This window comes from Gallinula chloropus (genome assembly GCF_964237585.1).
Source record: "Gallinula chloropus genome assembly, chromosome: 3".
In the NCBI taxonomy this organism is placed as follows: domain Eukaryota; kingdom Metazoa; phylum Chordata; class Aves; order Gruiformes; family Rallidae; genus Gallinula; species Gallinula chloropus.
In genome coordinates this window covers 107,685,545-107,931,152 of record NC_140087.1, presented here as the reverse complement: position 1 = coordinate 107,931,152, position 245,608 = coordinate 107,685,545, and the positions used below count along the sequence as shown (strand labels likewise).

At 41.0% G+C, this 245,608-nt stretch overlaps 4 protein-coding genes across 4 annotated transcripts; 2 read left to right on the top strand and 2 right to left on the bottom strand.

Annotated features, from left to right (window-relative positions):
* Positions 1 to 51,958: 51,958 nt before the first annotated feature.
* Positions 51,959 to 65,234, top strand: E2F6 (E2F transcription factor 6). The gene is made up of 8 exons (XM_084262004.1): positions 51,959 to 52,150; positions 54,876 to 54,924; positions 57,565 to 57,781; positions 58,089 to 58,248; positions 59,293 to 59,406; positions 61,364 to 61,520; positions 62,237 to 62,314; positions 64,522 to 65,234. Exons 1-7 carry the CDS (start codon positions 52,094 to 52,096, stop codon positions 62,272 to 62,274), a joined length of 792 nt encoding a protein of 263 aa, XP_084118130.1. The 5' UTR covers positions 51,959 to 52,093; the 3' UTR covers positions 62,275 to 62,314; positions 64,522 to 65,234.
* Positions 65,235 to 81,127: 15,893 nt separating this feature from the next.
* ROCK2 (Rho associated coiled-coil containing protein kinase 2) lies at positions 81,128 to 176,811 on the top strand (the record flags this gene model as incomplete). Its single annotated transcript, XM_084262056.1, is given in 34 exon segments — positions 81,128 to 81,277; positions 120,753 to 120,834; positions 128,693 to 128,793; positions 136,385 to 136,522; positions 139,018 to 139,278; positions 145,314 to 145,458; positions 148,872 to 149,010; positions 150,708 to 150,799; positions 151,587 to 151,746; positions 152,348 to 152,427; positions 152,430 to 152,431; positions 154,205 to 154,284; positions 154,599 to 154,647; positions 155,384 to 155,519; positions 155,647 to 155,738; positions 155,989 to 156,235; positions 156,503 to 156,609; positions 157,266 to 157,425; positions 158,491 to 158,651; positions 159,065 to 159,249; positions 160,653 to 160,722; positions 162,027 to 162,130; positions 162,267 to 162,453; positions 162,791 to 162,884; positions 163,002 to 163,096; positions 163,756 to 163,935; positions 164,183 to 164,351; positions 167,437 to 167,507; positions 168,482 to 168,570; positions 169,296 to 169,374; positions 169,587 to 169,848; positions 170,482 to 170,695; positions 173,718 to 173,830; positions 175,042 to 176,811. Coding segments are annotated over 33 exon segments (4,281 nt in total). The 3' UTR covers positions 173,818 to 173,830; positions 175,042 to 176,811.
* An 8,014-nt stretch (positions 176,812 to 184,825) lies between these two features.
* On the bottom strand, positions 184,826 to 193,890 carry SLC66A3 (solute carrier family 66 member 3; the record flags this gene model as incomplete). Its single annotated transcript, XM_084261026.1, has 7 exons — positions 184,826 to 185,035; positions 187,732 to 187,773; positions 188,931 to 189,051; positions 190,254 to 190,311; positions 190,950 to 191,019; positions 191,488 to 191,570; positions 193,748 to 193,890. 7 exons carry the CDS (start codon positions 193,888 to 193,890, stop codon positions 184,947 to 184,949), a joined length of 606 nt encoding a protein of 201 aa, XP_084117152.1. The 3' UTR covers positions 184,826 to 184,946.
* An 11,457-nt stretch (positions 193,891 to 205,347) lies between these two features.
* CIMIP5 (ciliary microtubule inner protein 5) lies at positions 205,348 to 208,793 on the bottom strand (the record flags this gene model as incomplete). Its single annotated transcript, XM_084262232.1, has 3 exons — positions 205,348 to 205,539; positions 206,668 to 206,707; positions 208,534 to 208,793. The coding sequence occupies 3 exons, from the start codon at positions 208,791 to 208,793 to the stop codon at positions 205,348 to 205,350; spliced, it is 492 nt and encodes a 163-aa protein (XP_084118358.1).
* Between the last annotated feature and the right edge of the window lie 36,815 nt (positions 208,794 to 245,608).

The following is a 245,608-nucleotide window of genomic DNA, read 5'->3' as shown; positions in this document are numbered from 1 at the left end:
TTACTGCACTGGCAGAGGCTTGCCTTACAGAGGGATGGATTTTACCTGCTCTCAACATGACCGTGCAAAGCAGACTGGTCTACCTGGTTTTCAAACTTACTTCTTGAAAAGTTTTATTAAAGCACACGAAAAATAAGAAGTTTTTAATTAATCCAGAGTTAGACAAAACATCCCGAGGCAACTCAAAATCATTATCAGAGGGACAGGCATGCAGACTGCTCTATGCAATTAAGGCTTGCCAACCACTACCTGGATCTAATTGCCATGAATGAGAAAACTGTTTATAAACTCTATTCCATAGACACAGCCAGTCATTATTCTGTACATTTTATTAGGCACAGAAATATACACCATTTACAGGGATTTAACTGACTGGCTCAGGATTTATAGGGCCCACTCCTGGACAAGACAGAATCCCTGCATTTAACCCCAAGGACAGCAGAATCCAGCATCTTACTGACATGATGTTACAGATAGGGAGTTGGTTAAGATTAAGTTATTTGTGCAAGGGGCAGGTCCTGGAATCCTTCACAACATAAGTGGTTTTTTTTAGACATTGGTGTGCTAATTTAATTAGGTGAATGGGTTTTCAAAATTAAACAAAAATACGCTGTCTGGATTTGTACACCTTGTAAGCTCTCACATACTTGTAGGATCATAGAGCCAAACACAATCATAAATCCAGGAACATACTTTGGAAGAAATTATAAGTATTTTATAACTATTTTCATCATCAAAAACATCCCACTGGAACCAGAAAATGGTCACTGTGGAAGCTTTCTTGCTAGGATCAACTTTTGTCATTCAGAGTCTCAGTGACTCTCAGTTGCAGGAGGAGAAATTACTTCCATGAAGCAAGGGAGAAGCTGTTTCTCACTAACTCTACAATGGTTGTCATTCCCTCTTTTCTTTAAAGCTGCTCAGAGTGTGGTACCTGAATTGTAAATTGCTGACTCCGTGGCACCAGGAAGCAAAGGCTTTGAGTCCTATTTTCCTGCTTCAATGAACTCAGCGTTCCCAGCCCAGATTTATGTCTCTCTTGGATACAAGTGGGTGGCACAGGCTAAACTTTCAAATGCTTGCGAAATTCCAAGCCATGAACATAGACAGTGACCAGATCTATTAAAAGCAAAACAAAACACACTGACAAAGAAAGATAGCCCTCAAGCCCAGCTACTGATAAATCAAAGGCCACCTCCCTATCGCACGGTCAGTTTCCATGGAAAGCATGCAGGGAAAAACACTTGCCAATACAAAGGGGAGCAAAAAGGGAAAGACCTGGACCTGGAAGAGCTGCTTAAAACCATGACAAAAAGAAGAAAAACACTCTGAGGAACTTGGGAGTCTAAGAAACAATACAAATACAAATGAAGCAGATCAGGCCAATGCCTTAGAAAGCCAGGGATAATGCTGCCAAAGAGAGATGCCAAGTCCAGGCATTTGAAAATGAGACTAGAGGAGTGTTAGTAACTGAAGTTATCCCTCAAATTTCAAACAAGGAACTGTCAGGATCCCCATGGTAAACATGGATTATGTGGCTAGGAAAACCAGGGATCTTCTTAAGGGTTAATGTCTGTCACAGAGAGAGTCAACTTCAAGGTCAACGGCAGTTGAACAAGTCACGTTTTGAAGGAAACCTGCACTGTTCTGCTGTGTCCCTGTACTCCAGCTGCTGCCATTGAGACAAGGACTTCCCTCTCAGGCACGAGAGCAGTGCCTACAGCCCTGGTCAGGATATGACACTGAGTGACTGCCAGCATGGGAGGACTTGCAGTCCCATCAATTATGACTCAGAGGGAGATCTTTTGCACAGTGGAACAAAGATGATAACACACTAGTGACTTTTAAGTTACAGTTGTTGGTGACAAAGATCAGTGAGGAGTATTATGATTTTGTGAAAACTGAAGATCTAACACAACAATTCTGAGCAAAATTTATCCTATATCTAGGACAGATCAGGTACCCTAAGGAAAACTTTGAACTTCAGAGCATGGAAATTAACCCAGGTCTTGTGACAACTCCCATTGAAATAGACTGATAAAGAAAGACTGCTTTCAACTGAAACGAAGTAAAGAGAAGGAAAGAATATATGTGGGCTGTATTAAGAAGGCTTGAAAAAATAGTCAAGGGATCTAAATGACAAATTAGGAAGACACAATGATTTACTAACAAATCAAATCTATGATACAATTTACAAATCATTACAGAAGAAAAGCTTTCTATTAAGTTGCAATTTTTTGCATTCAAAAATATAATTGACATTACTGCTTTAATCTATTAATCCATACAGCAAAAGTGTATCATTATAGCAATGGATATATTTTCCCACTTTAAGCTGCCAGCTTTCATACTTGTGACATGGCCTAAGAGAACAATTTCTATTCTATCATTTCTAAGAAGAGAATGGTAAGATGTTTCCAAGTTCACTGTTACACCAAAATAATTTGTTATCACTATGGCAAAAGGCAAGTTCATCACTTGAATAAAGCGGGAGTTTGTTTGGATGAACTATGGATTTGGGTATCCATAAGGATATCTATTAAAACTTGTCTGGGAGGAGAAAACATTCTTTACTGCAGATTAACAGTTTGTTCACAGAGCAGTACGGGTGAAGTTGTTAGTGTGATCCTTTTGATGTTTGGACATGAGTTAAGTCCATCCAGCAACATAAAAAAATCCATCAATGTTTCTAAAATTTGATAAAGTCTCTAATAGTTCTTGAAAACTTGTATTAAAAACAACAATCTGATTAAGAAGAAAGAAATAGTAGGGCAGAAACTTGTAACTATTAGAAGAAAAGTAAATTGGGAGACAGCATGAAACTGATTCACTTCAATGGTAGCAATACAGACTGCAAGATGTTCCTCACAGATTCAGTCCAGTCACGAGACTGTGCAATCATGTTTTACTCTTTTATTTCCACAAAGCTATCTGCATTTATAGACAGTGCTTTCTTTAGCTTTGGATTTGGAAGAATAAACTATTTTTAATCTTCTACATTAAGATTTGTCTTGTGTAAAATTGCTACCATGTGGTAAATCTGGTCTCACAGGTTATATAAAATTCTTTTGTTCGGGAGAACTGAGAGACACCCTTAGCAAAATTCGCTTCCCCACCAGACTCAGCATAGTACTGTAGCTTGTCTCTTTGCCACTGGCCTCAAAACAAAGTTACTCCATCAAAACGCCTTTTGGGGATGGTCACCGGCCCATCGTAACTTCTGAAGGGCGCCCGGGCGTTGCGGCACGGCGTGAGTGCACCAGCCCCGTGCCAAGGCATTACGGCAGAAAACTGATTGCTGGCACACAGGAATTTTTCCTGCAACTGTTTGATTTTCTAATACAGCCATTGCTCATTATGGGCAGAGACAAACTTGTTCTTTCAGAAAGAAATCTGATTGTTCATGTACCACAAAATTATCACTTGTAATTTACCAGGCTTTTTATTTGTCAGTAGAAAGCCACTTACAGGCACAGCAAATAGGTGGACTACTGCCAATTTCCAAAAAAAATATTAGTTTCTGGAAGTTAAATCTGTTTCCTTGGAATATTCTGCCAGGACGACTTGGCAGTAGGAGAGAGGAAAAAAGGGCTCAGAAAACTGATGGTTATGATATAATAGTGGAGTGCGGAAAACACTTAATTACCTTTCCTCATTTGAGATCGCTTCCAGACCAATATTTTACTACTCCTATGAGTTTCATCAAAATCTCCAAAAAAGGTTCAATTTTTGCCGTTAGTCTCACCCAGAAATCTTGAAGCTACTACTAAAAAATGAAATTATGATCTTCTACTGAGCTCAACTCCTTAGTACTAACAAGATTAAAAGCAGTAGTCACTTACAGATCTGCTGATAGAAATCCAGTTTCTCAGTGAAGTACTTTACTCCACAGCAGTAAAGCTGTCAGATCGTTTAAAAGCATTTAGTTGTTCTGTTTCATATATGAATAACGTTATGGCAATTCAGTTGACCCCACTTGGCCATGACATTTTAAAGGCAACATGAAAGCTTTAACTGAAACCACAGTTAGCTCTGCCAGAAAGTCCAGCTCCTTTTCTGTCACCAGGTCTTAGAACTCATACATTCCCTCTGGAACTGTATCAGAAATGTTATCTACAGATCAGACCAGATTAAACTTAATAGTTTCCTAAAAATGCCACAATGGAAAGTAGTTCATGATTAAACACAGAGGCTCTGATTAATGTTGATGACAGGTCACAGGGAGTATAATCCTACCATCTTTACCCAGACAAAACCAATTCTGCTACTGTTTCCATAAGGTGAATATACTGCAAGAAGACTACTCAGATCTCTCTATACTTCTTTTTCTTTTGTGTTTGCTTTTAATTTTCCTCTGATATCTTCTTCTGATTTTGAAGATCAAGCTGACTACAGACACGGGATTTCTCCTGCATTAACAGCGAGACGATTTCCTCCGCTGACTCGTGTTTCCAAGCAACAGGATGTTGGAAGGAGAGTGCAGATCGAAAGGTGCCAAGCTTTCAAGTGCACTGGGAAGAGCAGGAAGTGGGAAGGCATCACTGAGTTTTCTGGCAACTTTATATCCCAAGCAAAAATTGCTTCTGTTAATCACAGAAATCAGTTCTCTCACTTCAGAACTAAATAACAGTGAGATGTTTTTATTCTCAGGAGATTGCTGCAGAGATTAATAGGGACATCTTTGCAATGAAATCAAATATACACAATTTTCCCTGCATACTGAGAAGTCAAGCCCATTTGTTAACTGTCCTCTGTGCCCTTGGAAAAAATTACAGAGATCCATATCAAAAGGGATGAAAACAGACTTGGACAAATGAATGTTAAACAACTTCAATAAAAACACTATTAAAAAGCTGTTTCTTTTTTCCCACAGACAGATAATAAATCAAACTACTTAATGGATCATTCTTAATATGAAATTATTTCATATCCATTCTGGTAACTGGAATGAGACCCTCTATTTAAAACAAGTGTATTCTTATTTTTGCAGAAATGTTTCAACTGCAAGTCAACAAGCATTACTTTTGAGGAAAAGCATTCACTTTTGCAGTGAAAACACTACAATCCATGCAGGGAATTGTAGCTAAAATAGTAAAGGAATATTTTCTACAGAAAAAGGAAAAAATAATTTCCAGATACATAGTAAAAAAAAAAATCTGTTTTAAACTTCTCATACAAACTCACCTTTACTTTGAACAAAACAAATAAAGCTTGACTAAATCCAAAGCAATCTAACTTGTCATAAACCCATTAAAATATACAGCTATGCTTGGAGATCCGGACTAAGGCATGTTGGCAATTTAGGGACAAGGAATCTTAGCTGCAACAGCCGACATTGTAGTTTTCAGGGGAAACAGAAAACTCCAATTGCAACCAGATTCCTTTAATTATTTCAGGATGAAAGGCTGTTTCGGTTTTAAGACATAGTTTAGTCTTCCTGAAGGACTACAGAAAACTTAAACTTCCTTTACCCTAGAAACTTCTATGCCTTCTCTGAAGACAGAGGTGAATTTTTCTGAGATATCTGAAGTAATGATTTTATTTTTAAAAAGGCACTCTATTTTAACTTAACTTAATAGAGAAGAAAAAAGGCAAGACAAAGTTCAAATTGGTCATAGTAGGAAGCTGGTTGTGAAAATTCATACACTGGATTGCTACTCAGATTTTTTAAAAATCATAATCACAATTACTGTTGGGACCAATGACTGATAAAAATTCATATCTGCAAAAATAATTCAGAAGAATTATTTATTAGACTTCTTTATATTACTGAATATATATTATTAACTCCTTAATTGTAATTTTCACTTGAAATCAATTTTCAGACATAACAATAAAACCTATTTTAATTTACTTGCTTTTTTGATTTGGCATGAATCTTCTTTTCACAGACAATCATACATGTCATTACTCAATATCCTGACAGACGGGTCAAGGAGCCACTTCATAAAATTAAAGGTAGAGCTGGGTGACAGTCCAGTGTTGTAATAATAGTGCGGACTGAGCCTCATATATGATATGGCAATAAATACATTTGGGCAATGACACTTGATCCTGTAAATGCTTTCACATTCCTCTCTGCAGGAAACAATGTATTCTGATGCAGATTTCTTTGATTTTCCTGCAGGATCTCATAAACTTTGCAGGTGTTACTAGAGAGAAAATCCCTTATCAGCAGCTTCCAGCACAGTTCAGCTGATAATGCTTTACTGTTTCTCCAGCACGGAACCCTGACCCTATGGCTGGTCAGGCAGCTCTGCCTTGGCTCCCATTCGGCTTTTGTGTGAGCTTTGATCAGCTCCTGGCTTTGGATGAAAGCAATTCTTTTAGAGACCACCTTCAAACTCTCTTAAAAAAAAGAATTACATACATAAAACTAATTGAGCTTGTTAAGCAGCAGGAAGAAGCCAAGTAGAGGGAGGAGAAAGGGAGGGAAGGAGGTGCCACAAATCAACGCTACAAAGCAATGATCAAAGTGGTGAGTGGAAAATTAGTAAAAAATGATCCCTAAGTTGTGCAGCTCCAGGTCATTCCCTTCTCCAGCTCCATAAGCACAAAGGGTTTCTCACTATTACCCAGGAAAAAGAGATGAGTCTCTTTCCAAGAACTGTCTCACAGATCTGTTCCTTTGAGTACATCAGCACTTGAGATCTTAAAGCAGTAGGAAGCAGACTGGCAAGCCAGGAGAGAGATTGTCCTGAAGTGTACATTTCCCAAAGGAAATTCTAAGAAATCAGCCTTCAGGGTATATTACTCTTTCTTGTGTTTGCTGGTGCTGGACACTATTTCTGAGAATCTTGTTGGACTCTGAAACAAATACACAAAGAGTAACCCAACACTGATTGTACAGATTAGGTTTTGAGCCATCCTCAAAATGAGACTTTGTTTTTTCCTTGCCCCACGCCTTCCACTCCAGGCTCATTCCGGGAAGGAGCACAGCAGTGGTCTCCGGGCAGCCACATGCACACATAGAGACCGGGATGTGTCGCCTAAAGACACTTCAGAGCTGTCTCTTTCAGAGAAGGAGAGCCAGTTTCTGCGGTGGTTGTCCAAGCATATACACAGGTTTAGAGGCTTCACCTCATCCACAGAGAAGCACCTCACTGCTTCAAAGAGATTGCCACAGACTTTGTCTGACAGAGCACACTACATTGTATCTCAATCCCATTTTCTGTCTAATGAACAGAGTGGACAGAAATACAATGGCAACAGTCTAAAATATGCTTCACCATCTGCGGATAGCAAATACATCTCTAGATGAATATATCACATTGCAAAATAAAACTCAGCATCAAGGGATACTCAATCAGGAGATCAGCTGCACACGTATTATATGTTGAAAATACATTAAATAAGAAACATTCACAAATATAGTATGCAATCCCAGAGCATTAACCAAGCATCTTTAGTTAAAGAACCACTGCAAAGGTCAAACTTTATTATTTTACGAAACTGAACTTATCAGTTTGAAATATGAGCTGTCTATTTTAAGAGTTCTGCATTTATTTTTAATATTTCACAGTTTTCCTGAGGGGAAATCACTCACCCAGAGACAGCAAATGTCTGACAAGGCAGGAGGTACACAAAATGCAGACGAGTGCATCTACTTAAAAACTTCAATATTAGCTGTAAAATGTTGCTCAACTACAACATCTGAACAGTAACCAAGATAAGGCAGTGCATGTTATGATATGCTAATGTTTTCATTAAACACTAACAGATTTTTCAGCATGGAAGTTGTAGCTGTGTAATAAAAAGCATACTGTACCGTAAGGAAAGCATATGCTCCTCAGTGACATCCAGCAAATTACTCCCAACGTTTCATATTCTGGCTGCGCGGCTGAACATCTCACACCTGTGGTAACTGCCAGTGATTATATCTTTATGGAGTTTTCCTTCTTTTGATTCGGAAGAGTCTGCTGCTTGGAGAATTGGTTAGTACACTTAAGGCTCCTGAGTCAGCACTGTACGCAACTGAACAACTCAGTCGGGTCAGCATGACATGAACACTCTCCTGCCACAGTAGAACACAGGAAGGTTTCAAAGCTATCTGTTCTGCAACTACTGCAAAAACAAAGTAATGAGACCACAATATACCCTGGCAAGCTGTTCTCTAATTTGTGTGCTGGCTACACTAAATGATAAATGGTCTGATTTTATGTCTTATTAATACAGAAGTGCTGTGCTGGGTCATGGTGCTCCTGGCCAGGCACACATTTATCAGCCTGAAGCATTATTAATGTCAACTATTTTGTTTCAGGTTTTTGGAAGGACTGAAGGTGGGGGGTTTTAAAGAAATAAGGGTGTCCTTTTGCATTATATCCATAATAAAATCACCACAGAAAGCTTAAAGTGTATACTGTGGATACTTGATTGTTTTAACAGAAGATTACCAGGGAAACAGAAATTAGATACACAGCAGTATTATCTGTGTTGGTACTATGCCTGTATCTTCTGACTAAAAGCATAGGAAATCAAGACAAAAGTTGAGAGATTATCTTTAATATACTACTGGCTATACAAAGAAACAGCTATTGTATTATGTTTAAACAAGCACTGCATCTTTTCAAGATACATCTAGAGTACATGTACAGAAAACATTTATTTCTGGCAAAGGTATATTTATCAAACTTTTCCTTAGGTCACAAATTGCAGGACACGACTTCAGAAGATGAAAGCAATTACTCTGAAAACTGAATTTTCCTTTTTTTTTTTTTTTTTATGACTCCAAGACATGAAACATGCAGATATGTGCTTGATTTTAAACTCAAGTGAGTATCACAGAAATTAGTAAAATCAAGTACTATCCTAGGGTCTCAGCTGAATTAAGGTTCTGTATAACCTTTGTGTGGAACAGGGAGGGGGTTGAGTCACCTTCCCTGGACGTGTTTAAAAAAGGAGTAGATGAGGAACTTAGGGATATGGTTTAGCATAGGACGGGAAAGGTTGGGCTCGATCTTAAAGGTCTTTCCCAACCTTGTGATTCTGTGGTTCTGTGCAGGATACACTGAACAAGGAAAAGAGATTAGTTTTTGATACAGCTTGTGAAACTTTGTTTTCACCCTTGGTACAGTTTGATGACTGGCACAAGCTGCTCTAGTTACAGCTGAAAAGGAATGTCTCTCGGTCCTGATCATACATTCCCTCTCTGGTGTTCAGTGGCACAGATCTAAGCTCATACAGTTGAAAATTAGCAACTCTTGTAGGGTAATGTTGTGCTAGATCAGATCCCTTGTCTAGCTATGCCATTAATATATATATGGCATATTAACATAAATGGATGTTAATAGATGCAAAGGACCAGAAACATGTGGGTGGGGACAGTGGTGAGAGGATTTTTTTTCTCCAGACTATGAAAATATTTGAAGTGACACTTTTAAATTTTAAAAGTATACCTTCTGATTCTTCTTCTGTAACACAAAGGAGGAAAATTGAATTTTCAAGCCTGCTGAGGAATCCCTTTGAGACTTAAAATGATAATTAAGAGTTTTCATTCAAATTAGAGTTTTAATTCAAAAAGATTTACATATTAATCGAAAGCTTTCATTGGTTATTTGGTAATTTAAAAAAAAATATATTCTCACTACATACTCAGTGTTTAAAAGGTATTTGGACAATGCTCTAACAACATGCTTTTACTTTTGCTCAGCCCTGAAGAGGTCATGCAGTTGGGCTGGATGATGGTTGTAGGTTGCTTCCGACTGACATAGTCTAGTCTATTCCATACTTAAATTTTAGGTGCAAGCACCGTGTGAAAACGTGTGAAAAAGAAACTGTACAGAAAGTAGTAAATAATGCTCTAGGAGAGTGAGGACTATGTTTTTCTGTTACTATGGGAGTAAAGTAGAAGTTTTATAAATGTTCTATACTTAATGTCAAATATGGGAGACCTCAGTCATGTCATTTTCAAGTAGGGTACAAAATCATTCAGCTGGGGAACATACAAATCACTGTCTGGTTTCTCATCAGCACTGTACAACAATGTACTTTAAACATATTAACCTGACAAGATGACACTTAAGTGTGTATTGACAGCCAAAGTTTAGAGAAATCCAGAAGGAAAACAAACACTGCAAGAAATGCATTTGCAGGCATGTGACAGCATATGATTTTTGGAAGAGTCCCTTTTAATAATTTACCAGGTCAATGATAACCCAAGCCAGAAAAGAGCTATAACTTGATTGATGCCAGCCAAACATACTTGCCTTGTAACTGTAGTGCATTCAAGAACAAAATTTCTCTAGGATGCTGTGTGGGGTAATGTCTAGAATGAAGTCTAGGATGCTGCAGTGCCTATCTCTGGCTTTACTTTGGCACTGGAAATACTGTGTAACTCTTAAAGACTCTTAGAGTAGAGTAGGTGTTAATGAAGATGATGTTTACCTGATATTCAGTAATGCACAAAGTAAAAGGGGCCTCCCTGCTTCAAATGTGGGCATGGAGCACAAGTTCCAGAGAAGGAGAAAGGGCAAACGAGCACAGGGGGCCTGATGTGTTCAATCAGTACCCGGAGCAGGAATGCAGGAATGGGTGACAAGCATGGAGGTTATGTATAGGAGAATGTATAAGAGATCTTGCACACAGAACCAGTGGGCGTTGGTCAGCGTGCAGATGCAACACACCTCGGAAAGGATTGGGTCTGCCTGATGGAATGAATTGCTGAATCTTTGTGAAATGAGTCAGTAATGTAAGTGATGAACTATCAGTACACTTGCTTGGGGAAAGCTGACCACATAATTATCCCAACAACAACAACAACAACAACAAAAAAAAATATATATATATATATATATATGTAATATAGACCTTGTACCCTAGGCACTTAGAGAAAAGAATCTTCTTTTTACAGGAATCTACAGGGCATAGTTTCCAAAGTTTGAGAATGCTGGAATACAATTGAGACAAGGAACATAACTTGAGTTTATAACCTCAGGTTAACATGATTTTCAGAAGTTCAAAGCACAAGGACCAAAATCATAAATGGCATCATGAAAATATCTTTTTGAGGACATTCATTTAAAGAGAAGAACGAAGTAAGAGTTGATCTACTGTGCAAGGAAAATTAAGACTGTTAGATTTAATGCCTTCTTATCCCAAGAAGATAAGCAAAGTTTATTTGTAACCTAATGACTGCTTTGTCTAGCAGTTTTAGCAGGGAAAAGTAGAGATTGTCACTCCTAAACACACAGCAACTTTGTATTTGAAACATTCTGTGTGCAGATTGTGTGTGAAAGAACTAAAACTGGTCCCTGCCAAGCAGAATGGCTGGTTTAATTGCAAGACAACTACTTCCCTTCTTAAAATGTATGAATGCAGGCCTTTTGTGCTTACACAGAAATATTGAGACATGTATAAAATCTTACACAAAATATTATATACATACACTCAGTCTATAATAATACATTCGTATTATACATATACGCTCAGTCTTGTACTTTGGGCAAGCACAAAAGGAGACCTTTAAGATCATCTAGAAACAAGGAGTGCAATTCAGCTGCCTAATGACAGGCATTTTCTAACTTTAAGGTGTCCTGGGGTATCTTGCCTGCATTCTAGCAGCTGATCCAAAGAAGCTCAGGTCTGATATAATTCCTCTGTCCTATCTTCAGGGGCATCTCATGTAAACCAATGAGCCTCAAATGAAACAAGATACTGTATTTAGGCAGCTGAATCAGAGTGCAGGTATCTACTAGTTCACTAGGCAGAAATCTCCATTATAATCAATAAAATAAGTGGAGTGATTCAAGTGGCTAGCTGCTGTTCTATTTATTTTAACATGAGCTGAATCACTCTTGTAGCTCCACTGACCTCACTTGCTATGTCTTCATTGACTACTAGGAGTTGCAGCTGTAGACGACTGCATAAAGACCTTTATATTTGGGAGTCTTTGGGCTCAATTCAGTTGCTTACACTCAGATATTTAGTGGTCTCTCATATGCTCCAGGGTGTCTGAGACAGTTGTATAGGTCTCACAAACACACTGCGAGAGACCAAACCAGGCAGAATACCTGAGGACATCTCAAATGTCATAAACATGTAAAAAAAAATCTGACTCAAATCCTTAATCTCAAACTCACTCTTACTCTCAAACACAAAAACTGGCATGTCTACAGATACACCTAAACTGTCAAATGGCTTAGCTTCCAGTTAGCTTCTAGCTTCTGATAACCAGATTGTCTACACTACATAGACGTTAGTTTACACCCAGGCATCCTGCACTCAGCTTTAGCTCTGCCAGTCTGTAAATAAGGCATTCCTTTCTCTAGGCAACAGGGACAAGATTGTGTTGAGTTTCCTCCCATCACCTTACACAGTTCTCCACCAGTTTCCCAAAAGGTCTCACTATCTATGAAGTAGAATTTCGCACTTCATGGGGACAGAAATGTGTTTGGGGTTGTCACTCAGACACTGGTTGGTTTAGGGTTAAATGTACTAACTTGCTTTGCTAACAACTCTGCTTTTGAAGAATGGCAGAAGGACTGAAAAGAAGCATGCTTTGCTAAAAATTATCCTTGGAGAAGAGCTGAGAGGCTGAGCAGGTGCCAGAGCTGGGGGATGGACAGGGACACCTGAAGTCAATAAAAACTGTGGGAAAGGTAAAGGTGGCAAGGGGAGATTGCGACCACCCACCCAATTAAAGGCCTATGCAAATGACACCCCCCCATCTTCAAGGAACGTGTGCTAATTTGAATATGCTTGACCAATAGTAGATGGTGCAGTAATTACTAACCAATTAGTGTGAATTTATGCAGGTTTCTCTGATCCTGTAACCAGATAAATAGGTTGTAAATGCTGCGTGTAGTGTGCTGGCTTTGTGGAAGTACCACCTAGGACCCATCTCTGCACAAGCATGGAACAAATCAAACACCCCTGCTGTGCGGGTGTGTTCGCATACTGCACACCGGGCAGTGGGCCCCTTTTGGGACAGCAGTCTGGTGCCCTCTCCCACCTGTTCACACTCAGCACATGTGACACCATGAGACCATGAACAGTCCATTCTTCACAGCATTTTGTTCATCTGAAAATGTACACACAAAACCTGTGCTTCAGAGGCAGAAAAGTCATGTGATGAGCACTGCGGACGCAGCCACCTGTTCTGAAGCAGTGTGGGTAAGAGCTACGGTGCAGCGTGGCCCTTGGGATATATCTACCCAGGCAGCTGTGGGTCCAAAAAATGGAGTTGGGTTCTTCCAAGGTAGTGATAGTTGATCAGGGTTCTCAGGATTTCAGTTTGGGATTTTCTCTGTAAATTCTGCTAATTCTTGGAAGGAGCAGCCCTGGCTACACACACAGACTGGGGGATCAGGCACTGGAGGGCAGCCATACCAAGATGAATTTCAGGGTCTTGGTCAACAGCAAGTTGAAAATGAGCCAGCAGCGTGCCCAGGCAGCCAGGAGGGCCAACCGTATCCTGGGGCTCATCAAGCACAGCATGGCCAGCTGGTCCAGGGAGAGGTTTTGTCCCACTCTACACTGCACTAGTGTGACCTCACCTCGAGCACTGGGTGCAGTTTTGCATGCCTCAGAGGGACACAAAAATACTGGATAGTGTAATGAAGAGAGTAATAAGGATGGTGAAAGGTCTGGAGGGGAAGTCTTACAAAGAGGGGTTGAAGTCCCTTGGTTTGTTTAGCCTGGGGAAAAGGAGGCTGAGGGGAGACCACATTGCAGTCTGTGGCTTCCTGACGAGGGGCAGGTGCCGATCTCCTCTCTTTGGTAACCAGTGACAGAACCCGAGGGAACAGTATAAAGTTGAGACGGGAGATTTAGGTTGGGTGTTAGGAAGAAATTCTTTACTGAGAGCGTGGTGGGGCACTGGAACAGGCTCCTCAGGGAACTGGTCACAGCACTGAGCATGACTGAATTCATCTGGACGACGCCCTCAGTCCCATGCTCTGACTTGGCTGGCCCTGTGTGGAGACAGGATTTGGACGCTATGATCCTCATGGGTCCCTTCCAACTCAGGATATTCTATGATTCCATGAATCTAACTCCTTTGCCTGCATTTTTTCTTTTATGGGTATTTTTTCCCCCTGTAGCCTCAATCTCCTTCCACTGTTTGACTGTAAATTGGGGATAATATCACTTCTCTAACAGAGAACAGTTATACTCAAGATTGAGAGCTATTCCAATCATGCTGCCAGAAAAAAACATGTCAGGAGACTGTTTTTCAGTTTTTGTAGGTATTAAAGGAACAGGAGTTTTAAACAAGATGTTGAGGAGAACTGCAAAACAATAGGAGATATTTACTGTGAAATATAAATGTGAAAGAAGCTGAGGAGGTGAGTGTACTGAACTGCTCTTTATAATGTAACATGATATCTGCAATAGGATTGTCTTTCATATGAGAATGTACTGAAGGCATATAACGGCCTTGTAAAATATTACTTTATATTGAAATCATACCAGTACTTTTGTTCTTCATATCACAAGGACCTTGACCACAATAGTGTATGTTTTTAAAATATCTGAAAAAGAGGTATGTTATTAAAGAGTAAAATAAAACATTGTTTTCTAAAACAACCAAGTGCTTCAAAAATGAATGACAAGGGGAAAAAAAAGGGGGGAAAAAAAGAAAGGAAATGCTTGGCAAAAACCAGAGAAAACAATAAATTGCTCTATCTTGCTAAATTCCTCCTTAGACACCAAATGCTCAGACCCTCAAGACTGAAAAATTAAAATAAACAGGGTCATGCTGACCTTAAAGCAAGCAACAAACTTAATTACTGCAACAGACAACAGTGAATCATACTTAAGCAAAGCTCCCATTCCTTTTTGATAGAATGCATTATTAACCAGACACATTGTTTTACAACTGGTACAACCTTTGCCAGAGAAGCCTTCATTTTCTCACTGCACAACAGGAACATTTCAGAATGTCACAACTGTTTCTTCATCGCTCTTAATGGTAACTGAAACTGTTGCTGCTTTCACATCTCACCCACATTTCCTTTCTATTCACGCGCTGCACAAAAGCTCCCACGACTTGTTCAGTCATGCTGTACCTGTGTAAAAATCTTAAATGAATGTTCAAAGACCATTTATTAAAAATCTTAAAAGCTACAGCCTGACTGATACTTCTGTAGCTATTAATGGCTCTAACTGTTCAAAACATTTCCTTAAGAGTGTTCCTTCATCTCTAGTAATTGTCGTACTGGCAAAGAAACCTCCAAAACTCCAGGCTGAGTAACATTCATTTGAGTGCTTAGAAAAACAGCTCTTAAGAACTCTCAACTTTCTTCATTCTCACTGTGAAAGACATTATATGCCAAGCCATGTGATGCAGGACGCTGTACAGTACATTGGGTCAGGAGACAAGATGTGGCACCATCTTATACCCTGGGAACAGGCACATTACATTCTGCTGCGAATGTGAACTGAAACTAATTGAACAAATCTTGTGCTCAGTGTGTGTGATTCGATACGGTTGTGTTAACCCCCTACCTATCTCCAACTTCAAAGACAGCGATGGTGCTATTTCACTGCAAACTGTTAAACATACTTACACAATTTCTGCTCTCATTGCCATGTCTTGTACCTATTTCCCCATCTGCTAATTATATATGTTCCCAACCCCTATATCCACTTGGAAAGGAATCACGAGTTATGTGTACCAGCGGATGGCTTTATTCCGTGCTCAGAGCAGAATACATATCTCTGCCTGTAAGCAAAACAATATACCACAGCACAACTACACACACAGCTCTTGTATTGCAGCACAACTTTCTATCAGACTCTACATTACAGAATCATTAGAGTTTTATTCTCTTTAACTTACCTTGGGTATATATATATACATTTTTCTTAATACTATCGTCTGGTCACTTGTTTGATACTGAAGAGCTTAGTGCTGCTTATCATCTGCATCAACTGAGAATGCTCACAACAGCATAGTTTTCAATTTCACTATAATAAAATCTGTGCCTTCTTAATTTTGAGAAGCACCAGAATCTTCAATTTCTCTTTTGTCAGATCATGGTTTATGTATCATCACTCCCAAACACTTCAGTGGTTAATAATACCACATTTGGAGAACCACAGGGAAGTAGGGTTACATTCTTCCTCCTTTTAACCAGTGGGAAATAATGGTGTGAAGCAATATTAGTATAAATCTTGTGAGCATCCAAATCCATAATTAATACTGAAATCTATTGTAGGTAATGATATCTAAAAAGAGTCTGATTTCAAATATTTCAAAGTTATACAGTAACTGTGGAAAAGCTCAGATCTGAATGCAGTTTTCTTGGGATACCTCTCTGTTGAGATATCCTCTCTGATCCTGCATCATCATCTGTTCTATCATGTTATTAAATATTTACCTATTTAGTTTAAATACTGGTAGATGGGTGAAGTTTGGAGAGTATGGAGGAGTTTATCTTCAAACCTCTGTAATTCTACATTGGAAACCTAACAAGGGCATGTAGAAAGAACCTTTGAAATAAGCTTTCCAATGAAAAGTAGATTTTGTTTCCTTATTGAGGTAAATAGTGCTAGAAATTTCCTTTCACTTCTAAATTATTGTAAACTATTGATGAGAAAAAATAAAGCATACAGCTTTCCTGTCTCCTGTCATTTTCCTCTACAATTTAACTGCTCTGCAATAAGAGTAGAGATCAAAACCCAGTGAGATCAACAGGTTTTGGGTCAAACATGACATTCTTCTCAACTGTTTTATGAATGAACCTTAAATGTTAACAAGGTTTTCTGATTATTTTCATTCACTAAGAAGTTGTATGTTCCAGTGAAAGTTCAGCATCATAGCAAAATTTCTGTGTTACAGAAACTTTAGAAAAGGTTCTCCTCTAAAATACATTTAGCTAATTATACAGCAACCCTCTTACTCCTATGGTTTTGCCAAGCTCTCATAGCCATCAGTCACATATCTCCACTAGCAAAGAGAACAGACCCTGTAAATCTTTACATTGAGAATTATTCATATCTACAAATCTTAACAGTACTGGAACCATGTACTACTGAAACAATACAAAACATGATGTCAAAAGATCAGCCACTCCTAAATCATAGAAGCATAGAATGTGTAAGCTTGGAAGGGACCTTTAAAGATCATCCATTCCAACTCTCCTGCAGTAAGAAGGGACATCTTCCCTAGATCAGGTTGCTCAGAGCCCCATCAAGCCTGACCTTGAATATCTCCAGGGATGGAGACTTCACCACCTTCCTGGGCAACCTGTTCCAGTGATCTACCACCCTCCTATTGAAGAACTTTTTCCTAATATACAACCTAAATCCCCCCTTTTCTAGTTTAAAACCATTGCCCCTCATCCTACTGCTACATGCCCACTTGAACAGTTCTTCCCAGCTTTCTTATAGGCACCATTCAGGAATTGGAATCAGGCTCAAAAGCAAATGTCTTTACATGGGAGTTCAGAAAGGTTGTGAAAATAGCTTACTCAAAACTCCTCTGCAGAGTAAATTCTAGCCAGTGGAGACTCAGCTGTTGGTGCTAATAATAGCAAAAATGAAGGTTAAGCAGAACTCAGCTCAGTGTGCCTCCTCCAGCCCTGCTGAAATATCTTCTTCCCTTTCCCTAGGGATATGACAAGAGCAGATGACACAGATATGGTCACTTTTACATAACTGTTTGCTAAAAATGTAAGAACCAGAAGGCAAATATGAAGGATTGAATATTTATTTTAAATTTCACATCACATGAACCAGTTTTACAGTACCTACCTCATTACCTAGGAAAGTTCTGTAGTTGCCAGTGCAGTTGCTTTGCACAAAGGGATTTTTCTAACATTTAAAAAAAAATCAAACCATTTCTAGTATTTGCAAATAGTATAAAATTATATTAGCAGACTGGGAGTGTAGCTACATTTGTTTTTTCATTACATAAAAATGAGAATATGTTACTTGGAGCAGCTTCAGACACTATTTCACTAACTTTGGATCCTTTTCCTCTCGTTCTGTTCTTGAGAATTATTTCATCGCTGTTGTAAGTTTTATTACAATTAACTTAAAAGAGCTCAGCCATTTAAACAAGTTCAGTCTATCAAATGACCCCAAGCAAAAAATAGAAGGGAATTATTTTTTTATAGTTTTCTCCTATCATTGTGCTTTTCAACTGAGCACATAAAAGTTAGAGGCTGTGAAAACAGCATGAACTATGTGCTATTGCCCTACGAACTTTAGTGCGGTTTCCAAGGCCTCAGCACTTAGGTTTTAGCAAAATACTGAGTGTCAAATTGCAAAGGTCTTACAAAATCCATTTTAGCTTAATCATTCTGCACATCCAAAATTTGGTAGAGATAGAATAACAGCTATATATGATGCTGTTGACTTCTGGAAACTAAAAGTACAAATTTTAAAAAGCAAGCATGTACCAGAAGATGGCATGATTAGGTATAATGTTTGCTCTTTTATCCTCAGAATTGATCAAAGAGCGCTTTTGGACTCAAGTCTGCCAGAATGATATTAAATTCTTCAACAAAATTCAAACTTAATTTGACAGGTGTGTGATTTCTGACATGATGCTGAAAACTGTGTTAAAATCTTTGTCATTTTTCAACACCTCATACTACAGAAAAGAAGCTGGAGGTGAAGAACACTGTCATTATAACATTTTTTTCCTGTTGACATTTTGTCTCACTCTGCTTTGAAATCATTATTGCACAGTACATGACACAGACACAAGAAGGATTAGTAGGAGAGGCAATGCAGAGCAATAGACCTATACAAAAAGGAACACAAATTACAACTAGTAATTTTTTTACTGTAAAAAATCTTAAAACAGCAGAGTGGCAATTACATAAAACATTATAACAATCATATTCTCTCACTCTGTCATACATGTGTGTTGTATAGTCCTAATAATTATGGTGTTTGTAATTATAGTGATCAAAGAAAATGGCTATCAAAAATTATTTGTTTGCACCTGAAATTATTTTTCACTCCTATAGTAAAAAATGGCCCAGAAGTTTTGTGTCCTGGTTGAGAAAATCAACCTCAACAGTATACTAAATAACTTTCTTAGTAACTTCTACCACTTGATTTTTGTTTGTTTGTTTGTTTCCAATAGCAAGGAATAGCAAATTGGATTTTAATATTTAAGCGGAAAAGAGACAAGAATGAAACACAAAACATGATTATGCCTCCAGATTATGCCACATTTACTTGCACTGGAGTTCAATGTGTGTGCTTTAGAACCACTGCGTCAAAAAAGACATCATATAACTTGAAAAGTTTCAAAGAGGGACAATAAGGAAGACAGAGAGGATTAACAACCTGCAGGACTATCTGACTAGTTGGCTGGGAATCTTCAGAACAGAAAAGAGGTGACTTAGAGGCATATGCTAGGAGTCTATAAGATCATGACTGACACATCAAGGGTGTATAAGGACAGAAAGTTCATTATACCTTTAAGTATAAAAATTAGGACACTGGTTTATATTACTTTTACCCATTAATTCAGTTGGTTGATAGTGCCTTACATACTTCAAAAAAGCTGGACATTGCTCTCACATTTGAATATTATCTATAGTACACTGTCCCTGCAGCAGAGGACACTCTCACGATCAGGAAGGATTTAAAAGAACAGAATTCATGTGACTAGATGAAAGAAGGCAATAGCACCCTGAACAGATTGCATGAACAGTACAAAAGGGTACATCTGAAACACCACAACTGGACATATTGCATCAACTGACATGTTAGAAACCAGCTTTTATGTAACAGCAAGATTCTTGACTTAAAGGGCTGACTCTTCCACATCTGCCAGCACCCATTTATCCTGTAATTTGTGTAAGAGCAAAATTCTGTGTTTGTAGGGGAGGCTCTTTCACATCTGCCAGCAGACATTTTCCCTGTAATTATGCACCCAGTATATTTTATACACACACGTCACTTTTTCAATAGCAGGAAATATTTCTTATAAAGGACAGGGGGTTTCTAGACATTTGATAGAGGCTCTTTCAGAAAATATAACTTAGCCTAAGAGTAAAATTTGAAAGCGTGAGGAAGATGTGTTCAGAAATGGTAGCACAGGATCAGCAAGTGTTCAAACTTCTAATTCAAACTTTGCAAATGATAACTTCCCTTGATTACAAGCAGGTTGCTTTACCTGTGCACCACAGGGCACCTTGGTCCCCATACTTTTTCCTATACCTCTGATTTTGGGGGGGTTAAGATTAACTTGATTTGTTATAATAAGTCCTAACACATCATTGTAATGATCTCAGGTTTTTTTTCCTAAACTTATATATAGTTTCTCATTGAAAAATATAGGTAGTTCTGCTTACTAAAAATGTAGTGTATTCACAATGCCTTGGATCCCAAAGTATTGCTTATTTTGTAAACAATATGACACAACAGCACTACACTAGAAGTTAATTTCATTAAGCCTGCTTATATGTTTTTCCTGGCATACTAAGAGAGTTATTATCCTTTAATTTTAGCTTTTGATATGTTTAAGTGTTTAACATCTTTGTCAGTGACGTGGACACCATGACATGCTGGAGGGAAGGGATGCCATCCAGGGGGACCTTGACAGGCTTTAGGGAAAGGCCCATATGAACATCATGCAGTTCAACAAGGCCAAGTGCAAGGTCCTACACCTACACAAAGCAGAAATATAAAGAATGGATTGAAAACAGCTCTGAGAAGGACTTGGGGTGTTGGTGGACAAGAAGCTCAACAAGATTTGGCAATGCCCAGAAAGCCAACTGTGTCATGAGCTGCATCAAAAACAGTGACCAGATGGCTGAGGGAGATAATTCTGCCCCTCTACCCTGCTCTCTTGACACCACACCTGGAGTACTTTGTCCAGTTCTGCAGCCCCAACACAAGAACAAGACATGGAACTGTTGGAGCAAGTCCAGATGATCAGAAGGCTAGAGCACCTTTCCTGTGAAGACAGGCTGAGAAAGTGCTGCTTGCTCAGCCTGGAGAAGCAAAGACTCCAGGGACACCTTATTGCAGCCTTTTGATTCAATGAAATGTAATCATGCTGAGTGGATTGATGTAGCTGTAGCTTAAGAGACAATTAATATAACTTTGATGTAAGAATTTTCCTGGTTTTAAGAATAGATTAGTTTAAGAGAAAGCTCTAACTGTGTAAGTTGCTTGTGAGAGCAGCTGGAAAACTTAACCATAACAATGCAATAGTAACAGCCTTGAAGATAAGGAAGATAAAGAAGTAAGAATTTGTGTGCTTTTAGGAATAGGTTAGTTTTGATTTTAGCAGAATCTGGCTGCATTCACATGAGCTGTTTCGTGAAAGCGGCTGCAAAACTTAGCCATAACAATAGTGTAGCAGCCTTGAAGCTGGAGGGAGTAGAAGACAGGGGAGTCATGGATGGTGAGACTGACGACCACTTGGGAGACAGAGTATATCTTGTTTTCAGTGAAAAGGAATGGGTTTTTGAGCTCAGATAACCACAGAGAAGAAATGTAAAGAGCATGAGCTGAGAGGGAGGAAGATGCCTGAAGACCACTGGAAGACCCCCTAAGTGTCACTGAGCATGCTCTATCTGGGAGAAGTTAATGTAAATGATTTCCTGGGAATAATTTGCATAAATCTGCCTTTTCTTAGAAATTATACTGAATATGTATAGTTAATCTGTATAAATATAAGAAATTTGGCTTTAATAGGCACACACATTCGGAGGAGTGATCCCCTGTGTGCCCAGCACTGCAATAAAGAATACCTGCTTAATAGTCACCAAGGCTACTGAGTTTTGATTCCGGCTTTCCAAGGCATCACTTTCAACACAAGAAACCTACAAGAAATCCGGAGAGCAACCATTTACAAAGGCATCTAGTGATAGGACAAGGGGTAATGGCCTTACACAGAAAGAGGACAGATACAGATTAGACATTAGGAAGAAAACGTTCCCTGTGAGGGCAGTGAGGCCCTGGCACAAGCTGCCCAGAGATGCTCTGGCTGCCCCCTCCCTGGCAGTGTTCAAGGCCAGATTGGATGGGGCTTTGGGCATCCTGGGCTAGTGGAGGGTGTCCCTGCCCGTGGCAGGGGGTGGGAACTAGATGGGCTTTGAGGTCCCTTCCAACCCAAACCAGTCTGTGATTCTATGATTAAAATTATTTCAAGCATCTAACCAGATAAGTAATAACACGTCTCATTTTAAAATACAGTAACTAAAGATAAGAACCTGTTTTGCAGGGGAGCTGATACAATTTAATCTGAACTCAGGTCGCAACTCCAAACATAAAACCTGTATTATATAGCAGCATTTATTATTAACTTATTTTCTGATTACTCAAATTCCTCCACACTCTCCCATGGCATGTAACAGGTTTCCCATCTCACTCTTTCTAATAAGTTTGGGACAGAAGTTTAAGGTCTAAAACTTTAAGATATCTCAAGTTACCCACAATCAAAACTTGCTTCTCCAAGACTATTAGATCAAAAACTTGCCTGCCACTGAGTTTTGACCTAACAGCTTTAAAAACCTCTCTCCTGAGGAAGAACAGTTCATTGAGATCACATCATTATGCATGGATATTTAGTTGCCATATATATTACTTTTCAGGGTTTTTATAACACTAGACGCTATCTATCACCTAATTACTAGCTCATTAATTCTACTCTGCAATTAGGGATGGTAATCTACAATGTCTGACTTGCCTTTACAAAAGTAATAATGACTTTTTCAGCAGCTCTTATAATTCTAATTAGGCTTCTCTAGACTGAGTGCTGTAGAATGAAGACCAGTACTTAAAAATTGTTTTTTTGACAAAGAAGCGTTCTACAGCAGATACACAGAAATACCAGAGCCAGGCCAGCCTGTATCAATTTGGAAAAGGCAATTGCTGTGCTTCTAAGCATGTCAAATTTCGCACTTCTTACTTCAGATGTGAACATTTGCAAACATGTACAAGCAGGTGTTGGTGGGGGAAATCCATTCTCTCGTAGCACAGAGTCCGAATAATTTTTTCGGCGCTTTTCCCAGTCTGTGCAGTGAGTATGACTCCGTTCTGAGATGCCCCAAGCTACACATTCATGTCTTATTTTGTTTAGGCAGGGGTATTCATACAGGGACATGTTAAATGGGATTAGAGCATAACCTAGCTGAAAAAAAAAAAAAATCACAAACCTATTACTTGCTTTTCTAAATGGATTTTCAGCCAGATCAGTCCCTTAAACTATTTCACCATATAACCACACGAATACATATGCCACCTACATGGTGGGGCTGTGCAATTGCTGTGGGTGGGCTTGAGTGGCCAGCAGCAGGAACTGCCGAAGTGATGATGGTCACAGCCAGGAGTATTATATAGGAAATCCATCTTTTTAAAATACATTTTCAAATGGCAGTGGGGAGAGAAAGACTGTTTATGAATTTATATAGCAGAAGGTTCTGAATGAATGCCTATTAGAGACAAATAAAGAAGCAATTCTGTAAACTTAAAAGATGGTCTGGAAATATTTATAAGGGAAATTTTTCTCTTGTTTCTTTGACTTCCATCTTCTTATCCTAACCTATAAATTATGCATTCATGACAAAATAGAATATGCCTTTGGCTGACAAACAGCACTGACCTATTAGTTAGTTATGTATATTATCCAAGCCACTGCTGAAATATGACACTCATAGTCACATATCACTCCTGATAAAAATTTAGATTCATCTATCTAGCCATAGGATAAAAATTTAACTACAGGATCAGGAACTCACTTCTGTAAACATTCCCCTTCTGTGTGGCCTCACTGGAAATGTTTGCAAAATTAGGGTGCAACTATGACAAGAAAAATAATGCAGGTGTAATAAGAAAAGCCATAGAATGTCATAAGACTTGTAATACTTTATTCTCCATGTTTTTCTAAAAGTAATATTATATTATATATTGTAAAATATATTAACTATGGAATACACAAGCTGCAGTGTCAATGTTCAACATCCACACTCTGAAAGTGTGAAACATTTACTTTGGAATTACGGAGTAGCAGTGAAAACCATCTAGCCTCTCTGGGGTCACTCATGCATGCTAGCAAATTTGTAGCACTTCATCCTAACTAGGTGTGGGTATAGCAAGGCAAGTAACAGGCAGTCATCTAGCAGCACAACATACCAGTTTTAAAGTGCAATATCCATCCAAATAAATAATAATTATCCCAGCACAACTGCTACTTGTTTTTAAGTTTAGTTTAGCAACAGTGATAACTTTGCATTTATATGAAAGTTTTCTCTTCAATCCTAACTTAGGATAATATGAAATATGGTTGAGAAACACATTCTCATTTTAAACTCAATTTCAGACTTCTGAAAACACATTGCACTTACATTTTTAAAGATAACACATAACTATGTGCTGATAAATCCCAGCTCCTATTTCCTTTTTGTATGAAAGTGTCGTTGATTCAACCACAGGCTTGTTTTATTTTTAATACTTACTCTACCATTTGGCTTAAGTTTCTAATATTGAATTCATATACTCTTCTTATTACAATAATGCAATTATGTATGTCAGTGTGGCCTAATTTGTGAGTAAAGATTTCAAGTATATTCTAATGAATAATATATTCTTAGCAAAATGTGGACAGCGGTGAATCCTAAAAGCTGGTCTTATTAAATACTCCTAGAGGCTGATCCATGCCAGAAACTCTACTTCACCCTCAAACCTGCAAAGAATATTTTGTACATTGTGTCTACATAGTTCAAGAACAATAGTGACACTGCACAATGACATAGGCACTGTCACTGGTTCTGAATCACCAAAAAGAACCCAGAGTTAGATTCACGGGAGTCACAAGCAAAGGCCCATTTCTAGTCTGACTTCCTCTCTGTTGCTACCTGTCTTAGGCTAAATGAGCACTCACGTGTCTAGGGCTTCAGACTGTCACCCTGGTTGTTCACCACTAAGACTTATGATATCTCTTTGCCAAAGCAGGGATTCAAATAACTCTGATTTCTAAAAAGAAATGCAAGATGAAAAGGAGCAAACAGTATGATTTGCTTTTGCACACAGGCAATGACAGGAAATACTCAGACTTCTTTTCTCATAGTATCTTCAGAGTAGATTTTTTTACTGCATTTAGCACAAAACCAGCTAGCAATAGTTACTCCTTCACCATTGTACAAACGGTGAATAGGCAACACAGGAGCTGAAATGTGTTAAGTAAAGGCTTTGTTTTGATACTGTGACTTCTACTTGTTGATGAGGAAAGGAATCCATCTTGAAAATGATAGCAGAACTCTTGCAGACATCAAAGCCAGTGTTTTAAGCATCAATTAAATCAAATATTGAATATCAGCTCTTTTTTTCTACCCCCAACTTTAAAAGTATTTCAGCATATACAACCCATACCAACTTCTTTGCGAGTGTTAAAGAAAGCTGGGGGGTTGATTTTGTTTTCTCAGAACAGTTCTCCATAGTACCTCAAAGCAGGCAGAAAGGGAATTTTTTAGAAAGTAAGGTATCATAACATATACATTATGAAAAATCATTACAATTCATTCTTGGATGTGTAATGTACAACTTAAAGACTTATCTAGTCTGCATTTTAGGAACTAACAGATTGTTCTACTAGTTAGTGCAAATGTTATTGATCTGCTTTCTTGCTGAATTAATAGCACTAGCCTAGGACAACTCACTTTCTCAGCTTTCCCAATGTTTTCCTGAAAAGAGGCCCATTACATGGCAGGGGGCAAAGGACAGGCCTAGATAACACTGTTTAGACATTTCTTTGATGTCCACAGGCATCATCCTCAACAACTGACCACTAGAGACAAAAGAGCACTCTTAGGCTGCTGGAAATCCCAGCCATTCTTCTCACCACCTTTTGATATCCCAAGGTTTCTATACCCTGACCTCTGCACTCTGACACAAAGATCTTATTTGAAGGATGGTCAGCCATGTCAAAAATTCTTTCCAAATTTATCCAATAAACTAAGGATTTCTTTTGCTTTTCATAATTGCTTCGAATCCCAGTGTAGCAGTGGGAACACTAAGAAGATTTTACAAAAAGAGCAGAAGGAAAAGCATTAATGAGAAAAAACCTGTCCATTTTCTGGTTTTGAAACCATTCTCGAACATCAACTTTCACAAAACACTCTGTCTAAAGCTTACTGATGATGCTGCATTGTGTACCCATACCCACAGTATTTCTGCCTCATCAGTGTCTTGAAGAATTCCAGTTTTAACATGTAGATATATGGGCTTGCTAATGTAATTTCACTCAGTAAATGTACACATTTTAGATGGTTGGCATGCTCTCATTTAAGGACTGATACCGATTTCAACACATTTGTTCATATTTTTAAAAGAAATGTAATTTTAAGTGTTTGAAAATCTTTATATATACACAGTATGATTCATAATTGGATCATTTCCCCATTGTCTTCCAGAATATTTACAGAAAATATTTTCCACAAAACTATCAGAGATGACAAAGACACTTTTAATCAAGCAATTTCATTTTCCCCTCTTTCTGGGGGATTAAAATTGAACAAAATGATCAAAAAGAACTAATACACATCTTAGCCCAGACACTGAGAGTTCCCTAACATCATTAACACCACAATACATTCCCTGCAGCATTTAAGCAACATTTTCTGCACAAGCTCGGCCAGGGAAACACCTAGAGAAACACCATTCTCTCATTTCATTATTATGGGAAGCCAATTCTAGACATGTAAATGAAATCACATATGTTAGTAATAACTCAAACAAGACAAACTTAGGTACAAAAGTGGAGCCCAAAGTAGCATCTATATTCACTCTCTTGTGCTTTGGACAACAACTTTTGTAATAAACTGCTAAATTATCATCCTGTCATGAAGTTTTCTTGCTGGAAATGAAGACAAAGTCCTCACTCTTCTAAACTAATTTTAATTTTAAAATCTATGCTGAAGTGGTAAGCTGTTTTGCATTTTATTCAAACTGGCACTGATATAATTCTTTCTACACTCACAATATTCCTTCAAATTTATAAATCAATGACATATATCAGTGATAAAGCAATAGATTAAGAAAGCATACATGCCAACACTTTAAAAATAAAACTATTCATCACTTACAATGGGATTTATACTGCTTGCTTTAAAGCCAGTTCTAAGGTACTTATATTATCTACTCAGTTCAGTCAACAATCATTTACTTTGATGTAGATGTCGTCTATCAAAAAAGAGCAAAACTGAATTCACAAAAGGAATGGAGTGTGATTAGAAGGAGTCACCTTCAGAAACTCTCTGCTCTCCTGTATTAATTTATTAAGATAAAAAAAAGGCATATAGAAGCAAATAGTAGAGGGTTGTTTAAGTTTTGGAGTTCAAAAATGTCTTGGACAAAATGCTAAAGATAGCCAAACAAGGGCTGTTAGAATTGATCTTATTAGTTTTGGTAGGTTTTGAGTTAAACCAGAGCTTGGGTATTTTTGCTCAGTGATTTGTAATTTTAAAAATAAATTGCATGTCTTTAGACATGGGATTTGACTCTGAATCAGTGGAGAGCCCTCTGAGCAGCTATAGCATGAATGTAAACCAGAGAAATTTTAACCACAGTAAAAATTGCTTTACTGAACCACAAGTCTGTAAATATTTTCAGTTAGCTGACTTCTGACTGTAGATAACAAACTACACCTAGATAAGCATCATATGTATGAACCTGAGGTCATAGCCATATAACAACATGAAAAGACTAAAGACCGGTGGCACAAATTTGATGCACATAAGGCTATTGACAAATCTTCCAGTTCTGGGAGTGTTCACTGCAAAGATTACAATCACTTTTATAGAAGCTCATTATTGCTCTGATGTTGGGCATTATTGCCCTGCCAGTTTTACCCACATAGTTGCACCTGCAAACAATCACTGAACATCTTCAGTAAAAAAAATATAAAATAATAGGTCTTCACCACCCCAATTCTTTTCAAGCAAAACTGATCAGAAACCATGTACGGGAGCAGCTCAGCTGGCAGAGTCACCTGTGATAATCTCTGACAGAAGCGCAATAATGAGATACCAGGAAAAGTAATCTTAGCCCATACAGCTGCAGTTGGAAGAGGACATGTGAATAAAGCCTTAATAAAGCACACTAGATTTTCATGTGCATGCTTTTATACACAGCACTGAATCATAGAATCATAGAATTGTAGGGGTTGGAAGGGACCTCGAGAGATTATCAGGTCCAACCCCCCTGCCAAAGCAGCTCCCCAGCTCATATTGCACAGATAGGCGTCCAGACGGCTCTTGAATATCTCCAGAGAAGGAGACTCCACCACCTCCCTAGGCAGCCTGTCCCAGGGCTCTGGCACCCTCACTGTGAAAAAGTTCTTCTGCATGTTGGTGCGGAACTTCCTGTGCTCCAACTTGCAGCCATTGCCCCTTGTCCTGTCCCCACAGACCACTGAAAAGGGGCTGGCCATTCCCCTCTGCATCCCAGATATTTATAAACATTAATTAGGTCCCCCCTTAGTCATCTTTTTTTTTCCCTACTGAGTGTAAGGAAATTCTATGGCTGCTGTTAGACTTAATTCTGATGTAGGCAGAAGATAAAAGATTCAATAGATTATTTCTTTGCATCCTGCTATTTGTCAGACTATTCTTTCTCCATCATGTCAACTTCATTAGGAGTTGCAAAACTCTCGTCACATAACCTAACACAATTGTGTAAGCACTTTCTAATGGGGTATATCAAAAGATGCACTGTAAGAAGAAAAATGCATTGCATCCTGTATGCACAGAAGCACACAGTGGGGAAAAAAAACCCAAACAAACCAACAAACCTCAGGTAACCTTTCCATGTAGCTTAAGACCTCATTTGCAAAGCTTAAAAGGATCACTCCAACTCTTAATAAGAATTAGCTTGAAGTCAAGATAGCCTTTTTAGTTAGAAAGTGAATGCATTGCCAGAGAAACCAAATTACATGCAAAAGCAATGCCACCTAGCAGTGAAAGGTCTGTGAAGCAATACAGCTAATTTAAAATGGGGACAGTGCCAACCATAAAGTTTTGATCTCTTGCTGCCATCCCACACATTTCTTCACATCCAGATTTGCCTGTCAACATTACCTTGCATGTCTGCTGCTAGAAGCATCCGACCCAGGAAAAGATGCCTGGCCTTTATGTCAAGGGGGGGAGAACCGCTTGTGTTCACACTGTGGGATCATATTCACATCATTTGATGCTTAGCCAAGCATCTTTGGGATTCTGTTGGATCTCAGTAGCCCTGATATAGCATTGTCTCTTTCCCCTAGTCAGTTTAATTCAATTATTAGCCAGGCTGTAGTGCAACTTTTATTAGAGCACCATTTTTTGGCATGGAATTAAAAGCGTGTGATATACAAACCAGGATGTTGCATCACTTTATATATAGGGTAAGACACCTACTTGAATAGTAGTAGAACATTGTGTGGGATTAAGAAAGTCCTAAGTAGTTGTGTCATTGATATCTCCTAGTGGGAGCAGCTTTTGAAATTAATTAGCTCCAGAAGCACACTTAAATTTTGGCTTGGAGGGAAATTGCTAAAGTACTGTAAAGAGAACCCAAGAGACCACACCACACAGTGAACATCAGAATGCATCAGGAACCTTCACTGCATAAACCAAAACAAGACACGCACACACAGAGACACATCTTTAGAAAACTACACACAGTCACTGCCTGATTTAACAAATGTCAATATTTTAATTCATGTGAAATTGAAAAAGGTAAACTGACCTTCTGAGATTATAGGGACCCTTTAAAGCACAGTAAAAATGAAATGCTAAAAATGCAGATATGACCAAAGGGATTACAAAATCATTATCTAGTTTTAATAAGCACACCATTTTTATAAAATATTATGGTGTTAAATTCAGTAGAAAACTTGTGGTATAGCTGGAGAATACTATAATTTTCTAAGCACTTTAACTAACCAGCCAGGCTGTCAATAAAAACATGTATCTAATTTGATATATACAGTACGTAGGATCATTGCTTTCTCCACATGGGAAGGCAGCCCATTAGATAGATATGGCATCCATACAAAAAGTGTCCATGTGGATAGTGATGTTACAGCTTGATTACTCAGATGAACAACCTACCACAAAATTAATCAGATGAAGCAATATTCTAGATCATACAAAACATACATGAATTAAGCCATAAAATACATATGGCAGGCATAGAACAGAAAACAGAATAATCAGTGGTGGAGCCAAAAATAGGTCCACTAGCAGGTCCATTAACCAAAGAGTGCCATCAACACAGCTATCTGAACTAGTATAAGACCAGGTTTGGCTTCAGCAAACCCACCACCTGTTTAATAATCCTGAGGAAAAGAAAGCTGATGCTGATGGAGCTTCCCTCCTATTCAGCCACCAGTGCTAAGCACATCTTCCCAGAAAACAGAAACACAGTGTGTTTTCCTAGTTGTTCCTCCTATTATTTTTTTTTGAGCAGAAACCCTTTTTGTATTAAACCTCCATATGTGACTCTTACGTTGGAAGATGTAGGATTGCCATGGTAAAGACTGATTGTAGATGAGTATCTGAAATTAATAGCATGCCTTTCAATATCCCCCCTTCACTTCCTCTGCACACCAAGAATTATACCAGGAAATGTACCAAAATGAAGTTATATATTATAGCATATGGAGGAAAAAAAAAAAAAAGATTTGATGGAAGAGAAAGGAAAGGGCAGAGGAATCAAAGAAACATGGGACACGAGGTTGGGAACACAGTTTGTAAGGCTGGTGAAGTTTTGGTGCAAAGTAACCCAAAATCTCTTAGTTCTTTGTTAAAGCCTCCCAGACAAAAGCTTTTAGACATGGACTATGACAGAGCAGCTGATCAAGCATGCAGCTAAGCCATGGTAATTTACACATATATCCAAAATGTATGTTGTCTGTTTAAGCTATAAACTTCAGTTCATACATGTACAGTCTGTAAAAGAAATAGTCTATGGTTCAAGTGAACTTTAGCAGAAATATTGGTACTGATGTTCATCAGGGAGCTGGCATAGGCAAAGAGAAGATACTCTAAAAATGCTGTTAAAATTTCACTCGTTTCATGTCTTTGTTAATTTTATTGATGTTTTAGGCAGAAGTGGCTAGTTGCTTTTGCTAAGTTACAATGCTATGAAATTTACAGCTGACTGTTCAAAGGTGGTCAAGATACAGTAACATTATAGGACAACTTCTGTTTCATCTAGAAAAAGAATCTCACTGAAACTTTTCAAAAGGAAGACAACAATGTGAGATACTCTACTATATTGCTTTTTGCCTTGATCCAGGTTTCCTCTAAAGAGATCCATAAGCCAGAAAAAGTACAGTATGATGACTCCCCCAAATAGTACATAAAAAGAAATTTAATTTCAGAGTCTGCTATCAGTTTCTCCTGACATCACAGATTAGTGTCTGGGAATCTACCATTAATCTGAACCTGCCACATATGGCTGCAGAGCAACACTCAAGATTCATTGAAGGATTCTGAGGCCTGGTACCAAATCTCAGTCAGAAGGATCTAATCAATAGTTCAGAGCTCAGCTGTTCAAAGCTGTCAGTACTCATGTATTGCTGTGCTCTCTGACCTGGAGAAACAGCACACAGCATCCTCCTCAATGGCAAGAATTAAAATATTTACCAATATCAAACTTCATACTATGAACTTCCTTGGTGATTTTATGACTCTCCTAATGTAAGGAGATTGACTTTACCACCCTGAAAGCTGGATACTTAGAACTTCAAGCTGGATACTTAGAACTTCTTTTCTCAATCTGACCAAAACCTAGACAAGCACCTTAGACAAAAATGGATTTTCAACTAATTAATACAATTAACTTTCTAAACAATCCTTTAAATAGCAAGAAGAAACACATTCTGATACACTTAGATTATGTAAGTGACACAATGATCCATCAACAATAGCAAAACTATGGCAAGTTCTCCTTTTAGAACTGCACCCTTATTTCACAATATGGAAGCTTACACGCCCACAGAGAATGGACTGCAGTATCAGTGCAAGACCAGAGTTTTCCAAACACTGTCTCTGATCCTGCATGCAGATTTGCTCCACAGAATTTTAAGGCCTTTTTACAGATCCTTGTAAGCTCTTCTAAATAGAGATTGCACACTATATCCTGGTTTTTGTTCAGCCACCCTTCAGCATAAGTAGGTCTGGTCGATATCTCATGGCTCCCTCCATGCTGGGTCACGTATCACTCATACAGGATTGGACTAATGCCACTGCCCAGGAAATATTCCTTCTAAATGGTCTTTCAAATGAGGATCCCACTGTGAGGCAGAGTACTACAGTACATAACTGAGATTTTTCTCCTGCTTTTCCAGTATCACGTGAATTTCAACTCAGGACATAAGTAAGTGTGTAGGATGCTTCTATCATAACTGAGGGGCTGGATATTGAGGCAAATGTTTGTCTTATGCTGAGAGGGTGAGACGGCTTATCTACTTTCTTTCCAGACACTCTTCTTTCAAGACTCTTCTGAGCAAAAGACATAATTGCCACCGATGTGAATGCTATGCTCTTCTTTACACAAAAGATGACAAATGATAAAAAATATGGGAATACAGTAGAACAAGGGTGAAAACAAAGTATATGGCAACATGTATACTTGTTGACAGAAGATTTTTAATTGAATAAAATGATAAAACTAGAAATTAGTCATCAAAGTCAGATGTAGTCTATCAAGTCTGAACTGGCTGGCATCTAGATGCATCTCCTCCTGAAGCAGAAAGTACAAGACTTTTTCACAGACTGAAGGGAAGATTGAGCCGTATTTACATATGTCTATGTGTACCCCCACAACCCATGAATTGATTCAAGGGTTTTGAACAATTAAGGCCCAAACCTTTTATAGCTCCACCTATGCCACTGAGATCTGGATCCCTCACTTCACTGGAGCATCCTTTCGATTGCAGTCAAGTCAGTCACAAATGTTTACTTTAAAAACAAATGCATTTAAATCAACCCTTTCATTACATGAGGTGAAAATAATGAAACTAGCTGTCAGATTAGGATGAAACAATCTCTACAACTTTTCAGCAACTTCCAAATCATTTTTGTGTTCACAAATATTTTCACTACTGGTATTGTAAGTAACATTCAGTGAAGTCTATGGTTTTATCCACCATTCTATGCATATGGTTTGAACACTCTGTATATGGGTATTACTTCATTGCTTTAATCTCTAGTTCATTCAGAAACTAAGAGAGTACAGTGACTTTGAAAACAGGAGAAAATGTGGATCAGAATCAGAAAAGCCTATACTTCCCTTTTTTAACACAGTAAACTTCTAATTGATAGAAACGAAACTAGCACTTTTAAACCTGTCTATATACCCATTCGAGTCTTCCTGCAGTTAATGCACATACCTTGTAGATGAGGACCTGCATGATGAAACCATAATAGAAGTTTAGTCATAATTAGAAATCAGCTTATCATTTCAAAGCACTGTATAATGACCCCAGAATTTCACAGGACAGGATCAGACCATTATTTCTATTTTAAATCATAGAATCACAGACTGGTTTGGCTTGGAAAAGACCTTAAGGGACATCTAATTTCCCCCTCTGCCATGGGCAGGGACACCCTCCACTAGCCCAGGTTGCCCAAAACCCCATCCAGCCTGGCCTTGAACACTGCCAGGGAGGGGGCAGCCACAGCTTCTCTGGGCAACTACGTTCACAGGGAAGGATTTCTTCCTAATGTCTCATCTATATCCGCCCTCCTTTAGCTTAAGACCAGTACCCCTTGTCCTATCACTAGATGCCCTTGTAAAAGAAATGTTGTGGAAATAAAAAGTTCTTGTCCCCATGAGAAGAAATCTGTGTATTCTCTGCTTATAAAGACAGAAAGCCTAGCCCTATACTTTCCTAAATACTCCATAAAACTAAAACAACTAAGCTAAAAACAAGGATTATTTTGCAGGCAATCATTTAAAACAACAAAAAGTGTTAAGAGAGTCAATAAGCTAAAAATCAGGATGAATTATCATAACTATAAAGGCATCTTTGGTCCAATTCTTTGACAGTACTGCCTATTTTTATGACTGGTATGTTAATAAATGAAAAAAAAATTGTAGCAAGTATATATCTACTTCATAATTGCATAAAATATATCTCCAACAGATTGTTTTAGTACACAAAGTACTGCTACGCTGTTTAGCTAGAAAAAGGGCTATTTTCTTCATATATAACAGACAGTATTCATCTTTTACAGCAATTTTTTCTAAGATATACAATGTCTAAATGGCAATTTTCTTTTACTGTTTCTTCAGAAATATACCAGTGGCTACATTACTTCTTAGACTTCCTTTATTCTTCACAAGATCATTCAATCATGAAAGGCAACACATGGATAATGGTAAAGAAAGGCAAATTGAAAGATCAAACCAATTTTCTTTGGAATCCTTAGGTGTAGTTATAAAGGAGCAACTACAAATGTCTAGAAAAAGATTGTGACATTTAAATTTCCTTAGTAAATAATAGTATCTGTAAGAGTTTTTAAGAGTTAGTCAGATTCACAGAATAACTGAATCATTCCAGGTGGAAAAGAGCACAGCATTTTCAGCTGTAGTTAAGGATGCACTGCTTTCCCTGTACACGTGTGCAATTCCTGAATGCAGTCACGTTTTTATGTAGGTATGGATGTTTGGGTGTAGATTTTGGTGGAGGTTAGTTACCATAGCCTTTTACGCCCCTTCATGTAGCTTTTATTTACATGAAATAAACCCATGGTTGTGCCTAATCTCAACTGAGAGTAAATGCTTTATTTTGAATGAGGGTGAAAAAAGGAGTGACAGATCACTTATCATGTGCTGTGCAGACTTTGTATTCATTAGAAGATCCACAATCAATAAGAACCAAAGGCAATTTTTCCCCTAAAGATAATTATGCCCAGCGTCACCACAGTGTTTAGGACTCTGACACTTTCATTTATTAACAAGAATCACCTTTGAAAGTTTACAACTCCCTAATCGAAATCTGTCTGTACATAATGAATAAAATGCTTCTGCTTTATTCTCTTACACAAAACTATACTGGTTTTCTCATGGTTACTTCTACATTGTGTAAGTTGCATACGTTTCAAATGCAGAAAAACTGCAAATGTCAAACTGATTGCCCCTTTTCTCAACTTGTAGAGCAATCTCTTTGGGGTTTTGGGGGACAGGTGGTGCGTTTTGTTGTAAAATAAACTAGGGAAGCCATCAGCTTCTTATATAGAACATGGTCTTTCAGTTGAACGAGTAAAATAGAATTCAAACAATTGCTTTTAACTTGCTATTTCACATTAGAAGGCTCTTTCCTTAACTTTGTGCATATTATGCATAGTGTTGTTGAGGTTGTAAAACCTCCTTTAAGAGATTCTGAATTGTCATATCCAAAGACAGGCTCCCTTAATAAAGCCTTTACATACAGACATAAACATGCAATAGATCTGAGACTTCAATTAGCAGAAAATTTCTTCAAAACTAGATACAACACCAAAGAATACAGACATTTTTTACCCAAAAGAGATGAAGCCTTGAATCAAAAACATGGTGCCTAACAGATATTCACCAAGAAAACTCGATCATGACATAAGTGAAATTCCATCCCTAAATCATTCTGTTCTGTGCCTGTGCTTATAAGATCTTCCTTCTGTCAGGAGCTAATCTCACGTGACAGGCCTGATCCAAAACCATTTGAAGTCAATGGAATGTCTCTTCCTGACTTCAGGGAGCTTTGCATCCAGCCTATACGAGCTTCAAGAACAATACAGTTCATAGAAGGTTGTTTTAAGGGAACAATAGCTAACTATTTTCTAAGTAAGAAAGAATGTCAGCTTCAAATGAAATTTACCTGCAGTAGATGATTTGTGTTAGGCTTGTTTTGTTATTATTTTTAATTCACATAACACAGTTAAGCCTTCCTAAAGTGAGAATATTCTATTTCTTTAGCAGAAGCCACAGAAAATCAAAACTGCCACAGAAAAACAAATTACCAAAAGCAAAAAAAAAATCTGTTTTATATGTAGTAAGTTTACTTTTTCTAAAGAAACAAGAGATTACTTTTAAGGCCTCAGTTTATTTGAGGTTTTATTGAACAGATGTATATTTAGGACAAGCCAGAATAGGAGGTTTCAAAAATGTGTCAGGCATTCCTGCACTTAGCAAACAAAAGATAGATTAAAAACAAAACAAATTGTGCAACCAAGGGGGTAGGCTGACAGGATAAGAAGTTATTTTGGTTTTTCTTTTTTAATAAAAATCTTTATTCTTTTCTGATTGAGGTTTATTTCAAAGCTAGTGCTGACAACTACCACAAGGTAGCTGTGATAAGGTGATCAAAGTCAGACTGTTATTTATTGCTTAAAAATAATAACAGTACTATAAGCCCTGAAATAGCAATTAACATCACTGTAAAAACAGGTCAAAGAAAAGCCCATTGTTGTGATGTGGCTTCTCTTTTATAAGAAAAATGAGGCAATGATGAAGCAGACCAGTAAAGAACCTGAGGCTGATTCCATGTACACTTGTACCAGTAAATTTACACTGATGTAAAAGCAAACCAAAATCAGATCCACCACCTCCAGGTTCCTCAAGGCAGCAGAGAATGGTAGTTCTAAGTTCCTCATTGACATACCAAATCAAGTCACTACAGCTATTTTAGATACCTAGTGAGGAGATGAAAACACAGAAACTTCCAATTAACCACAAATATTCTAGAATGTCCACCTTTGGAGACTTATTCTATGTTTCATAGTGGAAAAAAATCCTGAATCTTACTTTATTCATATAAGCAACTGATAATTTTCTTTGTAGATGATTCAACATGTTTAATTGCAAATACTGTTTTTACTGCTGTTATTGGTTAATAATTTTCAGAAGGGTGTATGAGGTTTTAGATGAAAACAAAAGTAGCTCATACCTCAAAAAGTAAAGTAAATGAGACAAAGCACAAGGAAAAAGTAAGCATCAATTTCTCAAAGCTGTAGATGCTATACTGTCTCCTTCATCTAAGCTTCCTGGATCCACAACTAAAACTAAACAATTCACTCTATAAAGACACTATTCTGAGTAAATCAAACATAATTATAAATTTCATATCAGTCCAGTACAAAATTATGGGGGTTTTCCTACTGAAATTAAACAGTGTTTCTTAGGTCAAAGAGCATACTTAGTTGTGGTATTGCAAATATTTTCAAATATAATTGTCAAATAGCCCATTTTGTTTGGCTAAAAAACCCAAAAAATCTTTTGGGTGTTTGGCTTTTTGTCCTCCTTATTAAATACATTTCTGAACTGAAACATTGTCCTAAAATTAAATTTCATGTAAAAAAAGTGAAAACAATATGCAAAATTTAGCTTTTCATTTCTATCTTCTTCAGACATGCACAAATTAATGATTTTTTTGTTCACTTCAGAACTACACATATATTTTGTTAAACCTTTTTTAGCCACGTATTTCAGGTATCAGAGCATTTGCTTTCATAGTTCTACCCTATCCTCTCCTCTTCCTACACAGGCAGTTGAGACACAAGCTGCCCACTGCTGAATGTCCCTGGCTAGTATCCTGATCCCCTCGGACCTGATCCGCTCCCCTCTTACTCCGCTCTCGTCGCTTGCTGCTGCTAACGCTTCCTTAGCCTTCGGGGGACCTGAGCTTCCAGTCACCCCCCTGCAGTCTCTGAGCCTTCCCAGGTGCTAATAATCTTTTCGCTGTATTGTTGCTGCTGCTTCTCCTTATTTTGGCAGATGCTACAGCTTTACAAGTTGCAAGGATCTTACCTCTGAGACCCTCTTTGTTGCTCTGTCTGTGACCACGTTGGAAGCAGGGAGTGATGGATATTAGGGAAGCATAAGCCTCCCCTCTCTGTTTAGCAGCGTGGTCTGAAAAGAAAGATAGAGATGCTGCTCTCTCCTCCTCCCCCCTCGCTGTCCCAGCTTCCTCCTCCCTCCTTCCCATCCACAAGCTCTAGTCCTGTCTGTGCTTTAACACAATACGCTACCTCTCAGCACCAGCTACCTAAGGTCAAGAATACAACCCGCTCACCCTTCCCCCCTGCCTTTGCCTCCCCGGTCTCATGCATCCTCACCCCTGCTTCCCACTGAATATGGTATCTTCCCAACTAGACATGCCTTATTTGGCTCTAGGGTCTACAGCGCAGACAATTTCAGCAGCCTTAGGAGGAGGAAAAAAAAAAAAGAAAGAGTTCTAAAGCAGAAGATGCACGGGGCAGACCAGGGATGTGAAAGCAACGTGGAAGTTTTGCCGAGAAACTATAAACTTTGAGGGTTTATCTGCGTGCAAAAGAAATCTAGTCACAGTAGCCAAAGCCTGACACTTGGAGATTAGTTTAAAAGATCTATACAGATTAAAGAAAAGTGCCCTGGATTGCTAGTTATCTCCCAAATCCAGCTTACCTATTGTTTTTGCTCTTTGTTTCTTGATCCTTGTTCTAAATAGCTTTTTAAAAAGAAGCTTCCATACTTTTCCTCTGCAGAGCCAGGCTTAAATGCCAGTATAATTTAATGACATAATAGTGAATGAAAGGAAAAACGTAACCAGCAGTATTCTTAAAGCTTATGAACTATGAAATAATCCCCTTTAAAAGCATGGAAAACACAGGCACAAGTCTTCTGACTTTTCAGCTTGAAAGATAAATGTGTTGTCTCTTCATTTTCAGCAGTTAGCACCTTCAGGTGACCAGTACTTGTCTTCCAAAAATCTCTTATAATTACAGCCAGCAAGCATATTTCTTCTTAAGGAACTGATTTTGGACATGGAATAAACTAGTCCTTATAAAGTGTTTACGTTTGTTACAGAGACTATGGAGAAAGGTAGGTGATGCTTAAGAGTTCTGAAAGATCTTGTCTGTTTAAGGCTAAATACTTCAGTTAAGTGGACAGGGTCTCCCTCTGGAGGCCTTGAGAGGCACCTGACAGTCCAGGGATGTATGAAGATGTATCAGGCACCTACCACATGAGCTCTGTTTTACTGCCTAAAATTAAGCAACAAGTTACCTACTTGCTACTGCCACAGCCAGGCACAATGAGGGTGTCATAACTACAAGTTACCTTAAAACTTTAGATATCATAGCCCATGTTTTGTTCTTGCTGGCGGCCTCATATAGCAACTAAGAAAGGTCAGCAGAAGGTGGTTCACAGGGCAGAGACACAACTGCTCACATTATCTGGATCATCTCACAAAGCTGTCCAAACACCACAGCAATGTCGGCCATATCAAAACAATTTCTATTAATCAATCTTTATAAAACTCTTGATCAATTTTAAAAGAATCAGAACATTGGGTTTATCTTCATTCAGTGCTAGGACAAGCTAGGTAACTGGTATAAACAACACAGATTTGATCCAGCTTGAGAATGATACCCTAAATGACTGAAACAAAATTAAGGAATTAGTCTATTTAGTCTGTCATAATCACCGCAATATTTTTGCCCAGAAATTAAGACTTAAGGAAAAAATATAATACAGATCTATCTAATCTCATAGTCTTTGAGCAGCTTCATAGTCAATCAAACAGCTTCTTCAACCTTCTTCTCCACAGCAAGGCCTGTATCACAGCACAGTGTGCAGCATTTGGCAAATTGCTTAAACTTTACCAAATGCATCTGAAATTTACATTCAATTCTCAGAAATCATAGAATCACAGAATGCTTTGGTGTGGAAGGCACATCAAAGATCCCATGAGCAGGGACACCTTCGCTAGATCAGTTTGCCCAAAGCCTCATCCAGCCTGGCCTCAGACAATTCCAGGAATGGGGCTTCCACAGCCTCTCTGGGCAGCCTGTGCCAGGGCCTCACCACCGTCATAGAATTTCTTCCTAACCTAAACCTACCTTCTTCCAGCTTAAGGCCATTGTCTCTTGTCCTATGACTACACTCCCTGGTGAACAATCCCTGTCCCACTTTTCTGTAGAACCCCTGTAAGTATTGGTAGGCCATAATTGAGTGTCTCTGGAGCCTTCCCTTTTACAGTCTGAACAAGTCCCAAACCTCACAGCCTGTCTTCACAGGAGAGGTGTTCCAGCCCCCTGATCACCTTCATGGCCTCCTCTGAATTTACTCCAACAGCTCCATGTCTTTCCTGCACTGGGGACTCCAGGGCTGGATGCAGCACTGCAGGTACTTTTTCCATTGGTGTAATTTATTTTCTGGATTACGGGTTCAAAAAGTAGGTGCTTCAGTTTATATCATAGAATCACAGAATCACAGAATTGTGGGGGTTGGAAGGGACCTCCAGAGATCACCAGGTCCAACCCCCCTGCCAAAGCAGCTCCCCAGCTCATATTGCACAGATAGGCATCCAGATGGGTCTCGAATATCTCCAGAGATGGAGACTCCACCACCTCCCTGGGCAGCCTGTCCCAGGGCTCTGGCACCCTCACTGTGAAAAAGTTCTTCCGCATGTTGGTGCGGAACTTCCTGTGCTCCAACTTGCAGCCATTGCCCCTTGTCCTGTCTCCACAGACCACTGAAAAGGGGCTGGCCATTCCCCCTGCACCCCATGCCTAAGATATTTACAAACATTAATAAGGTCCCCCCATGGTCTTCTTTTCTCTAGACTGAACAGTCCCAGCTCACTCAGCCTTTCCTCACAGGGGAGATGCTCCAGGCCCTTAATCATCTTCGTAGCCCTTCTCTGGACTCTCTCCAGAAGGTCCCTGTCTTTTTTATACCAGGGAGCCCAGAGCTGGACACAATATTCCAGGTGGGGCCTGACCAGGGCAGAGTAGAGGGGGAGGATCACCGCCTTTGACCTGCTGGCCACACTCCTCTGGATGCACCCCAGGATCCCATTGGCTCTCTTAGCCACCAGGGCACACTGCTGGCTCATGGCCAACCTGTCATCTACCAGGACCCCCAGCTCCACTGAGCTCTTCTCTAGCAGGTCATCCCCCAGCCTGTACTGATACAGATGGTTATTCCTCCCCAGGTGCAAGACTCTACACTTGCTTTTGTTGAATTTCATCTGGTTTCTCCCTGCCCAGCTCTCCAGCCTGTCCAGGTCTTGCTGGATGGCTGCGCAGTGTTCCTGCGTGTCAGCCACTCCTCCCAGCTTTGTATCATCGGCGTACTTGCTGAGGGTGGATGCTATTCCCTCATCAAGGTTGTCAATGAAGATATTAAACAGGACTGGACTCAACACCGAGCCCTGGGGAACACCGCTAGTCACAGGTCTCCAGTCAGATTCTGCTCCACTGATCACGAATCTCTGAGCCCGGTCCGACAGCCAGTTCTCACCCACCTCACTGTCCACTCATCTATCCCATGCTCTCTCAGCTTTGCTATCAGGATGCTATGGCAGACAGTATCAAAAGCCTTGCTGAAGTCAAGGTAGATGACATCCACTGCTCTCCCTCCATCTACCCAGCCGGTGATGAGATCATAGAAGGCTATGAGATTGGTCGAGCATGATCTTCCCTTGGTGAATCCATGCTGACTACTCCTCATGACCTTCTCTTCCAGTTGCTTGGTGATGACATCCAGAACAAGCTGTTCCATCAACTTTCCAGGGACAGAAGTGAGGCTGACTGGCCTATAGTTGCTGGGATACTCCTTCTTGCCCTTTTTAAAGACTGGAGTGACATTGGCTATCCTCCAGTCCTCAGGCACTTCTCCTGTTCTCCAAGACCTGTAGAAGATGATAAAGAGCGGCTCAGCAATCATCTCTGCCAGCTCCCTCAGCACACGTGGATGTATCCCATCCGGGCCCATGGATTTGTGTGCGTTAATCCCTTTGACCCGCTCCTGGACCACCCCTACCTCAACTAGAGGGAAGCTCTTCATTTCCCAAAAACTCCTACTTTCATCCAGGATCTTTGGGTCCTGAGGAGCCTTTGAAGTGAAGACTGAAGCAAAGGCAGCATTCAGTATCTCCACCTTCTCAGCATCACCCGTTACCAGGACACCCGCCTCGTTCAGCAAGGGACCCACACTATCCCTGGTCATCCTCTTACTATTCACATATATGAAAAAACTCTTTTTATTGTCTTTTATGTCCCTTGCTAGCTTTATTTCCAAGAGGGCTTTAGCCTTCCTAGTCGTGTCCCTACAGGCCCTGACAACATCCCTATATTCTTCCCAGGTGCTCAGACCCTGTTTCCACAGTTCATAAACCTTATGCTTCCCTTTGAGTTTACTCATTAGCTCCCTGCTCATCCACACAGGTCTTCTGCCTCTTTCCCGAATTCTTACTCAAAGGGATGCACCTATCCTGTGCTTGGAAGAAGCACTGTTTAAATGCTAGCCAGCTCTCACAGGCTCCCTTTCCTTCTAACAGTGTAGCCCACGGGATAGCTCCTAATAAGTTGCGGAGGAGATCAAAGTTAGCTCTTCTAAAATTCAGGGAACCTATCCTGCTTTTTGGCTTGCTTCTTCCACTCAGGATCTACTCTACCATTCTTCCACTCAGGATCTACTCTACCATTTCATGATCGCTTTGTCCTAAGCTGCCCCCAACCTTTACCTCCCTAACGTGCCCATCCTTGTTAGTAAGAACAAGGTCCAGCACCCACCCTCCCCTTGTAGGCTCCTGCACCATCTGTAGCAGGAAATTGTCTTCTACACACCGCAGAAATTGCCTGGACTGCATACGACTGGCCGTGTTGCTTGCCCAGCAAATATCTGGATAGTTGAAGCCCCCCATAAGGACCAATGCCTGGGATCTCGAGGCTACTTCTAACTGCTTATAGAATGCACTATCAACCCATTCCTCTTGATCAGGGGGCCTATAGTACACACCCACAACAGTGTCACTCATACTAGCGTGACCCTTGATTCTTACCCACAAGCACTCGACCGATGGTTCATCCTTCCCCAGGTGGAGCTCAATACATTCTAGCTGCTCTCCCACATAAAGAGCAACTCCTCCACCTCGCCTCCCTAGCCTGTCTTTCCTAAAAAGCACATAGCCATCCATGACAGTGTGCCAGTCATCCAGGCTGTCCCACCACGTCTCTGTGATTGCAATGAGATCGTGGCTGTGCAATCACACAAGATCTCTAATTCTTCCTGCTTGTTTCCCATGCTACGTGCATTTGTATAAAGGCATTTTAATGGGGCAGCAGGTGTGGGTATCCTCAACAGATCGCAGCAAGATTTCTGACAGGGGATGGGCAACAGTGTCCTAAAACCTTTGTCTCCAACATGATACCACGCCCATGACTTTTAATTTTACTTCAGGTGTGCAGTTCAGGACATCAAAAAAGAGCACGCTGTGTAGCACAGTGGTGTTCATACCTGATGAACTGACTCACTCTTCCTCATACACAACAAAGTGAAGAAATAAGCCATTTGCCTTCTTAAATTAATGGATGCTTATACTTCATGTATACAGGAACAAGGTTTTTTCAGTCAGATTAGGCTGAGAACATTAAGAAAGACTAGTACTATTCCCAGAGATGTAAATCATTATATGTTTCAGTATAAAAATGATACATTGAAGTGTTCCATGCTTTTATGTCTAATTGTTATGCAGTGGTGAGGACCTTAGGGAGGCTAGGAAACTTATACAGACAGACATAACAATATACAACACTACAGATGATACTATCATTCTATGTTTGAACAGATACCTAGAGCTATTTCTGTCTTTCATGATTTTCTACTTTTGCACCTTTGCAGAAAGGTATTTCCTCCAGATCATCTTTGCAACAATACATATATACCTAATGGAAGATCCAGTTACAAGATTATTCTCATTAAAGGGAATGATACAAAATTTTACAGTTCTTGACATTAATTACTGTATGTTGGAACTACTATGCACATAAATAAAATATTTATCATATAAGGATATAAACATATCTGTCAGGTGATATAACTAGCAAATTAAGGATTACATATATAGACTAATAAATATTAATAAGACTAGTGTAAAAAATAAAGCAAACACAAAAAAAACAAACAAGGAAAGTAATGGCATTCAAAAATGTTAAAATATTACAACGGCATGAAAAGACAAAATAATACTTTGCATTAAATCCAAAGCTTGTACCATCACAGTGCTGCACGAGGTTTACCAGTAAAGACTTTTTCAAAGCGGCTCAAAAGAAAAAACCCTGCATGCCTCAGTAGCATAGAGTAAAATATGAAAATAGTATTGTGATTGGCGTTAAATTGCACACATGGAGTGTTTCTAAGAAATTTATGTTTTGACTTTCACATGCAGTTGCTCAAAAAATTTAATTAAACCACAGTTCTGGTATGTATTGACGTTAAAAAATCAGATTTAGAAAACGGAATTATTGCCCCCTGGTGGCAGGTTAAGAATCAATGCAACCCAAAGAAAAAAAAATCCAGACAAATAAGCAAATCTTTCATTTTATATATCATGTTCTGTACGCCTAGAGTTATTGAAAAGAATGCACAGCCATTTTCATATGCAATAAGATAAAAGTAAATTAATAATAATGTGGGGAAAATTTAATTATCAGCTTTATAAAATCTAAAGAACAACATACTAGAATCAAATTCTTTGGACACAGAATGACACAGCTGAAACTCCTGATAGCTCAGTCGGTTATTTCAAAGTCTGATTTTCATTTAAAAAATAATTAGACTTTTTGTTTTTTGTGTAAATATTGGGAGCAAAAAAAGAACACACACACACACACCTTTCTGTATCTGTGTGAGGCTTTTCTTTGCTCAATTAGGCAGTCAGCACCCAAGGATAGAGAAGGACAAGGATAAAAGAATTTGATCTTTATGGAACTATAGAATGGCTCGGGTTGGAAGGGACCTCGAACATCTAGTTCCCACCACCTGCCATGGGCAGGGACACCCTCCCAGGGTATTCAAAGCCCCATCCAGCCTGGCTTTGAACACTGCCAGGGATCGAGGGGCAGCCACAGCGTCTCTGGGCAGCCTGTGCCAAGGCCTCACTGCCCTTACAGGGAAGGATTTCTTCCTAATGTCTCATCTAAATCTCCTCTCTTTCAGCTGAAATTCCTTCCCCCTTGTCCTGTCCCTACACTCCCTGATAAACAGCCCCTCTCCTTTCCTGCCAGCCCCTTCAGGTACCAGAAAGATGCAATGAGGTCTCCCCAGAGCTTTCTCTTCTCCAGGCTGAACAAGCCAAACTCTCTCAGCCTGTCTTCATAGCAGAGGTGCTCCCTCTTTGCAGCCCTCCACTGGACTCGCTCCAACAGCTCCATGTCTTTCTTGTAATAAGGACCCCAGAGCTGGATGCAGTACTGCAGGTGGGGTCTCAGGAGAGATGAGCAGAGGGACTCGCCTCCTTTGACCTGCTGGCCATGCTTATTTTGACTGACTAGAACACCAGCATAGTTAAATGCTGATACAATGTTTTCCACATGGGTTAACACAGAAATTCTTGTATCCTAATCCTCAAATTATGAGTCCTTAGCCTCCCTTGTAATACATGGTTACCCAAGGATCATCAAAATCCTACTCAATGATTTTCGTACTGCATGGCACATTCCATTCCTCATCCCAAACTAAAGTGGCCCAAGAAATCTATTACAAACCATTTTGCTGTTCCAGCTAGAAAAAACCTGCTTTATCATAAGGGGTTTATACAATCCATAATTACAGTGGTAAAATGTCCTCCAGTTAAGAGTATAACAAAGGGGGAGTGTTTGGGGTGAGTCCTGGTTCTGGCCAGACCAGAGTTAACCTCCCCAACCATTCAGTACAAGTGAGCTGAGCTGGAGCTGTCTTCCACTCCACCTGACATCACACCCCCATAAAAGGGACTGGTCTGAATGTGGCTGGAGTGTTGGGTTGGTCCTCCTGTCAGTGCAGTACTCTCTGCTATTGTTGGGTTGGTAAGGTACTCTATGTTATCACATAGTGTGTGTGAAATTTGCCACAGGCTGTTATTATTCGCCTTTCACAGTGTCCTGGTTTCAGTCAGGATGGAGTTAACTTCTTTTGTAGCAGCGGATGGAATGCTGTGTTTGAGTGCTAAAATGGGAGCAGTTCTTCATATTTCTCTATTCATGAGAAAGGAGGGGCAAAGCCAGGACAAGTGACCCAAACAGGCCAAAACCAGGCCAAATTCCATGCCAATTACATCCTGTGTGGCATGCAGCTTGAGGAACAAAGCCTCAAGCACTGCCAGGTTAACAGATAACGGGATGGAGCCTTGAGGCCATGAACCTCGGGGAAACTAAACAAGGTGGCAGCATCGTTGCCGGCCCCCTGCTGGGACAGGCTCCAGGAAAAAGTGTCCTCTATTGTTAAGGTGTATCTGCTGTCTGACGAGGTTTTACAAGTTCTATTAGCATGATAAGATAGAGATGCTGCTGTGACAGCAAAACGTTGACCAATCAGATGTAGCCCACGAACACCGTATGTTTGACAGAAAGCAGCCGTCTGCAGAGCACATGAAAAGGAATGATTCTTTACAATAAATGGACTCTTGCTTGCATCAAGCTGTGTCCCGTCCCTCTCCGTCGCAGCAAATTGGTGCTCCGTGCGAGGACTTTGAACCGCGCCGAGCTGTGCGGCATCCTGCGACTCCCACAGAACTGAAAGGAAGTGGGAAGCCTGGCCAGGAATCATCCCTCTGGAAGAGAGGTGAGCTGTGGGTAATATGGGGAATCAACTGTCTTCCCCCAGAGAGAGACGTATATATGACCTTATGAAAGGTCTTCTTAAAAAGCTCGACATTGATCACATTGATCCAAGTTGGGCCCGTTATTCCGACTCCAAGGGGACCCCAAGCAGGGACCCCTCTCTCTTGTCGCCAGGATCCCGAACGAGGATATAGAGCGACTGAAATAGGAGAGCGTGAGTTTTGGAAACGGCAAAAGATGGTCATACCGGCTGCCCCAGCCTGGCGTCCCCCGAGACGTGTTCCCTGACACCGGAGTCCTCTGAGACAAGTAAGGCGGTGATAGGAATTTAAAGGGATCTCGCCGTAAAAAAGTCTTAAGGACCGACTGCCCCCTCAACCGAAGACTACGGAGACAAAAGTGTTGCCTCCACGGACAAGGAACCTATGGACATGGACAAAAAAACAAAGGACAGGGACAAGAATCCTACGGAGATGAACAAGAATCCGCCTTGCCTACCATCGCATCAGGGATCCTTTTTGTCCCAGTACCCACTGCTGACACCCACATCACCCAGCGAACTCAGCGACACATCGGTGTCTCTTGACGACCCAGAGACTCCAGAGAGACTGCTCGTCGGAGCCTGGGCACGTAAGGTTGCTTCAGTACTGGGAAAAAGTTTATGTGGGAACCAGTGGGTGGTGGAAAGAGTTAATAGCGGACCCCTGGCATGCGAGCGGAACAGGACCCCAGCGCTCGGCTGGGCCCCAGTGCTCGCAGGCGGGGTCGCGCTGTGGTTCGCGATGGGGTCGGGGCAGAAGCGGCGGCGCAGCTCCGGGAGTCGGAGAACCACCGCAGAAGGCGGAGAACCGCCCCCCCCCCCCCATCCACCCATCCATGTGGTGTGGATGTGACAATTCGCGTCTTGCAATGTTATTTGTCTGATAGGTTGGTTTGCAGCATTCATCTGTATGTGGTATCATTACATGGTTGAAATACTGATTGCGGGGAAAAACTTAGACGTTGGAAGTTTGATTCCTGAGTTAACTGCATGTGAAAAGCAAGGGGTTCCAGAGAAAATTCAAAGGAAGCCAGTGTGAAAATATTTGGCTGTTCAAAAGTTGCATGAATTGTTTCATCAATCTGCTAAGGTGCTTTAGCTACAATTCCACTTCTTTGTTTACTGAGGCTAAAGGGATTGCCCAGTCACCTGGACTGTCAGCAATTCACCAGCGGCCTTGCCCCTGGCGTGAAACCTTGTGGCACAGGCACACGAGAGGTTTTGGACTGCACAAACGCGGGAATCTATTAAACGTGCCCAATGCCATGTACCCCGTGAAATCAAAATGGACAACAGCCCAGGATATGTAGCACAAACAATACAAACCTCTTTCCAATTGTGGGACATTACCTATGTTACAGGGACACCACATTGGCCTGCAGGTCAGGCCACGGTGGAACGTATGAATCAAACGCTCAAGTGTTTTTTGCTTCACAAACAAAAAGAGGGAGAGAAGGACATCTCTCCAGCTGATCGATTAAACAAAGCTCTGTATGTTTTGAATTGTTTATGTCTGCCACAGAACAGCTTGGTACCTCCAATGGTGAAATATGCAGTAGGTTTAAAAGGAGGTTTGAAAAAAAAAATGAAAAGAAAAAAAGTCAATGTCAAGTGTCAGCAAAAAAATTAAATTACAGGTACTAACTTGGGGAAAGGAGATCTGGCTGTGTCATTACAGATGCCATGGATCCAGAAAAAAGCAAGCCTGTGTGAACCAGGAGGAGATCCTGATCCCAGTAACTTATGTCAAGTGTTCCAACTGCAGCCACAACGGACTGAGTTTTGCTGCGGGACATATTGAACTAACAGTCTTTGAAATATGTATGTATTTGTGGTAAATGAAAATTGGGGAAATAGTGATTTCTGCACAGCCTAAGAACACAGACTGCAATGGGTGGTGCCTGCATGAAAACATGAGGCTGATGTTATCTGACTCCTGAAACTGTCAAGACACTTAGCTGCAGGTGTGGATTCTGTAAGACTTTACAGAATCAAGCAGCAACTGATTTTTGTTGCTGGCTCACAGACATGGTTGTGAAAATTTTGAAAGGCATGTGCTGCATGAATGTGTCCACTCTCAGTCAATTCATGCGAGCATTCAGAAATTAATAGATCAAACACAAAAGATACAAGAAAATGGATTCTTTGCATTGGACAATTGGTTTCATGAGTGGGGAATTTCAGGATGGATATTGTCAGTGGTCAAATTTGGATTACATAGTCACTGACAATATCCTTGAATTTCCTATGAAACAACGAAGTTATTCATACTGAGTATTTGGTGATGACATCTTCAAAACACTACGGCCTTGAAGGCAGAGGTACGGACTGCCTTAAACCAAGAAGGAGTTGTAGGAAGGTATTTGGAAGTAAATGAACATGTCATTATTATCCATATCAGCACAGAAGGTGTGCAGATAACTTTTAGACATAAAAGATAAATTAACAATGCAAACAGTGTGTGTAGCCAATTAGTAGTTTTTAGCTTGCTACATTTTACAGTATGGTTTTTCGTTTATGGGATGTTTTTTAGATTCAGTTAAATAAGGACTTAGGGGTTTTTTGTAGTTATTTTTGCCTTAGTGTTATTTTTGACAAGTCTCGCAAAAGAAAATACCACGCTCAGTGAAGGAGGTTCTTTTTGCTTAACAGGAAGGGGGAGATGTGGCATGCAGCTTGAGAAACAAAGCCTCAAGCACTGCCAGGTGAACAGATAACGGGGATGGAGCCTTGAGGCCATGAACCTCGGGGAAACTAAACAAGGTGGCAGCATCGTTGCCGGCCCCCTGCTGGGACAGGCTTCAGGAAAAAGTGTCCTCTATTGTTAAGGTGTATCTGCTGTCTGACGAGGTTTTACAAGTTCTATTAGCATGATAAGATAGAGATGCTGCTGTGACAGCAAAACGTTGACCAATCAGATGTAGCCCACGAACACCGTATGTTTGACAGAAAGCAGCCGTCTGCAGAGCACATGAAAAGGTATGATTCTTTACAATAAATCGACTCTTGCTTGCATCAAGCTGTGTCCAGTCTCTCTCCGTCGCGGCAATCCTGCTCAGGATAAGGGGGGGCTGACGGGAGGAAGGCCTGGGGCGGCTCCGGGACGCGCGGTTCTTGGGGGACGGTCGGGTTCTGGGACGGCTCTGGGTGGCACGGCCTGAGCTGTGTGGTTTGGTGAGAAACTGCATTGTGTATCAACAGCTTTATATATATTTGCTCTAAAGTCCTGTTAGCATTGTTACATTGTATCTTCCTGCTATTTTAGTAAACTATCCTTATCCCAACCCACGGGCTTTTGGTTTCTTGGTTTTGAGGTTGTTATTTGTCCCTTCCTTTTCTCTTTCCTTGTCTCACCTCACCCCGCCCCGCCCCCCCCCCCCCCCCCCCCCCGTCCCCCCTTCTCCCCCTCTTCTTTTCCTTTAAAGAGCAGGCAGCTGCGTGGATCTCAGCTCTCAGCTGGGGTAAAACCACGACACAGTGATTTTGTCAGTAAACTGTCCTTATCCCAACCACAGAGGCTCTGTCTCTTTCTCCTCCAGGAGTGAGCATGCTCAGCCACTGTTTGGGGCTGAACCACCACAGGGAGAAATATTAGTTTCTTATGGGTTTGCATTTATCACCACAGAGTAGCCAGCAAGGATCACGTGCCACATAAAAAAAAAAAAAAAAAAGAAAATTTACATTTCAGTGAAGTGGTGCTTCCATAGCAGGAAAAACTTTTGTATTTGCAGCAGTATAAGATCTCCTTAGAATACTGACAAGCAACATTTGCAGAAGTCTAACTGCACAACTGAAGGCTTCATGTCTCCTTAAACACAGGCATCATGTCTTTGAGGAGCTGTAAAATTTCCCCCTTCTTTTCTTATAAATTGATTACAACATAAGAACAACACAGCTTAGTTCTACACAGTTCTAGAAGGGCAATTATCATGCAAGTAATTGAAAACTGGTTACTCTATCTGATGCATCAGTTGTTCCAAGAGAATGTCTAACCTGAAATAAGACAGTTATAAAATTAAAAAGCATTCACTTAAGTTTTTCGTATAATATAGTGGTTTTGACCTGTCTAGTCTGGCATATTAGAACATAAATGAAGGTCTTTCTGGCTTTGACTTCCTCAGCATGGCAGCTTTACACAATGTCCAAGGAAATTCACATTTCTACAGAGCACCTGCCCTGAGGGTGGGAAAGTGACTGGAAGGAAATGCCAGCAAATGTGTAGGGGGGAAGCATAATAGTAGACAAATTCTTCAAGTAAAAGAACTCCATGGCAGACTTATCTGTTGCACAATACGGTTGAGGTCAATTAACTGCCATAAAGAGCAATCAACTGCCAGATAGTTGATAAAGAATTGTGTTTTAAAGAAATGTTGTTGTCTGACAAGCAGGAGTTACCTACTGAATCAGAAATTTTGAGATTACTGTTGATGGTGACAAACGAGCAAGGCAACAGCCAGTGCTTGTAAAAGGCTACAGCAAGTGTAGAAGGGCAGGTGCCACAAAGATGGGATTTTGGAAGGGATCTGGGACACCTTGATGGGATGTGAATGGAGAGGTTTAGTTCAAACAGCCCACCTGTGCTGGCTCCTCTTTGGCCCTGGAGGAACACGACTAGCCCTCCACCCACAAGCCTCTCCTCGTTAGCTCTCTCTTGACATGGCATCCTTGTCTCCCCCCTGAGTGACATACACAGCTTTAGCCTTTTTAAACCAGCAGTTGTGGTAGATGCGGACTTGCCAAGAGAACAATACTAACTGTTCTCACACCTGTTTACCGACGGCGGGCTGGGCAGGGGACTCCTTTCTCCTGCTGTACACCGACCCCGCTCCTCGCAGAAACCACAGCGGCGAGAACTCCCTCGCTTTAACCCACTTCAGCCCGCTCCAGCGCCTAAGGGAGCTCCCCTTACGGCTACATCCCACCGGCAACACAAGGAGGAAGGGGGCGAGCAAATCCTTTCCTCCACCGCACCGGGAGGGCGATGAGAGCAGAGGAAACGCTAACCCGGCGGTGCCCGGAGACCTCCCCTTCCCCCAGGCGTTCGCAAGCGGACGCCCCTGAGGAGATACCTGCCCGCTGCGCCGAGGGGACGGGAGGAGGTGGCAAGCGGCGCGCTACTCCCCGTCCCCGCTGACAGGCTGGAGGAGGGCGGGAAAGCCGGGGTGGGCGGGGCGGCGGCGTGACCGGGCCGCGGGGGCCGGTGGGTAAAGGAAGCGGCCGTCCCACCGGCCGCCGGGCAGGTTCGTCGTCGTTCCCTTCGCTCGCGCCGCGGCTCTGGCGGGAGGGCGAGGGGCGGCGCGCGTGCGCACGGGTCGGGGGATCCGCTCTCCCGCCCAACCGTCCGCTCGCGGCGGGGGAGGGGAGCGGCGGCCATAGCGGGCGGCGGTGAGGGCGGGAGGGTTTCTGCCGCCCCCTCCTGCCGGAGGCGAGATGGGGATGGCGGCACCTTCTTCCGACGCGGGCCCGCGGGCTCCTCGTGAGGGCCTCTGAGCGCTCTCCTTCCGCCGCCTCGCCTCAGGGCGCGGGAGGCCTCCCGCCGCGCTAGGCCGCGGCCGGCGGGCCGGAGGAAAGGCGGAGGGGCCGAGCTAATATGGCCAGCCCGACCAAGTGGGAACACCTGAGGCCGCTGCGGCCGGACACGTTGCGTGTAAGTGAGGGACGCGGAGGGCAGGGACGGGAGGTGTTGCCCCTGCGCGGGGAAAGGGCGGGACGGCGTTGCCATGCGTTGCTCCCACCGCCGGAGGTTTTAAGGAGGCTCCCGAAAGTCCTTCCGCCCGTCCGGCCGTAGGTCCGCGGGCTGGGCCAGTGTGGCAGGCGCAGCCAGAGCGGCGCCCGAAAGGGGCGTGGTGGCGCTTCCCTCCCTCGCGCCTCTCCTCAGGCAGCCCGGTGAAGGCTGATGCGAGCGACGTGAGACTGCAAAGGGCCGCTTACCGCAGTTGTGTTACCTACAGCCTCTTAACCGAGTTAACCAAGTTGTTGCTATGTTTGAGAAAAACACGCAGCACCTGTGTATTCTGTTCTTGTCTGGGCGTCTCTGATGTTCTGGTAATCCTTTACGCAGTTGTCACTGTTGCTTCTAGTAATTTTATGAGGTAGCTAGCAACAACAACAAAAAAGGCCTTTTAATGCTGTGAAACTTATTATTATTAATCTTGACTATTGGGCAATATGTTATTTGCTATGATTGTCTTAAAGCTATGAAAAAGTTCCGTGATTTTTTAGACTGGTAACTGGAAATTTGTTATTGGAGGTGATGATTATAGGTGTTGGGTGCAGCTTCATTATGTAGGTGTTTAGACGAGTCAAGCAGGGGTGAGCCTTTCTCTCCTTAATCTACTTCTCATGGCCATGGGATAGTGAAGTTCAAGACCATGGGTGTAATGAGAAAGGCAAGCAGCAGAGTACAGAACCTGGACTCCAGTTTATTCAGGCAACAGGTAGCTGAAATTTTGAGGAAGGCAGCTTTTAAAATTGGAGGACCTGGAGTGGTAAAGGTTTGTAAGGATGTTTACACGCATGGGGACGTTGCATCCCAATGCTCATGAAAACAAATAAATTTGTTGTAAATTTTAGATATACGTGCACCCAATGGAGGGAATGGGGATGGTGGTGAGTGGGCAGGGGCATAAAAAGAAGATAGGCAGGAGGTGGAATCAGGAACAGGCTGTAGAGAATAAATACTAAAAAGAACATTGCATGCCCTACTGAGAAGGACCTGGGTGTCATGGTGGATAAGAAACTTAACATGAACCAGCAGTGTGCCCTTGCAGCTCAGAAGGCCAATGGTATCCTGGGCTCCATCAGAAGAGGGGTGGCCAGCAGGGACAGTGAGGTGCTTGTCCCTCTCTACTCTGCCCTCGTGAGGCCCCATCTGGAGTACTGTGTCCAGATCTGGACACACAATAGCTGAGGGAGCTTCTTAAGCCACAGCCGCCCTTCAGTACTTGCAGAGAAGTTAACACCAAGTTGACTGCAGACATGTTACAGCCCTGCAAGATGGGAGGCTGTCCTGGTTTTAGTCAGGATGGAGTTACCTTCATTTGTAACAGCGGATGGAATGCTGTGTTTGAGAGTTAAAATGAAAGCAGTGTGGATAACACCCTGATGGTTTTAGTTGCTGTCAGACAGTCAAGGACTTTCTCAGCTCTTCATGAGAAAGGAGGGGCGAAGCCAGGACAGGTGACCCAGGCTGGCCAAAGAGACTATTCCACGCCAATTATGTCCTGCCCAGGATATCGGGGGGGGGGGCGGGCTGACAGGAGGAGATGCAGGGGCGGCTCCAGGACGCGCGGTTCTTGGGGGACGGTCGGGTTCTGGGACGGCTCTGGGTGGCACGGCCTGAGTTGTGTGGTTTGGTGAGAAACTGCATTGTGTATCAACAGCTTCATATATTTTTGCTCTAAAGTCCTGATAGCATTGTTATATTGTATCTTTCGGTTATCTTAGTAAACTATCCTTATACCAACCCACAGTTTCTTGATTTTGGGGTTATTTGCCCCTTCCTTTTCCCTTTCCCTTCCCTTTCCTCCCGCTTCCCTCTTCCCCTGCTCTTTTCCTTTAAGGAGCAGGCAGCGGTGTGGATCTCGGCTCTCAGCCGGGGTAAAACCACGTCAGAGGTTGAAGGGAAATAGCTGTGGATTGAAACAAAAGGAGAAAGAGAGGTTGAACTTGATGTGAAGTGAAACTTTCTCACTGTGAGGATGTGCAAGCAGTGGAATGGGATCTTCAGAGGGGGTGTAGCCTCCATGCCTTGAAAATTTCAAGATCCACTTGGGTAAAGCGTGGAGTAAGCTGCTGTGATCTAGTGGCTGTTCCTGTTTGGAGTTGGGATCAGAGACCTTCTCTGATCTCTTCCATCTGGAACGAATCTGAATTTGAAAAGACTCCTTTTGTTAAATTGGGGTGAGGAATGGAATGAAGTACTTACTTAGTCTCATCGTGTCAGTTTCTAGACCAGGGTAGACTTTGCTGCTAGTTTGGAAGTCTGCTGTAAAATAATTGCAAAGCTGTATAATAGCCGTAGCAGTGTGTCTTCAGTATGTGAACTGTTGCATGAGTAGTGGGAGCTTGTACTTGTAGAGTTTATATAGGTGTCTGTTTGTGTTGTAACTGTTGGCTGCGTACTGGGGAGTTCGCTGGTGTTTGCTGCTTTCCACGACAGAGCGAGATGTGTGGAAATAAAGGGCTGAAAATTCTTATAGGAATTAATGGGCATGAATCCCTTCTATCCAATGACACTCCTTTGCTGTAGTATCTGTTGAGTTGTCAGCACTTTTGACAGTGGTAGCATCTAGAGCTGATTTGGGGATTTCTTCTGGAGAAGCTTCCTTTGTAGATTGTGTCAGTTACTTTTTGTTTGTTTTTTTCCCCAGCCACCAATGATCAACCTTAATGTGGATGATGAGGTACAGTTTGTACGAAGTAAGTCGCTGTGTTCCATACGTGAAGATCATTCTCAAGTTTTCATGCTTTTTGTACAATGCTGAGTATATGCTGTAAACACGAGAAATTATCTGTCTAATGTAGGCAGAACAGGAGGAATGCTGCACACTAAATGAAGTAACAGATATGAAGCAACACATTCTTCAGTCTTCCCTTTTTAAATCTGCTGCTAGTGTACCTTCCCACTGCTGTAAAGAAAATAACTTGTATGACAAGCAAGTTAGAGAAAACTGGAACATTATGCTGGCAAACATTGTGTTATCAACTGGTATTAACAAATGTAAATACAAGCTTGAGTGAATTTGCATTGTTGTTTTGGGTTTTTTTTTCCTCACCAATTAAATAGTCTTGCACATCTCACAGTAACACAGTCCAAAACGGAGTTGTTGAACCTGTCACTTCATGTTAGAGAGTCCACAATCTTGCACTGCAGAATATATGTGATATACTATGAGTAAAAGTTCTCATTCATCCTGGGCAAAATCCTGAAGTTTGAAGTATGGTGTTTCCTTGGGAAGTTTCCTTGCTCACACACACACGTGCGTTCTCATGAAGCATTAGACTGTCACAACTTGGTGACACAGTTTGAGATATGAAATATCTGGTTTGCTTTGCAGGAGAGAGAGAAGACAAGTAACAGCAGGATTTGTCAGTATTTCATTGATTAGCATCAGATCAGTGCATGTGTACCATGTATTTTTGTGCTTTAAAAATACATACTTTTTAATAATTTAAAGTTAAGCAGTTTTTCTGTTGTTTCTGCCAGTAAGCTGGTAATGGATACATGTAGCACAGAGATCTCTCTTAAACCTGTAGTGTCCTGTGTATGTAGGTCTTTGTTGCAGTAGTAAATTAAACTCATCACCAGTTCTTTTGCCCCAAGGCCAAATAATACGACCAGAATTTGTACATGTATTAATTTCTTGCACTTCAGAACAGGTTAGTTGTAGCCAGGCTGAAACAGTCCTTGAAACTAAGCTAATTCCTGAACAGTGCCTTAATGTCATGTAGGAAATCAGCCAGTGAATCTGAGCCAAAAGGGTGCAAAAAAGATATTTTTATATAGTGTCATGCAGCAGATGATAGAGCTGACTCTGTCAGTGCCCTGACGCTATCTGTAGTTAACCAAAGGTTTCATTGGCCTGTCCTCAGGTATATGAATGAGGTCGTGTCCTACAGAACATATGCTTAACTGCTAATATGTGTACTAGCAGTCTGAAGTCATGAATGTTGAGAACATGAAGGTGCATGTGTTGTGGGTTTGTGTGGTAAGGTTTTGGCGGTGGAAGTGGGGCTGCAGGGTGGCTTCTGCAAGAAGCAGCTAGAAGCTTCCCCTATGTGCAACATAGTGAATACCATCTGGCTCAAGGACAGACCCGCTGCTGATCAAGGCCAAGCCAATCAGTGATAGTCATATAGCACCTCTGTGGTAACATATTTAAGAAGGCAAAAAAATCATGCAAGTAGTGGCTTTTTACTGCCAGAGAAGGGAGTGAGAAGATGTAAGAAACTGCAGACACCAAGGTCAGTGAAGAAGGGCCAGGAGGAGGCACTCCAAGTGCCAGAGGAGAGATTCCCCTGCAGCCCATGGAGAGAACCATTGTGGAGATGGTTGTCCCCCTGCAGCCTGTGGAAGAAGATCATGAGTAGAGATCCCACCTGCAGCTCATGGAGGACCCCAAGGTGGAGCAGGTAGAAACAAATGAAGGATGTTGTGACCCAGTGGGAAGCCCACATTAGAGCAAGTTCTTGGCAGGACCTGTGGCCTGTGGAAAGAGAGAGAAAGGGGCCCACACCAGAGCAGGTTTGTTGAGGGGGTCTTGTTGGGGACCAAGCTGGAACAGTCTGGGCCTGAAGGCCTGCACCCCATAAAAGGGACCCATATGGGGGCAGTTAGTGAAGAGCTGAAGCCCTGCGGGAAAGGATTCAATGCTGGAGAAGCTCATGGAGGACTGTCTCCTGTGTGTGGGACCCCATGATGGAGCTGAGGAAGAGTGTGAAAAATCCTATCCCACTCCCCCACCCTCAAGAAGGAAGACAACTTGTGAGGAACTAACAAAAACCTTCATCCCTGTCTTCCCCTGTGATGCCTGAGGATGGCAGTGGGAAGGGAGAGAAATAATGAAAAGAGTTGAGCCTGGGAAGAAGGGAGGGGTGGGGGAAGGTGTTTTAAGATCTGGTTTCTGTGTGTGTAGTGTAATAAATCAGGTGGATTTTTTTAAATTCTGTGTTGAGTCACTTTTGCCTGTGACACTAATTGAGCAATAATCTCTCCCTGTCCTTATCTGGACTCTTAAGCCTCTCAATATATGTTTTCTTCCCTGTCCAGATGAAAAGGGGAGTGATAGAATGACTGTGGTGGGCATCTGGCCTCCAGCCAGTGTCAAACCACCAGAGCATGCATTCTATTAAGATACATTCATTGCAAACAAATGAAGGTCTGTGTAGTTAATAGACTTTATATGATACCATTGTATGATGCCATTGCAATGTCAGCATTAATAATTGCAGTGTTTTCAGACTTTTCTCTTCATTGAGACTTCGTTGCTATTGCTTTTGTAAGGAACATATTACTGTCTTGTAGTAGTTTACCTTAAATATTCTATCAAAACTTTACAGAATCTCTGAAAGCCAAAAAGCCTCGATTTGATGCATCCTTGGTTCATTTGACTCAAAAATTCATGGATCTTGTCAAAAGAGCTCCAGATGGTATCCTTGATTTAAATGAAGTAGCTACAACTCTTGGAGTACGAAAACGAAGAGTGTATGACATCACCAATGTGTTGGATGGAATCCACTTAATTCAGAAGAGATCTAAGAATGTTATCCAGTGGCTGTGAGTTGGCTTTGAAACTTCTACTTTCTGAAACAATAAAACACAATGTTGAGTAATGTGTATAACTTTGAAAGTACTTCTAGGCATATTGAATTACTTTTAATAGGTAAAAAGATTTTAAGTTCTTCTGTATTCTTAGGCTGAATTACTTGCTTATTAACAAGTATCAAGTGCACAAGCGTAATGAAGCCTATGTTAGTATAGGATGCCAGATTTCCTGTTAGTAGTTTTCCATTAGTAGACTTTGTGTTCAATAAACAGGCTCTTTTTTATATCAACATACTAGACAATGTTCATATTCTTCTAGAGGTTCCAGTATTGACCAAATTGTTGGAAAACCATCAGATCCGCAAAACCTTAAAGATGAAATTTCTGACTTGTCAGCCATGGAAGAAGCTCTGGATGAACTAATCAAGGATTGTTCTCATCAGTTATTTGAACTAACAGGTGACAAAGAAAATGCAAAATATCCTTTTAATTCTTGCATTACTTTAATACATGGTTTTAGTTTTAAGTACTTGGATATCTAGTTATAGGTGTAGGCTGATACTACAGGTAGGCATTAACACTTGGTAATGAGTTTTGTAACAGGTACTTTACTTGTTATTTTATATCTGTGTATAGTAGTTGTGTTTCTGCTTAGCACAATCTATCCTGTTCTCAGGGGCATGCTACATGTATCACCTGCTACTGCAGAGGAGTGGAAGTGGGGCAGTAGTCTTTGTACCCCAACGGTCATCTTGCTCTATCCGTTACAGAGTAAAGTAGTTTCAGGGGCAGGTCTTGACCTAACAGTGACATTGAGTTGCTTAGTAAGATGAGAAAGAGGACCCAAAGCAGAGTCCCGGTGGCCTGTTGCCAAGGAGGTATAATCAACAATAAGTATGTTGATTGTGTCCTAACAGTATTCTCTCTTTTGGGAGAGGTTCCAGTGCAGTCTTATCTTTTGCAGGGCTTTTAATAATAGAAAAGAGATTTATTTTAATATGACATAAACATTGGATTTTGGCTTTGGGTTACAATAAGGTATTACTTAGTTCCCTTGTCTATGAGAATGTTAAACATCTGTGCTCAAATGAAATGGGCCCATTTTCTGTACATCAGGAAAACTTTTCATTACATCTTACCTGTTACTGTTAAGAAAATAATAATATAGTTTTCCAGGAAGTTATTTAGATGTATAGTTATTAGAAAACAAAAAGGTAGTTTCTCAAAGGCAGTATTTTCTCTGCTTTGTAGACTTGGAACAGCATTTGTGAAAACTGTCAGATGTGCTTAGTTTTTTAATACTGAATGTATTTTTCAAAAGCTTTTTCCTTACTAGAAATAAAAAACCCTAAAACTTTTCTGCTTGTTAGCTAATACTTAATTTTACAGAACTAGTATTAAAGTAACCCCAGCTGAACCATTTACCATTCTTAAGTTAATATTCTGCTCCACCATGTCTTATCATACTTTTTGCTTCTGCCTGGTAGCAAATTACTTTACAGAATCCTTGACCAATGTATACACTAGCTTATGTGACATATCAAGACATCCGTAGCATTCAGGCATTTCAAGAACAGATTGTGATCGCAATCAAAGCTCCAGAGGAAACCCAATTGGAAATACCAGGTCCTACAGAAGTAAGTTTTATACATTTCTGTCTTAAGGGAACAAAAGTTCTCAAATTTGATTTTTACAGCAGCAGTCAGTAATTAACTTCCAATTTCTTTGTTGTAGCACATACTGGTACTTCATTGTTCTCATGATCCACTAAATAATACTGTGGGGATAATAGTAAAAGAAATTTACTTTTCAGGGTCATTTTTGTTTACCTAAACTATTAAACAATAAATATTTCAAAGCTTTAATAATTTGGTTTTGCTAGAGAATGGAACTGCAGTAATATGTTACTTATTACCACAACCAGTTTGTTTTATAATTACTCGGATAATGAAACTTCCAAAAAGGTGGTATTGTCTATATACTAAAAACTACACAGAAGGTAAATCTAACCAAATGAAACAATAGGCATGATTTAATAATGCTGTTAAGAGCATGTAAGTGTTGTCTTTTTAACAAGTAGACAGTTATTAATATGGTACAAAAGTATGAAACACACAGTATACTTGATAAAACATTATGGCACTCTACTAGATCATGTCAAGATGGATTTTTCTTGGAGGTGGGGTGCTGTGCCCTGTCCTCATCTCATTGTGCAACATGCATCCTCCCATCTATGTCACAGAGGAGAGCTGTAGCTTTGCCTTTTGCACCCAGTCACACTGTACCTGCATCTAGGACTGTGTACTGTGAACACACTGTTTAAAGTAGTGCTGTAAAAGAGAGGAAATACTGGAAGTAAGGTTAAGTTGAAAAATGAAGTCACAGAATGGCAGGGGTTGGTAGTGATCTGGGAATATCACCTAGTCCAAACCCCTGCCAAAGCAGGATCACCTAGAGATGTTGTGTAGAGTGATGTCAAGGTGAATTTTTAATATCTCCAGAGAAGGAGACTCCACAACCTCTTTAGGCAGCCTGTCCCAGAGCTCCGTTGTCTTCAGAGGGAAGGGTTTTTTGCATGAACATCCTGTGTTCTAGTTTCGGCCCATTGCCCCTTGTTCTGTGGCTGGATGCCACTGAAAAGAGTCTGGCCCCTTCCTCTTGACACCTGCCCTTTAGGTATTTATAAGTGTTGATGAGATCCCTTCTCAGTTTTGTCATCTCTAGGTTAAACATACCCAGCTCTCATGCTGGAGAACTTCAGCTTCCCTTACTGAATTTCATTAGGTTCCTTTCCGCACAGCTTTTCAGCCTGTCCAGATCTTGCTGAATGGTAGTGCAGCCTTCTGGTGTATCATCCACTCTTCCATGTATAGTATCATCAGCAAACTCGAGCTTTAATTCTGTTTTACTTTTGCATGTGCATTTTTATAATGTTCTTAATTGTGTAGTCATCAAATTTGTCTTGTGTGCACAGAAAGGGGGGTGATATTGTAAGAAAAGGAGATGATGTGTCAATAGAACCAAAGGACTTGGATTCACTGCATAGATCTCCAGTGGTTTCACTAGTAAAAGGAGCTGGCACTCATCCTCTGGAAATGAAAAAATATTTCAGAGGCTTCCTTAAGCAAAAGAAAGCAGGATTTTAATAACTGTACTTAGAAGAGAATCTTCCCATTGCGCCTCTCTGCCTTACAGATTGATGCCTGCTGAAGGAAAACAGTAAAAGTAATGTGATTTTTTTTCTTTGCCATATTATTAAAGGTGTGCTGTGCTTTGATTTGTTTTCTGATACAAAGCATTGACTTGCTAAGTTTTAAATTTTGTTACTCTTAGTAAATGTTTAGTAAATCTCAGTCATGTTTTAAAAGGCCAGCAAAAAGTCTGAAGATTCATTAGGTGCATGTTCATAAAAAAATGGAACCTTGTTAGCTTAATGGTGCTTAATAGTTTTCCTACAGATCTATGTGATAGTCATAGTTTGTAATTCCTGTTTTTATTCCATTTTTAATCTATTGGCTTTAAAATATGTGCAAAAATAGATACCTGGTGTGTAAGATTTGTTCTTTGCTTTATATGCAAGTCACTGTTTTACAGGATTGTATAGAAGTACACGTGAAAAGCACAAAAGGACCCATTAATGTGTATCTGTGTGAGATGGAACAGAAGCCAGGTGCCAAAACTTTTGAAGATACAGATATAGATATAGATACTGTTGCTTCTGAAACTGAGCCATCAGTTCCTCCTGATGAAGGTAGTTACATTTCTATCCTTGTGTTTGATTTTGGTTTGTTTTTTTCTAAAAGGTTGTTATACCATTCTGATAACTACTGTACAAGTATAATTTTCTGGACATAGTTTGTGGGCTAAGATGTGTGGGAGTATAGGAAATGCCTGAAAGAAATGTTAGTGCTGCTGTGTTACCTCACAACAGCAGGAGGTCAGAGAGTCAGGCACGTGCACACATAGCAAGGCACTCTTGTTCCCTGACCCTTTCCTTCCTTTGCTTGCTACTGGTTTCCTGTCTGAGTTGGGCCCTGCGGAAGGACCAGTGTGTGTCAGTTTTCAGCTGCCTCACTGCAGAGTCCAGCAGCTCAGCCGAAATAGCCAGCACGAGAGTTGGTACTGTCTCCCAAGAGAGTGCTGCTTGTGTGTGTTACTGCTCTGTCGAAGGGAGGGCAGGCAGAAGTAGTATTTAGATCTCCTACAAGAAGATTGGCTGGAATATAGTTTCTCAACAGCTACTTTGTACTGCAGGATGTTATGGTTTAAAATAAATGTGGCGGGAATTGCAGGAGCTCAGAACACAAAAGAGAAATTATTTTTAGCATTGCTGCTCTATAGTTGAGGGGAAGAGTTGAGTTTTTAATCTTAGCCCTTTCTTTTTTTACCGTATGTTGTTGGCAAAATGGCTCGGAACTCTCTCCTACAATGACAGTATCTTTTTCTTTTTTTCTTTTACTTTCAAAGTGAGATCTCCGGGGGAAGAAAAAAACCAAACCACCTGAGATGACAGATTGATTACAACTCAAAAATCTAATATGGAATGTAAATATCTGTGGTTTAAAGCATTTCCAAAGCTGCTTGGGTCTTCAAACTTACTAACCTGAAATGTTCCAAAGTGTTTTAAATTTAAAACAGCTGTGGTTTGGTCACGGGTTTTTACATGATTGCTTATCTTCCCAAGTCAAAAGACAATTTTAGGAACTTTGTTTTTATAATTGCATGCAGTCTACAGAGCCTTGGGAAAATGGTGTTTTAGCTTATGAAATAATTTTAATTGGCAGAAAGCATATGCAATTGATAACTTAATTGAAAACTGAAGAATTGGAAACTTTATGGAATGATCCATGATCCTTCTGAGAATGTATATAGTAAAGAAATGCACTTTTCAGTTGTGAGGGTGCACTACTACAAAGCAGGATTGTCAAACACAAATGTAACATAATCCCTTATAAGTCCATTCCAACTCAGTATATTCTGATTCTGACAAAGTACTGATGTGTATTGGAAGCTTTTGTGATCAGAAACAAGATGTAAATATCATTAGAGTTATGCCTTACACTATGTAGATGCTGTTTGCATTGTTTGCATCCAGCTCTGCATGAAATATGGTATCAACACTGAAGTTAAATTTGGCTTTTTGTATATATCTGTATTATGTCTGTCTAGTTACTGATGTAGATTTATTGAGATGGATTGCATTTCTGCCTTTGTACAGCAAAGAAAATAAAATAAGCTTATAAAAATATGAAATAGTCTAAACGGTCAGTCTAATGAGACACGTTGGGTTATCTTTGTTGGGATACCTGCAAACATTGAACCTGATGTGAAAATTTGAAGTATTTTATGTGGTGTTGGCACCTACAGTTAGATCTGATTTTTGTGATGCCACAGTACTGCAGTTTTCAGAAGAAACATCATGATCAATTATTTAAATTGGTCGCTTCCCATTTCTGAAGTTTATGTATTTAAGTTCATAGCTTTAGCCTAGTACTGTGATCTCTCTGGCTTCAGCTTGTAGAAATACATAAAATTTTTTAGAACTATATCTGTATTTGTCCATCTTTAGTATTGGTAAAATGAAGCTTCAGAATTTTGATTCTGCGTTTTTTAAATGAATGAACTGTCATCATACCAATGCCATCCTAGGGCTCATTTTGCTCCAGCCCTGAAAGCATGGTTTTCTGTGTGGGGAGGGTGGGTTGGTTGGCTTGGTGTTAAATAGGATTCCAAAGTGCTCCCAATCATACCACATCAACAGCTATCCATCTAGTGACAAATGAGAACAAAATGAATAAACTGAATATTTTAACCAGCAACTCTACTGCTAATTCAGACAGATGCTGTGAAATTAAATGCCCTATATTCTACTAATGAATACAAGTAAGGTAAGACAGTTGATGCTGAAGAGCTTAAATATACCTAAATTCATATTGAGAGTTAATCCGCTTTACTACGAGGTTCACTAGTTCTGCAAAACATGTAGTCTTATACTATGTAAATGGGGAAATACACCAATGGCATACTCATGTCAGTGATGTTGAGTTCTTGTGTACAGGTTACCAACTTCCAGCTCCAGAATATAGGACTTCAGTGTTGGAGGCTATTTTTTTACATCTCTATAAAATGCAAACTCCCATCTGAGCTGTTAAAATAATAAAACTAAAGTGAATGTACCTTTCATACATAGTTTGCAGTATAAATAGTGCTTTTCCAGTGAAGCTGTTATTTTAAGAAATGTTTTTCGACAGAAATGTTGTCCTTCTTCAGATTTCTCTTCAGATAGTGAACTTGCGCTTTGATTTTGGTACGTTGCCGTTCTGTTTTGGTGGGGAGAGGGGTCTGTGCCTGAGGGAAGTATAGATTTCCCTCAGATGGCTTCCACACCTTGGGTTGATGTTTCCTATGAGAGCTGTGAAAACTTCCTGAATGCTGTGTGTTAGGGTGGGATTTTGTTGCATGACGTCTCAGAGTGTTGAGCTGTGGAGTCAGGAAGTATACTATTACAGAATAACTGTTATAAACATTCAGGAAGTCTGTCTTCGAAAGCAGGACTTGCTTTATTTAATTGAAACATGAGGATTTTTCATTCTGAACAAGTCTTGTAATTCTGTTCCTCCTCCCTCTGTGCAGGTTTTCTAGCTGTAGAGGTTATTTTTAACTGCTAGCTAAACAATTACCATAGTGCAATGGGAGAAGATATATTATGACAGTTATAATTCTTTTCTGAAATACATTTATTATTTTAATAGTGCACCTTCACTGGAACAAATGGACTTCTGAGGATTAAACCACTTCGCTGTTACTACTTGGATACTTGCACTATTACCCACTTGCGATACTGGAAAACAAGGTGCAGTATAAGCTCAGTACACCCACTAGCTGCAAAGGTCAGTCTTGCGCCTGAGGAAAAGTCCCTGGGTGATGCTGACTTTAAACACAAGCTACTAGCTCACTTAAAAAGTAAATGTGATAGGACCTTACTCTGAATTTGTAGAATAATGCTTGGGGGTTTTCCTGAAAGGTTATTGAGATCAAAGTATTTTTGTTGAGTCGATTATCTGTCCATTTTCAACTTACTTCTACGTGTAAGTACTTCCCTTGGCTATTTCAGGACTCTGCCTGTAATAAATTAAAAAGCTCTAATAGTGTTTTTGTCTCTCCTTCAGTAAGAATGGCTGAGCGTCCAAATGTGTTAGTGATACCACCGGCCAGGATCCATAATTATAAAGCAGCCTGGGTTTGCTGACTCTGTAACTGGAACAAATGCCACAGTTGCCAGTCAGCCTTTATTTGGTATGGGAAATGTCTCGTCGGAGCTTTCAGAAGTGAACTGCAGTTTTTAAATAATGTGATTTGTAAAGGAGAAGATTGCTTTAAATTATTATCGCTTGGAAAGCACTTAAAAGACTGCAAATTCTTTCATTTTGAATAATCTTTTTGTTGTGTGTGAAGAGCCTCATTTATAAGCATAATTAAATTATTCCAATTTCAAAACTCACATCAGCCCATGTAATTTTCATTGGTGAAGTTAGCCAGCTTGCCAGAGCGTCGGCTGGTGGTGCCGAGTAGCAGGAGTTAAACCCTCGTGTGTTCTAGGATCTTGGTGTATAGGCTGGTGCTGGCACCGTGCTGGGGTTTAAGTGTGTTTATCCGGAACAGGAATCTGCTATTTTTGGTTCCACTTCTGATCTGCCAACGGTAATTTGTGAGAAGTGTGTGGAGGCTAAAGGCACATCAATTACACTTGGCTGCGCACGGCTTATATATATCTATGGGAGGCTTCTCGCATAGATGTTTACTGAAGGATGGGGATATTTGTTTGTAAAACACACAGCGTATGGAGAGAAAGAGAAGCCAGATTCTCCCTGTGTTTCTCATCCCTTCCTTCTATCCCACTGTGCTTGTGGCAGGTGACCTGAGGGCTGTAGCTGTGCTGTCACAGCTGTACAGTAGACAACCTCCACTTCTATGTTGGTTCACAGGAGCTTCTTGCATGTGATCCAATGAGCAGTTGTAAGCACACCTGGATTAGGTGAAGGGGCTGCAGGAGGCAATTCTAGAAGTTGCCACAGCTCACACAAAAGATAGCAGCTCAGTACATAGTCGGCTTTTTATGGAGTTTTATTAGGCCTCTAACACTTAATAGCGTCCTTCTTCAAAAGGAAAACTCAGCACTTCACATGAAAACTTATGAGATGTAAAAATCTACAAGGAACCATTCAACTTCCTAGAATGGTTTTGCATTCAGTCTTTTCTAGATTCTAATGCAAATCCTGCACAGAACTGCTTTCAGATGATGTAATACTGATCTTTACCAGACAGTTTCGGTGTTGCAGCTGTCATTTTCTAATAAACTTTTTTTGTTTGTTTTTTTCCCCCATCTATAACCATAAAAACATCAGGAACAGGTTATGGCAGTAGTTGTTGCTTCTCTCTAACATGCAGCCAAAGTGCATGTCATGGAACAAAAATTGATGAGGTGGTTCTTGCAAATTTGGAGAGTGTCAGATCAGACAAAGTTTCAGCAATTTCAGAAAGGGAAAACCTGTTTTTATATATCTCTTAATTACAAGGCACACGAATTGTTGAAAGACTTGCTGTCTCCTTAACCTAGGATAACATTTGTGTGCATAAACTGTGACCTCAACATTAGAAGAGTTCATTTCCAAATGTGAAAATAAAAGTTCTCATCTGTCAAAATAAAAGTCCAAAGTCGAGTAAAAACATTTCCAAGTTTATTTGGATAATAAAGTTTTAATAGGGGCTGCAAATTGGAGATGGGCTCAGACCTTTAAGCACAACTTAAGAAGCAAATACCTGCAAACCTGAAGAGTAAAACAAGGTCAATAGGATCAGTGTTAATGATACCAGTAATTAACAGTAAGGGTTGAAGCTGACACAGTCTTGTCTGCAGTTTGAGATTTCTGGCTGAGATTAGGTGTGACCAAAACAGCTGGGATCCAGCAGAAGAATTCTGGATCCAGAAACACCAGCAACGAGGAAAATTCCCTCCATTATTTGCAGCAGTAGCTGTCTGCAGGCAGCTACTTACCTCTTCATTTTCTTTGCAAGCAGGCAAAAAGTTCTTGAACACAGGTACCTGTAGGAAATATATCCAGCTAAATATTGCAGGTGGTACTTTTAGCATGGGGTTGGAGGAGGGAAGGCATCGATGTGATTTTGAAAAGGAGAGCACACAGTATCTCTAACGTTGGCATTTCTGCAAACTGTGGTGAGACTGTCTTGTGATGTTCTCATCTGCTAGGTTGTACTCTGCCTGTGTCTTTCAGAAGTGTCCAGAATAAGCTGTTACGTGGAATGAGTGAATGAGCTTCTATCCCCTGGTCTGGAGAAACTCCTGAACATTCTGACTGTTTCTTCCTGACCAAACTGCATCTGTGAAAGTACTCTGAGTAATGCTGAGTACACTCCTCTGTTAGCTGGGTACTCAAGGATGGAACCAAACTCTCCAGTGGCTATCTGTGAAACTAAAACTTACTCTTCACCATCCCTAAAACACCTACAAAAACAGGAAACAGGATCCACGCACTGCCTCTACCCCTTATGCTAAAGCAGGTTGCACAGAATTCATAGCTGGGAGCAAAGAACCATGATTTACAAGTCACCAGAGAGACATTTTACCAAGCAATGTGCTCATCAGCAACCCTGGTAATGCTTTAGTTCTGTCTGAGAAATAATTTATTATTGCAAAAATCCCCCTGATGTTAGAGAGTGATTCAACTGTAACTGCCCAGCAGTGTGTGCAGAGTCTTCAAACGTGTGAGAAGCTAATAGAGATGATGGTTTCTGCCCTTATTCAGCAGCAGGTTAAACAAGGTAGCTGTGAAATGATACAAAATTATCCCATCCTCAGTGAATATTCATGAGGGAAATACAGAGATTTACCTCAAGAACTGCAGGATCGTGTGATTAGAGGTTGTAAAGTAAAAGCAAAATACTGCAAAAACATTAGTGTTGCTTCTCTTCTGAAATCAACCAAGTCTTAATTGCTAATTTTTCTTAAATAACAGAATAAATGGATAAATAGAAATGTCAAGTCTTTGAACTGCCAAAGTTGACCCGTAGGTTGGCAGTCTCAGTGCACAGATCGGTGGTTTTGATTTGTTTGGAAAGTTTCATAACCACTGACAGCCCTGAGCCACCAAATAACGCAAAAGGAAAACATGGATCACTGTACATTTATTAACTAATTGTGTGTTTCTTCCAGTCTGAAAGACTCCAGAGTGTATTAAAAATTAACTGCAGATTGAAGCTCAGGAATCTACTTGTGGTCAAAAAGGAATTAAATTTGTGATATTCAATGATCACTTAACAGATTCTTAAAAACAAGTATCTTCCATGTGAAAATATCCTTTATTCCCAGCCTGTAAAATACTGTTCCTTTATATGTGGAGAAAATACAGACTGTTACAGTTGGACAGAAGGGGCTGGAAGGCTGTCCAGATATTGTCTGCTGTGTCTGTGTCTCTGAGGATCTGTTGCCTAGAAATGAAAACAAGACAACAATAATTGTTTACATAGATGTTGCCTGAAAACTTCTCAGGCATTCATGGTCCCTCTGCTGACTTTATGCTAATCAACCATTTCTTAGATTGACAAGTGGGAGCTATTTTTGTGAGACAGGGAGGGAAGCCTGCAGAATGGCGTTTATGATTTGGAGATAAAATGATACAGCTGTAAAGGGAGGGAAAAAAAGCCAGTTATAAAGTTCTTTTATCACCTTTGAAATCAAAAGCTGCTCAGGAGGGTGTCTGTTCATTCGAGTAATTGCTTCTGAGCAGTTTAACAAAATTGAGGTTCAACTAGAAATGGTGATTCAGCCCTGTGCTTTACTGGCAGCAAATGGTGGCTCTGGAATGGGCACAAGTAAGCTGGATAAATTACACCTGGAACTGAATTGTTACACTTCCATATTTTATAGAGGTAAGTCTCTATTTAAAAATAATAATGGATTCCCAAGGGAAATTACTATGATTATCAGGAGGATGAGACTTGGGAGTTTCTGTTTCCATATACAGAGATTCTTAGTGCAGGCTGTCCTCTAAGGACAGTTTTACTTCCATATAAACCCATACATCCTTTCATCACCCCATCACGCTGCCAATTGCCCCATCACGCTGCCAGCAAGCAGCTTGCTGCCTCTGGATGAGTCATTCCTCAGGTCAAAAAGGGGTCCTTGATCCCTACCTTGATGTTGTTTCCAAATCCCCATCAGTCCAGCGACCCCCTAAGAGCATTTGTCCCAGCTGTCCCAGCACCCTCCACAGGACACTCATCCTAGAAACCCCAGCAACAACAAGGGCAGTCCTTGGACTTCTGCTGTGCCTGGGGAAGCAGTCAGCAATCACGGACAGTGCTAGGTCCTCCCAGGTGCCCCAGGAGAGTGTCCTCTCTGAAGTCAGCACTGGAAGACTGTCTGTTGCCTTCAAAGATGCTGCCCCAGGACTCACTGATCCTCTCAGTCTTTACTGTGTGTCCTTTAAGAAATTTAATGGCAGAATAAATTAAATGTTCCAAACACATAATAAAAATTAGCATCTTGTTGACAATTTCTATTGAGAAGCCAAATTGTACAAATCAATGCTCATTATGTTTATAACCTGGGGTCAGGTTTGGTTTTTTTAACTTTGGTATCCTGTCAGGCTTACTTTATGAGACAGGAAAATATGAAACTTCTGATTAATCTTCAGTATAACTTACATTATTTTTCAACTATGACAAAATCGTTCCCTCTACAGGTTAAATACTCCGACATTTTAAAAAGCCTAGAGATAGGTTTAACCCTTTCCTCACCCCTTTTTCATCTCCCAGGACATCTTTATTTTTACAGTGGCCAGAGAGGAACTGAAACAGGTACATCCTGCAACAAACACTCTAAACTGCCTGAACTGCTGCAGAGATTCAAGGGCAACTTCAGCAGAGGGAGAAGAAGAAGTTACCCACCTTTCTTACCCATTTATGCCAGGTGGTCCCAGTCCCATGCTGACTGCATGCAAAGACCAAACCATGTAGATGAGCACACAGGCGTGTGCTCGCCAGGCTGCTCGCCGGCTTCCCCCAGGCTGCGGGGCCACTAGAGGGATGTCTGCCATCATCTTTCCACTGGTGGATGAGTCGCCAAACCGCCACCTCGGGCTTCTGACGTTGCAAATTACACTCAGCATCAAACTGAAAATACTGCAAAGAATTTATCAGAGGGCTGCTCACCATGGGAAAGTATTTGGAAGCTACCGATGTGGCACCATGTGACTCTAAGGCTGGTGTGCCACAAGGTCCAAGTGAGCTGACCAGGATACTTCTGGTTGAGTATTTTTCCACCATGAAATTCTGATTTGGTGGAAAGCAAATGGCTTGCCTCGAGATCCCTAGCTGCTGCTTTCCTTCCAGCACATCAGACACGAGCCAAACAAGTCTTTTGGCAGCCCAAGTTCAAGGACTTCCAGGTCTTGGAAGATCAGGGTCTCTGGGCTGTGGCAGCCCCAGCCAACTCACTGCAGACCTTGCAGATGCCTGGGATACCTGTTGGGGGTGGTGGGTCCTGGATAGCTGCTCAGAAAATTCTGAAAAAAACAAATTTTGTTCTTTTCTGTAGTGAAATTTCTCTTCATGCTGCCACTCCACAGGCAGCTTGAGATCCAGCACTTGGTTCAAAGCTGGAATCCTGTTTTACTGTAACATTTCCTACGCTTTCATCAACTCCAGCTAGATGTATCCTTTTTGTTTGTTTCCTATGGTTTAGCTTGTGCCTTGTGGCATGGCATAATCTATTTACTCAATCAGCAAGTTTGTGGTATGCTCAGTGACAAAAGTACTTATTTTTTATTCTAAACTAGATGATTAGAAAAGAATGAAAACTTAATAGCGAAGAACCCCCCTCCTACGGGGAGCAGCAGTTGGAACTGACTGCTTGAAAGGAGCTGCAAGGAGAGGAAAAAATTGGTAAGCTGAAGCAATAGACATTAGTTTTAAGTGCTATAATAGGCCTTGTGTGCCCCTGAACAGCATCACTAATAAGCCCTGATTTATTACCCTGGCTGAGTAGATGGGTTGAACTCTTAAGAAAAGATAAAAATGTGTTTTAATTTAGGTGGAAAAGCAGCATAGATTTAAAAACTGGTACTAGTGAAAGCTGTATTATTTATTAGTTATTTTAATAGTTAATGCCCTGGAAAATGTTGTTTCAGTCATGTCTAAACTATTTTGCTTCAAATTTGTTGAATAGTTTTGGCTGGAAACAAAATAAAGGAGGGGATAAACTGTTGATGGAAAGTCTGTAGTTACCAGCAGTTCAATGATCAGAGCATTTACTTCAGTAGCAGAGACCCCTTAGCAGAGGCTGTTTTGAGGCAAGCCACGCTCAGTCCTTCCTATTACCACTTTGATTTTGTCCAGACGGAGAAGGATGGGGACACATCTCCCAAGGGAGCACACTGGTTCCCAGGGTGGGAGGCCACAATTCTCATGCTCCTCCTTGCTGACCCAATGAACTTGGTGCCTTTGTGCAGGGCAACAGCTTCAACTCAAGGAAGAATTTCCCCTTTCTCCCACTTCAGGCATCCCCACTCCCTTGACAGCTTCCTAAGGAGTAGAATTCTGCTTCAAACTCCCTTGGACAAAGGTAGGATTTCCTTATACTGAGTATCTCCATGCTAGGAAATAAAAAAGAGGGTCTGTCTCTTCTCTTAAGCATCCAGAGCAAATACTGTACACCGGGTCAAACAGGACATTTAATGGTCCACAAAGAAATACCTCCAGGTTATTTTCTTTCAGCAAGGAAAATCAGCCACTTTGCTCATGTCCAAACTGTGCTGGTTTTTATTATAGTCACTGTGGGTTTTCAACAAAAACGCAATGTCCACAAAGTCTTTAACTGGTCATGAAATACTTTGGTTTCACTTTCGTCCAGACCACACTGTGCTTCTTACAAACTGTTATGTCCAGAGACACAGAAACAACTGAAAACAATGTTGAGAGCTCCTGACTCCAGACACTCTGATGCCAGTCACCACATCATACCGCCCTTTCTCTTGGTCCCTTTACTCAGACGAAGGTTGTACCAAACCTCCATCATTTATGTTTGGAAACGCTCTTAATTCTCATCTATTTGTGTTTAGTTTACATCCATGTATACTTCTGCCAGTCTCCTTAGTGTGGACTTCTTTGCTCTATCTACACACACCACTATATTCTCAGTCACCCCTCTGCTGGACTTGGCAAATAGAGTTATTCAAGTCACCTCACAGAAAACAGGCTTGCTCCTTTATCTCAGCCCAACTCCCAGTTTCAGTTCCTCTCCTTCAGAGAATAATGGAACAGTTTGGAGTAGCAGGGACCTCAAAGCCCATCCTGTTCCCACCCCCTTCCATGGGCAAGGGCACCCTCCACTAGCCCAGGTTGCCCAAAGCCCCATCCAACTTGGCCTTAGGCACTGCCAGTGAGGGGGAGAGGCAGCTACAGCTTCTCTGGGCAGCCTGTGCTAGGGCCTCACCACCCTCACAGGGAAGAACTTATTCTTAATATCTCATCTAAATCTCCCCTTTTTAAGTTTAAACCCATTCTCCCTTGTTCTATCCTTACACTCCCTGATAAGCAGATGCTCTTCAGCTTTCCTGTGAGCCCCTGCAGGTAAGGGCTGCAGTATGGTCTCCCTGGAGCCCTCTCCAGGCTGAACAAGCCCAACTCTCTCAGCTTGTCTTCAAGGCAGAGGTGTTCCATCTCTCTGATTAACTTTGTGGCCTCCTCTGGACTTGCTCCAACAGCTCCATGTCCCTCTTGTACTTGGGACCTCAAAGCTGGATGCAGTACTGCCAGTGGGCTCTCACCAGAGCAGAACAGATGGTCAATGCAGATGAACAGAATTATTTACGTTACAGCAATTGTTTTACTAGGTATTTCCCTGACCATATCTTACTGGAGTATCTTTGTTAAATTTTACAATACCATTCGCCCTTTTTAATTCCATATTTCCATCAACTAATGGAAGCCTTAAGTATTTCTCCTCATCTGTTTCCAAATAATCACTTCCCACATTATATCAGGGTTTCTTCTGAGTCCCCTAGGGCACATCCCTCTATAGACTGTACCATTGAATTATATCCTACTTCTGTCATTCCCATCATGGAGATGATCAGAACTTCCGCACAATATCCCAACCTTGTCTCTCTATTGATGTCTTCTGAAGCTGTGTAAACAGCCAGCATCATCAGCACAGTCCTGGCTTTCGCACTATAAGGCCTTGCTGCCCTACCTATAGCCAGTTCTTTGTAATTCAGGAATAGTACCATACCCTCTGGAGTGTTTTACAGATGGATCTCCTACAAAGAAAGCACATGGGAAATTCCCTTAATAATTCCCATTAACTCCAGCCTTACCATATCAGATTCTTTGCTGTGCAAAAGGCAAACGAGATCAGTTGCACTTTTTTGCCAATATTTTATAGCTATGGTAGCTGGTGTGATACACATCTAAACTCATTCCTGTTTTTCTTCCCTTTGTCATTTGCTAGAAATATGCTTTTAAATATGGTATGCTACTGAGTCACAGAAAGTTTGGTAACTGTCCTCTGTCTCCTTTTAAGATACAGATCTGTGCTTACTATTTTCAGTCACATGGCATCATGCTGGCAGTACTAATTCATTCGAAAGTCACTTGTTACTGACATTGAGATGTAGCTTTAGTAATTCCAGAATTCTGATGCTTATCTGACAACAAATCTTCAAAGCTTTTTTTCCAATTTGGTTGTAATTGCCACTTTTATGGCAAATTTCACTTGTGTACCTTAATTCTGTTTACCCACAAAGTGTTCTACTTTAACATCATCACCCATCACTAAAGCCCAGAAGCAGTATTCGTTTGGATGGGAGCAAAACTGAGATCATCTTTACACTGGGCTCCTCACACAGCTGACCCATTTACCATCTAAGAGACAAGTCTAGTAATAACAGTTGTTAAACAAATCTGTCCTTCTTGTTGGACAAAGTGAGGAGAAATAGGAAAATCTTTTTTTTTTAATTAACTCCCTTCCCTCCTTTCCTTTTCCCTTCCCTCTCTCCCCTCTTTCTCTCTCTACCTCTCTCTCTATGCCAAGTGTTTACTTCGCTGCTGGACTCTGATGTTGTTTATATACAAAATGATGTAATTTCTCCAAGAGTGCAAAGCTGTGTCTTCACTAGTACATTCATGATTGGTTTCATTCCTTTTTTATGGCCCCTGCAAGTTCCCCAAGCGTGGGCACAGCAACAGTAGCTGTTTACACCCCAGTATCAGCCAGACTGGCTTGTCTTCCCCAGAATTAACAGTAGCTAAGTCTTGATGAAAAGCAGATCATAGGGATGACAGTGCAAATATGGAGATGCATAATGTGGGTATTCAGAGATGCACCCAGAACTACAGCAATAATCATCTTTCTTTAGCCTGTCCTATACAAGTCATCTTCTACTGGCATTCCCCACTAATTGCAGGGAGTGTTGGGTGCCCAGGGTTTTTTACTGTCACTTCCCAGGCCAGTTCCTGCATACTTACAGCTGAAGGCCAGATTAACAGAAGTATTTACTATGTGCCTACAACAGTTCTGACAGCAAAATCCAAGTTCACAACCCAAAAATACTCTTCTCAACGGCCATCTAACTGTGCAGGTCTCTAGGTTTGCCATCTACCTCTCTGTCTCCACCCTGCTGAGCACTGTCATCCGTAGGCTGGAGAGCCTTTTCTTCCTGGCCTTCCTATCTTCTTACTAACGTTCTTACTGCACAGAGACTGCTTCAGGAGAATGTATCCTTAAAGAGGCAAAACCACACACAAAGCTGAGAGCGGCTGCAAAGTTTATTTGGAGGAAGAATACAGAGCAGGAATTGACACAGGATGGAGAAAAGAGAACATGTATGTGGGTTCTCACTGCTGGGACTGCTGGATTGGATCAGGGTGGACCTGCTGGGTCAGATGCACATATTGTTTGGGAAAACAGTGAGGTTTGGGCACACTTGTTATAACAAGTGTTGTTCAGTACGCAGCTGGGGACTCTTTTCTAAAATGTCTGACTATCCTCAGTTTTTCTCTAAGGAACCTGTTTGCCCAATTCTTTGGGATCCTTTTGGAGCAGCAAGTGTATAAATGTTTGATTTTTAAGTCCAGAATAACCTATCAGAAAGTCTCATGTTCATATGGGTACATGGTCACTGGAAGGGACAAGTATTACAGGCATGTAAGTGATGGGACTGGATCAATACTTAGTCCCCGTGTCAGAATTAAAAGGAGGCAGAAACAGCTTTGAGAAGCTATGGCCAGCATTTCCCAGGGACTGGCAGCTTTGTGCCCTGCACCCTTCCAACCTTTACAATGTGTCACGCCAAGGAAGTGCTGCAGGTAATGCTCACAGCAAAATAAGTGTGACAGAAACCCTCCTTGGCTTGGAGATTGTGCAGTATAAGCAATCTACTGACAGCGTGACGGGGAGTATTTCATAGATCAGCACCGCGGTGACGTACAGCTATGGGCTGCACAGCCCCAAACCTGGCCTACATGAAGAAAGCAGCAAAGGAAAAGTTGAGGTCACTTTGTCCTTACTGTCCAAGCCACGCTTACTGCAAGTTTCCTCCTGAGACTGACAGCAGAGAATCTGGCACATCAACATCACATAAGCATTTCAATTAACCTAGATTGGCAGTTTCACTTTTGTCTTCCCAATGCATCCAAAAAACTACGAAACTACCTTATTAACAAAAGCAATGTTAGTTAGCTGGGGAGCATTATGTAACCAATTAAAAGAAAGACAGGCAGAGACCAAGTCCTGCATTATCAGGGCACACCCAGGCATTATGCAGTCACTTTTGTTCCACACCTCCTTTGCTTGATCCTCTGGTATTTGTGTTAACATACTGAATGCAGCACAGCACAGGCAGTAGAATCACAGATTCATTTTGGTTGGAAAAGACCTTAAAGATCATCAAGTTCAACCGTTAACCAAGCACTGCCAACTCCACCACTAAGCCATGTTACTCAGCACTGCATCGACACTAAATACCTCCAGGAATGGTGAATCAACCACTACCCTGGGCAGCCTGTTCCAATGTCTGACAACCCTTATGGTGAAGAAATGTTTCCTAATATCCAATCTAAACCTCCCCTGGCACAACTTGAGGCCATTTCCTCTTGTCCTGTTGCTTCTTACTTGGGAGAAGAGACCAACCCCCACCTGGCTACAATCTCCTTTCAGGTAGTAGTAGAGGGCAGTAGGTCTCCCCTCAAGCCTCCTCCAGGCTAAACAACCCCAGTTCCCTCAGCTGCTCCCCATCAGGCTACCAACTTCCTTGCCCTTCTCTGGACATGGTCCAGCACCAGAATGTCTTTCCTGTACCAAGAGGCCCAAAACTGAACACAGTACTTGAGGTGCGGCCTCACCAGTGCCGAATACAGGGGAACAATCACTTTCCTGGTCCTGCTGACCACACCATTTTTCATATAAGCCAGGATTGCAGTTGGCTGCCTTGGCTACCTGAGCACACTGTTGGCTCCTATTTAGCCAGCTGTTGACCAAGAGGCAGCTTTCCAGCGACTCACCCCCAAGCCCACAGGATTGCCTGGGGTTGTTGTGACCCAAGAGCAGGAGTATTTCTGTATCAACTGATACATTTATTCAGCTATGAATGCTGTTTGAAAGAGCTGGAAGCAATGACACCTGGCATACCTATCGGTGACAAGATACATTCCTTGCCAAGTAGAAACAGTAGATGTAGGCCTTTACCTAGAAAGTTTAGCATATGAAGGTATTTTCTTCAACATTTGCTTGATTACTTTGGTTTGCATTTAATTACACAGATGGCTGAGTGGTTTTGTAATTTTATAGCTGGCCTGTGCTAGTGATTGATGTGGTAGTGTCATTCTTACTGAGAGCTGTTTTGGAAATACTTGGGGTTTGAAAAGCTGCTTGTATTTAAAGCTGCTAGTTGCAACGCAACAGATGCTGCACCATGCATTAAATGAAAGAATGTTAAAAAATGGGGGTTTGTGGCCCTTATGTAACTACAGTATTTGCACCAAGACAACACTGGAATATCAGCAATGATCATGATTGTGGCCAACTTTGTGACTCCTGTAAAAACAAGTGCTTTTCTAACTCCCAGAGCCAGAGTCATGTACTTTCTTTCCTGTCTGTTTTCATTAAACTAAAATGAAGAAAAAGGGGCTTATTTTTAATCCAGGAAAAATAATTTGTTGACCCTCGGACTGATTAAACTCTAGCATGAAAGAAAGGAAAATTAAAAAAAAAATCCACAATGCACTTATATGTCTCTCCATCCTTATTTCATATTTATGAGTCTAAAAGTGCAGAAACCCTTATGCTAGTGAAGTAAATCTAAATTACTTTCTGATGGTAGAATGACAACCTTTAGCTACAACCTCCAAAGTCCCAAAACCTCATTATCTAAAAATCTACCTCGTGTCCTATTTCCATCACAACAACGATTGACTATGACGTTCAAACCGTCAGTGTGGGGTCCTAGATGTCCCAGAGGGGAGGGACAACAGTTATGCATCTTTGCCCATAGCTGTTTGACATAGCTTAATTTAGGAGCTTTCAAAGACTGTGTATTTGCTTGGACTATCTGGGTTTTCTGTCCTTACGTTGCTGTCACAATGTGGTTCTCATTCAGGATGAGAATCACGTCTCTAGGCAGAGACGTGAGATCACTGGCAACTCAATTTTTCTATGCATCTGTTTCCCCATATGCAAAACACAAAAACGGACCAGATCCACATTAAGATGCTAAACCTAAATTTTAGGGACCCTACTAATCGACTCCCCCACCAGTAGTACTGAAGCTGTCTGTACAATGCCTGCAGAGTGGGAGCCTACACGAGGATTTGCAAAAGCCCTAGCTGGGCAGCAGCAAGCGCTAAAACCCCAGCAGCCCCTTCTCTCGTAACAGATGCGCAGATGGCCAGTTTGTCTCCTTCTTCTTTTGCAATAGCTGATAATGAAAGCATACCTCAGGTCCAGAGCCAAATCCCTTTTCTTATTGAGAAGGCTTGATCCCCATGCAATAGCCTAAAGGAATGACCTGAAGCTGATGACTTTTAACCAGTAAGCCCAGTTTACCAGCTTCTTACAAATCTACTCATAGAAATGCAGCCAATTCTGAAAATCGTCAACAGCAAATTCCTGACTTCCTGGGGACACCTAAGACATATTTGGACCACAGACACCTTAAGAGTTGAGCGGCATTTCAGGGAGAGGAAAGTGAAGGATCCAGCTGTGGACTCGCAGGCTTAAAGCTGCAGCATGCACACTGGAAGGCATGGATTTCACCTTTAAAAACACAGTAAATAACATTTGACAAGTCACTGCATCAGACCTTGAAACTACCATATGCAGACCAAGTAAGAACAGTTCCTCCTTTAGATGGTCATTTTTGGGGACAGGTGTTATCCCAAGAGATACATGCTACTACAGGCAGAAATAATAGAACTGTAAAAAGACCACAGAAAGTGGTATGATTTTTCCTTTAAGACACGTTTTAATTGTGGTTTTTTTTTCCCAAATACTGAGTGGAGGATCTGACTTTCTGGATACTCTTTTTGCCACTTAATCACTTGCAACCAGCAATAAAGTTTCTGCTGATGATATTGTTGAGGATTTGTATTGTACAAAGGAATTCAGCTGACTCTGCCATTGTCAATTGGTCCCCATAACAGAGTAAAATGTGTTTCGTCAGTAAACAGCTATGTCCCGAAGGCCGGAGGAACAGATCTATTGGGCAAGAATTTCAAGGAGGTACTGTTTCTACACATTTGCTTTTGAAGTCACAATCACACTTTTTTTGTATGCAAAAAGGGCTGTTATGCTTATTTAAGAATTTGTTACCTTTGTTTAAATAGTACGCTGAACAATGTCACTGAATCATATAAGCTAGATAAAGACTTGTTCTTACACAGCTTATTTTATAGATAAGGAAAATGAAGAACAGAGAAGCAGCTTGCCTACAGCCAAGAGGAAACAAAAAAGAGCTTAGGTTTTCACATGACCCACTGCTCGGCTCAAAGCCCATTGAAATCACCCCAAAATTGCTGTTGACATTAGCAAAACCCAGCACGGGCTCCTTATTGATGGATCACTGGTGACACACTCCCCATGTTTGGTCTCCGGTCAAAACCTATTTAGAATCCCTTCTTAAAAACATACCAAATATTTCTCATGTGCCGCTTAATAGAAATGAGCTGTGTATGAAGAAATCATGTTTCCTTTAGGTAATTTAGAGCTTTTAATGGTTGCTGTCCTAGGCCATGTAACTTAATGATCCTAGTAGTACCCACATCCTAACCCTAGTAGCAGCCCTACTAGGTATTGCCTCTATTTTTAGTATCATTGCAAAGTAAACTGCTGGAGTAAATTTTGTGGGGTTATTCTTGGTGTTGCAGCAAAGTACATCCTCATCTCTTTTGGGGATGAGGTAGTCCTACTATATTAATAAACAGTGCCTCTCCCAAACTGATTTTCAGCAATTCCTTCAGAAAACTTACAAGCTCAATGTAGTTCACTGAAAGAAGCATGAGTCACAACGCCCAATTTGACTTTTCAAAGCCTTCACATACGCAGGTGAGTTTGTGTCAGATTCAAGGACTTCAATTCAGTGGACTGTAAACCAGAATCCTGTTACAGGGGTTGGGTTGATATCCAGACCTGATCCTCCCTCAAGCTGGGGGTTGTTCAGCGTCAGGGCCCTGAGCCGGAATATCAGAGAGAGTGATCTCACTCAAAACCATGCAAGTGACTCACGTATTGACTTCTGACTCCCTCCCCTCTTCCTTTCAAGTTAAGATATTGGCCCATTTTTCTGACATCAGCTCACTGACATCCAGCTGATAGCTGGAAGTAAACACAATAAAACTGCAACGTTAACCTTTCCTCCCGAGGTCCCTCCACCGCTACAGCTGGTCTCTGTCACGCTGCCAGGTGATGCGAGCCACATCGCCGGGCTGCAGGAACCACACCTCTCTCTCCCACAAGCTCATCCCGTGGAGCATCTCAGCCGTGCAGCTCGCCTCCTCCATCCCCACAGACACAGCTCAGGCAGCTAACAGCACTCTCCTCCGTACAGACCGCTCTTGCCGGGGCCTGGTAACACAGCACCCTGTAACCAGGGCCTGCACAGCGTGCGGGGACTGCGCGGCCGATCGTCTTCCTCTGGGTGAAGGAGGGAGGTCTGCGCGCCCCCTGGCACAGCTCGCCTCCTGGCTCTCCATCCTCCCTCTCGGGCGGACCCCGAGCGCTGCCGCTCTACTTGAAACGCCGCTCACCCACTTTCTCAGAGGCTGAGTTTTGTTTGCGTGCGCTCTGCACGACTGCGGGCAGGAGGAGGTCTCGGTCAAAACGCACCCAGCCACCACACAGCCCTTTCTCTCTCCGGCTGCTGGCCCCAGGCCCGGCCCCCCCGCAGGGCCCTGCCCGCAACGGCTGCCTCGGAGACCGGCGAAGCGGGAGGTCACCTTGGTGATGCGACGGGGGTGCCGCTGCCCCGACCCCGGCCCCCGGCCTCCCCTCCCGGGCGCGGGGCGCTGAGCTCAGGGTTATAGTTAGGCGGTGAGTGAGCGCTGAGCTATGCGCCGCTGCTGGCAGCGGGGCCTGCTGGGTAAAGGAGGCCGCCTCCGCCGTGCGGGGCCGGGGGAGGAGGAGTTCGGGCCGGGCCGAGCTGAACGGGGCGGGCGCAGCGGCGGCAGCAGCAGCAAACGCGCCGCGGGCGGGCGGCGGCCGCACCATGGAGTGAGAGGCGGGGGCGGCCCTGAGGGTGAACGGCGAGGCGAGGCCAGGCCGGCGGGGACTGCAGCTCTCGCCCGAGCAGTGGACGGAGCGAAGGAGAGCGAGCCGGAGTCCGAGTTCGACTCCGCTGCGGCTGCCGCTGCTTCTCTTTTCCCGCCGCCCTCCGCTCCCGGAGCGGGCGCTCGGCCGGCGCGATGGCTCAGCCGGCGGCTGGGAACAGGCAGTGAGCCGGCGCCCGCTGAGGGACGCCCCGAGCAGGGGGAGAGGCGGGGGCACGGCGGGAAGCGCTCCTTCCCTCCCACCTCTCTCCTCCTCCCCGCGCCCAGGCGGGGCAGCGGCCGCTTCCCCGCGCCCTTCATGCCCGGGCGGCCGCGAGGCGGCCAGCGGCGGCGCCCTGCCCTCTGCTCCCGCCTCGCTGCCCAGGCCCGGCCCGCCACGGCCCCCGCCCTTCCCCCGGCCGGCCTCCCCCCCAGCCTCTCCGCCGTGCTAGGCCCCGAGCCGGCCCGCCGGGCAGCCCCGCTCAGTCCCCTCCTCCTCGGCATCGGGGGACGCTCTCCCGCCGCCGCTAGGCGGGCCGGAGGATGAGCCAGCAGCCGCCGGTGAAGATGTCGGCGGCTCCTCTCACGGCGGAGGCGCTGGAGTCGGCGGCGGGGATGCTCGAGGGCCGCCAGAGGAAGCTGGAGTCCATGATCCGCGACCCGCGCTCCCCGGTCAACGTGGAGAGCTTGCTGGTGAGGGGGGCGGCCGGGCCGCGCCGCGCCGCGGGGGGAAGCGCTTGGCGGGGTAACAAAGGGAGCGTTGCCCTCGCCGCGGGCGGGCGGGAGAAGGGAGGAAGGAAGGAAGGAAAGGGCTCCCACGTCCTGGAGGAGCTTTCCTGGGGGAGGACGAAGGCTCCTTCCCCCGGGGTGGCGGGGGCGGCGCTTCTCCACGCCCCCGGCAGGGCCGCCGGCGAGGGGGGCGAGGGGCTCCCGGCTGCCTGAAGGGAGGGACAGCCGGGTGGGGAGGTGGCAGGGAGCGGGCCTTCGCCCCCGGGGGATGTTTGTGTCGGCGTTGAGGGGAGTGGATGGGGTCGGCCGAGAGCGGCCGCTCTGCTTTTAGGTACAGCTTATTTTGGAGAAAGTCAGAAAGGTCGGGAAGGATCTGACCCGGGGAGGAAAACGTCTTTTTCTTGGTTGTTTTTCTTCCCACCCCCCACCCCCCCCCTCCTCTCCAGCATCGTTTACTTTCGCGCCTCGTAATCGTAGCGTGTCCGTTCCCAAAGTACCTGCCTTTGTGTGCGCTGCCGGGCACTCGGTACCCATCCCCGCAGCCCCCTGCAAAACCGCGCTCTGGGGAAGCTGAGGTTTGCTGTGCGAAGCGCAAACAATTCAGGAAAAGGACACGCCTCGGAGAGAAATGCAACTGGGGGGTCCTCTGGGGTCACGTTTATTTTCCATCGGGGCAAACTGATTGGTCTGTCTCTTGTATCAAATAGCATTTTTCTGTGAGAGTGTATGAAATACAATTTCCTTTAGTAAGAAATCCATGCCCTCAGGAAGGAGTGGGAAGGGAGTTATATTTCCCCATTTAAAACATCCAAACCCTGGAAAAGCAGTGAGAGGGATGATGATGGTTATTGTTGTTGTTATTATTATTATTAAACTTAAAGACCTTCAAAGATAAGGTTTTCCAGTCTTGTATTTCCATTCTGTCCCAAGATCTCCAATGTGTCCCAGTTATGAGGAACAGAGGTGGGGGGGGGGGGGGATCCCTGTCCTTCCAAGAGTTGCTCAAGGCACTTTCATTGAGACTTTTTTTTCTCTCCCCTGCCTTCAAATGACTCAGTTCTGTTTGGCCAAAAATACAGGAACTGACTGAACAGTATGTATGCTTACGCTGTGTGGAGAATCTAGGAATTTCCTATAACATCTGAAAAATGTTCTTCTTGAGGCTTTAGTAGTGTATTCCTCCTCCCATAGATCTTCAGAGGCATAATGACACCCGCGGTGGTGAATGAAGGGGAGTGGGAAACAGGGCTACATATCTAGCTGGATTCAGATAAGTTTTTTGCCTAGGCCAAAGCAAAGAGAGCTGCCTCTGGGCTTTGCTCCCAGCATTTTCACTTTGGTATTTTGCTAGGAAAACTTTGACCTGTGGCCAAAAAAGAGCAGTTAAAAATAGTACAGTCGTTCTGAAAAATGCATCAGGTTAATACTTAACCCCAGTAGACTTTTTTCACACTCTCTGCTTTTATATGCAGCAGTGTGTTTCTTTTATTCTCTTGCCTCCCATGCCTTGGACATAGATTAGATACACTAAACACCATTTATGTTTCTGAAGAGAAATTCTAATTGCAAAATTGAGACTGGGCTGCTTAGCATTTTGGTTTGTTTTGTAGGCTTATAGTGTAGACCACTTTGTGTAAAACACTGGATGACTTAACAAACCATGGAAGAGTGGTAGCTGGATGGTGAAGGCATACTTTTAATGGTAAAGGTCATCACTTTGCTCTCTGCACACACTCACTATTCTTCAGAAAATTAACAGTGAGAAAAGGATAATGCTAATCAATGAAATTTCCTAGCTTGTGCATTCTACATGTCTGTGTGTGAAATAATGAACTACTTCAGGTTGGTTTGTTTATTTGTTATTCTCACTTAGGAAATTTGTAAGGGATTTCATGTAAAAGCTTTTTCTTTTGGACTCTGGTATTGTCGCTTTATGCTATTTGATATAATTTTGCATATCCATTCTGCTAGGCAGTCTTGAGTATGAAAACTTCATATTCGAATCACAAAATTTACTTGTTTACTAAGCAGCTTTCTTTCAGTGTAAATTGTTATAAGTGGAAATGTGTTTTTAGTTAAAAGTAGAAATACAGCAACAGAAACTAAGAGTCAGGGAAAACGTCTTTAAAACACTAGCTGGAATGCCACTATTTCATCCTCCAAAAATAACATAGCCAAAACTAAAAATGTGGAATGGAATTCAAAATGAATTAATTTCCTTGCACTGTAAAAAGTCATAAACAGCTGCTCTTCTGCATTTTGTGTGCATACTTTATTTTTGGGAAGCCATAAAAAGCAAAAAAAAGTAACTGTTAATCTGCAACACATGGTGCAAAATTTGAAAGATGGGAAAGCTGAGGTAATAAGCTGCCTTTCTCTAGATCCCAATTCTACTGCCTATCAAGAGATAATTTATTCAGTGGCTGTAAATGAAGCGACTTTCTTTGCGTACCTCCCTGACCGCAGGATGGCTGAGCACATCCATTTCTTCAGCAGCAGAATTGTGAAGCCAAATAAATTGATTGATTCTTTTTCTCCCATCCCCCTTTGGGGCTCAAGAGAGACCGTTAGATTTTCTAATGTGATTTTTGCTGTATTGTATGCCTTAATGCTTGTCTTCTTATGCTTGTGTTGAGCGTAATAATTTGGGTTTGATTAAGATTTATCTTTGAAAAGGACAGGCAGTCTGAATTCGGAGGCATTAAGAGATGGGGAACTCGCAGGCTGGTTTGTCTTGGTTGGTCATTGTGAAGGCAGAATTTTTAAACGTTGCAGATCAAAATATGTGCCATGGTTATCACTGTCTTTTTTTCTGCTAAATTAAAAATATAGAACAACATGGAGGACTTTCTGCACATTAGCATGGTTTAAATGCATAGCCTGAACTTGGTGGGTTTCTTCTGGTTTTGGTCTCCTAAAGAGATGAAGATGCAGATGCTAGAACTGTCTACACTGTTCCATGATAGGGTTTAGCAGAGACATCTACAAAGGGAAGTGGTTTTTGCAACCTCCTTTAGACATCCACTGAGTAGTCTTTTTTTCTCATTGTATTATGTTGAAAGCCTTTGTTCAGTTGCCTGTGCCATGATAAAATAACTTTTATTTTATTGTCACAGCTTTCTATGACACAGTTTCTTACTCCTTTTGGTTGTGTGACGTTGCACTAGTTGTTAGGAAAACCTGATTTGTGTATTACACTTAGGTTGTGCAGATCACTTTGTGAAGCTACTGTAGCTTTATTATTTGCTTTTCTGTCAGTTTGTCAGCAACTAATTTAGTGAAACAACGCTTTTGTGTACTGCATGTACACATTGATGATAGCACTAAATACTATTTGACCTTGGATGATCTATAAGAAACCCTTCTATAAATACATGCCTACTCATTAGTTCCTAGTTGTCAGCTACATTTAAGAAGAACTGAATGGTACTCAAATACATCTGGGTATTTATTCTTTTGTATTAATGCCCTATCTACTGTATTAACGGAGTTGTTTTATATAGTACTGATAAATACACGTTATTTAAGGGTGCGTTGGTGAGTGTTAACTGAATGCGTAATGTGTTCTAAAACTAGAGCAGATAGGTCAATGTAGGCTGTTCAAAATTAATCCACATCTCTACTTCCTTGTCATGTGTAATTGTATCACTTCAGCACATGCTGAACTCAACTTTAGAGTTTTATGGTGGTGACGACCAGCTCTGATAAATCTTATCCTCCTCCTCCTCCTCCCTGCAGTTGTCTGCCTGGTCCTTTTTCTGGAACTGCAGTCGATGTGGTTGCCTGGAGAAAGGAACTGGTGTCAGCCCTTGGTGGTGTTCAGTGCAGCCTTAGGGTTTTGGCGTTGAGTTAAACCTTGACACCAGAGCGCTGTGAAGTGTTGAGTATCTTTGGCCTGCCCTGCTGTGGTTGTGTCAGCCTTAGGAGCAAGGACTTTTAAAAATTGTTAGTTAGGTAATGCAGCAGTGAAATAGTGAGCACAGTGCAGGGCTACACTGGGAACGTGTTTCTGGTGGACTAAGAAAGGGAGAGGTGATTAGCAGGAGAGTGCTTAAGTGTCTTGGAATATACATGCCTTAAAAACCCAAACCAAACTAATTTGCTATTTATGTCTTAGCTAAAACAAAGCTGACAGGTATGCTATGTGTTTATATTAGTTTGAACATGAATAGACGTTCATCTAAGTTGATCCTTCCCATTGAGACCCTAGAATTGTACTCCTAATGAAAAGTGGATTGCAGATACAGCTGTGACTGATCCTTTCAATAGATGCATCTGTCCATAGCAATCTCATCAACTGGATGGATACCAACCTCATATCAAGAGTGTTAATTTAGCACATCATTAGGCTGAGCTCTGTTAACGCAGGGTCTCCAGGTCATCGTGGCTGACACACATGTATCTCTGCAGGATTTTGCCTTATGAACTTTCAAAGTGTTTCGTATTTAATGTGAAGCTTGCATATTTAGTATGAAAGTTGTCTCATTTTCCTAAATGTATTGCCACATAATTTTGAATTGGTAACAACAATCTGTTGTGTTAATTCGAGCCAGTGAGCACGGGGAAGAGTTGAAAATGCAGCAGTTAGCAGGATATGATCTGAAATTCATCACACACTAACTAGTAATGGCCAAATGATTCCCTTGTTTTTGAAGAAATTATTTCTTTCTCTATAGTTCTTGTGCTGTTATTTCTCTCAGCTTCTCCCTCTTTTTACACATATTCTATTTTTGATCTGTAATTTCAGATCATCTACTGCAGAGTTGAAAAAGATGAGCTTTAACGAAACAGAGTTGTCTTTTGTTCATTGTTCCTGCGTGATGGATTTATATATAGCAATATAGTTAAGTGGAAAAGGACAGTTCTATTTTCTGACAGTTTTACGTGTTCTTATATTCTGTTCTATTCCATGCTGGCATTAAGGCAATTCACTTTTAGTTTAAGAAAGGAAAAAAGCCAGTTTGCTCAGCTTCAGTACTACTTCCATCATGTTTGAGATGTACGTGGATTTTGTGTGCACATTTGCAAGAGGAATGAACGTTCATTCCCAATATTTCACCTGTATCGATCAGACTGCAGACTGCTTCAGTCTCTGCCACAATTTAAAGAGGTGGAAGAAAAAAAAAAGCCACACATCAAATTAACACAGTTATATTCTGCTTTATATGGAATAAAAATTCAGTAACTCTCTGCTTTTCCAGATATTAGTAGCTTCAGTGTCAGTTGGGGAATCTGTGCAAATGTTGATTAAAACCTGGGGGGGGGGGGGGGGGGGGGTTGAGTATGTTTTCAGCTAATGACAGAGCAATGCCAAAGCATTTGGCTGTTTGTCTAGTAATACAATCCATTACAAAAGCTGCCTAATTTAAAAAGAAAAAAAAATGCTACCACAGTAACCAATCTCTGCAGCTATCAGTTGGTGATTTCTTGCCAGTGTTTGAGCTACAAAGTATGACTGGAATTGTATCATTGCCGCAGAACAACTGACTTTGCATTTTAGGGAGGAATGCGATTGCAGCTTGGTAGTAGAATTTTACATAATGAAAGAACAATAAATAAAAAAAATTAAAGATAGGTATTTTTATAACCCATAAGGAAGGCAAGGGTTTTTTTGGGGGGAAGGATGCAATGTTGTGTCCAAGGCTCTTCTAAGCTGTTGCACTGGAAAAGCATCAAATGTTTCTGGTAATAAATTTCTTAAAATACTCTTTTCTCAGTACATCCCATTGGTTAAGAAGAATAATACTGTGTTTACATTGGCAGCCCTTACTAGTAATAAACTTATAATGAGTATTTTGCTATGTAAACACAACGGTGAGCGCGGTGCTCAGTTCTGAAGCCATACCCCATACCTACCGTGTGTGAAGCTTTTGCTGCAGTAGTCAAACTTCAAAACATTGTCTGTATGCCAGCAGCACTGCATCTTCACAGCCAGTGTCATTTAAGCTTCTGTAGTGCAGGTGAAGTGTCACTTGCATCTTTGTTTTCAAACATTTTATTAATAACCTGCTAACAAAGTTGTAAGACAGTATGTTGGAAACAGTGATTAGGCCACACCCCTAGTGCAGTGTGATTCTGCGGATTGAGTCCAAGTTTCACTAGGTTGGATGGTCTCATTCTTATGTGGTGTGGACTTCATTTTTTTTCTGTGTTCATCTGCTACAGTTAGAACTATGGAGAGAGGGACCTTTTTTTTTTTTTTTTCTTCTGTGAAATATCACAAAGTTTAGTTGCTTTTCTTTCACATAGAAGGATGGATGCAGATTTCTTCATTGGCTTGTGAAATGTCCCTCCTGTTCAGTGTCTGCTTCAGTTGTTGTGTTATCTGGAAGGTGATAGACATGAGAAAAAAAAAAACAATCTGGATGCCACATACAAGTGGTTTTTCATTATGTCTGTCTTTCAATAATTTTATTTTATGTAGAACAACTGAAGTAAGATCCTTTGCAGATGGTCACCAGTGATGTACTTTGTGTTTTCAGTGTGCCCTGAGCGAGACAGTTGGGTTTTGATGTTAATGTGTAGCATTGCTACTTTAATGCTGTAGTCCTGTCATTGTTCATTTTTGTTAGTAGGACAGTGTTGTTCAGACGGTACAGGCAGAAGGACAAATGAAAAAGGTAGCACGCAGGAGGGTCTGAACCTTAATCTAGTGCTGTCACTGCATGTCATCAGACAAATCTTCCTTTGTTTTTAACTATATGAAATGGAGATGATTAACCTTGATTGATTGATTGACCTGTACTGGAGAAGAATTTAATACTGATAATGCATGTATGTGGTACAAAAAAGGTGACCACCAGGAAACTTTGTTAAAGTGTTAATTCTGAATTGCCTCTTGACTGTTCCAAATCATAGGTACTGATTTTATTAGCCTGTATCTAAAGTACAGAATAACAGGATTCTGCATAAAGCAGGGTAAAGTCTGGGTGACTCATCCAAACAGTTTTTGGAGGGTTTTTTATACTCTTTTTCAAGAGGAAATGAAGAGGAGGTCACATACACACATGAAATAACATTTGAACCACAATGAAATAAGAAAAGCTGGTGGTTTTTCAATCTCGAAACAAAAATGTTGACTGTTACTATTACCAAATAAATAAATAACTAGGAGGAAAAAATGCTCAGGTTCCACACTTTCTTCTGAATGCTATTTAAAGTTTAACTGATGTCTTGATTACTATTTAAAGGCCGTAATGCATCACTGTTCTTTGTCCATGCCTGTTGCTGCAGTTATAGGTAGTTGTCCAAAGTCTGTAGCTTAGCTGTTGATTAAATATCAAGCACTGCTCTCTCAACAGCATAGATTTACCATAATGTGGTAGATATATAAAGAAATACCTTTGGGGGTTATTTGGAATTTACTTTTTGTTGAATGAGCTGTGGATTTGGAAAACTTAGTCTACTTTTATTTGTTGCTACTGTATAACTTGCTTGACCTGCTCCAGGGAGACCTTACTGCAGCCTTCCAGTACCTGAAGGAGCTGACAGGAAAGCTGGAGAGGGGCTGTTTACAAGGGCATGTAGTGACAGGACAAGGTGTAACGGCTTTAAATACAAAGAGTGTAGATTTAGATGAGATATTAGGAAGACATCCTTCCTTGTGAGGGCAGTGAGGCCCTGGCACAGGCTGCCCAGGGAAGCTGTGGCTGCCACCTGCCTGGCAGTGCCCAAGGCCAGGTTGGATGGGACTTTGGGCACCCTTGGCTAGTGGAGGGTGTCCCTGCCCACGTCAGGGCTGGGAACTAGATGGGCTTTTCAACCCAAACGAGCCTGTGATTCTGTGACTCATCAATAAATTCACTGGGGTGTGTATGTACGTATCTTCAAAGAGGTGGTGCTCTATAAAATTGTAACAGCACAGGTTTTGATTGAGGGGCATATGATCATTTGGCTTGTCTATGCTATGAACTATTTCTTACAGAAACTGGTTTTAAACTGGTTTTCCCTGTGGTTTCTGAAACTGGTTTGCTCTGCTCTCTATTTTCAGTTTAGCTCTGATTTTGTTGAGTGCAAGATTAGAAGAGCCTTGCCATTTGTTGTATAGGACACAGTTTTATATTTGTAAATGACTCTTAGCAACACCTGGTATACAAGGAAGTGTATGTTGTGGTAGACTTCTACTATGTACAGCTAAAATAATTTGGAAAGAGCAGTAGTAAGTTGAAATAAGATATTATGGGGTTACTTAATATTACGCGATTTTATAACCATGCTTGACTTCTGAATGCTTTTTTTGGTGGTATTTTTAAACTTTTGTGATAGATTAACTAAGACATCTTTTGCCTTAGGAATAGAATTATTCCCTCTAATAGTGCAGAGAAATGGAGAAGTGCAGGAAATAATACAAGCTGTTGATTTAGTGAATAATGAAAACTTTTCTAATGCCAGCTGTATGCACGCATACAGCTATTTCCATCAGTGACCACTTCAGGACCTCTTCCTCCAACAGTAAAAGTCAGCCCACATAGGCATTAAGCCATAATTGTTATTTAATTGTATTCAATTTAATGACCTATTTAGCGTGTGTAAGTCTGGATTGTAAAGTGTATTCCCCTCCCCCATATTTATTTTATTCTTTCATATGAAAAGTGACAGAAGACCACTTCAATGACTGGTGGCAAGGAGATAGTGACAGCTTCTTATTGTATTGAAGCTAGTGCTATTAATTTAAACGTTACCCTATGGCTGTGTTAGAGGTTTTTTTATGTGAGTACCAGGTTGGTATTATAAGCACCTGAACTGAACTACAGATCTGGTAGGGAAATGAAAAACAACTGTTTCATGATAAAAAGTATTACTATTTCTAAATTGTAGAGTTTTGTAAAGCCCTGCGGTCTTTAATTGCGGCCAAGTTTGCTGTTCAGTATTACTGTGAATAAACTACTTCAGTTAGATGAAATGTGCTTGTTTTGGTTTTTTGGGTTTTGGGTTTTTTTTTCCCCCATCCCTGTGTTTTCTCTCTGTTCATCTTCCCAGGGCTTTTCTTGACTCTGGAAATGGTGATGTTTATGCCAATGAGGTTGGGGAGCATCAGAACTGTGTCTGTCCAAATTCTGGTGGCAAAACCTGAATGTAGCAGCATGTAAGCCAGCAGAAACACTTTTGTATACACAGTGTTCTCCTTCAGGAATATTTTACGTTTGAATTGGAAGATAAATATGTAAGAAATAATAAATATTTTCATACAAGCTGTATCTCCTGAAAAAGGCAGATCCTTTTAATTGTAGACATCCGGATAGTTCTCGTTTGAAAATAATTTCTGACAGTTAAGAGTGCGAATAAGACCTCTAGATACAGACAGTACAATGAAAATGGCTTCTTACCTGTAGAAGCCTGAAACAGTAGCACTGTGAAGTGTGAATGAATCTCTTAATCTGTTTTAATGGTTGTCTGCCTCTAAAGAAAGACAATTCAAGTGTCAAAATTAACTATTTCAGTACTCTTTTTTTTTTTTTCCGAATTGATGCCAGTATTCCCACATATGCCCTGCAGTGTGGCTTTAGGACCATAAAGTCTCAGCTGTCCTCTCTCTGTCAAAACATTTTAGCCAGAATTTAGGATATTAAAAATGGAAGATGCAACTTCAGAACCAATTCTGTAAAGAAAGACAGTGTTCATTATTTAAGGAAAGCCCTCCTGGAGTTATTTTATATGCCTCTATTGCAGGACTTACTTGATTGAAAGCCGGGACAACATTGAGCCTAACTGTAGAATCCATACTAAGCTTTCTATGCAATATGGTATGTTTTGGTTAGATGGTATTGCAGAAAGTCTATTTGGCAGTACAGTGTTTATTTTTTGAAATCACACTGTTTAAATTTATGAGGGAAGAATCACAATGTATCTTTCAGACTTAGATGTAAATGGGTGAAGTTTCAGTATACTTGCAATCCAAGTACTTTTTAATTAAATTAAAGCCAAGCAATGCACAATGAAGTTATTTCTGTTTATTAACATGTTACATCAAGTGGATGCTGAATGTGAAGGGGGAGATGAATGACATTATGTGTAAGATGTGTTGAGTTTTTGTAGCATGTAGAAAGCAGGATTGAAGAAAAATTATAGTCCAAGATAAAACATTTTAGTTATATTTTGATTTTAAGCTCAATTTCTAGATCTTAAATACTAGAAGAGGCTACTTTGTGCTTGGGCTTCTTTCTTGGCACCTGGGAATTTTTCTAGGTTTTATACACCAAATATTTCTGTGAACTGTAGAGTTGGTACTGTGTTTTCTGCCATCATGCCTTGATTGATTTTCTAATATATGAAATCTTACTGCTGCTGAGTGAGTTGTCCTCTAAAATAGAAAGGAGAAGTATGGGAGGGACGAGCAAACATACTTGGTGCTTAATATTGTAGGGTCACTGATGCTTAAAGTACATACAGAATGTGAGAGGATCATAACATTTCTTTTTCTTTGTGTTTTATTGTATGCAAAATAGACAGGAAAGTAAAATGCCAGTGTTGTCTGTGAGTCTATCTCTATAGCAGTAACCAGACAGGGTCAGAGTCCTGCCGTGCTCTGGCATGGTCTTGCCCTGTCCATACAGCCTGTGGTTGTCCTGAAGCATGCTGTGGTTTTAGCATGGGGAGGGGAGGTCCCACAGGGTGGCTCAGGTGCTGCTATTGTTTCACTTGCTGCTACATATGTGATCTTGGAAACCATCATTCTCCCTGAGTGCTGTCAGGGTTCATTTTAAGTGTAACTTGCTGATTATTCTGCTGGTTTTGATTTAATTACCAGATTAGGCACAGTGTGACAGAACAGGGTAAGAAATATTGTGGTGAATGGCACTACCATTCTGTCAGTAGAGCAGGAGGTAGTAAAGCAGAAACGAGAGGTCTTTTCATCTAAAATAACTCAACTCCCAATTATCTGCTCCTATTCCCATGTTCACTTTATGACAACGTTGATCTGTGAGTAAATGGGTGTAGCCCTATTCCCTAATCAATTTTTCTTGTATGTTTGAACTCCCTCGGACAGTGAGGTGTGTGTAGCTGGATTTTTCCATGAAGGGTAGTGAGGGATGACAAGAAATCTGAGTCAGTTAGGGGTACAAGTTTGTCTGGAATGACCTGAAACATTAAGGTCATGCTCTTACCTAAATAATGTAAGGTGAAGCTGACAAATTGTTTTTCCTTGATGTCAGGGCTTTGTTTCAGCAGATTTAAATGCTGCTGTAGTGGACAGCTAGTAATAGTCTCTGCTTGCCGTGGCTGTCCTCTTTCTAGATAGCTCATGGGTCCATGCTCTGTGCTTGGGTATATACATACAGGATGCGTGCCACAGTACAAGAGTACATGTAAATTTTGTAACAAGAAACATTTAACAACAACATTTAGCCAAGTGCATACAGTTCTTCTGACACTAGTGAACTTGATGCACAGTAGTTTCTTCCTTCAAATGTAAAAAATACGAATCCTCGAGGAAGCAAGAGATACGTGTGGCTCTGGTGAGACTTGATCTGCTTGGGTCTAATGGAAAGCTGGGATAGTATTTATTTATCAGAATTGCTTGTTGCCAAAGCTTAGGGAAATTATAGGAAACATCAAGTTATTATATATGGGAAAACTTTTTCACTTATGGAACCATTAGAAATTTGAAATCTGTTTTCTGTTTTGCTGTTTTCCCAAGTAACATGGGATATTTTCTTAGCCCTAAATTTCTTGGCATATTTTTGTTTCACAGTTGTGGTTTTTTTATTCTCTGTATTCCAAAGACATATTTGAACAGAAAGGGAAACTGAGTGTGTTGGGAAAAACACAAACTAAATAAAGTGAAAAGTATTCTTCCATTTGATAATTTCTTTTAGCTACCATAATCTCAGCTGCTATTTTTAATTTCATTATGTAGACAAGTTCTGATCGAATTGTAATTCAGCTGTCTCATTAAAGGCAGGCATGCCTGTCTTCTGTTAAATGACATGGTGATTAAGACCACATTTCACTGCCCAATTGTATGAAGATAATACAACTACCTTGCAAAGCTGTTACCTATTGGAAGATAATTTTTAAACCTGTTTTTTAAGTTTTACAGTACCTATGAGTCTTTTCTTTTAATAACTTTATCTTGAGACTATGAAACAGTCCTACAATTCTGAAGATACTACGTATGTAATTGCCAAATTGAGACGAAAGTTCCTGAGGATGTGGGTTTCTTTCTAAAGATCTCTATCAGCCGTAGACAGAGACCTTTGAATGTCTTTCTCTTTTCAGATAGCACCCATGAGCAGTCGGGGAATTAGGGAAACCTTAAAATGCTGTAGGATGTGGTAGCTGTTTCTGAATGACGTCTAGAAGCAGAGAGAGATGAGGTTTTGCAGACACCAGCTTACTAAATGGGCGAGTGTGGTCTTTGGTTCAGACAGCTCTGGTCTGCAATGTGGAAATAATAGAGCAATGATGAAGACCAGCCTAGCTAGGTGCAACAAAGAGGGTGAGCCTTGTGTTTTTCAAAAGCACAGCAGAGGACAGACATGCATCTCAGTGGTATGTATGTGCAAAACTTATTAATGGACCCAACTTGGCTTTTCTGCTTTCACAGTAGCACATTGAGAGGAGGAATAGACATAATGGTCTTGATACTTGAAATAAGGTTTTCTGGGTTGTTCTCAAATAGTCTAGATTTAAAAAAAAAAAAAACCTGGGAGTTTTATTTATTTAAGGGCTTTAGTCATTAAGGATACTCACAAGTTTTTAAATATTTAATAAAAATGTATTTATCTTGCAACAGTTAGTAGATGAACTAACAAAATTTTACACTGTTGGAGAGAGAAACCAAGCAGCATCAGAGAAGATGGAAGTTTCTCAGTATGGGAAAGTGAGCCTGAGCCATGTCAAGCTTCTAAACCTGTGTCTTTCTTCCTTAGTTATATGGATCCATTTAAAAACAAATGGTTAACAGAGTTCCACAAATAGTTTTGCTATCAGTTAGAGCAGTAGCTCCACCTGCTTCCACAGGGCACCACCTTGATGGTGTCACAAATGTTTGTGCTGGTGTGTTGTGAATTGGTTTGAGTAACTAATCTGGATTAAAACTAGTCTGATAATTTTCCCAGTTAATCCTGACAGATTTGCAGAATACAATGGCACCAACCACTGTAATATGTAGGAAGGGGAGGGTGGAGGAGAAGCAACCCACACTCCTGAACCTTTCCAAAACAAACTAAAGAATCTGGTGTATCTCCTTTCCTCGAAGAACAAAGTTTCAAACGAGTGGTGTGTTTATTAGTTAAAACACACAGCTACTTTTTTTAGTACCAGCCATCATCTGTGTGTCCCACCTCAGTGTCGGTAGTGGAACTTTGAAGGGAGCATGGGGACAAAACCAAAGCTCTGTGTACTGCTGTGCGTATACTGTTGCTACTTTCAGGACTGCGAACAACTGAATCAGATAGAAGCAGATTCAGATAGAATCTGCTAATGTAAACTTAGCAGAGAATTACAATAAAAGGGGGAAGTAAGTTATGTTACCGCATTGAGACCGGTGTAAGAAAGTAATGAGGTAACAGCATACCATCTTACTGCCCTATATACTGAGAAAATTGTAGAAATTGGGAAGGTTAATCTTTTAGAAGAAACTTCTAAAAGGCCAATTCCTACAAGTACTTGTCTATGTTTGAATTCAGGTAACTGAAGCCTATTTTTGTATTGTAGTCTGTTGCTTTAATTTGTTGTTTCTTCCCCTCTGATCTAGGAAACAACAGAATTGTGTGTGTAAACAAGTGTTTTTTTTTTTTAAAAAAGATGAATGCTGGCTCATATTTTCTTCTAAAAATAGCAGTAAATAGTGGAATCCATCAACATATGAAGTGCCAAAGTGACTAATTTCAGGTCTTAGCTGCCAGTGCTTATTTGGAAATTGTTCTTGGTGCCATGTTACTATTGCTCCATCTCTAATACACACGATATGTTACACTGGCACAAAGCAGACTGACAGCAGTGCAGCCTGCTTTAGTACCTGAGTGGATTAAATTACACAAATACTGATTTGACATTAGATTTATGCAGTGTTTTCTGATATATGCTTACACTGCACCGCAACATCAACTACATCAGTCACGTTATATTAAGTCAAGATTGTTTAAATTTAAAGGAAAAATAGGTTATTTCTATGTTAATGGAGGGGTCGGTATGTTTATTACAGATCAATTTATCTGAAGATTCCACAGAAAATCAGTGTTTAATTTTGCATTTGGTAGAAGAAAAAAAGTATTTGTAATGGTGGATAAACCATCTGCAAATTACTAAGAAAACACCTGTTTATTGATACAGACTGTCTTTTTCAGTACTGCTGAGAGAAGTCTTTCAGAGTTACAGAATGGTTTGGGTTGTGTAGTTCTACCCTCCTGCCATGGGCAGGGACACCCTCCACTAGTCCAGGTTGCCCAAAGCCCCATCCAACCTGGCCTTGGACACTGCCAGGGAGGGGGCAGCTACAGCCTCTCTGGGCAATCTGTTCTGCAGTCTTGCCATCCTCACTGTAAAAAAATTCTCATTATGCCCAATCTAAATCTGTCCTCTTTCAGTTTGAAAATGTTATTCCTTGTCCTGTTACTACCGGCACTGGTAAAAAGTCTCGTGTTTCTTATGAGACCCCTTCAGGTACTGGAAGGCTGCAGTAAGGTCTCCCCAGAGCCTTCTCTTCTCCAGGCGTAACAAGCCCAACTCTCGCAGCCTGTCTTCATAGCAGAGATGCTCCAGCCCTCTCACCATCTTTGTGGCCTCCTCTGGACTCGCTCCAACAGCTCCATGTCTGTCCTGTACTGGGGACCCCAGAGCTGGCTGCAGCACTGCAGGTGGGGTCTCATGAGAGCAGAGCAGAGGGGAAGAATCACCTCCCTCGACCTGCTGGCCATGCTGTTCTTGATGCACCCCAGGGCACTGTTTGGTTTCTGGGCTGCAAGCACGCGTTGCTGGGTCATACCCAGCTTCTCATCTGCAACACCCCAAATTCCTTCTCAAGGCTACTCTCAATCCCTTCATCCCCAGCCATTGTTGATACTGGGAGTTGCCCTGACCCATGTGCTGGGCCTTGTACTTATCCTTGTTGAGCTTCTTGAGATTCACATGAAGGAATAGGCCAGCAGTTTACCAGAGTTACAGCTGGAGTTGGTAGTCTTGATTCTTTGTCTGAAAATTTCACAAAATTATGTGAAATATGACTTGTGGAGGGAATAGATGCTAGCAGTGTCCTCACAGTCAGTTTTATGTTGAATGTTTCCTAATTGTAGCCTCATATTAAGCAATTCAGAGCCCTGTTTTGCTAAAAAACCAAAACAAGATTGAGGGTGGTACAAAAAATATTTTTTCACCATTAGAGTGCAGGGACTGTGATGGGATCGTTTTCTGTAGATAATGGATCTGCCGGTCAGACACACTAAAGGAAATTTTCTCTCAGAGAAGTGTGTATCCCAGGAGATGGTATTAGTCAGTTATTTTCATGAAAGTTCCATTTTTGACAACACTAATGTGAAAAATCAAATAGAGCAAATCCAAAATCTTTACTGTTACACTGTACAGATGTTCCCAAAATGTGAATTTATAACTTGTTTGTGGAAAAGGTGAAACAGATTTCTCTGTCACAGTGGGGAGTTTCTTTGGGTGTTTGCATGTTTTCTTGTATCTCTCTCTTATTATAAATTCCTTCCCCCAAGATAAACAGATTAGACAGCTCGACTAGGATTCTTTTTTAATATTATTTAACAAATCATGAAAGTGAAATGGATCCTAGAGATATGTAGGATACTTGTTGTACCCATTTCATTTTAATCTTCTCATCTTAGAGCGACAGGGAGCTATTTCAGTTGAAATTAACAAGCAAAGTCTATTTCCTAATAAAAATATGTTTTGTTTAAATGGATTCCTGACATGTTAGACTCAAAGTTTCAATGTGTGTTTTGTTAGCCTGTAGTTTTGTGAGCCTATTCATTACTGCTTTGAAGCCAAACAGTTTACTTTATATGAAACTTAGTAATGCATTCAGTAACTTCAATTTATTTCTGTGGAATACCACACCTTCTTTCTCAGGTATTTAATTGTATTTTTGGAGTGAGTTTTGTATTCCTTAAGGAGAAATAATTGGAGGAAGAGGAAAGGGCAGACATCCTGGGCCCGATGATGATTTTATTTTATGTTTTTTAGACTCCAGATGTTTTTCTCTGTTGCTAGAATATTTGTGTGAAGCTTGAATTGGGAGTGTAACTGGAATATTTGCAACTGTGCCACTGTGGTGAAAATCACAGAATTAAAACTGCATATTTATCACATCCTTAAATACAAACAAGTTGATAGAACCTTTTTACTGGTTTTCTTAAGGGGTTGGCTTCTAAGGCATTGAAAGTTTTCTATGGTTCTCTCAGCTTTTCTTTGAGATGCTTAGTAGGAGCTACAGTGTATCTGGTTATGTATGTATGTGTACTTGGATGTCAGTCTGTCTTTATTTTGCCAGAGATTTGTTTCATGTGCATAACTTGTGTAGTTACAAATGTGTTACTCTTCACATCCCCTGTTATTACTTAAGTAATGTTTATTTTCGGAGTTATTAATCCGCTTGGACAATTATGAATATGTGACACTGGAAATAAAAACATTTTTGAAAGTTTTAGTGAGGGAGTAAAGCGTTGCCCATCTTCCCTGCCTTCTGAGCTTTTCAGTAAGTTTAATCAGGTGATACTGGCTGACAGATGTTCTGTCCTGTTCATGTCATTTTGCCAAGCATTTAGTGAAAATGACTTCAATTTTATGTGTAGCTTGCTTGTTTTAGTGTGAGCTGCTCTAGCTTTATTAGGCTGGCCTCTGAAAAGCAGTTTCAACCCAAACTATCAAATAATAATCAGCCATTACTTCTTTCCCCCCCACACCTTCTCTCCATAGGCACGTAGGTCACCTACACTTTAAAATTTTGAAATAAATTGTAGTATTTCCTAACCCCTTATTTTATAGGTAACTGTGATAACTGCTAACCTCCTTACTTTATGTAGGAGAAACTTTCCTCAGCAGATTTCAAATGCGATTGAAAGAACATGCTTCAGTGCATGTTTTAAATGCATTTTAAAGATCAGAAAACTGCAATCAGTCTCAGCCTTGTGGGGCTCAAAGCTTCTGCAGGCTCTCTTTGTCTTGAGAGTTTGGGAATTATATTGGCTTTTCTCTAAGCTGTTATGCTGGCTTCCTCAGATGTGCTTTTGGAGACAAATCTTCTAACAAATAAGTGGCACCTGACTATGCAACTTGCACTGGAGAAGTTGTTGAGCTTTTATGTGATCCTTAACTTGTGTGGAATTTCATTCCTTAGTTTTAGACCAGTCCCGTAAAAGCTCAGGCCCCTAGATCGAGATGATAAAACTCATCTCTGTTGTAGAAAGCCTCTTTGCTCAAGAGGAATTTAAATACAGACTGGGATCTTCTGGTGGGAGATTTCACCTATGTCTTGATATACTGCAAGGAGCAGCTCATTAAGAGAAAGTCTTCAGAAAGTGTAAGATCAGCCTTCAAGGCCTGAATCACCCACAGGAGCCACAGGCTTTTATTGAGATGTCCAGTCTGACTGTGGAGGAATAGTGAAGTGTTTTGTACAGCTGAACTGGGCTCCTGAAGGCTTCATGTCCATAAAACTGTGTGGCAGTACTCCAGCCAAGATTTAAGATAAGTGAATCGCTAAGGCTTATCTGCAGAACGAGATAGGAAGTGAGGGGGGAAAATGTCGTTTGGATGTTTGCAGGGTGTTTTGTCTTGAGGGGTCGGATGGGAAGAGGTTTTCAAGTCAACAGCACAGATACACAAAACTGAGGATAAACATTCTTTCAAGCTGCTTAATGTAAATCCAAACAATACTTTTATGAGAGGGGTCGTGACCATTACCTTAAATAGAACGAGAAAGAAAAACTCTTTTAAAGAGGTGAAGTGATACTATAATTTCTCTGTAGAGGATGGCTCAGTTTAAGAGAATTATTTAAATTACAGTAGTATGTGATTAATCTTTTCCCATAATATGAACTTATTGCTGTAGCTCTGTGTTAATTTACAGTATGAATTACCTTCTGTATTCCACTCTAAATTTCCTGCTCTATTTCCTAAGCTAAGGTACTACATTCATGTTTGAACAGTTTTGTATTTAATTACATAAATAGTCACTAGTTGGCCATTTTGCCTTTTTTGGTGTGTCAGGAAATAAACGATGAACTCAGTGAGTGACACTTGAAAATATGTAGGGAGTGTTTTGTTCTTGAGGCATCTGTCTGTCCACTGGGATGTGAACTGTAACTCAGCAAAATGCGAAACATTTTCTGTGGATAAACTAATAGCTATTGATAGGATGCTCAGCCTATTTTTCTTGCAGTTATGAAAATATTTTCTGTGTTTAAAAAAGACTGATTAGTATGACCAGAAAAAATCAGTTCTAAAGACCTGATATTCTTTCTTTTCAATTGAAGTTGCATTGGTGGAATGAAAGAAGCAAGGTCTTCCCAGGTTTTCTGGTTTTGTTGGTTTTTTGGCTGGGTTTTTTCCTCTCTCAGTTTTTCAAGCTTGCATGAAATTACATTTTCTCAGGTGTTAATACCCCACACATTTAACTGACCTGTCAGTTTCTGTATTCTTTCTGCTCCTTTTCCACGGATTATTTTACTTATCTCACCCTGCGGTGAGCCAGTTTGAGTTAAATGACCAAAACTAAAACCCACGTAAAGATCTGTCCAGTTTAGCTCCCTAGACTGGCTTGCTCAGGATGAGAAAGGCATTGCTGCTGAGTCAAGGGAGGGGTGGGGATTTCTGTTTAGGGGACGGGGAGACTGGTTTAGACTGTCCTGGAACTTCATCCTCAGCGCTTGAGTAGATCGTTGCTGTATGCAAACATATGCTGCTTGACTGGTTAATCTGCAGCCCTGAAAATTACTGCAGCCATAATTGATTTACTCACTGTTAGATGCCTGCAACACACGCAGCTTTGGAAACAATGATAATGTTAACTTGCGTTCACAGTTTGTTTTGGGAAGAGCCAGGTGTAGTAAGTGCTTGAGACATCCATCGGAACTGCTGTGGATATTGCATTTCACTTAGCGATAGCATCGGCCTCAGCTTCTGATATCTCTGCAGTTTTTATTCAGGTACTTCTTGACAGCATCAACAATACAGTGGTTGTTTTCTACTCTTTGGGGCAAATGGAAAGAATTAAACTTCAGAAGGCTCCTTTAGACTTATCCTTGCTATGGCATGTATGTATGCCACATAATGATAATCATGTTGTATGAAAATGATCAGAATTGGTCAGTCTTAATAAAAAATACATGCTGTTCACTGAACTCCATCTCAGAACCCCTCCCAAAGAAGTATTTTGATAATTTCTCTTCAGTGAATTAAAAAAACTTACCAACATATTTTACAATTTCCAAGATTTTCACATCTGCTATTTGTGGAAGTCAGGCTTTGTTAAAAGTTGTAGCATATAACTACTTCATTGCATACTCCAGGAGCCAGATTCACTTATTGCAATTTTTTAGGCTTTTTCTCATTTTACTTGTAGCACAGTACTATGTAAACTATTTTAATACTGTAATATATTTAGACATAAGTGCTGGTGTATTAACTTAATTTCTTAAAACTTGCATTTTAAAATAGGTTTTATAGTTACCTGTTATGATTTGTTTATATAAGCCAGATATTTAGAGATGTTGAAACCTGGAGATAGGTGATGTAGAAGTGATGGAGTGCATAGATGTTACTTAAAAATCTCTTGGCTGCATTATTGCTAATGATACACTGTTATATTGGGGAAGGAATGCATAAGAAAGGGGGGAGCTTGTATTAATGTTCTCATTTACATAACCTTTTTAATGACATTACTTAATTGGCTGAAGGCTGTGTCTTTTTAAAGAGATGAAATGACATCACACAGCCAAAACTTAAAAGATTGGAGAGGCTTCTGTGTTAAAATATGAATTGCATTCCAAAAAGTTATGGAAAACAGATACTACAAATGTAAAGCTGCAACTTCGTATGGCCACCCAGGTTCTCTGTCAGTGTTGATGTTGGAAAGCTCGAGGGGTTTATGGGGTGATGTGCATCCCTCGGGGGGGGCAGGCAGACCCTCTTTTGCTCCCGATCAGGTTTTTGAAGTCCTCTTCAATAACATTTCTATCCAACATTTGCTAATTTACTGACAGCACTTTTCACTTATGTCGGGTACTTCTGTTGAATTTCACCATGTAGTTCGGCTTATTCAAAAATTCTGTTTGAAGCGTATGGAAGTGAAATGCTTGTGGTAAAGCTTTGGCTTCACAGGCTGTGTGGCAAATGCAGCATTCTCACAGGAAATAAAGGGTTGGTATAATTCCATGCAACAACCTCCAGAAACTCCTTCTAAATGGGTAGTTATTTGGAATTTCTCTGCTTCTGTGAAGTTGGTGTAGTACCCTCCTCTAAGTAGGCTTAACTTTTGGGGTTTTTTGCCATCAAGTAGACTAAAAAAAAGCAAAACCTTCAGTAGAGCAATCTAAAGAGGCACTAAGATCAAGGAAAAACTGGTGTCCTCCAGAGCAGGAGGTGTTGCCCACAGATGTATGTGCATCCAGTGAAAAAAGAACAGCTGAACTGGTATAATGTAAAGGGAAGAATTCTGAAAACTATTGTTTACAAGCTTGACTTAGCTAAAAAGCCCCCGATCTTCAAAAGTTTGTGATCTTTATAATCCGAAGGTTTGGCAAGGTCTTTTACTTCCTGATCATAAGGAGAGGAACAGCATGTGTTGTTAGTACAGCAGACCTCTCCACATTAAATGAAGAAAAAAAAATGGTTGTGGGAAAAATGACAGGGCAACTTGGACTGTGTAGATGAGATGACTTCAAAAAGCTGTAAACGTGCTATCTGGCTAAGACATGGCAGCTCTGAAGAAGACATGGCTGTGGTCACACGTTTCGTATTAAGATCAGTTAATGACAAATGATGGAAATAATACAAGAGTGAATGAAATTTTGTCTGGGAATCAAGCTGAGATGGAGCTCTAGCAAGAAAGAAATCCCCCTAAGAAAAGAAGCAGGAGACAAGAGGAATACAGGAGCATGGCTTTGTTAACTAACAACTGCAGACATTGTATTAATGACACAGTTAAAGCACCACTTTTTAAAAAGCCTTAAATATTAAAATAAGACAGTTCTGCTGACTTTATTAGAAATAAAGTGAACCTTGCCTTAGATGACTTATTGCAGCATAAAGTAGTAAAAAACTTTTAGCTTTCTCGTATTTCTCTAGCACAAAGAGCTGGTGCAACTTGGCTTACAAGTGGAAGTTGCGAAAGCACTTACCTCATTTCCATGCCCGCTGCACAGAATAGCTTACCTCTGCATTTACAGGGACAGTACTTCATGTTCTTCTGAGATGCCAAAAAAATCACAGCATAAATTTCCATTGATATCAATATGTGTTCAGTCCATTTCTGTCCAAGGAAGGACCTAGATCATCTAGTGGGACATGAGCTGCCGGTGGGAGAGCTGTGCGGCTGGGAGGCAGCTGCATCATAGGGCTTTTGGAGGGGTTGTTGGAGGTCTCTGAATGCTTTCTCGATTTTGACTTGGTGAAAAAAAATTAAAGGAGGTAGTTGGTTTACCAAGATCATGGCTAGTTGGATGATGGTGCTTAATTGCAGTGTGCCATAATTATGTAGTCAGAACGGGAGTTTGCAGAGAACATTGTAATTTATGATGTCACAGTTACACTGAGGGTAGCTTCACTTTTTTCAGTTGTGAATGGCAGAGTGCAACAAATGTATGATATCACACTTCTGGTTTTAAGTTTAACATATGCACAGTTGGGATAAGCTGCAAGCTACTGTCATGTTGTTAAAAATTTGTGCATTTCACGCAAACATTCACACAGGAGCTAATGCAGATGGCTGCATGTTATGTAGCACCTCCTGAAACTTGAGGCAGAGAAGGAAATGAAATTTCCCCTCCAATCCCATATTTACTTGAGGACAGCGTTTGAGCAGCTGTTGGTAGGGGTGTGCAGGTGCCCTCTTCTGCTTTGTTCAACTGCTTCCTGTAGTGAGTGGAAGATTATTTTTTTTAAATTAAGGAAAGTATGATTATAACTTCCTAAACGTATTGTAGAAGATGAAAATGTCATACTGCTAACTCTGCCCATAGTCTTAATTGCAGCAACTGAAGGGGTAGAAATTAATATATAGCAAAACATAGTTGCAGGTTTCCATGTCTATTTATAAGGTAAGATTGGATTGAAAATATATAGGTAGCTTCAGAACTTTGGAGACTTGTGAAAATGTATTCTCAGTGTAATTTCTACTTACTTATTGCTAATTTTGTAATGGTAGATTTTTTCCTTGCATTTTTAAAATACAAAATATATAAAATTGTACTAATAAGAAGTTTCATATTTAAAATATTTCTCTGTGACAAAGACAGTGAATTACTGTCTCCATTAGCATACTTGTTAATTGAAGAGCACAACTGTAAAATTTATATGAAAACCAGCACGTCCTAGCAACCAACCCTGATTTCTGGTAAACTACATCTTGGCAAGAATTACGTTTGTTCAACTACAGTAGAACTTCATGTCAGAAATGAGGATAAGGCTGCTTCTCTAAGGGCAGTGTGGCTTTCACGTGTAGCTGGAGGACAGTCTCCTAGTTCTGAAATTGCTTATCTCTGCGTTTGGGGATGGGTTTGGTTTTTTAGTTCCTCTTTAGTTTTTGGACAGGCAGCTGTTGCCGTGAGGTAGAGGGGAAGAGTTAGTAAGTACTGTTGGGGAAGCAATTCTTGAAGGTTTCTTGGCACAGGAGCAGAATTCTGGTTCTTAATCCTGATGTGTGAAGGGATGGAAAGCCCATCTCCCTGGCCACACCTGTGCGCGTGAAGGAACGGGACTGGGATGGCTGTGTCTGTCCATGCCAGGGTGTGCTGCTTCCCGGCTGCTGGCTTTGCTAAAAGTACTTGAGGAGGGTAAAGCCAAAAATCCCTTTTAAGCATGTATTTGGATGTAGTCTGTTTTGCATATTTGTGTCAAGTTGCTGAATCTTCTTAAAGCTAAATAACAAGCTGTAAAATTTCCATCAGCAGATGAATTACATACTAAGAGCGTCACTGAATGCTGGTGGTCTGTGAAGATTTTTTCCCAAGTTTAAAATAGGTTACAGGTTTTACTACTTTGAAAGATACTTCATTAAAAAGATAGTATGCTTTCTTGGTTTATTTAAAGCACTCTTACTATATACAGCACTTAGCACTTTTAACAAATGTATTTATACAACTATAAACAAGGGACACTTCAAAGAACTGCCAGGTTTCTAAGGAAGAGGGGTTTTGTTTCTGAACTGTAGCAATTCCTGGAGAAATGGCAATATTCATTCATTTATCAGAAAATAATGCTACTGAACTGCTTTAGTTGCTTTCGTTGCATAGGTCGATGTTTTCATGCTAATATATTGGTGGTAAACATTTGCTTATTTAAATTTATTTAAACTTATGGCACCTCAGAACCTTCTCTTCAATGTTGGTCATTTGTTCCTCATTCCCAGTGTACACTCTCCTGCTGTTTTGGCTGGTAAAGGGGTGGAAATGCAGGAGTTTTTTTAAACTGATCCTGTTTCCCAATGAAGCAAGTTAGTTGCTTATATTAGTGTTGAGATTGTGGTGTGAATGAGGTATGAACTGTGACCCCGATAGAGTGAAAATTAGTAAGAGGAAGGAGAAAGGAAATGCATCAGTAATCCTGTGTGGTTGTGTACCCACTCCAAGCAGAAGTCTCTGCCTGTAAGCCTGCCTGTGATTCAGAATACAATGGGAATCTGGTGACTTCCCCACCTGCTGTACTGCATCCATCTCTCGGGTCCTCAACATAAGAAGGGCGTGGAGCTGTTGCAGCAAGTCCAGAGAAGGCCACGAAGGTCATCAGAGGGCTGGACCACCTCCTCTGTGAAGACAGGCTGTAAGAGTTGGGCTTGTTCAGCCTGGAGAAGAGAAGGCTCCAGGGGGACCTTATTGCAGCTTTCTGGTACCTGAAGGGGCCGACAGGAAAGCTGGAGGGGGGCTGTTTACAAGGGCATGTAGTGACAGGACAAGGTGTAATGGCTTTAAATAGAAAGAGGGTAGATTTAGATGAGATATTAGGAAGACATCCTTCCTTGTGAGGGAGGTGAGGCCCTGGCATAGGCTGCCCAGGGAAGCTGTGGCTGCCACCTGCCTGGCAGTGCCCAAGGCCAGGTTGGATGGGGCTTTGGGCACCCTTGGCTAGTGGAGGGTGTCCCTGCCCATGTCAGGGCTGGGAACTAGATGGGCTTTCAGGTCCCTTCCAATCCAAACGAGTCTGTGATGCAATATATGAGTACCCTGCAGAAAATAGCATGTAAAGCTAAAGAAATAAATTGCTAAAGAAATTTATGAAAAAAAATGTAAATAAAGCTGGAACTTTCTAGAATTCTAGCACTAGTTTGTGTTAATAGTATTTTAATATTCTACAGGAAAGCTTTTGAAATAAGAAGCTTCAGTTTCTTCTACAGCTTGGTTCACTGGTAATTAGGTGAATTTCCTTTTAACTCATTTGCTGTCACATTTTTTAAAATTTTGATCTCTAATTACAATTTTTGTTATAGTTTAGTAGCTAGTGGGATTTAAAGTCAATGCAGGAACAAATTTACAATTTGAATTCAACAAGTCAAATTGAAAAGACTTGTAACAATTTTACCTTGTCCTTTCCTCCTTTTATCCACATCTAAGTGATAACAGTATTTAGAATTCCTTTCAAAAAGTCTTGGGAATTATCTTTGGCATTTCCCTGTATAATCCTTTTCTATCCTTATATCTTTTTAACTGTTAACCCCCGTTCTTGTCTACATCATGTCTGCTAAAACTCCGACCTGTTTTTTTTCTGGTCATTTTACTATAAACCTTGATTTTCACTACTATGATCTGCTGTAGAAACCTGTCTGTGGATTTTCATTCCTCTAAAACCTTTGCATGAACAATTCGATCTAGTTTTTGAGCCAAACTTCAATATTTATGATTAATGTTTGAGGTCTTAAACATCTCCTAATTTGATGACTCCAGTATTTCTTAGATGCTTTAATGCTTCTTCAGCTTTCCTTTGGAGAAGGGGTTTCACGTCACTGCTATTAGGCAAATAAAGTTAGAAATACTTTTCAAGCAGGCACTGTAAGGTCAGTTCATCATTCAGAGGTTTTAAAGTCACTGGAGGATAGCAGGGATTAGTTGCACATAAATGGGTTGTTACTGTGATGAAAACAGAAACTAATTCAGTGTATCTGAAAAGTACACTTAAACATGGGTGATTTGAGCTCATAATGAAGTGTATGCTTTCGAAGAACTGAAGTTATATTTTCAGATAAATGAGTCATCATGAAGGATTACTGCTTCTAGGAGTTCTATTTTGGTATCTAACAAAAGTATTTCCTCTGAGAGCCATGCCATTCTGTGTGGAGAGATAGCTCAAATATAGAATTTCATCGTCTGTACTGAAGGGAGATATAAAAATACAGAAATAAGTATTAGTAACCTGTGTTGTGTGTTACTGCACCTGTGTTCTGAGCCATTAAAGTCAATTCAATAATTTCTGTAATGCTGGTTTATGTATCAGTATTGAAATATTAGTATCTCTGCCCAGAGCTGGTCATGAAGGTGTTCAAATGTACGTGTAGATGTCGCACTTTGGCACATGGTCTTGTGTGTATGGCGGTGTTGAGCTCATGGTTGGACTTGATGATCTTGGAGGTCTTTTCCAACCTTAAAGATCCTGTTCCTATCCAATGTTTTCTTAGTACTTGAAAGCAGAAAAGGGATACTTTCATCTCTTATCTGCATATCCCATATTCCTGATTTGTGTACTGGTTGTCAGGGGCCATGAACTCTCTTTAAAGAGAGTCAAAGAAAGCAAAGATGCACATCAACTTCACAGTACAGTAGTTTTGAATGGGATTTTTTTTCTCAAGAAAAGTTTGGAAACTTGCATGTCCATCTGAAAGTAATAACACAGGTCTCATGAATAAAAGTATCAACGTGCATCTGTGCAGCAAAAACTTTTAATTTCATCTCTAATGAACAGAAGAGTGAGTGTGCAATAGCTCAGGAACATCTTTACTGTGAAGAAAATACATTTATTCTAGTACTTCTAATTTCAGAACAATACTGTAGAGATAAGTCCTTTGAATTGGATTTTGAATAGTAATTTCCTAGACTGGCAAAACTGTGCAACTAGTGCTAAATTGAAAATTAAGGTAGTTATTCTGTCTTAAAAAAATAAGGCACCATAGTTCTCTTAAAGATAAATCTTACCTTTAAAATGTTGCTACAACTTACAACCATTTTCACTCTTCTCCGTAAAAGACTAAGGGACTGTATTTTGAGTCTCTTTTTAAAAAAGTCTACAGCTTCCTTTGCTAATTTGATGTGATCCCTTTTCAGAACTGCACATAAGCACACCCAACTGTTTGATTTGCACCTACAGCTGGAAGCTCTGGAAGAAGAATGTTCTGGGAACTTGTTATGCAAATGCCAGACCAAGTGTCCCACTTTATTTCAGAGTTACCATCTAGAGTATTACCACAACAAATAGCCTTTTTTAACTAGAATGAGGTTTAACCAGCTGTAAAATTGATAATCAGTCATGGGATTTCAGAAACTGCAGTGCGAGTGGTTTTTGCATTGTCTCTGCACTGATGAAAATCAAGTTCCTAGAACACTGAATGTACCTGAAATGTTGTTTTTAAACTACCAAAGAGAATTTTTATGCACTTAGTTCTCTTGGGCTTGTTTTCACTGAGTGAGAGATGAAGTTGTGTTTAAAAGAGGACACAAAGCAGCATTACACAGCTGCCTTTTCCCTGCCGGAAGAATTACCATGATGTGGAAAGGGAAGTGAAGTAAAGTTGGGCACTCAGTCTTTATTCTATTATATCCTAAGTTTGGAAAGTTCTTCCTTTTAATAGAGCTGTATGAGTATGTAGTTATAATGTCACTTGCAAGATTTACAAGTGAGCTTAAAATAGATGACTTTAAAAGATTACTAAATGGTTAATTGTTTTCTTGTTCTGTATATTGCTAAGATTAGAAAAACTGTCCTGTTCCACATAGGACTAAGTTGTATCAAATGTTTTCTGTAAGCTCACAGCCTGCTTTATAGCAGTGGCCCTCGGTTTTTGAACCCAGCCTCCATTTTCTCACATTGTAAGCAGGAGACAAGGTACTGCTGGTTTTAGAATGGTTTCTCTACATCGTTGAAACTCCACTCTTTTTCCTTCTGTATTTTTGAACTTGACACCTGGTGTCCTCTTCTGTCGAGAGCATGTAATACTGGGGCTGAAGCAAAGTCTCTGTCTTCCTTGTAATTACTTGTAGGGATTGAAGCAGCTTCTGTAGTAATAAAAAGACAGTTGCACAAACCAGTAACATGAAAGTGGATCACTAGAATGGAAACTAGACTGAATCAGGAGTTTGTCTAGCCTAAATACCCTGTTTCCAGCAATAGCTAGTAGCTCAGAAGGACAGAGTGCAGGAGGACTCTTCACACTCCTTTGTGTTCACTCAGCCTGTGGAGAGGAGGGAGCTCAGGGACTCTTGGAGGTAGATGTGGTGGTTTTGTGTCTTTCAGCTCTTGATGGTTTTATCGCCCTTCAGCCCAGTGTAAACCTCTTGTTAGCACAAACATCCTGTGACACTAAGTTCTAGTTTAACTCTACGCTGTGAAAAAACCCTTCCTTCTGTTTTGAGTCTATTGCATGCTAGCTTCTTCTGCCTTCCATCTTCCCATTAATGGGGCTCTGATTAGCCTAGTGAGTCTGAGTCACCATGTACGTAGGAGAGGGGTTTCCAGTTGATTGCCTGCAATACAGTCTGGTGTTGCCTCTGCTTATTTCAATTTGTGCTTATCCATCAGGCATCTCTTATCTTAGATTTGACTGCAGTACAAAACAAAACAGTCGTGATCTTCCACAGACAGGCCTTGGTTTGTGATCAGTGACACTATGATAATACAACTCACAATGAAATATCGTTTCACAAAATACCCTGGCAGCTCTTCTAACAGCAGTGTCTAGGCAAATAGTTTGTGATGCTTCTGGAGATTTACATGGCACCCTGGCAATAACTGAGCTCTGGTTGAAACTCTTTCCAGAATTGAATAAAATTACCCATTGTAAGGTAATTTAGGGTGCAAGGGACCTGTCGAGGCCCTGGGATACTCTTAAGCAGGTTCAGTTAGACAATGTTTAAGAATTAGGTTTTGAAAATCTCCAAATACAGAGATGCTACATCCTCTGTAGGCAACCTGTTCCATTGTTTGACTGTTGTGGGAAAAAACTTTACATTTAACCCGTTGCAGTTTCCCACACGGCAACTTGTGTCTGTTTCCTCTTGTCATACCCTTCGTGCTGTAGACCTACTACTGACTCACAGAGAGCTTCTGATCCACCAGGACCCTTACACCCTTCTCTTCAAAGCCACTGTCTAGCCACTGAGCGCTAACCTCTTCTGGTGTGTGGTGGTATTCCACCCCCCATGCAGGAGTCTGCGCGAGTCTCTGTGCTGCATGAGGCTTCTGTCAACCCGTTTTCCTAGCCTTTCCAGGTCCCCCTGAAAAGCAGCTCTGCTCTCTAGCTTATCAGTTGCTGCTGCTGGTTGTCATTATCCACGAAGTTGCTGAAGGTACACTATGTCCTAGTTTTTGGGTCATTAGTAAAAAGATTAAACAATACTGGTCCCAGTATCAGTCCTCGGGGAATGCCTGTGGTCGCCAGCTGCCAAGTTGGACTTGATACTACTGATGGTGATAATTCTTTGAGCCTGACAGTCCATCCTGCTTTCCACCCAACTGATCATTCACCCAATTCCCTAGGGTTGCTATAGGAATCCGTGTTCAATATCTTGCTGAAGTCCAGATAAAGAGCATACACTCTTTATACGCTCTTGGGTACTGAAATAGTCATCTCATAGCAGACATTCAAGCCATTATTTCCTTGTGATCAATTTATCCAGTTAGCTTTTCTTTCATGGATTTGGAAATTGTGTCCAGGGACCTGAAGTTAATTAGAATTTTGGCCTGTTATTCTGAAGACCCTACTTGCTGCCCTTGTTAAAAGTTCCACTTGACCAGAATTATTTTGACTCATTGGTATAAAAACTGATTTTAGTGGTGCTCAGGTCAAAGGTAATTGTGGCATCATGGCGTAAGTCACCATTGAAGGCTTCAGGAGGATATCTAGGTTCAACCCCTACTGAAAGCAGCTGTTCCCTGCTGTCTCTTACCTGCAAGCTCCCTATCTTCCAGCAATCATTTTTATAACCATTGACTTTTCTAGAAGTTGTCCACAACACACGTCAGTGTGTTCACGTGAACAGCAGCTAAGTGATAGGCCCCAGTTTCAGCTGTTTCTATTTGAGTTGAATCGTTTCTCCCCTGGAGTAGAAACTGTGCCTTTTTCTGCTGGCATAGTGATGAACGCATCCTAATACCTGATGGATTGGTTTTGATACCTTGACCTTTTAAAAAAACAATAATCCATGTGTGGCAATAATTGTTCTGCTTTCATCCATACTGTGCTCCAGTATTAGACATGATTTTGATTGCTTCAGCTTTATTCACTCAGTTAACTAGAAAGCTGGGCTTATGGAATTAGATTTAAGAAATCTATTGTGCAGTTGATTAGAATATACTGCTGACATGAAGTTTGAAGTTAGGCAGGAGATAATATGACAGGCAGGCTATTATTTGTTGGGTTAGAAATGTTCTAAAGAGTGATTTTAAACAACTGCTGATATTTTTAGGACAGGGAAATTTTGTAATCATTTGTTCTGAATCAGTGATGAGAAAAAAAAACAAGTCCTTTTATTACTTCTAGTCAGTCGTGCTTTTAGGGGAAGAGGATGCTAGATGGTATCTGGAGTTTTTCCTTTCAAGCCTTGTTTGCAATTCCAGTTACTGTAAAACAGATTGTTACAATTGGTATTACTTAATAAGTATCCTTTTTACCTTATTAAGATTGTGTTCTTGCATCTTATTTATCCAAGATTGGTAAATAGGATTACTGTAAATATATAATGTAATGCAAATGTTTGCTTTATATGAAGGAATTATGTAAGAAATTTTATCCAAAAATGAACTCATGGTACAGTCAAGGGGTAAATGATGGTGCATTGTGCAGTGGCTAGTTGGTGAAGCTAACTTCACAGACTGAAGTGTTTGAATGCACAGAAAGATAGAGTCATTTTCATGATGGAGAAGCAGGCCTCTTAATATAAAGCTAGGGTGGCCTTGTGGTTAAAACATGATTTTAAGAATAGGCTGTACATCTGTCTCCTACCTCAACCGCAGATGAGCTCCCTGACCTTCTATTTGTGCTGGTTCCTGTAGCTGTAGCCTCTGAAAGCCCCAAATAGTAAAAGAGAAATTAATAAAAAGCTGTGTGTTGCATTTGGATTGTTATGAAACAGCAGGTAATTCCACTTGTTTCAGGGGGCCAGAGAAACATTCCAGGTATAGGTTGCTTTGTGTGTGTTTGTAGATTGTCTTTTTGCAGCTCCAGCACTATTCTGCTTGATTGCTTGGGCAGCTTTCATGGGAGCTGATGTGTGCCGCGGAGGAGCAGCCAGAGTTACCAGGCTGCATCTGTTCCCTTGTTAAGGACTTCAGCATGTTATTAAAGGCCTTGGAGGTTTCCGATTAATAGGAAATTCTCTCTGATGTTACTTCAACGGGTTTCCAATACTGGGCTTTGGTGCCCTTTTTTTTATTCGCTTTGTTGAAAGCAATCTGAATGCTGAAATCCAAGGCAGCCACAGAATGTTCAGGTGAGAGCAGATTATGCACAACTACTGGATTTTCTGTAGCTGCAGCAATAACCAGTGACACACGCAAGACCAGTTTTATTAAGGCAGTTAAGAAAGTGGCAGCAACTGACTTGGAGGAGGGAAACATGCATTTTTGTAATGGTTTATGTGTTAATACATTTTATTAAAGTGAATACTACTTTAGAGCTTAAGTTGTATATTCACAGCTGCTTTCTCAGTCCTCTGCTAGGCCTAATTTACTGCTTTTGTGTGTTTCTTAACCTAGTTTTTGAAGAGTTTCCAGGTAGGCTTGGAAGGAATTTCAGAGACCACTAGTAAAGCCTTCTTCATTGAGATAGGATCCACAGCAGGGATATATTGTAATAAATATTTATTTAACTTGGGTATCTCTTGTGAAAGTGATTTATCAGCTGCACTGGATGGGTATAGTAGGTCAGTTCTTCACTGCTGCTATTTAATTGTTTTTCCTAATCTGTAACCTAAATCTTCAGTCCTAATTCAGGTGGTTGGTTTTGGGGTGTTTTTTGGTTGGTTTTTTTTCACACTGTTTCTGGAGATATCATCATCCTCATCATAACACTCACAACAGCTTTTTATGTTCTGAAAGATATTGTCCTGTCTTTTCTTAGGCCAACCTCTGACACTAAAATTTCTGGTCTTGACAGTCTGATATAGCACATACTGTGTGCCACCTCTCTGCTCTTGTTAACCTCCCTTCAGTTCTTTCCCAGCTTGTGTTTTGCAGTCCTCTCTGTAGTGATTCTCAAAGCTGGACTTAACGTTCTGTTTTAGGCTCTAACATCATCAGCAAATGATTTCTGATCTTTCTTTACAAAATAACATCAGTTTTCTGAGAGGTTTTTACACAATGAACCTCCTGTTTGTGCATCCTAGATGGGACTTCTAGTCTGTTACAACCCTGTGTCTTTTTCTGTTACCTTCCTGTTTACTTGTTATTCCCATTTTATGTTCTGTTCATTTAATTTCTTTCAAAAGCATATGTTGGTGGGGACTTTTCCTGTCTCTTTGCACTTACTCTTTGAGTTGCATCTTACTGGATTTTTTCCAAATTTTTCCTTCATTTTGAGATAATGCGAAATGCAGTAAAAATCATGCTCAGGATTCTGATATCTTGCTGATTTTTATTTGTTCTTATAGAGAAGTTTCTTATTCTGTTGCTTGATTGTGGTAAAAGAAATATTCTGTAGAACTGGAATAGAACAAATGGAGGCAAATTTCTTTCTGATACACTCTTCCAAGTCCTGATTATTACTGAACTCCTGATAATGACTTCTTGAACGTTTTCTTCATAATTTCCTATATAGTCTTGTTTTGTTTTGCTTCTTTTTGTGGGATGGGTTTCTTTGTTGTTGGGTTTTTTTGGTTGGTTTTCTTTTACTTTGTTAATGAGAATCATGAGTTGTGTTTTATTCCTATGTTAAAATGCTTTGCCTTATTGATTGTGTTATACTGTGCCAGGAATCAGTTACATGATGCAGTTTTTGTGAAGAATACAAAAAAAATTAAACCATGGATCTTACAGGTTCATCTTCTAGGTGTTTACAAACTGATTATTAATGTCTTGTTCTAAATCCCTCTCTCCAAGTATTCGGATCCCCTTTTTAACAGTAGTACTTTGATTTGCCCTTTCCAGTCCTGATGGCATTTCCTGTTCTCTGGACTTCTCGGAGAAAATTAAGACAATCTCCTTTAATATTTTAGAGTGAATATCGGTTGATCTTGCTGTCCTCTGCATATTTCTTCATGTATAGTGATTCTCTTTAGGATTTTTTTCTCATTCTTATCCCTTAAAAGTAAGTCCAGATATGAAACATTTAAAAAAAAAAAAAGAAAAAAGTTAAAGCAAGCAGGGAAAACGTAAGCATTCTGTGCATTCTTTACTTTTAGAGCTTAATGGACTTGTATTTTAAAAGTATCTTCCCTTCTTTCCTCTTGTCTCTTGTAAGTTACAACTCATTATACACCTTTGCCTTTCTGATCTTTATGCTTTTTCCCATTTCATGGTGTTTTTCCTTAAAGTTTTTTGTTGCATCTTGAACACAATTTTGTGATTATTCTTCTGTTAGTATTTAAGGATGAAGTTATTTTTGTTATTATCCTATCATTACAGTGGAACAGCTTGACACCATGCCTTTCAAATAGCAAGGCAAATTGTATAATACCATTAAAATATGCGTGTAGGATGCAGCACGTGAGATAAAGGCCCTTGACAAGGATTGTATTTATTCAATAGTAAACAGCATTATAATAGTTTCAGTCATTTAAATCATTTCAGTATTTGTTTCTGCACACACAGAGAAATCACATTGCAAGTAAAACCCGATGTTAAGTATTTATCTATTTGTGGACAGCAGCTGCTTTTAGGTTTCTAAACTGTACATAGTCAATACTGTAAAAACTTAAATCTTTGAACTGATGTCGAACTTCTAGCAAGATCTCCCAATAGTAAATGTTGGCTGCATTATTGTGCCTTGAATTATTCCTTCACATACTAATTAAGCTTAAGTAAGAGAAAAGAGCATTGCAACATACCCAAATGGTCACTGAGTAGGATAAGCTTGGGAAAGTGGTGTATTTGCTTTGTATATGACATCTCAAGGCTTTTTTTAATAGTGTATGCTTTTAGTGAACTGTTAGCCTTCTGTCCAAAGACAGCTTCTGTGATGCAGTAAGGAGTAATCAGTCAGGAAAGACTAAAACTATTCAGGGGTCCATTTAGCATATGGAAGAACATAGTTGGGGGTTTAATCCAGTGAAGAATCGTTAGATGGTCAGTTCCCATGTGCACAGATACAGGTATTTCTGCTTTAAAAAGCATCTTAGAATAACTTAAACGGAAGTTACAGGCTTTCTATTCTTACTTTCCAGTGCATCATTGTTTATTAAATTTTATTTGAGGATTTGGAAGGCTGGCAAAGGGGTAAAGAACAGTGTTGTGGTTTTCTTACATGTAATAATTCAGCGAACTTCACAGTCACAGAATGGTTTGGGTTGGAAGGGACCTTTGAGGATCACCTAGTCCAACCCCACTGACATGGGCAGGGGCATCTTGCACTAGATGAGGTTGCTCAAGTTTTCCAGTTACTGCAAGATTATGAATTGTTTCCTGCAGGTACTAAGGAAGCAGCTGAACTCTTCTGTTCAGTTGTATTACTTTCTGGATTTGAGTTGCTTTACTTTGTTCTCATCATAAAGGTGAGGAATAAATCGAAGTAACCAAAGCTTTTGTGTCACCCTGTGGAGTTTGCATGTAAATAACAATGTTGGACAGGTTCAAACAGCAAGTTTAATTTTAGAAATTGGTATCAGCACAGCATGGTTTAATTTGTTCAGGGCTTCAGTAGGATTGCATGGAATTAACATTGAGCTGGTAGTTAGAAGCTACCATTATTTTCCCTTGCTACAGCTTCTTTTGTTGGAGAAGAACATAAACATTTAGTTCCTGTACTTCCTGAACTTTTCTTGCCTGTTTTGTCTTTGGTTTGTTCAGGTCTATAGGAGTACAAGCCTCTTGCTGGGAAGGCAAGGCTCTGTGCTGGCACCAGGGATGGTTGCTGTGGCCAGGATCTCTTCTCCTGGTATAAGAGATTGGAAAACAATCTGTGGAGAAGGTTTTTGCATCTTGGCTGTGAGAAAAGGCTTTTGATGGGGCAGAACTGTCTTTGCTAACGATGCGTTTCTCTGGCAGCTGCTATTTTTGTCCTGTTAGCTTGAGCCTTCTGTAATAGGAGAAAGAGGAAGTGAACAGTGAAATCACTTTAATAACATATTTCCTGGTTGAAGTGACTTATCTGTGAGGCCTAGACAAAGGAGATGTCATTTCCTGGATTACTTCTCTTCAGTTTGAACAGTCTGTTTTACTGTCTAATCTTTTGACCCAGCTTCTTAATTGTAATACAGTTTTCATGGTAAATAATGTAAACCAGGGCTTTTAAAATGTAAAGCTTCAAGGAAATGTCTTTTAACAAAACACAAACATGCAAAACAAGCCTTTCATCAGCTACATGTGGATACCAACTCATCCCTTCACTATAAATTATGGTCAAGAGTGTAAAATCTTGGCCTTAAAACAGTATAGTAATAATGTCTGTTCACAGAAATAATAATAAAAAGACGCTTCTATTTCTCTTGATGCTGAGATGTTAATCATTTCTTTTTGATGCCAGGACACCTCAAAATAGTTAAGCATAGGCAGTTGTGCTGTTCTCAAATTTCTGTTCATTAATAGCTACTGGTGAAAATTGTTGCCAGAAGTCCATGCAAAGAACTAATAAAAAATTAGCTGCAAATATGGTTCTCAGTTTTTATAGTCCACAAAAACACTGTGGAATCAAAATGACATGGGGAAAAACAGTGACATCTGAAATTATAATATATAGCTCAGTTTAAATTGGTTATCTTGGGCCTTGTAATCCAACTTGACAAAAATGTCTGTCAGGGATGATAACTTTATTCTTTCCCTTTAATACATAAAAAGCATTAAAGCATCTGGTGACCTCACTTTTCTACCCCCCCTAAAACTATAAAGAAAAAAAAAGACTTTTGTTTTGTTTTAGCACATACATCCTCCTTAAAAATGTCAACCTGGTTGTTAGTCATCATTAAAGTACAGTTTCAGTAGAAATGAATGTAAAAGGAGTGATGATAAGGTATTAGACTGTGAAGAGAGAAATAGAGTAAGAAGGTCCCCAGAGCTCTGCAGAACTAGTTTTTTGTTCTGAATCTATGCATTAGAAACGAGAACTGATTCATCAGAACAAATATGTTCAGGACCAATTGTAAATCTAATTGCATTAGAGGATTCTGAACAGCAAGAATGTCCTTGACACAGTAAATTGATACTGTAAATACAGTCATATATTAATGCAGTTATATTGTAAATATGTTAATGTTGTATTTGAGGTTGGAGTTAGGTGTTGTGTGTAGACACATTTGAATTGTGTAGCTGAGTGGCTAAAATCAATGAAGATGGCCCAGCTGTTTTCCATCAGGGCATCTGGTATGGTCCTTTCCTACATGTTGCAAGGTGAACATCCGTGTTTCTGCTGACACACTGTAGTACAGAACAAGATATCCTTTTTTGGAAGTCAATGTTTGCTAAATACAGTTTGGTATTACAGAGTCTATTACGTTATTTTTCAGGAAATCACCTCAAGTCAGAGTACTTTCCGTTGGATTTGTCTGGGTTATTGGGCAGTTCCTGTGCAACTCATGCAGTGACTAATCCATAAGTCTTAACAACTTTGTTACTTCAGTTTAATCAAATTTAAGAATAGCTAAAAAGTCTTGTGTCCATCTGAAAGATCAGTGCGATGTCCTAATGCATCGCTCCTTTTATCTACAGTGGGTCTTGCAGAAACCGTTATGGTCAAGGCTGAAATAATAAAGCCTGTAAATACTGTTTTAAAAGTAACTACTGATATATACCCTGTCTTCTTCATTGACTGTCCTTTTTGCCTGTTAGCACTGTTTTATATGTCTTAGATTTATGGAAGTTCTAAAACGTGATGTATTCAACCTTCATGGTACACACTCCATGTTACATAGATTCAACAGTAAAATTCTATCTTTCTCTGTGCAGCAGTGGAAATATTTCAGATACTATGTCATAGAATAGTTGAGATTGGCAAGGACCTCTTGAGATCATCTAGTCCAAACCCCTGCACAATGCAGAATGCAGTGTCAACTAAGTAGACTGCCCAGGACCACATCCAGTCAGGTTTTGAGTATCTCCACTGGTGGAGACACCACAACCTCTCTGGGCAACTTGTTCCAGTGTTCCTGTGACCACCAACACAGGAAGAAAAGTGTTGTGTTCAGATGAAATTTCATGCGCTTTACATTGTGCCCATTGTCTCCTGTCCTGTCAGTGAGCACTAGCTTTTTTTCATTACCTGCCTGCCCTGAGTCTTCTTCAGGCTGAAGTCTCAGCTCTCTAAGCCTTCCTTCTCATGAGAAATGCTCCACTGCCTTCAGAGCATTTTGCTGGACTTGATCCAGGAAGTCCTGCCTTTCTTGGTTTTGAGACCCTAGGAATGGACCCTGCATTCCAGGTGTGGCCCCACCAGTGCCAAGTAGAGAAGGATTGTTCCCTGCTGATAGTGCTTTCCCTAATGCAGCCCAGGAAGAGCCCAGCTGTCATTCACCGTTCTAGTCACCACATCATAGTATCAGCTTGTGAGCCATGATTGCTCCTTTGTAAATCCATGCTCACTACTCCCAGTTTGCCACCTTGTGCTTTGTGTGTTTGGAAATTGTTTTCAGAAGTATTTCTCCACTACTTTCCCATGGATCAAGATGAGACTGGCCTATCTTCAGTTCTCTGAATCTTTCTTGCCCTTCAAAGACAGGAATGATATTTGCTCTTTTCCAGTCTTCAGGAACCCCTCCCAATTGCTATTATCTTTCAGAGATTGAGAGTGTCCTTTCAATGACATCAGCCAGCTCCTTCAGCGCTTGTGGGTGCATCTCTCCTGGCACCTGGCCCTCCTCCATCGAGTGTTAAGTCTTCCTAGCTCCAGTCTTGTCCTCTGGTCTGAGGTGCCTGGTATTCCTGAAGGTTGGTCTTACCTGTACAGACTGAGGCAAAGGCAGCTTTGGGCACCTTGACCATTTGCATGTGTGTTGTCACCAGCTCCCCTGCCTTGTAAAACAACAGACCCAAGATATTCCCAGTCTTCCTTTTGCTCCTTATGTAGAACCCTTTCTTGATGTCCTTCACATCCTTCATCAGATTCACCTCTGGGTCAGCTCTGGCTTTCTTAACCCTAGCCCTTCATGATCAGTCAGCAGTTTTCCTCCTCCTGGGTCAGTTGCCCCCTCTTCCATCTCTTGTGTGCTTCCTTTTCATTTCTGAGTCGGGAACTCCCTACTCATCCCTGCCTCCTGCTGCCTTTGCTTCATTTCCTCGTCCAGATGGACCTTTTTGAATGTCACCTTTTTTGAAGTTGGAGGCTTTATGCGATGTTTCGATGCATCTCTGAGGTTCTGATGTTTTACAATAGTTATGTCAAATACAGTGAACGAAATCCTCGTATAACAGATGATCCTAGTGAGATGCTAATTGATATTTCCCTAACAATTTAAAACCAATAGTCAAATTTGTGTTCTGTGGCCTTTAGTAGAGGGAAATCATCTCTGTAGGAAATCACACAAATATACCTGGGGTTATTCTTCCCCAGGTGCAGAAATTTGCGTTTTCCCTTGCTGAGCTTTGTCATACCCTTCTCTGAACACTTCTGTAGCCTGTCGAGGATGCCTTTGAGTCGGCATTTCTTGAGCAAGCCCTTTTTACTACTTTCATTTGTTAGGAGGTAGAAAAATAAATAACAATCTATTATTTTATTTTTTGAAAATGTGCTTGATCATGAATGTTTTTTGTGGTGTAAAGCGACATCTGCACAGATTGAGGTAGTCTTACTTGTGTATTTAGGGCACTCTGGCATTCAAAATGTACTTAGTAATCTTGGGCTTTGCCTTTATCCAGGTAGGTACATTACTAGAATGAGTGTAATAATTTTAGTCAGATTTGCAGCAGATACAAATGATCATTCCCAGATATATCACAAAAAAAAAAAAAATCAGCAGGTTTTTAGCTATAGTTATTACGAAGACTGATAGCTGTCTAGCTCTGTTTGGCTGCCTATTGCCATGGCAAGGATCAAAAACCTGAAGAAACAATTTTAGGATTTTGTTCACAGAGAATCGAAAAGAACTGGCAGTTCAGACAGAACACTGGAGATATGGTGGGTGTGAATGGAGTCTCTGGCTCTTCTTGGCATTTGAACCTAATTTTTATTTTTGTTTGTAACTGGAAAGGGCTGTGTGTTTGAAAGAATTTTTTACAGTTTTCCTAGGTTGCCAAAGGTGGAATTGAGTTAAATCTTGCAACAGGCCTTTAAATGCTATTTTTAGTTCAGATTTTGGTGACCTCATTCTTTGCCATTTTAAGAGCTCTCAATTGTTTTCTGTGATATCAAATGATAATTGGTAGCAGAATGGCATGTAGAGTCCTGGCTTGTCTTCTGTTGAGTCACTTAGAAAAAGGAATCTAGTCTTGTGAGCTTGAATTGCATGATGAATTGTTGTCTTAAGTTTAGGTCATATCATGCTTCCAAGAAGAAAAATGGGGAGTTGGTTTTTGAATGTGCAGAATAAGAAGGTAGAGAGAATGTCAACAAAGCAGTAACATGGGTAATACAAATATAACGTTTTTAAATAAGCAGGGAAAGTGTGATGGAAATTAAAAAAACCCAAACCCCACAAGACCAAACCAAAATAAAAGATTGAACTGAGTATCTTAAATCAGTGTTTAATGAGTAAGATTGCTTACTGGTTAAGATTAAAACTACTACTCCAGTTTAAGTCCTAGTGCCACTCGTCAGTGCTAATGTATGCATACTGTTTATAGACCAACTTGGAGCCAGCCAGTGTGTGTTAGCTCCTTTGTGGTGACTGGTTTATAAACACACTTGAGAGCTTGTTTGATTTGCCTGCTAGGAATGTAATGCATGCCTGAATAATATATAATCAGTCTTAGTGTAGTAGTTGTAAGAAAGTTATTAATTGTTATCTTAGAACTCAATTAACTTGTTTTTGTTTCTTTTCAGGATGGCTTGAATTCTTTGGTCCTTGATCTGGATTATCCGGCACTGAGGAAGAACAAGAACATCGATAACTTCTTAAATAGATGTGAGTTACAAGTGGTCCTTAAACAATGAGTGGTCAGAAATGCATTGATGATTTTAATTTTCTAATTTTGATAACCCTGAGCTTCTGTATTCAGAAGCTTTGGAGGACCATTTATTAAAGTGAGATTTCATTTCTGGAGGGGGGGGGGTCACTGTATTGTTGAAAATATGTTGGAAAGTACCAGCTGCAGATTGTAATTTTTCCAACTGTAGTTGGAAAAATCCTTTTATGTTGTTATTTTACCTTAAAATCTGTTAGTGCATTTTTGAACCTTTGTATAAATGTTTGTGATTCTCCCCAAATTAATTGTAGACAGGATCCTGGAGTTTATTGTGCGTATAAAAATGTAACGCTGGTACATCAGAGTAACTGGGTTTTGTCTTTTTAAAGTGTTTTTCTATCAATGTATATAAACATTTTTTTCCTTGTAAAAATAGTGGGATTATTTGCTTTAAAATGTTAAGTAAGCTTTCTTGGAAAAGCTATGTTTTGTACTGAAATTTATTTTAAGATTTATTTTTTTTTAAATTAAAAAACCTATCGTAAACAAAGCCTCTATTGCATACATTGAGGTTACTGTGGATGCAGTCTTACCAGCTACTTGTCCTTTGATTCTTTACTGGGAAGACTCATGTGTGGCTGCCCTCTTGCTCTGGGACTGCTTTGAATATCCACTCATGCTCCTCAGTGAAAGGGTGGCTGGTGGTGTCATTTTTTCTGACTCCTTATGTTAGGAATTCAGTGCTTCTCTGTGAAGTTTAGCAGAGCCCCATAGCTGGACAAAGACCTTTACAGTTGCCAGGAAGTCTCATTTGGAGAAGTCACTGAGAACAGAGTAAGGAAGAAACAGCAGGTTAGTAAGGAGGGGCATATCTTGGGATTTTTTCCAGTTTGAGTTCAAAGGAATTCAATCAGATACTTAGCAAAGAAAGGGTCAGGAACAGCATTTTGGGTAATTTTGGTACCTGGAACTATGCATTACAAGTGTGATGTGAGGGAAAAGCCCAATCTACAGCAAATACTGATACTGTCATTTACGTCACTTTGTGACTTTTCATGAGCTGTTGAGATTGGCCTTTGCGTTACAATGCTGTTGTTGCAATAGGACAAAATTTGAAAGATATTTCTAATCAGAAGGCTTCTGTTATGTGGTCATTAAAATATCATTTATGGGACAACAATTTAACCTTAGGAACAGGTTTTGGGTTGTATGTTTGTGTGTGGTTTCTTTGTGCAGCTCCTGCACGTTCTTGCTGTCTGTCTTTCCTTTCCTGAAGGCTGTTGTTCCTTCTGTAGCTTCTTTCCCATCATTATAGTAAATAGACAGTTTGCAGTTGAAATAACCAGATACAAGTTAAATTAGAGTTTTCAGGGATATACTTCATCCTTACCTGTTATAAAAAAGCAGAAAGAGCTGACTATTTTGGCTCACACATTGTGAGGCCATGTTTCTTTTTTATGAATCACCCATGTAATCGCTCTCCTGTTTCCACACTGCCTGGGAGGCAATATGATTTACACTTTAAAAAAAGAAATAAATCAGAAATGAGAATTTTGTAAAGATTCAAAGCCGGTAATATTTTGGCATTGCAACTGAAAGAATCAGTCCTGCCACAGCAATTTGTTTCAGAGTCCTTTCTGACACTGGTGGTTTGGTATGAACCAGATTGAGGAACTGAGCAGAATTCATGTGAAGACTGAGGTGGTTCGTTGTCTTGTTTCTTTTTGTTAAAACAAGTCAGGGAAGGGAAAACTAAAACGAAGACCAGGTTCTGATTTTCGTTATTGCTTCACCAATATGCATGTTATCACAAAGGTGCAGGAAAAATGGGAGAACAATTGGGTTCTTATTGGCCCTGCCATTTTATGGGATTTTAAGTCTGCTGAATCCGTATCTCATCTTTTTGGTAACTGCTATGAGGGTAGCCAGTATCAGTGAAAAGTAAGAGCATACACGTGCTTGCTGAAGCCTCTCACTACTGTGGATGTGGAAGAAGATTTAGGAATACTATTAAGAATTTATGGAACAGTAAGTTGTTGCTGTCTTAGTTTAAGAGAACAGTGAGTTCTTTTCTCTTCTGATCTTTCTTGGCCTCTGAAGAACTGTAGCAAACGCCTAGATGAGAATTATTGTCAAAAGGTTCTGACAGACTCTGATGAGCGATCTTTGCTGGGGGGCCTGGAGCCTGCAGCCCTCTTCAAGGCTTCCTGAGGCAGCTGGACAGAGGTGGCAGAGCTGTTTTGTGCATTATCACTCCATAGCGTAAAGTGAATCCTCTGAGGTGGAGTAGTTGCTTCTGATTGTTTTAATCCGTGTTATACAAGTCTTCAAAAATTGTGGAGAACGCTGCAACAATAATCGCACTTGCAGTCAGTTCTGTCCCTCAGCTCTTCCTAGTAACACTTTGAAATAGTTTGTATCTCAGCTGAGGCATTAACTGATAGTCAGCTCATCTGATAGTTTGAAGCTGAAACTGAAATGTTTTAACTTGTACTATAGAAGTTTGGTATATCCTGTTTCTGTGACCACTTTGCAGAAGCTGCTGCTTCTTCATGTATGTAAAAAACCTTTTCACTGCCTGATTTTCTTTTCACTTTCTGATTTCTCACCATTTTCTCCAAGGCATTGAGCCAAAGTAGAGCATGTATTTGTCACAAGGCACGTAAGTATCTCATATAAAAGTACAACTGCAGTCTTCTCCATTGCCTTAATCAACCATTAGGATTCTGGGTTAATTTCTGCTTTTTTGACATGTTCATGGGACAGGAAAGAAAGCATAACATAATACTTAATTCCCAGAACAATGAGAGGTATCTCATTAGTCTTCTGAGAGCAAAAACTAGCTTGCTTATTTTAGAAAACAAGCTTGAGCTTTCTGGCACAGGCTTGGCATAACAGATCTTTCTTGATCTTTTCTTTCCTTCTGCTGTCACATAGGCTATGACAGCAGGTTGAATAAATTCTTCCAAGTCACTTTTTCTGCCATCTGAGGTTTGCCAAGTGTTGAATCATGTCTTGTGGTTTTTTGGTGGTCGTCTATGCAAGTACTACATAGCCTGTTAGGTGTTTTAACTTCTGAGAGGAGAAAGTTAAATAATTAAGCAACAGTTTTAATTAAGCAGCAGTTAAAAATATTTAATCATTTATAATCTTATCATCAGGAATGAAAATACATGAAAAACAAATTTTTAGAAATCCAGACAGGATCACAGGGAGTTGTGCCATCAGCAGGCCTGGTACAATCCAGAAGCCTTGACCCCTTAAACAGATCAGTGACTTCCTATACATTGTCTAACATCACTCATAAATTGGAAACCACTGTTATTAAAATGATTCGGTGACGATTGGGAGGTTGGCATTGGAATGTAATGGCAATTGGCGTATTTGCAGTAGCTGGAACTTTTCACTATAGGTATGTCACTCATGCAGCAGCTTTGCTAATCCCCTGAAGGAATTTCATGGAAAGTTGGTTTTGCCATTTTCCTCTACAAGCAGACACTGCTAACTTAGAAGATTTATCTGGTAAGATGAGCTTCTTGCAAAAATAACAGTTCTGGTTCCTTCCCTTGCTGAATCATATGCCAGCCATGGAATTACCAGCAGAACTGCATTATCTTGTATGGTGTTAATACCTATCATGACTGTAATTTTCTGCATCCTGTACTTCCTGTCAGTGACACAGATGAAATGTCCAGTGCCAAGAAGATATTTAGTGTACTGTAGATTAATTGCCCCTCTGGTTTTCGCTTGGCTTCTTTAAGCCACTCCTTGCCTTTTCCTTGCAGTCACCCTGGCAGGCTGGGTTCCAGTTCCATGCAAGAGTAGCAGTAGGGGAGATATAAAATAAGCATCTTTTCCCAAGCAAAGCATGAATTGGAGCTCCAGTGTTTAAGACAAAATGTCCTAGATTTATAAGCAAGTTATATGTCAGTGTTATTAACCACTTCTCCATCTGGGTACTTGATAGATTCAAAGCATTTCCATTCTGCCATCAAGCTTACTTGACATGATCCCAGTCAGGGATGTGTCTTCTGCGAGTCAGAGGACTGCTGCTCTTTCCCTATCTTCTGCTCCTTGCATCTATGCAAGACAAAACACTTCCTGCCATCCCCCTTTCTTTTCTGTAGAGGGGGAAGTACTAGCCAGTCTCAAGCTCTGCCTTCTAGTTTTTGCTTATTCTGTAAGGTCTCCATCAGCTTTTTGTTCCTCACACACCTTTGACCACATATTACATATGCACTCCTAATATCTTCAGTCTTGCTGTTGTGCTTTTTGTTTGGTTTTGGGTGGGTATGGGATTGCAGCACTTCCTGGCTGTGCTTCACTTCAACTTCTGGCTAGACTTTTGCCTAGGGCTGCAACTTTTGACTTAATGTACTCCATAGCAGCATTCACTGACTGCCTGTGTCTGGTCTGTGGGGATAAAATTGCACTCCCTGCATTTTTATTCCTCTCATATACACAGGGCAGAACTGGCTGTTACAATTATTTTTTTTAAAAAAAAAAAAACCTTTTAAGAAAATAACATGGATGTGAATATTTTTTAAGGGCAGGAAGCATGGTTTTCTCCTCTACAACTCCCTTTACTCTTCTAGTCAGGTATTAATCCCATTTTCACAGGCACTTGTAACCTTCAGCCACGTTCTTGCTGCCAGCTGTCAGTGACTGATCCAAACACTCTGCCCTTTCAGAAAGTGAAGCTTCATTTGTTTAAAGGTTATAGTGCCATTTCCAAGTAGTAAATCAAAAGCTGTCTTTAAATACTCTTGCTATCCAGCATTCCTTGTTCTTCCTGTGTTAAAGAAGAAACTTGAATCATAGGTGATGACATTCTCACATTTTACTTAAATGTCACAATATTTTTATAAGATTTTATTATATTCTAGGGAGTCCATCTAATGTCTTCCTTGAAACCTGACATTTTTCTTTTGCTGGGCTTCGTGCTGTTGCAAATTCATGAGGTTGTAAGATACAATCTGCAGTAGCTGTGTGTACAGATGTCACAAATGTACAAACTCATCTGTATGAAACCTTGTGAAAATTCAGTCCTCTAGTAAAAGGATAGTGTTGGAAAGGTCTCCTGCACCTTGAATTAGATCGTGTTATGTGATATATGCACTAAATCATATGATCCAGCATGTTGCAATTGTGACACTGCTTTAGGGTTTCTCCCAGCTTGCCTTCTTGCAGCCCATTTTTTGTTTCAGGTTAGTTCCATGCTTTGATTATCAGTTCTGTATCTATTAGATTTTATGTCAAAATAAATAATCCATCTGTATAACTGATACCTCTACAACACTGGCATCCCTAGGTGGTGATGATTATTTTTCACTAAGACTATTAAATCTTTTAGTAGAGCAGGTAGGATTTCTCCATGCCCAGGATTTCACTAGGATGATAAAACAGGTACTCTTTAGTTGGCATCTCATTTGCTTACTTCATGAATTGTTGGGTTTTTCATTGTTTAACTACAGTGTTTAATATTTAAACAGTTTAAATGGAGCTGTATTGAAATTGTTTATAATCTTGTATTGTATTTTGACTACAGAAGTATTCCTGTGAGTTTCTGACTGATAATGGCACTATGTAAAACTATGGTTTTGACACATGTAAATCCCTGCCATCTCATCTCACACATCTGAAAACATTTGAAACACCTCAGAAACATTTCAAAACAAATTCCTGTGATTCCCCCTTTCTTGTGAGGTGTAACACCATGTTCAAACATGTAATTGCACATTCTCACTGACTTGAAATATTCCTTCTCACCGGCTGCTTCCTGTGAAAATCCATTTGTCCTACTATCTTGTGCTAGAGCTTCTGATTTGCAATTAAGTGAGCTTCCAGGCACAGTCTTCTCAAACTGCAAAATCAGTTCACATAATGAATAAAAATAATAAACGTGTGGGTGAAGCACTGTTGCTGAACTATGCTTTCTTACTTAAGCTTTCATGGTTCCCTGTAAAAAACAGCCTCAGCATTAACTCAACCCCTTTTCCTTGCGCATTCTGGACAACTTCACGGTCTTATTGGTGCACTGAATGTAGCAAATTTGTCTGCTTTTGAGGTTGTAGATGCCTCTCCATACAACTTCACTAGAAGACTCTTTTCCCTCATTTTCTTTTTCTTTAGGTGTGAAAGGGAAGGGGAGAGATCTAATCTTTACCTCAGAAGAAGAAAGTCGCATTTTTGTGTTCCACAGGCTAGGAAGAATCTCTGGAGGTCAACTAGTCCAACTCTCAGCTCAAAGCCAAACCAGTTTTGATGTTAGATTAGGTTGTTCAGGTACATGTGTGTCTTCACATTTTTTGTGCTTGAGTTGAGGCAGAAGTTGCCCATTCAGCCAAACTGGCTCTCGCCCATGCCTGCTCAATTTCTAGCTAACTAGAACAGACTGTTCTTGTGCTGTGAGCATGTCATCTCTGAAGATCAACCCACTCTTCTACCCTCCATAGCACCTTCCCACAGGATCCCGCCTATGAGTTCCCTGAACAAGCCATAGTATTTTCTCCTGAAGTCCAAAGTCTGCTGTTTTCCTTGTTCTCTCAGAGTCTTAAATACCACCATTTCTCAGTTCCTTCAGCCAAGACTGCTACAGAGTTTGTCATCCCTGGCCAGTTCTTTCTTGTTTGTGAGTAACAGAACAGAGTGCCTCCCTAATTTGCCTTATTGCTTTCTTGCATCAAAATAATGTTCTTGGTGGTCAGGCTTCTGGATTTCTTGTAGCCTGCCAGGTCGTTCTTCATGAATACATAGGAATGGTTAAACTATTTACTAGATGCTTGTTACCATTAACTCCCCACTGACACGTCATCTTTAATGTCATACTGAATTAACTGTACCTCTGATCCCTTTTTCCCGTATTCAGCTCTGAGTTCTCTTTTAATGCTTTTCTTGGGATCACATTCCAAGGGCCTTCGACCCTAAACACGGATGTCGCAATACATACCTCTACTCTGAATATAAGCATCCACAGCTTTTCATACAATTTCATGCTCTTCCCTGGTAGAGGTCCTGCTCCAGCCAACCTGTTTTGCTTTGTTTCGTTCTTCCTCTAAGCATGCTTGGGGGCACAGGCAGAGCTTGTCACACTTAAGAAAGATAACCTCCAGTACTGTGGATTCCATTCATTGCTCCTGTTATCTTTTGTCCTTGTAATAAGAAAAGATTTAAAAAAATGCATTTAGCTAGGAATGCATTCACTAGCATGCTGCATTTACACAATTCAGCATCTAGGACCTGGATGTTTTTAGAATTTGTCAGAGGTCAGAATTTCACGGGGTTTCTCTTATAGGTTCCCATAGCTGCCAATAAAAAGAAATACTGAAGGAGCTTATCTGCAGTATGTTGCACCAGAGGATACCAGAACAGAGCACTGTAGACCTAATTTCAAAAAGTGTAGAACTACACATGCAGCGAACACTACAAAGCATTTTGAGATGTTATATAAACATAAGTAAACTTGAATGAGTACTGCATATGGAATGAATGAGTGAATCTGAAGTTATGTCCCTCCCTACGTGATCTGAAGTTGTACATGAAGGTTGTTGTGTTTGACCACGTGTGTAGGAGCAGGTTGCATTTCTGGCTTTTTTTGTTATTGGGGTCTTCCTGTAAGCTTGTGGAAGATTATGGAGGTTTGAAGGTGTTTCAGTTGTTATGGCTAAAGGTAGATGGATTCCAAACAGTAACAAAATGGGCTATTAATAGGGACTGCAGATTTCAAGAATTACCACAAAGGCTCTAAATATTTAACTCAAAATAGCTTATTTTGACTGTAAATGAAGAATGTTGGAAAAAAATCCTCGTATTTGGTGAATAAATGCATTATCACAACTTGTATCTGATGTGTTTTAGATGAGAAGATTGTGGAAAAAATCCGAGCTTTACAGATGAAGGCTGAAGATTATGATGTTGTTAAGGTGATTGGAAGAGGAGCTTTTGGAGAAGTGCAGCTGGTAAGAAAGTAATGATTTAATGCTTAGACAGATTTATGGATCACGTCAAAACCTTCCCCAGTCTTGCATGCTTTATATCTAAAAAAGTGTTCTTATAAAGAAGAGGTGTTATTCTCATTGTATTCTGAGGTCACTTCTGTACATAGTGAACAGCACACCCAAATTGGAAACCTGATGAGTTGGAAGGGAATAACTTGGGAAATGTATCCTATCCTTTGAGTAAAATGGAAAAGGGAACATAGCAAACTTTTTTTTTGGCTCCAAGCATCACTGTATAATATCTGAAACCTTCCTGTGAAGGAGCAAGCTAATAGTGAAAAAACCCCTATCAAAATACAAGAAAGTAACTTAGTATATCATGCAGAGCCTGTTTTTTGTTTAATTTTGATTTTTCCTGGATTTCCAAGTCATCCTGTGTGATAGATAGCACAAAGCATGTGACAGATCAATACATCAGTTTTAAAATAGGCTGGGGATGTATGCACCAGATAGAACTGACAGTACGAACACCAGGGCAAGTTATCATGAGCTAACAGATAACTGCATGTCAGCTGATCAACAACAACTTTCTGTGTAAGCATTTTTAGAGGAAGAGAGATGTGAAAGCAAGTCAGTGGAAAGGGGAACAACTAACTTGCAGCAACTGAAGCTTCCTATCTTGTTACCACAAGGTACCACAAATGGCCTTTTTGCTTGTGCCTTTTGACATGGAACTGACATTTTGCCTTTCTCTACTAATTTTGCTGGGAAGATAATATGGTCTTGTAACGTACAGCCCTTTTGGAAAATACAAAGGTGTTTCGGAGTTTTGTTGAGGAATGTGGCAAGATCTTAGCTCAAAGTGCTGATAGGAGGTACACAGCATATAATAGCAATAAATTCATTATCTACGTATAAAATTATATGTACTAGGGAATCTGCGATGGCAGAGGGGTTTGACCTGATGCTCTTGAGGTCACTTCCAACCTCTGCAATTCTGTGATTCTGTGATTTGTATTTTCCAATTTAGTATTGGTGAAATTAGTTGGAACTGGGGTAAAAAAACCCTGCAATTAGCATAAACACTGTTTACGTGACTCAAAGGTAATTTTAATGTGGCAGTAAACAACATTTAATCAGCAATTTGATTCTTTTATTTCATTTTGTAAGACAACTTCATCCAAGTATGGCAACATGAGAATGTAGCTCCCCCTTCCCTGTTTGTTTCTGGTTCATTTGCACTTTGTTATTATCCAGAAGAATTTATTGAGTACTGAGAGTGATATTTTAAAGACTTTAAGGAATTGATATGTGTCTTGCATATACTTTTGTATCCTTGTTGGCAAGAGATTAAAAAACCCCAAAAACCTTTAGCAGAACGGTGCTTATTTGAGAAGGAGCTGCTGCAGTGGAGTTTTTTAAGAAAGCAGTTTGCTCTCTGTCTTTTCACTGACAGTCATGTCAAGTGACGTGGTTTGAAGTCTTTAGAGACACGTTTATCATTATACATACCCACTTACAGTGGCTAATAGAGATTTTCCTTACTAACGCACTTGCAGTGGAAGTCAGTGAAGAATCCGATTGTAAGAGGCAGAATTCCTCCTCCATTTGGTGGGGTGGGGTAGGGGAGTCAGAAGCACTTGAAAAGGGGAAGATCCCAATAACAGAAGTTATGTATGGTTTTGGGATGTCATGGTGTATTTGCTGGAATCACCCAAGAGAATTGTATAATTATTGTGCTTCAAAAAATCACAGTACATTGTTTTCATATATATACATTTCCATGAACTTAAGGGGGTTTCTAAATAATTTTAATTTTCTTTTTGACATTTTTATTTTAAATTTTACGTTTTTAATTTGTTCTTGGAATGGAAACTTTCTTAACTCGCTGTGTCATACAGAATTTAAATTCTAAAGCAGAGATGATTTTTTGCAGCGTACAGGCTGTGGTTAGGTAGTTTGAGGGACCCATCGACAAACTTCTCATTTGTCCCATCAGTATAACATAGTGGTAAAATGCATAGTAATGTGGTCATATAACAATGTTTTGTTATGTTGTTTCCTCGTTGTTTTGTGGCTGGGATTTTGGTTGGTACAGGGGGGTTTATTTTTTAAGTAAGCCCTTCAAGCCCCAAAATAAGAAAAGCTAACAATGTTTAGTACTGGAAAAGAAATTGTGTGTGTCCATATAGAGCTCTTTGGTACTCCATCCCAATCTGAAAGACTACTTTTTCTGGAATGTAACATTATAAGGAGAACCATAATGTTACGTAGTCTTACAGCTAAATCCAGTGGGTTAATAAAAACAGCTGTAGATCTGAACTAATATTAGCTGGTGATGAGAGCATACATACCTAGATTTTTTGCCTCACAAGGTATGATACGAGTTTAAACTATTGAGCTAAGCTGTATCTATTTCTACTCCATTCAGAATGTTAACACCACAGTTGCAGATGATGGATTTGCAGTAATCAAAATATTTTGCAATACATCCTGTGATCAAAATAGAAATTTGCTTCAGTGGGGCTAAATGCAGAAAGAACTGTAAATAAAACATGATTGAGTACATGAGTTCATAAATGTCGTGTTATCAGTGTATGCCATTATGCATAAATATTTGTAGCACAAATATTTGTTAAATGTTTGTAATATTTAAATATAACAAGCCAAAAAATGAGTATGTTAACACATAATGTAAAATAGTCAGCTATGGCCTCCATTTAACTTTTCCCCCCAGGCTTTCTGTTCCAGTATAACATTTTCTTGTGAAAGAAGTGGTGTGGAGACATCAACTTTCCAAATTACAGCACGAAAGTAAAACACATTCTCTACTGTTGTATCTTACAGCAGATTTTTATTTAAAAAAAAAAAAAAAAAGAAAAGGTTTGCTTTTCCTCCCCTCCTTCCCCCAAAAACTTAAAAACAATCAGAGAGATCAGATGACTCTGGACTGACCATCTGACTTCAGTGGAAAAACAATTTCCTATAACTCCAGAAGTATTAAACTGTACTCTTGAGCTCTGGCCTCTGGCTTTGCTGGGTCTGTAGAGATGGGGAAAGCTAAGAAAATAATTGCCAGCTGCCAGATTGCTGCTTCTCTTCTGCAGTGCCCTGAATAAAAGTGACTGGTTTTTAGGGCAGACAGAAAAATTGAATTATGGTGCTTAATATGTTACTTGTGGTTTATGCAGGAACATTAATTTATGAAAGCACATCCTGAGTGCCTCTTGTTTGTTTTCACTTGAGGAAAAATCCTCTTGATTTGAAATTGAAACACATCCTTGGTTCGTTCTCCCAGGTCTAATCACAAAGTACTTCAGTGTTGCAGTGACACAGCAGATTAACCTGATCGCATACTGGAATAGAAAACAAAAGTAGGGCCAACTCTTTCTTGTGTTTAGTAGTAAAGGATGATCTGGGTGACAGTCTTTACTATGAGATTTCTTAGTCTTGAAAACGAGTGGTTGTCATGGCTTGTGTAAATAGGTGGTGGTTTAGGGGTTTTTTTCCTATTAAGTGCTTTGTTTCTTAGGTTTAGTTCCCCAGCCACTCCATTCTGCAGTAATGCAAGTAAAGCAGTTGTGGTCTAGGACATGAAAATTTGTCAGGACATGGACTTTGATACCTTATGTATAGTAATTGCTTACAGCCTTTTCAGTATTTTAGGGTATTTTGATTATTTCAAACCTTTGAGTTCATTTCACAACTTTATGCTGGGATCTTCATTTGCTCTTAGGATAAGAGATTGATATTATGTATTTGATACTTTCAAATAGGTTATTTTCCTTGCCTACAGATTGCCTTCTGAGGTGAATATTGTAAAATTATGATTGGGTTTTGTGTGCACTTGTTCTCTGATCGTCTTAGCCTGATAAAGCAGAGTAGAGGTAAATTCTTATTTCTTCATGCATTTTCATAAGTTAAACGAGGCCATGTTACTCAGTGCTGATGGCATGAAGGGATTTTCCTACCTATTTTGAGAGTCACTCTGGTGAGCTGCAGTTTAAATTTGGCAGTTCATTTAAACAGAAGAAATTGAAACATCGTGACAGTATAATATGTGAATAATCTGCTATATGAGCCGATATACGTACACACAAACATAGCTCTGGGCAAAGAGCACAGGACTAGCAGCTGAACAGGCTGTCAACTGGGGCTTGGTCATGATTGGAGTGCATTCTGTCAGGGTTAGGCTTGCTCACCTGTGAGCACGCCAAGCTGCACACAGCCTTTGGGTGTGCCAGTTTGCTAGTTGTTGCTTTGGTTCCTGGATTTTTGCACAGAGAATGAACCTAGTTTGAATTTTTCTGCAGAAATAATTTAGCCAACTGGTAGCCTATTGGCATTACCTTGGAGAGGTTCACAGCCTGTGACTTCTGGTCCCTCTACTTCTATTTGCTTTCCTTCTCCTAAACATGAGCTTGCTTCAAACTGTGCTTACTTTTCAAGACTCTTCCCCCCCCCCCCCCCCAAGTAGTAGGAGACAATTACTGAAATAAATGAAGGCAGCAGTACTAGCTACACACAAGCAAGGGTACACAGTAATTTTAGGAATTGTAAACTACTACGTATATTGCAGAGCTGTATGTGAACATCTTCAGTTAAACTATCTTTTTGAGGTTGCTGGTCTTTGTATTGCTTCTGGTTTTGAGCCAGATTACAAAAGCTTTACTTTATGGAGTATAGTTTGTGGTGTACCACCAAGCCTTACGATTAGTAAATGGGAATGAGGTAGGTTTCAAAACCCTTTCTTAGGAATCCTTCACTACCTGGTTAATTATTAAAGTTTTAAAATATACATGCTTAAGGTGTTGTTAATGCATGTAGATAACGTGCTTCTGTTTTGGTGTTTGGTGGACATTTTTCAATCACCTATACAGGTTTGTTGGCTATGAAAGATGCAAACTCTGAAACATTTTTACCTTTATCTTGAGAGCAAAAAAGCTTCCATTTCAAGAGCAGTAAACTCATAAATAATCCTGGGTTTGTTCATATTCTCACTCTTTCCAACACCCTCTCCACCCCCAAAACCTAATGCTTCTATTTTGACAGATCATTCCCATTGGCGTCAGCAACATTAATGTTCACAGCTCCTCAGGAGCAGCAGACTGATGCTCCCAGATACATAGAGCAAAGAGGTGCCTCTGTGAAGCTTTGCACTGCAGACATAATGGATTTGAAACATTTAATGCTGTTCAGGAAAACAGCCTAGTAACCATTCTTTCAAGTAGCGTAATTAAACTTAGACATTGTGTAAAACTAAGAGGTTAAGGACTATGGTCATATTTTACTAAATATGAGGGATTTAAATGCATCAGAAAGTCATAGCCATTTGGTTCTAATTTCACAATTCATTCCACTGAATTTTTAATTTTCACGCGAAGAAAATATGCAAAAGCCTCAGATCCAGGTTTTTTTTCCTGCTGCCTCCCAACATTTTATAGCTGAATGTCTCAGATTGATTTCTGCAAGGAACACTCAAGAATGTTAAAAAAATGGTCCTTCACTAGTTGTTTCATAAAGCATCATAAATCTAATCTTGTTTCATTAACAGGGCACTGACTTTACAGTCTGTGCTTAAAGAATTTTGATTCACATCCATAATCAGATGAAGTTTTTCAAAATACGTTCAGATTTTGTCATAAATCTTTTAATTTCAGTTTTCCAACAAGATTTATGTTATCAATTTTACACCATTTCAAGATAATTTAATAACTACTTAAGAAATAGGAACAATCTTTTTTGTGAAAAATAAAAATTAGAAGAGGCTGAAGCGGACTGCTTGCAGAATTTCTAACATGAGTGAAAGCAATGGATAGGTAGTGTTCACACTAAGAAAGTATGCACAAAATTTTTTTCCTTACACGATGGAACTTTTGAAGGGGGAATAAACAAAGTAATAGAGTAAGTAGAGTAGAATATCCTGAGTTGGAAGGGATCCATAAGGATCATCGAGTCCAACTCCTGGCTCCACACAGGCCCAGCCAAGTCAGAGCGTGGGACTGAGGGCATCGTCCAGACGCTTCTTGAACAGAGTCGAGCTCAGTACTGTGACCTCTTCCCTGGGGAGCCTGTTCCAGTGCCCAACCACCCTCTCTGTAAAGAACCTCTTCCTAATACCCAACCTAACCCTCCTCTGTCACAGCTTTATACCATTGCCTCAGGTTCTATCCCTGGTCACCAAAGAGGGGAGATCAACGTCTGCCCCTTCACTCCCCCTTGTCAGAGGGGAGACTGTGATGAGGTCTCCCCTCAGCCACGTTTTTTCCAGGCTGAACACAGCAAGGGACTTCATCCCTTCCTTGTAAGCCTTACCCTCCAGACCCTTCACCATCCTCATTGCCCTCCTCTGGACGCTCTCCAGTAGTTTTATGTCCCTCTTGTACTGTGGTGCCCAAAACTGCACCCAGTACGCGAGGTGAGGCTGCAGCAGCACAGTGTAGAGCTGGACAGTCCCCTCCCCTGGACCGGCTGGCCATGCTGTGTTTGATGCATGCCAGGATATGGTTGGCCCTTCTGGCTGCCTGGGCACACTGGTGGCTCATGTTCAACTTCTGTCGATCAAGACCCCTAAATCCCTCTCAGCATGGCTGCCCTCCAGTGCCTGATCCCCCAGTCTGTGGGCGTAGCCAGCGTTGCCCCTTCCCAGGTGCAGAATCCGGCACTTGCCCTTGTTAAACTTCATGATGTTGGTGATTGCCCAGCTCTCTAATCTGTCCGAGTCTCACTCTAAGGCTTCTCCACCCTCAACAGAATCAACAGCTCCTCCCAATTTGGTGTAATCTGCAGACTTGCTTCAGACACTCTCTAGTCCTGTGTCCAAGTCGTTTACAGAAATGTGAAAAAAACTGGATCTAAACCGGAGCCCTGGGGAACCCCACTAGTGACTGGCTGCCAGCCAGATGTAACCTCATTTACTGTCACCCTCTGGGCCTGACCTGTCAGCCAATTGCCCTTATAATGGGTTAGGGCTTTGTCTAGTTTTTTTTCTGTAAACAGAATTATTTAACCTTTTGGGGTTTTTTAGTGTTCCATGTGATTTGAAGTAGGCGTGTTCACTCAGAAAATGGTCTGAGCAGCACTCCAGTTCCTTAGAGAAAGACAGTACTTCTCTTGAAAGTTTTGGGCTGGGTTTTTTTGTTGTCTTGTTTTTTAGCAATTACGATATGAGTAAGAAGGCTACTAGAGTCAGCTTTCATTTTTATGCTCATAGCCATAGTGAGGAAGAACATATGTTTGTACCAGTGCATCCTCAATAAAACAGCTACCTCCAGAGAACTCTGGCAGCCCTAAGGCACATCCTTCTTGTGGCCCTGCAGCTCCTCCTCTGAGGTTGCAGCGGCAGCTGCAGCAGTTGGCCAGGGTCTGGCATATCTTCCTTCCTTTGGCATCCTTTATTGTTCCACCCATGCTGTGCTTTTTTGGAGCAGCTGTTAGGTTTTTCTTTCCAGGTTTGGAAGTTCTCAAATGCTTACTGTGTAGAAAATTGTGTGTATGAAAATCCAGAGGCATCACATCCCAGAAAGCTATTTGAGAAACATGCTGTGCTCGTGTTAAGTTTTTTTTACGAGGCATTTAAACCAAGTTGTTTCTCTTCTTTCTCTACCAACAGGTTCGCCATAAAATGACACAGAAGGTTTATGCGATGAAGCTACTTAGTAAATTTGAAATGATCAAGAGATCAGATTCAGCCTTTTTCTGGGAGGAAAGGGATATCATGGCCTTCGCCAACAGTCCGTGGGTGGTTCAGGTAAGGAAGTTAAGTAAGAGTAAAATAATAATTAAAAAGCCATAAATCTTTCCAGTCTCGAGCTGGTTTTGAATTTGCATCTAAACTCAAATAATGGTTTAGGAACAGATTTTAATTTTTAAGGGTACATATTTGCAGCTACTTCACGGAGCTTGGTGTATTTGGCTGTGTTAGAAAGTAATTCATTTGCATTTGAGTTACTACAAATGCATCATAAAATGGAATTAAAGAGATTTTTTTAAATACCCACATCATTATTTGGAATAACAGGGATGTTACCTTTCCAACTAAGAACTAACTGTGCTCGTGATACTGTGAGTTCACAGCAGGCAATTCGTATTGAGTGCTTGAAGTAGTTATTGTCTTTTCAGCTCAGGTTTATTAGATGGATGAGGGCGCACTCCTTGTCTTGCACAAGACAGGAGATTGTAGCAGGGGTTTGCTTGAAACTCTCTTCTGTTTGGTGGTCAGTTCCCACATCTCATCTCAGAGTGCCAACTAATGGAGGTGACTTCTTCAGCTGGTCTTGAACAGCATTGCTTGCAGCTGCCTCAGGACTTGTATCATCATTGTGTCTGTAGTATGAATTATGTCTTTGGGAAGAATTAGTGCTGAATATTGCAATTTGTTGTAACTGGTAAATTACACCAATTAATAAGAAGTGAAAGCATATGCTTAGTACTTCATTGTGTTAAATAATTAACACATTTAAATGCTTTCACACATATTGCCATGCTTCTTGCTATTTAATAAGTAAAGATTGGCCTTAAGCTTTCTGTATACACTTCATAACACTTTACTCATGTATGCAAGAAATGTCTTACGAGGTATTTTTTATTTAGATGTTTATGTTTTCTGAGCATATTCTGGGTTCTTGCCTTTATTCAGCAGAAATATATAACCAGCTAGATGAATTTTTATTTAGTTCTTTGGCTTTGCTCTAATGACAGCAGTTGTCTGGAATGACTTTTTTCACAGCTAGTTAAAAGTAACGACAAACATATGGCACTCAATTTTCAAAGGAAGGTGTAGCAAGCATGATCTAAACATGTGTGTACTTGTAAATAGCAAGTGAACGAAAGTGTAGTTACAATTGTGCCTTCTAAGTGTATTAGCGTGATACATTCAGGCAGTCCAGCGGGATAGGACACTAGCTGGTTTTGAGAAAATACAGGTCCTGTTCTGAGCTAGAAACTGGGACAGATCTCCCTGCTTCTCTGTGCTTTCTTTATGTGAACAACAAGCGAAACCAGAGCCCTAGATAATTTTGATTATTTTTCGTAATGAAATCCCTTGAGGGCAATATGAAAGTGCGGTGCAAAGGCAGAGTGTTGTTATTTATTACTGTTACATGGATATCTTTACATGGGAGAATGCAGAGACTGTTTTAGATTCTAATTTAGATTTTAATGACCAGATGCGTTATCATATTATATATTGTATGTACTGTCCATGTGTGAAAACAAATACAATGTAATAAGTGTGTATTAAACCACATACAGATCTTCTGTCGCTAATTTTAATCTAGAGCTCCAATCTCCTTATTAACGTTTCTGCTTCTCATGGTTCTTCATCCTCCACAAACTCCCTGTTTCTCATTTCCTTCTTTCTACACATCCTCTTTTTCAATTCCTCTTGAATTCTGTATGGGTAAATTGAAGGTGTGAATGATTTTAGATTTTAATGTGAAGGAGCATCATTCCCTGAGAAATAAGGTGAGAGATTTTCAGAGCTTTTTCACACCAGTCATTGAACATTTGATAGTAGTTTTTTTTGCTGGTTAAGGCCATCTTTAGACCTAGTGATCACTGGGTGAAATCTCTAAAACTTCATTACTCTAGGTCTGAAATACATTTTTCAAGAGATTAAATTTACTCACCCTATCATGACAGTGGGAAATTTACTATTATTTTATTGTTAAGGACAATTTCTTTGTATTGTGTTACAGTTGTCTTTGGGAACTTTTTTTTTTTCTTATTTCTGTAATATTAAATGATTTAGGACAAAAGCAGTTTTTCTAAATACATACAGAGATTAGGGGATGTATAGCATACAAAATTTAGAACTAGTCTGAGACATTGTTCAGTGTTGAGCTATTTTCAAATCAATACATGATGCTCCCGTTCTCTGGTTTGATATTTTGCATTTGGATCAGTGATACTTTTTAATGGCAAGAAATGTGGAGATAGATGTGAGTCTGTATATATGTGTGTGTGTGTGTGTATAGAGAGCTCACACTGCTAAATTAGGAAATATTTGTCATTTTTTAAAAAAAATGAAACATGGTGTTTTGATGTTCAATAAATTTTGGGTACTGTGATAATTAATAGAAAATGTATATTATCTGAATATAAAAAATAAAGTTACTTTACATCAGTCTTGAAAATCTGTGCTCAGGTTTGCTGAAACTTCAAGATGAAGTGCTTGCTTCTTTTTCCTAGCAGTCTCTGAAAAGTAATTGCTCTTTTTCTTTTCCTTTTTTTTTAATGTTGCAGCTCTTTTGTGCCTTTCAAGATGACAAATACTTGTACATGGTAATGGAATACATGCCAGGTGGAGATCTCGTAAACCTTATGAGCAATTATGATGTGCCTGAGAAATGGGCCAAGTTCTATACAGCTGAAGTTGTTCTTGCTCTTGATGCAATTCACTCCATGGGCTTGATACACCGAGATGTGAAGCCTGACAATATGCTTTTAGATAAACATGGGCATCTGAAGCTGGCAGATTTTGGCACTTGCATGAAAATGGATGAAGTAAGTATGCAACTGAATAATTTCTCATCTGTAACGTTAATTCTGAGGTTGTTTTCTTACGAATTATAATACTCAAAGAAATATTCATCAGATGGTCCGTTTGGTTGAAAAGGTGTTCCTTGTCTCCTAGCTTTAAATACAAGGATACTGTAAATAATGTAACCTTGTCTGTAATAAACTGTTCAGGCACATGGAAAATGGAAGTAAACTTACTTTTTGCTATTTTTGAAAGCATGTGTGTTTATTAATTTCTGACTTTCAGATTTTTTGCCAAATGTCTGAAAAACTTATGAGACAACTAGTTTCAGCATCAGTAACCTTGGAATAGTTCGTAAACTGACAATTTTCTGTAAATTAAATTATTTTATGGGCAATATGCAGTTGTTGTCCTGTTGTGTTGTGTTCCCCCCCCCTTTTTTTTTTTTTACTAATTGTTCTCATAGCATCCTCTAGTGGTCATTAAAATGAGGTCACAACAAGGTGGCAGTGGTGTGTGGTACCTTGATTAACATTTGTTAGCTATTTGTCAAGACGTCATATATTTTAATTGTTCACCATTTTCCATGTACAGCCAGAGATACAGTTTTCTAATGACATTGTGTGGGAATGTTTTATTTTTAAGAGGATATAATGCCATATTTCATTAAAAGCAACTACAAAATAAAGCCACCTGTTATACTGTGTACTTCTGAAATCTTCACTGACAAGCACTGTTATGCTGTAATTTAAACAATATAGTCTTCCTCTGAAAAATTATAACAGATTCTAACAAAACTCTGTGTGAAAGTGTGTTATCATTTACTGGCCTTCGAAAGGTTTCTGTATTGATGTTGGCAAAGATGGTCCTCTTAAGCTTATTTGCTTTAATGTGTTAGATTTTTTTTTTCCTGTACTGTTTAGGCAGTGCTTGATACAATCTCTGCAATCTACTTAATTTGCATTGGCATCATTAAGTTAATGTCTCTTCAGCTGTATCTAGAAATCCTGTCTCTGGTTAGGGATTTTTTTCTTTCCTGTGACAGTGTATTAACTTCACTGAACAAATGCAGTTGCCTATTAAGGTTCAGTAGTCTATTTAGCTTTGTTGATATTCTAGTTATTATTCTAAAGTCAGATATATTGTTTACCTCCACTTTGATGAGTTACTTATTTATAGGGGTGTTCTAGAGGACAGCGTTTACTTGAATTGAAAAACTCAGTAGTACTTGTTCTCTTAACTTAGCCCATAGAAAAACATATCTTGATTTTTGTGCCAGCAGACTATAGCTCTTAAGGGAATCTCATGTTGATCAGAAGAGACAATAAAAGAGTATAAAAAAATCATAGTATAAATCTACAAAAAAAGGTGATCCCTTATGCTATTTTAGGGATCCCAGAAATGGTGAACTTAAGCCATTTCTCCTTTTTCTCTTTTTTTGTGGTGGTTGTTGTTAAAAGAGTGGAAAACTACAGTGTAGTTCATGATATAAATGTGAGACATGCTCACACCTTTACTGCACAGAGTTACAGTGAGCTCAAGTTTGGACTGGGCATCATCAAAGAACCAGTGATCTAAGTTTCTAACAGATTACATTTTTAGTTCTTCATCTTTCTCAGACTCGGTGGAATGGCAAAAATTTTTTATACAGGAAACTTTAGAAGTTGAGAGGTTCTGGATGGTCTCCAAATCTCATGCTACTTCTCACAAAACACGAACATATCCCAGCTGTGTAAATATAATATTGATGTTGGCAGGATGATTTCTAGAAAATATATGCTTACCCAACACTTATGGGTTTTTTTTTTCTGATTTTGAGTTCTTTTAGCACTTGTGCACATCAGCATCTTCCTTATGCTGTTGAGAGCCCAGGAAAATTCTGCTGCAATTTGGGGAGAGATGTTTTTAACCTTTGCTATAAAATTGAATTCCGTGTCCTCTTAAGCCTTTCAGGGCAGTCCAGACACTTGCAGCAGAATTGGTCCTTACCAGCACGTGCAAAGAATTTCAAAGTGCTTTACTAATCTTTTCTGGCATAAAAGGAATTCTCTTGTTTATATGACTATCTTGTGGTGGTTTGAGGTTTGTGATGTTTTGGGTTTTTTTTTTCTCTCTTTAAAATCTACAACAAGGTGATTATTTCTATAGTTGAATAAAGAATGGATCTGACATCAAACATTTAGTAGGACTTGTAGTTTCCTTCTGGTATTTAAGTATGATAAGGTAGCCCAGGGCAGGCTTCACCAGACTCTCATCTTCAGGTTTTCTGCAAGAAACTAGACAGTAGCATGGTTGGCTTCAGCAGGTATAGAGCCAGGAGCTGCTGGTGCTGCCAGACTCGGTGCATAATGCTGTCTTGTGCTAACTGAGCTTTTAGAAGAGCATGTATAATCATGGAATATCCTGTGTTGGAAGGGACCCATAAGGATCATCGTGTCCAACTCCCAGCTCCACACAGGACATGCAAGTCAGAGCATGGGACTGAGGGCATCATCCGGACGCTTCTTGAGCAGAGTCAGGCTCAGTACTGTGACCACTTCCCTGGGGTGCCTGTTCCAGTGCCCAACCACCCTCTCAGTAAAGAACCTCTTCCTAACACCCAACCTAAACCTTCCATGTCACAGCTTTATACCATTGCCTCAGGTTCTGTCACTGGTCACCAACGGTGCCTGCCCCTTCTCTCTCCCTCATCAGGAAGCCACAGACCACGATGAGGTCTCCCCTCAGCCTCCTTGTCCCCAGGCTGTACAAATCAAGGGATTTCAGCCTCTCATTGTAGGACTTCCCCTACAGACCCTTCACCATCCTTGCTGCCCTCCTCAGGACACTCTGCAATATTTTTATGACCCTCTTGTACTCTGATGCCCAAAACTGCACACAGTGCTTGAGGTGAGGCCACAGCAGCACAGTGTAGAGCGGGACAGTCGCCTCCTTGGACTGGGTGGCAATGCCATGTGTGATGCACCCCAGGATGCAGTTGGCATGTTTATAAGATAATCTGTTGAAAAAAGATGTGACCAAAAGAAAGGGTGTTTGCTATTTGGGATTATTGCCTTGGCTCAGGCAGTTCAGCTGAAAGAAGGAACTTATTTCTCCTTTTAGAACTCAACTTATTTCTTGTTGAAGCTCATCCAAGACTGCTGGATCCTTCTTGCTGCAGTCCATTGTCTGCTGCACACAGCGCTAGCCCAGGTGTGGTGTTACCACCTGGCCTGAGCTATCCTAATGTTTCCACGTGAGTGCTCTCTAGCTGTTGTTTACTGAAAAGAACTTCATGAGGAGTGAAAGGCTCATTCTGAGCCTTGGTCATAGCTAGTCATTCAGCTCTGATGGAGATCCTACTGAGGATGAAAAATGAACTGCTTGTCTGCGGCAGTATAATAATTGTGAACGATGCTTGGAAACACTATAACCTCACTGTGTCTTGTGGACAGCCTTTTTAGAAATTCTGAGTTGTGCATCTTTCACATGGCTGTAGCTGTAGGAGCCTCCCTTGAGATGGAGTGCCAAGATCTACCTCGGTCTTTGAGGTGATGAGAAAGTCTCACGTAAAACACTTTGATTCCCAAAAGTAAGCTTTGAATTAAGTGTGCTACTCAGGCATTGCACAGAAGTAACACTTTGCCCAGAGAATACAGCATCCTTTAGATCTCTTCAGATGCTGAAGTACAGAAGGCAGTACTTAAAAATACAGAGCAATGCCCAAGTAATTGAAAGAACCAAGTGTGTAAATGCGAGGAACAGAAATCTGGGAATATTATATTCAAGTGATAACAGACCCAGGTACATGGCAGAGTCCCTGTTGCTGGAGGTTTTCAAGGTGCAATCAAACAGGGTGATAGATACTTTCATCTAGGCTCTGTTTCCCTCAAAAGGTTGGGGCAGATATCTTTCAAGGTCCCTTCCAACTGGGGCTGTTTTGTAAATCTGTGATGTGAATGCATTTTTAGATTTGCTCCTGAGACAGAAGGTATATAGGGAGTAAGTACAACTGACTCCATATGCTTTAGGTAGATGCAGTCCATTGAAAACTGCTGTTGGCACTCAGGGTCCTTTGAACTGCATAAACACATTCTTGTTCTACTGTTCAATTCTTTGATGTATTGTCTGAAAACTTAAGGCGTTGTTACCTGGAGTTCTCTACATCTGTAATGTCATTGGAAAGAAGCTTTCTTGTTGCTACTACCAGCCATCACACTGGGGTAGGGCTGGCTTCTTACTGGCACAGCCTTTGCTTTGTTTGCTTAGGACTTCATGAGATACTGACATGCATAACACATTAAAAAGTGCTCTTGTTTTAGTGTGTTAATTATAGAATGGGAAGTGGGGTGTTGTTAGGTGCTTAGGTGTCAAGGTGATGAGACTGACTGAAGCTGTGATCTTCGGAGAAATATTTCAGAACTCTTTTGGTGATGTTTTTAAAGAAGCTTCTTATGCAGGAAGGGGTATGGGTGGCTTCAGCCAGTGTTCAGTAAGTGAAGACTTAGATTTTTCCTTGTTGTAATTTTGCATTTGAATAAAGAAGAAATAGCCATCCAGCAGTGTTGGTGGCCTCATAAGATGCTATGGTCCTACTACATCAGCAGAATCACATGAGCTTAAAGCAATTTCTCTAGTACTCATAGCTAAGAGAGGCTTATGCTTCAGAGAAGACATGCAGGTCCGTGAACAGAGTGCTGTCACAGCAGGAGGGTCAAATAGTGATTTCTTCCATGTGCCAGATACACTTGAATGTTCTCAGCTTTAGATGTTTGAAGCCTCTGGGCTTTAGTTTATTTCCCAGTGCTAAAATGTGTTAATCTCTATGCTTTGTCCAAAGAAGGCATTAGGTCATCTGAGAAGAGTTAACTTCCTTTCATTATTCCAGGATGATCAAGCTGTGTATGTGCTATGTGGTTCATAACATGGAAAGCAGAAGTTAACCTGTTCTTCATTCTGGAATTTAGAAAATTTTAAAACTTCTTTTAGGTTGCAGCTTCAGAATGGAGTTGTAGAAAAATTTAGGCATTTTCCAGGAGGATATTTGAACTATTCCTTAGGTGTCTCCATTATTTAGTCATCACTTCTGGTTTTTGCCTGCCAGGTCAAGGCAGGTTCCAGGATTTCAGTTTAGTACATAAATAAAATGTTTTGGCAGGTCATATTGTGTGTAAAAAGAAATGTTGTAATTCAGTGCCTACTTTTTACATGTCAGTACAGTTCCAAAAGCAAAACGTTTGTTTGTCTTCAAATACATATTTTGACTTCAGTTGTTGCTACCAATGCTCTGTGTTAATAGTCACTTCAAGCTGATGGCAAAATGCATGAAAAACTCTGTAAGGTGACTTAAAAGAGACTTGAGGTTGAGAGAATAGAAGATGAGTGTGTTTTGGGTACTTGTCTAATGTCACACAGCATTTCATTTCATTCCATTCATCCATCCATCTCTCTGGAAGGAATGTGGTGAATTTGCTTAAGGAAATAAAGCATGTAAACCTGAACCAGCATGCTGGCAGATCTGGCAGTGCTTCTGTGTCATTTAGCCGCTGCATTTTTAGTCTCTTGGTGTAAAACCAAAGAGAATGAAGAATCATTCCATTAACACAGCTGTATGAATATGTTAGTAAAAGTAAGTTAAAAACCCCCAAAAACCAAAACTAAACTTTGATATTCTTCTAAAATAGTTTTTCCTTTAAAACCCAAGGTGTGAATGTAAAAATTTGCTGATAACTTTTCTGACTTTAACGTGCTGGTTTATTGTCTGTGTTAGCAAAGGCTCTTCTGTCTCTGCTGTGAAGGGCCTACCCATCACTTTTCAAAATCATTCTGAGGTTTGCCCTGGGAGTCTGGTATTGTTTGTTTCAATATGAAGCTACACATGCTAAAAATAATAAAATTGATAGGTTTTGAAAGACGTAATTAAAGAAACCCAAACAATATGAAACAGACAGGGGAGGGCACATTGTCAGGAGCTGTCATTTCAGTCCATGTTGTTTCTGGAGTAAAAGAATTCCAGATATTTTGAGCTATATATTTTATGTTTTTTAATTGAGCTGTCTGAACTCTAACTGTTGCACAGACAGGTATGGTGCGCTGCGACACAGCCGTGGGGACCCCCGACTACATATCGCCCGAAGTTCTGAAATCCCAAGGGGGTGATGGTTATTATGGACGGGAATGTGACTGGTGGTCTGTAGGAGTTTTCCTTTTTGAGATGCTAGTTGGTAAGTAGTGATTTCTTCTGCTAATGATATCATCGTTGAGTGTTTACTCTGCCTTCAGCTGTGCTTTGCTGCAGGGGGGCTGGCTGTACCTCATCTAACAGCTTCTGACTTTTGGCCGATGCTGTTTTATTCCTGTCCCTTTTGCTCTCTGTCGCTCCTATGCTGGGACAGCTGCTTGCGTGCTTGCTCAGTCATTAGCCCCCTGACTAGGTTCAGCTTAAAACTAATTCTTGAGATAGTTTTAACCGGAGTCAGCTACCTCGTCATGTCATGCACGCTTGTGCCACCTCAGGGGCAGTAGCAGTGGCTCCTGTTCAGTCAAAATGACTGTAGAAGTATGGCTTGATTTTTAAATTTTGTTTTTTAATGCTTGGGTTGGGATTTTCCAGTAAAACACACCAGACTGCTATGGCAACTACCATAGAATATAATCTGTTAAGGAGATGAGTCATCTGCGTCTTAAAATACTGTGAGGATCAGTATTATAGTCTGGTAGAAAAATACTGATGATAGAAGGAAGAAATTGAGCATGTAATTATTAAAAGTCCAAATCAGCATGTTCTGGGTATATTGCAGATCTGATGTTTCTGGTATCCTGAGCCGGGAAGGGCATTGGGATATATGAGGCTATTGCAGTCTCTGCGTCTTTCAGAATTAATGTGTTTTGACATAAAAAAATGTGCTTTGAAATTAATAGTTTCTCATAAACAATTTTAGCAATTAATAAAATTTGTTGGTTACTAAAATAAAGAACACAGCTTTCTGAAATGTTTTCTCAGAGCCTTTCCCCCCTCCCTTATATCTGAGAGAGTGAATTCTCCCCTTTTTATCTTTCTAATGAAAACATTTTTATAAAGTGAAAGGGGAGAGGTACAGTTTTTTGCAGGGTCTAGGTTAGATGGAGGAGCCTGTACATGATTAGGACAAAAATTCATCTGCATTTCAGTGCAATGCATCGTGTATTTATTTCGAGGTTTCGGTGTGGGTTGCTAAGCTGAAAGGCTTCATTTGGTGTAGTTATCCCTAAGTTTGGAAAAATTCTCATATTTCATATTTAATTTTCCTCTCAAAGTGTATCGGTTTAATATTTGAAGCTACTCTGTTTTCACTATTTCTGTTTGTTTGTTTTTAATACTCAACATAACTTGTTTTGGTGTTTACTCTAGACTGGAAATGTCTTTCATTAACTTCATGATTTTTCACACACTTTTCCTGATGAGAATGAATTAACAATTCTGTGTCTGTTCCAGTTTTAGCCATGCCAGAGCCCTATGTATGATTAACACTGTACCTTTTTGGCTGTAGTATCAACTTCTCTCTTTGCTTTACATGAAGTCTTCTTCCTGCTTGCCATTTTTCCCCCTCCTTCCCTCCACCCCCAGTCAGAGCCTCTTTCTTCCTCTGAAATGGATATGTGACTTTCTGTCTATTCAGTCTTCTTGAAATGTTAAAACCTGCTTCATCATGGTACTGGTATTTACAATTACAGGGCCTAGTTATACCCTGCAGTTTTTTTGTTTATTCGTCGTTCTCCATTCATCATATTCCAGTCTTAATGGGATTTCCTGTCTGACAGTGCAGCATCCTTTCCTTCAGTGACTTTATTTACAAACACAGCATTTGAGGCTCAGGTCAAGTTTATTGGACAAAGTATCTAGAAAAACATGCAGCTTCTCTTCGATACAGTATCGCTTTTCTGGTCCTTGTATGTGAACTAAGAGACTATTCAAGACAGATCTTCTACCTCCCACATACAATTTCTTAAGAGACAAGCACAGATATGATTTGAAATACTTGATACAGGCTTGACTTTGACCTTTGATGAACCCTTTATCCTGTTTACTATCTTACAGTATTTTGATTTAAGACGACTTCTTTTCCATCGTCAAGATGTAACATAAACCAATGTTTGCATTGTCATTTCCAGTTTTAAATAGCTATATCAGTTTCAAGATCCCATTAACAGATGTTTTTAAAAGTCGTTGTAGACTTTCACATTTGGTTTTCTCTTGATAACTTCTTACTTAGCTTCTTCATACCCCACACACTGGTAGAAAGTATCTGGTTTTGTTTGCATTTATGTATTAATTTCTGGCCATGGTCTTTTAAAACTTTATGCTTTGAAGAAACCACCGAAAGCGTTCTGACATTCTGGTTTTAATAGAGAGAGAGTAATAATGGAAAAGGTATTTTTTATTGGTCTAAAAGTAAAATATTGGTCAGAGAATCATAGAATCATAGAATGGTATGGGTTGGAAGGGTTCCCAAGGATCATAGAGTTCCAGCCTCCCTGCCACGAATCCTAACACTACTTTAGTCCAGTGACTTAGGCCACACCTCAAAACTACTTCTAAATCAAAACTGGTTTTGAGACTGAAGACAGCTGGGAAGAAGGTTTGGAACCAGGGAGGGAGGCAGCAGCAAATACCTGTGGATTCAGTTGATCACAGTGACTACACACACACACACACACACCCACATGAACTCAGCTTTTTTCTGTACCCAGGTTTGAAATTCTAGTGCCTTGCTGGAAGCGAGCAGTCAGGGTGCCCACTGTCCTGCCAGGTGATCCCTGCTGCGCGCAGCACACCAGGACAGGAGATGTGCCTAGCTCACATGATTGATTGTTCACCTTCTCTATCAAAGCTGTGGATTCGTTGTGATTCCTGACCCAAACTGAGTGTACATTCAGAATGTTGTTGGCTAACTTGAACATCGGTTACCTTTATTGATACCGATCCTTTTCAGTTGTCCCAGTTTTCCCTTTCTTAAGGATAGGTCTGCAAAAGATCCAGACTCGACTAAAAGCCAACGCTGCAAACATTGGTGTGAGGAGAGGCTATAATTTTAAGAACCACCTGCCCATGTTAATATGGGCACCCAAGCTCATACAATTTATCAGTCAACAAGAGTTATTAATATGGGTTTAACAGGGCAGTAACATGCTCTGAAATCTCCTGCTTAGAGCTGACTTGCCTTAGGCAGCTCCAGGGGTAGGCAGGGCAGACCTGCAAGCCTCTGAAGCAGTCTTTGTGCATTAGTAAGTCTTTAATGAGTTTCAGTCAGTTATACCAGTGGAAGCTGGGGATTTGTGTGGGGGTCAGTCATTGTGTAAATTAGAAAACACAGCCATAGTCTTCAGATAGAACAAAAGATGTAATTCACTGGGTAAAATTCGGAACTGATACTCAGGATGGAAAACAGTTCAGTTCTGTAACACAGGTGTTCTGGGGATGAAGTATTTTTAGTAGTATACATTATTTTGTACCCTGCATTTCAGTTTTTATTTTTGTTAATTAAAGGGCTATTTTAGGTAAAACAGCCTGTAGACTTTTCCTTACATCATTTTCAGATTTTGTCACTTAGACGTGACTCATAATCACAGTCAAGTTTTTTAAATATTTTTTTTTTAGGTGATACTCCTTTTTATGCAGACTCGTTAGTAGGAACATACAGTAAAATCATGGATCATAAGAACTCACTACATTTCCCAGATGATGTGGAAATCTCTAAGCATGCAAAGAACCTTATCTGTGCCTTTTTAACTGACAGGTAAGTGTATGTATTCTTCTGGTACTGTTTTTATTTCAGATGGTATTAGTACATGTACATTGTAAAAAAATTATTCCTTCCATTACTTCTCCTAATCTCTGTTCAAATCTTTTCTGCAAAATCTCCTGCTCTCTAGTTTTTCTTTTGGGGCGTTTTTTCCAGGTATTGTATTTTATTTCTATGAGCAGTTCTGACAGCCTCTTGTTAACACAGTTTGTGCCAGACAAATCCTTCCAATTACAACATATAAAACAGTAACAGACCTGTAAGGCTGAAAGTAATTTGTAAGCTCCGAAGCAGGGACCAAAATGTTGTGCCCAGCATCTAAGCAGGTATTACTTTAAAAAAAAAATTAAAAATAAGGCAAAAACTTTTACAAAAATAAACCTGTGTTTACTGAGTCTGTTTAAGCTTTTTGTAGAATGAACTTTTTTTCATTTGTTTTGTTGTATTAATTGACAGCCAACAAACCAGCAAGGACATTGTTTTGGCTAGAGATCCTCCTTTGTGGAACTGAGCCATTTATTGATATTAAGCTGTGTAAGCTTGTTCTTGATCTGAATACTTGGTTCCAGGAAACAGAAAACATCTTCAATTTCTCTGATTTAAAAGAAGCAGCTGTAGGCCCATAGTTAACTCTGGATTGATGCTGCTGCCTTATGCTTTGCTGTGGTCACCTGAAGTTGGCTACAGCAAAGCATCTAGCCTTTATAGAATAAAGAGATTAAGGGGGGGAAGAAAAAAAGCCTTACAATGTTTTTTGCATTCAAAGAGAAATTGTGTGCTCTGTTGAGCAAGTTTGTGGTTACTCAGGAAGGATGTGCTTTAGCAGCATTTTTCACCGTTAGTAGCTGAAGGTTAGAGAGCAAATATGAGTAGCGTTTCATAATGTAAATGCGGCGAGGTGTACTTCCACTACGTGTGTCTGTCTTCCTGTTTATATTTAATGCAGTGCTGGAGCAATTCATTTGAACCAGATGCCTGCCTTCTTTCCCTGTGCGTGATCACTGCTGAAGCACTTAAAGAGGAATAAGCACTGACCCTATGATTTATTAGCTCTTCTGCACACGTCCTTTTTATGTTCTATTCTTGTAGCTAGCTTTAAGAGAGACAAGTTCTGGTCAAACTAGAAGTTTCTTGTTGGACTTCAGATTTACTACACTGCAGATCTCAGGAAAAGATGTGTCAGGGTTAGTTATGGGGCAAAGGATGGAATTCTTAAAAGATCTGTTTCAGTCCAGCTTTGAATAGCTGTTCTGTGCAGTAAGTTAGACTTTCCTTCACTTGCGTCTAAAGGTCTGTCATGTGGTTTGGCAGGCACAGAACGTCTGCAGTTTTTTTCTCCCCTGAGGGTGTTGGGGTTTTGTTTGTGTTTTTAGGGTTTTTTCTTAATTTTTGCCTCAGTGCTTTCTTTCCTGCTTTACTCCCCACGTGGCAGATTCCAAGTTCTGGACATTTTAGCAGTCGCAAGGAGAGTGCATGCAAAGAAACAGAGTATGTTTTATATGAGAAACTACAGATCAGGGATCAGTGGGTTTGTTGGGGTTTTTTTCTATGACCATTGATGTGGTTAACACAGACAATCCTCACTGAAGGTTTATTTGCTGCTTATGAGCAAGTTGGAATTTAAATAATAAAAAAATAGTACTTTTTTTTTTTTTTCCCTAATGTGAATTTGGCTGAATTGCTGTGTTTAGGGATGTACGACTTGGGAGAAACGGAGTAGAAGAAATAAAGCATCACCCTTTCTTCAAGAGTGATCAGTGGAACTGGGACAACATTCGAGAGAGTAAGTAAATTAGCCTAAAAGTTCTATTTTCATTCAGTATTTGCAACAGTAGAAATGAAAAAATAAAACCACTTTAGGCTGTGTAAATTATGTATTTTCTGTCTACCAAGAATCTTGTTTAAACTTTCACTGTTTATCTTGTTTTTTATAAAAACTCATATCAGTAATGGTTAGTAAATAAGAATTTTTCCTACAGGAATTAAATGATCCTTATCTTCATTGTACTTTTAATGCATATTTGTGTTTTGAACAACATGACTGGGTGTTTCAGAATTGTAACTAAAAAGCTTGCACCTTGGGTTCTGTTTCTTTGTGGCTTTTGTTGTTTTGGTTTGGGCTTTTCTTGTGGTTTTCTTAACCTTGTGTAGTAAGGACAGTAGATTGCCAGTGGTCTTGTGGGGTTCACTGCTTTTCATTTAAGGCATCCTGTGCTTTATAGCTTTAGGCAAAGGTACAGAGTGTGTCAGTTCAGATCATGAGCATGTTTGTAACTTCTGAAGTTACGTATTTGCTAAAGTTTCCTTAAATGACGATTGTATTTAGAGTTCTATTCTTAAATGTGATTACCTTAGCAAAAAATATTTTACTTATTAGATATTCTATACATTAGACAACTAATGTAAAAGTAGATAGGAAAAAAATGTTCACAGTACTATTTACAGCTGTGCTGTATGGGACATATTTAACTAGCAGGACACCTTATAGGCTTTCTAACATTATAGAGATACCGGTATATAGCAAGTGGCTGAGTCTTGGAATGAAGTTGATCTTTTCTCCCCTTCTGTAGCTGCTGCTCCTGTTGTTCCTGAGCTTAGCAGTGATATAGACAGCAGCAATTTTGATGACATTGAGGACGACAAGGGAGACGTGGAAACCTTTCCGATCCCAAAAGCCTTCGTGGGAAACCAGCTGCCTTTTATAGGATTTACTTACTATAGAGACAATTTGTATGTGATAATTTAATATGCACCTTTAGAAATACACCTGCAGATTTTTCTTGTATGCTATCTCATACCACTCTAGTTATATAATAATTGTGAATAAATATTCACTGCATTATATTCATTTATGTCCAATTGTGAAGATACTAAATTCAGACTTAAGTAGAATACATGATTTGCTGCTATCCTGGTGGTTTTGATAACTGATTAAACACAGTACTTTTTATGAACAAAAAGACATAGTGTTAAAAAAAAGTGCTGGTATATTTGTAATTTTGTTGTAGAATGGCTATAATGGCACTTTATTAGTAGCTTTGGGAAAAAAGCTTACACAAGATAATAGCTTGTTAGGACTCAACTTGAATAGTTAAGAAATAATTCTATTAATTTAAAAATTACAAGCTGCTATGGATTTGAAAACATATCTTAGACATGAGAAAAGTTTCAAATCAGAAAGATGCACTCATACTGAAATAAAAGAGGCTGGGAATAGTGCAGGACAAATTAAGACTTCATACAATTCATTAAAATTAGTTGATTGGCAAGGTTGCTAGAGTTGTTGAAAGCTTGAATAAGAGCTGGAGGGATTTGGTTTTGTTTTTGACAGGTTGCTAAGTGACTCCTCTCAGTCTTGCAGAGAAAATGAATCCGTGCAATCTAGTAAAAATGAGGTTAGTGCCTTTTTTCATGAGTATTAATAGTATGATTAACTAATATCCTTAAGTCTGTTAAGAAATGACAAAGTCTAAAATAAGTTTTCAAGGAGTTTTGTGGGGGGGTTTGTCTTTTAATAATCCTCAATAAAAATGATATTTTCTATTTACAGGAGAGCAAGGAGGTAAGTATTTTATTTGAATTATGAAAGGAATAAAAGAATTCCTACATAATTTTGTGAATGTGAAGTATCTTAAATGTTTATTCACCAAATTGTAAATAGTAATCCAGTTGTATTTTGAAACAGCTGTACTCAAGGGTTCATGTATTATAGCATAAACATGAACAAATACAGATTTTTCTCAAATTCTTTTGGCATCTAGAATTTAGAAAACAAATGTGTAAGACTTTCTGCCACGAGCAGCATCACTTTTGGGAAGGTTGTGAATTTTGCCTTCACACTTGTCTGAGTGATTCAAAACGGATTTATTCAGAGTTTGGAAAAATAAATTGTCACCTACAGTGATAAAGGAATGTTTAAATCATGCTCTTAGGTCTAAGTGAGTGTATGGAGCATGTTTATCCAGCTTTGAAGATGGAAAATTGAATTTAAATTTGCAGATGACAGGAGAATGCTATGGAATTTTCATGTGCTTACTTCATTATATTACTTAAACATTTGTATTATTCAAGTGTAGATAGTATATTGTTAATAGTTCTTAAAACTTACAGCTCTTTTTCAAAGTTTGAAAATTAAATAAAGAAAATGCATTCTGTATTGAGCATCATAAATTGAAATGCAAATGTTTGTTCCTTCCTGTCATTGCTGAATAAATGAATAGGTTTAGATATTGCTGAATAGATTAATAGTTTTAGAGGTTCTCTTTTTAAAAGAAATGTCACAGCTGTCTCAAATACATGGTGTCACATTGGTGATACTTGCTTTATATTGTGATAGTAAACGTAACTGGTAAAATTGTGCATTTCACTTCTGACAACTTTTTAAATGTATTTTCTCAAGCAATGACTCTCTGGTTTGATGGTCTTTTAAATGTCCCTGTTCTGGGAATCCTCTAACTGTAATAATCATAAAGTCTTCTAGATAACCACATTTATACATTCTATGTTTGTGGGGTAGATAGAGGAGAGGGAACAGGAGATTAATGCATTTGTATGCCCTAAGACATGAGATGATAACATAATTTGTTATTCATTATTGATTTCAGGAATAATTGGGTATTTTGACTCACAGTTTCTTTTTAATATTTTAGTAAGAAAAACAAAGCATTTCCAAACCTGAAAAGTCCTTGATAGCCTTTGTATGTGTAAGACTAAGAAGCTCTTCTTTATGTGAGGTCATTGAGCATGCTTAGTGGTATTCCTTGAATGTTGTCCAATTTGGTCATGTGCCTCCCTTTTAATTTTTTAATTTTATTTAGAAAAGACTATCCCCAAAATTCTGCTGCAGTGGAAAGTCTCTGACTACAGCCAAAGTGTACAGCAAAGAGCTAGGAACAATATTCTTTGCCCACAGAAAATTTATGCCTCACAGCCTGTCGCACATAGTTCTGAGGTGGTTGGATTTAATGTAGCATGCAGCAAATGTTGTTGCTAAGGATCTGTATCTTTAAAATCATCAGGATTAATAATACCTTGTAAAGATGTAACCTGCTGATGGTTTTAAAATAATACAGTGGAAGACTGAAGTAATGTTGCTCGCTTTCCCTTTTTTGCTATGTAATTGCATTACTCTTGGTTGATGTGATAGCACTTTTATATGCGGGCCATGCTTTTTTGACATTTTATACAGTTTCAGAAAAAGCTAAGCAAGCTAGAAGAACAGCTCAGTAACGAATTACAAGCCAAAGATGAACTAGAACAGAAGTACAGGTGAGACTGTTTTGGCATGTTCAGCATGTTTATTAAAAAGTATTATTACACCTTTTGGTTTCGAATGCCTGAAAGCATTTTAATCCACATTGGGATTAAAACCTGCAAGCAGAGCTGACTGTAAATTGCTGATTTAATTCCTGCAACTCCTGTGGCTACTGTTTTATTTCCTTTTCATTAAGAATCTCTATATTGTTTGAGTGATTTCCCCAGTACTTGAAGGTTCATGTGACTGCTGAAAATAGCGTACCTTACTTAAAATTAATGGGACACAGCTCAACATTCTAATAAGAATCTTTTTCAAATTTCTTCAGGTCTACTAATACTCGTTTAGAGAAGATAGTGAAAGAGTTAGATGAAGAGGTAAGTCCATAGTTATTTCTTACTGGAATCATAACTTTAATATTAGTGTGTGGCTTTTTTCCTTAGGAAACAGCAAATTACTGTTGAGTAGCTGTGGATTTACAGCAAGTAATACCAGTCAATTTATTTTTTTTATACCTACAAGAATTAAATTGTCCCTGCTAAAATATTTACATTATGATTTCTGTACCAGAGCTACACATTTGTATCTGGAATTTGCTTTTTCTTACGTTTTAAATTTGGAGGACAGTGTGATATAAATATTTGATAGGTGATTCTAAACGTTGAAGTTGTGAGAGTAGTGCTGCTAGAAGAGGCCTGTCTTTGTGTTGTTCAAACAGCCAAAGGACCCTATACCTTGCTCAGCTTGGCACCTTAGTGCTACTACAAGTCTGTCATATCTTTGGTGGATGTGTGCAACTTAATGTATTGCTCATCCAGGTGCGTGTCAAGCCCTTATATTACTTGTTTGTATCTCTACTTCCCAAGTCACTGCTAGGCAGTTCTATCAAATTTGTCAAATTCAAAGAAGCAAACAGCCTTTAAATTGTAAAAGCTCCTGGCCATGGTTGTCCTGGGCTGGATTCAACCAGGCGTTGCGATACGCAGTGTTTGGGGCGGGCAAGCAGACTGTGTCTTTCTCCATTACAAACTAAAATGAGCCCGAGTGGTATTGTCATTGAAGGAATATCATTATTCTGTATGTAATTCGTGGTTCTTTTTAAAATATATCCAGATAACTTCAAGGAAGAATGTAGAATCTGCAGTCAGACAGTTAGAAAGAGAGAAGGCTCTTCTTCAGCATAAGAATACAGAATACCAGAGAAAAGCAGAACATGAAGCAGACAAGAAACGCAATTTGGAAAATGAGGGTATGTTGAACTGTGCTTGAAGGGTTCTGGTTTTGAGGGGGCTTTTTAAAAGGTAAAACAAATTAATTATAGTTCAAAAATTTTTTTTCATGGTGGTAATTAACAATGTTGATTTCTTTTGTTACAGTTAACAGTTTGAAAGACCAGCTTGAAGATTTAAAAAAGAGGAACCAGAACTCTCAAATATCCAATGAGAAAATCAATCAGCTACAAAGACAGGCATGACAACTTTATATATGTATATTTGAAAAAAAAATAGTTGTTTGAACTACAGATTTTACTGGTAATGGGGGAGTTGAAATGTGGAACAGTTTCAAAAGCTGTTCTTTCTTGTCATGTTTTGGTTTTTCAAAAGCAATCTTAAAATTAAAAGGAATGTATTTTAATCTACAAAATCAAGTGTTCTGTGACAGAAATGATAGCTGTTATATCAGAATTGTTGATGAAGTGTGTTTCTGTCAATCCTTAGTTGGATGAAGCCAATTCTTTGCTGCGATCAGAGTCTGATACTGCAGCCAGGTTAAGGAAGAATCAGACAGAAAGCACAAAGCAAATCCAGCAGCTGGAAGCTAATAATCGCGAACTGCAAGATAAGAACTGCCTGCTAGAGAATGCGAAGCTCAAACTGGAGAAGGACTTCCTCAATCTTCAGTCAGCTCTAGAATCAGAAAGGAGAGATCGAAGTCATGGATCAGAGATTATCAGTGATTTACAAGGTATTCCCATGAGAGTTATGAAGTGAAGCTTGCTTCTCATTTCAGAAATAAAAATAGGTTTTAATGGTGTTATTTGAATTGATGGTAGTTTTAAATTGTGGCTAAGGAAGAATATAACATTTTATGAGTGTTATCACTAACTTCTAAAATCACCCCAAAGGCAGATGTTCTTAATTGTCAGAATTAGAAGACATGACATTTGAAGAATTTTTCTTCTAAGTACATAAAGTAGATTGTTTTTTCACACACTGTTTTGGTCATTTTTAGGTCGAATATCTAGCCTGGAAGAAGAAGTAAAAAATGGAAAGAGTGCGTTAGCTAAACTGGAAATGGAGAAGAGGCAATTGCAGGAAAAACTTACAGATTTGGAAAAGGTAACAAAGGCACCTCTAAGTGAACGTTTGCCTTACAGTCTTACAGAATTTTCATATTTGCACATTTATTACTTGAGACATGGAGACAAAGTCTATGCAATAAATAAGCCTTGTCTTCAGTGTTAATTCTTTTTCTTTGATTTTTTGCTTATTGCTTTTTCAATGTGAGAAGTGAGGGGAAAATGACAGCATTTCCCTTAAGATCATAATACCTTATACTTCTGTAGTACCTGTCCTCCAGTGTGTAACTTAACAATGCAGAAGTAACATTTAATCTGATTTGTTTTAAAACTCAATATTGGCAAAAATAAAGCTACTACTAACATTTTTTCCAAGGAATTTGTCGTTGAAGCAAAAGTATTGAAAAAAATTCTTCTGTAAACTTAATCTTTGAGCTGCTCTTATTACAGAATGTTGGTGGTTGAAGCAATGTTTTTCTAACTGTGTGTACCTGGGGATGTCAGTGTGCATTTTTGGAGCACTTTGCCATCCAAAGAAAAACATTTGTAGAAACAACTTCTCAGCTCCTTAGAGTCTGAGCTTTCTCTTCTATTCTTAGCATACTTCCAAGCAGCATGTTACTGTTGTCTGAAAGTTTGTCTTTAACCTGATTTCTTTAATGTTTTATTTCAATGCATTTTTCTTTTCTTTAACAGGAAAAGAGCAACATGGAAATAGATATGACATATAAATTCAAAGTGATGCAGCAAAACCTTGAACAAGAAGAAGCTGAACATAAAGCCACAAAAGCACGATTAGCAGACAAAAATAAGATATATGAATCTATAGAGGAAGCAAAATCTGAAGCCATGAAAGGTATGTTTTTAACATCACAATTGAACTTTCAGGTGTAAATAGGTAATATATACTTATAATGTAAGTGGAAACCTAAGTATGGCTTTTTTCCTTGATTCACCTGTTGCTTTTAAATGTAATTTCTGTAATAAAAATCAGTCATAGTGCCTTGGTTGTTGCTTTCCTGGGTTAAAGGCAAATTGATTTAGTCTTGGAGTAAAACAGGTTTTCTGTTACACACGCTGTCAATTCCTTTTCTGTGCTACTGTTTTCTGAATTAATTTCCCTAAAATTCATATTGCTAAAACTGCTTGAAAAACTTTTTTTAAGAGCTTTTTTGTGTTCTCACTCAGTGTACTCTTACCTTTTTGTGTATTCCTAGATAAAATATGTCAGCAACTTAACACTTTGAGTATGTTGGCCAGATGGAGTTAGCAATAGCAAAGCCTTCACTAGGCTCCCATAGTCACCATGCATATTCTGTTGCATCTCATGACAATTGAAACGTCTTGGAGGGAGGGATAATTACTAATCAACTCCAGAAGATGGCTCTTACTTTTGAATTAAATGACTTATCTTTATTGCACCTACTTAAAGAGCAGATCCTGTCCATCCAATTTCAGAGCACTCTAAAAATTTTGAGCACACAGATGCTCAAAAGCAGGACAAATGAGTCACTAATAATGGCTGAATCACTTGGCATGTCAGGTTCCTAAACACCTTCACCTTTCTAAATGATGTCAAATGATCATAGTCAAAGCATCACTTCAGTAGATTTAGATGAAGCACTTGTAATAATTCCCTCCCCCCTTTATTCATCTCAATCCATGTCAGATGTGTTGCAGATAAACTGGAAATTATCTTGAAACTCAGAAGCAGGAAATAGCTGTCAGTCAGGATCCTCTGTGCATCCTCTGTGTGTGAATTTACAGTGAAAATTTTAATGAATCACTTTTCAGCAGTCCTTCTCTTCAGTGTTAAAATGATAAAAATGTTGCTTATTGTTAATGTGGGACTACCTTTTCCTCCCCTCTCCAAAGCCCCCTGGTTTACCCTGACTGACATCTTAAATCTCTTGCTTCACAGAAATGGAGAAGAAACTTCTGGAAGAGAGAGCTTTAAAGCAAAAAGTAGAAAATCGGTTGTTGGAAGCTGAAAAGCAGCGCTCCATGTTGGACTGTGACCTCAAACAATCACAACAGAAAATCAATGAACTCCTTAGGCAGAAGGATATACTAAATGAAGATGTAAGCAATACTGACAAAAGGAGTCTTGAGTGGAACCTTGTTTTCAATGGCCTAATATTTTTTCCATATTTTAGCTGTTTTAGGAATGTTTGTGAATGAAAAGAGTAACTTTTTCTTTCTCTGTATTTGAAGCTTTAAAAAGTCTACTTTAGAGAGTGTGGTTTCATTTTTCTGGAATATTTCAGTGGTTTTGATCTTAAAAAGTTTCTCTTCTGCAATGTAAAATGCTGTGAGATTGACATGGAAAAAACTGGTTTATTGTGTGCTCATGCCTTTATTCAGGAAACAGCTTTGACTTATCAAAAGGTGTGAGCATGTTGTACAAATGTAGAGGAAGTCAATGAGAGACACTGTTTAAATGTTGCTTTCCTGTGTAGGTCTGTATAATTCACATGATTTTCTTTATTTTTCAGGTAAAAAACCTGACATTAAAAATAGAGCAAGAAACACAAAAGCGCTGTCTCACTCAAAATGACCTCAAGATGCAAACGCAGCAGGTCAACACCTTGAAAATGTCAGAGAAGCAGTTGAAACAGGAGAATAACCATCTTCAGGAAATCAAATTAAGTCTGGAAAAACAAAATAACGAACTCCGCAAGTACGCCAAGTTGCTCTTTCTTTTAGCAGTGCTACTACCTGGAATTGGTTTTGGACAAAAGCTGAGAGCAAATTTAATTTTAGAAACTTGCTGCACAGAATGTGCTGTTCTACAGTGCAGAACTTAACTGTTGTTTAAAATAATTTATCGGGACTCTAGTTGAGATTTGTCCTAGTGATTCAGCAGTACATAGATTTGTAGTAACAGATGTTTGTTATCCTGAAAATCTTAAAAAACACAGCTTAATCATGAGTGTGAGGAATTCAGAAAAACATATTTCATAGAAAGTCTAGGTACTTGGGTTGTTTTTTTTTTTAGGGGGGGAGGGGATGGGTTGTGGGGGTGGAGTTCAATTATATAGGACTTCAATGAAGAGGAAAGTTGCTGGCATTATTAGTCCAGGACAGCATATTAGAGTTGGAAACTAGAATCATGGAATCATTAAGGTTGGAAAAGACCTCCAAGGTCATCTAGTCCAACCATTCCCCTACCACATATACTACTTACTGAACCATGTCCCTAAGTACCCCATCCAAGTTCTGCTTAAAACACCAGGAAGAACGGTGTGTTAATATTAACTAATATTAATACAGAGCAGTGAAGCATAACCATTGGAAATACCTAGTACTGAAGTTGTTTAAACACATGTGTTGGACCTTCAAATAAGGGTTGTGTTAAATCCCAGCAGTTCTTCAAGGTCTTACAAGTAATCTTTGCACCTCAGAATAAATAAACCAATACATAATTCTTAAACAGGAAGAACATTCTTGTGAATGAAAAGTCAGCTTTAGTGCATGTGGCGGATGAATGCCATTCATTCCCCTTTTATGACTTCTGGTGCTTTATCTCCTTGGGCTTTATCTTTTCTATCAGCAAGATGCGGTTACGTAGAGAGTGGTTACATGTGACGGTCTCTGTAATGTGAAACACTGGCAGACATCTCCCTGCTGCGTTACTGTTCTTTGTATTGGGACTGACTAATTGACTTTCTGAGTTGTTTTAATAACAGATGAATTCAATAAATGATGCATGTCAAAGAATACAGACATGTTTTCACAGACTGAGCTCTAGTAAATGGGAGAGCCAAAGCAACCTGTCAGATCAGTGATGTTTTACATGGAAAGATGATTCTGTCAGTGTCTGTTTGCTTTTTCAGCAACTTTTACTGGTTAGACTGTGTGATGCTGTTGTAGTTAGTGTGTTAACAGTATTAAACTGATTATTAAGGCAGTGTTCTCAGCCATGCAAGTGTGAAGAAAGCTGGTACCCACAAGGAAGTCTCAGGTTTAATTGCCAGCCATACTTCGGTCAGGACATGACTGAAGAGTCTGAAAGCTCTCTTTTCTATTTACTAGCTTGGAATATCTTTGTATTCTCTTTTAAAGTATGTTTCTCCTTTCTAGGGAACGTCAAGATGCAGATGGACAAATGAAAGAGCTTCAGGACCAACTTGAAGCTGAACAGTATTTCTCAGTATGTTTTTTGCTTCCTTATTTTTATACTAATCTGTTTACCAAGTATGGTGTTAGCTGTTGTTCTTCCTCCTCAGCCATGACGTGTTTCACATCTCTAAACTAAAGCTAATTCTTTTGCTTCTGCCTGTCTTCAGTCTTGTCTGCAGCCTTGTCATAACTCTTTGTTCTTGATCACTGAGCAGCGTGAAAGAGCTCATGTTAAGAAATGTCTCAGCCTTAGAAGGGAGTCCCAAGCAGAGTTCAGAGGACTGGAGGAGTCAAGCAGCTTGTTTTTCCGCAGTGTGACTAATTTTCTGCATGTTTCAAGCCTTTTGAATTCATCATCTCTTCCATGCCACATGGAAGAGAAGAGCTTTATTCTCAGAATCATGTGGTGTGACAAAACATGTGCATTTAAGGCTTGGAAGGAAATTTTTGCATTGCAGTTAAACTTGGCAGAGATCTGTTGGGAGTTCTTGCTTTAAGGTACAGCAGAAAGAATAGGTACTGGACTGGGAAATCATCACTAGTGTGTGGAGGTTAGTGCATGTTAACAACACACAGCCAGCTGCATGGTAGGTAGAAGCTAAAAGACTTGCTTCAGAATTAAATAAAACTTAAGATTTACTGTGGTCATTAGGTCAGTGAGGAGAAGGACTGTCTGAAGTTTTAGTATATCAAAAAGTTGCACGGATAAAAGGAGAGAAAGGGAGAGTTGAGGTCAGTTGCTGCTGTGGGTGGGCCTGAGAGACAGGCAGTCTTGAACTCCCTGCAGTAGATCCACTTGCAGCTGTCTGTCACTTCAGCTGTATTCAGTCATTTGACTGTACAGAGCAACGTAAGTTTTCTTTCATTTCCTTAAGAGCTCAATTACTGTACTGATTTCACAAATAAAAGATTTGAATTTCAAATGCTTTCTAATCTTATACTTTTTGCTTTTTAGCTGCCATGTTGGTTTCATGGATTGTATGGTTAAAGTCTAAATTCTACCCACCTCCCCCTGACAGAAAGAGTTAAAAAATTAGAGAAAAATAATTATTTTCTTCACTTCTGATTTTTCTAATGTACTAATAGGGATTTTCACACTGAGTCACTTTACAGTGTGTTTACAAACATATAAAATGTATATCATAAACTCACAAATAAACAAGTTAAAAAGAACTGCAAAATAAGTATTTAATTAAAACATACTTGTGAATGATAATGACATTTAGTTAAATTTAATTAAAGAATTGCATACAACGTCACCTTGTATCACTTTTTGTGTACCTTCAAGCTAGAATACGCAAGTCAAGCTATTTTCTTTCCACCTTTCAATTCTAGACTCTGTATAAGACACAGGTTCGGGAACTGAAAGAAGAGTGTGAGGAAAAGACCAAACTTTGTAAAGAAATGCAGCAAAAGATTCAAGAGTTACAGGACGAGAGGTGGGTTTTACTAGTTGTACCACTAATACATAAAAGATTAGGGTGGTTTTTTATTGGTTTCTTCTTTAATTTTCTTCCCCCTCCTCCCTGCCACCTGTTGTTTTTAAGTTAGTAACATATTATCAATAATTTGCAGAGATTCATTGGCTGCTCAGCTGGAGATTACATTGACAAAAGCAGATTCAGAACAACTTGCACGTTCCATTGCTGAGGAACAGTACTCTGATTTGGAAAAAGAGAAGATCATGAAAGAGCTGGAGATTAAAGAGATGATGGCTAGGCATAAACAGGAGCTCACTGAGAAGGATGCCACCATAGCCTCTGTGAGTAATATGAACTGTAATTCTGGTAGAGGTTTATATGGGCTCGAGTTTTATTTGTTGTTTTGAGCTATCCACTGTTATTTATCGTGCTTAGAGGTAAGTGATATACAAGTATATCTGACATTTTAAAGATACCTTATTTTCTGTAAAGGAAACAATAATTAAGAAGTCTCTAATGTTTCTGCCGTGCGTCTCTCAAATAATTTTCTTTGGTGTCTGAGCCACTCTCACCCTGGTCCTTTTGCCCTGATGTCATCCTGAAGCATTTCCTTCTGTCCTCTACAGCTTTCCTACGGCAAATCTGTTTTGTTACATTTGTGTATTCTTTGTTTTGCAGTTGGAAGAAGCAAATAGGACACTAACCAGTGATGTGGCTAATCTTGCTAATGAGAAAGAAGAACTGAACAATAAACTGAAAGAAGTACAAGAACGTATGTATTCCCTGAACTGAATTAATTCAGTTTGAAAACAGTTTTGTTCTTTAATAATACTGTTTTCTTTTGTAAGGGGCTCTCACAGATTTATTTTTTTTTATTACCTTGCTACAGAAGTCACAAAGTTAAAAGAAGAAGAAGCAAATATAGGAAATATTAAAGCACAATTTGAGAAACAGTTGTTGAATGAAAGAACATTGAAAACCCAGGTAAGCAAATGTATCTAAATGAATGAAGTGAGAGTGTTCATTAATCAATTTTAATATAAAACTTCCCTATCTATATGTACCATTAATGCTTTTGTCTTTTTTACCCCTGAAACAAAATATGGTGGCTTTGGGTTTTTTTTGCTTCTATTTAAGTATACTTTCAGTTCAGTGAAACTGCATCCTCATCATTTAGCATAGAGGAACTCCTAATCCAGATGCAGTGCACCAGCAACAATTCTCATTTCAGTCGGATGAATTCATATTTTACTTTTTTCCACCTGATTTATATTACTCTCTAAGTTCCATAGAGAACAGTATGTTTCTGATTTTAATCTGGATTGAGTTTTTTAGTACAAGAGGCATTTTAATTTAAAAATCTATTTCTGGGGCTAGCTAATGAAAACAGAAGGGAATATTTAAATGAGTAGAAGTGTTCACAGCTGATGCCTGCTTAAAGTGAGAACAGCATCATTATCTTATTTTCCGTTTTGAGTAATACATTGAAATAAAGCAACTGTATAGTACTGGATTGCAGAGATCTTAGTTTACAATTGGATGAAAAGTGGTTGTGGATAGGAGAGAAGCCTTTATTTCTTCACGATGTAACTCTGTGTATTTATTGCTGTGCTTTTTGTTATTTTTTTCTTTCTCATGGGAAGGCTGTGAATAAACTGGCTGAGATCATGAATCGGAAGGGTCCAGTCAAACGTGGAGCTGACACTGATGTACGGCGGAAGGAAAAGGAAAATAGGAAACTGCATATGGAGCTGAAGTCTGAACGAGAAAAGTTAACCCAGATGATGATCAAGTATCAGAAGGAAATCAATGAAATGCAGGCAGTAAGATCCTTTTGCAAATATAAACATTGATAGAGTTTTCTGAACTTCTCATTGAATCAATAGAGGCATTAAGGTAGTGTATGCACTCCCTGTTCCTGAATTCCCTGTGACCAGAAGACAGACCCAGTATATAATATATTGAGATTTGCTGCAACGTTTGCAAAATTTTCTACTTAGGCTTTCTCTGAGTAGATGTATTTCTATTGAGTGTTGTGTTAATAGGCCATCTTGTAATTCATCCTTACAGCAAATAGCAGAAGAGAGTCAGATACGGATTGAACTCCAGATGACTCTGGACAGCAAAGACAGTGACATTGAACAGCTTCGTTCACAGCTGCAGTCACTGCACATCGGTCTAGACAACAGTAGCATAGGCAGTGGGCCTGGAGATGCTGAGGCAGATGATGGATTCCCTGGTATGTTAATTTTATTAACATTTCTACATTAATTGGGTTTTTATCAGTATTTTACCATAGAAGCTGAAATACTAAATGAATGCTCTGACGATTCTGTGGCTTTTCACTTTGATATGTTTCTATCATCTTATCAATGCTTTGATAGTGATCACTATCCACCTACTAATAACTGAATCTGTCTGTAATCTTACTTCATCTTACATTTATTTAAAGACCTTTTAAAAATTCTATTGTACCTCATTAAAACTAAATATTTTTTCCCCACATTATTTTGGTGGTTACTTTGCAATTACCTTGTTATGTGATGAAATGTAAAACTAATACTCTGTTCTATTTAGGTTCTATTTTGACTTCTTTCTACTTTTTTTCCTCCTTTATGCTTTATGTTTAGTCCATATCACTCAATCCCACACTATGGAATCCATGTCTTTTACCTACCAGCACTCTTCCACCTCTGTCAGTATTGCCACTAAGCCTTCCAGTTCTCGCATGCTTCTCGATTCTGATTCTGACTCAGAAGAAGAACCTTTGTCTTGTTCCCACAGCCCTACAGAAGTTGATAGCACAGGTGACATCCCTGAGAACTGTTTGGTTTTGTTCTTGCCATGTTCTTTTTCTCCCTTTCAAAACTAACGCTATTAATGCACTATTAAATAAAGCAGAAAAACAAATCTGGCAGTAAACCCACTGCAGTGGCAGTAAGGATTACCCTCAAAGACCTGAAAAAAGTTTGCATGAACCAATAACTGGCTTCTTTTCTCTAAATGTTTATGGATACTCGCTGCTATTTATAAACTCACCATTTTATTAAAGCATTGGATACATGAGCCTTACAGACTTGCTTTCAAGGCAGCCTCTATCCGGTATCTGCAGCTGTCTCTATGACCCAAATATACTGGATACCTAAAAGTCAAATCCTAATGTTTAGGTGAAGTGTGGAGACATCTAGCTCCTCATCATCGAAATTCTACATTATTTACTTGTAGAAATTCAGTCTTTTGAGTATTACGTTGTGTTTTGCCTTAAATTGAATCTTGTATTTGTTTGTTGTATGGTGAGGCAAGCAAAATCTATGAATTTTTCCAAGTACATAAAGCATATAATGAAATTATATGGCTCTCATAAAACAAACTTTTGTTTTACTAATTCTTTATTCATTTTATATGATTACACATAGACTGTGTAGAACAAAACTTCTTTTTAGTGTTAATGTCAGAGGTGGATTTTTTAATTATCTTCAAATTTCTGTAATTTACTTGAATGAGTAAATTCATCTTAAAACGTGAATACCTTTCCACCAAAGGCAAGACTTGTTTTTGGAGCTCAACATTATTTCATCAAACTAGAGTAAAGAATAGTGCATTTCATCTTTTGTCCTTGTTCTCTGTTTTCCCTGTGAGGCTTCTAATGAAAGAATCATTAAGTGCAGATGTAATTCTCTCCTTGGTAGCAGCTGTTGTGCTATCTGCATGATTTTATTTTGTTCTAAAATAAAAATCATAAACAAGCCAGGACTTTTTGCAGGCATGATTACAACAGATTTTTTGAGGTATGGTGGTTGTGTTTTGTTGGTTTTTTCCCTCCTAGTGCTCAAAAGCATGTACTGTGAAAATTTTGGAATATTCTGTTCTTTCTCTGATCTGTTAGTATAGAATGGACACCAGAATTTAGGAAGTGCAGTCAGAAACTCTTGGTTTTGTCCAATTTCATGCAACAGTGTTAGAGATTGCAGAGGAAAAATAGGAAGAATATGAATGTGTATTTTTTTAACACCATTTACAAACTACACTTGCTTCCTGGATGTGAGAAAGGAATTTTTGCATCAGTTATTAACCTCTGTATCAGGTGTAATTGAAAGCAACAATTTAAAGTGGCAGGTATAAGGGAAAAGATACATTATAGGATGACTAGACGTGTTTGGTATGTACATTAGAATGTGTCATCAACAGCAGTGCTTGTAGAGCAGTAAATTTTGGGCAGTGTATATCTGAGTAAATAACCTTGCTTCACATCTCTAGATCAAAATGAAAACTCTGTTACTATCAACAACTATTTATTATGCTGTGTTAAACGTGAGCAGGAACCTGCAAACGCCCTCTGATGAGAAAGAAAATAGCTTTTGCAATTTTGGAGCATGTTTGGGCTCCTTTCGTGGTTTCATCTTTGTTAATACCTCAGGTTTCAGTATTTTTGTTGTGGAGGTTTCTCCCCAACACTAGCCCTTATCTGCTAGGGTGGGAAAATCGTTAGAAAAATATTATTGCAATTGAAAAGTTCCTCTTAATAAAACATGGGAAAGAAATGCTTGTATTAAGTGCAGCTATAAAAATAAGGTCACAGGCCATGTGATACTGTGTATTGCCAAGCACTGGGAAAAGTGTGATCCTGGTGAGCTTCTGGTTACTACTGAAATGCGTATGTCAACCAACAGCTGAGCAGTTAATGCTGTTGGTAAATCAGAGCTGCCTCTGTAATATAAAATACTGCAAGTGTGTGAAAGGGCAGTTGAATTTAGGCAAGGCCTAAGGATTAGCCAAAATTTACTTACTTTGGATTACAAAGACTAGGAGATATAGGCAGTATTAGGAAAAAATTTACAAAGCAGAAATTAAACTTGTGAAATGTTACCTGACATATGAAGGATCTGGGTTATTTGTGGCGGTAGTTTGCCTGGTTTTGTCTTGAACTGGACGTTGTGTGGTCAGTACTAATATCTTCAGGTACTGTTTGACAAGGTAAAGGTTGATAGATGTAAGCATTTTAAGTCTTGGAAAATTACTAAAGGGAATGTCCATGCTGTAATCGCAAGCTTGCTCTTCCCCTCCTTCCTTCTGCCTACTACTCTTTTGTGGTTGCATCGTTTTTATTGGCTGTATTCAGGAATACACAGTTTTATTTATTCCTGAACATGTACTGTGATGAACTTTGCAAGACCTTGTGGTTTTAAATAGTTCATGTTCTCATGTTTGCTCTGTTACTTTATTACTGATATTCGATAACAGGCTTAAAATGCACAGTAGTTCTAAAAATAATGCTGTGTGGATATTTATGGGTTTTAATATATAGCTTTTTTTTTTATTTTCAGAATCAAGATTGGAAGGCTGGCTATCACTGCCTGTTAGAAATAACACTAAAAAATTTGGATGGGTTAAAAAGGTAAGAAATCCAGATTTATCACCTTGTTTCACTTGTAGTCTGGATTTTTAACTTAGTGGAGGTTCTCAACACTTTAATTTTTCTTTGATACATGTTCTTTCGTTACTTAAATGTATAAAATACATTAGGTGGTATAGCTGTATCTGAGAGGAGCAGGTTAAGACAATTGTAATAGGTTAAGACACTTCTTTGTCCAGCCAGAGGTGAGAACAGACATTCCTGATCTTCAGATGTTTGTCGATTCAGCCATAAGCATTCAGCAGTATTACGTTGCTGGAATTCAGAACAGTCTGGAAGCAGATGCCCTTGACAAATTCTTTATTTAGGAGATAAAACTTAACACCTACTCATCTGCCTTGTGCAGCCTTCACTCATTCACTGCTTTTCAGTAACCTCTTTGATGGGTCTTTGCCCAAAGAGTAACATACACGTTTCATACCAGTACACTTAGTGCTCAGTCAAACTGTTCTGGAACTAGGAAGCCTTCTAGGTAACTAGGGTTTTATATGAAAATTGCTAGCAGTGCTGGTAGGTGGAACAAGGATCTTTGTGAGTATGGTCCCTCTTGGTTTCGAGCTGCACATGTAATATAGGCATCATGAGATGACAGTTGCTCTCACTGGAAGTCCAAGTGAAAATTAAATCAGTAAAATAGAAGTTAAAAGCTTTTTTGTTACTGTCTCTCACACTTGCATTTTTTATCTCTTCATAGATACGTAAAATATGTTTAAATATCAAATAAACTGATAACATAAATTGATGTATCAGGTGGTAAGATTTTTGTTTGCTGTGCACTGATTTTATTGGCAAGTCGTGGACTTGGCATACAGTACTATTTTTGTCCTTTTAGCTACCATTTAATAAAATTGTAAAAAATACTACTGTGACACCTGTGTTAATTGCTGGTAATATCTTTGACATGTCTGGTGAAATGGATTAAAATCTGGATTTTATACTTTTCTGCCTCCTAACAGTATGTAATTGTAAGCAGTAAGAAGATCCTCTTCTATGACAGTGAACAAGATAAAGAACAGTCTAATCCCTATATGGTTTTGGATATAGAGTAAGTATTACTGCGTCGGAGTCCTCCTCCTGATTTGCAGGTGAACTTTGTCAGAAGACTTTGCCAAGGGGCCTGTTGAGGTGCAGTCTGGGAGCATAGCATCAGATGGGGCATACCTCTGTAATATGAGCTGCCAGGCTGGGGCTTTAGGTGGCCGCTGGGATGGAGAATTGCGTTTGCTGTAAGCAGAGCTGCAGCGAGTGTGGGGCTCAGTTTGATCCAGGGACCTCTCTTGAGCTCTGGTGGCTGAACTGTTTCCACTACCTCGTGTACACATTGTAGCAAAATATGTTAAGAAAACTGTAGCAGAGATGCTGTAATTTTCAGTGTTTGTACATTTTCACTTACATTGTGTCCTTTACAGGTGGGTTGTATAGGTAACTATTTTATTCATAAATACAGAATGTGGGGGTTCAGAGGTTGGAATGTGGAGAATCGTGTTTAAAAGCTACACATGATGTTAGTTTTTCTGTGCTGTCTTGGTTTTTTTTTTTTCACAATTATAGCTGGATACTTGTGGCTTGTTTTTGTTTACAGTTTTTGGAACTTCATGTGCAGGATTGAAAGCCACAACTTTAGTCAAGCAATTAGAAATCTGTGTAGTGTCAGATCTTTAATGGCTCTAAGTCTTAATGTGCTATGTTGTAGCCTGACTTAATCTGTAAATTCAAATGTATTCTTTGGGCAATACTGATTTTTCTTCTTCTTGAAATAACTTCCTATAGCAAACTCTTCCATGTCCGACCAGTCACTCAGACTGATGTGTACAGAGCAGATTCCAAGGAAATTCCTAGGATATTCCAGGTATTCTGTAATAAATTTTTTTTTCTAGTATAAAAAAACATGGTATTTCACACGTTAAACCTATTTTTGTAACTTTCTTTAATGAGATATTCACTAAAAAGTTATTAAAAAATAGATTTCAGTTGTAATTCTTCAATCTTTCTACTTCTATAATTACTCTAAATTTACATTTGTCATCTAGGAGCACTGAGATTATTTTGCTTTGATTCTAGATTCTATACGCTAATGAAGGAGAAAGCAAAAAGGAACAGGAATTTCCTGTGGAGCCCATGGGAGAGAAGTCAAATTACATTTGTCACAAAGGACATGAGTTTATACCTACTCTTTATCACTTCCCAACCAATTGTGAAGCTTGTATGAAGCCACTGTGGCATATGTTTAAACCTCCTCCTGCTCTAGAATGTCGTCGTTGCCATATCAAATGTCACAAAGATCACATGGATAAAAAAGAAGAGATTATAGCACCTTGCAAAGGTAAATAGGGAGTATTTGAATATGCTTATAGTCACTGGAGTCACAGGGTGTTACAATATATCGGGGGATTCTAGTAATGGTCTGAGGCCAACTAAACATAAACAGATGGGTAGGTTTCTCCTCCACAGCCATAGGAACCTTTGGAAGAGTGTCTACTGAGGATCTGCCCACTGCTGTGAGCTAATGGCACGTGGCCAATACGCATAGGTACCTGTGTGGTGGTGTCAGCCTCGCGCAGTAGCTGTAAGGCTGCTCACACTGTGTGATGTCACACATTGCTCTCTGAAACAGTAGTGCTAGTGGGGGTTATGAATTAACATTCTGTGAAGTCCACTCCTTGTGACTGGGGGTACATAGTTTCTTGGGCTCAGGCACACCTCTCTGTGTCACCCTTCCTTGGTTTTTCTGTGTGAGTGTGTATCTTCCACAGGACTCCGTTGTAACTGTAAGGAGGAGGCACTTGCCAGCAGCCAGGAAACTTTTTTGTTTGGCAAAATTTGGTTCACTTTGCTTTTGATTTCTTTGCTGATTTGTGTTGACTGGGAGAGTGTGGTAATCTGACTGCTGTTTTTTGATGTGGGGACACATTTAGAATAATGATACTAATTTTTATTTGAAAATTTCTTACCACAGTGTACTATGATATTTCAACGGCAAAGAATCTACTACTGTTAGCTAATTCTACAGAAGAGCAGCAGAAATGGGTGAGCCGACTGGTGAAAAAAATACCCAAGAAGCCTCCAGCACCAGACCCCTTCGCTCGATCTTCTCCCAGAACTTCCATGAAGGTACAGCCAAACCAGTCCATCAGACGACCAAGTCGACAGCTTCCTCCAAACAAACCAAGGTGACACAAGGGCTGCTATTTGTTGTTTTAAAATTTTACTACAGTACATGTCCTATATGTTGAGAAGGATAATGACCACTGACTACTGACCTGTGATTTAGCATGTCATCTTCTATAAACCTCGGTAAAGTTATAAGAAGAGACACTATGTTTGTTTCCTTGTTTAAAGGACCTCATATTACATGGTAGCTAACCCACGGTTGCTCCTATTGGTCTTATGTGTAATAAGCAGAGTTTGTAGAATCGTCTGTAGCCTAGTAGTTCCTGCAAACTGGCACCTGGTTGGGAAAATGAAGTTTAACTAGGCAAAGAGTCAGTGAGAGAGGTCTGAAGATTAAAAAAATACAAAGTTTACAAAGGATTAACGGTTTTCAAGATAGCAAATAATGTACCTGAATTGAAGTTGAGAAAGGAAGTTAGATGCTTGTGGTTCTAAGGAGCCTTGGAGATGATTAAGTACCTTCAAAAAACAGTCCAGAAGGCCTTACACATAGCAAAAGTCTTGTTTCTTACTGCTTGGTTTTGAAGCATGTGGTTGAATTCCCACCCTGCTCCAAGGTTAGACACCTGATTGCAGGTTTGTATGTTATTGAATAATTCATCTGACCGACTGTGTATCTATCTCTGCATCTGACTCCATTTACAGTTGATGTTTTTGGGATTTGTGTCTTCCTTATGCAGAAGAGCATGCTTTTGGGCATCTCCAGTGAAAAGCTAGTTCAGGTACATCTCACTCTTGCATTTGCCCAAGTGGATTCCACAGTTTGAATCCTGTTGCTGCAGTGGAAGGCACCTGTCTGAGCATCACTTGCACTTTTTGGAGGAGAGCAGGAAGGTGGGGTGAGCAAGTCACTGCTTGGTCAAGGAGCAGTAGCATTTACCAAAGTGTGGGAGAATTGGTTTCAAGTCCTTGTTCAGCCTAGGAGGACTCATGCTCCTGTCTCATGATTCCTAAAAGAATAGTCCTGTCAGGCTCCTCTGATTTGGGAAAAAAATGTCCATACAAAACTCAGTAATCTAGTGCTGGATTGGTTCTAAGGAGCAAAGTCCTGTGCTGTGCTGTGGAAACGATAACATTTGGCAGGTAGCACGTACGTGATTGCACAGTGTGGAATTCCTGGGGGTTTTTCTGTTACTTCTCTCATCCCCTAGAGAATGAGCTCACCCTTGTCTACATTAGTCTCCAGTTGCTGGCAGCCTGTGAAAAGTGTGGTCTGACTTGTTTCCTTGTTTGCAGTGTGCCAGACAGGCATTTTCCCTGAGAGGTAATTTGGCAGTGGCCAGACAGGCTGACTCGCCTTGTTTCTGTGACCACTCTGCCACCAGTATCAGAGCTGCCTGGCTGAAAACTGGGTTGGGTGAGTTGCCTGAGTTACAGTGGGGAGCACAGTGTACCCCTGCTCTGACTGTTGATGCTGCTGTTAGCCCCACCGATCAAATAAAAAAGAGATGTGTGGAAAAGCATAGTGAAAGGACTCAAAGTAACTGAATTTCACTTCCCTCCTGACTTCCATACAGGCTGACTTCTGGTGATTTACTCTACGTATTTAAAAGAAAGTCAAACCCCATAATTTCAATTTTAAATTATTAGATCTTTGGGGTTTTATAACCATGAAGGTAAAAAGGATTTTTCATCACTTTTCATTAGGGGATGATTATTGAAGATGGTCTTTTATGCAAAACTGATCAAAATATCAATGATAGGATTGAAGCATGAATCAAGGAATCATTCATGACAAATTGGGGTCAAGTAGAATGTTTTTCTTCTCCAGTGTTTACAATCTAATTCAGTCCTGATATTTCATTTCTTACTGTTGACATACAAAGGGTATATTTCAAATTCTGATTCTTCTTCCACAGCTACTCTCAGGCATTCTGAAAACAATTTTTCTCCTTCTAATACACTTCTTTCAGTCTTCATGATCTTTTCTACCAACTGCTTCCACAACACAGTATTTGCTCTTGCCATTCTTTTTAGCTGTGGTCCTCCACAGGAGGATGCTACGAATCAGTCTTGAAAGTTGGGGGCCTTAATTTGTATGTGTTTCTATTTATATGTTTCATAATGGTGGGGAAAGGGGGAGGATTCATATTTTTGTATGTAAACCATTTCATTTTTGCAGTGAAACTTTCCAAGTTAGCTTTGCAGATGTACCTAGCAGATGGAAAAGTGCAGTTCTGTGAGGTCGTGTCACCTATCACCTTCCTAATGCAGGTCTGTCAAACCAGCGGAAACGTGTGTGGATTTAAACACTTTTAATTAGAAGCCACATACTTAGAAATTACTGTAATTACTGTGCCCAGTTGATACCTGAATGGTGCTTTTGTTAGGCTGATGTGGAAGGGCTTACCGAATGGAGTAACTTATTTTCTGTGACAAACTTTATGAAGAGTGAAGATGCGCTTGCCAGCTACATGTGGGCACTGAGTGGCTGGGGACAAGCTGGAGATGAGCCAGCAGTGGGCCCTGGCATCAAGAGACTGGCACTGCACCAAGAGGAGCACAGCCAGGAGATGGAGGGAAGAGATTGTTCATTCCTTAGTCGGCAGGGAGGTTCTGCCTCCGTGCTTAGGCCTGCAAATTCAAGCCAGGCATTGACAAACTGCAGAAAGTATAGTGGAGGCAACCAGGATGGTTGGGGCAGAGGCTTGAGGAAGCTAGGCTTGTTCAGCCTGGAGGATTGACATCCCCAGCATAGCAGACTGCCCCTGCCTCTGGAGAGGGCATCAAGGAGGTGGAGCCAGGCTCTTCAGTGCTGCATTGTGGGAGGGTGAGAGGTAAGGGCTCAGACATAGCAATCTGGTAAGTGTTCCATACAACGGAATGATTTGTGAGGTACGTTTCCAGTGAATACAGTATTCCCAGTTTACATGAACACTAACTGCATCTTCACATTCCACAATGGGCAAAGGAAGGAACCACCCACCTTAACGCAGTCTGTAACCTAAAAAGGTTTAGTGGAATTTTGAGATCTTTTATAGAAGTGTGACACACATTAAACATCAAACCCTCCTGTTGCAGATTACTTGATCTGGCATTTAAGGACTGGGATTGGTCATTTGATGATGTTGATGATATTGATGGTGATGATGATGATGATGACGATGTTTTTGATTTCTGAAGAAGTATAAGGGGTAAATCTAGAGAGGAATGGATTTGTTTGCCTTTGAATACAGCATGCTATGTTGGATTTTGTTTCTCAAAGCAGAGAAAACACAAGATCTCATTTTAATATTTTAAACAGTAAAAATGAGATTCTGTTCGTGATGCCGATGGATTTTTAAAGGAGTCCTTTACATTAAAACGAAGTTGTTGCCTTTGTCAGTGTTTTTATTTTTCTAATTTTATATCTCTCTTCAAAATTCATGTCTGCCTGCCTGAAAAAACAATCTATTGTCAGAGTAGCTGCTCATCTGTAGTGGTAATGCTGCTAATCCCTGCGGGTGATTTTTGAAGGCTGAAAGGGGGAGCGTAGCAGTGGGATGTTTAGCCTCAAAACAGAATTGGTATTTACAAACACTTGTCATTTTTGAAGCTTTTAACATAAACCGAGTGGTCCGTGGCTAGCAGACATGAAATCACCCAAGTTGTGCATTTTGCTTTTCTACCTGTGTTATGAAGTGAATTTGACTTGGCTTTCCTCTGCAGTGCTGTGCTTTGTGGGTACCTAACCAGACTACGTAAACAAATGGGCTTTGCAGCTTCTGTCCTACAGCCCCCTTGGCTGCCTCAGAGAAACACGGCCGTTTCATTCATCTAACGCGCCCCACAGCTGGCTTCAACCTGCAGTGTGAATGGAGTGGAAACAGCGATAACCATTTGAGAGTTCCCTCGTGTTTAATCATCTTACATGCTGATGTGATGTTAACATAGGAAAAAGAAAACCCCGAATTCCTAAAAATTCTTTTAAATAGTATGTGAGGTGTGTCTCAGCCTTGTTCGAGAATGGGCGGTGGCAGCAGCACCCCCATTGTGGCTGTGCCCCAGCGGTGGGCTCAGTTAACTGAGATGCCAGCTCTTGTGGAATTCAGCTGGCTTAGTGTTTACAACAGAAGCATTACGTTAATTAAATATACTGCATCTTTATGTATTAAAAGCCTACAAACTACTAATCTTTTCAAAGTGACCGTTACGTTGTGTGCTCTGTACTTTACCCTCATACCTTACAAGGGGCTTGAAACGATTTGGGCCCGTAATGCATAAGGATGTCCTGTCCTTGATAGCGACGCTGTCGAATGGCGTTTCCCCCGAGCACACTGACGAGCCCATCAGGCTGCGGAAGTCTGGTTTTGTCAGGTTTTCACCCATCACCCTTCCTGACCAAGCTCCCCCTCTTCTTTTTCAGCTAACTGCTTCCCGGGAGCGCAGCCGCAGTTCAAGGTGATCGTTTTCTTCTCGTTACAGCAAGACTGAAACATATCCCGAAATATATTAAAAGAAAATCTATATTTTCCTGAGAGATTGTGCTATATATATCAGAGGTTTACATTTTTGCTGCAATATAAATTACTAATCTCTGAGGGTTTTCCTGTATTCTCCCGAGTGACTGATCAAATGAGGAATGGTTGGTAAATAGGGAAAGGATATGTTAGGTAACCTTTTAAACTCTGCTCCACAAAAGCTTCCTTGGCAAGACACATACACTACATTTCATAAAAGGATCAAGAGGAGTGAATATAAAAATGGAAGAATCTGACTTTCCAGCTTTTGTAAAGATGCCACCAGCATGTCTGCAAGAACAGGAGGAAGATCCACCATAGTGATATAGACTGCATCTGTAAGAAGTGACCATTATACTGTGTATATATATTGTACTGTAATACTGCAAGAGGGTTTTAAAAATCTTTCCACTTTATTTTTTTATGCTTATTAATCAGATACCGTTACTTAATTGCAGTTGCAACTATGCACTTGTATAAAGCCATAATGTTGAAGTTTATATCATTAAAACACGTCTATCAAAAGCTGCATGTCAGTGTTCAGCAGCTACTATAAGTTTGAAGTATCTACTAGTTCCAGCTACGTCATCATGGGCAGTCCTGTTTTACTTGTCTAATTGCCTTAATTTAATTTTTTTTCAAGTTTTTTGCCCATTCTCTCTATTTAAGGAAAAAAGAAGGTTTACCAGCTCTTAGGATGCGATTTTGCTTTGTGGCAGAAAAAAATAGTGCACTATTTTTACACCTAGTAAGTATATCAACGTCGGCCTACTTTGAATGTATATCGACTGGTTTTAAGGGTGGAGGAGTGTTGGTTACAGAAACAGTGTCTGTTACATTTGGAATTACCGTTTGCTTGTACATGTAACTGCTCATCCAGCCCTTCTTACGAACCTCAACATTAGTTACAGACTCGTATTAACCCTCATTAAGTGCTCTGAAACTTCGTTTTGCCTTGTTTTTGCATACTCTCCTAGATGTGGTTTTTTTTTTATTTCTGGGAAAAAAAAGAGAAAAAAAAAGAAGAAAAAGAATCTGTTACTATTTTTACATTTCACAACACAATATCCGAGGACTGTCACAACAGTTAAGAAAACTAAAACATACTGTAGATGTATTTTAAAGTTTTAAATCTGGTTCTCTAGCACATAGCTGTAGGCATAGATAAATAATTCAGTAGTGTGTTTTGAGAACTGCTAGCTGGGAAGAAAGGGCCTCAGAGGCACTTAATCTGACTTCTTTTTTTTTTTAACTTGGAGTTGTACAAAAAACATAATTTATGTGGGCTCATTCATGATGTGTTCATAATTATCCCAGAAAATGCATGTTTTATACAACTACAGTATGCGATGTTAAACATATTGACCGTAAAAAATGTAGTCTCCTATTTGGTCTCTTTATATATATAAATATATATATATTTAAAATATATATATATAAAATATTGTGTGGGAGTGCAGTAATTTAAAATATGATCTAACACTTCAATGAAGGAGGACATTTCACTTTAAAACTTTGTTTGTTTGTTTTTGTTTTTTAAAAAGAGTGTTGAAATGTTTGGAAGGATAGGACCATGATTTATTTAACACTATCATGAAAAGGTGGACTTGGAAACACTGAAATACTGAAAATTAATAAATATATTTACATTTTGTACATTACAGGTCAGCTTAACAGAGCCAGAATGTATTCAGTCTTCTATTTACGCACTCGCAAAGTAACATGTGGTTTGTGAGTTCTTCAATTCAGACCTAACCCTTTGGTATAACTTCTGTTAGGTATTATATCCCAGCGCACAGCGACAGTGGTTTCTCCCTGCTTGTTCCGATTTACAGGAGTACGGTATATTTCTAGGTAATGCAGATGTGCATAGAGTACAACATTAAAAATGTATACAGTAAAACTGTTTCCATTCACTGAATGCATAAATATTTTATATATATATAAAAAAATGTTACATTGTGGGAAGTTCTGTCCTTTTCTGAATTGGAGAATATTATATATATATATATTTTTAAATAAACTATTTGAGTAAGGTAAAATAGTCCCTGAACTTCAGAAGCTGGTAATTAATTGCAGTACTTAAATACCAGGGCAACGACTGCGGCAGATCAGGGAAGGGCAGCAGGGAAGGCTGCTCGTCGGGAAGCCAGGCCAGGGCCCTGTGTGAAGGGCAGGCTCTGCCGGAGCGGTGAGGCCTTGCTGGCACAGTGAGGCCTTGCTGGCAGGTGCCAGCGGGGGATCTCCCACACTTGTGCTCCTTGCCTTGCCCTCGTTTGCTGTGGATCCCTGTGGAGCCTGGAGTGTTACAGTATTTACTGGCCACGGTTTATTTCTGTACTTGAACGAATAGCCGTTAGCCCTACGACAGCAGGCTGTATGAGATGGTGTCATAGTATGGTATGGGCTGACAGGCAGCACGGGAGGGTTCTCTGGTCTGGCCAACTTAGCAGAGGAGTCCCAAGGCTTTTGAGGTTCCAGTGCCTCTAGGAATGGAAGTTCTACATCACTCCTCCACTTTCCTTAGTGCAACCTGCTCAATGGTTCGTGATGTGCATGAACCTTGCTTCGTACCCAGGACACAAAAGGCAAAGGTGTTCTTCTGTTCTTCTCATTTGTCCACCTGCTTGAGACAGATCTACAGAATGCACAGAACCCTTAAGCGTGAGCTCCCAGGGCCTGGGGTGGTTCCTTATTGTCCAGGGTAACCCTTTGAAATTTCTGAGAGAAGAGCCTATTTCTGAACTAAGGCATGGCTGTCCCAGCAAACAGGACACGTTTTTCTGGCCTGGATGATTTTTATCTATAGAAATTCTCCCATTGTGATTCCTTTTGTTTCACAAGGGTAAACAAATAGCATAGCCAAGCTGCAGAGTAACCTTCTGGAAGAATGAGGGGTCAGGCGTGGAGCCAGAAGCTAGAGGCAGTTGTAGGGAAGTTAGGCTTTGGTTCCCGTCCAAGAGCTCGCCAGCACGGAAGCTGGGCAGGAAGAGCCCATTGGAGTTAACAAAGACCTTCCTGCAAGGAGATTTCCACTTCTGTCCTGTTGTGTACAGCAGTTTCCTACTCCTAGATGTTCCTGCCAAGCTCAGCCTCTCTGCACTGCCGGCGATCCTGACCAGGTCTGTGTACTGAAGGAGACACTGTGTCTTGTGGGGCTTCGTCACACAGTTGATGCTGGGACCAAATGTGCCATGGACCATAGTACCACGTAGTTTTGACCTTAAAATGTCTTAGTTTCCCTCCCAGCTTTGGGAGAGTTGTCCTTGGAAGATGATTTTTATATATCTTGGTCTGGAGTGCTTTCAGCCATCTTGTGCTTGTGAGGCCATGTTTGGGGTGCTGCTGTGAAAAGGGGGAACTTGTATAAAACAACTTACCTGCCTAGCTCTGAACACCTCCTTACTCTGATTCTAAGGCGGAGAATGGATTCTAAGGTGGTCAGTTTAGGGAAGTGGAGCATTTCAGTCTTCTCTGCTTTCCTGAGTAGTTTTCCTCTGCATTCATATTAAAATACCAGTTAATTTGGTTTGTTCAGTGGGTTACAGTTGATCTTCAGAATATCTTGTGGATTAACACGTGCATATACTACACTTCAGGTTAAAAATGTTATTTGTAAGATAATCCCATGAACCACATGGATTATCAGTGTCCCATGGACCATTCTGAACCCAGTTCACATTCTGTGTTGGAGTTGAACTGGACAATGACATGCTCAGACATGCTCGTCTGAGAAACAAGAGGAGTCTCTTGCGACGTACGTGGCAGAAAAGAGCACTGCATCCAAACACACCAAATCCAGCTCTCCCCAGGAAGTACTGAAACAAATGGAGAAGCTCCCTGTAAAACCATTGCTCCTACCAGAGACTTAGAGGAATTTATTAGGACTGAGGTGCTAATTACCAGGCCTTGTCACGAAGATCAGAGGGTTGAATCTTTGCCCCTTTGTAGGCAGGAGCTATCGCTCTGTAAGGGTCAGGGAGTCAGGTTACTGCCTGGTACATGCTATTGCACATGTGCCACTGGATTCACTGCTTCTTTTGCTCCAGTCATCTTGTAGAAGCTCCTGGATTAACGTGATTTTTCAAGACAAAAGCCACAGTGAAAGGTGGCAAAATTACAGAGCTGTAGTCCTGCCTTGAAGTCTGGAAATGACATCTTCACCCTGGAAGGAAAGGGCAGAGCACAGCAATTGTGAGTCCCTGCAGCCCTTCTCGGGTTGCTTGGAGGAGGACAGGGGAACGCTTTCACAGCGGAGGCAACTGCACGCAAAGCTTCATAGAGCCCTGTTGTGAGGTCTAGGCCTTCAGCGTCTGTTAGGGGATGTGATCCCACCTGTGGGTACAGTTTTACATCATCACATCCCAGTGTGTCTCTTGGGTCATCCCGTTCTTGCCATTTGTCATCACCCTTGCTAGCTCTTTGAGATTTGTTTTGCCTGGGATGGCGCTGCATAACTTGGTGAGCACGGCCTCACAAGATTAAGTCCCTCAGGCTGGTGGGATTGCTGCCAATCCTCCTCTTTTCCTTTGGCTTGCCAACTGCTCAGACACTTGGCACTGAATCACCATGCCAACAGTGCGTCTTGGATACACGGTACATGTTAATAAGAAGTGAATTGGTGGAAACTGTTTTTTGGAGGTATCTGAGATACTTCTACAGTAACTGTTCTGAGTCAGAAGAAGCCAGGAACCCCACCTTCTGAAGCCTTTTCCACACTTGCTGGTATCTCTTACCTCAGCAGCGTTGCCTTTTTTCCTCTGTCAGCTGATGTGGTAGCGCCCTTCCCACGAGTCGGCACAGCCGCGCAATACATGGAAGTACTCGTTTGGGCTGCTGACAATTTGGGACAGCTGTGAGCTGAATAATGAAACAAAGCAGGGCATGAACAGAACAAAGGACAGTTTAAGTCACTGTCATAAGGTACCCCTGGTTAAACTTCATCTGGAGTATCCTATAATAGAACTCTTATTTTACCCTGAGCCAAAGCTCCTGCTGTTTTTCCAAGACGGCTGGTGCTTGCCCAAGCCACTTCCAAGGCAGGATGGATTTGTTGACGTCTTTAACTTGAAGATGTGCCTATGTCTGTCTTGCCATCAGGCAGGAAACGCCCAAGGTCCATTAGGACTTACGTCCTGAAGTCTTGCAATTGGATCCAGCACAAGCGATGAGCTGACAGGTTCTTACAGTGATGCTTCTTGTGGCTCCCAGACACATTTGACATCAACAGCCAATCATCTCTTGGAAAACTTCAACTCAAAATCAAGCAAATTATGTTTGGTACAAACCAAAAATGTAATAGCACCCTATTTTAAAGGGGTTTCCAGCTTCCTCACATTCCAAACTGGGACATCCTTAAACCCTTGTGAGCAATGAAGGAAGCATTTTATGTTCTGCTTTGTATGTAAATATGAATCTGGAAGGGAATGGAACAAAGCAGCCCAGAAGGAGCTAACAGGGAAGTCATTTATCATCATAGAAAATACATGGCTGGGAAACTGCCACATTTGAGCTGATCTCCACAACTGTGTAGCTTTTCATTTATAATGGTTCTTCCTGTGCGCTCCCAGGTGTCCTTTCCTTTTTTCTACACCCCCCCTGCCTTTTACATATGTATGTTCTTAAATGGATGATGATTGTCTGGTGCAGGAAGACTAATATTACCTCTTTTAAAGGAGCAAATGAAGGCTTTCTGCAAGTTGTAAGCTGGTTAGGACCTTATAGGTAATTATGAATTGCTGTCTCCAAAGAGTCAAGTGCTTTAAAATCCATCCTGAAGGGTCCAGTGTTTGAGGTGTGCGACCACCTGCCCACCCCACTCCTTCCTCTCCTGTTTCTTTTTTCTGCTCAGATGAGCAGAGCCAGGCTGGGGGAGCAGCTCTGTGCACAATGGGGACAGGCCAGGCAGTAACATCTTTTGCTGGAGAAGAGTAACGAGAAGAAACACATTTGCATCCACATGGCTTTATGCAAAATGCTCGGGGTTACAGGGGCCATAGGGTGGGGGAGATGGTGGGTTGGGGAAGATTGGTGGGTTTGTATTTGTGTGTCACTGTCCCCTGAGGGCAGTTCACAAACAGGCAAAACTGCACACGTCTGCTAGTGCCTGCCCTCACTTCCAGACCTGCTACCTGTAATCTCACAGGAAGTGATCACTCTCTCATACTGGGAGCTCTGCCTAAGCACGGCTTGTGCTGTTAGCACAGTCACAGTGTGTCATCTCCGCAGCTGGAGATTGGGGTGGTTCGGGGCTGTAATAGGTTCCCATCTCGCCTTTTCACAGGCAAGAAGACTGACACTTCACACTTCATACCAGCCAGGACGGGCAGGGCCGTTCTGCCCCGGGAGCCTGCTGTGAGCTGGTGCGGTTCGACGCCCAGTGTGTCCTTCCCAGACCACAGTATCTGAAGGGAGGCGCGTTGCTTCCAGCCCTGCAGACGGGAGTTACTCACACACCCCAACAAACCCAGGGTGCTGTCCCTGCCGGCCAGGGCCCGCAGCTGCACAGCGCAGCAAACAGCCTGCTTGTGTCCCCCCATGCTGCTGAATGACAAGTTTAACGAGATTTGTCCTCCCCACCTCCTCTCATCTAAATCTATTACCTTGATCCGGCTACTCAGAAGATTACAGTTTATGTACCGGAAAACCCCGGGGTCTCCGCTTGCCCAGGGCTTGCCCAGGGCCTGCCCGTACTTCTGCCTTACAGAAGTGAAATAAATTACTCTCTGGGTGGGGAAGAAAGGAAAAAATCACAGAGTGTCAGGGGTTGGAAGGGACCTCAAAAGATCACCTAGTCCAACCCCCCCTGCCAGAGCAGGGTCGCCCAGACTAGATCACACAGGAATGCATCCAGGAGGGTTTGAATGTCTCCAGATAAGGAGACTCCACAGCCTCTCTAAGCAGCCTGTCCAAAGGCTCTGTCACCCTCACAGTGAAAGTGTAAATACATGAAACTGTTCACTGCTCCCTTCAGATTTATTCCATGCCTCTTGCAGCCTGAGTGAGGACTCATGGCCCAGCTTTCCAAGTCCACAGGAAAGCTTACCTTACTTAAGATTGTGAATTATCCACATTTGTTTCTTTCCTTCAGTCTCTTTTTTCCTGCAGGTTTCAGAGATGATTTATTCTCAGTACCTGGAAAGGACTTTCCTTAGATACATTTTATGATGGAACCCCTCCCCTGCCCAAACTTGAAGTGCTGATCCTCAAACTGAAAATGGAGTATCTTTGTTTTGCTATGCCATGGCTCAGGGGTGTGAAAGATGTCAATAACAGGGTTTGGAACCTACACAGATCTTTATTGAGAAGAGGCTTTAATTAAAAAAGTGAGATGAGAAGTAAGTGTGATGTTTTCATTTAAGATGCTGGAGCTCCTTAGTGTGTTTGTTACAAGTTAATACACAACCTGATGCCTCAAATACTAAGGCAAAAGCTGCCCATTACAGTGATGAGTACTTCCACACACGGAAATAGAGCGAAAAGTTAAATGTAATGAAAATTAACTGTAAGAATAAGATTAATCAGTCACAAAGAACAGTGTTTATTAATGTGACCTGGGAAATGTATCATCTGCCACCATTCAACCACTTCAGCTATTTTGTGCAGCTTGAGTAATGCCAGTAACAGGATGTTTACAGTTAACCCACTCAGAAACATCCACACGCTCTACTGGAGCAGTAAAAATCCTCATCTGTAAACATGTTCTCTGCAGTGTGAGACACCTGAAATCATATGTCCAAAGACGTACCTCCTCCCTTCCCTCCCCTCCAACACCCGGGCTTACGAAGCAGCTACGTTTCCTGATGGTGACAGTCTCAGCCCGCTTGCTGAGGGCGGCTGTGGAAACATCGGCTTTGGCAGATCCCGCTCTTCCACAAGAGCCCCTTGATTCAGCGTGTTGCAAGGAAAACCTGCCTCAGAAGCAGTCAGCACAGCCTGCCCACAGTTTTCAAGGGCGTCAGGACTAAGGGAGCCTCAGTTTTAGCATGCCCACTGCTCTGAAACAGCGTATCGTTTCATTGTGAGAGCATAGTAAGAAATGAAGGCAAGCTGTACGACTGCTGCTGTAACTTTTGGTTAGAAAGGCAGGACTCCCAAAAGCAAAATCCCCCCTTAACAGTTCTCCAGAACATCCTTTTCTCTTTTACAATAAACCTCCTACAGACCGACTAGCATCTCCCAAGTAGAAAGTGAAGTCTTTACGTTCTTCAGCACACTGGGCACAGGCAGGCTAAAAACTGACAAAGCCCAGAGCGACATCACCCCATCTCAGTGATCGCTGAGATGAGCCTGTGGTGACGCAGCAAGCTGCATGTGCAAACAGGTCCCTGTCAGTGTGGGTGGCATGGGGGGGCTCCAGGTGCCTCTTCAAGAACTGCCTGAACACAGTTAAATCTGTTGGTCAAAGTGTCGTCGATTTCTGCACACTCCAATCTCCGCTGTTCTCAAAACAGTGTGGTCAGAGAATGAGAGCCCAGGTTGAAAAAGAGGAATTCATAGCCAACTTTTCACTCTTATCCTACTAAAACCGGGGTGTGTTGAAGACAGTGACCACGGGTATCTTGTACCAGCTGTATAAATTGTAGTAGTGAAGTGTTGCATGTAAGAGCTACATGCCTGTCCTCATTTCGCCCCAGCCGACAGCTAAGCCCCGCTGAGCCCCACACAGCCACTTGCCCCCACAGGAAACACAAAGGGAAGACAAAGGCAGCCCTGGTCAGGGGAGGGGGATAAGGGCAGTTTAATGGGAGAGCAAAGGGAGGGAAGTAACAGTGACAGGGCTTAGTGCAAATACACAACTCCGGTGACACGCGATGAGGTTTCTCACAGAACTGCACAACTCAGGCCATGCAGCTCAGGGCCATCCCGAAGCCGGACTGTCCCCAAACTGCACATCCTGGAGCTGCCTGATCCTCCCCCACCAGCCTCCCTTTATGCTGAGCATGACATCATGAAACGAAATACCCTCTTTGGCCAGTTTGGGTTACCTCTCCCCTCCCACCTTACTGGGCACCCCCACCTTCTCCTTAGCAGGGCAGGCATGGAAAGCTGGAAAGCCCTTGACTGCTTGGCAACAGCTAAATCATCAGGGTGGTATCAGCACCCTCACCCTGACTCCCAGCCACTCCCAGCCCCTGCTAGAAAGAAAATTAACTCTACGCTAGCCGAAACCAGGACAACTCCGAACTGGATCTGGGACTTAGTAAAATGCATTTGGAACCTTATTTTGGATCACGCCTTGACTCAGATTTTCTTCATCCTAAACCACTCTGAAGATGTCCCTGCAGGGGGGGGTTGGACTAGGTGACCTCTAAAGGTCCCTTCCAACCTAACACATTCTATGATTCTATGATAGTTCATGTCAAACTAACTGTGTTACTTGCAAGAAGACGACAAACATCTGTCATTTTTCAAACCCACAGCAGATGCAGAAAGAGGAGTTAATATGTTGGTACAAAATTACTCTTGTATAATTGAAGAAAATTGTTTATATATAACCAGAAAGTACTGAAGGGATATGAGAATATACAAATATCTAAATACAAAATACCTTTTTCCTTTTGTAAAAAAGCCAGAGAAAAATCTGAGATGAGTGAAACTTGTCTTAGATGATGAATAAAAACATGTTATTTAAGTATCTTACAAGAATTATTTCTAAAAGAGAATAAGAAGGGCTGTACTAAGGTTGCTTAGGGATAAAAACCAGGCTTAAGAGTGAGAGAGAGCTTCCTCAACCTTTGGTCTGTTGTTTAAACTTGGTTGTGTCGGGCTTTTTTTGCTGGTAACAACGGTGTGTGCTGATGGGCATCTTCTAATCAGTCTTTTTGGCTTTCCTGTAGCGCAGGATTGTGGCCGTGACCCAAATATTGAGAATGAGCATGACTATGAAACGGATGAGAACTAAAAAGGAAGAAAAAAATATTAAAAAACCTGTAAGCACAAATAAAATTAAAAAAAAAAAATCAACTGCTGTCATTTTCAGAAGCTGGCTCCCATTCTGCAGCTCTTTTCAGTCAATTAGTTTAAATTACAATGTTCAGGAACCCAGAAATTCTGAAAGTAAACAGAGCATTTAGCACTTGTGAGTGATATCTGAAACATCACACTACACTACCTTTAATTCTTTTGTTACAAAACCAGGAGGGCATATAAATTTGAGTAGCCTCATATAAATTTACATTTGCACCTAAAATGAAACTCCAGGCTGCAGCTCACATGGACGTTCTTTATAGCTGTGTGTGTTGTTTATAATAAAGGGACTATTCCCTGCTGCCATCTGTGAAGTTCAGATTTCAGGGAGACAGAAAATGCTAACTTAATGACTTTAATGAGGAAGGGGAAATGTGACAACTGAGAAAAAAAGCAGTTTTCAGCATCTTGATTAACTTTCCACATTTTTTTAAAGCAAGATAAGCATAGTGCCTCTGCCCAGGAGACCACAGTGTGAAGTACAGGGATATCTAGTGTCCAGTCAGATAATGGAATATGCACAGAAATGGACATGATGCTTCCCCCCACCCCCAAAATCTGTGATACCTGACAGGTTCGTACATGTGTATGAAACCAACACAGCAGATGACACCAAGCTGGGGGGAAGTGTTGATCTGCTGGAGGATAGAAAGGCCCTCCAGAGAGACCTGGACAGGCTGGATCAATGGAGCAGAGGCCACTGGGATGAAGTTCAACATGGTGAAGTCCTGCTCTTTGGTCCTAACAAATCCAGGAAACACTACAAGCTGCACAGATCTGGGGGTGCTTGTTGACACTCACCTGAACATGAGCCAGCAGTCTGCCCAGGTGGCCAGGAAGGCCAATGGCATCCTGGCTCGTATCAAGAATATTGTAGCCCTCAGGACCAGAGAGGTGATCATCCCCCTGTACTCAGCTCGTGTGAGGCCGCACTTCAAATACTGCATTCAGTTTTGGGCCCCTCACTACATTGAGTCATTGAGTCATTGAGGCCCTGGAGCGTGCCCAGAGAAGGGCAACCAGGCTGGTGAAGGGGCTGGAACACAAGTCTTATGAGGAGCGGCTGAGAGAATTGGGGTTGTTTAGCCTGGAGGAGGCTGAGGGGAGACCTTATCGCTCTCTACAACTACCTGGAAGGAGGTTGTGGTGACCTGGGGGTCAGCCTCTTCCTGCAGATATGTAGTGATAGGATAAGGGGGGATGGCTGTAAGCTGCACTGGGGAGGCTCAGGTTAGAAATTTGGAGAAACGTCTTTCTCAGAAAGAGTGGTGGGGCATTGGAAGGGGTTGCCTAGGGAGGCGGTGGAGTCACCATCCCTCAGGGTGTTCAAGGAAACATTGGATGAGGGGACATGGTTTTAGTTGGTAATATAGGTGGTAGGTGGACAGTTGGACACAGTTAGATGATTGTGGAGGTCTTTTCCAAGCTTAATGATTCTGTGACCATGCCAAAGTGTTCAGTCTTAGCCATTAACTGGAATATCTTCCATGAGAGCAGCATGGTATAATGCTCACTGTCATCTCTTCCACATTCCATAGTGTATTGTGCTATATTTTAAAAAGCAGCTTTAGCCAGAGCCAGCCTTTCCCTTTCACTGTTTCTCTTCTCCCCCTCAATTTACTTCTCTCACTTCTAATCAGCGTGTGTAGCTGTGGGTGGACTCAGTAACTGACACGGATTAAATTTCTGCATGTGCACTGCACCATTTTTTGGTGATTCAGCTAACTGCACGGCAAAGAGAAAGCTGCACGCACAGGGGTGAAGATGCAAGACTGGAAAGCAGACTTCCCTTTTCCAGTGAGAGCCACTAGAACTGCTTGGAAAACCAGAGCCTTACTGTGCTGCAGAGGACTGCTTAAAAAGAAATAAATCCATTCAAATGATGGCTCTGATAAAATACTAGTTTTGAACCAGAACAAGCATCCAACAAATAAAGTACAAAGTGAGTTTGTTACTGTTCTTACATCTACCAAGTCTGATTTTCAACCATTTAGTGAAACATCTGCTGTGCTCCTCAGCTCTTTCAGTTCTGTCAGAACAGTAAGAACCAGCTAAATAAATTTGCTTTTTAATAAAATCAGCCGAAAGTTGCATATTTTAGGCCACTTTTGTGAGTTTCTTACCAGCCTACTGTTTCATTTGCAGCCTGCCATAAACTATCTGAATGTCGTGCCTGAAACTTGTATTAGTTTTCCAGAATTTCTTAATGTGCAAACAACACAATAAGGAAACACTTATTATGTGAAAAGTTATCACTCAAGTCTTAAGGATGTATTAAGCTGAATTTTACTAAATTTACTCATGTATTTAAATATTAAAGATTTTTAATGTTTTATTCTGCTATTTTCATAGTGAATTAATTTTGTAGTGCTTTTGCCTTTGGAAAAAGAATAATGGCTCTTGGACCACTTGTAACCATGTGATAAGCATAAGCAGGTGGCTTGGCTTTACTCATTTGTGATCCTGTGCTACATTTTTAGCCGTAACTCCTTCCCCCACCAGGCTAAACCACCATGCTCATGGTTTGTTCCTCTGAGATCAGAGGATGGGTTTTACAAACCAGCTGAAGATGAGGATGACAGGCAGCTGCTACCTCGGAAAGGTGGGCAGTTCCATACTTTACTCACCTGCGAGATCATTCGTAGTCATTACAGTTGTAAGTATTCTTGCTGTAAATTGAATGAACTCTGATTAGTGGATTGACATGTTTACACCTTCAAAAATGATGACATATCTGGTTTTCAATAGAGAATAACCTTGCATGAATTACATACATTGTATAGACACTCCCACTCTTAGTACAGCCACTCTTCACTATTTCAGCTTCAAAGATCGAGTTCTCAAAGCTGTATTACATTGTATTTTTTACTGAGAAAAGGGTCCTTTTTACTGAGAAAATCACTGAGGGAATGAAAAGGTTTGTATCTATCTACTTCACCAGACTGGAGGTGGTTTACTGCTTCTCTCTCTGTTCAGCCCACTCTTTCAGTAGCTGATCCTGAGCTACACCCACAACTGAGTCAGCGTGGCTTACCACTGTAAATGCTCACATGCATGCTTTCAGGCTTCTGCAAATCCAAGGAATTCAGCTTTCCTTCCCACAACAAATCTAAACATTTGTTATTTTACATTTGCAGCAGACTAAAACCGTTTCCAAAGTTTGTTGCTATTGTTCAGTGAACGTTCATTGACTTGAAAACATTTGTTTCACAGGGGAACAGATCCAGCATCACTATGTTTTACAGTAAGAGTCTTTTCGGCAAGTTTTGTGAAAATGAATATGACAAAGGCAGTTCTGACACTCAGCTGTAGAACTGTTCATGCAGACCACTAAGTAACTAACATGCAAACTGCACAAATCACTGTTCTTGGTACATTCCTAAGTTGTCCGCTCTTGAGAAATACAGAATGAAGTGAGCAGTCATGGAGTTGAAGGTGCTTATAATTAAGTGAGCATTTATTTGCAAATTATTTTCAGAATAAGTGTAACATTTAGCAGCTCTTCCTTCTGGATCACTAGTCATTTTATTACATCCTAGAACACAGAAATCTTTTCTTTCTGAAGATACTATTTCAGTTATTTCAATTGTATCAGGCTCTTTTGACCATATTTGTGTGTTTTCTAAGTCAGTGCCACTGTGACTGAGCTGCAACGATGAAATGATTTCAAGAGACCACGAGTCTTGAAAGCTGGCACTAAGGGAAACTACGTAAGATTTTTACCTACAATGATTGAGTAAGGCTCTATAGAAAGAGGTGCAAGGAAAAGGTATGACTTTAAAAAAATGAAAACTCAGTGCTTCACACCAAGTTGCTCACAGCTTACTTGCGCAGGTATATGCAGACATACTCCAGGTCAAGGCGCTCACTTGTCCAGAATCTTTTGTCTGCCAGAGACACCGCAGCTGAGCCAGCTTACTGGCTGCACTGATCAGCGTGCACAGATTCTGAAAAGCAGGTAAGAAAAAAAAAAGAGAGAAAGAACCTCTGCCATTGTATTATCCCAGTGTTACACTGTGGGTGTTAGGTTGTAACTTAGCTTTTTCATTTAAAACTGAAAAAAACCCGACATTTTTTCAGTACTCTACAACCCAAGAGTTTCAGCTTCTTACTAAGGAACCATGAAGCAAAAACTTAACGCTGGCAGAAGCGAGGAACTGATGCCTGAGGTAAAGTTGTTAACTACTGCCCAGGAAGAAACTCACCGAGCACAACAATTGCTACTGCTGCTGGCAAATGCTTGATAGAGGCAAATAGAACAAGCAGCAAAGAAATAGAAATAGCTTCTCAACCTGCTACATAAAACTGTTCATGAGAGTTAGCTAAAATGAGACTGATCTAGTCTAAACAGCAAGGTTGATTCAGACCATCTGTTACCATTATGTCTGGCAAACAAAACCATAAAAGAATGAGAAAACTGACAAGAATGTGTGGAAAATGAGTCCAATTGGTGGGAAAAAGTAATGAAGGGAACAGACTTTTCACCGTGTTGTCCTTTTAGGAGGGATTTCGCAGAGCCAGGGGGCAGAGGGTCTCTGATACGTCTGGATTTCCCTTTCAAGTAAGAATCGGTATTAGGTTTAGAAGTTTTTATCCCCATTTGTGTCATCTTCTGCATTAGCAACTCCAGTTTATCTCAATTACACTTTCTCCCTCGTGATAAAAAGGGCAAATACCATCATTAGCCTGCATAAGGCATTATCAGATTGTATTTTTCTTGCAAAAATCTAGGACTAAAGAGGAAAAAAGATCTTGTCAAATATATGACTCCTTATTTCAAATACTTTGACTGACACTCCATAGTTTTCCTCTCACATTAAAGGTTTATTAATGGGGATTATAACATTAGAACTAAAGGGGAAATTTTTTTTCAAGATCTTAAATTGATGCTAGTTTTAATTAAGGGACTACAATTAACAACTTTACCTCAGAACATTTTTTTTCATAGAATCTCTCTATTGCCAGAGCAATGTTTTCCAGCTCTGCAGAGAAGTGAAGCAGCTTTATTTGAAAACTGAGGTTGTCCTGAAAGCTAACCCAAAGGATTAATTCCTTGGACAAATATAGGAGAGATTTCACTGATCAAGATATCAAAAGAACCCATTATTTCATATGTGGACATAATTTCAAATAATCATGCAACACTTACCATGGCCAGGTCTATTATCCACTTCCGCAGGGTTAGCAGGTACCATCCCCCCCAAAATCTTACATTATGTTAAGTTTCATAGCACTGAAAATTCTAGGACAGGCTTGCCCCTGAAACTTACCAGGGAATTAGATTTTTTTTTTAACATCTGGAAATAATTTTATTGAAACTTTATAAAAGACTGTGCAATCTAGATAAAATATATTAAGCACTGGTTGAAACACTAAGTGTTCCTATTTTTCACGCTGTCTTTGGCTGAACAGTGCCTGGAGTTGTTCAACAGCTGCTCCAAAGCACAAGACTTGAGGTTCAAGCCCAAATTCTATTTAAAAAAACAACATTCCCCCCACCCCGCTACTCTGCTGCATTGATCATAGCAAGTACAGTCTGCATGGGTAGGAATCAAAGAAAAAAGATTCATTATTTCCTCACTGAACCTCTAGCAAAGATGTAAATTAACAATTGGTCTTACTCCTCTTTAGTTGTGGGCCCTCTAAAACAAAGCTACATATAAAGCTCATTTCTTGTAGAGATTTTACTGTGATCCCAGAAATCAGCATGTGAATGTGGAGTGCATGCTGGGGGTGGCTGACAATGATTTACAATGGTAGCACGAAACAAACGATGACACAGATGCTGTGTAAAGAACTACCAAACAAGCTACATAAACCAAAGTGAGCAGAATTCAAAGGATACGTGACTGCATAGAAAAAAGCTCGTTTTGTGTTTCCACTGAAACGCAGAATAAACAAAAGGAGAATGGCATCTGAAATAAATAAAAGATTGCTCGTCAAAGAATGGAGAGAAAGGGCCCAAATGCACTCCTAGACAGTTCCACTGACGTCGTGCCTACAGAATCTGTTTTCCTACAGGTTTTGTCTCTGAAATTTGATTAATGTCCAAAACATTGCAAGCTCCAAAATGAAGCTTTTCTTAGAGTCTGGAGTGTTTATAATGCCCCTCTCCCACATGGAGTCACGGGATAAAGGAAGAGATTACACTGCAACTTCATTGTGTGTTTAACTAGATCTGTCTCCTCTACCAGACCATATATTTCTATAAAATGTATAAGAATTCAATTACATTGGAGACGTTCACTCCCTCTTCCCCCTAAGTCCAGCTAGAATTGGTCACTGGGTTTGCATCACTGCAGTGAAGCACTGTACCCACACATGGAGCCTTGGAGTGCTGAAGGAGTCCTGGTTTATTTCCGAAACATGGCTTAAAAAATTACCTTGTGCAATGATGATGGGATACTCCAGGTATGTCTGCAGAGGGTAATCATAATAGATCTGGTACCTCAGAAACACAAGGAAGCTGAACAGAAAGACACAAAAGAGTGTGACCGCAGGAAGGGACAGGACAGCTCCTTCACAACATCCTCTTTACCGGTTTGGCTGTGCCGAAGGGCTACGCATACTTTTAGCCCCTTCTGTCTGTCAAATGGATTAAACAAACATGAAAACATAGTGCAAGCCTGATGATCCTGTAGTCTATTTCTGTCACCATCAAATAGAATAAGATACAGAGAGTTGCCCACACTTCTTGTGAAGGTCTTTGTGCCACAGTGTGTAAGGCGTAATTTTATTAATCACAACTGATGGGAAAGAAACAAAGACTAACAGATCTAGACAGTACCCTTTTCTGCAACTGCCCGGGCACCTCTGGGATAACTGATATCTTTATTTAGGTCTGTAGTTCAGTCTGTACAGTAAGCAGGTTTCACAAGGGTAGAAAACACTTTCCAAGCTGTCTAACTACACTGCTGTAAGACTGCCCAGTGAAGCTGTACTGGTCATCCAGTCTGTTCTTAAAGTGCACTTCAAGGCTGCAGAGAAAATTGAAAGGGCATCATTTTATATAAGGAAAAATCGGTGGTTTCTGGAGTAGAAAGGAACTGCCTGCCTTGTAAGAAACTGGCTTTTACAGTATTCACAATTTAAATATCTGAACTTCCTAGAAGTTTTATTCCTTGTAGGGCACATCATACTCCTTGCCACCAGCACCATGCTTCCTTGTCACACTTCTGCCAGGTCACTGCATTCTGACTCTGCAGAACCATCAGTTTGCACCAGTAGCTCCAAAGCTCTCCGCAACAGGACCCAAAGTTATTAAAGGCAACAGAATTAAGTCTACTAAATAAACAATCAGTCCCAATAAATGTTTAAAAAAATCTTTGCTGCAATTCTTACAAAGTAGTTTCACACAGAGCAGGCACAGCACCTGCACCGGGGTGGGTATTGCAGTTAACATGCAGGTGCTGAGGAGATATTTATGGCTTCTCCATGCTCATCTGAATCACTATTTATAAAGAGTCTTTAATGCACACAACACACATGAATGATTTTATAATGCTACCACAGCTTTTTGGCTGGGGTCATGGGGTAAGCTCTCTCTGCTGGAACTAGAATTTTTCTGGCTGAGTTGCATGTGGGCAGTGAACAGACACAGGGGAGACCAAAGGGGATTCTGTACAGCTACGTGCAGAGATGTCTACACACCTGAGCCTCTGCAGTGTCAGACTGCAGGCAAGGCACACGTGTTCAGAAATTACACACTAGTTTTGTGAGGTGATTTTTCTGAACAAAAAGCCCTTTTTTAGCGTGGTGCAGAGAGCTAGCAGCCATCCGACTGAATGTTCTGGCCACCTACATCCCTCAATTTGGCAAATACAAGGCTCTTGGAGGTATTTTCTCTCACAGTCTTGTACCCACATTTACATGTACACGTAATGATTTTCTGTTTATGTTTTCCATTCCACACATCTACAAATCTACTCCATGTAAGCTTATTACAGACTGAAAAATCTTTGGAGTTAGACAAGGTTTGTAATTTACTTAAATAACGATTATGTTTCCCTTATTGGGGTGAGAGAAGCCTGTCTAACTGGTACAATTACCTGCCCAACAGGGCGCACAGACCATTTAATCACCGAAATACAGGACTTAAACCCAATAGTAGGTGCTGTCTCCAGCTATGTGGGTGGCCCAGGTTGGTTTAGGGCAAGTTTTAAAAAAAGTTTCCCTATAACCAGCAGTGCGGAAACGTTTCAAAAAAGGAAGTTTCTGCTTCAGAGAGTTCCTATGCTCAGTGAAGGCAGGGTGAGGCACCTGCCTATGGCAGGCATCCGAGGAGCTAGCAGCCTCAGTGCAAGCACGCCACGTTATAAAAAGCGGTGGGTTTAAGACCGCAGAGAGCAGCGACTGCTCGCCGCCCTCTTCAAACAGCCGCTCCACACAGCCCAATACGTGACCAGAGCTAAAAAGGAAGGAAGGAACTCCACCATTAACTACCGCGGCGCAGGTCCCCCCGCGGCCCCAGCGCCGGCCCGCCACTGAGGGAAGCGCGGCTGAGGGAAGGCGCTGCCGCCGCGGCCCAACGGCCGCTCCCGCCGCGCGCCCCCGGATGCGCGCGCAGGCCCCGCGCCCCCGGCGGGGTGGGCGCCATGTTGCGGCCGTGTGTCGTGCCGGGTGCTCGTTCCGCCGCCGCCTTACCCGGCCAGCTCCAACAGCAGGCTGCCCACGCTGACTCCCCGCGCTGACCTAGCCGCCAGCACTGCCGCCAGTTGCGGCAGCTTGATCACCGCGCACACGGCCCAGGTGCTCCAGTGGGCCAGCTCCAGCAGCGTCGGTGCCATCCTGCTGTGCTGCGCACCCGCGGCAACCCGGAATGGGGAACCCGCGGTGCGGTGAGGCGGGGTGGAGCGAGGAGTCTACCCGACCGGCCCGGCCCGGCCCCGCTGGCGAACGGGCAGCAGTCACGGAGTGATTATGGCACCCGCGCTGCCCGAGGCGCGGGGCGTGGAAGCTTGTGAGGAGAGGAGATCCGGGCCCGGCAGCCGGCATCCCGCACTCTGCATCAGCCTCGGGCCTCGCCAGGCCTGAGCGCACTAACAGGCGCGTTGGCAAACCCAGGGAGGCCAGTGCGGGTTCCTCGGGAAGGGGCAGGCCACTCCCAGCCCCCGTGCCGGCGGTTTGCGGAACGCATGGGGGGAGCGGGGCTGGGGGTGTTCCTGGGTCGTCTCCGTGCTGCTAGTTGAGGCCTACGCACAGCTAGCACTCCTCGGGTTAGGGCCGAGAAATGTGAAGGTCCGGGTTTGGTTTGAAACGACGCTTAACACCATGAGTGATCATCAGATGGTGTGCTGCTGTGAAGGGTTAGCCTTGGGTTGTGTTCACCTAGGAGTGCTGTTAATCAGATCTTTCTTTGTTGCTTAGGCAGGATTTCAGTTTTCTTCCCCAAAGTGGAGTCTACAGTGCGTGGGTTCCGGTGTTTTTTGGGTCATGCTGTCTCGATCACTGTGGTTGGGATGGTGTGGTTTTGACAGTGACACTTTTGGTTGCTCAGAAGGGAAGTGCAGCAAAATTAAAAGTTCCTGAATGTTGAACTCGTCGCATTATGGAGATGGAGCAGCCTCCTCGGAACATACACCTACCCGCCACGCACAGTTATACACAAAAATAGTAAAACACAGTTTTTAAAGGTTTTGTACTTACCAGCTTGTCAGAACTAAATGAGACCAATTATCCAAGGACTATGTGTTTGTACTGATCACACACATACAGAATCTTGGCTCTTCCATGTCTACATATGGCTGGGGCTGCTCAGGATGTCAAATCTATACCATTAATTCAAACTTTTAACCTACAGTGTAATTGCTCTAACATTAGGGGTTAGAGAGAGGCATAAAATCTCTTTTTTTCTCATTCTTCCTAAGGTGGTACTGCTGTATGACTAACAGTTCTTACATGGTTTAGTTTCAGATCTTTTGCATTTCTTGCAAGTTGTTTTCTGTTGTTTGATAATATGTTTTGACAAACAGGTTTATCACGTTCATTCCAATACCTTCAGTGGTAGTTTAAGACAATTATATTGCTGATGCTTAATTTGTAGGTTATGTTGTGCTCTGTGTAATTTAGTCATAAGAAAGTGAATACATAAAATCTCAAAACTGCGATTGAAAAAAAAACCCTCCTAATACAGAACTTTAATTTAAAAATTGTGGTTTCTTGTAATATAATTCAAATGAATCAACCTTTGCAAAAACAGTAAACCTTAAAAGAATAAAGAAAAACTTTTACCTTAAAATAGTTGTTCCAAGATTTTCTTGATAAACTGGGTTCTCAAACTTGTGGGAGTATTGTGTGCTTGAAAAATAGTTGAGTAAGCCATCACACACGATGAAGTTACCTCATTTAAAATTAGATCTGACATATGTATGTGTTTCTCATTTCAGTGAATCTGAGAAGAATAGAGAAATATGTAGAAGTTTTATATCTGCGTTACTGTGTGGATGCTGAGCCAACAAAATGCTGTAAAAAATGTCAGTTCTACACACTGCCTTGTACCTACTGGACTAATCAAGAAGTTGGACTGACTTCAAGCTATTAAGTCCATGAACCTATATTTATTCAGGTATTTTTATATTTAAAAAAGACATGAAATGTTTACCTTCAGTCAGCATTTCAGCTGTTTAAGAAACACCCCCTGCTTTGCATTGCAAGCAATCAGTTAAGCAGAATGATCTGTTGTCCTTGCTCTGTGCTGTCTGTTGTAATGATGTCTGTTTACAAGCTAGTCTTACTTAAGTAGCAGTTAAGGGAAAGAGCAGATGACACAGTGCTGAACAGCCCTGTTCAAGGCTATGACCCAAAATAAAAATTAAGAATTCATAGAGTATGAGATATTTTTCCTATTCTGTTTAAATTACTTAGCTTTACATGCAGTTTCAGACTCTTGGTAAGTTGCATCAGAACACAGAACCACGTTAAATTATGGTTCAGTGAATAAATTAATTACATTCAAATCTATTGTGCAGATTGCTTGTTTCGCAGCAGATGGGCAGTGGCTTATCTCTGCTGCACCTCAAATAGGAATGCAGATGTTGATTTCTATTGGAAAAAAAAACAAGGAGGAAATTTAATCTTTATATAATAACAAAGACAAAAAGTCAAACCAGAATTTTTCTAGAAGAGCCACTTGGCTGGGTAAAGGCAGCCCAGACAATTTTTGTGTGGCATCAAGGGGTTGGTTTTTTTTTTTACCCAGATGCTGGATTACTCAAGAGGAAGTGGTGGGCAGTGTGCAGGTCAAGGGCAGCCTTGGCAGCAGTGACTCCAGGGATTAAGATCCCAAAAGAAGTAATGAATGCAAATGTTTTGAGCAAAGATTCTGGGCTTGAGAAGAACAGAATTTGGATTGTTCAGAAAACTGGTCTGTTGGGATCTCCTGGGAAACTGGGGGGGGGGGGGGGGTGTTGGGCAACAGGAGCATGCCTTTGATACTCAAAGACAACGTGCTCATAGCACAAAAGCAGTCCTGTCCAGTGAGGGATGGCAGGGGGCAGGATGCCTGAACGGGCAGCGCCAAAAGGTAGCGTTTGGAAGATGGAAGGAGGCATGGGCTACCCAGGCAGCATGGAAGCACTGCCCAGGCATGAGGGCGTGGAGTTCAGAACCAAAGCTCAGATGGAGGTGAAATTTGCAACAGATGTGAGCACCACCAAGAAAAGCTTCCATAGGTACTTTGACAACACAGAAAGGTGACAAGGGATGTGGGCAGACTGTTGAGCAGCTATGGGGACCTCCTTAATGCTGTGGGAAAAGCCAAGGTGCTCCCTGCCTGTTTTGTTTCAGTTCTTACTCAAAAGGTCACTCAGAGGTCTCCCAGGTTCCCTAAGCCTAGTGTTGCAGGAAGTGAAATACACCATGGAAGAGGAAGGTGGGTTTTGGGACTGCAGGGGCAAACTGAACAAAGACTTCTTCATGGACCAGATGAGATGAACTTGAGTGCCAGAATGGCTGGTTGACATCATTGCAAGGCCATCTTTTAATCTTTGGCAGGCTGCAGTTGTCAGAGGAGATTCCCAGATGATTGGAAAAAAGACAAGTGGTGCATCTTACAGGAAGGAGAATCCAGAGTATGACAGGCTGGACAACCTAACTTCAGTTTCCTGGAAAAGCCAGGAGGGTCTGGAATCTCTGTCTTTGGAGATGTTCACAACTCAGCAGGATAAAGTCCTGAGTAACCTGATGTAACATCAATGTTGGTCTTGCTTTGAGAAGGGAATTGGCCTAGAGGCCTGGAGGGGTCACTTCTGGGCAACATAACTGGTTTAATGTACTTCATTCCATTTGCAAGCTGCATATTTGAGGTGCCATTCTGCACCTGGAGGCATCAAGGTAAAAACAAGGTAAAAATTACCAAGATCTAGAAAAAAAAAAGAGATTCTAGCTAGTCTTTCTATTCTTTTTATCTACTGAAGACACTTGCAGTGCCCAAGGACTGTTAGTTCTGCTGAGTAGTAGGATGGTGCAGAGTTGTCACAAAAGCTCACCATCGATAAGGAGATTATATGGTGATTGAGCAACAGTGTTTGAACTCTGATTTGAAGAACCTCCACTTAGTAAAGAAGTACAGTGGATCCCTGTATACATACCTCATGTTTGAGGTTATGTTGTACAAGTCTGCATGATAGGAGTGTAAAGGAAACATTGTATGCTGCATGCCGTTGCTTGGTTTTACGTGCAGTATGCTATATATATTTGTGGCACACTGAAAACATGGCTGTGTTTATATAAGGTTTACTTGATGTTAGGCTGAACAGAGGCATCACAAATTGAATGAAAGTACTGTAGGCAAAAAGAAAACCCAAGCCCTGTTGACTCAGTGTTTGCTCTGTGAAATAGTTTATTCAGTTAACTGAAGGCCATTTGGGGTAATAGCATATTATCTACGGTAATATAGTTAGCTAAAAAGTAGTACTGAAAGAGCCTAGAGTACCTAACACGGGCTTAAGAACCTAACTCAAAACCTAACAAAACCAAAGAAGTGGGACGAGGAGTATGAGAGTACAAAATGTATTAACTACTTTGTACTGGGACTCCTTAAATTGATTTCCATAGTCATGAATTGTCCCTTTTATGTAGAAAACCTACATTGAGCTTGCAGCCCAGAGAGGAGGTTGCGTTGTAGCATTGGCAGGGGGGTTGGACCCGATGATCTCTCGAGGTCCCTTCCAACCCCTACAATTCTATGATTCTGTGATTTGGATCTGGAACTGGTACTGTCCTAGGGCCAAAGAAGAGGCCCTGGTAAGAGTTTAGAGTGTGAGTTATGGCAGCCCTTGCAAAGGGCTGGGTGTGTGATGTCTCCTGTGTTCTTGCTGGAGATCTGATGATTCTCACAGAGTGTGCAGATGGATCTACCAGCACCAAGGAGCAGCTCCAGTATAATCATACTTGTTCCAGCAAAGAAGATTGCTGTCTCACCAGGTTTGAAACACTTGTGTGTGCTGCTTTCACCCTGTGATGTTTGCTTTTCAGTGAAAAGGGATTGAGTAGCCCTGTGGAGAAACACTGCTAGTGGTGTGTCAGCACTCGTATGTATTGCTAGAGAAAAGTTTATATAAATGTGGTTTTGGTTCTTTTGGCTTTTAAGACAGACAATCATATAACTTCTAATAAGCATTATGTTAGTTTGCGGTGAGTTGACCCTGGCTGGATGCAGGTGCCCCCCAAAGCTCCTCGATCACTGCCCTCCTCAGCTGCACTGGGGAGAGGAAATACAATGAAAGGCTTGTGGGTGGAGATAAGGACAGGGAGAGATCACTCAACAATTACCGTCATGGGAAAAACAAATTCAATTTAGAAAAATCGTCTGATTTTTTTACCAAAGCAAAAGAGAGTCAAGTAATGAGACAAGCCACTAAATCTTTAAACCCCTCCCTTCTTCCCAGGCTCAACTTCACTGCCTCTTTCTCTCCCTCCTACTCCCCAGCAGCACAGGGGGATGGGGAATGGGAGTTGGGGTTCGTTCATCACATGCCTCTGCCACTCCCTCCTTCTCAAGGGAGGACTCCTTACACTCTGCTTCTGCTCCAGCATGGGGTCCCTCCATAGGAGACAGTCCTCCATGAACTTGTCCAACCTGAGTCCATCCATAGGCTGCAATTCTTCACCAATTGCTCCTGCATGGGTCCCTTCCATGGGGCACAGTCCTTCAGGACCAGACTGCTACAATGTGGGTCCCCAGAGAGACACAAATCCTGCTAGCAAACCAGTGCCAGTGTGGGCTCCTGTCTTCACGGGCTGCGATGCTGCCAGGAGCTTGCTCTAGTGAGCTTCCTACAGGGTCACAGCATCCTTTGGGTGTCTCTGATGGAATTTCTGCTCTGGCACTTGGAGCACCTCCTCCCATTCCTTCTTCACTGATCTGGGTGCCTGCAGAGTTCTTGACATCATCTCATTCCTCTCTCTGGCTGCAAAAGCTGCTACTAGTTTATTAACTGTTATCCCAGAGGTGCTACCACTGTTGCCAATGGGCTTGGCCTTGGCCAGTGGTGGGTCCATCTTGGAGCTCTGTCAGACATGCGGAAAGCTTCTGGCAGCTTCTTGCAGAAGCTATCCCTGTACACATCCCCACTCCATGGCTACCAAAACCATGCCACACAAATCCAAGACATAGTTGCATACTCTATGCTCCATCATTGGTTTGGTTTGTTCCTCTTTCATAGCAATACCTGTAGTTAAGAGTTGCTGTGTGAACACATTTATTAATTCATGGATTATATAAAATATATCCAGTGATGATAATTGGTCACTAGTAAGTTTGAAGTGATCAGTCTGAAGCCCTAAAGTGAAACCAAATCTCATTTTTATAGCTATTTCGCATGTGTATTTGCAGATCACTTAATGCAATTTATTGATCAGTATATGCTGACTGAAACCTTCCTCTTGACATTCCCTGGGTTAAGAGACATTTGTGGCAGTTTGGCTCCATCCATGTGGCATAAAGCCCTTGTGCTGAGGTGAGGCTGTAACCCCAGATACTTGAAAATTCCATCCCTAAGTACTGGTGGTTTGTGGATACACAGAGCTGCTGAGAGCGGCTTTCAGAAGGTTACAAACTGCAGTCAGTCTCTGGCTTCTGTGCCCTGTGACAGAAGAGGGCTGTGGACAGTGCTGTGATTGTCAGAGCTGTGCAAGCGCCTTTTCAGCCTTTGGCAGAACCACTTGGTTTCTTGGAGAAGGTTCAACTGTTTTCAAGGTGTTCATCTAAGCAAACATGAAGTTTTTCTGAAGGGGGAATCGCACATCTGATGTGGATTCAGAGTAGCGAGTACAGTTTTTATAAGAGTCATCTTCCTTTAGGTTTGCTGGCTTGTCTGGGCAGGATTTAGGAAAAGTAGCTTCAGGCCCTAACAAGTTATTGTTGATTTCTAAAACCAACAAACCCCACTTCAAAAAACTATCGTCTGTTTTAAGGTGAACTTCAATTCAGCATTTTTTTCTATAGAGTGTTCCTTATAGAAAGCAAACAGTGTGAATGTGTATGTACACAACACATGCAAACACAGCATGCCTGGACGGGCAGTGCTGTCCATTTAATGTTCATACATAATTACCCTCTCTCTTCCCTGCTCTAGGAATCTTAGTGTTTATGCGGTAGTTTTCACAGCACACTGAGACCTTCTCCATAAGAAAACCCATTTAGTTATTTCGTTTACTTTAGAGTAATTTAAAGGTCAAGAAGCAGTTCTAAGTACGGTTTCTAAGAAACACACTTGGAACAACAATCATCATTGATCTTCCAAAACTTTGGAAGTCTTAACTTTATAGTTAAGATGCCAGCTGGGAACCATATACAAAGACTATTCTAAAAGCATGAGAGATACAGATTTATATGAACTTATATATGTGGTGTTTTGTTTTAAAATATATTTCACACTTTTTTATTATAAGCAGAACTCAAAATGAGAACACAAAATTTGGAAGCACTGGAAACATCTGTGTACCAAGTTACAACTAATATTACACTCCTCAAAAATCTACCAGAGAAAGCAGCATATCCAACTGAAGAATTAAATTAATATTGCTACCCACTTGTGCTCTGTAGGGGAAAGGAATACAGAAAATGAATTGTCTAAACATGTATAATCTCTTGTTTGAAATCTGGCAGCAAAAGGGAAAAAAAGCTTACAAAACTGAAGCACAAGTGATACATCATAGGAACTCTTTACAAGAAGTTTACAGCACAATCTCCACAATCTCTTTAATAAATGGAGTTTCCACTGATTATTTACAGATTTCAGTGCTGTTACCATCCAGTCTTTCTGAGAGACTCTGCTTATGTAAATAAGGATTAGTTGGCAAAGTTAATTATGGTAAAAGAAAAATTATTCTTAAACTTGGGATGAGAAGGCCATCTAGAGAATATCTGTTTGCTGCCTTCTACTTGCAGATGCTAAGGCAGTTTTGATTAGGACCTCGGATATTCTCAAAAGGTGTATTCTGGAGGTTGCTGTACGGGTAGAGGTATCAGACTAACTTTGGAAAGGTAATGCCTGGTACCAGAGGAGGGCTAATTGCAGCAGCATGAAATTGCATTTCCAAGTGTAATAATTGAACAAAATAAGGTGTCCATTACAACACACTGTTTCCATACCACGTGGAATATCAGGTGTACTCCACATGGGAACTTTTGTTCCTTAAACAGTTATTTTGCCCCTAGACATAGTCATTAAGAGGTGAAGTGCTTAAGAGTTGCTGTTGATTTCAACAGGAAATAGGAGTGAACTGGAGTTCTGGGGCTGAACAGAGTTGCTACTATCTGGTTATTGCCCACCAGTATCTTAGAGTTTTTTCAGCTGAATCAGAAAGTAATAGCATTAATTCTGCACCAGAAGAGTCAGTACAGTTGTGGGTTTCTGTGATTTTACAGCAAGACACAGACCTACATTTTCCAATGTTGCACGTTTTGATGATGGAGCCAAAAATCCATGTACGTTTTGGCTCCACTACAGGTATACCCACACACTTCCCTGCTGTGATCTATGGGGCTGGTGTGACCCGTGCAAAGGACAGCTGAGAAGGAGTGCAGGGATGTGTAAGGATCTTAGTGTGCCATGTACATGTAATACTGCAACTCCCTGCTGCAGGAAATGCCTGGCATCTCTAACGCATGCATTAACTGATGAAGGACACGATCAGGACTGCGCTTCATTAGTAAAGGCTTCCTGAAATTGTTGAAAGAAAATTAGTTACTGACATTCCTGCAGGTGACATCACAAATGACGTAAATTTGCTCTTGGAAAAGTGTTCTTACGTGGCTATGAGGAGGGCACTAGTCAAGCTTCTCAGGTGTGTGTGAGTGAAGAGTCATATATGGGCTGTGTGAAAGGCATTCTCTATATGAGTAGTTAGAAGAATTAGAAATGTATTTTCCTATCAAATTCATCAGGGGATTAATCTGTATTTTAGAGGTGCAGTCAATTTAAATGTGGTATAATTGAAGTAGGATTTTTTAATCGTTTTGAAAGTGTTTCAAAAATCATGTTTCCAAACATGATCCCAGTAACTCTGGTGTAGATTGGAGAATGGTGAACAACTCTTCAGATGCTCATTCAATTTATACAGTAAAAGACAAACCCTGTTAAATACATAATTCTTGATGGATGTACGAATTTAACCATAGGTGGAGATGGCTCAAGGAATTGATTCCAGTGCTGTATTAGCCTTCCCACTAGCTTCCCAAACAGCTAACATGACTCTTTCTTGCTATGATTTAAGCCTGTTATTTTACCTGTTGTGTACCACTCATGTGAAGTACGAATTATCATAGAATGTGTTAGGTTGGAAGGGACCTTTAGACGTCACCTAGTCCAACCCCCTGCAGTAAGCAGGGACATCTTCACTAGATAGGTCGCTCAGAGCCACATCAAGCCTGATACTGAGTATCTCCAGGGATGGGGCCTGCACTACCTCTCTGGGCAACCTGTTCCCAGAGAGGAATTATTCCCTTTCTCATTCCAGCACTATACGTGTGTCTAAAGACTGTTACCCTCTTCCCGGAGTGTGTATTCTTCTTCAGGTTAAACTTTAATAGTCTTTTATTATCTTTCATCACAAGCCAGATCTTCCCGTGCTCCAGTTACCATCGTTGCTTCTCTAGGCTCTGCTTCATTGCCCACATCCTCGGGGTAAGACATGGAAGCCCTCAGCCAAAACTGGGAGATGTACTTCAGCTAAAACGATGCCAGTGCTGCGTGGAAAGATTAAATCACGGAACGATTACATGGACCGCCTGCCTTCCCATCCCCTCTAGCTTGCGGGAACTCTGTGGGAGAGGGATTCTTTGGATTCACACACAGCAAACAGAGTCAAGAATCTGGAATTATTTAGTGTCCCTGGAAATGGAGAAGGAATTGCGCAACGCGGCCTTGCTGTACTCGGTGCCCTTCGCAGTGGATTGCTCGGCGTGGAGCGAGTGCCCCCTGGAGGTGAGGGCGCACGGGGTGATGCGGGCTGGCGAAACCAAGGCCCCGTGCCTTGGAAGGCAACGTTCCCCTGGGAATGGGAGCTCCAGCCTGGCAGGTACTGGGCCTCTGCCGCTCAGGGCTGAGTCTGTAACCCGTAGCAAGAGTTGAGGCTGCTCAGTGTGTCTCAGAGTGAGGCATGCGAGTGTAATGGCTTCTCAGTGTTATGCAATCACAAGTAAGTATGTAGCCTTTGAGTGGCCTGTGCAGTTTTTGGAACAAGCTCTGGACAGCACAGGGACAAGAAAAGCCTTATCTGCTCTCTCCTCTCCCTCTTTCAGATCTGAGAAGATAAACCAGTTTCTGGGACAGTTTTCTGCTTGCAGGAGAGAGCAGAATGTATTTTAGCTGAACGAGAAAGTTGTTTTTTTTTAAGGACTAGGTTAACATTTGGTGTTTATGAGCACAGTTGTCCACCACAGTTCATGTATACACTGAGTGCCATCAGTCCTGCTCCCCTCAGCTAACTGCATGATGTGATCTTCGTTCTTTAGGTAGCTTAACTGTCATCTTGAAAGCCTTAATCCTCCAGATCTTGCTGTGTCAAGGAAGCCAGGAGGAGAACTGCTTTGTGCTGTGACTCCAGTGAGTGGGATTTGGCTCTTCTTTCTACAGTGTCTTTGAGTTTTTCTCCAAGAGACCACTTGGATGTTGACAGTGACCCCACTGTGCCATACCACCTCTTATGCTTTCGAACTGCCTGCTGCTGCTGACCTCTAACCACCAAATCAATGAACCTTAGTTGCAAAGCATAAGTATGCACATCTCCACCTCAGTCTGGTGAGAGATGGCGGCCTGTTGTATCGAGGCAATGCTAATGGCTTCTATGTTGATCTCCACCTAGGACTGAGCATGATCCTCAGAAGCTACCTAGAGTTCAAAAGGTAGATATTGTATATATATCCACCACACTCTGCTGCTTTTTCCCTACAGAACAACAGGTCATAAAGTTTGTGCCTATGTAACGAAAATACCCTAGCAAACAGGCTTTAGGTATTGTGCCAGTTTAGCTTGATGATGGTTTCGCTGGGCAACCACAGATTTTAGGAACTATGAACTTGTTCAATTCAAATCCTAAGAGTGTCAGCTGCTTCCTTGTCAGTGAGTTTGTGTTAGCTAAACCAGAGAAAGAGAGTAATAGAAGGGAATTGGAGAGCAGCTAATCTAAAGAAACAAAAATGAAAGCTGGTGTGAAAAAAATTTGGTCTCCCTCTTCCAGCAGGGAGGGGTGAAAAAAAAGCACAGGACACATCTCACATGTCTTAAATTTTATTCCTTAGAACAAGCTTAAACATGCAGATGACAGAGGCTGATGAATCCTTGGCTAAACACGAAACATAACAAACTGTGGGGTTGGAACTAGGTGATCTTTAACGTCCTTTCCAACCCAAACCAATTTGTGGTTCGGTGATAAGCTGCTGCATTTTATTGCGCTGACTTTCAGAACTGAAAGTACATTGTTTATGTCGGGACTTATCTGAGCAGGTCTCTATTAGTTGTTTATTTTCAGGAGATAAGAATTCAGGAAGAAATTGACTTTCGGCTACAATCTTGTTCTTTCTGATAACTCTGTATACAGTCATCCGAAATACAAAGAGGACTGTCCTGTGGCATTGTTTGCTCTTGAAAAAAAAATAAAAAACCCCCCAAAAAATCCATGCCAGAGTAGTATTGGTCTCTCTCAGAAAAAGGAACTTTTGACTTCCTAAGTTGAGTTCCATGAAGTCTATTGGCAAGAACCATTCAGCTTGATTTGCTACCACTGTTTTTACTGAAGCACTAGGAAGGCTGGAGCTCACCCTCAAGTTTCCTCTTTCGTGCTTCGCTGCTGAAGAAGTAATCCATGTTTACCAGAGCCCTGCCATGTTCAGTATTCATTCGACTGCCAATAGTCTGGTTGGTTGAGTTGGGAATGGTGCTTGAAAACACAGGCATATAGTCTGGCAGCGGCTTCTGCTCCTTTTTCTTGCCCTAGATCAAACAACATTAATAAGTTTTCAGAATTGCATCCATTGCCTGTTACAAAAACACAAGTTACTTACATTATTATTATTAGCCCTTTTGCTTTTGAAATTAGAATGTACTTAAAATACCATACTGAATGCACACAAAAGCATTGAAGAACTAAAGTGAAATGATTGGGGTTTTTTTCCCATTGTCTTAAATGGAATAGCATAACACGGGGAAATTAATAATTTTCAGATGTGTTCTGGGGCAGAAGTCAGCCTGCTTTAGAATGGTTGTAACACGGGAGGCTTTTTGTTTCAGTTTTAATAAGTCGCTTGCATTTCAGCATGATGACATTATCTTAATAAATTTTCTCCCAGGAAGCTGGTTCTCGGAGCATTTGCCTTTCTGTGGAGTTGTTAGTACTAAAAGAAACTGAACACATGCATATGCTGTGTTTCTTTGTGCGTAGGTAGCAGATGAAAGGCACTTCAGTTCTCTTTTTATTTTTCCTAAATATGTTAGAGTTAAAGCATTTGCTGGTTATGCTGAAGTGTGCTTCAGTTTGAAATATTAGTCTTGTTCAAATTGATGTGTCCAGCTTTGGAGCCCTCAACACAAGAAGGACAAAGACCTGTTGGAGCAGGTCCGGAGGAGGCCACAAAAATGATCAAAGGGCTGGAGCACGTCTTCTATGAAGACAGGCTGAGAGAGTTTGGCTTGTTCAGCCTGGAGAAGAGAAGGCTCTGGGGGGACCTTATTGCAGCCTTCCAGTCCCTGAAAGGTGCCTATGAGAAAGCTGGGGAAGAACTGTTAATGAGGGCATGTAGCACTAGGACAAGGGGTAACGGTTTTAAACGAGAAAAGAGGAGATTTAGGTTGTATATTAGGAAAAAGCTCTTCAATACAAGGGTGGTAGATCACTGGAACAGGTGGCCCAGAGATGTAGTGAAGGCCCCATCCCTGGAGATATTCAATGTCAGGCTTGACTGGGCTCTGAGCGACCTGATCTAGTGAAGATGTCCCTGCTTACTGCAGGGGGTTGGACTAGGCGACGTCTAAAGGTCCCTTCCGGCATTACACATTCTATGATTCTATCATTCTATGATGTAAAGACCCTGGATTACAGTCGAATGCTTGTTCAAAACTTACCATTTGGTCATAGTCCTTTAGGAAACTCCAGTTCTGGCACCTTGGAATAAAAGTAAAAAATGCAGCATAACATTTTCTGGTTTTAAATAAAACAGTTAATGTTGGTTGTATTTGAATACCTACTTAACCACTTTGATACTTACAGCCCAGCTCTTACACCTGCAAACTCTTTGTAGTGACATCTGCCTTTTCTGTGGTGGTTTCTTTATTCCCCTTTATTTATTATTTAGTCCAGACTACATTAGGAGTGGGTTTGGGTTTTTTGCTAAAGGAACAAGAGAATAGCATGTCCTTTGCAAATGCAGATGAATTAGCAAAATCCTGAGGCGCTCTAGCAAACTTCTGTCCCGTGCTTTGAGTAAGACACAACTTCTTGCTTTTTATATGACCAAGGGTCTGCTGGCAGAAGTCCCTGGTAGGAATTCCCAGAGCTGTATTTGCTGCAGGCAAACACCCACAGCAGTATTTTCTGCGGCCAGGCAGCTGTGCTAGGAGCAAATTGAGGAGTTGGAAGATCTGAGTTTTGCTTTCAACATACTAGGTTTGGGTCTTACTGGATGGTGCTAATTACTGAGAAATGCTTGAGTCTCAGACATTTACCTATACCCACTCCAAGTCGGACCACTGACACTTTGCAGCTGTTCCCTGTTGTTGTTTTTGGAATGGGAATGTGAACCCAAATGACAGTTCTCTGCAGGCTGTGGCATATGTAGTCCAATAAATCCAACTTTAGGCACCTGTCCTTCACATGTTGGTCCTACTCTGTTGAAGAGTTTCTGTCTGACTGGAGAGCAGGACATGCATCTAGCTGTGTGATGTGTTATCTTACCCACGAGAGTAAGTTTGCACCAATACTGTGACTGTGAAGCCCTCTGAGCAGGCACAGAGAGAGAGCCCCTCAAAGTGCCGTACCTCACAAGGGAAGGGGTATGGAAGGTGCCAGGTGCATTTGGGAAGAGTCTCAGTGCACAGCTGAGAGGCACATTGCCACCATGGCTTTGGCTTTGCATAAGTCAGGCTCCTGTCCTCACCCTTTCCCTCAGGGAACAGGAGCCAGGTAAGTGCCAATGCATCTCTGGGGACATCAGAGGTGTGACATGTATGTCCTTCAGAAGGTAGAGGAGGACAGGAGTTTTTAGATAGTTTATTTTCCCATTCTAAAAAGTAGAGAGATCAATGTTCTTTTTCTCACCTTTCCTTGAGCTTGGCTAGTGTGCAGTGGGAAGTAGATCTGATCTTACTTCTACTAAGGATGTTCTTCCAATAGGCGTGTTCATGTTGCGTACAGCAGTATGAACAGAAATGCTTGAGACACGTGGCAGAGACAGAGAGGATCTTAATTCAGGTTCCCTCAGGTCACTTGTGTATACACATCAAAGCTGGGGTTGTGTGTGTGCAGTGCAGTCTGCTGGAGCACTGCAGGAGTGGGGCATGTACAGTGGATTTACAGACTGGGAATACAGAATCGTATTTTGGCAGAACACTCTGTTCAGCTTCCACTTCAGCCAGTATGAGAAGCGATAATATCAGTATGTCTGCAATAAATTATAAATGTTGGCACACTTCTATCTTCATTGTGGGAATCTCTATAAAGCTAAAAGATACTTGGCGTGCACTACTTTGCATCTCTTTTCAGCTTAAGCCCAGTGTGCCAGGATGTGTTAGCATGTATTTTTGTCCACTGAAGGAAAACAGAATATATTAGAATATTAGAAAGAAAGGTGTTAGGGTCTGATCCAAAGCCCCCGCAGAAGAAGAATTCCTGAGATAATGAAGGCTTTGGATCAAACCAAAAGACTGTTGGGGAGCAGCAGTGCCATTAACAAGATGACTTAGAAGAGGCATGAACTGGAGCGAGTGACTTACCAGATCTTTCTTCCTCTCTGTTCAGCCACCACAATCTCCCTCCAGATCTTGTCCTGTTGAACTGGGTCCTGCTGCCGTGCCTCTTGCTCGTCTGGCCAGGCCTGGGTAGCTGGTTGTGCAGTGACAGGTCTTCTGCGTTGGGTGCTGCTGAGAGACATGGATGGAGCTGAGCCTGACTGCCCCAGAGGTGTGGTGGCTGGTTGCCAAGACCTAACCAAGGCATTTCTTCTGAATGCAGAACCCTTTCCCAGCTTGTCCATTTTGAGACTCTCGGTATCACCAGTACTGCTAGGTGTATAGTGGTTGTTAGCGGATTTAAACCTGCTAGTATTTGCACTTTCAGAGCTCCTTCTCTCCTAAATGTTTTCTTCTGGCCGCTGATTTGGATTGCTTTCAGAAAACAAATGTGCACAGCAGCACTGACAAGCAATGCTCAGTGCTGGTTTATTTAATGCTTGTTTCCTACTGCTCTACAGTGCTTCATTGCTTGAACGCTGAAGGAGTTTTCATGGTAACAGCAGTTTTGTAAGAAACAACTGAAAGCCATCCGATCTCCAGCTGTAACCAAGAAATTCTGAGCTTACAAGGTGATTACTACTGCTTGCAGCTGAGACCCCTCTTTATTCCTCTATTCAAAATCCTCAGAACAGTAATACCTGGTTTAGTAGCAAAAGGTGCTGTGAAGATTGCTGCTGAGTGTATCAGGAGGACTTTTGTTGTGGTTATGTAGCAGAAGCAAAATCTCCTGAAAGCTCCTGGTTTCCCTGGTGTGTTTACCGTCTCCACTGGAAACCAGTCTAACTTGTGAATATTCATGTAAAAGGGAGCAGTGACCCAGTGGGATAGCTGCTGGGGCCTTGAACTCTATTTGAGGCAGAGCTTGTGTGTTTAAAATACGGTATTTCAGTGAGTCTCTGTTTTGAAAGTTCCAGCTTAAAAAAAACCAAAAATGCAGCCAGAGATCATCAAAAGCCCTTTTAAAGTGTTTAGAGATTTCTGCAGAAGATATTGAGCAACTGTGGGAAGTAGATGTAAGTAATTTTAAAGAGTTATTAGTACACAAAGTGAGAATTTTCAAAACTGTGTCCAAAATGTCAGTGTATGTCTTTGCAGTCAGCCTGTTGGGCTTTTGTGGTATGAAGTCACTTCCTCAAGTACTTGTGACCTTGCAGGAAAGTGGAGTATTTTAAGTATAAATTTCCTCTGAAATTCTTGACTGACTTGTTTTTGAGTAATGTGGATTAGTTCCAGCTGAATTCTAGCCTCTTGCTTCATCTTCCTGGTCAATGCTAATGAACTTTGAATCTACTCTTTTAGGGTTTTTTGGCAAACATATTTGCGTGCAGTATTTGGAAATATGTGCTGAATTTGGCAAATAATTTCTCTTAAAATAATTACAACTATACAGCAATCCAAACACTTCATGTAGACATATTTCAGCAAGAAATACTTCTATATTTGGTAAAATTATTCTGACTTTGAAGATTGCAGTAACATAATTTAAGAAGAGGTAAACACCTCAACCCACAGCGTTTGCCTTGGGTTTGAAAGAAATTTTAGTAGACTTTTTTCCTTGTTTGCTTGTTTTTCAGAGATAATTGAAATCTGTACAGTATACTTTCATCTCTATAAGCCAAAAAGCAAGCAAAAAAAAAAAGTCATGTATCCACAGAGCATTATCATGAAGTGAAGAAATGAGCTGTTTGCCAACCTGGCCTGATAGTTGTGACTGTTCCTTCTGTGGAATCTTCTTACCCTGCTGCATTTGTTCCAGGGTCCTTTCCAAGTTGGAGTGCATGCAGCTGGATAGAGAATAGGCAACTAGCAACATCTAATGGCTTGAAAAAAAACGCTGATGCACTTTTGGAAGAGCAAATTCATTAATCAGTGCAGGTGGGATTTTAGCTCCTGATCAGGTCAGGAAAGGATCCCGGTGGGAAGTTTTTGATTCTTGTTTACAAAGTTCTTGGTAATAATTCATTCAAGGTAATTTCTGCAAATTAAACATAATAATAAACTGAAGATGGTTACTGAGCTGCATACACAGCTTCCAAATAACTACTTGTAGCCACTGAATAAACTGGCTGGAAAGAATACAAGTAGGTGTTGAAAGTCTGTGCCGCTGAGTGGTGCCTGCAGAGATGCAGGAGTTGTAACTACCCTGGTTTTGGTGCAGGTCTATGAAGTGCCTCTTGGAACATCTCAGCCCTAGGTTAAAGCCAGATCTTTTGGTCTGAGATACCACGACCTCAGAAAAGAAGGAAGTCTTCACTGTCCAGGACTTGTTTAGGCTTACACAAGTAAGCTATAAGTCTACATGCAGGTATTGGACACTTCATAGTGTTCCAGCCATTTCTCTGGCAATAACAGGTGGCAATGGGATGGCTGTTTAAATAAATTGAGTTTTAAGAAATATTATAATAAATTACTTCAACATGTTGCTGCTTTTCCAAAACCAGATGACTAAGAGGGGATACTTTGGAAAAGATCCTGTTTCCTTTTGGGAGCAGATGTCATTAAAGGAGTGGTTATGCACCATAAAAGCACATCAAGGTAAGTGTAACAAGGACATTTCTGGGCAGATTCTTTACTGGATATACTAGTAGCCCATTCAGGCCATTTACTAGATGACCAGCTCACCAGAACTGCTGCAGATACTGAACTGTTTCCCCTCATATTCCCATCTGCCCGATTTTACTTGTTCATTGGAACAACTGGGGGCATTTAAGCAGGGAGCTCATTTGAATTGGTACAACTGATTTAGTGTGTACTTCTTTTAATCCTGTAGTAGACTAGGTTGGTGTTTATTGTGACTTCATGCCATATGTATCTATGTAAATTGATTATTATTTTTTCTGGCTGGGGTCATGAAACTTAAAAGAAGAGACGAGTGTCACTGTAGGAGATGGTGCCTTTGCTTAGGAGTTTGTTTTGGGATTAGTTTATCTGACAAGTAGTGTTGTTCCCCATCATTCTGAGGAAGAACTTGACTGAGGTTAGTCTTTTGTTGTTGCCAGACAAATGATGATACAAGCTACAAATTCAGCTGTGAAAAATATGTGTGTTATTTGCCCTGTCAGAAGAAAATATGACTGGAGAGGCTTTATATGGAAGCAGAAGTTCAGGTGTTTAGTTAAAACATTTTTATTTGACCACAAGAGGGTATCACAGTATCAGTTATGCAAGACTTGAGCTAATGTTTGACTTTTATATGCACAGCCTTATTTTTAAAATACACAGATGTCGACATTGATCATTTACTCTAGGCAGTTGTTAAGAAAATTTGGTTTTGTGTGCCAGAATGTGATGTTTTTGTCCAGAGGCAACTTATGTGATGTTTTTTTTAAAGTCTGTTGTGGTTTTTTTTTATAGTAACAAGTTTCTTGAAGCTCAAGAAGCAGTTCCAATAGATTTCACTTCAGAGGCTTATTCCAAAACACCAAAAAATAATGGAAGTTGCTTGGTTAAATGCAAGAATACATTAGTTACGGAAGGGAATAGTAACAGGAGATTAAAGTGTTGCTACTTTGTTTGGAAGTTTGATTTGGTTCAGGATGGGTGCTCTTCAAGTGGTCCTACTGGCAGGAATGACGTCTGAAATTTTTTTAGCTCATCTGTGTTTCCCAGATTTCTCCTTTACATCCAAGCTTTCTACCGTATAGATGCAATGTTGGTTTGCACTTGTTCCCCAAGTCAGAACTGTGTTGGGATACTTTCCTACAAAAGTTCTGTCTTCTAAACCTTAGAAGTGTGACAGTGTTGCCAAATATTCCTGCCATATTTTGTACAGTTCAGACCATGAAGGAGGGAGTTAGAAAAATTTCTGGATTCTCCCATTCCTAGGTCTGCTGCTGAATTTAGGAGATGCACAGTACGCCTGCCCATCTCAACAAGCACACCTATTTAAGAAGAAAGATTACAGTATCACATTATCTGTGAAGAACAAATTCCTGAGGCATGTGATAGTGATACGATGGACAGCAAAGCTGTTTTCATATAAGAAAGTTTGTGAGATATTGCAGAGATTTAAGAAACACACTTATTAAAAACCACAGGTGTGGTGTATATGTCACATGTGAGCAAGATTGAATAGGAGGCAGGATCAAGATAGTCATCTGGAGGAGAGGACAGCTCTCTGAAGACCAGCTCTTCAGAGCAGATCACCATTCAGAAGTTCTCTGCCACTTCACAGATGGGATGAAGTCCCCCCTGTAAATCCTTCAGTATGAGCCTGTCTTGAATAGTGATGTCTGCACCGTCATCATCATCTTCCTCAAATGAATAAAGCTCAGTCAAGTCAGTCAAGGTTGCCAGTTGGAAGATGGATCATGGTGATAAGTTAGCAAGAGCGGGGTTTAGGTGATGGGTCACAGGAGGCTGAGCACCCAGCAGAGAAGTGACAGAGGATGGCACTTGCCCACCAGCCCTGGGCTTTAACCCACAGGGGCCCTGGAAAGCCCAGAGGTGACAGATCCTTCTGACAGGCTTTGTCTTGGTCTGACAAGAGCAGAGTGCCTTGGATCCCTGTATAAAGCCAAAATGAAAACAAAGCCTGCAAACTACCAGTTTTAAACTCCTTTTCAGCAGTTACGTAGCTGCTCGATCAAAGGCCTCATGCATTAAGTTTTGCTGCAGCTTTCACAAAGAGAATACAAACTTCTTTCTTGTCTTAAGGGAGTTCTGCAGAGAGAGGCTGGCAAGCTGAGCGTCTGTTGCGTCGGCAGCACACAAATACCACCAGGGAATGTCTGCTTCCAGTGACACAGTCTGACACTTCAAAATAAAATCAAAGCTGCAATGCAGACGGTAAGAAATCTGTTGTGGATTTTTTTTGTCCCCTTCTTCTAATAAAAGTCCTGGTGTTACAAAATATGTTAGTTATTGATATGCATTTTGCTCTATTTGATACAAATATGAAATATTTGAAAATAATACTATTGAAAATATATTAAACAGCAGCTATTCCATATGCAGACCTGTCACGTTAGAGTTGTCTCCTAAAACGGCTGCCTGAGCAAGGGGATGGAGTTTGGGGAGTGCTGTAGGGCTGGCCTGTGAGTAGGGATGTTTGGAAGTACCTGGTTTGAGAAGAAAGAACAATAAGAAATGTTCTTCTCTGTCTGAATCTTATGGATGTTTTCAGTTGGTATTTCAAATAATTTCAATCTTTGAGGCTAGAGCCTGTCAAGAAGCGCATGGACAACCGAAGCTGGTTTTGTTCATCAGAGTTGTTAAGTCACATCCTCACCACGGCAGGGAGCTCTGGTAACTGCATGGTGGAGCTCGGCTGTGTTCTGTGTATCCTTCGCTGGCTTCCTGCACAGTTCATTAACAGGCCTAAGAGAATTTCAGTGTCTAAAGTGATAAAGTACTTCGGGAAAGGCAGTGCTTCTTACCGCTTAAGTACCTAAGGCAGCAGTTTGACCTCTGAAGTCTGGTGTAGCCCTTCTTTGCTTGTTATGCATCTGTTAACAGTATCAGCTTACAGGGCAGGCTTCACAGATACTACAGAGATGCTGTTTTCTCTCCTCACTACCTGGGGCACTGTAGTACTTCCAGAAGTATTTTATCCCGTGAATTACAATATTACAGGTGTGTATCTCTGTATGCCTTGATGCTCAAGATGCTGTTCAGTTATTTTTTTGGATTACTGTCTATTTCTTAGCTGCCTCCTCCAGCAGCTAAGAGTCTGTTTGTTGATCTGCACTTTACTACGCTAAATGTTTCATTCACCATCTGCTACCATATTCAGGAAGGACATGAACTTTCTGTTTTTATGTGAGATACTAAAATCTCTCTGCTGCAACCTAGGCAAAGAGTTAAAACTGGGGTACCTAAGATATGTTTTACATTGTGTCTCTGGCTATTAAATGAAAGGGACCTGTTTTTTCAACTGTTCTTAACCAGCACTTTCTTTTGGCTGAGAATTGAGCTACTTCCTTTTAGTTTTTTTTCAGCATAACTGTTAAGAGTCTAAAATTGGGAGGCCTTGTCTGAACATGTCAATCACAAGCTTTATCTGTATTTCAGCAAAGCTTTTAGCATCTTCACTGCAGTTTTCTATTAGTGTGGGTTTCCTTCTTAAATGCAGAAGCTAGTGTTAAATCAAACTTCAGGCTGATGTTTGGCCAACTCTGACTGCAGGGGATTCAAAGGAAGTTCTTCTCATAATTGGATGTGAGGTATTGGATGTAGTTTCTTTGATATGCTAGAATGTGGTGTCAAGTTTCCTGAGACCATAGGACTGCTCAGGTCTGAAGAACCTCAGGAGGTCTCTAGTCCAACCTGTTCCTCAGAGCAGGGTCAGCTGTGGCATCAGACCAGCTGGTTAGGGCTTTATGCCATTGGTATTATAAGCCTCCAAGGATGGATACACACAACCCTGACAGTCCTTGTGATGAAGATGTTCTGCCCTACATACAGTCAGAGCCTCTCTTGTTTCAATGTGTGCCCATTTTATTGTATCCTCCCACCATTGCTGTAAGCGGCCTGGATGTGTCTTTCCAGTAACCACCTTGCAGGTATGGGAATACTGTTCTTGGATCTCCCCACAGCCTTCTCTTCTCCAGGCTGAGCAGGATTTGATCACTGGTTGCATTGTGACACAGATCTGTCAGACCCTTCCCTGAATCTCTGTGTTCTCCAACCCTGCCCAATTTAAATACATCATACACTCATGCCCAATGGGGCAGGTGGTCCATGACACCTAGGGAGGAATGTAACAGGGCACACTGGGGAGGCACAGTCCATTTTGCCATTTTTTCTTGGATCTCCTGCACTGTTGTTTCATAGTTCAGTTCAGCCCTATTCCTTCTACGGCTGTAGAGAGCTGCTTTGTTTTGCTGTGGAGCTGGAAACATTTTCTCCCTGAAGAAATGGACAGCCAGAACAATGTGAAATCTTCCTGGAAGTGTTTGGAGCTTTGTATTTTTAGCTCAGTTGTACAACAGTTCACATGTGAGTGCTCAAACAGTAAGGCAAAACCAGAAGGAAAACAGCTGCGGGCCTAGACTTTTGGGCCAGAGCAGCCACAGGGACTGAACAACTTTCAGATCAGACTTTCATTGTCCCAGATGCTTCATTAAAGATACTGTTATGGTTTAATGAAGAGAATGAGAGCCTGGCTCACAGAATGGGGTATATTCCAGCTTTCGGAACAGGTCCCAGTTTTTAGGAAACCTTTTCCTTAGATTACTGCTTAAGTTTAGAAGGTTTCCAAAGCAGTAGTCAGCTATGCAATTAAAAATACAGTTGCAGAACTAGGATAAACTCCTACTTGCTTACAACTGACCACTGAATGATAAAAGGGCAAGACCTTACCCTGCTTTTTGTATGAAGTATCCACATAATCCACATGTGTGCAGTATCAGGAGTATGTGCCTTTCTCTAAATAGCCAGGTTTGATCACAGTGCAGATGTGAATGCACCTACTAGCCTCTTCCACATCAGTCATGGTAAAATACTCTGAAATATAATGAGCTCGGTGAATCTTAGATGAATGAGAAGCAGGGGTTTCAAAATGCTTCCAGGATCTGGAGTGCCAGGGCAGAGAGCAGCATAAAGCCTGACAGCACGGAGAACCCTGTGTTGGGTGAGATCTCCTACATCTTCCAGCATGTCAGAGCTCTGGGATATTGAGCTACATGCATCCTTGGTTTCTGGGATGATTACTCAAGGCTTCTGTATGTTTTTAAAACAGTGGAAAAGATAGCAGACAAAACAGGGATATTCAGACACGCTTTTTCATTCTTGATGATCTGCTGCAGCATTCCAGGTCATTGATAATTTAAATTTCCATTTAATGAATTTGAAAAGAGCATTCTGCAAAATGCCTTGGTTCTTGTCTGCTGTGCATGCTAAGGATCCTTTAAATATATTCTAAATTGTTTAAGATTGATTAAACTGGGCAAAACTATTTGGGTCAGTTGAGTTAGTCACAAATGGAGGCCTCTACTGCGGTTTAGAAAGTCTTAGGATACTTGAGAAAGCCAGACAGGGCCGGCAGACCCATTGCAAACCAGCAAGAGATGTATGTCTTTCTACAACAGCAGGAGGGAAAGGCAGGAACACATCTGTCAGATTGCACTAGGTGACTATGGGTGCATCAACATTCACATTGAAGGTCGAGTTAAGAGCAGTTTGCCACCAAATCTCCCCGCTTACTGCATTTTAGGTTGTGCCATGTGGTGGTCTGGGGACTCCTTCGTTGCTGCTAGGGAAGACAAGCTGTGCCTGGTCTCTGGCTGCCCATGGGAGTTAACACTGTGAAACAGGAAAGGGCAGGCAGCCCCAGGCCCACAGCGTGGGTTAAAGGTCCCTGTGAGTCCTTACCACCGATTGACTTAACTCCACAGGTCTGCACTACCTCCTATTGCAGACACGTTCCCTGAAAGGGTGGTGGAGATGCCCCTGTGGAGTCCCTATGCAGATGGCAAAAACGAAATGGCTTAACATGAATGAAAGCTGGAACAGCACCTGTGCTAGGAAGATTGTGCCAGGGCCCGCTCTCTGTGTGTGTGACTCAGAAGTGTCCCCCACATTAGTAGAAGAAGTTTATTATTAAGTGGCTGCATTATACTGAATGATATTTTCTCTGATTAGCAGTTGAAAAAGGGACTTAGCTGGGAGTAAAGGGAGAATTTGAGTGGAGCTTCACGGAAGAAGTAATTAACATTTCCAGTCTTGTGTAGAGCAAAGTGTGTTTTCCCTCTGTATTTGATATGGTTTGTATTCCTAATTCCAGCCATTCTTGTTTTGTAAGGGTTTTTGCTAAGAGTTTTGTTTGAACCTGACAACTGGGGGATCAAGGATGTGTTTGGATTTAAAGTCTGATTATGAAAGCTACCTGTGCCACTGGCGGAAAATAAAAGGCAGAAAGTTTCTTATCCTCGCAGTTCCTGTAGGAGAGCAGAGCACAGGAGCTGGCAGTTTTGCTGGTGAATGCAAATACCCATTTTGGAAATGGCCTGCACTGGCTCCGTAGTTAAAATGATATCATACTCTTGGAAACAGCCAATTGAGGGACTTCACAACAAGAATCTCTGTGCCGTGTCTGTTTGCTTTTTGCCTGTTCCCCTTCCTGTAGGTCTCATTAACTTGCTATAACGTGGACATTCACCTAGACGGCACACCTTACCTTCCACCAGCCTGCAGTTTTGCAAGAGGACTAAGAACACAGCAACAAGCAAAGCAGACTTTCCAAGCTGCTAATTCTTTTTAAAGCTTTTATCACAAAATGCAGATTAAAATACCATTTGTAATCTAAAAAAAACCCCAAAAGTGTAATACTTTTCAACATACCTTTGCTTCTGTCGAGCATTCAAACTCATGTCCTTAGAATAAGGACTTCCCAGCGCCATGGTGGGGGGACAGCTGCTTTGCCTTATGCTTTCAGTCTCGTGGACTCCACTATTGGTACGGTTGTTAGCTGGGAGAAGTAAATAGACTTGGAGCAAAAGATCACACCATAGCAACCCTCAGCTTCTGTTTACAGTTTAAATAAACGTCTGTGCTGTGGAAATTTATGTCCTGAGGAATTTTCTAAACCAGGACATTAATTGGTTTAATAACAAAAGGATTAATGCACATAACTAGAAGACAAATATGCACACAATTTTTAATTGGTGAATAATTTAATTTTTAAAAGCTGCCAGTAAATAACACATCACAGTCACTCAGTAGGGAGAGGGTATTTTTTTGACTTCTTGTACTAGGAAGTGCATGACACGTCTGAGGGAGACATCAGGGGAATATGAGTTCTCCTGTTAATAGCAAAACTCTCCTTGTTTAATTCAAGTAACTCTGTGTGTGTTTTGAAAACCCAAACCTGTCAGTTTGTAATTTCCTCAGGTTTTGGTTAAAGAAGTAACTTCTACTCAAGCAAAACTTCTGTTGGCTGGGTGGGACAGTTTGCTGGAGAAAAGCTGGTGGAGGAAGCTGGTGCCTCCACAACTCCTGGCTGTGGGGGGATTTTAGGCCTTTAAAGACGTTGCCAGGAAAGGACATTTTTTTCTTTCCTGCAACTGATACTAGGATGCTGTTGCCAGCAGTGCTTTGGGTTTGGGGTTTTTTAATATGTAAATTGGCAAGATTTTATTACACAGTGAAAGCATTCCTTATTCCTTAGAGATTTCACCCATATATGTTGTTCCTGGCTTGCCTTCCTGCTTGGTCAGTAGTGCAGAAAGCACGGTCAGGGGAAGGGTCAGTCTGGGGTGGAGTCACCATTTTGGCGGATCTTGTATCTGGTGAGGCCCTCCTGGGTTTGGGCAGGGATGGTGGCTGGTGAAGCTCATTAGGAGGCAAGGCAGGGTTAGGTATGTGATGATGTGCTTCTGATTTGGCTCCTGCTTGTGTTTGTGTATACTCTGCGGTAATCTCTGACTTCATTTAAATACGAATGTGGTATCTGGCCAGCTGATGGCATAGTTTCTGATGGTATCACTGGACAAGTGAAGCATATGCAATCCCAGGCAAAACTGGGCCAACCAGCAGGTCCAGAGGTTGTGCACTGGGTTCACCATTCAAAAAATGAGTGTCATAGCACAAGAAGCTGTGTTGCAATGCAACGACGTTTGGTGTTCTTAAGCAACGTGCTAAAGGTAGGAACGTGCCATTTTGTGGTCAGGCTTAAAAATGTCAGCCAAGTAACAAATCTGATGTCCATGATCCTCAGATGAACCAGATGAAATGCACCTTGTAGAAAATTATTTCAGCTTTTCTATATTGGGATGAAGAACTGAGGGTCAGATGCAACTGTTGAATTAATTCTGGAGGATTCTATATTCAGCATATGGAGCAGAGGAAGTCTGTATATAGGAATCAGGGGCCATCAGATATAGGACACCCTGTATCTGCACACCCTAGTGAGCTCAGCAGAGTGGGGTCACTTTTTAGGCTTCAGGCAGTGGGTGCAGTGTATCTTTGTGAGTATTGGCTGGTTGGTACTGGAGAGGTGGGAAGCTCATGGGGCAGTCCTGGGGAGGGCTGGAAGCATGGGAGGAGCTGTGGGGTGAAGTGTGATGTGGGTGGAGGGAGTCAGGTGTGGAGGGGTTGGGGTAGTATCTCATCAGGGGTGGTGCTGAGGAGTATTTTGGGGGATGTGGTGTGTGACACGCATGGGGGGTGGGGGGGTGGGGGTGCCTGCAGGTGTAAGCACTGTGAACTGAGGAACAGAGGTGGTTTGAATATGGAGTGGTTCTGAAATTGGGAAATCCTCAGGGTACCTCCTCCCTGATAGAAATGATAAGAAAAAAATAGCTACAGAAGAACATCAGCAGAAGATGAGTCTTGAAATCCAGGGGTAGCTGGTCCCCCCAGAGCCCTCCATGTGATGCTTGCTCAGAGCCCACCTGCAACACACACAGATGCTGCTTTGTGTCTCTTCTCTCCAAACTTCCTTACATCACATAAAGATTACTGAGGTGAGGGAAAAGTCAAGCTTTTTATTTAGCACTTGCTGCTATAGAAACCACTAGCTCTGAGACAACGTGCCCTGGTCGTGGAGGCACAGCCGGCAGCGGCTCTGCACTAGGGGATGCGGTACCTTGCACTGTCAGTCTTTGGTATTTTCAACCAAAGCCCCGCTGCCTTCTGCACCACTGTGTGTCTTTCACTTTTCCAAAGTGCAGCTTCTTAATGCTGGAAATAAAGGCACCAAACCTCAGGAGTGGTTTACGTGGAGAAAAGAAATCCATCGCTTTGTAGTACAAAGGTTTATCTGCCACTTTAATCTGCAGCAGCGTGCAGATGACATTAAGCCTCTGCTGGCTTGAATTATGGCCGCAACTTTCCCTGGAAAGTCACTTTCAGCCATCTTTGTGTCTCTCCAGTGGGAAGGAAAACCCTGCACTAAAGGAGGTGATATATGAAAAGCGTTGTGTCTGCTAAGCCTTCCATGCTAGTGCTGTAACGCTGATGAATAGTTCTGAAGTCAGAGAAGGATGGAGCTGTCAGGTGTGAGGGGAGAGAAGCAACCTAGTATTGATCCTCAGTCAATAGAGCAATCCTGCTAATGCTTACAATTCTAATTTCTGTCACTAGAAAACAAACAGAACAAGAAGAGAGAAAACAAGCGTGGAACATCCCAAAGACATCTGAAGAGCTCGCTGAGTGCTCTCTGCTAAAAGTAAAAAGGAGATTGGATTCATGAAGTGTATTAAAGCAATAGATGTTCTTGCTTCTTCAGACGTTACAAGATCTCTAGCTGAAGAAAAAGGGAGCTGCTTTATTAGAATCCAAATTCTGGATGTTGCAGCTGAAGCAGTATCTCAGAAATGTTTACCTGAGAACCAGATCTGCGAATAAATACTCTGATGAGAACAAAAAACAATGTGAAACATACAGGAGAAAACAAAGTTTTCTTTTCAGTGACCAGGATTAGCTTGTCTTAAACACAGGCATGCAGTGTGTGTGCTCACTGAAAATAGATGCCCCAGGAACTGGAACAGAAGCTTTCTGAAAGGGAGAAGATGGGCAACAGGGACAGGGATTACAAACTGTTGTTACCTTCCATCACTAGTACTTCCTCCCACTCCTGCTTTAGCTTCCCATCCTGTAGAGTGAGGAGAGCAAGGTAGAAGCCAACACTTTTTCTCCCCTCTCCTTTAAGTGATTTTCCCAGTGGCCGCATTATGTTCATCGCATGCAAAACAGCATCCCAGAGTATAGGCCCCTGAGCTGTAGCAGGCAATCTCAGCAAGATGCTCAGTGAATGAGCAGAGTGGGTCCCACTTCATGGGGCTAGGAGTGGGTTTGGCTTGTCAAAGCCTCTTCCTGTGAGCCACCCAGGTGCGTTATCCCAGCCAGGGCCCAGCTGCTGTTGCCTGTGGGTTTCCCGCAGGAGGCAGCCCTGCCCCGGCCTGGTGCCAGGCCCCAGAGCTCTGCACAGAAGTTGGTTGCCAAGCACCAGTTTGTTAGGCTCTGATTCAATAGTGTGTAATAATGCTGAATAGATTGATATAGATGTAGCTTAAGAGAGAATTAATTAATATAGCTTTAATATAAGGAGAATTTGCGTGTTTTGAGAACAGAAAGTGTTTGCGTGTTTTGGATTTTAGGAGAATATGGCTGTAGCTGTGTGAGCTCTTTTGTTAGAGCAGCTACAGAATTAAACCCTAACAGTGGAACAGCCTTGAAGATAAAGCAGGTGAAGATAGGGGAGTAATAAATAATGAGACCAACAACCAATTAAGAGACAGAGTATATCTTGTTTTCAGCTAAAAGGGATTCCTAACTAGTTTGTGCAGGAATGTGTTGGTTTTGAGACTATGGAGGAAACTGTAAAGAGCATTTGCTGAAGAAAGAGATAGAAGATCACAGGGAGGAAGGTGTTCAGCCTTCATCTGTGGAGACCACCAAAAGACCCCGAGTGTCACTAAGCATGCTCTATCTGGGAGGAGTTAATGTAAATGACTTCCTGGAAATAATTTGCATAACCCTGCTTTTTCTTAGAAATTATAATGAATATATATATTTAATCTGTATAAATAGGAAATTTTGCTTTGGATGGCACACACATCAGGAGGAGGGATCCCCTGTGTGCCCAGTGCTGCAATAAAGAATACCTGCTTCATAGTCACAAAGGCTATTGAGTTTTGATTCCAACTTTCTGAGGCTTCAGCTGAAAATCTTTTGGCACTGGGTGAAAAAGGAGCCCATCATTTTTACAAGTACTTTGTAGTTCCCAAAGCTGTTAACTGCTCATCTTCCAATCTTTTCCCATTTCAGAGATGTGCTCACCTCCAGAGGACCTTTACCTTCTACAGAAGTAACTATTTGCTTACGCAAGCTCATCTTCATTTTGCTGTTATAGACGTCTTACTTCTTCACATGTCCTAAACTAATATCCAGATGCAGGTGGCTAAAGGTAAGCTCTTGATGCTATGCCGTTGTCCTCAGCAAGAGCTTGCATCTGACTTCTATATCCTGAGTGATGACAGTTACATTAGGTTGACTTGTTCTTTGGGTCACACGGAGCCCTGCAAAGAGCTTAACAAATTAGGCAGCTTATTTTGACAGAGGTTTGTTTGCAGGTTTAGGAGCTGAAATTACTTTTGTTTCCAAAACAGTCATCTTGGAGGAACCCCAGAGTCCTCCTGGCAAAGTTCTGTACTTTGTACCTACTATGCAAAGTATAGTACAAAGTACTCCGTACTCTGTATGGAGACTGGGGAGGTGCTTGGGATGGGAGGGACAGGGGCTTCAAATCCTGACCTCTGCAAGTTAGAAGATAATTCTGCAAACTTCTACATTGCTTTATCCAGCTCCTCTCCTTTCAAACACTTGGACAGACTACGGTATTTTTCCAGCAGCCTTCCCTTTAGTGGGGAAATATTGCAGGGGGAGAAATGTCACAGCAAAGTGTCAGTGCTTCTCCGGGTACCCCTGAGTACCTTCTGCAAGCCTGGGGTGTTCTTGAGCAGTGCAACTCAAAAGACAGATGGGCAGACACGCAGGGCTGGCCAACCCATATGCAAGCTATTGGAAAGCAAATACTGGAAGAGATGATGACCCACCGCCTCTTTGAAATCAGTAGCCTATGTCCGGTGTTTCCAGAAGTAAATATGCTTGAGAAGTATCGAAGTTCATCCTCTACTAGGATGATTCTGGCAAACTGCAAAACCAAATCTCTTTAGAAAGACTGCATGATTTACACACCCACTTCTTCTGAGTTTTGAATAATCTAGGATTATTGCTGCCAGACAAACTAAATTAGTCCTGTCATAAGCTCTCAAAGCCAGGCAATAGAGAAACCAGCTCAAGGGGTTTTGTTTTCTTCTTTAATTTTTCAGAGCTTTGCGAGCTGTGGAAAATGATGAAACACCTAAAAGAATGCAAGAGGAAAGATCATATAGGATTATATTAAGTAAGATTTCTGCAATTATATATTATGTACTGTCAGTACATGAAGCATGATGGGACTATAATTTTACCTATGTCATTTCCTCTGGTTGCCAGAGAAACCATCATAAGAAGAGTCAAAGTACTCTTGTCCTTATTGATCTTCTCAGCAAACTCTCACAAACGGCATCAGATGTTATAATTATTTTCTCTTCACTGAGCTGATGTCTGATGTCACACATGCCACTGTCAAAATCATCTGGTTTACCAGAGCAGAAATCTAGACATAAAACTATAATAAAAAAAAGCTGAAGGAAATGGAACAAATGGCTCACCTGGCAGATCCTGGAGTTAAATATTTAATGGGATTTTTTTTTCCCTGTTCCTTTTCTGTCCTCTGAGAAAGGGTGCTCTGGCTCTGAGGCAGCTGTATCTTCATGATTGATGCAGTATTTTTTTTCTTTTTCTTTCATCCAGAAAAATGAAGGTACAGATAAACAGGGAGTGATGGCTAAAGTGAACCTAGAATGGCTGCATACACAATCCCCTGCAATTTCTGCGGCCACTCGTAGCAGTGGCCTGTGGCTGCACACCTGAGAACCTCTGCAGACTTAGAGGTACAGAGAAAAGAGACTTCTTTCGGAGTCTTTTCTTTACTGTATAAGTAAAAACACAGGAAGGACAGATAGGACGAGTTTATTTTGTAGGGAGAACTGAGCAAAATATCAGATTTGGACTTTAGTTGTGGGACTAGAGAGGTTTTTTCTGTCCTTTGGAACATGCAACCCTTGGGTATTCCTTTCTTTAGGTTCTCCTGTTTGTCCATGAAGTCTCTGTGTCCCATTGCCCTCTGATGACGGGCAGTTATAGTCTCCCTGAGGAAACTGGGCTGTCCTGGGAGGCTGGGACTGGGAAGGTATGTCTCTCAGGTCAGGAGGATGGGCCTGTGTATCGTGTTGACAAGCACAGTATATCCCTTGCTGGTCTGCAACTTTTGTTGGGAACTGCAAGACAAAAATGCCAGTTGACATTTATTCAGGATGGTGAGTCCAAGGCACTTAGGGGTCTCTAGTGAAAGCTGTGAACTGGACACACAAGCAGAAATGTTGCAGTTGTTTTTGTGTGCGTGTGTTTGTCTACCCTTTCCTAAAGCTAATGGGAGACACAGGTTTCCCCTCATTTTTGGAAGAATTTTCTCAAGTAGGTTTAATAGTATGTGGAGAAGAAGTGATAACACCTCTCTGCCTGATTGGCAGCACGCAGCTAACTTGTAATGAGTTTTTCTTAATAATGTTTCAATTATTCTACTTCCTACTGAGGGTGAGTGCAAGTGGTAAAATTATTACAGCCCTATTTTTAAATGTACCAGTTCAGAGTAACAGTTGGGGTGTCGAGTGACTCTGGTGTTTGGAAATTATGCCAGATGGCCCCAGGAAAATGTGAAAGAGATCTGTCCTCTCAAAGTCCGTGAATAGTCATCCTGGTAACAGGTATATCAAGAGCCCAGGTTTGTGTCCAAGTGAGATTTTGGATCTTTGTCCTGATGGAAATTTGATGAAACTGAAAATAAACCAATTTAAAGCAGGTGCTTGGAAGAACAGAAAATATTTTTTTTTACTGTGTCATATAATTAGCGGAAGACACAAGGTGACCTACACTGGCCAACCTCCCAGTTGCAAATCCTCTCTGAATAAAATTTCATCAGTTCTTCAAGAATATCTGGACTTCAGTAAAGCTTTTGGCATCGTTTCCCACAGCATTTTCCGAGAGAAACTGGCCGCTCATGGCTTGGATGTGTGTATGCTTCACTGGGTAACAGTCTGTCTGGCTCGCTGGGTCCAAAGCATCGCGGTGAATGGAGTGAAATCAGCTGGCAGCCAGTCACCAGTGCTGTCTGTCCCTCAGGGCTCCATGCTGGGGACGGTGCTTTTTAACATCTTTATCAATGATCTGGGTAAGAGGATCGAGTACACCCTCAGTAAGTTTGCAGGCAACACCAAGATGGGTGAGAGTATTGGTCTGCTGGATGATAGGAAGGCTCTACAGAGGGAGCTGGACAGACTGGATTGATAGGCTGAGGTCAACTCTATGAGGTTCAACAAGGCTCCGTGCCGGGTGCTGCACTTGGGTCACAACAACCCCAAGCAGTGCTAAAGGCTTGGGGCAGAGCAGCTGGAAAGCTGCCTGGCAGAAGAGGACCTGGGGGTGGTGATCAACAGCCATCTGAATATGAGCCAGCAGTGCGCTCAAGTGGCCAAGAAGGCCAAGAGCATCCCAGCTTGTGTCAGAAATGGTGGCTGGCAGGACTAGGGAGTGATCGTTGCCCTGTACTCAGCACTGGTGAGGCGGCAGTTGGAGTTCTGTGTTCACTTTTGGACCCCTCACTAAAAGAAAGACATTGGGGTGCTGGAGCGTGTCCACAGAAGGGCAATGAAACTGGTCATGTGTCTAGAGCACAAGTCTGATGGGGAGCAGCTGAGGGAACTGAGGTTGTTCACCCTGGAGAAGATTAGGCTGAGTGAAGACCTTATTGCTCTCTACAGCTACCTGAAAGGAGTTGGTAGCCAGGTTGGGGTTGGTCTTGTCTCCCAAGTAACAAGTTATAGGACAAGAGGAAATGGCCTCAGGTTGTGCCAGGGGAGGTTTAGAGTGGATATTGTGCAAAATTTCTTCACCAAAAGAGTTGTCAAGCCCTGGAACAGGCTGCCCAGGGAAGTGGTGGAGTCACCATCCCTGCAAGTATTTAAAAGATGTTTAGATGTGGTGCTGAGGGACATGGTTTAGTGGTGGACTTGGCAATGTTAGATTAATGGTTAGACTTGCTGATCTTAAAGTTCTTCTCCAACCCAAACAATTCTACGATTCTGTGCTAACACCATTCTATGATCTTGAGAAATCTTTCACCACTAAAGGAAAGTCCCTGAAGATAGTCAAGTGGTTTTTACATTACTGCAGTGGCTGCCAGTCCTGAAAGCCACCCAGGGTGGTGCAAGAAGTCTTCAAAATTATTTCAGTCTCTCCTTCTTCACAGGGCATCCATACCCACTGCTGAGTGTGCAGGGCAGGATGGAATTACATGCTTGCTGCAGACTGTTGTGTCACATAATGAATGCATCAAGCAAATCATCAGTCAGGAGACTGCGGTCAATGGCTGGTGAAACGTTCAACACATTGCAAGATCTATCATTAGAGGCAGCTATGGTATTAAAAATATTCTCTGCCTATACCATTTCCCCATGATTTTCTGTTTGCTATGCAAAGTGCCTCAGTTGCAACATACCATCTTATCAATCAGCAGCGCCATTCGTTACGGGTTTATTGTGTGTTTTGCCTGTAATTGGTAACAAGATAATAATTGTGTGACTGACACAGCGAGCCAAGTTGCCAGCTGTTTATCATCGTATTTCTCTATGCTTTGATTTGTAGCCCAGTTATGAATTTACACAAACCTGATCATTTTAATGAAAACTTTATTCAAACAACCACTTGACTAAACCAGCACTTTGTACCCGTTTCCTTGTTTCCTCATACATTGTGCTGCCCCTATTTTGTGTTCAGGCAAGTGGTGGGATTAAAGTTCTTTACAATTTCAATAAATTTCTCTCTATTTGTCAAAGCATTAAGGGTTTTAATAAAATTTTCATTTATTCAGTACCTGCAATTGACCTCACACACTTTCTATGAATGCATCTGGACACATGCATTATGCACAAATGCTCCCATATTCCACAAAAACATTGAAACAAATGAGCTTTTGACCAAAATCTAAGGAGATTCCAGGAGCAAAGCAACTTTTGTTCTCATTTCCCTTTGGGGGTATGAGAAGCCTAGAGTTTTGTGCTTACGTACTGTTTGGGTTGTAGATTTGGCCTCCCATTGAGAAGATGCTCACTCAGTATGGATGATACCTTTCAGGCAGACCCCACCAGCTGGTTCAGATGCAAGAAGATCACAGGTTTTTTCCTGGGCTACAGAGCTCTGCCAAAGGGGCAGCATCTGGTCCTCCAGGTAGAAAAATGCTGCTCTGTGAAACCCTGTTCCTGGTACATGGGCTAGTCCTTTGGCTATTCCCCACCTGGAAGGTGATGTGTTTACTCTGGGCAGACACATTTGTAGCTCAGGACTCCATCTCTGTGCCTCTGGAAGTCGCCTTTATCCCTGGCACTTAAAAGTTTCAAGGTATTGTTAATCAAGGCAGATATAATTTAATACAAGTAATAGTTAATGGTAAGCAGCTTCCTTTCTTAGCATTGAGCCAGGTAAATGAGACTTCTTTAATTTTGTCATATCAGAATTGACTCAAACCAGACCTCCTGTACTTAGCATGAAATGCCCTGTGTACACAGTGGTGTTTAAGCGCTTTCCTTATTAAAAAGTCATGCCCTGTTTTCTAGAAGTCAGTAGCAGAATACTCATAATCAGAAAAAATATACCAAATCTCTAACTGGATAATGTAAAAGAAAAGGACGCTCCAGTTGTAGCTGCTCCTAAAGGATACCAATCAACCCTTGAAAGTTCTGCCCTGTTTTCAAGATGCAATCTGAGAGTATTCCTGGGCTTCTTGTCCAGGGAGCACCCGCTGAAAGCCCATGGAGCTTTGTCTGGAAGGAGGACTGCTGCCATGTTTTCTCTCAGCAGGTCCATTGAGTTGCTGTCGGTGGTAGGAAGGGTGTTACTAGCTCATTTCGGGCAGTGTTTTGACAAGATGCTGGATGTACAATCTCACAGAAGGGCTAAAAACAGCAGTGTACTCTCAGCACAGACAGGCTCTTTGTACAGCTTTGCTGCCAAACTCCGATGTCTCTTGCTGCTCATGGGTGGGGAGGCGTTTTCTGATTTGGAGTTTTATAACTTGGCTGCGTACTTTCTAGCTGCTGGTACAAAGCAGTTCCTGAACACATGCTGACAAATTTCAAGTTTCTGCTGGAGAACACTGTTAAAAAACAAACCAACGAGCAAATAGGATGGAGGGAAAAAAATTCTGCTCTTCCCTAATTTAGTTTTCAGAAATTGCTAAGATGTTTTGGTAGGAAGTTAAAAAGAATCCGAGTTAAAAAGGTCTGAGATAGAGATCTGTCAGGGAAATTTTTGGGCATAATGATTAAAGTTTATAATCACAGAAATTTATAATAACAAGATTTATAATTGCAGTGTGCTTACAAAGGGAAGGTGAAGACATCCTGACTGCAGGCGGTACAGGCATCTCCCCTGCGATGAGTTACCGGTCTCTGCACAAAGACGTTCTGAAAATTGCACTCCTGCAAGTGCCAATCACCTGCCTGGGAAAACATCATTTGCTGATTATTAGTGGTTTGAACCCTTGTTGCTTTTCAGTTGGCAGATAACGGCCCCAGAGGAGGTCTTGGCCACGGCTCTGTGTTGTGCCTGGGTACCAGCCAGCAGAGGGGAGCCGATGGCTGTGCATCCATCTCTGCACAGCGCAAGAAAGCACAGGCTGCAGAGGGATGAATGAATGAGTCGATGATGTCTTCTCGCATTTCCAGCTGCTCTGATTTTTTAGTTTCCTACTGTGTTGTGTAGGTGCTGGAAGTGGGCTTTCTAGTGAATTAGGATATTTAAAAGTGATGTGTTGATGACATAAATATGCATGAATTCCCAAAATACCAAACAGTACATGTTCGTGCCCCAAACATCTTACACTGGAAAACACATGACATGAAACTGTCTCAGAGCCTCTAAAGGAGTCTTTGATAAAACAGCAGGTCAATGAACGAACATTACAGAGGAGATCTTGAGGGAGAGCTGCCTGTCTGATAACCACATCCCTGCTAATTTTATTCTACTGGAACGTTCCAAGTGTCTCTTTTTATCACAAACCATAAAGGGCCAGACATAAATGGGCTGGAAAATATCATTTAGTGGGCTGTTTCTGGCCCTTGCATATGTGATGACTCTTGCCTCCTCTTCAGCTGATTGAGGGGAGTTTTTGCCTTGTTTTGCTGGCAGATTGAGCCTGCACAGAGCTGGCAATCATCTGCTAGATTTAAGGGTTAGCAGAAGGGCCCTGCTGTGCACCACCACGTTCCTTTTCCCAGCATGAGCAGATGGCAGAAGGGTAGGGGCAGGAAAAGATCCAGGAGTATGGGTGGGACTGGTGGAGAGAAGAGCACTGATTGGGTATGAAGAGGGTGCAGGGTCAATGGTTACTGTGCAGCAACAAAGGAGAAAGGGAGGATGCACCTTTAGCAGTGGCAGTCTTGTAAAAGCACTTACTAAGGTGAGAGAGGTGGTGTGGGAGAAGGGAGTAACACTTAGAAATACCCGTGATAGAGGCTTTTGGAGCTAAAGGCAGAGAACATGGATTAGTGAGGTTAAAGAGTGGAAGGCTGAAAGGAGGCAGATCAAAACCTGTAAGAGGGAGGAGGATGAGCAGTGACTGTGAAACAGGAGGAAGATGAGCACAAGCCAGTGTGGAGTTCTGGTCTTTTCCCAGCTCTTACTGCTCTTCAGCTTGACTCAGAAAATGGTGGTGACTTGATTTGACGGGATCACAGGATTATTCAGGTTGCAAGGGGCCTCACGAGATCATCTAATCTTTGAAATCATCTTCCCTTCACCCCCTCTGCCTGGTCTGATAAAGGCTTTTCGTCTCTTGTATGTAGTGTTACCACAATGTTTTTGTGTAGCTCGTTACAAATCACAGGAACCCCCATTACCCAGAGAGCTCAGGCGTGTAGGTGCACAAGATCTTAGCACCCGTGCAAGGGAAGTTGAGAGGTGGCAACAAGCAAGGAGGAAGTGTAGTGTTTCTTCTGGCTTTAACGTGGCTGCATCCATGCTTGCGTTGCATAAATTCCCGCTGCAGCAGTAAACTTCTGTTGCTGACTGGAAGTGTACTTGCTTGTCACTTTTAACAAATCTCATCACAGGTGTAATGCAAATGAGAGGCAAAGTCCTATACATGTATCTTATGGCATGGAAGGGCTTTGTATCACAGCCTCTGCCCAGACCCAGATAAAGGAGATTCCTGGATCACAGTGCTGGCTTTATGACAGCAAGCAGTCAGCTTCCCTAAATTACCCATCATCTCCAGGAGGGCTGTGTTCCCTTTGAGTTTTGCATTACTATTCTCACTATTATTATTATTTTTGGACTTGCACTCACGTTCTGAGCTTTGGTAGAATTCTCCTACTGAACGCCACAATCACTGCTTTGCAGACATGCTGCCCTGCTGTAGTCAGTGGGAATGGTGGGTTTTGAAGAAACCAGCTGTGCCTAGAAGATGGAAAAACTGCTTCTTTGGAAGAAGGAGGAAGGTATTTCAGAAGGAACAGGGTGTGCTTCATCCTAAAATACTGGGGTCATCAATAGAAAGAGTAAGACGAAGCAGTGATTCTCCTCTCAGCGGCAGTGAGACGGGGGCAGCAGGGGTAACTGCCTAGCCCTTCCCTTTTCCCTCGCTGTCCCCACAGGGAGGTTGGCAGGGCTTGTCTTCCCAGGACCCACAGTTTGAGGTAACGTTGCTGAAGGACTAAAGCACTCCCTCACAGGGCTGCTGGGGCTGTCTTGGCAGCCCATGGCATGGTTCCTGGCACAATAGCTGTTCAGACCACAGGCAGGATCTGAAGCAATGACATGTGGCTGCCTGGATTGCTGCGTGTTTTGACCCCATCAAGGAGGAGTCATGATGCTGCTGGAGAGGCATTTCTAACTCTTCATTTGTTCAGGGGAACTGCACTCTGTGACAAAGTTTACATGCTGAATAGGGAAGAAAACAGAGACTGATCTTTTGTTTCCAGACTTTCTCTGTAAAATTCTCTCTCCTCAAAGTGAGCTCTCTTTAAGGGTGTCCAGCAACCAGACAGAGACACACACAGACACATAGATTTAGAAGTCGTACCAGTGTGCATACCCACCATTCCTTTTGAACATTAGTTTTAGCTGCCCTCTCCATTCACTGCATATGACCTTTAAAGGGCAAATGTCATTTGCACAAGGCAGGTTAAAAAGCCTCTCTCTGTGGGTTGACTAAGCTTTTCAAGTGCCTTTGGTGGGGCACAATTAATGAAACACAAAAGAGCAGTCATCTGGCTGTTTAGAGAAAATGAAATTATAGGCTGTTACGTGCCAGAGTGCTGTGGTTTCCCCAACGTCTCCTTCCACTTGATACAAAAGAAGATTCTTAACAGCAAAAAAGCTGCAGTTGAATGTTTAGCAGTTACAAATGGTTAAGCCTGGATGCAATAGGCATACAATTTTTCATATTAGAAATACGCTTTCCTTTATGACTCCTTTTCTGGTGTTTTCTGCAAAATGAAATGGGCATGAACTCAGCATGAAGTCAGATTCTGACTTTTGAATGCTCATCTCTGAGGGTTAATAAAACTTGGCGAGATGGGTTCATCCACCCTAAGCATTTTTGTCTCAAATGAGCCAGGAAACACTGGAAATACTGAGGGGTGGAGGGGTAAATTAAGGCCTTCTGCCTATTTTTCCAGACCTAGCAGTGAATGAGCCTCTTGATTTCTAAGCCCTCTTGGGATTGCTCTTCACTGTTCAGAGACATTTATCTGTGATGCTTCATTATCCACAGGGCAGGCAGGTGGCTGAGCAATGACTTAGGGACTGTGCCATGGTAAAACAAAGAAAAAGGCAATAAACTGGGTTTCCTGTAAAACAAAGGCCCTTCAAAAGTAGAAAGATGCTGCTCACATGAGCAGTCAGGGACAGGCTTGAGTGCTCACAGACTTCACGTGAAAGCCAGGCTCCAGCTGAGGGGCAGAGCTATGATCTCAATTGTATTTTATCATCCAGCTCACGATGGCACAGGTGCAGATTCACAGTCACACAAACAAAATAGTTTTTAAAATCCATCAGTATTCCCTAAGTTTCTACCTCCGTCTTATGAATTTCATAGACAGCAGAAATGGAGCCTGGCCATTGCTGAGAAGGAGTACTAGTACCTTCTGCCTTGACCTTGAATCTGCTGTGTGATATACCTGTGGGTTAATAAATAGATACTGAGATTTCTCTCCAGTTCTCCTTCCTAGCTAATCTGGTTCTGCATCAGTACTACTGTAAAACAGTATCTCTAAAGCCAGTCCTTCATGAACCAGAAAGACCTTGTTTCTCATGCTCCACACATCTTCATATGCAGCCCTTTTTTTCACTGTAATGGTAATAAACTCTCAGAGGTATATCCCTGGCAGTTTGGCCATGTCTCTGCTACCAGCCATATAACAATAGTTTCGGATGTTGTTCTAGCATTTTGGATGACTCATTGCTGTAGGAATATTTTAAATTCTCCCAGTCCCATCACTCTAGACCAGCTATATGAGAATGAATTATATTTCCCAGAATATCAATATCAGGTTAAAAGACAACTGTTTATGGATTCTGTGTCTCGACATGGTTCTGGGAGTTCAAACAGTTACAGAGTTCCACCTTATAAGACTCTTTTCATTATGGAAAGTAAGTCATGCAATTTAAAGTAAGTGCAAATTAATGAGATGAAGAGCTCAGAGTGTTTCTCCAAATTAAAGAAACACTAAAATTTTATTAGGGGTGTAGGTGCAGTTAAAGTTAACAAACCAACACAGTCACGATTCACCTTGGTGCATGTGCCCTTATTATCCAGCACCACACTACCCAGTCCATTCTGTGATGGGACTAGATCCCTTTTACCTGAGTTACAATTGGTCTTGCATATCTCTTATGGAGTCAGTGCCCTAAGCTATGGAAGATTATACAAATTTAGTTATGCTTGATTGGAAATCCAGGGGTCTCAGCACATGGTTATATTTTAGAAGCATCTCAGGAAACAGGGATCAAATTAATGTTAATTCTTTGGCATCATGGGTGATTTGGTTACCTACAGAAATTTTTTATGCACAATATCAAGTCTTATTTTTCATTGTGAAGACAGCATGGTTTTGTGAGTCCACCAAGCCTTTATCTGACCTCTACTTTGCTTCAGCCCTTGCTTTGTATCCTGCCTTAGTTTCACACTGTGGAAATTTCTCTAAATGGACTTGTAAATAAACTTAATTTAATAGGTGAATTAAACTCTATTTTTAGCTAGGTGCCTATATATCAAACCACCTTTGGTATCAAAATACCTTTACTGATATGTTCTACACATTGGGAAGAGGGAGGATGGACTCACTTTGCAATGATTGGACATTCTCAACCTCATGCCACTGGCCACCATCCTACACAGAAATCTCCTGAAATGGTTTTCTCTCCCTATTGTGAATTCTCTATATGAATGCTTGAAACCTCCAGAAATGGAGGAAAGTTTTGCTAAAAATACTTTTCTCCTAGCCAAACAACTCCCAAATTCTCCCAGTGACAACAGCAGCAGTTGGATGAAAATCCCCTTGCTTGTCCTGAAGCAGCTTCATACAATCTTAGATCTTGACAAACCACCTTAATCACTTGGGTTTCCAAGGAGTGTTAAATAAAAATTCCTACTTTATTGCCAATAGGCACAGAAACTAGAAACCCAAAAGAAAATCATGGGTGTAAATCTCATCACACCTGAATGAGGAGAGATCTTCCTTCCTGAAGTTCAGCATGTGGAAGGGTACAATGCAAATCTTATTATCTTGTTTATATTTGTATTCTTGAGTATAATATGTATATGAGCTTACTGTAGGAATCTTGCACCTACAAGGTGAAGGCAGCATTTCTGGGCAGTGCTGGACTTGAGACACCCACGTCCTCTCAACTGCACCCTCCAGTATTTATGTCAAACCTTCCCCACCTCCTCGCCCCATCTTTCCTGGCTAGGCAAGTGAGACTTTAGTGTCTGTAACATTTTGTCCAGAAAGTCCTTAAATACTGTAATCAAGATAGCAATCTGAGAGGAGGATCAGGCTGATTGTCAGTATTTCTCCTGTTATTTTCCAACCCTTCTCCCTTATATTGCATTGCCAAGAAAAGAGAACTGGGATGCTAACAATTCACAGCCTGCCAGAAACATGATGAAATAGCTTTGGCCACTCAGAAACACCCACAAAGTGTGGCTGGCTCATGCTGGTTTTTGTATCTTGTGACCCAGAGAAGACCAAACCTAAACGGGACATAATGAAGTAATTCAGAAACTTTTTTTTTAATAAAGGTTCTGTTATGCCCTTAACATGCAAATAACAATAATAAACGATTCTGTAAAGCATTTGGATAGTTCAGAGTGGTTGCTGACACATTTCTTTAGCACTACAAAGGCTCATATTAATATCAATGTCCTCAGTGTCAGACCAATTTCATCTCACAAATTATCTAATCTTTTTCATTCCTTAAATATCCAAACACTATTCTGACCTTCCAGATTCATACCCTTATGACAAATTAACACATTTCAGTGTTTTTTCTATTTCTGAGTTAACAAATACTGTGGTTTGTTTTTGTGGCAAATACAAATCATTCCTCCTTCCACTGTGATAATTAATAGTGTCCTCCACCAGTACAGGCTCACAGGAGTCCTGTCACTTTCTATGACTAGTACAATTGTGATCAACATTAGAGAGTACATTCCAGTTTAATTTTCTTAGTAATGGGCACCAGTTCTTCTACGGTGACTGCTGAGGCTGAATGGATGCTTTTTAAAACAATAATTGATGTGTGCAGTACTATTCATAGCCATCTTTTAAATGCTTATTCTTAAATGATAGCTAGTGATACTTCAAATTCTGCCTTGGACCTTTAGATAAAATGTTACTGGCTTTTTGAAAGCCTATGGAATCAGGCTTGCTTTGCACTGTCCATCATAATTTACTGGGCAGAGACAACAGCTGCAATATGACGTCGTGTTTCATACAATCTGGAGGCTGATAAAATCTGAGGTTATTGCTTTAAACCTGCAGCATATGCTGTAAAACCTGAAGTCCTGGAGACCTTCCTACATGCACAGTGTGGCTTGCCACTGCCCCCCTGGCATGGTGTCTCTAGAAGGAAGAGCTCCAGTGGCTGCCTCTTGCTTTAGCAGGTTTGAAGGTAAGATTTTGGAGGTACTATGCCTTCCTTCAGAGGGTCTCAGACGTTCCCATCTTTACTACCTGCAGTACAGCTAGCAGTTGTGGCAAAGCAAGACAGTTGAGAATCTGGATGAAGTTATAGGTATTAGCGCAAGAATTCCTTGTACTACTAAAACAGATAAAGTTATGCTTTTCTGTGTAAACAGCTATAGACATATGAATGTTTCAAAGCTCCAAGTTCCCAGTAAGCTTCCAGCTGGAGATTGCATAAAGCTTTCGATTTATGACCTACCCACAAGGGCTTGGGGAGCATTTCACATTTCTCTTTGAAGGTTTCTGGAGGCTGCATCTGACTGCGGGGCTGGGGCAGTCTGCTCATGGCACCTTCCCCATGTCCCAGGGCAACATGTGGGGTGTGTGCTGGGAAAAGGGTCCTTCTCCAGGTACAGCCATGGCTGGGGGGAAGAGGCACACCTCAGGTAGCAGCAAGTACAGAAGGAAAATGCTCAGCAAAGGGTTTAGAGAAAAACAGCACAGCCACTGCTGATGGGTGTGTAAGACTGGCAAAGGATTTAACGGGGTTTATCATTTCAGTACAGAAGAGTATTAGAAAAGGCTTATTTTCTGAAGCTGTGATTAGAGGGAGGATCCTCAGTGTCAGGTTGATGGTCCCTTGGAACGATTCCCAGGGTTTGAAAGAGCAAAGGGGAGATTACAAAGCGACATCCCCATTGGAGGCCTTAACAAATTGTTCAGTATGTTTTCCCTGACCTCCAGGAAAGACTGAGGACCTGGAACAAGCATTGGCTAAGAAAATGATTGGAGGGGGGGAACAAGAGGGGAAAAAAGCTCTTGCATCTCATTGCAGTAAGAGTCATCATGGAAACAGAGCTACATTCCCCAGGGCTGCACATCACTCAGTCCTGTGCTCTCAGGCAGTACAAAGTTCTTCCTATACCTTGTTCCAGGGCTCTGGGCTCTGAATAGTTGTGACATGACAACATTAAATGTGGTGGTAGCTACCAGAAGGTTTAGAATTAGTGTTTGGAACCCACCACCCTTCTTTTTTTGTTCTTTGAGGAAATGGTTTCCAAGGGAAGAGGTTGAAAAGAACTCTAGGTTTTTGAGGAACTGTCTTGATAGACATACCAAATACATTTTGGTTATTTCAAGCAGCAGATACGACTTAAGTTCTTGTTCAAGATCCAACCGGCCAGAATGTGTGGCCAAGGTGAGGAGCTGATAAAACGTGTCTGAAGGCATATGCAGAAACTGTGAGGATGTGATACTCCTGAGATGGCTCTTGAGATGTGCCTGTTTTTATAGGTGTTGGAAGTGATGAGGTCCACGTATTCCTGTCCACATAATTGATTCCAAACGGGTTCTTTTCAGCCTTCCTACTGGAAAAAAACCCCAAACTTAATGTAGCAAAACTGACTGCTTTCAGTCCCTAAAAGACAACATGGCATGGTTTATGAGGGTATCACATGTAAGGCCTGGACTCTCTGCATCCAGCTCACCATATCTCTGTGGCTGAATCTCTCATCCTGCTGTGCTTCTGTCTCTCTTTGGGTATTTGACTGGGGGGTTTTTGGGGTTAGCCATAAGCTCCTGAGGATTCACAGCCTTGAGTGGTCTATGCAGTACCAAATGGATGCTGGTCTCATCCAGTCTTCTGGGTAATGGTGATGGCACAGTTAATACCAAATTGATCTGGGAAAAGAGGGGCTGCTGCTGTTTTCTGAAACTGAAATCTGTGTGTTGGGCATCTCCTTTAATTTGAATACTTTGCTGCCAGTGCTGGGCTCAGTATCAATCCCTGTGGGACCCCACTTGTGACAGGTTGCAGGTCAAAACCAGGCAATTTACCCCCAGCCTGTCAGCCAGTTCCCACACACCACATGGGCCACTTGTCTAGACCATAACACATAGTTTCTCTAGGAGGAGACCGTGGGGAACCATATCAAAAGCCATGGAGAAATCAAAGGAGATAATGTCCACCACTCACCCCACAACAACCAAGGAGGTTACTTGGTCATAGAAGGGGACCAGGTTTGTCAAGCATGATTTGTCCTTGATGAATCTGTGATGCCTTTTCCCAATCACGTGCTTCATTTGACTTGTGACAGCACTCAGGAGGATTCATTCCATAACTTTCTGGGATTGAAGTAAAATTGATTGGCCTATAAATTCCTGTATCCTCTATTAAACCCTTCTTGTAGATGGGGTTGACATTAGACTTCTAGTCCTCTGGAACATCCCCCGATCTCCGTGACTTCTTGAAGATTATGGAGAACAGCCTCACAACAATGTCATCCAGCTCTTAGCACCCTTGAGTAGATATTGTTAGGACCCATTGATTTGTGAGAGTCAAGCTCCTGTAACAGTTCGCACACCAACTTGTCCTTCACGGTTGGCAAATCTGTGTTTGCATCGACCTGGATTTTTGTTCTGAAGGCCAGTGCAGCTAAAGACAGGGGTGAGGAAAGTGTTGAGAACCTCTGCCTTTTCAGCACTGCTGATGCCTAATTCTCCTCTCCTGTTTATCAGAAGGACAACATTATCCTTCTGCTTCTGCTTGTAACATAATAATTTAAAAATGCTAAAGCAATTGCAAAGAGCAAACAGCAAAAATTATAGCTAGATGATTCACAACTGGAAATAAATAAATACACAACATAAATTATGCATTGCAGTCATTCGTTCAGCTACAGTAATAACGTTTTTGTGGGCAGGGATAGTTACTCTTACAACCTGTACAAAGGAAAAAAATTGTACCATAACAAAAGTTTCCCAGGAAATGAATGTTTATTCAGATTATGACATTGCTAACAATTGTATGGAACCTGGAAAACTTATTAAAATATATTCAGTAATGTATTTCTTTTAGACATTAGTAATGCTATTTTGTTGCATTCGGAAGGCATGTGGGTTCTCTTGAACAGCAGCCCCAACATTACACTCCTCTCTAGCCTCAAATGGGGTCTCGGTTTTGGAGGCAGCCCACCATTAACCACATAAAACTGTCTTATATAAAAGCCACATGTCTTTTATGACCCTGTCAGCTCAGTCAGGTGCTGCAGCATTAGATACAAGCATGATTTTCCAGAGTCTGTACTGCCTTATTGTCGCTGTCTCTGCAATATTTCATTTCACTTTGAATTGTGACTCCCGGTCTCCGAAACCATCAGCAGCTTTGCATCCACCAATGCTGTGCTGGGAGGAAAGGGTTTTAACACCAGCAAGACTAAGACAGGCTTCAAACAGGAAAAAAGAATTGAATTGGTTTGAAAAAAGAGCCTCTGAAAAGGAACCATCCTTGCGAACGTGGCTCAGCAGAACCCCACTGTGTAAAAATGGTGGGTGCTTCACCAGCTGCCTGCAAACTGCCTGGGACTGTTAATCCCCTCACCACCGCAGTGCCTTACAGGAGGATTACACTTGCCCTTGTGTACTGGCTCACCTGTGCTCTACAGGAAAGGATTCAGCCTCAAAAAAAGAAGATTAAGCCTTGCGCGATCCCATCACAGGGCTGTGGAGGAATAGCTCTCCTGCATCCCATACTGTGTCTCTAAACCACAGACAATCCTTTGCTGTTGTAGCAGACAGAACATCCCTATTAACACATTTACATTCTGTAGTGGTATGTTTTATTTCATTCAGGGAAAACGGGGATTAAACCAACCACTCATTAATGAAAGCACATAGGAAGAAATTTCAGAAACTGTGTCCAGGCAAGTTTTTCCCTGGTTTTGTTGTTGTTTTGAAAGAAAAATTGAAGGGTGTCAAGGAAAATATTTGACAGCAATGGGATTTATTTCTGCCACCATTCTTTCCACAGGGAAACCCCAGTAATTTCCCTTGTGTGTTGCCTGTAATATGTCCTTTGCTGGAGGTGGGTCCCTAGTGTGCCCAGGAATTCTTCTGGTGGAGTGGCCCTCAGACATTTCCATCAGCACAGCTAAGGCAGTGTGGGACGTGGAGTGGAACCCACTGTTGCATGGTGCAGCCTCTGTCTTGTTGATGATGCTGATGATCCCTGGCTGTTCACACATGCAGGTTGTTCCTCCTTCCCACCCCAGTGTTTGCAGTTTCCAGTGCTGATAAGACATTTCCTTTCCATTGCACTGAGATAGAGGGCTTTTGTCAGTGTGTCCAGTGAACAGGCACATTATGAGCATAGATTGGCAGTAACCGAAGCCCTAAAATTTTACAGCAAGGAATTAAATGCCATAACTACCATTACACTGTAATCACATTTGCTACATTTGCCTGTTAGGTCATATCTGAGAAGCTAAATTGAGCCAGGGTCCACTCTCTGTGCAAAACTCATGCAGATCAGCATTGTATTTGAAGAGAAGGAGAGCATGGACTGGCCATGTCAGTAATGTCATGCTCTCTTCTGTTTCAGAATAGAGGCTGCATTGAAATAGAAGCTGCACTGAAGTTAGAGTACTATATCCAGCTCCAGGGTCTCCAGCACAACAAAGGTTTCAAACTGTTAGAGCAAGTCCAGAGGAGGTCACAAAGTTGGTCAGAAGCCTGGAGCACCTCTCCTACAAAGACAGGCTGAGAGAGTTTGGCTTGTTCATCCTGGCGAAGGCTCCAGGGAGAGAATGAATTTAAATGGAAAGAGGGTGGGTTTAGATTAGATACAAGGAAGAAATCCTCCCCTATGAGGGTGGTGAGACCCTGGCACAGGTTGCCTAAAGAAGCTTTGGTTGCCCCCTCCCTGGAAGTGTTCGGGGTCAGGTTGGATGGGGCTTTGGGCACCCTGCACTAGTGGAGGGTGTCCCTGCTCATGGAAGGAAGGGTGGGAACTAGATGGCCTTTAAGGTCCTTTCCAGCCCAAACCATTCTGTGGGTCTATGAAATTGCCTGCTGGAAGGAGCTCCTGATCACCTCTCTGTGCCGACTCCTTGAAACCTTCCTAGGAATTTCTTGAGGGGCTGTTAGGTGGTCTGCCCAAAACTGCACCTGGGACTGTCCTACCAAGGTAACCTTCATATCTAACTGTTCAACTTACTAATGTGCATGTGTCTGGTTTTGGCAAAGGAAAAGACGAATATCTGATGAAGGAGACAGTCTGTAAGGCTAAAGATGCATAAGAAGGTGGCAGTAGAAAGAAGCAGAGGCTACAGAAACACTAGATGAAACCAGCACAGTGACAGGCCTTGCAAGGGGCTTTAGAGATAGTAAAGGCTGTTGTTGACAAATGTGACAGATATCGAAGAAAACAGGAGGTTTGTCATGCAGATGTCCTTGGGATCCAGAGGCAATTTTTTTTTGGAGAAGACATCAGCCAGCAGTCCTTCCCTTTCATTTCCATCACTGCCTCTTCCTGTTATACCAATGATTTAGATCAATTGCAATCAATGCATGATGGATTAACTCCTACCATCAGTGTGACAGTGAGAGCTCTTTGCTAACCTTCAGATGAGCAGCTGCTGTAAAAAACTAAGCTCCCTCTGAGCCACACAAGCGATGTCCATACCAGCAAACCAAGGAAGACAAGGGCATGTGGCAGCACTGCCATGAGGCTGTCTATACTGTGGGATTGCTGGTATGTCCCTTGGGGCAGCTCTGGCTCTGCCACTCAGCACCTGGGCATGGTGTGTGGGTGAGCAGGATCTGTCTCTCTAGGCAGGGTGGGAGCTGGGCATCGCAGAGTTTAGCTGTACAGGTGCAAGCCACGCCAAGCCTTTCGCCCTCACCACTCAACAATGTTCTGGGCATGGAAAGGGTAGTTCACTAATGTGTATGTAGCGTATTTGGACAAAAAAAAGCCTCCCAAAATTCACATTTCTGTGTATCAGGACAGCAGTGGGAAGGCCAGCTCTGTGTACAGAATGGTTCTTTGCTGCCTACAAAAGCCATGCTGCAGAAAGCTACTTGAACTACAACATACAAATGAGACCTGTTGTCTTTGGTTGTTTCGTATCATGTTCATCCAGGTGAAAAGATTACTGAAAAAGCTTTCTGCCTCCTGCCCCAAACTTTGTTGTCATTAATAAAAAGCCCCATAAGAAGTGCTGTCCAACGGACATGGCATCTCAGTCACCCTTCCCTTGGGGAAAAAACCCAAAACATAACCAACCAGAAAGAAAGAACAGTATTTCTTTGATAACTATTGTATATACACAAATTGTCATGTCCTGCTTTGTGAAATTATTCTTCTCCACAGAATCACACGGAATCATTAAGGTTGAAAAAGACCTCCAAGATCATCTAGTCCAACCATCCCCCTACCACCTACGACACATACTAAACCATTTTCTGTATGCAGCTAACTTTTCAAAAGAAGCTACAACTATTCAACCATTCTTCTTGTGGGAAGAAAAACATACTAAAGGGGTTTTATTTTTCCCAGCAGCTCAGTGTTGATAATTTTCCCAATGCCCATGATACTGTTATGTTACAAAGATTTTTTTTATTCCCAGCACTTTTATTAGAAAAGCTGCATACATAAAGTTGCAAGAACTTTCTGTACTTCTGAAACTTTGTTGCTAGTGCAACAAATCATAAGATTTTCTATTATATGATTTTGCATTAAATATGCAGAGCAATTCACTGTACTTAAAGGAACATTAATATCAAATGAAAACTAATTATTATAATCAAATTTGGTATCCATTTCAGGAGGAGGAATTTCATGACCAACAATTAATTATAAGCAGGAGATGAGGATACAAAAATAAATGTAGATGTGACTGGGATGCAAAACTCGCGGCAGCTTGTCGCCTAGACATGACATTTGGAATTTGTATTGCAGGCCTAATGTGGTGGGCTGGCCCAGGCTGGAAGCAGGTGCCCCCAAAATGCCTTGCCCCTCCCCTCAGCTGGGCAGGGGGAGCAAAATAGAATCAAAGGGTTGAGATAAGGACAGGGAGGGATCAGTCACAAAGTGCTGTCATGGGCAAAGCAGACTAAACTTGGGGAAATTAGTTTGATTTATTACATTTCAGAGTAGGATAATGAGAAATAAAACCAAATCTTAAAACACCTTCCCCACTCCTCCCTTCTTCCCAGGCTCAACTTCACTCCCCATTTCTCTCCCTCCTTCCCCTCGTGGCACAGGTGGATGGGGAATGGGAGTTGTGGTCAGTTCATCACATGTTGTCTCTGGTGCTTCTTCCTCCTCATGGGAGGACTCCTCACACTCTGCCCCTGCTCCAGCATAGGGTCCCTCCCACAGGAGACAGTCCTTCACAATGTCTCCAGTGTGAGTCCATCCCACAGGCTGCAATTGCTCCAGTGTGGGTCCCCCATGGGGTAACAAGTCCCCCCAGCAAGCCTGCTCTGGTGTGGGCTCCTCTCTCCATGGGGTCACAGATCCTGCCAGGAGCCTGCTATAGCATGTGTCTCCCATGGGGTCACGGCCTCCTCCAGGTGTCTCCACAGGTGTCTGGTGTGGGGTCCTCTATGGGCTGCAGGTGGAATCTGTTCCACCACCAACCTCCAGGGGCTGCAGTGAGACCTCTGCTTTGGCACTTGGAGCACCTCTGCCCCTCCTTCTCCATTGACCTTGGTGTCTGCAGAACTGTTCCTCACATATTATCTCTCCTCTTTCTGCTGTTGTGCAGCAGTTTTCTTCCTTCTTAAATACATTCTCTCAGAGGTGCTACCACCATCACTGACAGTCTCAGCCTTGGCCAGCAATAGGTCCATCTTGGAGCCAGCTGGCATTTTCTATTTGACATGGGGAAAGCTTCTAGCAGCTTCTTGCAGAAGCTACGCCCTTAGTGCCCCCCTGTCCTCCCCACTACAAAAAAACCTTGCCAGGCAGACCCAATGCACTCTGTCTCTTGGATTTAAATCTACATGTAGAATAAAAATTAGACACGGCAACAGAACTTGGCATAAGGGCTGTTTCCCAACTGGGAATTAAAGGCATGCTTCTGTACAGGTGTGCTGGTTACTATTTTCCAGAATATATTGATGTTCATCAATAGTTCATCATGAAGTTCGTCAGTGTGGTGGGTGATGTAACTTTAACTCACTCAACGGCAACGAAACGGGGATACTGATACTGACCTGCTCACTGAATGCAGCGATATGTACAAGGGTTTACAAAATACAAGCACAGATGTGTGAATAGATAATTTACAAATTATCAACAACGCACCAAGGTCTTTCTAGATCTGAATGCAAACCATACCATTCAGCAGCCCCTAAAGCATGCACTGAAACCTGTAGCTACACATGGAGAAGTGTTGGTCTACTACAGCTGGTCATTTATGGTTTGATTTCTGCTGATTTGTGACTGAGAACACAAACACCCTGCCTTCACATGAGCCAACTAACAGTGATCAGGAACCTATAATTTTTGCTTTGTCCTGATAACAGAATAAATGTTTCATGAATATAGGAGAGGACTACAGCTGGGGTGAAACAAAGCTTTTTGTTCCACAAGTTTTTCCTTTCTTCTTGGTGTTTATTGTTCACAGGAGGAAAGCACTCCCCAGCAAGTTGGAATGATCCTAACAAAAATTGTCTGACCACTTTTTCCAAGTAATTTGTTACAGTCAGTTCTTGTTACGAGGATGTTAATTAGTTGATAAGATCTAACGATCTGCATTTGTTTCTTTCATAGCTTACAAATTGCCACCGTGTAAGACTGTCACTTCAGAGCTTGTATTGGCTCTTTTCCAGGTGAATTCTTACCCTGCTAAGAATTAATTCCCTGAGATGTGTCCCCACACCGGAGCCCAGGGAGTTGATTGGTGTCCTAGGCAGTACCTGCAGGAATGGCTGCTTGGGCAGGACTTCATAAACTGTCCCTGTTACATCAAGGAGAATCTACACAAGGCAGGTATGTACTACTTGCTGTGAAAAAGGATGCTGGTGATGCCCATCCATATCACCTGGAGTCATTTTGTACTTCTCATCCTGCTCCCTAGGGCAACTGCTGTGTGCCTACAGCGGGAGATGGAGCACAGACCAGCACATGCCATTGTTTTAGGCATTTGTATAGCTGCCCTTCAGCACTGCTGTTATTTTGGTCATCCTTTTCTTTAGAGAGGCGGGCTCAGTGGCATTCCTAGAACACCTGGGGTGGGAAACTGCAGCCACCAGCCCAAGTCACTGAATAACAGTCAAATAACTGTACTGCCCACAAGCCTTATCAAGCTCAATTCTAAATTTAAGCACATAAAAGACAAAAAAGTGTGAACTACAGCCAGAGAGGGATGACATTCACATTTTTTAATGGTCAGAAAGCTACCAGTTTGTGGCTGATCTGGTTAAGCCAAGTTTCCATTGGATGTCTGTTTAGCACTGATATCAGTGAGTGCCAGATCAAATACCATCGTTATTTTAGCTACTTATGAAGTATCCGGATACCAATAAAGTTTTGATGAGAGAATGAGACAAGGAGAGGACAGATCCTGAGCCACTATGAACTCTACTTCTTGTCTCTACTTAACTGATCTCAAGGAAACCCTTAGCTGGCTGATAGTGGTCTGTATGGCCTCTGCTCCAAAAGGTTTCCAGCAAGGGTTAAAGCCTCTGGCCATACTCCTTCTTTGCAGAGGTCTCACAAGTTCCAGGTCTGTCTTTTACTAGAAATACAGAAAAAAACCTCGTGGAGAAAAGCCATCCAGAAAGGCAGAAGAGTGTGATGTGTATAGCCCAGGACAATGAAAGCTGGAAGAGGATAAATGTATAAAGTAGGTGGCCACTGTTAAACCTTCATGAGCACTAGAGGAGATTTCATACACTGCTTTAAGTCATACCTCTCTAGACCCGGATGCTGCAGAGTTACATCTTCTTCTGTTGTTTTAGATCATCCAGCACAGTAATTGTCTTATCTCACTTCTTCTGGATGCTGAGCAATAAGTTAATTGTGATTTTGAAACATATCTGCTAATACTGATACTGTAGCAGTTTTGGGAAAGTTAAAGTTATTTCAGTCAATTAACCTCTCCCTGAATGCTACTCTATTCAAAAGTGTTTTGGAATGAGCAGCACATTGAATGGTATAAGCAGATGTCAGTATGTTGTATTTTGATGCAGCAGGTAGCCAAAACAACCACTCACTTCCCCCCCTGCCAATGGAATGTGGCACAGAATCAGGTAAAAAACCCTAGAACTTGTGGGTTGAGATGAAGGCAGTTTGATATGTCAGAAAGCAACAAAAACAATAATAATAATAATAATAATAATAATAATAATAATAATAATAATAATAATAATAGAAACCAAAAGACAAGTTATACACAGGACAATTGCTCCCCACCTGCAGACCACCGATGTCCAGCTAGTTCACAGGCCAAAGTCTAAATCTCTGTCTGCTTTCC

What these genes read in the sequence shown, in the direction of transcription:
- E2F6 (XM_084262004.1), top strand. Translation starts at nt 52,094, where the DNA reads ATGGCCAGCCCGACCAAGTGGGAACACCTGAGGCCGCTGCGGCCGGAC. An exon ending in AAGAATGTTATCCAGTGGCT is followed by an intron (nt 57,782 to 58,088) that starts GTGAGTTGGCTT and finishes ATATTCTTCTAG; the next exon opens with AGGTTCCAGTATTGACCAAA. An exon ending in GTGACAAAGAAAATGCAAAA is followed by an intron (nt 58,249 to 59,292) that starts TATCCTTTTAAT and finishes CCAATGTATACA; the next exon opens with CTAGCTTATGTGACATATCA.